Below are 288,358 nucleotides of genomic sequence, written 5' to 3'. Positions count from 1 at the left end.
ATATTATTAGCCTAGCCTTGCCATTTCCTGATAGCTTTGATGAGATGGGTTCTCTCATTCAGTTTATATGGGACGACCAGATTGGATTCGAAGCTAAGTGGGGTGGATCTCTGAATTGACAAGCACATGGTGTAGTGGTCCCTGAACTAGACTGAGGATGCATGAAGCCACTAGCCTAGTAAGCCCTAAACCAGATTGTGGGTTGCGGTAAAGCTAGATTGTGTGCCTCGATGGGCCTAGGAATCCTTGCCAGTGAATGGCGGGATATATAGTAAATCCAAGAGGTGGATTTTATATCTATTGGACCTAGTGATTCTGTGATGGAATGCATGGTAAATCCTAGAGAGTATGTCTCACTGTAGGGCCTAGTGATCCCTGGATTAGACTGCGAATGCACGGTAAATCCTGAGACACTCAAATTCCTCACTGTGTAGGTGAAGAACTCCGGTGACATCTGCATTGATTGGTGTTTTTTATGTGTTGTATGAGTCCCACATTCATGCTTGGAATATGGCATGGGGGTGATTTCCTGAAGAGAGGCTTGGCTCAACCAATCTATGGTTGGGTGGAACGTGGTAGTCCCATCCCTGGTTGGTTCATTGCATTGATTAATAGAAATTCATTCCATTGATTTTCATGTGTGAATTTACTGGTGTATATATGGATTTTTATGGCTGATGTGTTTATTGTATTTTTGTTCCTATTATGTTGGTTATATGCACATTTTATGACAATAACTATGTATGGATCTGTTGTACTGTTCAACAACCCCCCCATTTATCAATTTAATAGTTAATATTCTATTGATAAATGGGGACCCTTTACAAAAATTCTCTAAAAAATTTAGCAATTAAGCACTTTCTCTTATAAATTTCTAAATAGATATAAGGTATCAAGCCAAAGTCCCTTTGTAACTAGCTATTCTCGCTTTATTGCATATCGCCGGATCATGTGTGTCAAAGGTTAATTAACAAATCGGGATTTGCAAATTGCGATAAGAGGGATCACCGTAATAAACTTATGGTATCATTAAACTTTTCATTTAAAACTAAGACTTAAAGTATTTCTTGCAAAATAAAGTACCTATTACAATCGCATATCGACATTCACAAAAAGAACCACAAATAAAACCTTTGGAATATGTGAAATTGCGACATAACAAGCCGAACACTCATCGCATCGCGACGCTTACACAAAGGCCAATTTTGGGAACTAAGAACGTTTGCGAAATGCGATATGACTTGGATCTGATGGAAGTATGTGGTAATTGTTATAACTTTGGTTAAGTCCGGCACATAGTAAAAGGTTACTTTATGCAATAAGTATTCATTCAAGCAAAATGTGCTTAAAACGATAAAAGGTACGCCGCTCACATCGCATGTCGCAAAATTCTAAATAACTTCGATATAACGCATAACCGAGAGTGTGATGTTGTGATATTGCGATAATCTTTATCAAAAATCACATAATCGACATCGCATGCTTCAAACTCGTTAGCTTAAATTTGTTCCTTACACATTGGCAATGTGATGACTTAAATGAGTAATAAAGGCCATAATAAAAGATCTTAGCGCGTATTTAATAAGTTTTAATGGCATTTATGTTTAAAACAGCTCGACTTGATTTGATATCTTTCTTGTGCATTTTCAAATAAAAGCTTCTTCCTTGTCACCTTTCAGAATTAATTGAACCATTAAATTTTCACTGTCATTTCTGCTATGTGTTTATCTGATAATCCCCATTGCTCAATTTCAAGGAACCTCCGAAGGAAACAACATTTGGAAAGATGTCAAAGAAGGGAAAAGCTACTGCGTTTGAGAAATCAGACATGAAGCCACTCTTCTCTGATACCACCTGTAACAAAGACGAAGGAACCACATCATGGGAAGCTATGGATAACCTACTAGAAGAAGAAAAACCCTGGCCATTGGAAACGAAGGCAACAACTGATGTGGAAGTATCATCCGACGCTTCCTACTTTGAGGCAACATGTTCATTTTTACACAGAATAGCAGCAAGACCTAAGATATTACCATACACAGATATGGTAAAATGGGTGATTGATAATGTGAATATCTCAGATAGAACTTTCAGGAATGGGAGACATGAGGTCATGGGGTCTTTCACACCAGACAACTTGCGCCAGATGTACCATCTACCAGAGCCTCAAAAGCTCTATGACAAAGCTTTCCTGGAGCATTTTGCGAAAGAGAATGAGGACCCTTTGGACGTTACACAGACCTGGAGGTCAAGCTCAAGAAAATTCAAACAGGAGAAATCTGGTATGTATCCAATTGCATCCCTCTCAGCCCCACATAATTTCGTAGTTGCGATGATGTGTAGGTTATTTGGTAAAGTTGATAGTACCAAATTTTCTAGAATGGCTTCCATTAATTGATGCAATGGTTAACACAATGATTATGAACTGGAGTCAGATTTTATCAAATAATTTAGCTATGGCTATTAGGGAATATAGGAAAAAGAGAAATATTTCCTTAAGAGATATCCCACCTTTTTATATGAGTGTTTATGTAATGGACGCCATTTATTTTTTCTCTCAATTTCCAAACATGGGTTAGAAGTGGAATGTATAGAACCCTCTCCCCATCCATGTATACCATAAAATCTTGTGGGAATCCCAATTCAATGCCCATTTTTACAAAATCTGTGAGGGTATTATGCTACCTATTTATAAAACCATTTTTGATAAAAGAACCCCCATGATTTCTGAAGAAGCCAAAATAGACATTTTTCCAGTCACAAGATGGTTCGGTGAAGAAACATTCACTTATTGCTGCTCCACATGTCCTCCCATATTACGTTCCAGATAAGCTATTGGCCAAAGAGATAACTTACTAGACAATAGGGGAGGGTGGTTTAACCAAAGCCCTGAGGGAACAGAAGAAATCCATTTGGCCAGCCTTCCCATTACAATGTGGTGCTTTCGCACTACATGACTATGGGCATGTAGTAAAAGAAGTAGAGATTATTATGTCTCTGAAATTGGCCACAGTTCCAGGGTGACAGTATGACCCAAATCAAGTTGCTAAAAACTTTACCACTATGGTTAAAGTCAAACAGTTTACTCATGAAGAGGATTCCTTTGATGACCTCTTTCAAGGAGTCGAAACATTCACACAGGTCCTACATATGGCATCATTACAGTTAAGCCTAGATGATATTAATTATTTTCATGTATATAGGAATAAAAGATTGTTAAAGGTCCCATTAGACCTATTACAAATTGAACCAATAAGAGAACCGACTCCTAGCGTAAGCCTGGAGGGAAGTTCAAAGGAAAATTATGATGAGGAAATGCAAGAGAAATCAACTCACGAGTCAGAACAACAATCTCAGAATGAATAAGGGATTCCTAATAAAGATTTTGAGAAAGATATAGGAGGAAATATTGTGGAAATGGCCAAACAGGCATTGGCCAAGAAACAAACAGAGGTCAGTTCGACTTCAGCTCAAATAGGGAAGGTTCCAGTCATTGACCTAGACAATGAATGGGAGAGATTCAATAATAAGCTCCAAATAGGCACAAATCTTGAGGAAACATAAGAATTTTAGACCCCCAAACTAACTTAACACAAAGAAAATCCAGAGACAACAGAGCAAGGGGCTACAAGCACTCAAGATATTGAGGTTATTCCAACTTTCCCCACTTCCAAAATTGTCTTGAGAATTGAAGAGATACCTCCATTAGATATATTCTACAATCCTACTCATAAGGTTGTAGTTAAAAGACAATGAAAGAAGAGGAAATTAGACACCACGATTGTTACAACTCTAGAGAACGAATCAATGGATGTTGTGTGGAAAGACACTCCTGTTGACCCATCAGAAAATATTACGAAGTTGTCACAGTTTGCAGGAGCTTATGCCACAATGACCATTGATAAAGCAACGGAAGTCCAACTGCTGCTAAAAGAAAAAGAACATAGAATTCTTCTGCTTGAACAACAATTAGAACAAGAAAGAACCAATCAGCAAGCAGAACAACAAGTAGCTCAGTTTTAGAGGGAATTCGAGCAAATGAGGTTACAAAACTAGGAAAGCTTATCAGAAATGGATTCTCAGATTCGCCAAATGCAGGCCATGGTGAATATATTTAAAGATAACCCTCAAACGAATGAGTTCATCAAAGAAGAAATCAAGCTAAATTCCCTATTAATACAACAAGAAGAAATGTTTTGCCAAAAAATCTCACTGATTAATCCTTTTGTGAGACAAGTGATACATTGACAAACCAAGTGATTGATATGAGGTTTGAAGATGAATAAATCCATAAAAATATTTCTGAATTTATTACATGGCAGGAGTCTGATGAAGGAAGAAAGTGTGACCTACCAAAGATAGAAGAATGCCACAAAGACATTCTATTTACAGATTGGGATACACGGTTAAAACAGGCAGAAAGCGTGACAACGACAATAGCAGGTGCAGTAAGCAGTATAATTGAATCCGTTAATGAAAACCTCCATAATGCCAACCTTGTCAAAGAGTTCATACCAGGTTCTCTCCCAGATATCAAACAACTAGAACAACAGTGGAAACATACAACATAGACCAAGGAAGAAGCAATCAAACAACTAATCAAACTGGATTGGGAAAAATACTGGCATTATCTAGTAAAACCACATAGCCAGTGGATGACTCTGTGGTGTTTAACTACCTTTGCAAAAAAGATGGTGCCAGCTTTGTCAGATGCCATATTTGCTGGATAGTTAAAATCCACAATCAATCAACCACCTCAGCTCAAACCAATGATCGACATTTGCAATCTCAAAGATCAAGTTAGCCGACTAAGATAGTTCAAGTTGAAAGGAGCTTGTCATTAGTTTAATTCTATTTTTGCTTACTCCGAGGAAGGTTGTTTGAAACCTCCTCAGCTTTTTTTGAAATAATCTATTTTTGAGGCATGCATTTTAGTATTTAAACCCCTCTCATGCATTTAGAGAGGGGTCTAGAATTTGATCAAAAACACTTTTCAAGACATTACACTTTTGTATTTTTGGGAAGGTTTTGATGAAATTATTGGAACAAGATCTATTTTTCTTTGAATATCGAGCATGCTTTATTGAAATTACACTTCTGTACTCTTAGAGTGTATTTGATTGGATGAAATTGGATCAATATTGCTGAGCCCATGAGCAGAACCTTTCATATATGGTACTTTTATCGTATGATCGTGTTTTATTTATGCATTAGCAATACTCTTTCCTTGATTGTCTTATGTATGAAAATATGAGTTATAGTTCTACATTATTGCACTTTTGTATGATGTTTCAGCTTTGATTCTATATTGAATACATAAACAATTATTATATGCGATATAGTTTTCTCAATTGTTTTGTCTAACTATTTATCCAAAACAATTATCTTGAATGATTTCATTTCTTTTGGCAGTTGAATGATCTTTATTACCAATTTCTTTGAGACATCTCTGTAGATCGCATATCTTAGTTTATTCCCGGGTATATTTATAGTTAGATAATGTTAGATTAAGATATATGCATGTGTTTATTATTTAGATTAGATTATACTTAGTTGAATCATTCTCCATTATATCTTATACCATCCCAACAACATTATCAAATCAATCCTCTCTGGGAAACTGGTCCCATTATCCCTAGTCGGAGCCACTATACCAAATGGAAAAGGAGTTGCTTTTAAGGTCTAGACCGGGTGGTTATCCCCCATGTTGTCGCAACGAATTTCGAGGCTTCAACATTTTGGTGCTAGAAGGAGGGCCACGACTGTGAATGACAAGCAAATCTAAATCAGAAAGCCATTCTAAGAGTAAAAGTCCCTCACCATTACCTCCGACTTCTCGGCCACATTCCAAATCCCCAAATCCTAAATGTGAAGTTTCAAAGAAAGATTTACAATCCATTAGTGTTTCTCCAAGGAAATCAGATCAACCTTCTTTTGCAAAAACTCCCGAAGTTCAGTCTTTAATTCATAAATTACAAGGGATTTCTCTGTCTCAAGAAGAATCTGAATTATCTCAAGCCAGTGTTTCTTCACATTTTCCTTCCTCTCGAAGATTAACTAGATCACAGAGTGAAAATTTTGGAATTCCTCCATTTGAATTTCCTCTGCCTCCTCCTTAAAGGAAAACTAAGAAATCAGACTCTGAAACTCATAGTGAGATTCTTTCATCATCACCAGAAACACCCTCATTCATTCCATCATCCTCATCTCAAACTCAATCATCCACCTCATCATCTCAGATCGTGATTTACACAGGTACAAGAGCATAGTCTTCCTCTACCCAATCACCTTCAACCACTGGTACATATTCTTCTACATAGATACCCATAATGGCTCAAAGACCATGGAAAAATCTGGGAGTTGTTCAAATGGCAGGACCATTGCATCCATTACCTACTCATCCATTGAAATGGTTGCCAAAATTCAATCCCGATGATGGTCTTGCTGCCAAAGAACACATAAATAACTTTATGTTTTCCATAAATCTAAATGGAGTTGTTGAAGAAGATGCAGTTGTACGATTATTCCCTTATACTTTACAAGGATCAGCAGGATCCTGGTACTTTTCATTACCATCTGGTTCTATTGATAGTTGGAATGCATTTCAGGAACAATTCCTAACCAAGTTTGGAGATGACCGCTCAACGACTACTCTTCTTAATGATCTCTCCAACTTGAAAGTTGAATCTAAAGAGCCGGTTAAGGAATTTAATTCCCGTTTTAACAAATTATTAAACAAAATTCTAGTGGCATCCAGGCCGAGAAATGAATTTCAAAACGAATGGTACATTTCTGCCCTTCCCTCGAATGCAACTATTTTTGTAAACAGAGCTTCCAAACCAACTTTGGTAGAAAACATGAAAGAAGCCATAACTGTGGAAAAATGCATCCTAGATTTAGAAAAGAAGAATGCATTAGAAGAAAGAAAATCCAAGAAGGTCACTTTCAAGGACGAACCCAAGAATAAAGCACCTAAAGATCCTTTCGATCTTGAAGGTCTGCAAAAGGTACTTAAAACCATGTCCAATGAAATGGTAGACATTAAAAAGCAGGTAGCTGAGACTTCTTCTAGGAAATATTTTAGACCTTACAAAAGAAATTCCCCCTCTAATCCTAAACCTCCAAATACAATATAAAATACTGAATAAGATGTGGAGGAAGAACAAGTGTCAATAGCTAAAGGAAAAACTGATGACGAAGAGACAATTGAAGTACACGGAATGTGGGATTTCATTCTTCCTCTGCTAGATAATGAAAAATAATAAGAAGCATTACCTGTCGCTACTAGAAGCAAGAGCACTATTGATTTGCCACAAACAAATCAAAAACAGAAATCATCAACTCCTGCTCCCAAAGATAAAGCAATAGGTAAGAAATCTTCTCCCAAATCTACTCAAATGACTCCTCCTCAATCCAATTCTTCACCCCCAGCCAAAACCCTGATAGTATTTGACCATTTGGAGTACAACATCATCGAAGACATGAAAAATACTAGAGCTAATATCACGTTCCATGAGCTTAGCAAGCTAAAACATCAACATAAGATATTTCTCAAATAATTAAAAGCAATCCCCACTTCTCCTCTTCCTGCTGTGTAATTTCTCAGGCTGCTCAAGAAATGGGTAGGCCTCCCAGTACTTCATCAGATAAAATGAGTTCAACTAATGTTGCTTTAATAGGTGGTAGATCTAAATCCCATACACCTCCTTTTCTTTTGACTTTTGAAGTCTTCAATAAGAATTTGCACAATTGTTTAGTAGACTCTGGAGCCTCATCCAACATTTTACCAAAAACTGTTTGTGCAAAATTGAATGTCGAACCCCAGAAATATGTTGTTCGCATTGTACAGTTAGATCAATCTCAAGTTGAAGTCATAGGAGAAATCAATCAGGTTACCATTAGACTCTCATCAAACCTGAAAGTATGTCAAGTGATTGACGTTCTTGTGGTTGACATCCCTGAATTCTACGGTTTGATCCTTAGTAGAGATTGGTCTGAAAAGCTTCATGGCTATTTCGCAACAGACTGGTCCCATATGTGGCTTCCTTATAATGGTAAGCCAAATCAAATAAGGGTTGACCGTGAGAAACATTTAAAGTATATCGTCATAGAACTGGAAGGAGAAAACGAACCTGTCACATACAGTCGTAATATCGTTGAATAATTCTTAGGCAATTTTAATGCCCATACATCACCCTTTTTGGAAAATTATGTTACATCACAAATCGAAAATTATTCTCAAACAGATTCTTCTAAATGTATCAATTTTGTAGATAAACCTGTAGTCAATTCTTTATTTTGGAAATTATTTTTTGATGGATCTAAATCTAATGATGGAGCTGGGGTAGGTTGCATATTGGTTAGCCTTGAAGGAGAAAAAACTATGTTGGCATGCAGACTTGAATTTGAATGCACAAATAACACTGCAGAATACGAAGCATTAGTTCAAGGGTTGTATAAAGCCATTGGCCTTGATATTAAATACCTTCAAGTATTTGGAGATTCGGAAATTGTAATTAAACAGGTAAGAAATATTAGTCATTGTCTTTCTGGACATTTGAAACATTATCAATTATTAGTCCAGGACCTCACCTCACATTTCTTGGCATTTAACATTTCCCCAATTCCAAGACCTCAAAATGCAAGTACCAATCTTTTGGCTAACGTTGCATCCAAGCTCATACCACCAGGAGATTATAGTCCTGATCGATTTTCTATAGAATTAATTTTTAGGCCTTCTATTCCCGATAACATCACCAATTGGCAAGTTTTTAATAATGATCCGAATATCATAAATTTTCTAACATCTGAAGGCTCTTATGATGACCAGATAATAGATGAAGACCAGCACGATAACCAACTTAAGCAAGAAACAAGCGTAAATCCCATACCTAAATCTGTGGTTAAGCTAGAGGATCTGTATGATCTTAAGGACAGATTCAAGAAACCAACTAACTCAAATCTTCAAAGTTCAACCTTGAGGTTTGAGTTGGTTAATATTGGAACTGACATTAAGCCTCAAAATATTAATCTGGGCCTTGGTCTGACCTCCGATGAAAGGTTAACCTTTATTCACTTGCTGAAGAAATATAAAAATGTTTTTGCTTGGAATTATGAATATCTTAAGACATATGATACTTCCATCATTCAACATACCATTCCTATGATATCCGATGAAAAGCTTGTACAACAGAAGTTGAGAAAGATTCACCCAAACTTAGAAAATCAAATCAAATCTGAACTGAATAAACTTCTCAAAGCCAAAATAATTTTTCTTGTCAGGCATTCAAGGTGGGTTTCTAACCTAGTTCCAGTCAGGAAAAAGAATGGTGATATTCGAATTTGTATAGATTTTCGCAATCTCAACAAAGCTTGTCAGAAGGACAACTTTCCATTGCCTCCTATGGAACAAATATTGCAGTCAGTTGCAGGCTCAGAGTTAATGTCTTTTCTAGATGGATTTTCAGGTTATAATCAGATTCTCTTATATTCAGATGATCGACTAAAGACCACATTTAGAATCAAATGGGAAACACATGCTTATCAAAAGATACCATTTGGATTAATCAATGTTGGTGCAACATTTTAGAGAGCCATGGATATAGCTTTCAAAGTTTTGGTGAATAAAATAATTATAATTTATTTAGATGATATAACTGTGTATTCAAAAAAGCGCAGTAATAATTTAAAGGACTTAAAACAAATCTTTGAATGTTGTTAGAGAGATGGAATTTCCCTAAATCCAAAGAAATCTTTCTTTGCTTTAAATAAAGGTAAAATTCTTGGATTTATTGTATCTAAAGGTGGCATTCACATAGATCCTGATAAGATACAAGAAATTTCTGAAATCTCTTTGCCTAAAAAAAATCCACGCAATATTTCCTAGATCAGATAAATTTTGTCAAAATATTTGTCCTTGAATTTTCACGAATTGTTTTACCCCTCCAATCTATGATCAAGAAAAAATTTGTTTTTAAATGGGGACATACTGAACATGAAGCTTTCAATATTATCAAACAAGCAATTATAAATTCTCCCTCTTTAGCAACTCCAAATTTTTCTAATCATTTTATTTTATATACTTTTTCTTCCGAAACATCATATGCAGCGATTTTGACACAGGTCAATGATGAGAAAGCTGAAGCACCAATTTCTTTCTTTAGCTCCAATTTACAGGGTGCTAAATTGAATTATTTAGATGTTGAAAAACAAGATTTTTCTGTTTTCAAATCAATAAAACATTTCAGACCTTTCCTTCTTAAAAATCATACCGAAGTAATAGTTCCATTCTCATCAGTGAGAAGTTTACTACTGCAAAGAGAATTATGTGAGAAAAGAGAAAATTGGGTAGCAACGCTGCAAGAATATGACATTGAGGTTAGACCAGCTAAAATTGTTAAAGGTCAAGGTTTTTGCAGAATGTTAACTGGAGCATCCAACCTATCGGCACCAGAAGATTTAGGTGATGGTATACAAATATGTGAGGTAAGCCTCAACAATACTGAATCTAAATATGCTGATATGATATTTTATTTGAAAAATGGATACACTCCTATGCAACTTAGTTACAAAAGAAAAAGGGATTTGAGATTAAAAGCTAAGCAATATGAAATCATCAATGATGTTTTGTTTAGGAAGAATTATGATTTTGTTCTACTTAGGTGCCTTGAAAAATCTGAGGTAGAAAAGGTTTTGCAGGAACTCCATGATGGACCAGCTGGTGGACATTTTGGAGGAGACACAACAACGCATAAAATCCTGCATGTTGGCTATTATTGGCCAACCTTATTCAAAGATGCACACGAATATGTAAGGAAGTGTAAAATTTGTCAAACAGCTGCTGGAAGACAAAGGAAACCTGCATTACCATTACAACTAGTCAACATTGAACAACCATTTGAGCAATGGGGACTGGACATAATAGGTGATATCGTTCCTCACTCTTCAAAGTAGCATAGATATATCCTTACAGCAACCGATTACTTCACTAAGTGGGTGGAAGCAATTCCACTTAAGGTAGCCAATTCTGAAAACATCATTGAATTTATTGATCAATTTATTATTACCAGATTTGGCCTACCAACTGCTCTCATGTTTGACAATGTATCCTATTTCACAGGCAATGCTATGACATAATTTGATCTTAAAAGAGGTTTCAAGCTTAAATATTCTGCTAATAATTATCCTTAGGGAAATGGTTTAGCTGAATCAACGAATAAAAATCTCATAAGGATTATCAAATGAACTATCGATCAAAGTCAGAAAAATTGGCATAAATCTTTAACATTTGCTCTATGGGCAGATCGAATAACACAGAAGGCCTCAATAAGCACTTCTCCTTTTAATTTGGTCTATGTGAAAGAGTCCATTCTTCCTACAAATGTAACTATTCCCTCTCTAGCCCTGGTTCAATTTATTGAAGAAACTCCTTCCTCTTCTATGCAGTTAAGGTAGTCACAAATCCTCAATCTCAAAGAAGAAAGAGATAAAGCCAAGATCATACATGCACATAATCAACAGTTAGTCAAATCCTCCTTTGATGCAAATTCTGTAAGTCCTACATCTGTTCAACTCAGAGACTTAGTATTGAAGTGGGATAAAGCACACGAGGAAAAAGGTAAGCATACCAAATTCCAAAGAATGTGGCTTGGCCCATTTCAGATTGCGGAACAAATCGGCCCATCAATGTTTCTATTGCAAGATTTATCAGGCAAGAGAGATTCTCTGCCTGTGAATGGGCAGATTTTGAAGAAATATTTTTCATAGAAGATAACCTCTTCTCTCCCTTGTACACTATTGCCTTTACTTTTCCTACCAAAAAAAAAGTTAAATAGTATTTACTTTTGGCCTTTCGATAAAAAATCTCTTTTATATTTTGCTTTTTTGCTTGTATAAGTAGAGATTGTTAAGAAAATAATTATGACATTTGAGAAATAAGCTAAGTTCTATTTCTTTGAAATTTGCTTGTTTTCCACCAAAATCATTTATCCTTTGTGAAACCCCAACTTTATAAAGAGACCTTTGTTCTATTATCAGTCAATAAAAGCATCCTTAACAAAGCAAAGACTCTTTGCAGACAAGCATCTTTAACTCTATAAGTAACATCCGGAAACTCTTAAGGAATCAATGATTCTCCCCATCTAGTAAAATTTTCTCTTTTTAGAGTGTAATTCTAAAATATACTAAAACTTAAAAGATAAGAGGTCTCATTAAGAGTCAGCTTACCATGTTCATAGGGAAATAATAGATTGACATTACCAATATAGCATATCAAAACAGGGTAATGGCTTGAGATTATTTTTAATCAAAAGACAAGGGGTGTCATCACGAGCCAACTTGTTCAGTTGATTTACAACCAGTGAGTGGCATTGTCACTTTTTGGCCACCAAACCAAGACAATGACTTTTAAGTAAAAAAAAAGAAATTTTTTAGAAGAAAAATAAACTGTTTATAAAAGAAAGAGAAGAGAATAAGTATATGAGTTTGAATTTATCTCTAAAAATTGCACTCTTATCTGGATGGGATACTAAATCATTGATAGTTAAAAGGTAACCCTGTCGAGGCTATGGACGCTTGCTGGCAACAGTGAATCTATCTGTGACAAATGAGTACATCTAAAAGCTAATCTGCAAGAGCCCCCTGCTTTATCTTTAAACTAAGTAAACACTGATATAGACAAATGAATTTTCATTTTGAAGAGGATATCAAATGGATGATAATTAGGGGAGTTTGTTTTCTTATTTAGAGAAATGTTTCTTATCTTAAATTTCATTTAATTCCTATTTTATGAACTATCTTTATTTTGGAAGTTTTAGAAGTTTCAAAAAATTGTCAGAGATAACTGGTTCTTCCAGTGAATCGCCAATTGTTGTACTGTTCAACAATCCCCCCATTTATCAATTTAGTAGTTAATATTCTACTGATAAATGGGGACCCTTTACAAAAATTCTCTAAAAAACTTAGCACTTAAGTGCTTTATTTTATAAATTTTTAAATAAATATAAGGTATCAAGCCAATATCCCTTTGTAACTAGCTATTCTTGCTTTATTGCATATCGCCTGATCATGTGTGTCAAAGGTTAATTAACAAATTGGGATTTGCAAATTGAGATAAGAGGGATCACTGTAATAAATTTATGGTATTATTAAAATTTTCATTTAAAACTAATACTTAAAGTATTTCTTGCAAAATAAAGTACCTATCGCCATCGCATATCGGCATTCACAAAAAGCACCACAAATAAAACCTTTGGAATATGCGATATTGTGACATAACAGACGAACACTCATCGCATCACGACGCTTACACAAAGGCCAATTTTGTGAACTAAGAAAGTTTGCGAAATGCTATATGACCCGGACCCGATGGAAGTATGTGGTAATTGTTATAACTTTGGTTAAGTCCGACGCATAATAAAAGGTTACTTTATACAATAATTATTCATTCAAGCAAAGTGTGCTTAAAACGATAAAAGGTACGCCTCTCACATTACATCTTGCAAAATTCTAAATAACGTCGATATAACACATAACTGAGAGTGCGATGTTGCGATTTGTGATATTGCAATAATCTTTATCGCAAATCGCATAATCAACATCGTGCACTTCAAACTCATCAGCTTAAAGTTTTTCCTTACACGTTTGCAATGCGATGACTTAAATGAGTAATAAAGGCCATAATAAAATATCTTAGTGCATATTTAATAAGTTTTAATGGCATTTATGTTTAAAACTGCTCGACTTGATTTGATATCTTTCATTTGCATTTTCGAATCCTTGTCACCTTTCAGAATTAACTGAATTATTGAATTTTCACTGTCATTTTCGCTCTGTGTTTATCCGATAATCCCCATTTCTCAATTTCAGGAAACCTCCGAAGGAAACAACATTTGGAAAGATGGCAAAGAAGGGAAAATATATTGCATCTGAGAAATCAGACATGAAGCCACTCTTCTCCGATACCACCTGCAACAAAGACGGAGGAACCACATCATGGGAAGCTATGTATAACCTACTAGAAGAAGAGAAACCCAGGCCACTAGAAATGAAGGCAACAACTGATGCAGAAGAATCATCTGACGCTTCCTACTTTGAGGCAACATGTTCATTTTTACACAGAATAGCAGAAAGACCTAAGATATTACCATACACAGATATGGTAAAATGGGTGACTGATAATGTGAATATCTCAAATAGAACTTTCAGGAATGGGAGAAATGAGGTCGTGAGGTCTTTCACACTAGACAACTCCAGATAATCCATCTACCAGAGCCTCAAAAGCTCTATGACAAATCTTTCCTGGGGAACTTTGTGAAAGAGAACGAGGACCCTTTGGATGTTACATAGACCTAGAGTTTAGGCTCAGGCAAATTCAAATGGGAGAAATTTGGTATGTATCCAATTGCATCCCTCTTAGCCCCACATACTTTCGCAACCGCGATGATGTGTAGGTTATTTGGTAAAGCTGATAGTACCAAATTTCTGTATAATGGCTTCCTTTAATTCATGCAACGGTTAACGCGATGATTATGAACTGGAGTCAGATTTTATCAGGCAATTTAGCTGTGGCTATTAGGGAATATAGGAAAAAGATAAATATTTCCTCAAGAGATATTCCCCCTTTTTATATGACTGTACATAACCCTCTCCCCATCCATGTATACCATAAAATCTTGTGGGAATCCCAATTCAATGCCCATTTTTACAAAATCTGTAAGGGTATTATGTTGCCTATTCATAAAAGCATTTTTGATAAAACAACCCTAGGCTTTCTGAAGAAGCCAAAACAGACATCTTTCTAGTCACAAGATGGTTTGTTGAAGAAATATTCACTTATATTAGAGTTTTTGGGAGCATTGTTACTCCACATGTCCCCCCATATTACGTTCCAGACAGCAGGGGAGGGTGGTTTAACCAAAGCCCCGAGGGAACAAAAGAAAGCCATTTGGCTAGCCTTCCCATTACAATGTGGCACTTTTTCACTACATGACTATGGGCATGCAGTAAAAGAAGTAGATATTATTATGTCTCTGAAATTGGCCACAGTTCCAGGGTGATAATATGACCCAAATCAAGTTGCTAAAAACTTTAGCACTATGGTTAAAGTCAAACAGTTTACTCATGAAGAGGATTCCTTTGATGACCTTTTTCAAGGAGTCGAAACATTCGCACAAGTCCTACATATGGCATCATTACAGTTAAGCCCATATGATATTAATTCTTTTCATGTATATAAGAAAAAAATATTGTTAAAGGTCCCATTGAACCTATTACAAATTGAACCAATAAGAGAATCGACTCCTAGCGTAAGTTTGGAGGGAAGTTCAAAGGAAATTTTTGATGAGGAAACATAAGAGAAATCAACTCACGAGTCAAAACAGTCAGAACAACAATCTCAGAATGAAGAAGGGAGTCCTAATAAAGATTATGAGAAAGATATAGGCGGAAATATGGAGGAAACGACTGAACATACCTTGGCCAAGAAACATACAGAGGTCGGTTCGACTTTAGCTCAAATAGAGAAGGTTCTAGTCATTGACCTAGACAAGGAATGGGAGAAATTCAATAAGCTCCAAACAGGCACAAATCTTGAGGAAACATATGAATTTTAGACCCCCAAATAGACTCAGCACAAAGAAAATCCAGAGACAATAGAGCAAGGGGCTACAAGCACTCAAGATATTGAGGTTATTCCGGCTTTTCCCACTTTCGAAATTGTCTTGAGAATTGAAGAGATACCTCCATTAGATATATTCTACAATCCTACTCATAAGGTTGTAGTTAAAAGACAATGAAAGAAGAGGAAATTAGACACCACGACTATTACAACTCTAGAGAACGAATCAATGGATGTTGTGTGGAAAGACACTCCTGTTGACCCATCAGAAAATCTTACGAAGTTGTCACAATTTGCAGGAGCTTATGCCACAACAACCATTGATAAAGCAACAAAAGTCCGACTGCTGCTAAAAGAAAAAGAACATAGAATTATTCTACTTGAACAACAATTAGAACAAGAAAGAGCCAATCAACAAGCAGAACAACAGGTAGCTTAGCTTCAGAGGGAATTCAAGCAAATGAGGTTACAACACTAGACAAGCTTATTGGAAAAGGATTCACAGATTCGCCAAATGCAGGCCATGGTGGATAGATTTAAAGATAACCCTCAAACGGATGAGTTCATCAAAGAAGCAATGAAGCTAAATTCCCTATTAATACAGTAAGAAGAAATGTTTTTCCAAAAAATCTCACAGATTAATCCTTACTCTGAGACAAGTGATAAATTGACAAACCAAGTGATTGATATGAGGTTTGAATATGAAGAAATCCATAAAAAGATTTCTGAATTTATTACCTGGCAGGAATCTAATGAGGGAAGAAACGTTGACCTACCAAAAATAGAAGAAAATCACAAAGACATTCCATTTACAGATTGGGATACGTGGTTAAAACAGGCAGAAATGGCGGCAACGACAACAACAGGTGCAACAAACAGTATAATTGAAGCCGTTAATGAAAACCGCCATAGTTCCAACCTTGTCAAAGAGTGCATACCAGGTTCTCTTCCAGATATCAAACAACTGGAACAACAATGGAAACAGACAACGCAGGCCAAGGAAGAAGCAATCAAACAACTGATCAAATTGGATTGGGAAACATATTGGCAGTATCTAGTAAAACCACATAACCAATGGATGAATCTGCGGTGTTTAACTAGCTCAACACAAAAGATGGTGCCAGCTTTGTCAGATGCCATATTTGCTGAACAGTTAAAATCCACAATCAACCAGCCGCCTTAGCTCAAACCAATGATCGACATTTGCAATCTCAAAGATCAAGTTAGCCGACTAAGATAGTTCAAGTTGAAAGGAGCTTGTCATTAGTTTAATTCTATTTTTAGTTTTATTTTTGATTACTCTAAGGAAGGTTGTTTGAAACATCAGTTATTTTTGTAATAATCTATTTTTGAGGCATGTGTTTTAGTATTTAAACCCATCTCACGCATTTAGAGAGGGGTCTAGAATTTGATCAAAAACACTTTTCAAGACATTAAACTTCTGTATTTTTGGGAAGGTTTTGATGAAATTGTTGGAACATGATCTATTTTTCTTTGAATATCGAGCAGGCTCTACTGAAATTACACTTCTGTACTCTTAGAGTGTATTTAATTGGATGAAATTGGATCAATATCGCTGAGCCCATGAGAAAAACCTTCCATATATGGTACTTTTATCGTATGATGGTGCTTTATTTATGCATTAGCAATACTCTTTCTTTGATCGTCTTATGTATGAAAATCTGAGTTATAGGTCTACATTATTGCACTTTTGTATGATGTTGCAGCTCTGATTCTGTATTGAATGTGTAAACAATTATTAGATGCGATATATTTTTCTCAATTGTTTTGTCTAAATATTTATCCAAAACAATTATCTTGAATGATTTCATTTCTTTTGGCAGTTGAATGATCATTATTACCAATTTCTTTGAGACATCTCTGTAGATCGCATATCTTAGTTTATTCCAGAGTATATTTATAGTCAGATAATTTTATATTAAGCTATATGCATGTGTTTATATTTAGATTAGATTATACTTATTTGATTCATTCTCCGTTATATCTTATACCATCCCAAAAACATTATCAAATCAATCCTCTCTAGGAAACTGGTCCCATTATCCCTAGTCAGAGCGACTATACCAAATGGAAAAGGAGCTACTTTTAATGTCCAGATCGGGTGGTTATCCCCATGTTGTCGCAACAAATTTAGAGGCTTCAATAGTATCTCAGCATGTTTTTACTTGTATATGAATGGATAGTGTGTCTATGACTTAATAGATGAATATGAAACAAATGACATGAGGGAACAATAGTTTATAGTGATTCCCAGATAAGTATGAAATCCCTACACTTAATTAGGTTGTTTACACCTGTAGGTTACATGTCGATGATATGTTTAACACAATGGCTGTCATGGCTAGTGGGGGTCTAGTTAAGGTCTTGTTGAGTTTATTGCTTTTGTTTCACTGTTTCCCTATACCTTACTTGATTTCAAGCTTTCATTCCATTCTGGGCAGTGGCTTGGGCTATGGGCCTGAAAAAGTGGCTTAAGTCCCGGGGTCACTGGCAAAAAACTAGAAAATTTGGTCCACAATCGCTGGCATGCAGGTCTATGAGAGCGAATTTAAGTCTCTGGTCACTCCCTTGCCCATAGCATGAGAGAAACTATGGCCTTAGAGGTCCATAACAACAGTGGATCCAGGGATAGGCTGTCTGAGTGATGACTTGTCTCTTGACGGTTCTGTTGATGATGTTGGATGATTGTATATGATGTTCCGTATTCCACTTCCTTAAGGTCACATGGGAGGTCAAATCTAATCATAATAGCCTCTTGTCTCATGTTCACCCCAGTTGGTATAATTACTTGGGTGGATGTGGGAGGAGGGTGTTACATATTTTGAGCAGCTAGAAATAATATTTGATTGTAACAAAATATCACTGACTGATTCAATGATAGAATTAGAAGGATATCGAACCCCGTTTACTGTAGCCTCGACTTGTTTCATTCTGATTCCCATTCTCTAAAAATCATTAACTTTTGTGCCTCATCAATTTTAGGTAGATTTATTTGTTCACCTTCTGCACATTCCTGCCAACTTAGAAAATTAGTTAATTTCTCATTCACTTCATCAAAATAGCTCATCATTTCAACTAACTCATCAACAAGAGAATTTCTTGCCTTACATTGAGTGTAAATCAACATAAGTTTATTGCAAAAGATCTTCTGATGATGCCTGAGTAGAGTATTTAACTCTTTGGCTTATTTATTAAACTCTGTCAGCTGGGGACTACACTCAACTGCTCTATATTTCTTTGCATTTCTTCAAGCTGATTATCTTTCATCTATGTCTCATTGTCAGGTTGTAATTTTAATGTATCAAATTTCTTCTGTAACTTTGCAAATTGATTCTGCCATTTTTTTAGTAATTTTATATTTCTCTGTATTGAATTCTTGTTTCAACGAGATAATATTTTCTTCTTTTTCCTTTAGAAGTTCTCGGACTTCTACTATTTTGAGTCAATTGTGGCTGAAGCATAGGCTCCTGTAAATTGGGTCAACTTTACTAATTCTTCTGTTGGTGTAGCAGAGGAACCTTTCCATAAAAATTTGAAGGAAGAGAGCTTGTTGGGCATCAATGACTAAGATTGATCAAGTTTTCTTTTCTTTCTTCCCCTTTTTACTACTGCCTTATGCTGAGGACTATAGAAGATACCCAAAGGAAGACTTTCTTCAACAATGAGAGTAATTTATGAAGTAGGGAAAATAGGAATAATTTCAATATCCTTCTGATAATGAATAGAAGACTTATCAATTATTTCTCTTGACCTTGTATCCTATTCAGAATTCTTAAGAGTATTATGAACATCAACTTGTTGTGAAGAAGTTGCAATTTGAGAAACAGTAGTTTGACCTCCAGTCTTCAGATTAAGAGTCATATTAAACTCATTCCATGCCTCATTTAATTTAGGATTAAAAATAAATTCTTCTACCTAAGGTGTAGAAGAAGCTATGACAACCTTTGGCTAAATTTGAGGAGGAATAACTGATTGTGAAGAATTGTCAGAGTGAATAGTAGACACTGATGAATTTTCGAGGGATAGCTGTAACAAATCTAGTGGAAGATTGGCTATTCTGGAAGTTCTATATTGAATAAACTGAGTTTTCTCCTCTATAGTCAATTTTTTCATCCACTTATTGTAGCATTGTTGCATAGGAGGAAGATTGTGCAAACATATCATCTAACTTGTCTTCTTCATGGACGAACTGTCTAATCCCTTGAGGTACAGTAAAAAATTTCAAACCAAAATTTGGCTCACATTTTCTGTTAGGAGTAGTGGGCATTTTGAGAGCCTGAATAGCCACGATTTATTTGTTAGCATGATGGTAATTGACTAATGCAAATATACCAAATCTTACAGGAAAAACATGCCATGCCCTTTTATTTGATTCTTTCAACACTTTAGTAATACAATAACCCATTTTCTGGTAAGACACCTCCCTGCTGACTAACTTATCCGAGATAAACAAAGGCAGAACATGAGTATGGGAAAGGTTGCCCTAAACTCCAATGTAAGTGAATAACTCTTCACCAAACCAATTTCTGGCCTTTCAGAGATCATCCACAACTTCTTGTGACATCTTTGATGAACGAGACTTAAAAATGGCATCATATATCAAAATCATTACCCTATGAAAAATCTGGTATAAATGTTTAAAGTATTTGGATTCCTATAAGATGTCATGATAAATGTGAATAGGCTTTGGATCATGGATAGTCCATTTCCAATCCATAGCACGAAATCCATAGAAAAACACAGTGCATCCATAACATAAGCAGACATGTCGAAAGGGGGAAGCTTATCTTCATAAATACTTCTAGCATGCCAAAAAGATAAGTTATGTGTGGCTAGGTTATCAGAAAGAAGGGTGTCCCAATCATATATAAAACCTTCAGAAGCTCCATCGATTAGAGACACCGAGGTGTCCGAGAATTTTGACACATTAGGTATTGCACGCAATCAACACATCATGGCTGCTACTTGGGAAAAAGGGTAGGTGATGGAATTGAGTGAATACTTACTAGATTCCTCCAATTTATGCTTGTTTGGGTATTTTATCCATTGTATGATTTGTTCTGACGGGTGCCTATGCTCCTTTATAAAATCCTCGACATACCCTTATTATATATACTGAGGATTTGGCAGTTGATACATGCTTTGTAAATCCTTACTGGTAAAATACCCAATCAATGTTCCCCTTTGGGTATGAATGTGTCTCCCATAAGTGTCTAAATTCTCAACTACCCAATGAACCATGTTTGTGTAAGCCAATAACCACGGTCTTTCTCCAATCATGTGAAGAAAAGAGTTGGCGACATCCCTTGTTGTGGCTTCCAAAAGAAGAGTTCAATCATCAGCTGTGACCATTCTAGTGGTGACCTTAGGCTCCTCATCTTCAAAATACTAATAAATTGCTTCCTAAGAGGGAAGCCCAACATCTCTGGTACATAACGTATCTGAAAACAATCCTCCTCCTGTAATTTTATCATCAACATCTTCAACAAATGGGCCCACGAATTGTTGCTGTGGAGCCTTTTTCTTCACTTTACTCCCTTTCTTCATTTCTTCTAAGTTCGGGAATTTGAGCTCCCCTGTAAAAGGAAGACACAAAGCTTTAACATAAATACTATTTACAACACCTCACAATGGCATAAATGGAATTTTGGTGTAAAAACCTTTTATTAGAAATCAATTGGGAAAACTAAGGCTTAATTAATGTGACACTGTAGCCCATTTGAGAACCATTATTAATACATTAAATCATTTAAATGAAAGGATGATGGACCACGTGAAACTATCATGTCAAATATCGGAACAGAGATATCAGAGGGGAATTTTAAATATGCTTATGATATAGAACTATCCTGATATGAAAAGGTCCAAGACATGAAGCTCTGAGGTGTGAGGCCCAGAGATATGAAGTTCCGATATACGAAAATCCCAATATAAGGTTTTCTTGGAAAATATCCTTATCGTAAGTTATTTTAAATAATAGTTACAATGGTATAAAGCCTTGATAGAGAAGACTTGATATATAAAAGTAAAAAATATAAATAAATTATCTTGGAACTTTGGGAAGCCAGATCTTGGAAAGGAAATATCTCGTAATGTTTTATTAAAAGGTCCCGATAAAGCTATTTCGAGAATATTTATCTCGATGAGGAGTTTACTTTAGTTTTCTCTTATAACATGTCAAGACTTTTTAAAATTTATTTCCTTTTAGTCTTATTTTTAAGCAAACCTAAGATGATTTAGAAATAAAACTAAAAGAAAGGGTCCCCATTATTTATTATGTCTTAGAAGAAAAATGGGGTGTTGTTGTTTGCTACAAAAATTGGTGACGCATTGGTGAAACAATTATCTTTGAATAAATTAATGAAATTCAAAAGAAAAGGAATAAATATGAAAATATCAGAATGCTAAAGTTCATATATTCTATAAAAGTCTCTTTGAAAACCGAAAAGAAAAGTTATTATTTGCAAACCTCATAACCTATTTATATGAAGGACATATTCATTTCTAGTAGCCAATTGTTAATTTCAAGTATATTGATGAGGTAAAGACTATTTATAAGTTTAGCATTAAGATAGACTCTGATGTCACAAGTAGTGCCACTACTACTAGCTGGCGTCCATAGCCTTGACAGGGTTACCTTTTAACCAAGGAAATACCAGTATCCCATCCACTAGTAAAGATTTTAGAGAAATTTAGTCCAGACTTTTATTATTTGCTTTTCCTTGAAAGTCATTGTCCTGGCTTGGTGACCAGATATTGACAATGCCATTCACAAGTATTAACGATAGTGAACAAGTCGACTCGTGATGAGACCTCTTTTCTTACAACTTTTGACTATAAGCCATTACCCTGGCTTGGTGACCAGATTTGGTAATGTCAATACCATTAGTACCCATGATCATGGTAAGTTGACTCTTAATGAGACCCCTTATCTTTCAAGTTTAATATTTTTGAATTACACTCTAAAAATATTTAATTAGTGGATGGGGAGGTAAATCTTCTCCTTAAGAGTTGAGGATGATAGATAGAGTCATAGGAAGCTAAACCATTTTTCATAATCTTTACCTATTTCAGTAATTTCTTAAGCTATGGTTTGTTGTGAGACAAAATAACCCTTTTATGGATTTTAGGTTATGAGTAGTTCGCAAAATAATAAAAGCAAAATCATTAATATCAAAGATTCTAATATTTATGATTTTTTTTTTTTTTTTTGTAAGCTGGGGTGGGACTCTCCGATTTACATGTCCATTATGAACCCCTCTACAGGGGAAGGGTAGCCCAAGATTTGAACCCAAGACTTCCGGTTCGGTGAGACTTCATTTCCACGACCCTTGCCGCTTGAGCTACCCCATGTGGACTTCAAAAATATTTATGAAATTTTGAAAAATAGCATAATAATCATTTTATTGATAATTTTCCTTTAAAAAATGAATTTCATAAAAATGAATAGAGAATATTAATACATACTACCCAAGTACAAACCAAAAGAGTAGAATTCAACAAAAATAGCTAAAAGAAAAACTGGTTTATACATATGATTATTTACATATTTACAAAAGGTAGCTTGAATTTCAAGAAAAATATTTGTTAAGGATGAGACCATTTACAAGAGGGACTATTTCATTCCCTGCAAATCTTAGAGAATGAAAGCAGATGGGCCAAGTTTTTCTACAATCTGAAATGGTCCTAGCCAAAGCTTTTAAAATTTTGTGTGTTTACCTTTTTCTTCATGAGCTTTATCCCATTTTAGTACAAGATCATCAACTTCAAAAACTTTATTTCTAGCTAAACTTGCATCAAACCATGATTTAATAGTATTTTGATGTTTAGCATAAGTGTGTTTTGCTTTATCCCTCCCTTCTTCTAATTTCAATAATTGAGATAATCTTAATTGAAGGGAGGAACATGGTTGCTCTTCAATAAATTGAACCAGGGCTAGTGAAGGAAAAACAACATTAGGGGGCATAACAACTTCTCTTCCATAAACTAAATAGTAAGGAGAAGTCCCTAAGGAATCCTTATGAGTTATTCTATCTACCCACATAACAAAAATTAAAGCTTTATGCCAATTCTTCTAGTTTTCATCTATGGTTCGTTTTATAATTCTCAAGAGATTTTTATTCGTGGATTATGATAACCCATTCCCTTGGGGGATAATAATTTATGGAATATTTAATCTTAAAACCTATTTTTAATGCAAGCCAGAAAAATAGGATGCATTGTCAAACATAAGAGCACTTGGAAGGCCAAACCTCGTAATAGTATGCTAATCAATGAATTCAATTACAACCTCAAAATTGACCACTTTTAGAGGAAGTAGATCCACCCACTTAGTAAAGTAATTAGTAGAAATGAGCAAGTATTTATGCTGCTTGGATGAGTGAGGAAAAATATAACCTATAATGTCTAAACCCCATTGCTCGAATGTTGTTCAATATTCACTTGTTGCAATGGTAAGGCTGCTTTCTTCTCTTTTCTTGAAGCATGTTTGACAGTTTTTTCATTTCCTGGCACATGCATGCACATCCTTGAATAAGATTGGCCAATAATATCTGTCGTGGAGGATTTTATGAGCATTAGTATCTCCACCATAATGTCCACCAACTGGTCCATCATGCATTTCCTGCAAAAAATTTTTCACCTTCAGATTTTTCAAGACATCTAAGCAGGAAAAATCGTAATTTTTTCTAAATAAAATATCATTCAAAAGTTGATATTGGTTTGCTTTTAGTCTTAATGGTCTTTTATTTTTAGAATCAAGTTCAACTGGTGCATAACCATTCTTTAAATAGAAAATGAGATCTGCATAATGGTATTAAGTGTTAACATGACATACTTTGAAACTTCAATATTTTCACATGTATCAGCTTCAAATGTATTCTCAGATGCACCAACTACCAATTTGAAAAAGCCTTGCCCTTTAATATTTTTAGCAGGTTTCATCTCAAGGTCGTATTCTTGTAAGGCTGTGACCTAATTGGCTCCTTTTTCACCTAATTCTCTTTGAATTAGTAATTGTCTAATAGTTTGGAATGATACAATTACTTTTGTATGTGACTTTAAGAGAAAATTTCTAAAATGTTTGATCGATTTGAAGACTACAAAAGCTTGCTTTTCAACTTTCGAGTAATTTAACTTTGCTCCCTGTAATGTTGAACTGTAGAAAGCGACATGAGCTTCAACTTGTTCTTGATTCTTTTGAGTCAACACTGTTGCATATGAGTGATCAAAGGAAAAAGTGTATAAATTAATTTCTCTAGAATAATTAGGAGAAGATAACAAAGGAGCATTAATAATAATCTGTTTGATGGATTCAAAAGATGTTTTCTCAGTTTGCCCCTATTTATAAATTGCCTTCTTTTTAATCATATTTTGAAGAGGCATAACACTTTGTGAGAAGTCTGGGACAAAATGTTCAACAAAATTTATTTGCTCGAGAAATGATCGCATTAAATTTTTGTTATGGGGAAAAGAAATATCACAATTGGCTTTGACTCTTTCAGGATCTATGGAAATTTCATGTTTTGAAACAATAAATCCTAAAAACTTTCCTTCAGTCAAAGCAAAAAATGATTTTTTGGGATTAAGTGATATTCCAATTTTTCTACACCTTTCAAAGGCCCGTTTTAGGTCATGAAGATGATTACTTCTCTTTTTAGAATAAATTGTGATATCATCTCAACTACTGATTTGTTTATCAGACCTCTGAAATCGATGTCCATGGCTCTTTGAAATTTTGCTCTTGCATTTATCAAACCAAAGGGCATTTTCTGATATGCATACGTTCCCCGTTTTGTTCTGAACGTTGTCTTCAACCTATCTGCGAGGTGAACAAGAACTTGGTTATAACCAGAAAAACCATCTAAGAAAGACATTAGTTCAGAACTTGCAACTAATTGTAGGATTTTCTCCATAGGAGGCAACGAAAAAAATGTCCTTCTCAGAGGCTCTATTCAAGTTTCAGAAATCTATACAAATTATAATATCCCCATTCTTTTTTCTAACAAGAACAAGGTTTGATACCCATTTGGAATGTCTAACTAGAAATATGATTTTAGCCTTGAGAAATTTATTCAATTCAGTTTTAATTTGTGACTCAAGATTGGGGTGAATTTTTTTGAGCTTCTGTTGTACTGGTTTAACATTTGGCAACATTGGTATTATATGTTGAATGATAGAAGTATCATAAGTTTTTAATTCATCATAACTCCAAGAGAAGACATATTTGTATCTTCTTAATAAATGAATAAAAGCAAGTCTTTCATTAAGAGAGTTTGAGTCCTAGATTAATGTTTTGCAGTTTTTCTTTAGACACTAAATTTATGAGTTCAAATCTTAAAGTGCTTCTTTGGATATTGTAATTGGTTGGTTTTTTAAATCTATATTTCAAATCATATAGATTTTCTAATTTCACCACAAACTTTGGCAATGAAATTTCATTTGAGGACATATTAAGATTTTTATGATGTTCATCCTCATCAATTGTTCCTTCTAAAGTAAGAAAACTCAGAATATCAGTGTCATCATTAAACACTCTCCAATTAGTAATGTTATTGGGCATATAGGGTAGAAAAATTACATTCAATAGAAAACCTATCAAGACTAAAGTCCTCAGGAGGAATAAGCTTAGAAGTAACATTGGTCAATAGATCTACACTGACATTTTGAATTCTAGGGATAAGAGATATATTAAATGCCAAGAAATGGGAGGTTAAGTCTTGAATCAAAGAATGATAATGTTTTAAGTGATTTGAAACACAATGAATATTATTTCGTACCTGTTTAACAATAATTTCAGAATCACCAAACACTTTAAGAAATTTAACATCAAGACTAATAACCTTTTGTAATCCTTGAACGAGTGCTTCATATTCAACCACATTATTGGTACATTCAAACTCTAGTATGTAGGAAAGCATAATTTTTTCTCCATTTGGACTTACTAATATACAACTAGCTCCTACACCATCATTGGACTTAGATCCATCAAAATAAAGAGTCCAAAAGAAATTATCAGGGTTATTTACAGATAATTCTACAATATTTACACACCTAGATGAGTTTGTTTGTGAAAAATTTTCAATCTGTGATGTAACAAATTCAATAGGGAAAGGAGAAGATTGAGTAGGAAAACTGCTAAAGAAAGATTCAAAAGAATAATTTCCCAGGATATTATTAGTGAAAGCTACCGACTCATTTTCTTCATCAAGATCAATTACAATATATTTCATGTGTTTCTCCCTATCAACTCTGATTTGATTAGGTTTTCCATTGTAAGGGAGCCAAATATGTGACCAATCTGTAGCAAAATAGCCATGTAACTTTTCAAACCAATCCCTACTTAGAATAAGACCATAGAATTCAGGGATATTAGCCACCAGAATGTCAATAATTTGAAACACCTTTGAGTTGGAGGATAATCTAATTAAAACTTCATTCATCTCTCCTAGAACTTTAACCTTTGTTCTATCAAGTTGAACTATTTGTATGACATATTTCTAGGGTTTTACATTCAATTTCAAGTATATTGAATAATGCATAATATTGGAAGAAGCACCCAAATCTACCAGACAATTATGAACGTTTTTGTTGAAAAGTTCAAAAGTTAAAAGGAACAGAGGTGTATGTGAATTAAACCTATCTCCAATCAAAATTGCATCATATGGATCCAACTTATCAAAAGAGGTATGAGGAGGCTTATTCTTTCCTTTAGAGGCTTTAGTGGTAACACTAGTTGAAGGTAACGGGGAAGCATGCACCGCATTCATCTCATTAAGCAATAATTTATGTTGTTTCTTTGACTTACTAACCTCGTATAGGGAAATATTAGCCTTAGTTTTCTTCATATCCTCAAATATGTTATATTCAATAATATATGAGACTATTAGGGTCTTTGATGTAGGAGAAGTGGTAGGAGGAGTTTTAGAAGTATTCGATGTGGACCCTGAAGATTGATTAAAGGTCTTTTTGGGCGTACCTTTTTCATTTGATGAGCTATTTGGACTTTTTTTATTCTCCTATGCTATATCTGTAGGCCCTTTGCTTCAAGTACTAATAGTAAGAGCTTCTTCTTCTTCTTCTTCTTCATTTTTAGAAGCAGTAAGGATAAAATCTCATAGGCCATTTGCTTATGTTACTTCTCCTTCTTCTGCTAATATTGTTCCTTCCTCCTCTTCTTCATCTGAATCTGTGGTAGATATATGAGCATGTGGTTGAGATTGAATAATATGATTCTGCTTTATCAGTCTAAAAGGTCTTATTGTTGAAGTTTAATATACTTGTTTCTTTAATTCTACCATCTCATTGGAAATGGTTTTGAGGACTTTCTGTAAACCTTCTAGATTGTAAGGATCTTTGGAAGATTTCTTTTTGGGTTCTTCTTTGAAAGTGACCTTTTTAGCTGGTTTTCTTTAATCAACAACAAATTCCTTCTTGAGGGATAATAACCTTTTCTTAACAACTATAACTTCTTTCACATTATCACTCAATACTTCCTTTTGAGCTCTATCAATGAACATAGCGATATTTGAAGGCAGGGCACTGATATACCATTTGATCTGAACATCAACACCAGGTCTGGACATAGTTGGGATCTTATTCAAAAGTTTATTAAATCTTGAATTAAAATCTTTAATCTTCTCATTAGGTGAGGCTTTGAGATTTGATAATTCATTAATTAATGTTTCTATTGTTTTATCATCCCCAAATTTCTTAAGGAACTGTTCTTTGAATGTACCCCAATTAGTAATTGATTTAGCAGGTAAAGAGAAATACGATGACACCAATGATCCTTCAAATGTGTAAGGAGATAATATGCACACTACTTCCTCTTTAGAAACCCCATTAAGATTAATTTGCAACATAAAATTATGTAGATGTTCTTTTGCAGGAAGTCCATCATCAAGATTGAATTTAGGCAACCATATCTCTGGATGCTTAGGGAGAGGATGCAGAGAAGGATTAATTGTAACTGCTCCTCGATTGTTCCATGGTATGTTTGCCATCTTGGGATTAACAATATGCCTAGTGGTTGATGAGGTAGATCCATTAGTAGATGTACTTGATGAAGGGGTAGTTGAAGTATTAACAATTGAAATAGTTTCCCCAATAACACTCCTGACAACAATAGCGTTGGTTGATTGGAGAGAAGAAATACGATTGGATGAAGGTGTCAAAGGATGATAAGAGGACGGTAAAGGAGGATGTGAAAGAGTATGAGAAGAAGTGGGACGAATAGTAGGAGTATGAGGTGGAGAAGATATCACATTGTCACTAGCCAAGGATTCGACACTAGAAATATGCTTCCTTTTCTTGTGAGTTGATAATGGGAATTCAAATGGTTTGACTCCAAGTTTCTCACTTTGTGATTTGGTAAGGACTCCAAAACCTTTATCTCCATCTCAGAGAGGTACATTTATAGTCTCATTGCAAAAATGATAAAAACAACTCTTCCACTAATCTCTCAATAGAAACAACAAACTATCAGGAAATTGTTGTAATAGTCTTTAAACTCAGGGCGAGGACTTCCCAATAATGAGTTGCCGCAACTTATATATGTCCAGTAGACTGGTGATCTCTGAAGGCTGTTTAAGCTTGATATTCATATGGCTGGTGAAAATAACAATATTTAACGATGGTAACATCTGTGTAGTAATATTAAATAAGCAATGAAGTACTAACCATTAGCTATGAGGCTTGACAAGAAACTGCCAATGGTTCTCAAGGTCAATTTTAGATAATTGCTCAATTCTCTCAGCCATTGCTGTGTTATGTTCCAACCAAGTTTTCAATAATGTCTTGGCATCTAGAAATGAATCTTTTGAGCAGTTAGAAATCAGATTTGATTGTAAAAAAGTATCATTGACTGATTCAATGATAGAATTAGAAGGATCTTAGATCTTGTTTGCCACAACCTTGACTTATTTCTTTCTCATTTCCCATTCTCAAAGAATTATTAACTTTTGTGCCTCATCAATTTTAGGCATATTTGCTTTTCTACCTTTTTCACTTTCCCGCCAACTTAGAAAATCAGTTAATTTCTCATTCACTTCATCAAAATAGCCCATCATCTCAGCCAACTGATCAACAAGTGAATTTACCACCTTACATTGATCCTAAATGAACGTAAGTTTATTGCAAAAGATATTATGTTGATGCCTAAGAAAAGTATTTAACTCTTTGGCTTCTTTCTTAAACTTTGTCAGCTGAGGACTGACTCTCAACCGCTCTATCTTTCTCTGCATTTCTTCAAGTTGATTATATTTCATCAATGTCTCCTTGTCACGTTGTAGTTTTAATGTATCAAAATTCTTCTGTAACTCTATAACGTGATTCTGCCATTGTTCAGTAATTTTATGTTTCTCTGTATTGAATTTTTGTTTCAATGAGATAATATTTTATTCTTTTTCCTTTAGAAGTTCTTGGACTTCCAGTGCTTTGTCAATTGTGGCTGAAACATAGGCTCCTATAAAGCGGATAAACTTTCCTAATTCTTTTGTTGGTGTAGCAGAGGAACCTTCCCATAAAAATTCAAAGGAAGAGAGATTGTCTGGCATCAATGACCCCCTTTTTTACTACTGCCTTATGCTGGGGACTGTAGAAGATATCCAAAAGAGGAATTTATTCAACATTGGGAGTAATTTCTGAAGTAGGGAAAGCAAGAATAATTTCAATATCCTTCTGATCATGTATAGAAGACTTATCCATCATTTCTCTTGAATTTGTATCCTATTTAGGATTATTAAGAGTATTCTGAACATCAACTTGTTGTGAAGAAGTTGCAATTTGAGACATAGTAGTTTGAACTTGAGTCTTTAGATTAAGGGTCATATTTAACTCATTCCATGCCTCATTTAATTTAGGATTAAAAATAAATTCTTCTACCTTAGGTGTAGAAGAAACTATAACAACCTCTGGCTGATTCTAAGGAGGCATCATTGACTGTGAAGAACAATGAGGCTGAAAAATAGACACTGATGACTTTTCCAGGGATAGTTGTAACAAATCTAGTGGAAGATTGGCTATTCTAGAAGTTCTATATTGAATAAACTGAGTTTTCTCCTCTATAGTCAATTGTTCATCCACTCGTTATAGTACTGTTGCATAGGAGGAATACTGTGCAAACATATCTCTAACTTGCCTTCTTCATGGATGAACTGTCTAATCCCTTGAGGTGCAGTGAAATTTTCACAACAAAATTTGGATCATATTGTATACTTGGAACAATGGGAAATTTGAGACCTTGAATAGCCACAATTTCTTTCTCATCATGATGGAAATTGGACAATGCAAATATACCAAATATTACAGGAAAAACATGCCATGTCCTTTTATTTGAATCTTTCAACACTTTAGTAATACAATAACCCATTGTCTGGTAAGACACCTCCCTACTAACTAACTTATCTGGGATAAAGAAAGGCAGAACAGGAGGATGGGCAAGGCTGCCCAAAACTTTGATGTAAGTGAATAACTCTTCACCAAGCTAATTTCTGACCTTTTGAAGATCATCCATAGCTTCTTGTGACATCCTAGGTGCCCGAGACTCAAAAATGGCTTCATATATTAGAAACATTACAATGTGACAAATATGGTATAAATGTTCAACGTATTTGGATTCCCATAAGATTTCATGATAAATGTGAATATGCTTTGGATCTTGGATAGTCCATTTCCAACCCATAGCAAGAAAATCTATAGAAAAACATAGTACATCCATAACATAAGCGGACATGTAGAAAGGGGGAAGATTATCTTCAAAAATACTTCTAGCATGCTAGAAAGCTAAGATATGTGTGGCTAGGCTATCAGAACGAAGGGTGGCCTAATCAAATATAAAACATTTAGAATCTCCATCGATTAGAGGCAATGAGGTGTCCACAAATTTTGACATGTTATGTAGTGCATGCAATCGAAAGATCATGGCTGCCACTTGGGAAAAAGGGGAGGCAAGGGAATCGAGTGAATACTTACCGGATTCCTCCTCTTTATGCTAGTTTGGGTATTTTTTCCATTGTCTGATTTATTTTTATGGGTGCCCATTCTCCTTTATAAAAGCCTCGACATACTCCTTATTATATATATACTGAGGATTTGGTAGATGATACATGCTTTGTAAATCCTTATTGGTAACAGACCCAATCGTTGTTCCCCTTTTGGTCTGAATGTGTCTCCCAGAAATGTCCAAATTCTCAACTACCCAATGAACCATGTCTGTGTAAGGCTATAATCAAGATCTTGCTCCAATCTTGTTAAGAAAAGGGTTGGCAACATCCCTTGTTGTGGCTTCTGAAACAAGAGTTATATCATCAAATATGATCATTCTAGTGGTGACCTTAGGATCCTCATCTTCAAATACTGATAAATTTCTTCCCAAGAGGGAAGCTCAACATCTCTAGTACATATGGTATCTGAAAAAAATCATGCTCCTGGAATTTTATCATCAACATCTTCAACAAATAGGCCTACAGATTGCTGTTGTGGAGCCTTTTTCTTCGCTTTACTCCCTTTCTTTATTTCTTCTAAGAATCGGGAATCTGAGCTCACCTGTAAAAGACAAACATAGAGCTTTAACAAAAAGACTATTTACAACAACTCACAATTGCCTAAATGGAGATTTGGTGTAAAAATCTTTTATTAGAAATCAATTGAGAAAACCAAGGCTTAATCAATGTGAGACTGAAAACCATTCTAGAACTATTGTTAATACGTTAAATCATTTAAATGAAAGGATGATGGACCACGTGAAAGTGTCACGTCAGATACCATAACAGAGATATCAGAGGGGAATTTTAAATATACTTATGATATAGAACTATCCCGTTATGAAAATGTCTGAGACGCTAGGGCTGCGATATGAAGTTCTGATATACGAAAATCCTAAGATTTTTCTTGGAAAAAATACTTCTCATAAGTTATTTTAAATAATAGTTACGATATATAAAGCCCCAATATATAAAAGTCACAAATATAAATAAATCATCTCAAAACGTCGAGAAGTCGAATCTTGGAAAGGAAAGATCTCGTAATGTTTTATTAAAAGGTCCCAATAAAGTTATTCCAGGAATATTTATCTCGATGTGTAATTTACTTTAGTTTTCTCTCATAATATTTCAAGAATTTTTAAAATTTAATTTCCTTTAAGTCTTATTTTTAAGAAAACCTAAGATTATCTAGAAACAAAACTAAAATAAGGGGTCTCCATTATTTATTATGTCTTAGAATAGAAATGGGGGTTGTTGTTTGCTACAACACCTTCATGTCCTTATAATACCATGAAAAGGCTTCTTTATTTTTCTCAGTAATGTAGTAACCTCTCTTTTTGTGCAGGGGATAAATTAGGATTAATATTTAAGGTCTTCCCAAGCTCTATCTCCACTAGAACACCCTTAAGACTAGGGGTAGTGTGTATTTTTTCTATGATAGGATCACCAACAATATTTTCCTCACTAGATTTGTCTATTACAAAACTTAACGACCAAGATGTCAATGGTGTAACAACAGAAGGGTCATTAATGAAGCTGTTGATAGTGTCGTCCTTAGTCTCATTTTTAAAATGTAGAACCTTTCCTATAGTAAGCAAGGGGCATGTATCAACTTCCCCTGGTTCAAACTCAGACCATAAAGGATTCTCATATTCCAACCTTGGTTTATCTGAGGGTGGATCTTTGGTAGTATTACCATCATATATAGTCATACACCTAGATTTACATCAAATAAAGGCATCTGTAGTGGTCAGCCATGGCCTGCCTAAAATCTAAGGATTCCCCCCAAGGAATGTTTTAGATTGTAGCACTACAAAATCTATCGAATACTGCCAAGATTATACTAAAATAATAACATCATCCAATATTCCTTGAGGTTGGATCTTGGAACTATTTGCCAATTCTAAAACAGTGGGAGTTAGTCTCAAGTTGGTAAGCCCAAGTAGTTCAACATTTCCCCTGGCTATTATGCTAATCATTGCTCCTACGTCAATTAGGGTATTTTGAAGAGATGTTCCTCCAATATGAACAACTACTGTTGGGTTCCCAAGATCTTAATATTTAGTGAGTGTATTACCCCCTAACATTAGCTCTGATAATTTTCCAATTACATGTATAGTAGGTGGATCTTGAAGTTTCCCACCTGGATTTTTGACACATAATTCTCAGATTGCTTTAGTATAAATTGAAACATCTAATATTGCTTGAATTAAGGGAATTCAAAAATGTAAGTTTTTCAACTCCTTCAAGAAATCAGATTCAAGGTGAGGAGTAATTTTGAATTCATTTAATCTTTTCGGATAATGGGAATGAAAATAAGCCTCATTACTAGTGGCTATTACAGGTTTCATAGCCAGGGTAACATCAATTTTTACAACAAAATTAGAGGTATCACTGGCTGTTACGATGGTGTTAGCAATAGTACTAGTTGTTACAACCTCATGAATATCATCAATTGCTCCAACGCTAGTAGTAACATCGACTGTTACGGTCTATTGTTTTTCTAAATATCCTTGAATTAAGCTTGATTCTCATGATGGATTTTATTCCTCATTTTCTATAACTAGCATACCCCCAAAGTGGGGTAAAGGGAATGTCAAAAGGAGAAAAGGAAGAGAGAAAATGTGCAAAATATGTAACGAAAGTATGCTTAATAGTTAATTTGTAATAAGTTTGACAATTTTTTTTGTTTATCTTATAAAATATATAACAAAGTAAAATTTAATTTTTAATAACACAATCAAATACTATCACATATAGAATAATAGACAAGAGAAAAGATTTCCTCTATGTATAACACTATAATAATATGTGCATATATAGGATGTAATTAGAATTGTGCCAGAATTGCTTAAGCCTAGACAGTGCCATGTTTTAAAATAGAATAATTTTTATTCGCAATTGTAGCTCCCACCATCAACCCCTTCTATAAAATTTGAACCAATAATCTAATGACACTAAACCCTACACAAACCAACTAATCTACAACTCATAAAATAATAATACAATCTATTCATGTATAACATGAATAATTTTTTAAAAGAACAAAAACTAAAATATCTTATTTATATTATAATAAATAAATAAATATAAATTTATTGTTAATTTTCTCGCCATTTAAATTACTTTATGGAAATGTAAATTATTTTATGGCGATAACAAAATACATGAACGCTAATAGTAATTATCAATTTTCAGGCATGATTAGCCCCATTAACCTCCTATCTTTTTAATACATTGCTCAGAAACCATTGATCAACATGCCCAAAATGGTAGCTTGTTTGCTCTAAATAATCAAAAAGCCTATTTTTATTTAATCACCGGGCACTAACCTCCATTAATCTTAGCTGGCAGGTGTGACACGGCTAGATCCAATGGCCCATTAGCCCAAATTTAACAAGTGTAATATTGGAATTATGCACAAGTGATTGCGTTGGCTTTGGAATGACTACACGTTGTGAAAGGCATGAGGTGTAGGCTTCTAACCTTTGGGAGAGATTCAATATCTTTGTTGTGTATGAAAAGAGTTTAATGTAAGAGAACAAGCTAGTTAGGTAATATCAGATAGATAAATTAGCTAAAGCAGGTGCCCCAACGATGTGCTCCATCAACTTATAGTAGACAATGTGTTGCATGCTTGTATTTTTGGTGTTTGGTTGTCATTGAGCATTTTCCTATCTTGCCTAGAAATTGGCGAAAAACATATGGGGATAGGTGTGGGAAGGATGGAAAAATGTATGAATGGAATTACATGGCCGATTGAGTGATGGGATTGGAATTTTCTTCAAGTAAACATTACTCAATTAGAATTCAATCCATATAACATTGTGGGTCACCTAATAACATTAAGTCTATCAAGGCATTCATTTTGGGTTTCTCTTGCATTTGGAATTTTCGCATGAGACATCATTCCCAACTTGATGCCTTGAAAAAGAAAAATGAAAATCTCTCGACTAGAGCCTTTGAGATGTAGGCCTATATGAAAATATTTGTAAGTCGGGGAGAATTTCAGAGTCTATTGTTTTGCAAAGGTGAATAAAAAATGGCATCTTGGAGTACACAATAGTGTTGCACATTGCATGGAAGCTATTCATCATTGTGTTGCTGCTGATCTTCTTAGAATGTTATGCATTGGTTGGTGATATTACTTCTGATACAAAGGCCCTCTTGGCTTTCAAGGCAGCGGAAGGAAAACATCTTAACTAGACTCAGTTCATAAATCCGTAGACCACCTGGTCAGGAGTTAAGTGTATGGGCTTTAGAGTGAAAAAGGTGAGACTTACTGGAGTGTCTCTGTTTGGTTCAATTCCATTGGGAATTTTAGGAAATATGAGCAAGTTAAGATTATTGAGCTTGCGATTTAACTCACTCTCTATTTCTGTACTTTGGGCATTCTTATATCGATTGTAGATTTTGAGATATTCCTAGAATATGCAATGGACATAAGTTCAGGATTGTACTTTTATATCTAGGTAACCACACTTAGTTGAGGAATCTATACTTAACGAACAACAATTTTCCGGGCCTATACCATCAAATTTTTCTACGTTTCCCAATATAGTTTTGCTGAATCTGGCCTTTAATAGGTTTGGTGGCCCTATTTTTAGCTCTCTACATAATCTATAGAGATTGGGCACTTTGTATCTAGAGGAAAATTCCTTAAATGGGTCCATTCCTACAACAAATCTCTCCAGTTTGTAGCAATTGAATGTATCAAACAATCAAATCAAAGGATCCATGGCTCTACACTACAAAATTTCCTTGCGAGTTCATTGATCAGGAACCCTTTGTGTGGGTCTCCTCTAGCATCTTCTGAAGGTGTTCCCCCAACATCAACTCCTTCAAGTGAGCATAAGGGAAAAAATAAAGGTGCCACCAGAACAATTATCGATACACTTATATAATAATTTCTGCTACATAACAATTGAATGTTGATCACAAAGGTTTAACGAGCATTGAATATTTTGATGCTTCCAATTGTTTTGATCCCTCTGAAATCCAAGAAGTGTTGGTGGAGGTCGAGACTGGTGCGGAAAAGAAGGAAAAAATTCTCAACAAAAAGTCCCAAGAAAATTTCATTCATACAAACAGAGATTATGCACTACAAATATACAGCTAATAATTTAGAGAAAACAAAATATAGAGACCTTCCTGTAACGTATAAATTTTCATGTGTAATTCTAATAATTTACATGAATATTATTATAAAATTGATGGTGAAAAACCTCCCATTGTTGGAAAATTCAGGATCCATTGATACAGAAAATTACACTTCACATTGTAGTCTACTCAGCAAGAGTGAATTGTAAAATTAGTAAAATAAGTTTGTTTTTAATATACCTCATACCTTGCTTTGAAGAAATTACAAGAATTTACCTTTAATTGATTATGACACAAAAAAAATTCCAAGAAAAAGGTTAAAACACCAAAAATCTATTTCTTTTCAAATTTTTAGATATGCTAAATAAATCATTTATCCAACAACAAATCGATTCATCTCGCCATAAGACAACTCCTCACAAGATTCAAGGACTTCAAATGACAAGACATAGCAAACATTCATAAATAAGAAGTCAAACTAGATAAAAATAAGGAAAATGCAACATGTTTGAGATGAATATACCCAATGCAACATAATTTCAATGATGTGGTCTAATAGGGAACTCCATTTCATGTTTTGATACTCATTATTTGTAGATGATACGCTTTGTATATGTAAGATACTCTTTGGAGATTTATCTTGTTGGAACTATGAGAAACTACAAGACATGAAGATAATTTTTTCAGTTTTCTTCATTAGATGCTAGAAAAAATGGAATATTTTTTTATAAGAATACAAATCATTCACCTACTGAAAATAAGAAAGCAAGCAAACAAAAGGTAATTACAATACAAAGAAAGACAAATTGTAACTCCTCTACACAAATAGTGCCTGTAAGACCTCGATGCCTATCAACGTCCTAATGAAGAGTAAGAGCACATTCATTTTCCACAATGAACACCTGAAATTCTCAATGAAGCCATGATTGGATGAAGTAGATCTTCTGATCTACCTAGAATATTATTTGAAGTAGATCTTATGATTTACCTAGAAACTTTGTTCATCTACCACAACTAAATTCAACCAAGAGGCTATATAGTCCTTCCATAAGCCAAATTGCAAATTGATTGCGAGGGACACATGTAGGAAAACATAGTTCTATACTTAATGCTCATTGCAGATCTCTAGTATACTAGGCAAACAATAAATCAAAAATCATAGACCATGCTTCATTCAAATCCTTAACATTATTAAAATAATTGAATGCATTATAGTGATTATTTGGAAAAACTGCTCAAATTCATCATGAGCTAATGGGGGCATTTCTTCTAAAGAATTATTGGTTCTTAGCTAGTGGGTGTTAGAGTGGTGTCCATGGAATTTCTTAAAAAACCCCACATTGCTAAAATTTTGAATATTGGCATCTAAAAATAAAAACCAAGTCACCAAAACCAAAACCCTTCCACCAAAGGAAAGCAAGGTGGAGTATGATGCAGCAAATGTACTGATTGAGTGACAGGATGAATAACACCTATAATAGATTTCAAAAAATATCTAAGTACTTGAATATGGTTTTCAATGCTCTCATTTAATTTTTTTTTCAAGTGACGTGGTGGGATGTGATCAAATCCTTGGCAATACATTTTAGTTTTTGAATTAAATCAAATTGAAACTTGACTCCTCATAGGACTATTGTGATTGACTTGACCATAGACTATTGCTACTACATCTCAAATAAGAGAAATTACCTATATCTCCTTTCCTGATTTGATGTGAATATTAAACAACTCAGACATCTGATGTCAACCATATTATGAGTATCACATGAAATTTTAAAATGTATATCTTTCATTGTTGGTGGAGGGAAGGGGATTGAGAGTGGGGTTGAAATGAATTGGATTCCATTTATTATTATTATTATTATTATTTTTTAATTTTTTTTTCCCTATTTTAGGCACTTTAGTACTATGAGTGAGGATATTTCCATATGTCAATTTTTTGATACTTCTGCAAGTCACCATTTTTTTTGGGGGAATTTTTCTTTAAGAAATGCACCAAGGTCAAGGGTTGAACTTCATAATGCAAACTTATTTTGATCTATGGTAGGTTCATCAATTTTTTTGGGAGAATGTTTCTTTAAGAAAGTATTTTTTATGATCTATGGTAGGTTTATCAATTTTATTTTGGGAGAATATTTATCTAAGAAATTCCCTAAGGTCAAGGACTGCATTGCATAATGAAACTTCTTTCGATCTATGGAAGGTTCGAAGGGCATCTGTTTTGCCAAAAGCACCTAGAACTTGCACCTAGCTTCGTCGCCTTTTTAACCATTGAATTTGAGTGGAGCCCTGGTCGACGACTTAATATCCTATTATCCTCACCATTTTAGCAAGGTCTCATCAATGAAGGGAGTCATGAATTGACTTTAAACGTTCAATGTCCCATTATTCCATTTCGTTAATTTTCCAATATTATCCAAACATGGCAACTATAAAGACACAACTTTAGTGCTACAACAAACACAACAAATTACCCAATTGATTTTTTTTTTTTTTATATGAAAATTTAAACACAGGTTTGTAATGACATTTCGAATGCTTAGCATTCACAAAACCATATCGCATAAATGGTGAGAAAAAATCATATGGTTTTAGCCCTAGATGTAGTCCAGTATGGTCAATAGAAACATTTTCTCATTTAAAAATTTATGTGGTTTTTATACAGTGACAAAAATAATGCAACAAATAAGGAGGTTAGGAAGAAAAACGACCATGTTTTCTTACACTGCTATTGTGAATGAAACTTCCCTCCAACAACATAGAATTTTCAATTTACGTGTTGGCATCTATCAGTTATGACTTATTTGTTTCAGAAATCCAAAAGAAAGGCAAATGATGCTTGAAGAGGAGAGGCTGTCAATCCTACCAAAGCTGGTTTGCCAAGAATTATGGCCTCTTGGCTTCAAGTTACCCGATAATTCAAATCTCCGTATAAATAAAAGAGGTTTTGTACTCCGTTTTCATCCTAGAGCATAAGACTCCGAGCATGTAGGTGAACAAGTAATAGAAAAATCCAGATTTGAGCTTCAAATATTGGTACACTACATTCTCCAACATAAAATTGGTTAAGAATTCCTATATCTAAAGAAACTCAGACTACACCTGACTTTCTCTCAATTGCATGCATGCGATCCTCACCTTTAGCTCACCTATTGATCCCCCCCTCTTGTCTGTTTTTCCATTGATAGTAAGTGTTAGTAAGTGTTGATAGACCTTCCATTAAATGTAGGGATAAAGGTAATTTGTCATGTCATTTCAATTTAATTCAGAGAAGCCACCATTGCATTTCATTTACAATACATGAAGTTTAGAGTGGGTTGCATTATGCTCAGAGGCATGGAATTTGGAAATCATTTTCAAATTTCAACCATCATTTTGAAGTTTTCACCATAACGCTAAAAGGTATATCACGATTTGACTTGTTTTCTGGATGGGGGAGTTAATGTTTTTGGTGTGGCAATTTAATTTTGAACTAGTTCATTTGATATGAAGAGACATTGCTCACCTGATTATACCTACAACAATAAATTATTAGAAATTTTATACTCTTTCAATAATTATATCACTATATTCTAAAGTGCACCTGCATGGAAGCATGTATTAATTCAATAAATAATTATATTTTTTTATACTTTTTCAACAATTATATCATTGTATTATGAAGTTCACCTGCATGGAAGCAAGTATGAATTCATTAGATAAGACAACACTAGTGAGAAATATTTATTTGTTGGATACACGAGGAGAGTATTTTACACTGTGAAAATCATGGTACTGTAAAAACACAAGTGGAAAAATTGGCAAATAACAGTCAGATATGTGGTGAGCTTTAAATGGCCATGGACAATGATGAAGCCTTGTAGAAAACCGCTCCCTCAAAAAATGCCTTCGGTGTAATAATAGGAGAAATATTGGGTTTTACTATCTTTCTTGATCATAATTGTATTTTATTGCATTCCATAAGTGAGATACAATAGGTAGGGAGAATTTGCTTTTCAACTTGCTGCACTACCATATTATTGGAATTAGGGTTAGGTTGTATAAGTAGTTGGGGGTGCAATGGAGGACCACTCATAGGCACATTGGAGGGAAGTTGTAACTCCTGTTGTTGCATTGGAATATGAACATACATTTGGTTAGGGAGAATAGTCCCTCACCATGGCTGAAGCCATAAAGTAGAAGGTAATTGAGGCCAGGATGTAGTGTATTGGACCAAAGGGGGAGTGGGAGAATATGTATTTCAGTTGCTAGGGATTTTTTTGAGGACTATACATATCATATCAATAATTAAAAGAAGAGAAGGGTTTTTGCACCATACCTGATGTCCAAGGCTTCTAGGGCTTCTTACTGCCAACAAAATATGTTGCTTAAGTGTCTTCCCTTATTTATTTATTAATTGATTTTAATCTAGGTAATTCCCATATTTTATTATAAATTTCTTTAATCTAGGTAATGAGGGGCACTATTCAGTAGAATGATCCCGCTCACATATATTGCAACTATTAAGTGGGCATTCCCTCAGAGGATGTTTCTTCCTGAACTTAGAGAAAAATATAGCCAAAGCTTGTTCTAATTCACCTGCAACACATCAAGTTGAGAGGACAACAAGCTCATAATGTTAGTTTTAAAATTCTTCAACATATTCCCAATTTCTGCTCATGTTGCCCCACTATTGGCTGACTTTAACATCCTGCTAGGAGCATCATGTGTTAGCATAGTCATGTTTGTTGTTGATCTTCTGAAACTTCTTTGACAAAGTTTAACAATTTCATCATAAGGTTCCTTGGATATGTCTCCTTTCCCCAGGATATTTAGCATGTCAAGGTAGTCATCCCACATTCCTTTGACCATTTTTTTTAACTATTTCCTTTTCTAGATTATTATGTTGAGATCTCTACAGATTGTATTGAAGGCACTCAACATAATCTTCCAAGTCTTGATCTAGTTTCTGAGTTATTCGAAATAACTCTTCCATTTGATCTCTATAATGAAAATAGTCCTAATACTTTTCTAAAAAGGTCTTCTTCATCCCATCCCAAGAGGTAATGGATGCCCCACTGAGTCCCATAAACCATCTTAGTGCAACTCCTTCTAGTGTAGCTACAAATAATTTTAATTTTTGTTCATTGGTGGTGTAATCATAGCTCTGACAAATAACATTGAATTTAAAGAGAAATGTATCTGATATTTAGTAATTATACTATGAAAATTAGGAAGTGCAGACAAAGATATGTTCTTAAAATGGGCCTACCCTTAGAGATTTTCAAAGGGGAAATAAAAGGTGGTAGCTGAGCTACCTGCCATTTAGTTATACTTAAGAGTTTGAGGGTTTGTAAAACTGTTACAGGTGGCTCCCCTAATGGAGGATATTTCTCTATTTTTGGTGACGAGGGTTACTCAGGATGTTCAAGCTATTCAAGTTTCTAAAACTATTTAGGTCATTCAGGTGTTCCCAATGATTTCACAACACCTTTTGCAACATAATACTCAATAGGTTCTTTCACTACTCTGCCTAAATTTGGGATATATTGATAAAGTGGTCGTTCTTCTGGAATTAATTCTAAATCATATTCATCTGTCTCCCCTTGTCATTCTATCAAGCCTTGATATCCTTCCTCTTCTTATATAGATGGACTATAAGTTCTTAGGCTTGTCTCAGAGGTCGAAGGTTCATAAAATTCCACCTCCTTAATATATATAGCTAAAAAAAATGAATCAAGAGATGCTCGACTTTGTAGAGCAGTTTGACTTGATCCTTTCTTCTTAGATATTTCTCCCCGAGCATATGTTTTTTCTCCATCTTTTGAAATGATCTCTTGTATGTATGTTACTCTTCCCAGATCCTGGTTCTTATTCTTTCTGCCATGTCCTCTTCTACTTGCTTGGCTAGTTTCTTCGGGGGCACCATATTTTTTTTCTTCACTATTCATGCAATGAAATCAGATGTGCCCTGACTCCTCACAAGGCCAAGCCCACTTCAACATGTCTAAGTGATGCACAGGTTCTTACCTCTCATCTAACCACCGGTAAACCTCAGAGCCAGGAACACATCTAACACACTTTTTATATTTGCATGCGAATAATGATAGTCACACATATGCACCTATAATAACCTCCCTGAAAATGAAACCAAAATGTTGGGTAGATCAATTTTCCTTTTAAATCACAAAAACCAATCTGACTCGCACATAAACTACAATCTAGGTAGGATTTTTGTTTCAAGGCTAGTGTGTGAAATATATGTAGGAACAAATGGCCAATATCACTAATGAAATCCCAAAACTAATCATTGTAAATGTTTCTCTCAACATTCCAAACACACTTACTGTCACACTCTAAACCTTGTTCACACTTTAGAAGGAAAAGGCACACAATGTACAATAAATCAAACTCTGTTACATGATCAATATTATTTAGAAGAAAAAACACTCTTGGAAACAATTCAAAATTTAAACAATTGCTACAACACCCATTCAGTCAATTAAACAAACCAAATAACTATAACAATATTCAACAACCATCACACCCAATGAAGGGATCGATCAAGGATATATGTTGTTACACAATGATAGAGGCTACAATCCTACAACTATTCAATACATGAACAAGATCTGTAACAGTAATAGTAAATCACACATAACTTGAAACTAAGAGGAAATAAATATACTACTACAATACCTCTCTAACCAATGATTCCTGCTAAGAAGGAGGGCCCTTCCTCCTTAACAGGTCTTGGTGAATTACATAGGATACAAGCTAATTAGGAAAGAGAAATAGAGCCACGAGTGGTAAAGAGTTGCATTAATGAAAGTTGCAGTACAAGATTACAGAGATGGTGCTCCCTCATTTAATCTCTATATATGCATGCCTCATTGACAACGAGTACATTCATTGATAATTTCAAATTAATTCCTACTTTTGAAAAGAAAGATCATTATGAGAATCTCTCAATTCTCATGTGATCCAAATCGAGATTATACAAAACAATATTAATTTTTTTATTATCTTAATTGAATAAGGACTATGATAGATTTCTAAATTATAATGGTTTATCATTTGGGAATTCCATGTAGAAATTTCACCTGTAGATCAAACTGGTAATGCAATGTACTAAAGCAAAACACATGATCTACTTCTACAAAACATTAAGCGGAAGCAAAATCGATTTCATGAGCAACATCAACCATAAACACATATAACTGATCAAGAGAAATAATCACACATAACATAGATATATCACTGGGGAAAGCACCAACATAAACCCCCCAACACTGTATTATCATTCAAGTGGAAATCCTCTTCTGGTTACAAAAAAAATCAGCTCAAGAGCTATCTTGTATTCTCTGCAATCAAAAGATGAAGATCATAGACTCACTATGCCTCAATATGTAGGCCTCAAGTCCTCCAATCCCCTATTTTCTTGCGCAATTTTGATTGGGGTCCAATTCATAACATGTGAGCATTGGCCCCAAATCATACTTGCTATCAACCATAGGTCCAACTACGCAATCCTTGAGGACACTAGTTCCTCCTGTATTCAAGGAATATTCCATGGGAAAATCCAAGCATCTGATAGTACATTGTCCCTCATCTGATCTCAACTGGGTCTTTGATAGAACTGACATGCAACAGTTATCCATGAGTGAATCCTCAGTTATCTAAAATAATAGTTGTCACATGCATGCAAGCATTAACAAAGTATATTTTATTATTTTAACAACTTGTTAAAATAATCTAACTGGACTTGACTAGTTAAAACTAAGTCAACTGATTCTCTCATTATAGAACTCATACTTAATTCCTCAATCAGTGGAGAGAATAAAGGATAAATTCCTCAATCAGTGGGACAACTAATTTGCATGTTCTCACAAAGACTTCAAGTTTACTTTTTCCAACTAATTAACTCATGGAGATTAATCAGTTAATATTTTAAACTGTTGTTAAGACCAAATTCGATTTTACTTCCTATAGATAGACCAGGACTGCTATAAATAGGAAGGGACCTAGAAATGCTATTTTTAGAACTTTCTATTTTTAGCAGTTTCACCTCTCACCCAAGGTGGCCAATGACCTCACTGGCCAAACTGCTATTTTTAGACATTTTATTTTTAGCACATTCTAAATTTAGCATTTCTTGTTGCCCACTTTTCAACATCCCAACTATTTCAACTAATCCAGCTGTGCTTTCCATGAATATCTCCTTTCAACGGTCAAACTAGCTTTGATTGTGTCTATCCACGTTTTCCTTTGTTACTACTCATAGAAGAAAAAAGTACCCAAAATAGGCTTAGTGTTGTAACGAAAAAGTCAACATAGTCTTCATTCCATATTTAGCATGGTAGAACTAGGGAGATATTGTCCTATAATAACATCTCAACAAGCCATACCACTTGAAACAATCCTTCATCAATTCATCAATAAAATATCCTAAAGCAGTTATCTTTTACATCAAATTACAAGAAAAACTAGATACTAAGAGTAACATGTAAAAGGGAACATACTTTAGTAAAAAATGAATGACAGAGTGAAAAAACAGGGATCTTAAAGTTATAATGGTAGGAAAAGATAGGGAAAATAGATACAAAGAGAATGCCAATTCTACATCCCAACACACGGCTTCGTCCAACTATTCCTTCTGAGCTTTAGATAGACTCAACACAAACTTCAAGCATTATGTAGGAAAGAGATATAGAGCCATGAGTGCTAAATAATTGCATTAACGAAAGTTTCAATACAAGATTACAATGATGGTGCTCCCTTCTCTAATCTCTATCCATACATGCCTCGTGGACAAGGAACACATTCATTTATAAGTTCAAATTACATTCCTATTTTTCAAAAGAAAGATCATTATGATAATCTCTCGATTCTCATGTGATCCAAATTGAGATTATAAAAAACTGTTTTAATTTTTTTTTTAATTTTTTATTATTATCTTAATTGAATCAAAGCTGTAATATATTTATAAATTACAATGGTTTATCATTTGGGAATCCCAACTATTTCAACTAATTCAGCTATGCTTTCCATGAATATCTCCTTTCAACGGTCAAACTGGCTTTGACTATGTGTTTGTCCATGTTGACATTTGTTGTTACTTATAGAAATACAAAGTATCCAAAATAGGCTTAGCGTTGTAATGAAAATGTCAACAAAGTCTTCATTCCATCTTTAGGAAGGTATAACTTGGGAGATATTGTCCCATAATAGCATCTCAACAAGCCATACCACTTGAAACAATCCTTCGTCAATTCATTAATAAAATTTATCCTAAAGTAGTTAGATTTTATGTCTAATTACAAGCAAAACTAAATAATAAGGGTAACATTAAAAAGGGAACATACTTTAGTCAATAATGAATGACAAAGTAACAAGACAGGGATTTTAAATTCAAAATGGTAGGAAAAGATAGGGAAAATAGATTCAAAGAGAATGCCAATTCTACATCCCAACATGCGTCTTCGTCCATCTATTCCTTCTAAGCTTTAGATAGACTCAACACAAACTTCAAGCATTATGTAGGAAAGAGATATAGAGCCATGAGTGCTAAATAATTGCATTAACGAAAGTTTCAATACAAGATTACAATGATGGTGCTCCCTTCTCTAATCTCTATCTATACATGCCTCGTGGACAAGGAACACATTCATTTATAAGTTCAAATTACATTCCTATTTTTGAAAAGAAAGATCATTATGATAATCTCTCGATTCTCATGTGATCCAAATTGAGATTATACAAAACTGTTTTTTTTTTAATTGAATCAAAGCTGTAATATATTTATAAATTACATTGGTTTATCATTTGGGAATCCCAACTATTTCAACTAATTCAGCTATGCTTTCCATGAATATCTCGTTTCAACAGTCAAACTAGCTTTGACTATGTGTTTGTCCATGTTGACATTTGTTGTTACTTATAGAAATACAAAGTATCCAAAATAGGCTTAGTGTTGTAATGAAAATGTCAACAGAGTCTTCATTCCATCTTTAGGAAGGTATAACTTGGGAGATATTGTCCCATAATAGCATCTCAACAAGCCATACCACTTGAAACAATCCTTCGTCAATTCATTAATAAACTTTATCCTAAAGTAGTTAGATTTTATGTCTAATTACAAGCAAAACTAAATAATAAGGGTAACATTAAAAAGGGAACATACTTTAGTCAATAATGAATGACAAAGTAACAAGACAGGGATTTTAAATTCAAAATGGTAGGAAAAGATAGGGAAAACAGATACAAAGAGAATGCCAATTCTACATCCCAACACTCGATTCCGTTGAGCTATCCCTTCTGAGCTTTAGTATATATATATATATATATATATGCCCTACAATATCCCTATTGAGCTTTTTCACTACCTCAACCAATCTCGTCTTGCAACCCACACAAATATATTTTCTACTTTACATAAACAAAAAAGGACAGAGTCATCCTTCACGTGCTTGGAATTTTATAAAAGAAGGCATGATTGATCAACTATTTTAATATAGGCATTCAATTTCCTTTTAATAAAGATTATATTTCTTTCCATGCACAAGTATCTATGCTAACCTATAGGCTCAGAATAAACATAAAAAAAACCCATTCCCCAGGAAAACAATTAGGGAATTGACCTCTCATTTTCATGCTGGAGATTGACATTCTTGATATGATTTTGAGCCATTTATTGGCAATTAAACCCAAAATACATTCCATATACGGTTAATAGAAAACTTGATATATGACAGAAATTCATAATGAAGCGTAGGTATTCAAGAATTTCATTCAATAAGTTCATGCACCAGCATTACACTACAATGCAATATTTCTCAGAGCTATATAATTAAATTCCACAAGTATAGGCTTCAATTTCACAACTCTCAAATAAATACATGCAAATACAACAAAGCCAATGGCCAAACTAAAGGTGGCACTTCGATTTTCCACCCAATCTTAGACTCACTGCAACCATAGTTACTTATAGTAGTCACCCCAAGCTAGACCCGTTACCTAAGGGGAATTTATTCAATATTTTTCAACAAGAGGTCATTCTCAACTCAAAGAGGACATGGATTACTTATAAAATCAGTTGGTGTATTAGCTCTTTAACGAGAACCCTGAGTGATTTCTCAACCAATCACTGGTTAGCACTCATTCCCAATTTTCCTCAGAATTTTCTTGAGCTCCTCTAGGCCACAATTTAGCTTCCTAGGAATTTTATTCCCTCCACGTTGTAGCTATTTTAAACTCTTTTCATGTGCTTCGCAAAAAATATATTTGCATAGACAAAGTGAGCACCATGTGAAGACACCTAATCATTTCTCTATGCAAGTTGGCTTCTTAACAAGGATGTGTTAAACTGAGGAAAAACCTAGGTGATCTACCAAAAATATATCCATACTGCTACATCACCTTTCTAGGAACTTACAAAGTCTTTCCAATCTCCTGCAACTCCTATGCAACCATGAAGATAATCATAAGACATCACCTTGCCAAGAACATCTACATCCTCTCGCAGCTCCTCTGAAGCATCAAGGAAACAACACAAACTTATTGACTTATTGACATCAATTCCATCCATGTCGCCAACATGATCATGCAAATATAATTCACATAATAGATGTTTCTTTGAAAATTTGGCCTTTTGGAAATTCTCCAGAAAGGCTTGAAAATCTCTTGTTACATATAGCCGTTGCTATTTTATTGTTGTTAATTGGAAGATGAAAAGTTTTCTTACAGATACAGAGGATAGGAAGGAGAAGGGGTTCTACAACTTAGTGCATTTTTTGCAAGGCCATACATTAACTCCTTTTGTTCCTATAATAACTTTACTTTTTCTTTCCATTCTCCTACCTATAGTAATTCTTACTTCCTTTCTTCCTTAATCTTTTCCAAATCTTGTACTAGCAAATTTTCAGCCCAAGTTCTTTTAAGTTTGTTAACAATCTCTTTATGTTTACTTAGAGGGATAACCCCAATATTCAATGATATTGCTAACCTACATCTATGTAATTCCTCAAGCAAAAATATTGATTTCAACGACTCTCCAAGTTTTTATTGTGATGTATCTGCTACTATTAGAGTAAAAAATTCAACAACTTCCTATACTCCTCCTTCATCTTACTTCTTCTCTTGCTACACTATATCATCTTCTAGTTCTTATGTGTCAACGATGTCATTGCTAGGTTCTTGTGGATTCACAGTTGGATTTTTTTTTAGTTTGCTCTACTTTAGCTACTAGTTCTTGTGGAGAAGAAACATTGTCAAAAGGTTCATGTGGATCAGCAAAATTGATCTTTCCGAGCTCGCTCTACTTCCATTGCTAGTTCTTGTGTAATAGCAACATCGTCAGTACGTTCTTGTGGGTTAGTGGGTTGGAACTCCACATCATGTTCTTCTACTTGTATTACAACTAAGACAGTTGTTGGGGCCTGACAACATGCTTCCTTAAGACTTTGTTTACAACCCATGCATAGTTTTTATCTTTGTCCATAGTTGACACCATTCTTTCCACCTTATCTAGGGTTTCCAACCCTATTTGTTTCTTAAATTAAAATTTCTCTTTTGACCGTGGCAAGTTATCTCTTAAAATTTTCATTTTCTTCTTTCAATTCATTAATTTGTTCAGTGAGGTTCACGGGGTCTTCAATAAACAATGATGGGGTGCTCTGTTAAGGCACTCCTTGATGTGAAGTCACTGGTTCAATTCCCTACCTTGATTGAGGTGATATATTGGACATGATGAATATGTAGTCTAGCCAAGATTACAAAAAAATAAATTTAATTTATTGTTTGAGAGGGTTAATTTTAGTCTTAATCAGTGAAGGAATGCCTTCTTACTCCTCCATGGGTGCTTCTTTCTTTTCTTCACTCGACTGTTAATATGGTTCCTTCGATTCTACTGTAGCAACATGAATTCCAGGCATTGAGGCAACTAATGGTGTAAAAATCACTCTTACTCTCTTCTTAGGGTTTTCACCCCCAATGTATTTTCAATGACATCTTTCCTATTTTCATTATTAGAGGTTATTCTTCCTCAAGTATTTCTTATTCGTGTGCTTCTTCCTCAACATGGCATCCATATTAAACTGCCCACTAGAGACATACACTAGTTCTTCAATACATTCCCTTTTTCCCCTAGCAGGTGTGTCAACAATGGTATTTACAAAGCACATCCTGCAGATAATTTCCCAATGAGGCCTAGGGGGTGTAAATGCCCTTACTTCTAGCTTTGTTTTAGCACTTTCCTCCTTTTCCTTAGCTTCACTCCTTTCCTCCTCAGGGGCTGGTACTTGTGGTTCTGCTAGCAGTCTAGTCCATGTGCTTCCTTGCTATTGCAAAGAATCAATTACAATCAATTTAATCAACCCATTATTAGTTATGCAAGTTTTAGGTTGCTTTTCCATGCATACAACTTTTACCATATTCCCTAATGATTTTAACAATTAATAAAGCATATTGATTATCTACCCGTTGAGCAGATGTGCTAAGAATTTGAGGAAGGGAAGTTCTATCAACCCCTTTTTCCCTTATGCATTTGGTCACTGGGACTACTATTTTTAGGTAGAACCAATGCATCCCTGTCTGTGGTAGACCTGTCACCCTAGAAACTAGATTCTCTATAACAAAAACCTTAATTTATTTGACTATTGAACCCTGTTCATTCAATACCTATGCAAATTACAAGGAAATTTTCTCATTAAATCCTTGAAAATTCTCAAAATAGTCCAAAAAACCCACATTATGAAATACTTCTAGTGCCTTTGGATGGTGTAACAGAGCATCAATAGAGTTTGGTTTATGGCAGACTACTGCTCCTCCCATGGGTGCTAAAAATACTGTTACAAGGTTGTGTTGTCTCTATTACAAAACCCTCCCAATTTTGGCCTATATTCAAACTTTGGAGCCTTGTGTAATCATGTGAGATGTCGTTTCTACCAATAAAGGACATTCTATACTTATTCTTTCTTTTCTTCACTAGACTGTTAATCTGGTTCCTTCGATTCTATTGTAGCAATATGAATTCCAGGCATTGAGGCAACTAATTGTGTAAAAATCACTCTTACTCTCTTCTTAGGGTTTTCACCCCCAATGTATTTTCAATGACATCTTTCCTATTTTCATTATTAGAGGTTATTCTTCCTCAATTATTTCTTATTCATGTGCTTCTTCCTCAACATGGCATCCATATTAAACTGCCCACTAGAGACATACACTAGTTCTTTAGTACATTCCCTTTTTCCCCTAGCTGAGTGTCCAGTTTCAACTTTTGAGAGTCTTGTTTCAGTTTTGAATTAGTCAGTTCAACTATGAGTCTTGAGTCAAAGTTTCATAGTAATTGGTTTTTGGGTGTTTAGTACCGAGTTAGATTTTAGTTGAGTAAAATTCCATTTGTGCTGTCAAGTCGTCAGTTTTCAGTCATGCATTTCAGTTGAAGTTATTGACTCCATATTGCCCAATGGATAAGGCACTGGTCTGCTCTCCCAAATATCTATGGTCCTTGGCACCTCCCAGGAGCTACCATCCCCATTGGAGCCAATGTTAGTGTCAGTTTCTTCACACTTCTATCAATGATCAAATTTCTCTTTTGCATGCATATTAGGTGTCTCATCTGATCAGCTGCATTCCATTAGGTCATGGATCAACTGATGGTAGTAGTATCATGTCAGTTTCCCTCATGTCATATACTTGATGACTTGTTCAAACATCTTTTTAGTCATTCATAGTCATTCCAGTTCATTTCATTTTTAACTAGTCCTAGGGTTTAGTTTCATTAGGTCTTAGGGTTTGTCATCATGGTCATCCAAATTTGAATAAAAGGTCAGGAAGGACATGAGGAGGATAAATAAGCTCATAAAATCATAAATTTACTTCTATTATGCTCAATAATTCTTTTTTACCTCAAAACTCTCTTTTGAGGTGAAAATAGGGTTTTTTTCATTATTGTAAAAATTTCATGTAATTTCAATGTTTCTATATGTAATAAGTGTCCAAGAGCTGTTCCTGGTGATTTGGTAACAAACTCAACTGTTGCCATTCAAAAAAATCAATGTAAAAGTCCACCTGCAAAAGGAAAAAGTCAGAATGTAAGTGAAACAGAGCATTTTTGAAAAAGCTAGCAAAACATTAGAAAAGTGGGTCTTGGTTAATGAAAAATTAAAAGAGAGGGATATAAAAGCCAATTCATGTGTTTGAGTCTTCATTGTTGCAATTGAATGAGCCAAAGGGAGAAAAATCGCATTTTTGAAGAAAGAGGGAAAAAACAGAGGAAAACTTTAGTCATCTTGCTAGCGCTGCGCACCTGGGCCTTGGCGCTGCGCACCTACCCGGCATTGCGCACATGTTGCAGGTTTTCCATTGCACTTTGGTTTGGCGCTGCGCACCTGTTCCTTGGCGCTGTGCACTTATCCCAAAAGCTAGAAACGCTTCAAAACTCATCCAAGCCTCCTAAAAATCAAATTAAAGCTTGTTCCAAGTAATTAAAATATTCCTCCTTGCTTAGGAAAGCTGTGTTTGGTGCCTTGGATGTTTGTGGTTTCCTTTAAGCAAAACCCTAGATAAATTGCTAACATAAACCCTAGCTAATTCCTAAATCCTCTTTTGCAAGTTTTTAAAGATCATTGCTCTTTTTTTTCACTTCATCCATATTCAGCTTGGAAAATCCCATGCCCTTTCCCTAACATCATCAACATTCATTCCCTAAATCCCACTCCTATTTACCAAACCCTAGCCCTATACTCTATTCCCAAAACCCCAACTCCCACTTCCTATTCCTTCACTACATCCACTTCATTATCAAATCCCTCATTCCACATTCATAATACCATCCACTTCCCTCATTCCCAAAAGAAACCCTTCCTCCTAGCATTCACTTCCTTATACATACCACTCACCTCATATTTCAAAATCTCTTCATACTCATCTGCTTTCACTTCAAATTCATAAGCATGGAGACAGATTCTGACTATGAGAGGGAAGAGGAAACTCTTAGTGATTCTTCCAGAGAAGCTCATATACTAAGAAAGCCACACAAAGGAGGAAAGATCATCCGCGAAGAACCCACTACTCTTACATAATTACTTGCTTTCCCTCTTGCTGTAACTTGCTTTAAACACCAGTCTTGTTATAAGTTTTGTGAAATGGTAGAGAGGGTGAAATTTTATCATGAGTTTGCTAGGTTGTTTGTTCTTCATCTTCACAATGGCCAAGTGAACCTTGCTGGTGTCTCTTTCACCTTGACACCTGACACCATTGCAGTAGCAACAGGCATCCCTAATGTATGTGAACAATGGAATAAGGGACAACATGTGGGTAGAGAACATTATGAGCCTTACATTAAGGCTAGATATCACAGGCAAATCAGCAGGGTTTTTCCTTTCAAATACTTGCAGAAAATTTATGCTCCCCTCATGAAAATCATCATCAAGTATTTCACCTGTGAAGGAAGGTTTTCCCGCCTATATACATATCATGTCAGATTGTTGATGCATTTCACAAGAGTGAGGATGATGAATCTCCCATACTTTATATACAGGAATATTTAGAAGATGGCTCTCTATGTGCAAAGGAAACCTTTTCCTCGGCAATTCAATAGCATTTACCACTTCTCACTGATTAAAATTGTTGTTTTGCATCAGCTAAGTTTGCTAAACATACCATGGGATACCTTCATTGCCCATGAGATTTTCAAAGGCCCTCAGGTGATTCCATCAGTGCCGCAAGAGGAAGGAGGGCCATCAAGACAGCCAGATGTTCATGAGACTGAAACTACAGGTGTGTTAGTGTTTGTCACCTATGAGAGAGGCACCAGGAGGCTTTTTGCTGCTGTTAGGTGAGTACTATCTCCATCAGGGGTGGAAGCGGTCTCGTTTTCTTCACCGGACCACAGGTGAATGTTATCTTCACCGGGGGTGAAAGGGGCTTTGCCTTCTTCTCCAGCTATACAGGTTGATCAACAGTAAAAGAGCAAGGACAAAGGGAAACAAAAGATGCATGAGGAGGTCCTTCCTGAAGGGCAAGATAAACATTTTATTTTGATTGAGGAAGATGTCACTGATTTAGGCTCTCAAAGCTCAAGACTCAAGGACATGATTATCAAATAGAAGGAGGCTGAATTACAAGCCTTATCACTTAACCTTTAGAGGGCCAAATGGATTATCAACTATCTTGAGCAGGAAAACAAGCAACTAGGAGATAAGCAAACTATTATGGAGCTGCAAATGATTAGGGAAAATAGGCAAATGGCAAAGAAGAGAAAGATCAAGATGACCTCCCTTGAGCAAGAAATTGAAGTTGACCGAGAATCATGGTTGGAGAGGATGAACAATCACCTTGAGAAGATGCTTGAGAAAGCCAACAAAGAGAAGAAAATGTTGCGCCATATGGCCTATCACTACCTAACTTGGAACAAAATTTGCAAAACAAGGGTGAAGAGGTTGAAGGCCAAGCTAAAATGAGCTTTGAGGAGGAAAAACGAGAAAGATAAACTCAAGATCTTGGCTGAAGCATCATTGGCCTAGAAAATAACCTAACAAGGATCACTCATGCCAAATTTCAAGAGATTTGGAGCAATTTTTGTCATTTTTGAAAATTTTAAAGTAAAAAACAGGTTTTTTCAGCGGGTGCGTAGCGCCACTGGCGTTGCGCTTTTGTTGGGGGCATCCATTTGCAAAAAAGTTTATATTTTTGGAATTATCAGGGAAAAATATGCATGCTCAAAAATGGCTGAGAAATTTGGACAATTTCTAGGTCTCCAAAAGGGCAAAAACACCCAAAAAGTGCCCTCTCTGCCACTTTTTTGCCACACAGGAAGCAGTCTTGGGAGATTCCATTTTTGGAGGGGCAAATGGACTCCAAATTTAGAAATTCAAGTTTTTCCAGAAAGTAGACTCACCAAGATTTCCAACGAGCTATCCTGCACCTGATTTGGACTTCGAGAAGCCTTCCAAAATTAGCCTTGAAAAAGTGTTGCACATAGGATCAGTGGTGCCGCGCATAGGAGGAAATTTGCCAGTTTTGCCTGATTTTCTAGATTTCACCTAGTTTTCTCTGTAGTTGAATTTTTCTTGCTCTCTTGGTGAAATTATCATGGTAAATGATGTAATTTGATGTAATTATGGATGTAAAACACTTAATAGGGTAGATACATCAAGTCAAAGGTGGTTTTGAACTGAACGAATTGGTCTCCTTGGTTTTATAGGCAAGCTGTTCCACTGCCTATATTCCTGTTCTTAGTTTAGATATGGTTGAAACCACCCCTTTTCTCATGGATTCGACCCTGATAGCTAGCTTGAGTAGTTTCCTTGCCTATATCATGTACTTTTTGATTCATTTGTAAAGGTTGGACTTTGGCAGAAGTGTTGGACTCACTGAACATTTTGTATCAACAGTTTGGCAAGGAAAAAAAACCAGGTTTCACAGCTATTTTTGTGGGATTCTTGTGACAGTGAGCTTATGTATTGTTTCTTCTTTGTAATGAGTTTTTTCTGATGTTTTATATGTATCCATATCTCTCTCTCTCTTCTAAACTAAATGAATCAAGGTGAATAGACAAAATACACTAATTTACAGTGCTTTTTCTTGGGAATGCATTTGGTTTTCAATGTTTTCACTGTTTGGAGAGGATTCATAGTTTCTTATGCCCTTTTCAACTCCTCAGTGGTCTTACTCTACCATCTCAATCCATTGCTTGTACATAAACTCTTGTCTACCTTTCCCCACAGGACATGATTGTATCCCTGAGTTGATTTCCCGGACCCAATCTGCCTTCTCCAATTGATCCAGTAGCCAAAACTTAAAATCAAACCAGAAACTCTAATCTACCATACCTAACCTAAAATCAGCATTCATTTCAGTCATCTCAAGCCCTAATTGCCAATATTCTAATTGATATTGACAAGGAGAGAGCCCTCTCCCGACTTGGTAGGGCTAGCTACCACGTTAAGCGTGGTTTGATGTTACCCTAGACTTGCCTTCCTTCAGCCTGAGGTAGATTTAGGCACTAACACTTCACTCGACTGTTAATCCGGTTCCTTCGATTCTACTGTAGCAACATGAAGTACAGGCATTGAGGCAACTAATGGTGTAAAAATCACTCTTACTCTCTTCTTAAGGTTTTCACCCCCAATGTATTTTCAATGACATCTTTCCTATTTTCATTATTAGAGGTTATTCTTCCTCAAGTATTTCTTATTCATGTGCTTCTTCCTTAACATGGCATCCATATTAAACTGCCCACTAGAGACATACACTAGTTCTTCAGTACATTCCCTTTTTCCCCTAGTAGGTGTGTCAACAATGGTATTTACAAAGCGCCTCCTACAGATAATTTCCCAATGAGGCCTAGGGGGTGTAAATTCCCTTACTTCTAGCTTTGTTTTAGCACTTTCCTTCTTTTCCTTAGCTTCACTCCTTTCCTCCTCAGGGGCTGGTACTTATGGTTCTGCTAGCAGTCTGGTCCATGTGCTTCCTTGCTATTGCAAAGAATCAATTACAATCAATTTAATCAACCCATGATTAGTTATGCAAGTTTTAGGGTGCTTTTCCATGCATACAAATTTTACCATATGCCGTAATGATTTTAACAATTAATAGGGCATATTGATTATCTACCCATTGAGCAGATGTGCTAAGAATTTAAGGAAGGGAAGTTCTATCAACCCCTTGTCCCTTATGCATTTGGTCACTGGGACTAGTATTTTTAGGTAGAACCAATGCATCCTTGTCTGTGGTAGACCTGTCACCCTAGAAACTAGATTCTCTATAACAAAAAACCCTAATTTATTTGACTATTGGGCCCTGTTCATTCAATGCCTATGCAAATTATAAGGAAATTTTCTCATTAAATCCTTGAAAATTCTCAAAATAGTCCAAAAAACCCACATTATGAAATACTTCTAGTGCCTCTGGATGGTGTAATAGAGCATCAATAGAGTCTGGTTTGTGGCAGACTACTGCTCCTCCCATGGGTGCTGAAAATACTGTTACAAGGTTGTGTTGTCTCTATTACAAAAACCTCCCAATTTTGGCCTATATTAAAACTTTGGAGCCTCGTGTAATCATGTGAGATGTCGTTTCTACCATAAAGGATATTCTATACTTATCCTCTAAGTTTCCAAATCCCCTTGTGAAGAAAATCCAAGTGTCATCTTTTGGTATGGAAAGTGTTGCACTTTGTGAAAGGGAGTTATAATGCATTTGTAAGAGGAAAATTTGATGATTTTTTTGTACTAATGGGTCCTATCTGTCATAGATACATGTATTAGACTCATTCCTAAAGTTCTATGCACTGTTTTTTTGCCGTCGTCACTTGTGTCGCAAAGTGTATCCCAAGTGTCGCACTTGGAGGTAAGTGTCGTTTTGCTGTCATTTCAATGGGTACATGTTGATTTTGGGCATTGAGTGTTTAATTTTTATGTGTTTGATATTTTATGAGTGTGTGATCATGTTCAAGTCATGTTTTGATCCTATCTCTTGCCTTACTAATCCCACACTTAGTCAATTCCTGAAGTTTTTTCTCTCTTTACACCTTGCCCGACCAACCCCTCTTTAGTCTTTCTTCTTGAACTACATATTATGCAATCTTGGGCCCCACAAACCTCGCCTCCTAGGACTATACACTATGTAGTCAATACCTCCAAGGATTGCTCATTGCATAGTAACAATGCTCAATCTTTTCCTCTTGCCCTTGGAAATTGCACAACCCTCTCTCCTAGTTAACCTTCGACTTCGCATTGCGCACTTTCAACCAACAAGCATGCCTCACTATCTCCTTGAACTATGCAACTATGTAATCACTTAGCTCAGTATTCCTTGAACTACACATTGCTCAATCATAGTGAGAAAGCCTAACTCACTACATCATTGTCTCCCTCAACTGCATAGTTCTGTCTCCTAGTCCCTCAGCTGCTACATATTGCGTAATCATAGTGACTAGAACTTCATCACTGCCCTTTGGAACTACACATGGCACAATCCTTAAGCCTCCTCCTCAGCCTTGCACTCTGTCCCAGATTGAATCAATGAATGACATGAAGAATAAGATAGACTAAGAGATTTCATACTAATGTCATCTTGTCATGAGTGAATTCCATCTGCAAGTATTCTATCTTGACATGACATGATGATGCTCAAGGAGGCCAAGGATATCATGCAAAGTAGACACTTGTGAAGCCGGAGAGACAAAGAGATCATGAAGCAAGAAGATGAAGGGACACTAGATCATGATAAAATATTCAAGATCAAGAGCCTATTTGAAGATGAAGATGAAGTATACACAAAACTCATCACGGAGATACACATATAACAATGGGAAGAGAATATTAACATTAACACATCACTATGAAGTTCCATGTATTAGTGCCAAGTCATGGCTTGTTCGAGTGTCACCTCAAGAGTCATATGGATCATCATATTTTCCACATCATTTGTGGACATAATTATGTAATTTTAAAAAAGATGAGAAAATTTAAAAGTGTGTGGAAGTCCAAAGGTCACTCATAGAATGTGAAAATTCATGTAGAAGTCAAAGGGTCTCATGGGAATTCGAAAAGTCACAAGGAGCTAAAGAGTCATGAGGGGAGATCAAGAGTCACAAGGGAGGTGGAGAGTCACCTCATTTGTTTTATATACACCCTCATAGCTCAAGCAAAGGACTTTTCACCTTGGCTTCTCAAGCTATGAATATAAGAGAATATTAGGCTTTTGAGAAGTAAGTAGTTGCTTCACGTTCCACTATTGGAACCAATGTTGTATCATTGCAATGGTGTATCTTGGAAATTTCACTCAATAATTCAAAGCTCTTGGAGCCAACATAATTTTCATGCATATGTCGTGAATTATTGTGAGACTATTCTTTCATTGTTTACGATGTATGTTTACAATAACACATACTAATGAAAATGAACTATTTCATTGGATTTAGTATGCATCTTCGAATCATGTGTTTTAAGATTTCATGATCTTTGTTTCTTTGTGAACTATTTCACAAGATTACTAAATATTCTTTTAGATTTATGCATGTGTCTTTACTAGGATAGTACTATTAATTTTATTTTAAAGACTCACTTTCTTTTTCAAAAGAACCATTATACACTTTACAACTGAATACATCATAAGACTAACTTACTTTCTTATCTCGAAAGTGCATGTGTTCCTCTTGTGTCATTTATTGCAGCCAAGGAAAATATTTAAGGTAATGGCAATTGGCCATACTTTTTGGTTGGGGCTCCTACTCCAAATTTTGTGAGGTCTAATTAGGTCTTTATATCGAGAAGACCCCCTCACTGTTGGCAGCTTCCAACACCGTCAATAAGTTGAAACTTTTTTCATGCAAATGTTTGTTAGAGCGGAGAATGTGTATCTACTAGAATTGGTCATTTTTACCCTTTCGACAATTTTATGCAATAATTGACAATTATTGGGAATAATTTTAGGGTAGTCACATCAAATTTTCAGGAATAATGAAAACTAATTGTTGTTAATACAATTTCTAGTCAGTAATTACTAATATGGGATAGTGGTATAGTGCATCATACGATATATATGATTCACCTCCCCCCAACTTGATGATAATAGTCATCCTTGACATATGTAACAGAGGGTCATGTCAACCTTAAATCTAGAAATGCAAGTAAATAACAAAAAGAACACCTGCCATTGGCTTACCATTATGCTGACGTGGAAACTATACAACTGATAGAGACTTGTTTGCCATTGTGAAACATTTTATTTGTGGTATATGTCCCTTGGTGAACTCCTCCATTACAATGATGCAGTGACAACGACACATGCGTCAACAAAATTAGGTGTATCATCACAAAATTATAGCTGTCAAACATGAGAATGTAAGAACACATATGTTAGCTTGTGATAGTGATCAAATGAAAATGTCTACGATTTGTATCAATGGAACTATGTGAAGCTGTAAAAGTGGCTTGCAAATGTATAGAGCTATATCAAGAAAACTTTTTAAAACAGTATCAATATAAGCTATTATATAATTTCATATCTTTCAATAGCAACAAGCATGTGAAAAGTGTAGCAACATATGATAATTGATGAATAATGAATCTATAACAACAACAAATTTAAACAGTAAACTATTTAAAGACATAATACATAGGAAGAAAAAGATATGTTGGCCACCAATGAGATGGTTTTCAACCACCACATTTGTTCAATAGTGCCCCATAGGAGTTTTCAACATTATACATTTTTATTTTTATTTTTCTTTATCTTTATCTTTTTTTTTTTTTTAAATAATAAAAAGACTAAGTGACTAGTAGCATAGGAAAAATTTCCCTTGCCCCATCAAGTTCAAGATTTGACTCTTCATCTGAGACAATGTTGAAAAATTAATCCTTACAAGTAGGTTTATGATACAATCATAGGCAATGTCCATTGGAAAGAAAATATGTCTGAGACCCATCAATGGCTTTCAATTTCACAGTCCCATTGTCAAGGATTGTATCTAACTCGTAAGGAGCTAGCCACCTAGTGCACAACTTCCCTTTGAAATATTTAAATTTGGAGTCATATAATAGAGCCCAATCACCCTTTTAAAACACCTTATTAAGAAATTTATCATGCCACTTGGCACATTGTTGTTGGATGATATCTATTTGTTGCACAACAACCAAGAACTTCTCATCTAACTCATTCAGTTGTTCCAGTCGATGTTTCTAAGCTGCAATTGATTCTAAATTCACCTCCAATGTAGTTATAAGTGCTTTTATTTCAAATTCAATGATAAATATATGAATCTTAGCAAATACCAAATCATAGGGAGAGAGTCTTGTAGTGTTCCTCCAAGTATTTCTATAATCCCTTAACACTTTTGGAAGTCTCTCAACCCATTATCTTTGGTGGCCCACCACAGTTTTCATGAGAATAGATTCAAGCACCTTATTGATACGTTCCACTTTCCCATTTACCTGTGTGTGGTAAGATGAAGTGACTTAGTGATGAATACTATATTTTACGACAAAGTCCTATATTATCCTAGAATTAAACTATGCTCCTCCATGCATAACTATCTCCTTTGGCACTCGATACCGAGCAAAAATTTCTCCAAAAAAAAATCTGAAACAACATGCTCATCTGCCTTAGTGAGTGCTCTTTCCTCCGTCCACTTGGTGACGTAGTCTGTGCATACCAAAATATAAGTATTCTGATGAGATGAGGGATTAATTGGTCCCACAAAATCTATAGCCCATTTCTCGAATAACTCCATCATCAATTGAGGTTGTAATGACATTTCATTTGATTGAGGAGGCTATCACATTCTTTGATAACTGTCACACCCCTGCACATATTTCCTTGCTTCTCGAAATAAAGTAGGCCAAAAATATCCCATTTGAAGCATCATATGACCTATTTCCTTATCTGCAAAATGTCCTCAACAAGGCTCATCTTGAAAATTCTTGAGAATATCATGGATCTCATCCTCCCTCACACACCTTCTAGTTTTCTAATCAAAACTAGTGTGAAATAGGTAGCCATCCAACCATAAATAATGGGCACTTTGTTGCACAAATTTTCTCTTCTCCATGGGAGAAAGGTGTTGGGAAGGTTTCCTGCAACAAGGTAATTGGAAATGTATGCATACCAAGGTGAATAAGTGGGTACTGCAATGAGATACTCATCTAGGAAAGAGTCTTCAACATATATATTATTAGTAAGATTAGTCAATATAGAAAGAAGATCTGCAACAACATTACCTTTCCTAGGTTTACCTACAATAGTATTATCAAATTCTTGGAGTAACAAAAACTACCTAGTAACCCTGACACTAGAAATTGATTTACTCATTAAAAATAAGATAATAGAGTGGTCAATATGCACAGAAGTTTGATAGCCAATAATGTAACGCCTAAATTTCTTGATAACATGAATAAAAACAAGAAACTCTTTTTCTGTCACCATATAATTTACCTTTGCAAGGGTCAAGTTCTTGCTGATATAGTGAATGGCATAAGGTTTATTTTCCTCGTGCTGTCACAACACAACCCCAATGGATGTATCAGAAGCATTAGTAGATATGTGAAACAATGACTCCAATTGGGTCCTTGTAAGATGGGAGTTGTTGTTACACATTTTTTACACTTGTCAGTTCATACATAATATTTATCCTTCGCTAAAAGTGAGAACAATGGAAATGTAATCTTAACATTTTTATTATTATATATTATCAGTAATAAAATGCCTTCCCCAAAAATATATGTACCTCCTTCTACGTCTTAGGAGTGGGAACTATTAAAATTACCTCAACTTTTGCTAGATCAACCTGTATACTTGTAATAAAGAGATAATGTCCTAAAATAATACCTTCAATCATCATCATATGACCCTTTTCAATACCTAGACAAAGGTGGGTTTGTATACAATGCTCAAGTAACTTTTCAAGGCTATGCAAGGCTTCATCAAACTCATCCCCATAGGGTGTGAAGTCATCTATAAATATTTCCAAAAAGTCATTGACCATCTTAGAAGATATTCCCAACATTGCTCACTGGAAGGTTGCAGGTGCATTACAAAGTCCAAAAGGAAGGACCCTATAGGAAAATGTACACCAGAGGCAAGTTAATCTAGTATTGTCTTGGTCCTTAGTGGCGATATGAATTTGATTATATCCACTAAATCCATGTAGAAAAAATAGAAAACATTTTTAGCAGACAAAGTATCTAGGACCTGATTAATAAAAGGTAGTGGTAAATGGTCCTTCTAGGTGGCTTTGTTAAGCTCCTATAGTCAACAAAAACTCTCCACTTTCCATTCTTATTGGGAACAATAACAAGTGGAAATACTCATCGACTATTAGAAATTAGATAGATGAAATTTTCATTTAAGAGATTTTGAAGTTCTTCATTGACAACACTCTTTAAGGGTAGATTCATTCTGTGTTGAGGTTGCTAGATAAGCTGAGATCCATCCTTTAGATAAATGTGATGAGTGCATTGAGCAGAATTGATACCCTTCTATTGATGGTCTGAATTGACCTCATCAACGTTCGGGGAAAACCACCTAGTTGAGGCCCAAATTAGTCCCCTTTCTGTTTGGGATGGTGGCTCTGACTAGAATTATGGGACTAGTTACCCTTTAACGAAATTGTGCGAAGTGGGATGGATGTTGACGAGAATAGTTCTTTATAAATATTAATATATTTTGACAAACAAATTACAAATTACTACAATCTATAATAGTACTCGGGTAAGATGAAAACATATGTGCTAGAAAGATGTCGTAACAAGCATAATAGTGTACATTATTATGAAATTATGATATTAATTCAATCAAATGGAAATTAATTTAACTAAATAGTTAATTAAATTAATTTAACTAAATATTTAATTAAATTAATTTCAGTGAAACATCACATATGATAAGAATTTTTTTATTCACAAAATAACATAATTTTCAATCAAACATGTCAATAGTGATCATGAAAGATTGACTAGAGCACATATATGTGAACAATATCAATGAACAATTCCTTTCAAATCAAAGAAACATAAACAATGGATAGTAGTACCCGAGAAACTGTAAATCTTCTCATTCCGGAACTGCAAGTGGTTCAACTTTATATTAAGAAAAACTCAAATATAGAAGTGAAATTTAAGTTATTTCTTTTCAAAATTCAGAACCCCTATCTCCATCTCAGAGCAGGACATTTATAATCTGATTACAAAAATGATAAAAACAAACTCTTCCACTAATCTCTCAATAGAAACAAACAATAAAAGACTAATCAGGAAATTGTTGTAACAATATTTGAACTTAGGATGAGGACTGCCCAATAGTGAGTTGCCGCAACCTGTATATGTCCAACAGATTGGTGAGCTCTGAAGGCTTCTTAGGCTTGATCCTCATATGGCTGGTAAAAATAACAATCTTTAACAGTGGTAACATTTGTGTAGTAATATTAGATAAGAAACGAAGTACCAACCATTGGCTATGAGGCTTGACAAGAAATTGCCAATGATTCTCAAGGTCAATTTTAGATAACTGCTCAACTCTCTAAGCCATTGTTATGCTATGTTCCAACCAAGTTTTCAATAATGTCTTGGCATCTGGAAGTGAATATTTTGAGCAACTAGAAATAATATTTGATTGTAACAAATTATCATTGACTTATTTAATGATAGAATTAGAAAGATATCGAACCTCGTTTACTGTAGCCTCAACTTGTTTCATTCTGATTTCCCATTCTCGAAAAATTATTAACTTTTGTGCCTCATCAATTTTAGGTAGATTTGTTTTTCTACCTTCTACACTTTCCTGCCAACTTAGAAAATTAGTTAATTTCTCATTCACTTCATCAAAATAGCTCATCAACTCGGCCAATTGATCAATAAGTGAATTTCCTGCCTTCCTTTGATCCTAAATCAATGTAAGTTTATTGCAAAAAATATTATGTTGATGCCTGAGCAGAGTATTTAACTCTTTGGCTTCTTTCGTAACCTCTATCAACTAAGGACTGACACTCAATTGCTATATCTTTCTTTGCATTTCTTCAAGTTGATTATCTTTCATTTGTGTTTACTTGTCATGTTGTAGTTTTAATGTATCAAATTTATTCTGTAACTCTGCAAATTGATTCTGCCATTGTTTAGTAATTTTTTGTTTTTCTGTATTGAATTTTTGTTTCAACGAGATAGCCTTTTCTTCTTTTTCCTTTAGAAGTTCTTGGACTTCTACAACTTTGTCAATTGTGGCTGAAGCATAGGCTCCTACAAATTGGGTCAACTTTCCTAATTCTTCTATTGGTGTAGCAGAGGAACCTTTCCATAAAAATTCGAAGGAAGAGAGCTTGTTGGGCATTAATGACTGAGATTGATCAAGTTTTCTTTTCTTTCTTCCCATTTTTACTACTGCCTTATGCTGGGGACTGTAGAAGATATCTAAAGGAGGAATTTCTTCAACATTGAGAGTAAAATCTGAAGTAGGGAAAGCATGAATAGTTCAATATCCTTCTGATAATGAATAGAATACTTATCAGTTATTTCTCTTGACCTTATATCCTGTTTAGGATTCTTAAGAGTTTTCTGAATATCAACTTGTTGTGAAGAAGTTGCAATTTGAGACACAATAGTTTGACCTTCAGTATTTGGATTAAGAGTCATATTAAACTCATTCCACGCCTCATTTATTTTAGGATTAAAAATCAATTATTCTACCTGAGGTGTAGAAGAAACTATAACAGCCTATGACTGACTCTAAGGAGGAATAAATGATTGTGAAGAAATTTCAGGCTGAATAGTAGACACTGATGACTTTTCCAAGGATAGCTGTAACAAATCTAGTGGAAGATTGGCTATTATAGAAGTTCTATATTGAATAAGCTGATTTTTATTCTCTACAAACAATTGTTCATCCACTCGTTGTAGCACTGTTTAATAGGAGGAAGATTGCGCAAACATATCATCTAAGTTGTCTTCTTCATGGATGAATAGTTTAATCCCTTGAGGTATAGTAAAAATTTTCACAACGGAATTTGGATCATATTGTTTGTTAGGAATAGTGGGAAATTTGAGAGCTTGAATAGTCACGATTTCTTTCTCAGCATGATGGTAATTGGCCAATGCAAATATACCAAATCTTACAGGAAAAACATGCCATGCCATTTTATTTGACTCTTTCAACACTTTAGTAATACCATAACCCATTGTCTGGTAACACACCTCCCTGCTAACTAACTTATCCAAGATAAACAAAGGTAGAACATGAGGATGGGAAGGTTGTCCTACTGTAACAACCCTTGTGAAAATTCCATGTAAAAATATATAAATACCACGGATGATGGCACACATATTCCAAGCTGAATGGTGGGCAAGACATCCTAGGGGGTGTTCATTGTTGTTTATGGCTAAGACATTAAAGAAGCAAAAAGGTATTTTGGCACATTTATTTATGAAAATAATGGAAATTAGGAGAAAAAGGAGGTGAAAGGTCACATGTTGCATGTGAAGAGGAAAATGAAGGAAAATAATGAAAATTAGGAGAAAAATGAGGTGAAAGGTCATAGGTTGCATGTGAGGAGGAAATTGAAGGAAAATAATGGAAAATGAAGAAAATAGAGGCCTCAATAATAAAAAGGCTTATGAGGATCAGTTGGCAAGACTTGGTCAGTTTAGTTTTGGAGCTCTCTCATTATTCTCTCTCTCTCTTTCATACTCTTGGTTACTTAGAGTTTTATTGGAGCACTTTGGCATTGGAGAAAGAAAGAAAAAGAAGGCAAGAGGAAGCAAGGATCAAGTAGGGAAATGCAGGATCAAGCGGCTACAATAGGCTCCATTGTAGGTATCAAATTGCATGTTTATTTTCCTTGCTAGATTTGGCATGCATGGGATTGCATGTGTATTTTCCTTGCTAGACTTGGCATGCATGGATTGCATGTGTTTCTTTTCTATCATGGCATGGGTTTTTCTAGGTATGACAATATTTCCAGCCTAGCCTTGCCATTTCCTGATAGCTTTGATGAGATGGGTTCTCTCATGCGTTTTGTGGGGGATGGACAGATTGGATTCGAAGTTGAGTAGGGCGGATCTCCGAATTGACAAACACATAGTGGTAGTGGTCCCTAAACCAGACTAAGGATGCATGAAGCCACTGGCATAGTGACCCCTGAACCAGACTGTAGGTTGCGGTAAAGCCAAATTGTTTGCCTCGGTGGGCCTAGGAATCCTTGTCGGTGAATGACGGGATATACGGTAAAGCCAAGAGGTGGATTTTCTCTCCGTTGGGCCTAGTGATTCCGGGATGAAATGCATGGTAAAGCCTGGAGAGTATGTCTCAGTGTAGGGCCTAGTGATGCCTGGATCAGACTGTGGATGCACGATAAAGCCTAAGAGACTAGGAGGCACTCAAATTCCTCACGATGTAGGCGGAGAACTTCGGTGGCATCCACATTGATTTGTGTTTTTTGATGTGTTCTATGAGTTCCACATTCATGCTTGGAATATGGAACGGGGGTGATTGGCTAAAGAGAGACTTGGCTCAGCCAATCTATTTTCGAGTGGAACGTGGTAGTCCCATCACTGGTTGGTTCATTGCATTTATTAATGAAAAATTCATTCCCTTGATTTTCATGTGAAAATGTATTGATATATATATGGATTTTGATGGCTGATATGTTTATTGTATTTCTATTCCTATTATGTTGTTTATATGCACATTTACCCTGGAGGGTGTTACAAGTGGTATCAGAGCATGGTTCAAACACTTGGACTGGATGGGCTCTATCATAGGTAAAATGAAGAATAAAGGTTAAATTTTAGACCTTTCTGTCATATTTGTTATAACTTTTATTCTGTGGAATATTAGAAGTCGAAAATTTGTCCATACTGAAGATAAATCCCACTGATAATGTGGTAAAAATTTCAGATATTGGTTCACAATACTTTAGGAATTATGATCCAAGGAAGATGACCTTCCTGAATGCACCTTTAAACAGGTCACGTTGGAATTTCTGCAATAACTTTTCTTTTGTAGGCTTTCAGAAGCTGAAAATTTGTCCACATTGAGGCGACATACCACTGATTACGTGGTAGAAATTTCAGATATTGGGTTGCAATATTTTAGGAGATATGAGTAGAGGGAGTCGAGCCTTCTGAATGTTCCTAAAATCAGGCCTCAAACAGGTCACATTGTCATTTTCATTATAACTTCTCTTCTGGGAACTCTTAGGAGCTGAATTTTTTTCCACAATGAGGGGAAATCCCACTTATATTGTGATAAAAATTTCAGATATTCATTCACTATATTTTAGGAGATATGACCAGTGTAAATCGAGCTTTCTAGATACTCCTAGAATTGTGCACCAAATAGGATTGTGTTGGTATTTTGTTATAAATTTTCATCTATGAAATATCAGAAGTTGAAACTTGAACCATAGTGAGGGAAAATACCATTGATCATATGGTTCAGTTTCCATAACTTGTACCTCTACAATTTAGGATATATGCATTGAATCATTCGCTATATTAGTTTTCATGCGAAGTGTTTGATGAAATGCTTAAATGGTTCAATGATTAATTGCATACAAACTGTTTGATAAAATGCCCCAATGAGTATGTTGTTTGTGATTAGGGATAGCATTGATGTGTAATAGTATTGCTGTAGTGATATATGCTTACTTTTATGCAAATAGTTTGCTATATTAGTTTGCATGTAAAGTGTTTGAAGAAATGATTACATGCGAATGTAATATTTTAGTAGTTGTTTAAAGAAAAATGTAAAAGTATGGTAATTGTTTGAAGAAAATGTTATTTTTTAAATGCAATAGTATTGTAGTATGATAATATGGATGTATTTTATTTATGACTATTTGCATGAAAATAATTTGAAGAGTTGCATGTAGGGAATTTGAAAGGTTTCATGCAAGGAATTTGAAAAGTTGCATGTAGGGAAATGGAAAAGTGGCATGTTTTTAGTTATTATGTTACAAGTGGAATAAGTGCAATGTCTTTGACTTACTCTCATACAAATGTATGAGAAATAAAAATCAATTTCTTTTCAAGTGTGGTTAAATTTAGTAGAGCTTTGGAGATTCCATTTCCATAATTGGACATTGGAGATCAGGCCATTATAGTAGCTTCCTCCTTCTACCTTAGTGTAGACCATGGATAGTAAGGGGGTATGCTTATAGGTTGTTATATTGTTGAATGTTGATTTCAAATTAATAGACACGATGTCTTCATTTTTAGAACATGTGACTGACTGTGTATGAATTATATGTCGCTTACATGTTGATTTCATAATACCTACTTACACCCTTGTATGTTAGGTTACATTTTTGAATATTTTGATTACATGTATCAATCCTGTAGGTTGATTACAAGAGTTGATCGCTTATGTTTGACTACATGCATTTATGCGTAGGTGTAGTTGATTTGGAATTGCTTATGCATACTATTGGTTGCATGTGGCAATGCGTACAATGGATTAATGGTTGTTGTCATGCATGAGGTCATGGTTTGTGTACTTGATATGGTCATGCATTGATGACGGACTCTAGCTAGAATGATGTGTATATGGTTTGGTACTCATTTTTCATGTGTCTATATATAGTTGTTATGCATGTATGGTCTTGGTTATAGTTTGAATATTAGGTCAAAGATGCCTTGTGAAGTCACTGTATGCAATTTAGGTCATCATGGTGCTATTGGATGTTATGATGCTAATGTGTTGGCTAAGATAAAGCAGGAGATGAAGATTATTATAATGAGGTTGAAACATTGGACTTTGGGGTAAGAGTAGATCGTCATACATGTATTGTATATTCGACATGCAGGTATGTAAGTTAAATATTTTTATATGCATTAGGTTTATGTACATGTCTTTTGATGTTATGGTTACATTCATGATAGTTGTTGGTTGATTAGTGTAGTTATATGCACATGTGTCAGATAGTCAAGAATGATAGTAACATGTAGTTGTATGCATTTCTATTGTTGTTTTATATTAGATAACCCGATGATTATGCTATATGTTGTTGATGAGTATGTTATAGGTTAACTTGTTGATTTTTATATGACAATTAACTTGACGATTCGGTTTTATGTTGTTGATGAACATGATATATAGCTTATTGTCGTTATATGCTATTAACTTGATGATTAGAGTTATTTCATTGAGATCTTGATGCCGTAATTTGGATTGGTCATATGTGTGATGGTTATGTTCATTGCCTTGAAGATCTTGATGTTATATGTATTGTGTTAACCTGGTTTGACCTATGCAAATGGTTATGGTTGCGATATTCAGGTATGAACCGACATATTTGTGAGATGGTGTCATACTAATCTAGATTGACTTTGCATATGTGTATGAGTTTACGATGTGAACATGTTAGTTAGTTACTATAATGGATATCATGATTAATGTTGACATTTTGTAAAGTTATATATCTCTAACTAGATTGATTATGCAGACAAGATAGCCTCCCCTGTGGTACACTAAGGTATGAGTTTGCTTATGTATTATACTTGGTGTTTCATAGTTGATTACGTCATCTAATTGGTATTTGAGTGTTCAGTGCTTATTATGTCGTCTAATTGATTTATTTAACATGGTATGTTGCAAGTTGGTATGAATGTTTGATGAATTCCTTAATATGAGTATGTGTTCAAATGATTTTGTTTTAAGATGATTATACTAACATGTATGTGTTGAGGCAGTTGATCAGTAGTTGAATGTAGTTTATAGTTGTAGCATTATGTCTAATGACTATGGATTATGAAATGATTGTTTGTAAAAGTTGATTTCAAATTGATAAATATGATTGTATTGATATTTGGAACATGTGGTTGATATGTGTGAGCATGATGCAGGGAGTTGCATGGCAAGAGAGGTTGCCATGAAATATTGAAGAAGGCTCGGGTTGAGCTTTCCCTAGGAACCATGGGGATTGAGTCATGGTGTTTGTTGTTAGTCTCATGCTTTTGGTATTTTATGAATTGTTGAGCTTGATTTGCGGCTTTGTTTACGTCTAGTGAATGGCCATACCACTTTGTTTGTGGAGTCATGTTGTTATTGGTTTTTATGGTCTTCTTCTTGTTTTTTTTTCTTCTTATCTTTCCCTTTATGTTTTGAGTCTTGGGAATTGGTTGGGAAAGAGGAAAGTTATTGTAGCTCGAGGAGACTATGTGGTACCTAAGAGGTGATGTAAGACTCAGATGGAGCTTGGTGTATGAGTAAGCGCAGCGGAAGGTAAGACTATGACAGTCGGTTGGATTGGTTGGGTCCATTGTGGTAAATGGACAGAAGTAGTGTAGGCATGAGAAAGGTAACTAGAAAAGGTAAAGTAAATGGATCAGAGGTGTCATATGCTTTGGCTATGTTGGGAACTATTTCTCTCAATGCTTGTGCATAAATAAGGAATTTCTCTTAACCTAGACCATATGTTATCTGGGAATTATTTTATGATCATGATTATGTTGAAGTTTATATATGTATACATGTATGAATGTATGTCGTTGTCTGACAGGATCATGATTGTTTTATGCTAACGTTTATATATGTATGTATGTATCCATGTATCTATGTTACTGTCTGATAGGGTTGTCAGGGATCATTGTTGTGGAGGAATGATTGCTTATGTAGGAGAACTACATGAAGAGGTTCCTGGTCTTACGAGGAATCAATTGGGAAGAGTAGTCAAGACAAATATACGAGGTCAGTATTATGTGGATATGATTTGGTATTGTATACATGTATTATGCCTATGTTTATGTTATGACAGGTAAGGTTTAAGGATACATCAACAAAGTGAAAGTAGTGTGGTCTGCGGCATGCTAGGGTGAGCATCGATAAGACACTAGAAGCAAGGTTTCTTGGTAAGAACAATGCGGTTTTGGATGTGCGGTACTATTGCTGTGCATACGTTGTATATGGTGTATATCTTGCATCTCTAATGTGTGCACTTGTGGTGTTGCGTATATATAGCATGTGTACTTGTTATTTATGAAATTCTATGTATAAGATGGTACAAATAAGGTTGTGTGAATATTTCATATCGGGTGTTGTATACATATTGTACTGTCTTCATGTTGTATATGCAGTGTGTGTGCATATGGTGCTCTGTGCATGTTGGATATATAGTGTTGTGTATGGATGATGCTATGTACGTGTTGGATACGCAGTGCTATGTACATGTGGTGTTGCATGCATGTTGTACATATGGTGATATGTACATATGGTGTTGTGTGCATGATTGTACAAGTGGTGTTGTGAGCATGTGGTGCCGTGTACATGTTGTACATAAGGTGTTATGAGCATGCGGTGCTATGTACATGTCGTGCATGTGATGCTATGTACATATGGTGTCGCGTACACATCATGCGTGTGGTACTGTGTACATGTGGTATTGTGTACACATGGTACAGTGGTGTAGTGTACATTTGGTGTTGTGTACACGTTGTGCAGGTGGCGCCGTGTACATGTGATTTTGTGCACACGTTGTGCAGGTGGTGCAATGTACAGGTGGTACTATGTACATGTTGTACATATGGTATTGGTGCACATGTGGTATTGTGTGCATGTCATACATGTTGTGTTGAGGGCATGTGGTATTATGTATGTGCATCATGTAGTCATGGTATTGCGGCATGTGTACTTGTTGTGTGGTACTCTGTGTAGGTACATGAATTGGGTGGTATTTCACATCGGGTATAGATGGATGCATTGTATTGTATACACTTGGTGTAGGTGTATGTGTTGTATGTTAGGTGTAGATGCATGTGTTGCATGGAGTTTCATGTTGTATGTGGTCGTATGTGTGTGATGCACACTATGCATATGTGCACATTGTTGAGGAGAAGGAACTGGATGTTTGTCAGGTGTGGCAACCAATCCAATGTGTTACAGAAAGAACCAAGGTAGAAGTAAGGATCGATGAAGGATAAGTATCAGTATTGTATTTCTGTTTTAGTATGCATGTGATTTATGATTCTGGCCCATGATGATTGCATGTGATTTATGATGATTACATGTCATTTATGATTTTGATGGTTATGTTTGAGCTAACATGATGTGATATTTTTATACATGTTGACTTGGTCAAATATGCTAGTTTGACTTGTTGTGACAGGAAGCGAACATGATTGCAAATGTACCGTATTGACGAGCTACCAATGAGGTATGATGTGAATTTATTTTAATTTATTTTAAAACTGATGGAAGCTATGTGTGTGGTACAAGAATCATGAACATGCCCAGTTGGGTAGTTGAAATAAACTACAAGAATTAGCAACTCGATATGGTGGTTTGGTGGTTGCTTATGGTGGTTTGGTAGTTGCTTTATGATGGTTTAGTATTTTATCTATGTTGGTTTAGTATATGCTTTATGGTGATTGATATATGCTTTATGGTGATTGAAATATGCTTTATGATGGTTGATATATGATTTATGATGATTTTATATGTGCTTTATGTTGGTTGATACATGCTATATGATGCTTTGATATATGCCTTATGATGTTTTGATATATGCTATATGATAATTAGTGTATGATTGATATATGTTTGGTATATGATTTGGAATATGTTTTGGTATATATATTTTGATGATGTTATTATATGTACACCTGCATATGGATGTAAATACCATAACGAGCTATGTTATAAAGCTCCACTATGCGGTATGGGTGTAATGCTATTATGCTATCATGTGGTTATGTTATCATGATGTTATGATGTCATATGAGTTTTCTTAAGCAGAATGATCATTGTAAATACCATAATGAGCTATGTTATAAAGCTCCACTATGCGGTATGTTGTCATGTTTCCATGATGTTTTGATTTTGAGCAGATCTTTCATTGTAAATACTGCAATGAGCTATGTTATAAAGCTCCATGGGTAGTATGTTTTGTTTTCAGAAGTCTTGTTGGTTATAGGTGTCATTAAACACCGAGGACGGTGTTCCCCCAAGGGGGAGGGTTCTGTAACAACCCTTGTGAAAATTCCATGTAAAAATATATAAATACCACAGATGATGGGACATGTATTCCAAGCTGAATGGTGGGCAAGACATCCTAGGGGGTGTTCATTTGGTTGTTTATGGCTAAGGAAATTGGCAAAGGCAATGGCTAAGGCATTAAAGAGGCAAAAAGGTATTTTGGCACATTTATTTATGAAAATAATGGAAATTAGGAGAAAAAGGAGGTGAAAGGTCACAGGTTGCATGTGAGGAGGAAAATGAAGGAAAATAATGAAAATTAGGAGAAAATGAGGTGAAAGGTCATATGTTGCATGTGAGGAGGAAATTGAAGGAAAATAATGGAAAATGAAGAAAATAGAGGCCTCAATGTTAAAGGCTTATGAGGATCAGTTGGCAAGACTTGGTTAGTTTAGTTTTGGAGCTCTCTCATTATTCTCTCTCTCTCTCTCTCATACTCTTGGTTACTTAGAGTTTTCTTGGAGTGCTTTGGCATTGGAGCAAGAAAGGCAAAGAAGGCAAGAGGAAGCAAGGATCAAGTAGGGAAAGGCAGGATCAAGCGTCTACAACAAGCTTCATTGCAGGTATCAAATTGCATGTGTATTTTCCTTGCTAGATTTGGCATGCATGGGATTGCATGTGTTTATTTTCTACCATGGCATGGGTTTTTCCAGGTGTGAAAGTATTTTCAACTTAGCCTTGCCATTTCCTGATAGCTTTGATGAGATGGGTGCTCTCATGCGTTTTGTGGGGGATGGCTGAATTGGATTCGAAGCTGAGTGGGGTGGATCTCCGAATTGACAAACACATGGTGGTAGTGGTCCCTGAACCAGATTGAGGATGCACGAATCCACTGGCCTAGTGACCCTTGAACCAGACTGTGGGTTGTCGTAAAGACAGATTGTGTGCCTCGTTGGGCCTAGGAATCCTTGCCAGTGAATGCCAGGATATACAGTAAAGCCAAGAGGTGGATTTTCTCTCCGTTGGGCCTAGTGATTCCGGAATGTAATGCACGGTAAATCCTGGAGAGTATGTCTCGGTGTAGGGCCTAATGATCCCTGGATTAGACTGCGGATGCATGGTAAAGCCTGAGAGACTAGGAGGCACTCAAATTCCTCACGCTTTAGGTGGAGAACTCTGTGGCATCCACATTGATTGGTGTTTTTTTGACATGTCCTATGAGTCCCACATTCATGCTTGGAATATGGCACGGGGGTGATTGGCTGAAGAGAGACTTGGCTCAACCAATCTATGGTCGAGTGGAACATGGTAGTCCCACCACTAGTTGGTTCATTGCATTTATTAATGAAAAAATCATTCCCTTGATTTTCATGTGAAAATGTACTGATATATATATGGATTTTGATGGCTGATATGTTTATTGTATTTCTGTTCCTATTATGTTGTTTATATGCACATTTATCCTGGAGGGTGTTACACCTAAACTTTGATGTAAGTGAATAACTCTTCACCAAACTAATTTCCGACCTTTCAAATATCATCCATAGCTTCCTATGACATCCTAGATGGCCGAGACTCAAAAATGGCTTCATATATCAGAAACGTTACCCTGTGAAAAATTTGGTATAAATTTTCAAAGTATTTGGATTCCTATAAGATGTCATGATAAATGTGAATAGGATTTGGATCCTGGATAGTCCATTTCCAACATATAGCAAGAAAATCTATAGAAAAACACAATACATTCATAACATAAGCGGACATTTAGAAAGGGGGAATCTTATCTTCATAAATACTTCTAGCACACGAGAAAGCTAAGATATGTGTGGCTAGGTTATCAGAAATAAGGGTGGCCCAATCAAATATAAAACCTTCAGAAGCTCCATCGATTAGAGGCACCCAGGTGTCTGGGAATTTTGACACATTAGATAGTGCATGCAATCGACACATCATGGCTACTACTTTGGAAAAAAGGGAGGCGAGGGAATTGAGTAAATACTTACTGTATTCCTTCGATTTATGCTTGTTTGGGTCTTTTCCCCATTGTCTGATTTGTTTTGACGAGTGCCTATGCTCCTTTATAAAAGTTTAGACATACTCCTTATTATATATATACTGAGGATTTGGTAGACGATACATTCTTTGTAAGGACTTACTAGTAAAAGAACCAATCACTGTTCCCCTTTTGGTCTAAATGTGTCTCCCAGAAGTATCTAAATTCTAAACTACCCAACGAACCATGCTTGCGTAAGGAAATAACCGTGGTCTTGCTCCAATCCTGTGAAGAAAAGAGTTGGTGGCATCCCTTGTTGTGGATTTCGAAATGGGAGTTATATCATCAACTGTGACCATTCTAGTGGTGAGATTAGGCTCCTCATCTTCAAAATACTGATAAATTACTTCCTAAGAGGGAAACCCAACATCTCGGGTACATACGGTATCTGAAAATAGTCCCGCTCCCGAAATTTTATCATCAACATCTTCAACAAATGGGCCTACAAATTACTTCCATGGAGCCTTTTTCTTCACTTTACTCTCATTCTTCATTTCTTCTAAGTACTGGTAATTTGAGCTCGCCAGTAAAAGGAAGACACAAAGCTTTAGCAGAAATACTATTTACAACACCTCACAATGGCGTAAATGGAAATTTGGTTTAAAAACCTTTATTAAAAATCAATTGAGAAAACTAAGGCTTAATTAATGTGACATTGTATCCCATTTGAGAACCATTATTAATATGTTAAATCATTTAAATGAAAGGATGATGGACCACGTGAAAGTATCATGTTAGATATTTGAACAGAGATACCAGAGGGGAATTTTAAATATTCTTACGATATAGAACTATCCCGATATGAAAAAGGTCCGAGACATGAAGCTCCAAGACGCGAGGCCTAGAGATATGAAGTTCCGATATACAAAAATCCAAATATAAGAGTTTCTCGGAAAATATCCTTCTCGTAAGTTATTTTAAATCATAGTTACGATGTATAAAGCCCCGATAGAGAAGAATCAATACATAAATGTCACAAATATAAATAAATTATCTTGGAACATCGAGAAGTTAAATCTCGGAAAGGAAAGAGCTCGTAATGTTTTATTAAAAGGTCATGTTGTGCTCTACAACAACCCCCCATTTCATACAATTTTCATTTTTCAAAATTATAATATGAAATGGGTCCCTTTTCATTTAAATTGGTATCAACTTATCATTATTCAAAAAGGTCCGAAAAGAAATAAAACATTATAAAACCTTTTTGATAAATCACTTAATTGAATGAGTAATCTTTTATTATTGCGATAAAGCGATCGCAAGATCGCATATCGCAATAACAAAGGATGCATGACTTGAAGACCCATAGATTTTCCCCGATGCGACAATGCACAAATGGCTATCGGATATCGGGAAGGCAAGCGATCATAACAAAAGGCCCCTCCTCGCTCCGATGCGATATCGCTATCAGCGATCGGGGATGTACCATGCATGCATCTAAAGCCCTTGTTTAAAACTCCCGATGCAAATTGGCAATATCGCTATCGGCGATCAGGGATTTCGAAAGGACACCAATATAACAACTTAAGCTTTCCCCCGATCGCCGATTGCGATAAAGCTAAAGCGCAGATTTCAAAAAAGATTGATAAAGCCGGGATATATTATGGTTATTTAGTATTAAAGGCCTTTCTCTTCCCGATAGCGATTCACTTACGCTCAACTGCCAAAACATCAAAGCCACGCTTAAATGAATCATTCGGCCAATAAACGATATGATGAGCATTTAAAGGATTGACAGGTTTAAACGGCCATTTAATGAAACAGTAAGGCTAAAATCTCTTCAGAGATTGTATCCACGACCACCTTAAGTTAAATCCTCCATTATTCATTGATTAATATATCTCGTTCATCTTTGGTTTGCACTACCAATTCTCCGCATTACGTTCATTTTCTCTCCTGTGCAGAGCTCTTCCGAAGCAGCAAATTCAAGCCAAATGGGGAAGAAATCTAAGAAAACTGCAACAGCTTCCGCTTCGGCAGTTACAGGACAACACATTGCCGATCCAGGAGCAAGCAAAAAGGGACTGATATCTGACACCACATGTCTAGGACTCGGTAAAACTACTTGGCTGAGAATCTACAATCTGATTGAGGTCGAAGAGCCTGAGGTAACAATAGTGCAAGCCACAGCAGACACGACCCGGAAGTCTGATGCTACTCTAAAGGATTTAGCTGACTCTTACCTTCATCGGATAGCAGCCCGAGAACAAATTCTCCCATATACAGATGTGGTGAGATGGGCAATTGAAGAAATCCCAATCACAAACAGGACATTTTGCACCATGGACGGGAGAGTCTTCGGCTCGTTTCAACCTGATGATTTGAGGCAAATGTACCATTTGCCTGCACCGGAGAAGAAGTACAACAAAGCATTCTTGGAGAAATTCAGAAATGAAAACGACATTGAATCAGAACCCATACGGGATTGGAGGCAAAACCCAGCAAAACACAAGCATGAGTCTTCGGGTAAGTACTCTGTCGATTCCTTGTGTTCTCCTTATTGTTATGCCGGAGTAATGATGTGTAGATTGTGGGGGTTACATGATTCCGCAAACTTCACTATAGAGATGGTGCCTTTGATGGAGGCAGCATGCAATAGTGAAATAATGGATTGGGGAAATATACTGTCTGATAAGTTAGCAACCGCAGTTCTTGAATTTAGAAACAAATCCCGCATTACTGAAAGGTTCATTCCCCCATTTTACTATAGTGCCTACATCTTGGACACCTTGTGTTTTAATTCCAAATTTCCTGTGTTGGGGTGGAGATGGACTCCACAAGACCCCATGCCCATTCATATATATCACCAGAAGTTATGGAAAGCCCACTATAAACACCATTTATATCAAGTTTGCAATGGTTTTATGTTACCCATTCACTATGCCATTTTTGACAAACCTGCTCCTAAGATTTCCTACCAAGTGGATATTGACTTGACAGCCATAGGGAGATGGTTCAGAGAAGAAAAATTCACCTATGTAAGAGTTTTCGGTAGCCAGACCAAGCCTCATGTCCTCCCTTTGTATATACCCGATAAATTGTTAGCCCGAGAGGTAGCATATCAGATTACATCTGAAGGAGTTACACAGACTCTAAGGAATAAAAAGAAGCAAGTTTGGCCTTCTTTTCCTCTAAGATGTGGTGTCTACGCTCTGCATGACTTTAAACATGCAGAGAGAGAAGCAGATAAGATTAAGGCACTGAATCTCGCCACTCTTCCTAATAGGCGATTTGATCCAAACAAAGTTGCCTACAATGCACTTGAACAGGAAAAATTAACTAAATTTGACCATGAAGATGATGATTTTGATGACCTGTTCTCCTCAGCTGAGTCGCTATTCTAGGTTAAATCACTAGCCAGAATGAAATATCAGGATGACGGGTTAGTTGAATTTAACAGACTTAGAGAACAAAGGTTGCAAACTCTGCCTCTAGATCTGTTAGCAACGACCCCGATGACACAATCAAGCGAGCCTGAGCAACAACTCACTAATGAACCTCCTTCTACATCAGAAATTGCTGGAGAAATCCAAACAAAAGAGCAGGAGGAAGTGCAGAGAAGAGAGCAAGAGGAATCACAGAGGAAAGAGCAGGAGTAGAGTAGCACGAACGTGAATGTAGATGCCCAGATTGACCCGAAATTGCTCCAAGAATGGTAGAAATTCGACTCAATCATAAGCAATCTTGAGAGCTCAAAGGAAGTCGATACATCAAAAGTGGCTGACGCACAGGATACAACATCTAAAGAGGTTCCAAGTGGAACCAGCGACCTACCCATTTATACAGGAATAGAGATAATTCCTAAGGATCCTTCGGATCAGATCGTTTTTCAAGTGGAGGAGATACCTCCATTGGATGTCTTTTATAGCCCAAAGCACAGGGCTGTAGTAAAACGACAATGGAAAAGGAGAAGGACTGATCAACCTTCCTTATTCCCTGAACAAACAGTGACAACCAATGTGGTCTGGAAAGAGGAGTTTGATCCTTCTGATGACCTCACTAAATTGTCCCAATATGCTGGAGCCTATTCGGCGGCCACCATGGACAAAGCATCATAAGTGACTAATTTGTTAAGAGAAAAGGACCAAGCAATCGCCTCGCTACAAGTACAGTTATCAGAGGCACAACAGAAGGCAGAGCAACTTGAACAGCAGTTGTCTACACAGCAACAAATAAACAATCAACTGAATAAACAATTGCAGGAAGAAAAACAAAGAATTGATTCAAGTGCCATTCAAAAGCAGAAGGAGCTGTCGGAAGCGCTGGCAAAATTGAAAGCAATGCATGAACAGATGGGGAAATCTAAAGATGAGCAAATTGCTCAATTATCAGCCCAAATAGAAAAGTCCAAGAATCTTCCACAGCCTGCAGAGTTTAGAGCCGAAGCATTATAGATTAACAAAGCATTGGTAACACAAATAAGGCTGTTATGTCAACAAATCGCTCAAGCAGAACCTTTATGTGACTTAACAACATCAATAATTGATAAATCGGTTGATGCTAGAATAGACTTGGAGCATGCCGATGAGACCTTGACCAATTTTCTTGAGTGGCAAGACACAGATGGGGGACAGGCAGCTAATTTGCCAAAAATATTAGAATCCCAGAAAGAGATCCTATTTATGGAATGGCAGTCCCAGTTAATGAAGGCAGAGAGAGCAGTTTCCAGATGCAAGTAAACCACAAGTAATTTGGTTGAATTGATTAATGATACTCTCTACTTATCTAACATGATCTCTCAATGTACCCCAGGTAAATTTCTATCGGCTAAAACATTGGAGCAGTCATGTTATCAAGAGCTGGAGGAGAATGGGAGATTGATCGCAGGTATTAACAGTTTGACTTGGGACACCTATTGGTTGTTCCTAGTCAAACCATACAGCCAGAGAGCCGCCCTCAAGTGCCGGACAGATGCAATCAGGTGTATCATTCCCGATATACAGGATGCCACCTATGCTGCCCAACTCAGTTCTCGTCTCAACCGACCTCCAGAAGTGGAACCAATGCTTGCAATATGCCAACTCAGGTCGAAAGGCAAACAGCCTAAGTGATGAATCATGCTACCGACTGCCAGATTGCTATGAGGAAGATACTCCAAATCAAGTTGTACCAATTAAGTAGGATTTTAATTCATAGTTAGTTTTAATCAAGTATTTATAGACCCTTTCAATGCATTGGAAAGGGTCTTAAGTTTTTGTATATGACTTAAACCTGGAGTTGCACTACTGTACTTCAGGCATATTTTTTTTATAAAGACTGGGCCAATTATTCCAATTTTGATAACGAAGCTTTTATGTGGATGTGCACTACTGCCTTTATTTAAAAGTATTTCTGCGTCGGAAGAAGGAATTCAAATAGTGATTGATATTGGGAATGATTTGCAGCTCATATGGTACTACTATCTATTTCTAAGTTCATTCTGTTTATGTGAATTGTTGTTTGATCGCTCTTGCTATTATCGGATATATGCGTGTGTTTTTAACAACATTCTTTACAATTTCCACTATTGGATGTTTACAGCATGCTTTTCTTTTATCATACATGTATCGGTAATATAAAAGGATAAGTGTAACAATGTTTATTTAATCACTTTGTTCAACTACTTGAACAAAGCAATCATTAAGTAAACGAATGTCTATGTTTATTGTGTAGAGTCATCTATATGCCTATCAATGAATAAAGATCATCAAGCGTTGCACTTAAAAGAATAGAAGCCTTCCAGGATAGAATAGTCATTTATGTTTGCTGTTAGATTAAGTCATCCATTCATTATCATTTATTAGAAACTAGTCACTCATCCATCCCCTTTTATTCATTTTTGGGAAACTGGTCCCATTATATCCAGTCGGAGCCACCATCCTAAACAGAAAAGGAGCTGTATTAAGGTCCGGATCGGGTGGTTATCCCCCAATGTTGATACAATGATTTTCAGGGCATCAACAGGTCACGATAAATCTATTCCGAGAATATTTATCTCGATGAGGAGTTTACTTTAGTTTTCTCATATAATATTTCAAGACTTTTTAAAATTTATTTCCTTTTAGTCTTATTTTTAAGAAAATCTAAGATGATTTAGAAACAAAACTAAAATAAAGGGTCCCCATTATTTATTATGTCTTAGAAGAAAAATGGGGGTTTGTTGTTTGCTACAACAATTGGTGACACATTGGGTGAAACAACTATTGCTACAACAATTGGTGACACATTGGGTGAAACAACTATCTCTGAATAAATTAATGAAATTTAAAAGAAAAGGAATAAGTATGAAAATATCATAATGCTAAAGTTCAGATATTCTATAAAAGTATCTTTGAAAACTAAAAAGAAAAGTTATTATTTGCAAACCTCACAACATATTTATATGGAGGACATAATTCATTTCTAGTAGCCAATTGTTAATGTCAGCTATATTGATGAGGTAAAGACTATTTATAAGTTTAGCATTAAGATAGAATCCAATGTCATAGGTAATTCCACTACTACTATCTGGCGTCCATAGCCTCGTCAGGGTTACATTGTAACCAAGGAAATACCAATATCCCATCCACTAGTAAAGATTTTAGAGAAATTTAGTCTAGAATTTTATTATTTTCTTTTCCTTGAACAATGCTATTCACAAGTATTAATGATAGTGAACAAGCCGACTCGTGATGAGACCTCTTGTATTACAAATTTTGACTGTAATCCATTACCGTAGCTTGGTGACCAGATTTGGTAATGTCAATACCATTAGTACCCATGATCATGGTAAGTTGGCTCTTAATGAGACCCCTTATCTTTCAAGTTTAATATTTTTGAATTACACTCTAAAAATATTTAATTAGTGGATGGGGAGGTAAATATTCTCCTTCAAAGAAGAGGATAACTAATAGAGTCATAGGAAGCTAAACCATTTTTCATAGCCTTTACCTATTTTAGTAATTGCTTAAGATATGGCTTGTTGTGAGACAAAATAACCCTTTTATGGATTTTAGGTTATGAGTATGTTGTAGTGGCTGCAACACCCTCCAAAATTTTGGTCTGCATCCAATTTCAAATCCTTCCTTGATGTTTGCAAGCACTCAGGCTCATCCCATAAACTCGTGTTGAGTCTTCACACCCTCCTCGCTTGACCGTAAACCAAACATCTTTTAGCATGTTGGTCACAATGTCATGCTTGCAGTCGTGTCCTGGCTATGTTCACAATCGTCTTCGTGTGTTCAAGTTGTATTCACTATGTAAGCATCCGTCACACTCACACACAAAGTTGTATGCAATTTCACGCAAGTGTCATCGCGGTTGTTCAACAATCTATCACAAGTGTTGTGCTTGTCGCTTGCACCCGTCAGTCAGTCACACTAAGTTTATGTTGTCTTGATGGTTTGAGGTGTCTTCTCGTCAAGTCATGTTGAGTGTGTGTTCGCAAGGTCATGCATGTACGAAGTCACTCGTTCACACACTTAGCCATTTTGCTGAAAATCTGTCGACCTGACCACCCTCCAACAGCCGGACCTTTACTGAGCTGCACGATGTAGTCTTAGCTCTCAATGATCATGTACTGCTGTCCAGAATTGCACAAAGCTTGAGGCTACCTCCCAGGCAATCTGCACTGTGTAATCATAGAGTTGACTTGATTGACTGTCACCTAGAACAACACAAAAGTTTCTCAGCAAGCTATCTCAATCTGCGCTGCTTGCAAGTAAAGCCATTAAGCCTCCAATTGGTCAACCAGAGAGTTTTACTGGGTAGTGACCCCAGGCCTCACTCCTCCAAAAAGTTGTGCAAAAGCTACCAAGCATGCCCGCCGTTGCTGACTGAAGAAATTATGCAGACATGTCGGACAGACACTTGTTGCCTGTCATTGCACTGTCCTCAAAATTTGTGCAATTTTGTCAACCAGTCACCCTGTCAGCCGACCTGCTACTCCTCCTGAAAGTTGCGTAGTTTTCATGGGCTGTCTCCCAGCTGCCCAACATCTCGCTTAGCCCAAAAACCACACAGGGATATCTTGCAGGCCAACCTCCTAGCTCTGTGCAATTTTGGCTAGCAATCTCTCGCAGCCCGCTGCTAGCCTCCCTGGAGAATCTGCGCAATTTTCATTGCCAGTGTCCCCCTGTTTCCTGCACTGTCTCCAAGGAAAAATTGTATAGATCTTCCCTCCAGCCGAGCCAGATCCCACAAATAGTCACTGTTGATCTAGACTACCCATCTCAGCCTCCAAGTGACCTATCTGAAATTTTTATTGACAGTGCCTGGAGCGTGCATCCTGGCCTGAAATGTGCTCTATGCAGTTTTAGAGCCTTGTCCTCTCTCCCAGTCACCTGCATCTAAAAATGAAAGATAATGCATCATGGTAGACAAGGAGATTTCTGGATTTGATGTCGTCTCGTCATCAGTTATTGTAGATACAGGTACATGGATGAGACATGGCACGATGATGAATGGAATGAACAAGGAGGGCATGCAAGGAGACTTGTTTATGAACGGATGAACACATGGAGCATGCCAAGTACAACAGATGGAGAGACATGCACATGAAACATCAAGAAAACACTAAGACCATCGAAGATTCCGCACACCTTGCCATGCGAAAGTGAAGCTATGATACACCAAGAGCACATCCATCACTCAACAACACTGCAAATCAACATGGACACCAACAACAACATGAACATACCATCTTTGACATGTCGAGTCATGTCATGAGTCATCTCGGACACATCACTACTGTGGGACATACTGTTGTAATCAATGTAATGTAACGTGGAAGTCCAAGAGACCCACATGTAAATTTGAAGAGTCATGTAAAGTTGAAGAGTCATGTAAGTCAAACAGTCATGAGGGAAGTCGAACAGTCACAAGGGTCAGTTTCACCCTTAGCTATATATACCCCTCATTTGTACATGCAAAATACTTTTCACCTTGGCTCCTCCCACATAGCCTTGAGAGTTTGTAGTCTTTTCTTTAAGGAGCGAGCAGTGGCTCCAACGCCCCACTATCGGGTTTAGTGATGTAATGGTGTACCAATATGTCTTGGAACTTTTGCTTAATTCAGAAGCTTGATAACATGCCAACACATTTTCACACATGTATTGTATTCATTTGTAAGACTATTCTTTGGACACTTGTAATACATGTTTCTTTAACCTATATTAAGACAATTGAACTATTTTGGTTGTTCTAATACATATGCTTACAAAAATGTGTTGTATAATTTTTTAAGGTTGTCTCGCCCGTGTGGACTATTCTGTTGGACACTCGACATAACCATTCTCATAAACTTGTTATAACGATTGTCGCACTCGCGTGGACTACTCCGCTGGGTGTTGTACGTGCTATTCGTTCACTGTGTGTTTGCAAAAGCCGCATCCATGTGGACTACTCCACCAGAAGATGCGCATGTCTTTCTGTGTTGTGTGTCTCTAATAGAGTTGGGACTATTCCCTTTCGACTTGAGACTCACTTCCATCCTCTCCCTCTACGATGAAATAACCTTGACACAATTAACACTAAGAACTCACCAGGCACATGAACCTCGATGTTCGAAGACAAAGTGAACCACTCGCATGTGCTGACAAGCAAGAGCTAAGGAAAACCTTTAAGACAATGGAAACCAGGCCATCATACCAAATGGGACTCCTACACCAAACGATGTGAGGTCTAGTTAGGACTTCATACTGGGGGTATCCTTTGAATGTTGGCGGGTCCAACACCATCAAAAGAGTAGTTCACAGAATAATAAAAGCAGAATCATTAATATCAGAGATTCTAATATTTATGAAATTATGAAAAATAACATAATAATCATTTAATTGATAATTTCCTTTAAAAAATGAATTTCATAAAACTGGTTAGAGAATATTAATACATACTACCAAACAATAACTCAAAAGCGTAGCATTCAACAAAAATAGCTAAAAGACAAACCAATTTATACATATGATTATTTACATATTTACAAAAGGTAGCTTGAATTTCAAGAAAAATATTTCTTAAGGATGAGCCATTTACAAGAAGGGACTATTTCCTACCCTACAAATCTCGAAGAATGAAAGTAGATTGGCCAAGTTTTTCCACAATCAGGAATGGTCCTAGCCAAAGCTTTTGAAATTTTGTGTGTTTACCTTTTTCTTCATGAGCTTTATCCCATTTCAGTACAAGATCACCAACTTCAAAAACTTTATTTCTAGCTGAACTTGCATCAAACGACGATTTAATAGTATTCTGATGTTTATCGTAAGTGTGTTTTGCTTTATCCCACCCTTCTTCTAATTTCGATAATTTCGATAATCTTAATTGAAGGGAGGAACAAGGTTTCTCTTTAATAAATTGAACCAGGGGTAGTGAAGGAAAAGAAACATTAGGGGGTAGAACAACTTCTCTTCCATAAACTAAATAGTAAGGAGAAGTCCCTTAGGAATCCTTATGATTTATTCTATCTACCCATATAGCAATAATTAAATCTTTATGCTAATTCTTCTGGTTTTCATCTATGGTTTGTTTTATAATTCTCAAAAGATTTTTATTCGTAGATTATGCTAATCCATTCCCTTGGGGATAATAATTTGTGGAATATTTAATCTTAAAACCTATTTTTAATGCAAATTCAGTTATTAGGTTGCTAGAAAAATAGGATGCATTGTCAAACATAAGAGCACTTGGAAGGCCAAACCTGGTAATAATATGTTGATCAATGAATTCAATTACAACCTCAGAATTGACCACTTTTAGAGGGACTGCCTCCACCCACTTAGTAAATTAATCGGTAGGAGCGAGAATGTATTTATGTTGCTTGGATGAGCGAGGAACAATCTAACGTATAATTTCTAAACCCCATTGCTCGAATGGTTGTTCAATATTCACTAGTTGCAATGGTAAGGTTGCTTTCTTTTCTTTTCCTGAAGTAGTTTGACATATTTTTCATTTCCTGACATATGCATGCACATCCTTCAATAAGGTTGGCCAATAATATCCGACATGGAGGATTTTATGAGCAGTAGTATCTCCACCATAATGTCCACCCACTAGTGCATCATGCATTTCCTGTAAAAAATTTTCAGCTTCAGATTTTTCGAGACATCTAAGCAGGACAAAATCACAATTTTTTCTAAATAATATATCATTCAAAAGTTGACATTGGTTTGCTTTTAGTCTTAATGCTCTTTTTTGTTTCCAGAATCAAGTTCAACTGGTGCATAACCATTCTTTAAAAAGAAAATGAGATCTTCATATTGGTATTAAGTGTTAACAAGACATACCTTTGAAACTTCAATATTTTCACCCATATCAGCTTCAGATGTATTCTCAGATGCACCAACTACCAATTTGCAAAATCCTTCCCCTTTAATAATTTTAGCAGGTTTAATTTATGGTCGTATTCTTGTAAGGCCATGACCCAATTGGCTCTTTTTTCACCTAAATCTCTTTGAATTAGTAATTGTCTAACAACTGGGAATGGTACAATTACTTTTGTATGTGACTTTAAGAGACAAGGCCTAAAATGTTTGATCAATTTGAAGATTTCAAAATATTTATTTTCAACTTTCGAGTAATTTAACTCTGTTCCCTGTAATGTTGAACTATAGAAAGCAACTGGAGCTTTAAATTGTTCTTAATTCAGTTGAGTCAACACTGTTGCATATGAGTGATCAAAGGAAAAAGTGTATAAAATAATTTCTATAGAATAATCAAGAGAAAATAATGAAGGAGAATTAATAATAACCTATTTGATGGATTCAAAAGATGTTTTCTCAGTTTTCCCCCATTTATAAATTTCCTTCTTTTTAATCATATTTTGAAGAGGTATAGTAATTTGTGAGAAGTCTGGGACAAAATGTTTAACAAAATTTATTTACTCGAGAAATGATTGCATTAAATTTTTATTATGGGGCAAAGGAATATTAGAATTGTCTTTGAGCCTTTTATTATCTATGGAAATTTCATCTTTTGAAACAATAAATCCTAAAAGCTTTCCTTCAACCAAAGCAAAAAATGTTTTTTTAGGATTAAGTGATATTCGAAATTTTCTACATCTTTCAAAGATCTGTTTTAGGTCATGAAGATGCTTACTTCTCTTTTTAGAATAAATTGTGATATCATCCAAGTAAACAACTACTGATTTGTTTATAATACCTCTAAAATCTATGTCCATGGATCTGTGAAATGTTGCTCTTGCATTTATCAGACCAAAGGGCATTTTCTAATATGCATACGTTCCCCATTTGGTTCTGAACATTGTCTTCAACCTATTTGCAGGATGAAAAAGGACTTGGTTATAACCAGAAAAACCATTTAAGAAATAATTTAGTTCGGAACCTACAACTGATTGTAGGATTTGCTCCATAGGAGGAAACGAAAAATTGTCCTTCTCAGAGGCTCTAGTCAAGTTTCCTACCAAGAACAAGGTTTGATACCCATTTGGAATGTCTAACTAGAAATATGATTTTAGCCTCGAGAAATTTATTCAATTCATTTTCAATTTGTGACTCAAGATTGGGCCGGATTTTTCTGATCTTCTGTTGTACTGGCTTAAAATTTGGAAACATTGGTATTGTATGTTGAGTGATAGAAGTATCATAAGTTTTTAATTCATCATAACTCCAAGCAAAGACATCTTTGTATCTTCTTAATAAATGAATAAAAGCAAGTCTTTCATTAGGAGAGAGTCAGAGTCCTAGATTAATGTTTTGTAGTTTTTCTTCATACCTTAAATTGATGAGTTCAAATCTTAAAGTACTACTTTGGAGCTTGTAATTGGTTGATTTTTGAAATCTATATTTCAAATCATATAGATCTTCTAATTTCACCACAGACTTCAAAAATGAATTTTCATCTAGGACATATTAAGACTTTTATCATGTTCATCCTCATCAATAATTTGATCTGTGTATGTTCCTTCTGAAGTAAGAAAAATCATAATATCAACGTCATCATTAAACACTCTCCAATTAGTAATGTTATCGCATTGGGGCTTCACTCAATGAACCTCTGACATATCACATGTGTTTATGGCATACTAAACAATATCCCTAATTTGACTACATATTGGAAAATACCTCTAAAAATCACATCATACAACCCCCTGCCAATACGAACCCAATACACCTTCCCAATTTAAAAAGCCCATACTTTCACTGGATATTGTAGGTATCCATTTTTTCTTTAATAATTTGTATACCCCTTTATATTTTTCATTAACTTTGAGCTCCATTTTTTATACTTGCCAATATAAAATCCCTTTACCCCCTAATATATGATCAATATATTGTCATTGCTTCTTTAATATGTATACACCAATATGAACCCACGTGGTATGGTATTGCTCCCCCAGTGAAGCCCTCGTGTGTTATCGAGGATAAAGAGTCAAAAAATCAATTCAATAAAAAACCTATCAGGACTAAAGTCCTAAGGAGGAATACACTTAGAAGCTACGTTGGCCAATAGATCTGTACTAACATTTTGAATTCTAGGGATAGGAGATATATTAAATGCCAAGAAATGGGAGGTTAAGTATTTAATCAAAGAATGATAATGTTTTAAGTGATTTGAAACACAATGAATATTATTTTGTACTTGTTTAACAACAATTTCAAAATCACCAAATACTTTAAGAAATTTAACATCAAGACTAATAACCTTTTGTAATCCTTGAACAAGTGCTTCATATTCAGCCACATTATTGATACATTCAAACTCTAGTCCATAGGAAAGCATAATTTTTCGGAATTTGGACTTAATAATATACAACCGGCACCTGCACCATCATTGGACTTAGATCCATCAAAACAAAGAGTCCAAAAGAAATTAATAGAGTTATTTACAGATAATTCTACAATATTTACACACATAGATGAGTCTGTCTGTGAAAATTTTTCAATCCGTGATGTAACAAATTCAACATGGAAGGGAGAAGATTGAGTAGGAAAATTGCCAAAGAAAGACTCACCATAATAATTTCTCAGGATATTATTAGTGAAATCGACCGACTCATTTTCTTCTTCAATATCAGTTACAATATATTTCATGTGTTTCTCCCTATCAAATTTGATCTGATTAGGTTTTCCATTGTAAGGGAGCCAAATATGTAACCAATTTGTAGAAAAATATCCATGTAACTTTTTAGACTAATCCCTACTTAAAATAAGACCATAGAATTAAGGGATATCAGCCACCATAATGTCAATAAGCTGAAACACCTTTGAGTTGGAGGATAATCTAATTAAAACTTCATTCATCTCTCCTAGAACTTTAACCTTTTTTATATCAAGTTGAGCTATTTATACGACAAATTTCTAGGTTTTTACATTCAATTTCAAGCATTCCGAATAATGCATAATATTGGAAGAAGCACCCAAATCTATTAGACAATTATGAACGTTTTTGTTGAAAAGTTCAAAATTTAAAAGGAATGGAGGTGTATGTGAAGTAGACCTATCTCCAATCAAAATTGCATCAGAGGGATCCAACTTATTAGAAGAGGTATGAGGAGGTTTATTCTTTCCTTTATAGGCTTTAGTGGTAATAATAGTTGAAGGTAATGGGGAAGAAGGCACTGCATTCAACTCATTAAGCAATAATTTATGCTGTTTCTTCAACTTACTAACCTCGTATAGGGAAATATTAGCCTTATTTTTATTCATATCCTCAACTATGCTATATTCAATAGTATATGTGACTATTAGGGTCTTTGATGTACTATAAGTGGCAGGAGGAGTTTTAGAAGTATTCGATGTGGACTCTGAAGATTGATTAAAGGTCTTTTTGGGCATACCTTTTTCATTTGATGAGCTATTTGGAATTTTTTTATTCTTCTATGCTATATTTGTAGGGCCTTTGCTTCAAGTACTAATAGGAATAACTTCTTGTTCTTATTCTTCATTTTCTGAAGTTGTAAGGCTAAAATCTCATAGGCCATTTTATTCTATTACTTCTTCTTCTTATGCGTCTTCTACTGATATCGTTCCTTCCTCATCTTCTTCTTCATACGAATCCACGATAGATATATGAGCATGTGGTTTGGATTGAATAAGATGATTCCTCTTTATCGGTCTAAATGGTCTTATTGTTGAAGTTTCACATACTTGCTTCTTTAATTTTACCATCTCATTGGAAATGGTTTTGAGGATTTTCTGTAAACCTTCTAGATCGTAAGGATATTTGGAAGCTTTCTTTTTGGGTTCTTCTTTGAAAGTGACCTTTTTAGTTGGTTTTCTTTCTTCAACAACAAATTTCTTCTAGAGGGTTAATACCCTTTTCTTAACAACCATAAATTATTTCATATTATCACTCAATACTTCCTTTTGAGCTCTGTCAACGAACATAGTGATATTTGAAGGCAGGGAACTAATATACCATTCGATCCGAACATCGACACTAGGTCTAGACGTGGTTGGGATCTTATTCAAAATTTTATTAAATCTTGAATTAAAATATTTAAGCTTCTCATTAGGTGAGCTTTTGAGATTTGATAATTCATTAATTAATGTTGCTATTGTTTTATAATCCCCAAATTTCTTAAGGAATTGTTCTTTGAATGTATCCCAATTAGGAATTTATCCAACAGGTAAAGAGAAATACGATGACCCTGCCGATCCTTTAAATGTGTAAGGAAATAACCTACACACTACATCCTCTTCAGAAACTCCATTAAGATTAATTTCCAACATAAATTATGTATATGTTCTTCTGCACGAAGTCCATCATTAGGATTAAATTTAGGCAACCATCTCTCTGGATGCTTAGGGAGAGGGTGCAAAGGAGGATTCATTGTAACTGCTCCTGGATTGTTCCATGGTCTATTTGCCATTTTGGGATTAAAAATATGCCCAGTGGTTGATGAGGTAGATCCAAAAGTAAATGTACTTAATGAAGGGGTAGTTGAAGTATTAACAATAAAAAAAGTTTCCCCAACAACACTACTGTCATCGGTAGCGTTGGTTGATTGGAGAGAAGAAATGTGAGTGGATGAAGGTGTCAAAGGATTATAAGAGAACTGTAAAGGAGGATGTGAAAGAGTATGAGAAGAAGTAGGAAGAATAGTAGGAGTATGAGGTGGAGAATATGTCACGTTCTCACTAGCCAAGGATTTAAAACTAGGAATATGCTTCTTTTTGTTGTGAGTTGGTAATGGGAATTCAAATTGTTTGAATCCAAGTTTCTCACTTTGCGATCTAGTAAGGACTCCAGTAGATTTTAGTGAAGGTGTAACACTACCCTCAGAAGGTTCAGGTTGAATAATTTGTTCTCTAGAAATGGAAATTCCTTCTAATTTCTGTATGATCATTTGAATTTTAGGGGCTTTAATCAACTGATCTAAAAGTGGTGTGTTTATAGTGGATTCGATAGTTGATCTTTTAACAAGGCTAGGAGATTTGGAAGATGGTTCAACAACTTCAGATCAAGAATTAGGTGACTTGGAATGTGATCTAGAAGTTGGAGGAGATTTTGAGGGGGATTGACTCTTAGGATGGCCTCTTGATTTAGAGTGAGATCTTCTTACCATTCATAGTCTGCTGGCCCTCCTTCTAGCACAAAAAATGTTGAAACCACCCGGTCGAGGCTCCAATTAAACCCTTTTCCGTTTGGGATGGTAGCTCTGACTAGAATTATGGGACCAATTACCCTTTAACGAAATTGTGCAAAGTGGATGCATGTTGATGATAATAGTTCTTTATAAATATTAATATATTTTGACAAACATATTACAAATTACTACAATCTATTATAGTACCTGGGTAAGATGAAAACACATGTGCTAGAAAGATGTCATAACAAGCATAATAATATAGATTATTACGAAATTATGATATTAATTCAATCAAATGGAAATTAATTTAATTAAATAGTTAATTAAATTAATTTCAGTGAAACATCACATATGATAAGAATTTCATTATTCACAATATAACATAATTTTCAATCAAACATGTTAGTAGTGATCATGAAAGATTGATTGGAACACATATATGTGAACAATATCAATGAAAAATTCCTTTCAAAGCAAATAAACAAAAACAATGGATAGTAGTACTCGAGAAACTGTAAATCTACTCATTCCGGAATTGCAAGTGGTTCAACTTTATATTAAGAAAAACTCAAATACAAAAGTGCAATTTAAGTTATTTCTTTTCAAAATTCAGAAACCCTATCTCCATCCCAGAGAGGTATATTTATAGTCTCATTACAAAAATGATAAAAACAAACTCTTCCACTAATATCTCAACAGAAACAAACAATAACAGACTAATCATGAAATTGTTGTAACAATATTTGAACTTAGGACGAGGACCGCCCAATAGTGAGTTTCCGCAATCTATATATGTCCAACAGACTGGTGAGCTCCAAAGGCTACTTAGGCTTGATCCTCATCAGGATGGTTAAAAATAACAATATCTAACGGTGGTAACATCTGTGTAGTAATATTATATAAGCAACAAAGTACCAACAATTGGCTATGAGGCTTGACAAGAAATTGCCAATGATTCTCAAGGTTAATTTTAGATAATTGCTCAACTCTCTTAGCCATTGCTGTGCTATGTTCCAACCAAGTTTTCAATTATGTCATGGAATCTAGAAGTGAATCTTCTGAGCAGTTAGAATTTAGATTTGATTGTAAAAAAGTATCATTGGCTGATTAAATGATAGAATTAGAATGATCTCAGACCTTGTTTACCACAACATTGACTTGTTTCATTCTGATTTCCCATTATCGAAAAATTATTAACTTTTGTGCCTCATCAATTTTAGGTAGATTTACTTTTCTAACTTCTGCACTTTCCTGCCAGCTTAGAAAATCAATTAATTTCTCATTCACTTAATCAAAAAGCTCATCATGCTGGCCAACTAATCAACAAGTGAATTTCCTTCCTTCCTTTGATCCTAAATCAACGTAAGTTTATTGCAAAAGATATTATGTTAATGCCTGAGCAGAGTATTTAACTCTTTGGCTTCTTTCGTAACCTCTATCAACTGAGGATTGACACTCAACTGCTCTATCTTTCTTTGCATTTCTCCAAGTTGATTATCTTTCATTTGTGTCTCCTTGTGATGTTGTAGTTTTAATGTATCATTTCTTCTGTAACTTTGTAAATTGGTTCTGCCATTGTTCAATTGTCTTTTGTTTCTCTGTATTGAATTCTTGTTCCAACGAGATAATATTTTCTTCTTTTTCCTTTAGAATTTCTTGGACCTATAGTGATTTTTCAATTGTGATCGAAACATAGGCTCCTGTAAATTGGGTCAACTTTCCTAATTATTCTATTGGTGTAGTAGAGGAACCTTTCCATAAAACTTTGAAGGAAGAGAGCTTGCCGGGCATCAATGACTGAGATTGATCAAATTTTCTTTTCTTTCTCCCCCTTTTTTACCACTGCCTTATGTCGAGGACTATAGAAGATATCCAAAGGAGGAATTTATTCAACATTGAGAGTAATTTCTAAAGTAGGGAAAGCAGGAATAATTTCAATATCCTTCTGATCATGAATTGAATACTTATCAGTTATTTCTCTTGACCTTGTATCTTATTTGGGACTCTTAAGAGTATTTTGATCATCAACTTGTGGTGAATAAGTTGCAATTTGAGACATAGTAGGTTGATGTTGAGCCTTCGGATTAAGGGTCATACTAAACTTATTCCATGCCTAATTTAATTTAGGATTAATAATCAATTCTTCTACCCGAGGTGTAGAAGAAACTATAACAACCTCTGGTTGAATCTAAGGAGGAATAACTAGATGTGAAGAACTATCAGGTTGAATAGTAGACACTGATGACTTTTCAAAGGATAGTTGTAACAAATCTAGTGGAATATTGGCTATTCTGGAAGTTCTATATTGAATAAAATGAGTTTTTTCCTCTACAGTCAATTATTCATCCACTCATTGTAGTACTGTTGCATAGGAGGAATATTATGCAAACATATCTGTAACTTGTATTCTTCATGGATGAACTATCTAATCCCTTGAGATGTAGTAAATTTTTTCATAATGAAATTTGGATCATATTGTATGTTAGGAACAATGGGAAATTTGAGAACTTGACTAGCCACGATTTCTTTCTCAGCATGATGGTAATTAGACAATGCAAATATACCAAATCTTACAAGAAAAACAGTCCATGCCCTTTTATTTGAATCTTTCAACACTTTAGTAATACCATAACCCACTGTCTGGTAAGACACCTCCATGCTAACTAACTTATCTAGGATAAACAAAGGCAAAACATGAGGATGGGCAAGGCTGCCCCAAAATATGATGTAAGTGAATAACTCTTCACCAAACCAATTTCTGACCTTTCAAAGATCATCCATAGCTTCCCGTGACATCCTAGGTGGCCGAGACTAAAAAATTGTTTCATATATCAGAAACTTTACAATTTGACAAATATGGTATAAATGTTCAAATTATTTGGATTCCCATAAGATGTCATGATAAACGTGAATAGGCTTTGGATCCTGGATAGTCCATTTCCAACCCATAGCAATTAAATCCACAGAAAAACACAATGCATCCATAACATAAGTGAACATGTAGAAAGGGGGAATCTTATCTTCATAAATACTTCTAGTACATTGAAAAGATAAGATATGTGTGGCTAGGTTATCAGAAAGAAGGGCGACCCAATCAAATATAAAACTTTCAGAAGCTCCATCAATTAGAGGCACCTAGGTGTCTGGGAATTTTGACACATTAGGTAGTGCATGAAATCGACACATCATGGCTGCTATTTGGGAAAAAGGGGAGGCGAGGGAATCAGGTGAATACTTACCAGATTCCTCTGCTTTATGATTGTTTGGGTCTTTTCTCCATTGTCTAATTTTTTCTGACGGGTGCCCATGTTCCTTTATAAAATCCTCGACATACTCCTTATTATATATACTAAGGATTTGGTAGATGATACATGCTTTGTAAATTCTTACTAGTAAAAGGCCCAATCATTGTTCCCCTTTTGGTTTGAATGTGTCTCCTAGAAATATCCAAATTATTGACTACCCAACGAACCATGTATATATAAGGCTATAACCACAGTCTTTCTCCAATCTTGTTAAGAAAAGAGTTGGTGACATCCCTTGTTGTGGCTTCCGAAATAAGAGTTCTATCATCAACTATGACCATTCTAGTGGTGAACTTAGGCTCCTCATCTTCGAAATACTGATAAATTTCTTCCCAAGAGGGAAGCCCAACATCTCTAGTACATGCGGTATCTGAAAAAAATCTTGCTCCTGAAATTTTATCATCAACATCTTCAACAAATGGGCATGCATATTTCTGTTGTGGAGCCTTTTTCTTCGCTTTACTTCCTTTCTTCATTTCTTCTAAGAATCGAGAATCTGAGCTCACCTGTAAAAAACAGACACACACCTTTAGCAAAAATACTATTTACAATAACTCACAATGGCATAAATGGAAATTTAGTGTGAAAACCTTTTATCAAAAATCAAATGAAAAAATCAAGGCTTAATCAATTTGAGACTGTAACCCATTCTAGAACCATTATTAATATGTTAAATCATTTAAATGAAAGGACAATGGACCATGTGAAAGTGCCACGTTAGATATCAGAGGGTAATTTTCAATATAATTATGATATATAGCTATCCTAATATGAAAATGTTTGAGACATGAAGCTCTGAGACGCGAGGCCCCGGGATATGAAGTTTCGATATACGAAAATCTTGATATAAGAGTTTTCTCAGAAAAGATTCTTCTCGTAAGTTCATTTAAATAATAGTTACGACGTATAAAGCCTTGATAGAGAAGAATCGATAAAAGTCACAAATATAAATAAATTATCTCGAAACTTGAGAAGCCGGATCTCAAAAATGAAAGATCTGGTAATGTTTTATTAAAAGGCCTCGTTAAATCTATTCCAAGAATATTTATCCCAATGAGGAATTTACTTTAGTTTTCTCTCATAATATTTCAAGAACTATTACAATTTAATTTCCTTTTAGTCTTATTTTTAAGCAAACCTAATATTATTTAGGAACAAAACTAAAATGAAGGTCCCCATTATTTATTATGTCTTAGAAGAAAAATGGGGGGTTGTTGTTTGTTACAACACCTTCATGTCCTTATAATACCATGCAGAGGCTTCTTTATTCTTTCTCAGTAATTGTAGGAACCTCTCTTTTTGCGCAGACAATAAATTAGAATTAATATTTAAGGTCTTTCCAGGCTCTATCTCCACCAGAACACCCTTAACACTAAGAGTCATTTGTATTTTTTCTATGATAGGATCATCAACAATATCTCCCTCACTAGATTTGTCTATTAAAAAACTTAACGACCAATATTTCAATGATGTAACAATAGAAGTATCATCAATGAAGTTGTTGATAGTGTCATCCTTAGTCTCGTTTTTAAAATGTACAACCATTCCTATACTAAGCAAGGGACATGTATCAACTTCCTCTGGTTCAAACTCAGTCCGTAAAGGATTTTCATATTCCAAACTTAGTTTAACTGGAGGGTATATCCTTGGTAGTATTACCACTAGATATGGTCATACCCTTGGATTTACATCTAATAAAGGAATTTGCAGTGGTCAGCCATGGCCTGCCTAAAATCCGAGGATTTCCCCCAGGAATGTTTAAGATTGTAGCACTACAAAATCTATTGAATACTGCCAAGAATATACTAAAATAATAACATCCTCCAATATTCCTTGAGGTTGGATCTTGGACCTATTTGCCAATTCTAAAATAGCGGGAGTTAGTCTCAAGTTGGTAAGCCCAAGTAGTCCAACAATTCCCCTGATTATTATGCTAATCAGTGCTCCTAAGTCAATAAGGTATTTGGAAGATATGTTCCTCCAATATGAACAACTATTGTTCGGTTCCAAAGATCTTAATATTTAGTCAGTGTATTATCCCCTAACATTAGCTCTAATAATTTTCTAACTACATGTACAGCAGGTGGATCCTGAGATTTCCCACCTAGATTTTAACACATAGTTCTCTGATTTCTTTAGTATAAATTGAAACATCTAATATCTCTTGAATTAAGGGAATTCAAAAATGCAAGTTTTTCAACTCCAAGAAATCAGGTTCAGGGTGAGGAGTAATTTTGACTTCATTTAATCTTTTAGGATAAGGGGAATCCAAATAAGTCTCATGACTAGTGGCTATTACAAGTTTCATAGTCGGGGTAACATCAACTGTTACAACAAAATCATAGGTATCATTGGCTGTTACAGTGGTGTTAGCAATAGTACTAGCTGTTACTACCTCATGAATATCATCAACTCCTCCAATGCTAGTAGTAACATCGACTGTTATGGTCTATTGTTTTTCTAAATATCCTTGAATTAAGCTTTATTCTCATGATGGATTTTCTTCCTCATTTTCTATAACTAGTATACCCACAAAGTGGGGTAAAGGGAATGCCGAAAGGAGAAAAGGAAGAGAGAAAATGTGCAAAATATGTAGGAAAGTATGCTTAATAGTTAATTTGTAATAAGTTTGACAATTTTTATTTATTTATTTTATAAATAGAATAAAAAGTAAAATTCAATTTTTAATAGCATCATCAAATACATATAATAATAGATAAGAGCAAAGATTTCATCTATGGATAATAGTATAATAATCTGCGCATATATAGGATGTAATTAGAATTGTGCCAGAATTGCTTAAGCTTAGACAGTCCCATGTTTCACTATAGAATAATTTTTATTCGAACTTGTAGCTCCCACCATCAACCCCTTCTATAAAATTTGAACCAATAATCTAATGACACTAAACCCTACACAAACCAACTAATCTACAACTCATCAAATAATAATACAATATATTCATGTATAATGTTTTTTTGAAAGAAAAATAACTAAGATATCTTATTTATATTATAATAAATAAATAAATATAGATTTGTTGTTTTAAATTTCTCGTGATGTAAATTACTTTATGGAAATAAAAAAAATACATGAACACTAATAATAATTATCATTTTTCAATCATGATTAGCTCCATAAACCTCCCATCTTTTTAAAACATTGTTCAGAAATCATTTATCAGCATGCACAAAATGGCAGCTTGTTTGGTCTAAATAATCAAAAAGCCTCTTTTTATTTAACCACCTGGCACTAACCTCCATTAATCTTAGTTGGTAGGTGTGACATGGCCAGATCAAGTGTCCCATTAGCCCAAATTTAACAAGTGTAATCTTTTAATTATGCACAAGTGATTACGTTGGCTTTGGAATGACTGCACGTTGTGAAAGGCATGAGGTGTAGGCTTCTAACCTTTGGGAGAGATTCAATATCTTTGTTGTGTTTGAAAATAGTTTGATGTAAGAGAAAAAGTTAGTCATGTAATATCAGATAGATAAATTATCTGAAGCAGGTGGTCCATCGACGTGCTCCGTCAACTTATAGTAGACAATGTGTTGCATGCATGTATTTTTGATGTTTGGTTGTCATAGAGAATTTTCCTATCTTGCATAGAACTTGGAGAAAAACATGTGGGGATAAGTGCAAGAAGGATGGAAAAATGTATGTATGGATTTACATGACCGATTGAGTGATGGAATTGGAAATTTCTTCAAGTAAACATTACACAATGAGCATTCAATCCATATAATGTTGTGGGTCACCTAATAACATTAAGTCTATCAAGGCATTAATTTTGTGTTTCTCTTGCTTTTTTCCTCCAAATCCTCACTTGCATTGAAATTTTCCCATGACACCTCATTCCCAACTTGATGCCTCAAAAAAGAAAAATGAAAATCTCTCGACTAGAGCCTTTGAGCTTTAGGCTTATATGCAAACATTTGTAAGTTAGGAAGCATTTCAGAATCTATTGTTTTGTAGAGGTGAATAAAAAAATAGGATCTTGGAGTAGAAAACATTGTTGAACATTGCATGGAAGCTATTCATCATTGTGTTGCTGTTGATCTTCTTAGAAGATCATGTAGTGGTTGGTGATATTACTTATGATACAAAGGCCCTCTTGGCTTTCAAGGTAGTGAAAGGGAAACATCTTAGCCAGACTCAGTCCATAAATCATTACACCACCTGATCGATTGTAGATTATGAGATATTCCTAGAAAATGCAATGGACATAAGTTCAAGACTATACCTTCAGATCTAGGTAACTACACTTAGTTGAGGAATCTGTACTTAAAGAACAACAATTTTCTGGGCCTATACCATCAATTTTTCTACGTTTCCCAATCTAGTTTTATTAAATATGGCTTTTAATAGGTTTAGTGGCCCTATTTTTAGCTCTCTACATAATTTATAGAGATTGGGCACTCTATAACTTGAGAAAAATTCCTTAAATGGGTCCATTCCTACAATAAATCTCTCCAATATGTAGTAATTGAATGTATCAAACAATCAACTCAAATGATCCATGCCTCCACAGTACAAAAGTTCTGTGCGAGTTTATTTATCAAGACCTCTTTGTGTGGGTCTCCTCTAGTATCTTTTGAAGGTGTTCCCCCAACATCAACTCCTTCAAGTGAGCATAAGGGAAAAAATAAAGGTGCCACTAGAACAATTATCAACACGCTTCCAATATAATAATTTATGCTACAGAACAATTGAATGTTGATCACAAAGCCCCCGACGGGCATTGAATATTTCGATGGCTCCAATTGTTTTGATCCCTCCGAAATGCAAGAAGCGCTGGTGGAAGTCGAGATCGATGCAGAAAAGAAAGAAAAAATTCTCAACAAAAGTCCCAAGAAAATTCCATTCATACAAACAGAGATTATGCACTACAAATATACAAGCTAATAATTTAGAGAAAACAAAATGCATAGACCTTCCTGTAACGTATAAATTGTCATGTGTAATTCTAATAATTTACATGAATATTATTATAAAATTGATGGTGAAAAACCTCCCATTATTAGAAAATTCAAGATCCATTCATACAAAAAATTACACTTCACATTGTAGTCTACTGAGCGAGAGTGAATTGTAAAACTAGTAAAATAAGCCTGTTTTTAATATACCTCAAACCTTGATTTGAAGAAATTACAAGAATTTACCTTTAATTGGTTATGACACAAAAACGATTCCAAGAAAAAGGTTAAAACACCAAAAATCTATTTTCTTTCAAATTTTAAGATATGTTAAATAAATCATTTAGCCAACAACAAATCGATTCATCTCGCCATAAGCCAACTCCACACAAGATTCAAGGACTTCAAATGACAAGACAGAGCACACATTCACAAATAAGAAGTCAAGCTATATTAAAATAAGGAAAAGACAACATGTTTGAGATGAATATACCCAATGCAACATAATTTCAACGATGTGGTCTAATAGGGAACTCCATTTCATGTTTTGATACTCAACATGTGTTGATGATATGCTTTATATATGTAAGATACTCTTTGGAGATTTATCTTGTTGGAACTATGAGAAACTATGAGACATGAAGACAATTTTTTCAGTTTTCTTCATTAGATGCTAAAAAAAATGGAATATTGTTTTATAAGAATACAAATCATTCACCTACTAAAAATAAGAAAGCAAGCAAGAAAAAGGTCATTACAATACAAAGAAAGACAAGTTGTACCTCCTTTACACAAATAGTGCCCGTAAGACCTCTATGCCTATCAACGTCCCAATGAAGAGTAAGAGCACATTCATTTTCCACAATAAACACCTGAGATACTCAATGAAGCTATGGTTGGATGACGTGTTGGAAATAATACTGAAGGGGGGGGGGAATCAGTATTATCTAGCAATTTACCAAATCTTCCTTATTTGATCTTTTGAAATATTCTTGCATATCAGTACCATAAAACAATGAGCATGAATAAAGAAAATAGACAGTCACACCAAGGAACACAAGATGTAAGGTGGAAACCCAATGCGGGAGAAAAACCACCTGCTGCAATAATGTCTCTATCTTCTTTCAAGAAATTCTTTTTACAATGATTTTGTACTGGTGCAGTCCTTTACCAGCACGCAGGCTGCAACCTGCAAAGAGCTACAACTCTTTCTCGTTTTCCAGACTTCTCCTGGAAGGGAGCTACAACCCCCTACTTCTTTTCAAAATGATCAACAAGTATACAACAGATACAGTCTACTACAGATATCAGATCAGTAATTACAGAAACAACCCAGAACACCTTATGAACAGAAATATACAGTTAACAGATCATCTTGAGACAGGGACGCATATTTTCTTTCTGTGGCCTGCGACTGGACGCAGTATACCTTATGCTGTTCTGCGTGCAGACGCACTGTTCCTTTTGCTTGTCTGCGACCGACGCACACATCAACACTATCGCGCCGCGTCTTTCGCTTCAGAGACGCACCCAATACCACAGTCGCGCCGCGTCCTTTGCTTCAAAGACGCACCTGATCCTTTACTGTACTGCGTCCCGGCGCACTTTCCCTTCACTGAATCTGCGTCTCTTTAGATATAGAAGATAAGAGGACTTCAGAACCAACCCAAACACTCAGATCCACAGATCTGATCATGCGCCATATAGATCGTAGTCCATTAGAAGATTTACCCTTAAAGATATGGACTAGATCACACCAAAAGATGATCAACCAAGATGATACTTAATCCAAATGAACTCCTTTGCTTTATATAGGCAAGCTTCTCCCCAAAGCGTGGAACAATACCACGAGCCGACACCAGAGAGACACGCAACCGTCGGCTAGAAACCACACAAGAAGCCCCCACGAGCTTTTCTCTACCTTGAAATGTGTGCACTGGGCGGACGCACCTTCTGAACGGCTGGCCGGCGTCCCTAGACGCGGGTTCTGTATGGAATACCTGCGGGGACGCGCTTGCTGAACAAAATTTCCTGCGTCCTTCTTGATTTACCACCTGAAGGCGTTTGCCATCAAGTACAACACCTGAATCATAATGCCAACAAGCTCCCCCTTTGGACTTGATGGCAACCACATAAACTTTCAGCTTCATCATTCTCCCCCTTTGACATCAAGAGCAAAGGGTATGCTCCCCCTATGCTCATGCTTCTCCAGAATTGTAACCAGAAATCCATCATGAAGAAGACAGAGACATATTGCAGCTATTTCCAAGATCTCCTTCTCCATAATGCCAACAATGCATTATGTGCTCCCCCTGAGCCTATACCATCAATAGGAAGATGGTCAACAGTGAGATGATGCATCAACAACCCCCAGCTTTTGCCTGAGGTATTCAAAAGTGTCCCTGGGCAACGGTTTGGTGAAAATATCAGCAACTTGTTCCTTAGAAGGAACATACTCCAACTTGACCTTCTGTTCAAGTACTTGTTCCCGGAGAAAATGGTACTTGATTGGTATGTGCTTGGTTTTTGAATGCATAACCGGATTCTTTGAGATGCTGATTGCACTTGTGTTGTCACATAAGATAGGAATAGGAGGTGTACAAGTGATTTGATAATCCTGCAAAGTCTGCATCATCCAAAGAAGTTGGGTGCAACAAGATGCAGCCGCAACATATTCCGCTTCAGCTGTAGACAAGGCAATTGAACTCTGTTTCTTGCTGAACCAAGATACCAGTCTAGAACCCATAAAGAATGCACCACCACTTGTGCTTTTCCTGTCATCCACGCTTCCGGCCCAATCTTCATCTGTATAAGCATGAAGAGTGAGATCTGTATCTCTAGGATACCATAGGCCATAATTTTGAGTCCCTTGAAGATATTTGAAGATTCTCTTTACTGCTTGAAGATGAGTCTCCTTTGGATTTGCCTGAAACCTTCCAACTATTCCAACTGCATGCATGATGTCTGGTCGGGTACCTGTCAAATATAGTAGACTTCCAATCATAGATCTGTAGGTTGGTTGATGAACTGCTGCAGATTCGTCATTTGCACTGAGACTACATCCTGTGACCATGGGTGTACATACTGGTTTTGCATCTTCCATGCCATATTTCTTCAAAATCTGCTTGAGATACTTGGTTTGAGATAAAAGGATTCCTCCTTTCTTTTGTTGGATTTGCAAACCAAGAAAGTATGTCAGTTCTCCTAGCAAGGACATCTCAAATTCTTTCTGCATGACTGAGGCAAAGCTTTGACTCATAGCTTCTTCATTACTGCCAAAAATAATGTCATCTACATACACAACAAGTATTAGTAATTTGTCATTTTCAACTTTTATATAAAGATTGCTATCTGCTGAACCTTTTGAGAAACCTTGTTGATGAAGATATTTGTCCAACCGGTAGTACCAAGCCCTTGGAGCTTGTTTGAGACCATAGAGAGCCTTTTTTAATCGGCATACAAGATTTGGATCGTTTCCAAGAATGAAACCATCTGGCTGTTCAATGTACACTTCTTCATCCAAGTCTCCATTCAGAAAAGCTGATTTCACATCCATTTGAAATACTTTGAAGTTCTGACAACTTGAGAGAGCAAGAAACATTCGGATGGCCTCAAGTCTTGCAACAGGAGCAAAAGTTTCTTCAAAGTCTATTCCTTCTTGCTGTGCATACCCTTTACAAACAAGTCTGGCTTTATTTCTAATTACTTCTCCATTTTCATTCAATTTATTTTTGAACACCCATTTTGTTCCGATAACATTCTTATCCTTTGGTCTAGGAACCAGCTCCCAAGTATTGTTCTTTTCGATTTGCTCAAGTTCTTCATCCATTGCTTTCACCCAACATTCATCTTTGCATGCTTCTTTCACATTTTGTGGTTCAGTAGAGGAGAGTAATGCCAAATAACTTGAAGCTTCTGCAACTGTTCTTCTAGTTTGTATACCTGCTTCCTTTTGTCCCATGATCTGAGATTCTGGATGGTTCTTTTGAACATATCTGGATGGAGTCTTTTCTTCTATTCTTGTTCTCTCTTCTGCTTCTTCGTGAGGTCCGTCTTGAAATTGTTCTTGCGGTTCTTCTTCTTCATCATTCTGTCTTTGAGGGTAGCTTTCATCTTCTTCAATGTCTTCACGATGTATTTGCCTAGGAATGTATCCTTTCTCATCAACCACTACATCAATGCTTTCAACAATTCTGCCAAGTCTTTTATTGTAGCATTTGTATGCTTTGCTATGTGGAGAGTAGCCAAGAAGAATTCCTTCATCTGCTCTAGGATCAAGTTTGCCAAGCTGTTCCTCAGTATTTTTGATATAGCATTTGCTCCCAAAGATTTTGAAGTGCTTTACTGAAGGAGTTTTACCACTCCAGAGCTCATGAGGAGTTTGAGTGCTGTTCACTCGAACATTTGTCTTGTTGAGAATAATAACTGCCGCATGTGCAGCTTCACCCCAGAAGGTTGCAGGAGTTCCTGATTCATCAAGCATAGCACGAGCCATTTGCTGGACTGTTCTGTTCATTCTTTCCACTACTCCATTTTGCTGAGGAGTTCTAGCTGTAGAAAATTCTCTCCTTATTCCATGTTCATCACAGAAATCGAAAAATTCATTTGAAGTAAATTCTCCACCTCTGTCGGATCTGAGGCACTTAATCTTGTGACCTGATTCATTTTCAGCCAAGGCTTTGAAGGATTTGAATTTTTCGAAAGCTTCATCTTTGTGCTTCATAAGTCCCAACCAAACAAACCTGGAGAAATCGTCAATAAATAATATCAAGTATTCCTCTCCTCTAGGTGTTCTTTTTCTGAATGGTCCACATACATCTGTATGTACTAGCTCCAGAGGCATACTGGCTGATCCTTCTTTCTCTGGAAAGTTAGTTCTAGTCTGTTTTCCAAACTGACATGATCTGCACATGGTGTTGTCAGGAATTTTGATATCTGGAAGATCGCGAACTGCCTGATATTTGCAAGCTTTCCTTATTTGTGAGAAACTTAGATGTCCCAATCTTCGATGCCATAACCAGTGCTCTTCATCCTTGCTTAAATAGCATTGTTGTTGTTCTTCATCAAAAATGTATAAATTATTTGAAGTTCTTTTTCCTTTGAGAACTGTTTTACCTGTATCAAGATCACGAACAAGACATCCATTTGATCTGAATATGACCTCGGTTCTTTGATCACACATCTGGCTTACACTTAGAAGATTATGCTTTAGTCCATCAACAAACAAAACATTTCCAGCCTTAACATCTTCTTTTAAAGGAGCAATACCTTTTCCTTTTATAGTTGCAGGAGTATCATTTCCAAAAGAGACTTTCTTTCCCTTTTCTAAATTAGAATAAGATTCAAGTTTTTCTTTATCACCTGTCATGTGCTTTGAACATCCACTGTCAATGTACCATAGATTTTCTTGTCCTTCTGCATAGAATGCTATCCCACATCTTTCTGTTTGAGGTTCCTTTATTTTCCATGTTTTGGTGCCTGAGGTTTGTTCCCTTTTTTGTTCTTGTACCTTTCTTTCCGGAAACCTGCTTCTGCATTCAACATCTTCATGTCCAAAATTATTGCAAATAGAGCATTCAACTTCATTTTCAAGAGCTGAAAAATTGTTATAGGTCCTTTTTGTATTCCCTGTCATGCTTCTTTGTTTTTGAGCTTCCCTAGTCATGATTGTTTTATACGCAACACATTGGGCTGCTTTGTGACCAAAGTTATGGCAAGAAAAGCATTGTCCATTGAAGAAGTTTCTGCGATTATTGAATCTACCAGCCGACTGATTGTAATTTCTATTTTCATCTATTCTTGAACCAAATTGAGAAGGTTTTACCTGTGGCTGGTTGTGACTTTTGTTCACCCTTAAGCTGGATTGCCCCTGATAGTTTGAAGTTTGTCCCTGCTTTACCTGATGATCTTCCTTGTGTTCTTGCTCATTTCTTCTTGCGGCATCAAGATAACTTTTTGAAGTGGAAGCTTGAGAAGTTTCTCCATTGTAGCCCAGACCTGTCTTATTTAGAGGAGATCGCTGCACACTGATAATCTCATTCAACGTTTCAGATCCTTTGACAAACTTGAGATTAATAGTTTTTGTTTTCTCAATTTCTTTTCTAAGACCAACAATTTCACCTTCTAATTTTTCAAGATGTTTTTCCTTTTCATCAATCTGAAATTGTAGAGTATCAATAATCATGTTCTTTTCTTCTATACATCTCTTGAGTCTAGTAATTTCATCATAAAGGTTATCCACATCTATAGCATCCTCATAATTATCATCTTCAAATGCCATTAACAATCTATATTTGTTACCTTGTTCATCTTCATCACTGTTTGATAAGCCATCGCTATCTTCATGGGTGTAGTAGCTTTTCTTATTTGTACCCTGTTTCTTGTTCCATCTAACTGGTTCCTTTCCTTTATCCTTATAAGAGCATTTTGCAGCATAATGACCTACTCTTCCACAAGCAAAACATTTGAAAGGTAGCTTACCTCTGAACCTTCCAGAACCCCTTTGAAGATTTCTGACAAAGTTTGATTCTTCTTCCTCTTCTTCTGGAACATGACATGCTTCATAGTGATCTTCTTTGCCTGATGCTTTAAAAGCAGCTTCCCTTCTATCTGATGGACCTCCCTTTCTCATTTCATAAGCAGTTAGAATTCCATGCAGCTGAGACATAGTGAGAACACGGAGATTTTCCTTTTCTTCTACTGCAGATACTTTAGATTCAAACTTGGGAGATAAAGATCTTAGAATCTTTTGAACTACTATAGTCTCTTTTATTTCTTCACCCAAATTTTTCATACAATTAACAATCTCATCTACTCGAAGAAAATAATTAGCCACACTTTCATCATTATACATCTTGAGAGTCTCATATTGAATCCTGAGAGTTTGAAGTTTAGCTTCTTTTACCTGTTCATCTCCTTCATAGCTAGTGATCATTTTGTCCCATATCTCTTTTGCTGATTTGAAGTGCATGACCTTCATGAACTCTGTTTGAGATATACTTCCTAATAGAGTGCTGACTGCTTTTGCATTTGTTTCATACTGCTTTTTCTCAGCTGGATCTGTAGGAGTAACTGAAGGAAAGGCATAGCCTGATTCTACAATGTTCCAAACTTCTGTACCAAGAGATTGAAGATATGCAGTAACTCTTACCTTCCAATAATTGAAGTTTGTTCCATCGAAGACGGGTGGCCTGATTGATGCTTCTCTCTCGTAGTTGCTCATGATGAACGATCTACCTTCAAGCGATCAAGCTGTTCTGAAGGACCGGCTCTGATACCAATTGTTGGAAATAATACTGAAGGGGGGGGGGGAATCAGTATTATCTAGCAATTTACCAAATCTTCCTTATTTGATCTTTTGAAATATTCTTGCATATCAGTACCATAAAACAATGAGCATGAATAAAGAAAATAGACAGTCACACCAAGGAACACAAGATGTAAGGTGGAAACCCAATGCGGGAGAAAAACCACCTGCTGCAATAATGTCTCTATCTTCTTTCAAGAAATTCTTTTTACAATGATTTTGTACTGGTGCAGTCCTTTACCAGCACGCAGGCTGCAACCTGCAAAGAGCTACAACTCTTTCTCGTTTTCCAGACTTCTCCTGGAAGGGAGCTACAACCCCCTACTTCTTTTCAAAATGATCAACAAGTATACAACAGATACAGTCTACTACAGATATCAGATCAGTAATTACAGAAACAACCCAGAACACCTTATGAACAGAAATATACAGTTAACAGATCATCTTGAGACAGGGACGCATATTTTCTTTCTGTGGCCTGCGACTGGACGCAGTATACCTTATGCTGTTCTGCGTGCAGACGCACTGTTCCTTTTGCTTGTCTGCGACCGACGCACACATCAACACTATCGCGCCGCGTCTTTCGCTTCAGAGACGCACCCAATACCACAGTCGCGCCGCGTCCTTTGCTTCAGAGACGCACCTGATCCTTTACTGTACTGCGTCCCGGCGCACTTTCCCTTCACTGAATCTGCGTCTCTTTAGATATAGAAGATAAGAGGACTTCAGAACCAACCCAAACACTCAGATCCACAGATCTGATCATGCGCCATATAGATCGTAGTCCATTAGAAGATTTACCCTTAAAGATATGGACTAGATCACACCAAAAGATGATCAACCAAGATGATACTTAATCCAAATGAACTCCTTTGCTTTATATAGGCAAGCTTCTCCCCAAAGCGTGGAACAATACCACGAGCCGACACCAGAGAGACACGCAACCGTCGGCTAGAAACCACACAAGAAGCCCCCACGAGCTTTTCTCTACCTTGAAATGTGTGCATTGGGCGGACGCACCTTCTGAACGGCTGGCCGGCGTCCCTAGACGCGGGTTCTGTATGGAATACCTGCGGGGACGCGCTTGCTGAACAAAATTTCCTGCGTCCTTCTTGATTTACCACCTGAAGGCGTTTGCCATCAAGTACAACACCTGAATCATAATGCCAACATGACGTAGATCTTATGATCTACCTAGAATCTTATTTGAAGTAGATCTTATGATTTACCTAGAAACTTTGTTCATCTACCACAACTAAATTCAACCAAGAGGCTATATAGTCCTGCCATAGGCCAAATTGCAAATTTATTGCTAGGGACACATGTAAGAAAAATAGTTCTATACTTAATGCTCATTGCACAACTCTGGTATACTAGGAAAACACTAAAAAAAAATAGCATAGACCATACTTCAATCAAATCCGTAACATTATTAAAATAATTGAATTTATTAGAGTGATTAATTGGAAAAACTGCTCAAATTCATCACGAGCCAATGCGGGAATTTCTTCTAAAGAATTATTAGTTCTTAGCTAGTGGTGTCGGAGTGGTGCCCATATAATTTCTTAAAAACCCCACATTGCTAAAATTTTGAAATATGGTTTTCAATGCCCTCATTTAAACAATAATTTTTTTTTTCAAGTGACGTGGTGGGATGTGATCAAATTCTTGGCCACATATTTTAGTTTTTGAATTAAATCAAACTGAAACTTCACCCCTTATAGGACTATTGTAATTCACTTGACCATAGCCTATTGCTACTGCGTCTCAAATAAGAGAAATTACCTATATCTCCTTATCTGATGTGAATATTAAACAACTCAGACATATGATGTCAACCATATTATGAGTATCACGTGAAATTTTAAAATCTATATTTTTCATTGTTGGTGGAGGGAAGAGGCTTGAGAGTGGGGTTGAAATGAATTGGATTCCAACTTTTTAGTTTTTTTTTTTTTTAATTTCCTGTTTTAGACACTTTATTACTGAGTGAGGATATTTCCATATGTCAAATTGTTGATTCTTCTGCAGGGTCATCATTTTTTTTTTTTTTTGGGAATGTTGCTTTAAGAAATGCCCCAAGGTCAAGGGATGAACTGCATAATGCAAAATTTTTTGATCTATGGTAGGTCCATCATTTTTTTTTGGGAGAATGTTTCTTTAAGAAATTTCCCGAGGTCAAGGGTTGCACTACATAATGCAAACTTCTTTTAATCTATGGTAGGTAAGAAGGGTATCTGTTATGATGTATCGTAGGCTTATCAATTTTTTTTGGGAGAATATTGCTTTACGAAATGGCCCGAGGTCAAGGACTGCACTGCATAATGCAAACTTATTTTGATATATGGAAGGTTCGAAGGGCATATGTTTTGCCAAAAGCACCTAGAACTTGCACCTAGCCCGTCTCCTTTGTAACCATTGAATTTGAGTGGAGCCCTAGTTGATGACATAATACCCTGTTATCCTCACCATTTTAGCAAGGTCCCATCTGTGAAGGGATTCATGAATTGACTTTAATTGTTCAATCTCCCATTATTTCATTTCGTTAATTTTCCAATATTATCCAAACATGGAAACTATATAGACACAACTTTAGTGCTACAAGAAACACAACAAATTACCCAATATATATATATATATATATATATATATATATATATATGAAAATTGAAACACAAGTTTGTAACCACCACATTTCAAATGCTTAGGATTCACAAAACCATATTGCATAAATGTTTAGCCCTAGATGTAATATGGTCTGGTCAATAGAAACGTTTTCTCATTTGACAATTTCTATGGTTTTTATACAGTCACAAAAATAATGCAACAAATAAGAAGGTTAGGAAGAAAAACAACCATGTTTTCTTACAATTCTATTGTGAATGAAACTTCCTTGCAACAACATAGAATTTTCAATTTACGTGTTGGCATCGATTAGTTATGACTTCTTTGTTTCAGAAATCCAAAAGAAAGGAAAATGATGCTTGAAGAGGATAGGCTCTCAATCCTACCAAAGCTGGGTTGCCAATAATTATGGCCCCTTGGCTTCAAGCTACTCGAAAATTCAATTCTCCATATAAACGAAAGAGGTTTTGTACTCCGTTTTAATCCTAGCACATACGACTCTGAGCATGCAGGTGAACAAGCAATAGAAAAATCTAGATTTGAGATTCAAATATTGGCACAATACATTATCCAACATAAAATTGGTTAATAATTCCTATATCTAAGTAACTCAGACTACACCTGACTTTCTCTCAATTGCATGCATGCGATCCTCACCTCTAGCTCACCTATTGATCCTCCGCTCTTGTCTGTTTTTCCATGAATAGTAAGTGTTGATAGACCTTCCATTAAATGTAGGGATATGCATTATCAGTCATGTCATTTTATTTTAATTCAGTGAAGCAACCATTGCATTTCATTTACAACACACCAAGTTTAGAGTGGGTTGCATTATGCTGCAAGGCATGGAATTGGGAAATTGCTTTCAAATTTCAACCATCATTTTGAAGTTTTCACCATAACGCTAAAAGGTATTCTGGATCGGGGAGTTAATGTTTTTGGCATGGCGATTTAATTTTGAACTAGTTCATTTGATATGAATCGACATTACCCACTTGATTATACCTACAACAATAAATAGTTAGAAATTTTATACTCTTTAAATAATTAGATCACTGTATTCTAAAGTGCACCTGCATGGAAGCATGTATGAATTCAATAACTAATTATAATTTTTATACTTTTTCAACAATTATATCACTGTATTATGAAGTTCACCTCATGGAAGCAAGTATGAATTCATTAGATAAGACAACACTAGTGAGAAATATTTATTTGTTGGATACACGCGGAGGAGTATTTTACACAGTGAAAATCGAAGTAGTGTAAAATCACAAGTGGACAAATTGGAAAATCAAAGTTAGATACATGGCAAGCTTCAAATGGCTATAGACATATGAAAAAGCCTTGTAGAGAACCACTCCCTCAAAAAATGCCTTTGGTGTAATAATAGGAGAAACAATGGGTTTTACTATCTTTCCCGATCATAATTGTATTTCCTTGCATTCCATAAGTGAGATACAATAGGTAGGGAGAATTTACGTTTCAACATGATGCACTACCATATTATTGGGATTATGCTTAGGTTATATAGGTAGTTGGGGTGTAATGGAGGACCACTCATAGGTACATTGGAGGGAAGCTGTAACTCTTGTTACTACATTGTAATTTGAACAAAATTTGTTGCTTCAGTATCTTCCCCCATTTCTTTATTAATTTATTTTAATCTAGGTAATTCACATATTTTCTTATAAATTGTTTTTAATCTAGGTAATGAGGCACACTATTCAGTAGAATGATCCTGCTCACATATATTGCAACTATTAAGTGGGCATTCCCTCAGAGGATGTTTCTTCCCACACCAAGAGAAAATATAGCCAAATATTTTTCTACTTCACCTGAAACACATCAAGTTGAGAGGACAACAAGCTCATTTTAAAATTCTCCAACAGATTCCCAATTTCTGCTCATGTTGCCCCACTATTCGCTGATTTTAACATCCCGCTAGGAGCATCATGTGTTGGCATAGTCATGTTTCTTATTGATCCTCTGGAACTTCTTTGACAAATTTGAACAATTTCATCATAAGGTTCCTTGGATATGTCTCCTTTCCCCAGGAGATTTAACATGTCAAGGTAGTCATCCCGCATTCCTTTTGTTACAGGGAAAAGTGTCTATTTAGAACTACTCTATCCCACTAAGGTGTGACCGCTGCCTTAGAAACAAACAGAGAAAAGCTACTTTTGTTTTTCCTTTATGAATTATAGATAGAGAGGAACAGAAAGACCAACCTCTGTCTTGCGCCAATCTCCTGATTTGATCCCTCTCTTCTTTGATAGTCCTCAGCTACCTGCTCCCTTGCACGCCCAGCTTCACAAAGTACCTGTAAGATCACAGAAGCATAGCACTATACAAAGACATGGATCTATAATCATAAACAATCTAGGGTCAGATGTAAATTGACCATACAAATGTAACAAGCATCAATAACACAAAAGCATGGAGGAAAACTCAAATAGCTTTTATTGATAAACAAGAAAAGAGCCAAGAGGAGTTACAACCGGTTGTTCCGACCCAGCATCAACCTCCCAGCAAAGAAGCCCCTCTTCACCTCAAACAAAGCTTAGATCACCCAACAATCTGATGTTTGTCTCAAGAAACCAACAACAATTCCTTACAATATGCAAAATTCCAGCCTCTGGATCTCTAGGATGAGGGATCCATATATAGATATCTGTAAGGGGGATGAGTCAGCTTGTGATTTGATTAGTGTCTTCTCTCTGGTAGTTCTTGCTTCCACTTGGAGACTGATGGCCTCTTACTCATCCTTGGTCGAATTTAGTGAGGCAAGTGTCACAGGAGAAGATTCTGGAAGCTTCCATTGCCTCTCCACCTCGCGGAATGACACTGCCATTTGTCATTTCTCGCCCATCGCACCCCACAGAAGGGACTTTTGAAATGCAACACACCCTCACAGTGTATTTGGGTGAGATGCAACGCACTTAGCCAGTGGAGCAGTTGCAATGATCCTGTTTTGACCAATTCTGAGCAGTTTCTCATGGAGAACTTCTGGGAGAAGCTGTAATCTGTTGACCTTGTTCCTTTAGGGGTTAGAACAACACTTTTAGGGACTTAGGAGCCCTTGATTTATGGAAATTTCATGCTTGGGGTTGTAGGGCCCAAAAATGTCTATAACAGTTGCCCCCTAAAGTATGAGGCCGTTAACCTTTTGGTGTCGTGTGAAATGCTTTATTATGAGGATCCGAAGTTCTTTCAATGCTGGGAGGAGACCTGTAATAAGATACAATACAATACATTATCTTCATATTATTTTCATGATCTAGCTGAGGCGGGCATTCCCATGGTCAGCTTTATAAATTCATTTTCATGTACATAGGACAGACAATCGTCTGAGTGTAGACTGATGATTCTGATAGAGCCATCATCCTTTTGAGTGGATGATTATCTGTGCAGCAATGATGTACATTTCATGTCTTTATTTCCCTGAATATATATCGCAGCTCGGATGGATGAAACTAGATCCGAGGTCTTCAATCTTGTCCGATCTTCACTCGAAGTATAAGTCGATCCATGTGAGAAATGTTCTGAAGTCGAACATGGAAAGACATCGCTTGATTACCAGTTAATGATGTAAACCGTTAACAAGCGCGAGAGGAATCACCGATAATGATAATGACCCTCAAGGTACTGCAGTACAATTCACATGGTGTGAATAAAGGACTTGGCGTCGAACACCACGCAAAATTTTTCGGTCGAAGGCCATTGATGTAAACCTGTCGCCGGAAGTGAGAAACTTGCCATTGAGGCATGCGAGCTTCAAAGTACTGAATGGGGTGTTCCTAGATCAACTTCTTGGATAATGAGCTGATGTCGACAAGAAGTGATCCGTCACAGGAGGGCCTTAATGAATCCCACATCAATGACATGGAACGGAGCAAATGATTTTAATGGAGGTGAAAACGATCTGGTGATATAGGGTTCAGGGTGGCGGTCATGAAAGAATGGAGTATAATGTATGGTAGTGGGTGAGACACAGGTGAATTCTCTGAATGACTTCTCTTGAACATATCGGCGACACTGATGTGATGGATTGGTAGCATTAACCCCAAATGTGGATGGTATGGCGTGACCATGGTGATGCGACTGGTGAATGAAACAACCCAACCCGACTCGGACACGGAGTGGAAGTGTCATGTTCAAGAGCGACTTGCTACCAACAAAGTTTCTTTAAGTTTTCTTCCCAAATTTTCCCCAGTCATTGCTGACCAGTACCTCTTTATTTTTGTCAAGCTTGAGGAGGATAACATATGCTTGTTATATAATTTTCCCTTCGGGCAAACCCATCGCTATGTTTTAACGAGCCTAGCGATAGTGAAACTCGTTCTCGTCTATAGACAAGTTTGTCGCTATTAATCTTTTTAACGAGTTTAACGACAAAGATAACTCGGTCCTTTTCAATTTTAGAGAGTCTGAAAAGGAACGTAAAGGTAACTCCAAAATTCCTTTTTCGTCATTTAATCCCTTAAGTCCGAAAAAGTATAAAACAATACAGAAGGGATGGATTTTCGATACTTTTAACGAGCCGAACAAAACAAGCGCTCGATCTTTTTGTGTAATAATCCCTCAGGTCCAAAAAGATTAAAATCTAGAGGAGGGATAGCACTTCCTGTCCCTTTAACGAGCTGGAGAGGCCAATGGCTCGACAATCTTTTCATATTTTACGAGTCAGTTGAAAAGAGCTTAAAGGAGACTCGTCTTTTGAGGAACGAGTGATAAAACGGGTAGCAGCTGATTCCAGGCAAGGTTTGGAATTTTCCAATCACGGCAGTGTCACAAGGATGGCTAGTGAAATCACTCTTCGCAGCTGTTCCTCAAAATGGGTAAACAATCAAATGGAGGTGAATGATCGGCCAATGAAAAAGTGGAGGTGACAGTGCAAACACAACCAAGGCTTTAATGGCTGAAGTACTACATTCACGATGGTTATTTACCGGGGAATAGTTCATTTTTTAACGAGCTTAAATGCGGGGGGAAACATTTGCTCATGTCTTATGTTTATTTTTTAACGAGCTTGAACTATGTGCTAAAACTGCTCGATTAATCCAGTCGTATGATAAGAATGTCTCATATAAAACGGCAACTTTTAGAGTTTTGCCCCACATCCTTTCTTTATGCAAGTTAGGAGATGACCAATCCTACGAGTTTAAAGGGTTAGAGGTCCTAAAAATTTAAAAAAATAAATAGTCGCTCTTCGCTTGCACTCCAAAAGGTTTGCATGCCCCCAGGTATAAAACAGAGTTTCAAGGTTACCCCTTCTTTAGTCCGTTAAAATGTTTTTTTTACCGAGAGAGGCCTACCTCTTACAGGTTACCCAAAGATTGTTCTATTCACAGCGCAAACAAAACACTTCTTCGGCGATGTCTACCGAGATAAAAAAAGGTGAGCGGCGATGCCCGCCAACTCACATAGCTTTGACAAGAGAATCTTGTTCCAGTCCAACTCCCTCTTCCAATCACGGACGGGAGTACTGAGGTCATATTCTCTCACGGAAACCTACCCTATACCCGAAGTTTTCCTGCCGAAGCAGACCAGGGTGCATGCCCCCTGGGTTTCAGTCATGTCCCCCCGAATCACTCGCGCTCATCGGGAGGACGGACTGGAGATTGAGACATTTCTTGCGTGAAAAGACCATTCAGGGATGGTATATAACTATTTGCTCTGTATGATCCGGGAAATGAAAGCTGGTCCATGAGCTTGACCACTCTTCCTTCGTGCGGAAAGCACATTACTCTAAAGAGTGAGGAGACAATTGCTCTCATGCAATAAATATAGTCTCGTCCAAGGAGTAGATTGTAATCCAGGGGTCCTTGAACTACCATTACGTTCATGTGAACGACTTTCCCTCTCAATGTTATGGGCACATCGGGAAGGATCCCTAACGGTCGACTGGTTCCTTTATCAAAGCCTGTTAGATTTCTCATCTCAGGCAAAAGCGATGGCGAACCAAGCGCTTTCCAAGCAGTTGAGGAAAGGATACTCACAGAAGCCCCTTCATCTATGATGGTACCAGCCATAACCATTCTATATATTTGAACAATAATTCAGAATGGTACACTAGCTGGTAAACGAGGTCTGCCTAGTTGATTCCAGTCGAAGGAGACAACTAGGTTGCTTGGAGGTGGGACCGAATAGACGGCCGGGTATGACTCTGACGAACTTCCTTCCTGCAGTAAAGGAACGGGTAAATTGCCCCCATGTTTGTTGGAGTCTGTGCTTATGAAAAGAATTTGGACGGTGTCATCCTTATTCTCTTCAGTGACTGTATCATCTGAAGATGGAACCTCTGAAGGCAAGACCGGGTCAACTGCCGCCTCGACCTTTTGACTTTCGTCTGGTATGGGTTTAGATTGTTTATCTTCAATGATAGATTCTTCGGCCGACCACCTAAGCGGGCCAGCCGGATTTTCAACTAGTGACGGACTCGGCAAGAGTTTTTTATATCCAGGAGGAAGTCGTAACGGTGAAACCAGACGATCATCCAAAACTCTTTTAGCTTCGTCTAAGAAGGGACAATGGTGGATGGCATGATCGCCTTTGCACAGTTTACAAGGAAATCTATATTTTCCTTTTTGTCCTGGGGCTTCACTTTCACTAGTTGACGATGTGTTTTCAACATGATCATCAGAGGTTGACGACACCGGGTTGTGCAAACGAGGAGACCAGTCCCTTAAGATCTGAGGGATGCAAGGACAATCTTGGTGATAGTGGTCTCCCTTGCAAATGACACATGGCGATTTAGGCCGGGTCGGTGCAGTGTGTGGATTTTCGCTAGATGACGCTCGTTTGCCCCCATTCGCTTTTGGCTCCTTCTTCTTCTTCTCTTTCTTCTTCTTTTCCTTCTTCTCCTTAGGCACTTGACTTTTGGCTTTACCAGCCCCATCAAGCGAAGAGGAAGGAGGAGAGGAAGAATTAGAGGAAGTAGAAGGTTGGTGGGTAACTCCGGACTCGTCTAATTGCTGATTCGATTGTTCAGGAATTGTGGTGTTATGAACGCCAGAGGTTGAGAAGAGCCATACAGGCAAACCAATTGTCAGTCCTGGAAGCGACAATGTGGCCATATGGGGTGCACCAACATCTCCCCAAGAGGAGAAAGAACTAGGATTTCCTCCAAGGGGAATTCCTTGGTTGGTGGACTCCATTTTCTCAACCCAAGATCAACGCAGGAAAGGGTAATGAATATTCCGTTTAAAATAAATTTTAGACGCTTTGACACAACTTGTTTTTTCAGTTTTTAAGAGTCGAGAAAAAACAAAAGATGACTCTAGTCTCCTTCGATTTTTAATGAGCCTGAAGTGACAAGTGCTCAGATGGACCTTTTCCGTTAAGGATTTTGAAAAGGAACAAAAGGGACTGCTCTGGAAATCTAGGTAGAGGGATTACCAAACCAATCGCAAAACTGCAGAATACTTTTTACGGTACGGCAGTCAATCTTCCCGAATGCTGTGTTCAGTGCATTGTGATCGATAGGGTGGCAGACATGGCTTCCTATGGATAAAGGATTAAGCCTATTGGGGTCTCCCAAAATATACTCGACGGTACGTGGGAGCACAAGTCCGTACTGGCACTTATCGTCTCAAAGTGGAGGAATCACCCAACCATCAGTGAGAACAACATTTACCAGGCTTTACGACACCGGAATACGTCTCTAGCCTAGACTTCTAGATGTTGTTCGTTAAGTTCCAAAGCATTGTTAGATTCATTGAATTTATTTTAAGTTGATCTTGTTTATGAAGTTTTCCTTTTGGGTTCACCACGAGATGTAGATGTAATTCCTAAAATGCAATCTAAGATGATAAACAAACTTTTTATCTCTTTTATGCGATGAAAATCCTAGCTACTAGGGAAAAGAAAGACAGAATCTTTTCACAAAGAGCAAAGAGCACACTCTAAATGTACTTTCCTAAATCAAGCCAATCAGACTGTCTATATGCAAATGCACATGCATGTATTTGTTTTCGACTTTCTTAGTATATGAATGCTAAAAAGAAAGTTGATGCACAAATTTGAATTTCTTTTCAAGCGACAAATATCAACAAGCTTCTTTTCGAAATCAAAAAATGGAGACGATTACAACACCTTACGATTTTGAAATGAATATTTGTTTTTGACACTAGAAAATTACAAATTCAGACCAAAAGCAATAGTAATAGGATAATCGACCATCAACAGCAATCAAACTCTTTCCTAGGATTGAAATCGACACTTGCGACAGTTTCAAATCAAAGGGCGACAGAACGATTATGCTACTTTTGCAAAGGAGGACTGTAAATGACTCAACAAACACACAAAAACATCTACAGTTCTTTTGTACAAAGGATGCGGAATAACAACAAGGAAAATGGGTTTCAAACAGACATATACTGATCACATGCAGCAAAATTCAAGAATAGAACTGGAAAGAATGAATCACAGAAGCCACAACTGCACAAAGCTAGTCTGATCAGCGCACCTGTAACACAGAGAATCTGAAATGCAGCGCAGGTTGTCCACTCGGGAAGTGCGCTGAAATTCAAAATCTCTAAACAGTACCTGCGTTGGGTCAGAAACGAGACTCTGTTCGGGTTCCGGGTCACAGTTTGCAGTTCAGTTCTTGGGTTTTGGCCGAGCAAAAAGCAATCAGTAATGCAACAATCAGGGGTAGATCTAAGGAGGATCTAAGAGCTATCACAAGGGAAATCAGATAGTTTGTGAATCAGTCGTTTAAATCATAAACAGATCCAGTAGATGGATTGAAGCACCAGTTGTCTACTTTGCATTTGTTATGGCAAATGCAGTTCGAATGCTACTTGTAAGTTTATGAAACAAATAACAAAGAATGATAAACAAGCAAACTAATTAGCTCCCCAGCGGAGTCGCCATTTTGTTACAGGGAAAAGTGTCTATTTAGAACTGCTCTATCCCACTAAGGTGTGACAGCTTCCTTAGAAACAAACAGAGAAAAGCTACTTTTGTTTTTCCTTTATGAATTATAGATAGAGAGGAACAGAAAGACCAACCTTTGTCTTGCGCCAATCTCCTGATTTGATCCCTCTCTTCTTTGATAGTCCTCAGCTACCTGCTCCCTTGCACGCCCAGCTTCACAAAGTACCTGTACGATCACAGAAGCATAGCACTATACAAAGACATGGATCTATAATCATAAACAATCTAGGGTCAGATGTAAATTGACCATACAAATGTAACAAGCATCAATAACACAAAAGCATGGAGGAAAACTCAAATAGCTTTTATTGATAAAAAAGAAAAGAGCCAAGAGGAGTTACAACCGGTTGTTCCGACCCAACATCAACCTCCCAGCAAAGAATCCCCTCTTCACCTCAAACAAAGCTTAGATCACCCAACAATCTGATGTTTGTCTCAAGAAACCAACAACAATTCCTTACAATATGCAAAATTCCAGCCTCTGGATCTCTGGGATGAGGGATCCATATATAGATATCTGTAAGGGGGATGAGTCATCTTGTGATTTGATTAGTGTCTTCTCTCTGGTAGTTCTTGCTTCCACTTGGAGACTGATGGCCTCTTACTCATCCTTGGTCGAATTTAGTGAGGCAAGTTTCACAGGAGAAGATTCTGGAAGCTTCCATTGCCTCTCCACCTCGTGGAATGACACTGCCATTTGTCATTTCTCGCCCATCACACCCCATAGAAGGGACTTTTGAAATGCAACACACCCTCACAGTGTATTTGGGTGAGATGCAACGCACTTAGCTAGTGGAGCAGCTGCAATGATCCTGTTTTGACCAATTCTGAGCAGTTTCTCATGGAGAACTTCTGGGAGAAGCTGTAATCTGTTGACCTTGTTCCTTTAGGGGTTAGAACAACACTTTTAGGGACTTAGGAGCCCTTGATTTATGGACATTTCATGCTTGGGGTTGTAGGGCCCAAAAATGTCTATAACACCTTTGATCATATTTTTTTTTAACTATTTCCTTGTTTAGATTACTATGTTGAGATCTCTACAGATTGTATTGGAGGGACTCAACATAATCTTCCAAGTTTTCATATATTTTTTGAGTTATTCGAAATAAATCTTCCATTTTATCTCTATAATTAATATGGTCCTAATACTTTTCTAAAAAAGTCTTCTTCATCCCATCCCTGGAGGTAATGAATTCCCCACTAAGTCCCATTAACCATCTTAGTGCAACTCCTTTTAGTGTAGCTAGAAATAATTTTAATTTCTATTCATGGGTGGTGTAATCATAGCTCCTACAAAGGACATTGGTTTTAAAGAGAAATACATCTGTATCTTTAGTAATTATATTGTGAAAAGTAGGAAGTGTAGACAAAGAGATGTTCTTAAAATGGGCTTGCCCGTAGAGATTTTCATTGGGGAATAATAAGGTGGTTGTTAAGCTACTTTCCATTTGGTGTTACTTAAGAGCTTGAGGGGTTTGTAAAAATGTTACAGGTGCCCCCCCAATCGAGGATATTTCTCTATTTTCGATGATGAGGGTTACTCGGGATGTTCAATTTGTTTAGGCCATTCAGGTGTTCCCAATGATTTCATAACACCTTTTGCAACATAATACTCAATAGGTTCTTTCACAACACTGCCTAAATTTGGGATATATTGATCAAGTGGTCGTTATTCTGGAATTAATTATAGATCATGTTCATCTATGTCCCCTCATCATTCTATCAAGCCTTGATATCCTTCCTCTACTTGTACAGATGGACTATAAAGTCTTAGGCTTGTCTCAAAGGTTGAACGTTCATAAAATTCCATCTCCTTAATATATATAACTAACACAAATGAATCAAGAGATGCTAGCCTTTGTAGAGTAGTTTTACTTGATCCTTTCTTCTTAGATGTTGCTCCCCGATCATATGATTTTGCTTTAGCTTTTGAAATGATCTCTTGTATGTATGTTACTCTTCCCAAATCCTGTTTCTTTTTGTTTCTCCCACATCCTCTTCTACTTGCATGGCTAGTTTCTTTTGGGGCACCATATTTTTCTTCTTCACTATTCATGCAATGAAATTTGATGTGCCCTGACTCCTCACAAGGCCAAGTCCACTTCAACATGTCGAAGTGATGCACATATTCTTACCTCTCATCTTACCACTGGTAAACCTTAGAGCCAAGAACACATCTAACAAACTTTTAATATTTGCATGTGAATAATTCTAGTCACACTCATGCACTTATAATAGCCTCCTCGAAAATGACACCAAAATGTTGGGTGGATCAATTTTCCTTTTAAATCACAAAAACCAATCTGACTCACACATAAAATTCAATCTAGGTAGGCTTTTTGTTTCAAGGCTACTGTGTAAAATATATGTAGGAACAAATGACAACTAGCACTAATGAAATCCCAAAACCAATCATTGTAAATGTTTCTCTCAACATTCCAAACACACTTACTGTCACAGACTAAACCTTGTGTTGTGTGTGGAGCATGATTGTTCAGAGGTCTTTGTTTCAGCTGGATGTATACCCCAGGAAGTTTGTACACCCCTCCATGCGGGGGGGTGCGGGGGCTCGGGGGCAGTGCCCCCGAAGCTAAAAACAGATGTAAAATTGCCTTGTAAAAGTATAGTAATTTCTAGTCAATCTGGGCTGTTCATTAGGTGGATGATATGACGGTAGAACTTATGTTTAGTTTATGGTTTTTTTCCCTAGAAGGCAACCCCTCTCTTTGTATGAGGACATTGTATTTGAGGCGGTGTAATAGATGTGTATTCTGTGAGCGAGAAACAGAGAGGTGAGACTGAGAGAGAAAACAAAGGATATTACAGTGGATTTGCTGTAGGTTGTGTCTCTTCATTTTGCTGGATAATAGAAAGGAAGGACTGGTTGTTCGGGGTGGACGTAGCCCAAACTGGGTGAACCACGTATATCTGTGTCTCTCTTGTTTTATGCGTTTTCTGTGTTTATATTTCTGCAATATTTTATGTGTTCCATTGCTCCGTAATATATAATTTTCTAACAACTGGTATCAGAGCCAGATATTGGCTTTAAAGGGATTCTTTGATGCCAGGGGTTTATAGTGCCTGATGAGATCAATGCAGCCTTTTTACAGATCTGGGTCTGGAAAATAATGGTGAAACAATCGTACGCGGAAGAACCTAGAGGAGAATGTGCGGAAGATAGTGCCATAACTGCCAGGGATCGCAGTGCATTTGTGATATTTACCGGTTTGGAACATGCTGACGAATTGTTCAGGATTCATGCGGCTATCAAAAGAAAATTGTTCATGCGGCTATTTAAAGAAGGTCACCAGAAGAAAATTGTTCATGCGGCTTTGAAAATTGTTTGTTTTCTGCTACGTGAGGCCGTCGATGCTGGAATATACGAGGTTCTCGGGCTCGTAGTTGGAGCGGTTTGATAGAAGTTTTTGAGAAAATCAAATTGAGAGAGGATGGAACAGAATCGCAGTAGCAATAAACAAAAAAAAAGTTTAATGAAGTCAAAATTATTGCATGTAAATGGGCATACTACTGTAAGACCTAATAAGGCATGTGTACCCATGTGTGCTCCTCCTGTTATCTTTGTCACCTCCCATATGCATCAGCAGTTGGAAGCTTAATGTATGCAATGGTTTGCACAAGGCCTAATATTGCACATGCAGTGGGAGTTGTAAGCAGGTACATGAACAATCCAGGAAAGGAAGATTGGATGGCAGTGAAATGGATTCTCAGATATTTGAAAGGTACCACAAATCAAGCATTATGCTTTGGTGGTTCAAACATTTCTCTACAGGGATATGTTGATGCAGATATGGGAGGTGACAGAGATAACAGGAGGAGCACTACAAGATATGTATTTACTGTTGGTGGAATAGCTTCCAGTTGGGTTTCAAAAATCCAAAGTGTTGTTGCACTTTCAACAACAGAAGCAGAGTATGTTGCTGCTACAGAGGCTAGTAAAGAAATGATTTGGTTACAAAGGTTTATGGGTGAATTGGGTAAGGAGCATGATATGGTTACATTATACAGTGATAGCCAAAGTGCCATTCATCTTGCAAAGAACTCAGCATTTCATTCCAGGACTAAACACATACAGCTCAAGTATCATTTCATACGATCAATGATGGAAGATGGAGAGTTGAAGCTGGAAAAGATACACACTAGCCAGAATCTTGCAGATATGCTAACAAAAGTTGTAACCAGGGAGAAACTGAGAACATGCTCAGTTTCAATTGGTCTTCAAGGATGACGATGAAGATGAGAAACAACCAGGTCCAAAGAGGAGTCATTATCCAGCAAATGAAGCAGCAGTGGAGTTGCTACAATCATTCTCCAAGTGGGAGATTGTTGTGTGTGGAGTGTGATTGTTCAGAGGTCTTTGTTTCAGCCGGATGTATACCCCAGGAATTTTGTACACCCCTCCACGCAGGGGGGACTTGTCCCCCCCGCGGGGGTCCAGGGGGGCCGATCCCCCCCGGCTGGGGGGTCTGGGGGCCAGCGGTCCCCCGGCAGGGGCTCGGGGGCAGCGCCCTTGAAGCTAAAAATAGATGTAAAATTGCCTTGTAAAAGTATAGTAATTTCTAGTCAATCTGGGCCATTCATTAGGCGGATGATTTGTCGGTAGAACTTATGTTTAGTTTAGGGTTTTTTGCCCTAGAAGGCAACCCCTCTCTTTGTATGAGGGCATTGTATTTGAGGCGGTCTAATAGATGTGTATTCTATGAGCGAGAAACAGAGAGGTGAGACTGTGAGAGAAAACAGAGGATATTACAACGGATTTGCTGTAGGTTGTGTCTCTTCATTTTGCTGGATAATAGAAAGGAAGGACTGGCTGTTCGGGGTGGACGTAGCCCAAACTGGGTGAACCATGTATATCTGTGTCTCTCTTGTTTTATGCGTTTTCTGTGTTTATATTTCTGCAATATTTTATGTGTTCCATTGCTCCGTAATATATAATTTTCTAACACCTTGCTCACACTTCAGAAGAAAAATACACACATTGTACAATAAATCACACTCTGTTACATGATCACTCTTATTTACAAGAAAAGACACTCTTGGAAACCATTCAACATTCAAACAATTACTACAACACCCATTCAATCAATTAAAAAAACCAAATAATTATAACAATAATCAACAACCACCACAACCAATGAAGGGATCGGTCCAAGATCTATGTTGTTACACAATGATATAGGCTACAATCCCACAACTATTCAATACATGAACAAGATCTGTAATAGTAACAATAAATCAAACATAACTTGCAACTGAGAAGAAGTAAATATGCTACTACAATACCTTTCTAACCAATGATTCCTCCTAAGAAGGAGGGCCCCTCCTCCTTAGCAGGGTTTGGTGAATTACATAGCACATAAGCTAAATAGGAAAGAGAAATAGAGCCACGAGTGGTAAAGAGTTGCATTAATGAAAGTTGAAGTACAAGATTACAAAGGTGGTGCTCCCTCCTCTAATCTCTATCTATGCATGACTCATGGACAACGAGTACATTCATTTATAATTTTAAATTACATTCCTACTTTTGAAACGCAGGATCATCATGAGAATCTCTCGATTCTCACGTGATCCAAATCGACATTATACAAAACAATGTTAATTTTTTTTTTTATTTTTATTTATTTATTTATTATTTTTATTTATTTATTTATTATTTATTATTTAATTTAATTTCTCTTATCTTAATTGAATAAGAGCTATAATAAATTTCTAAATTACAATGGTTTATCATTTGGGAATCCCAACTATTTCAACTATGCTTTCCATGAATATCTCCTTTCAATGGTCAAAATGGATTTGACTGTGTGTCTATCCATGTTGGCCTTTGTTACTACTCATAGAAGAACAAAGTATCCAACATAGGCTTAATGTTGTAACAAAAACTTCAACAGAGTCTTCATTCCATCTTTAGCAAAGGTAGAACTAGGGAGATATTGTCCTATAATAACATCTCAACAAGCCATACCACTTGAAACAATCCTTCATCAATTCATTAATAAAATATCCTAAAGCAATTATCTTTTACGTCAAATTACAAGGAAAACTAGATAATAAGGGTAACATATAAAAGGGAACATACTTTGGTCAATAATGGATGACAAAGTGACAAAACAAGGATTTTAAATTCAAAATGGTAGGAAAAGATAGGGAAAATAGATACAAAGAGAAGTCCAATTCTACGTACCAACACGCAACTTCATCCAACTATCCCTTTTGAGCTTTAGATAGACTTAGCACAAACTTCAAGCATTGTGTAGGAAATAGATATAGAGGCACACGTGCTAAAGGGTTGCATTAATGAAAGTTGCAGTACAAGATTACAATGATGGTGCTCCCTTCTCTAATCTCTATCTATACATGCCTCATGAACAAGGAGTACATTCATTTGTAATTTCAAATTAAATTCCTATTTTTGAAAGAAGAATCATTATGAGAATCTCTCGATTCTCATGTGATCCAAATCGAGATTATACAAAACTGCGTTTTTTTTTTTTGTTTAATCTTAATTGAATCAAAGCTGTAATATATTTATAAATTACAATGGTTTATCATTTGTGAATCCCAACTATTTCAACCAATGCAGCTATGCTTTCCATGAATATCTCCTTTCAATGGTCAAACTAACTTTAACTATGTGTCTGTCCATGTTGGGATTTGTTGCTACTCATAGAAGAACAAAGTATCGAAAATAGGCTTAGTGTTGTAACGACAATGTCAATAGAGTCTTCATTCCATCTTTAGCAAGGTAGAACTGGGGAGATATTGTCTCGCAATAACGTCTCAACAAGCCATACCACTTGAAACAATCCTTCGTCAATTCATTAATAAACTTTATCCTAAGGCAGTTAGATTTTATGTCAAATTACAAGAAAACTAAATAATAAGGGTAACATGAAAAAGGGAACACACTTTAGTCAATAATGAACGACAAAGTGATAAGAGAGGGATTTTAAAGTCAAAATGGTAGGAAAAGATAGGGAAAATAGATATAAAGAGAATGCCAATCCTACATCCCAACACTCGACTCCGTCGAGCTACCCCTTCTGAGCTTTAGTATATATATATATATATATATATATATGCCCTACAATATCCCTATTGATCTTTTGCACTTCCTCGACCAATCTCGTCTTGCTGCATTTCAAAATATATTTTCAAGTTTACATAAAAGCAAATTAACAAAGTTATCCTTCAATGTCTTGGAATTTTATAAAATAAGGCATGATGGAAAAATTATTCTAATATAGACATTCAATTTCCTTTTAACAAAGATTATATTTATTTCCATTCACAAGTATTTATACTAACCTATAGGCTCAAAATAAATATAAAAATAAATCCATTCCTTAGGAAAACAATTAGGGAATCGACCTCCCATTTTCACGCAGGAGATTGACATTCTTGATATGATTTTGAGTCATTTATTGGCACTTAAACCCAAAATACATTCCATATATAGCTAATAGAAAGCTTGATATATGACAAAAATTCATAAAGAAGCATAGGCATTCAAAAATTTCATTCAATAAGTTCATGCACCAGTATTACTCTACCATGCAATATTTCTTAGAGCTATACAATTAAATTCCACAACTATATGCTTCAATTTCACAACTCTCAAATAAATACATGCAAATACACAAATCCAATGGCCAAATTGAAGGTGGGATTTCGATTTTCCACCCAATCTGAGACTCACTGCAACCATAATTACTTGCAGTAGTCACCCCAAGCTAGACCCATGATCTAAGGGGAATTTCTTAAATATTTTTCAATAAGAGGTCATTCTCAGCTCAAAGAGGATAATATTACTTATAAAATTAGTTGGTTTATCAACTATTTAGTAAGCACCCTGAGTGGTTTCTCAAGTAATCCTTGGCCAACACCCATTCCCAATTTTCCTCAGATTTTTCTTGAGATCCTCTAGGCCACAATTTATATTCCTAGGGAATTTCATTCCCTCCACTTTATATCTTTTTTCAACACTTTTCATGTGCTTCTCCAAGAGGAAATTTAACCCAAACATTGTTTTTCTAATGCATTTTTATAATTTCTCAAGGGTGCCTCTTCTTGTTCCTCTTAGACTCATCCTCTTCTTTTTCTTATTATTTGCACCATAAAATTAATAAAAGTTGTTGACTAACCCCACCTTGGTTTATCTTTACTCTTCCCTCTTAGATCATGGATCTGTGGTCCCACTCTTTAGGCCATTACATAGAAATAAACCCATTTATAATTCATAGTATCATTACATTACAAAAATTAGGGGGAAAGCATACTCGATGTGTCACAAACCCCACCCACTTAAAGGGAACATCATCCTCGATGTTCTTAACAACAAAGAACAAACAATACAAAGATTCACACACTACTCTTAGATCCACTTATTCAATAAAAAAAGGATGGGTATTTCACCCTTATTTGCTTGGTCATATCCGAGGTGGCTTCATTAGGTCCAAAGATCTTTCATTGCACCTAATTTAAGCTGCTAGCTTTCCTTTTCCTAGAATATTTTCTACGTCCAATATGCAACATTTTTATGCTTGAGCTCCTTAATCCAATGAATATTTATTATCCCATTGCTTCTAGAAACACCCCCAATGTGATTTGGATTCTAATAAATGATGCTCATGATCCTTTTCAAAATCAAAATTATTTTTCTAGCGTCCCTTTCTCTGCTTCCCAATCCCTTGGGAAATCTGATCCTTCTTCCATACAGTCACTCGCCTTCGAAGTTCAGGCATCCCCTTCTTTTCTTCTCATTCCCTTGGGTGATCCATTCCTTGTCAAGGCTTCCTCACATAAAAAGGATCTCATAACTAAGGTAAGTCCTTGCCTCAACATTTTCATACCAGTCATGACATGCTTTATGGAAATTAGGAAACACTATTGGGTGCTACGATACCACAATAGCCATCTTCCTGAAATATTCAATCAATGTGCCGTTGTGCACTCTGATATTTTCAAGCTTCTTCTATTAAAATTGCAACCAAGTCTAATCTACCAGCTAGGCATTTTCCATGTTTTCCTACATCATGGCACATAATTCTTCATGAGATTCATTAGAAAGGAATTGCAATAAATTTAAATTATACCTCATTAGCAGCTTCCAAGCTCAAGTAACCTCCATTATGGGTGGTCTAAATGTATGTATTGAAAATGATAATATATGTGTCAATACTTTAACTAAGGATCCAATTTATGGCTAAAAGACATGTGGTCATAACCTTCTGCATTTCATGTTCCCAATGTAAACATATGCACAATATAAGAGTTATAATTGTATTATAGTACATCATAAATAAGCCAGGGTTACTTCTTGCCCAATTGATTCCTCACGCAACTAGAAACCGTGTTGGGAAACTTCTCATGTCATCCTTACTCACATTAAATAAATACAAGCCACCATTCTTCCATAAGAATGAATCCCGTTAAAACACATCAATGATAATGACATTCATATAGGTATATAAACGTTAGCATGATCATGGACATATCACATATGAAAATAAGGTCAAGGTCAATAGAACTTCATTTGTGTCTTTTTCATGACTACCACAACCTTTTCCATCATCCCATGGACCAAACCAGCCCACTTGGCTGTCATACTCTGTTGACTTAGTCATGGAAATATCGTACATTAACACATTTCAAATAAAACTGGAGTCCTAGAGAAATACCTATATTATTGTTGTTGTCTCCACAAATAATTTTTAGCCTGTACATAATTTCGTTCCTTCTTGTTATCATATTTAGGAGCAACGCTCCAACATACACCATCGATGGTCTTTCCTGACCCATCACCCAAACCCAATATTTTTCATTTTTGTTCATGATATTTATTTATGCATGGGCCTACTCTATTGCATAACCCTGATGGGTTTCACATAATCTCTTTTTATTACAAGTGGTTTATCAGCCGTGGAGAGAACTCTTAGAGTGGTTTATCATCACAACAACAAGCACCTTGGGTACTTTAACAACCTCACCAACAAGCACCCTATGGTAATTCCACACAATATTTTCATTATAGATGGTTTATCAGTTGTGTGAAGCACTCTATGAGTGTTTTATCAGCCCACAAAAAACACCCTAGGTCTTTTATCAACCTTCCCTACAAGCACTCACATGAAACTCCATGCAATATTTTCATTACAGGTGGTTTATAAGCTATGTTAAGCAATCTATGAGTGGTTTATCAACCCACAACAAGCACCTTGGGTGGTTTATCAACCTCCTCGACAAGCACCCAATGGAAATTCCACACAATCGTTTCAACTATGTCAAGCACTCTATGAGTGGTTTACCAGCTCACAACAAGCACCTTGGGTGGTTTATCAGCCTCCTTGGAAATCACCCCATGGAAAATCCACACAATATATTCATTACAGGTGGTTTATTAGCTATTTCAAGCACTCTATGAGTGGTTTATCAACCCACAATAAGCACCTTGGGGGCTTTATCAACCTCTTCAACAAGCACCCCATCGAAAATCCACATAATCTTTTCTTTACAACTGGTTTATCAGTTGTGTCAAGCACTCTATGAGTGGTTTATCAACCCACAATAAGCACCTTGGGCGGTTTATCAACCTCCTTGTCATGCACCCTATTCACACATCTCAAATTCATGTCAGTCACATGTTCCAAGAATCAAGAAAAGAAAGAAACCCTGTTTATAAGTTTTTGAAATTATCCTTATACCAAGACTAGCATGATCAATTAAAAATAAATCTTTTTACCAATACTAGCATCATCAAATTAAGAATCAATCTTTTACCAAGACTAGTGGCCATGACATAGTTTGAAATTAGCTCATAGTTATCAGCCATAGTGATACAACTAGCATCCACTTGCACAAGCAAGCCATAGATATATAACCAACAACTACAGTGTTACAACCAACACTCACCTGCACAAATAAGAAATCATCAAAACCCATCACTCTCAAATAGAGTCATAAGTCCTTTATCTCCATGGTCTAACATAAGCAAGTATTGAGCATGGATGCCCTATCTCATGTTGAGATTACAACCATTACAAGCTTCAACTAGCCATTCCCATATGTTATATACCATTCCTTGAACCAGGAAGGTATTAACCATTGATGAAAGGAATCCATAAAGGAAACCATTACTAACCAAAACCAACATATAGAAATGGTCAATCCTCCACCAAGGCTCTTACCACATAACATTCAGACCATGGGATTCTCACATCCCAATCAGCGCGAGCACACACACACACACACATATAGACACATTCAATTAGAATAAAGCCATGCTATGTAGTATAAGAAACATAGGGAATTCCCTAAAATCCTTCATATCACATAAAAAATCTCATACACACTTCTTCCAAGAATGTAAGACTACACCACTTAACCGATCATGTTGGTGAATTGCAGTCAATCATGCATAAAACCATGTAGGTACTTCTGCAAAAAATTAAAGAATGTGATAATTAACCCAGGTCACAACAATAAGTTGTATAGACCTTCAAGATACAAGATAGTAAACACATGCATTTCCGATGCATCCCATAAGGCATCATGTTAGAAGCATTATTGTAGTCATCATGTAATTCCGCAATTAGTTCCATAAGTGGCACATAGTCATATTCACATTCAATTATTACACTTGGATATAGAGCTCCACTTATCTCCAAAGATCCAAGCATCGGACCCACTGCTCTCTTAATTTTGCAACATGGAACCAATTTTATTCCCAAAGGTATAGAGTCAAACCGTTTTTCTTCATTTCATCTACGATAGGGCCCATCTACTCTAAGTGTTGAACCTGGAAGCTCTAATACCACTTTGTAACACACCCCTTACTATCCCTAGCCCTTAATAAGGATAGAAGAAGGTCGTTACTCTGATGACCTGATATCCAAAGTATAATTATGGAAATGAGGTCTAAATTTTTTGGCCTTTCTCATATTTCTCAAAACTTCAAATGGATAATTTTTTTTCATTCATCTCATTGAGACCTTTCCAAGATATAAAATTTGCCTCAATTGGGTTCCAAGACCCAACGTTATAACCATTTAAATATTTTGCCTATTAACTTCTACCATGCCATAATAACTTGCCACATGGTACCTTTGGGTCCCCACATGGGTATCCAAGTCATTTCCCACATGGAATCTACTGACCCGTTCATGAAAACTAGTACTTATGGATTCCCATTTCCCTAGGGCTTGTTATATATATGTATAAGAAATATGAGGAATGTAGGCCCTCTACGCCACCTCACCCTAGAAATGAAATCTTGAAGATTTCCTTCACATTCCCCTATTGAAACCACCGGGGAAGAACCTATAGGGTTATATGGAACCCCACTTTTCCATACTAGCATGTTAATCTGTTGGGGAGTGTTTCTTGCCAATTGCATGGGGCCTGACCTCCTTCATGGACCCCTCCTCCTATGCATTAGGTTGCATGCTCTCATGACCATGTACTTGGGATCAACCGTTGCTACATCACCCCAGAAATTCCATTTTTGTGATGCATTCAACACTTCCTAGATGACCTAGCTCTCAAATCGTCTATGGTGACATGTATAACTAATGAGATTCCCTTGCTCCAAACCTGTATGCACACAGACCACCTTGCCATGTCCTCTCAGAATTAAAATCCCAGGAATTTTGTACCAAGCACCACAAGGAATCACTAGGGTGATTTCATCCATATGTATCGCTTAGGTGACGCGCCTTACTCTTGGTCACTACATCACACTAACCTCAACCTCTTCTTGGCTTATTGAATGTAGCTACATTGCTCCTGACCACAACACTTGCCAAGATGTCTATGGGTCCCACTAAACCCTTCACTCCTTGGAGAAACATATATTCACATTATAAAATATAAATGGGGTCCTCCACCAGGTTACAAAAAATGTTAGGAAAAGAACCCCACTGTGCCACACCATCCTAACGATTAAATCTTGGTGGGCTCATCTAGGCTTCTCCTAAAAATCTCCAGGGTAGTTCTTTTGAGGTTCATCCAGTGGAAGTAGCTCCTAAATGCATCTAACAACCCTAATTTCCTCCTCTTCCACCCTTTGTTGTGGACCCTGATCACATGGAATATAAAGCTCGAACCCCCTTGCTCCTTCGGGCTCTAGACTTCCAGCCCCTGTGACAAAGATGTGTACATGGCTTGGGATTTTCCTTGCCCTTAGCACTCAGTTATGGTGCTTTGTAAGTCTTGGGCCTACTGAGACTCGAGGGAAGGACCCTTTTATTCCTTAAGGGATCAACCTACACAACTACATATGTATATATAATAGAGTATGTTCCCGGGGCCTCCAAAACCACAACATATCATAATAGCTGTGCAACTCTGTCGAGCTATCCCTTCTGAGATTTAGATAGACCCAACTCCATCTTCAAGCAATGTGTAAAAGGGTTCACTCCTGAGTGTCTGCGTATATATATATATATATATATATATATATATATATATATATATATATTCCCTGTTCTATCTCTTTTGAGCTTTTACATTGCTATATATATATATATATTCCCTGTTCTATCTCTTTTGAGCTTTTACATTGCCATGACCCATCTCGACCTGTGGCCTACAAAAATATACTTGCAAATTTACATAAAAGAAAAAGGATAGATCTATCCTTCCTATGCTTGAAATTTTATAAAATAAGGTTTGATGGCCAAATTGTTTTAATATAGATTCAATTTCCTTTTAACACAGATTATCTTACTTTCCATGCACAAGTATTTAGCCTAACCTACAAGCTTATAATGAACATAGAAAGAAACCCATTCCTTAGGAAAACAATTAGGGAATTGATGTTTCAGTTTCACACAGAAGATTGGCATCCCTGCTATGATTTGGAGCCATTTATTGACCATTAAACCTAGAATATACTCCATATATAGTAAATATAAAACTTGAGGTATTTATCTCATAGATATATAACAAAAATTCATAAAAGAACCATAAGCATTCACGAATTTCATTCAATAAGTTCATGCACCAACATTACACTACAATGCAATATTTCTCAGAGCCATATAATAAAATTCCACAAGTACAAGCTTCAATTTTACAGCTGTTAGCTAAATACATGCAAATACAATAGAGCCAATGGCTAAACTAAAGGTGGGACTTTGATTCTCCACCCAAACTTAGACTCACTACAACCAAAATTACTTGTAGTAGTCACCCCTGATCTAGATCCACAATGTAAGGTGAATTTCTTCAATATTTTTCAGCAGGAGGTCATACTCAGCTCAAAGAGGATGGGGATTACTTATAAAATTATGTGGTTTATTAGTTCTTTAACAAGCACCTTGATTGGTTTCTCAACTGATTCTTGGCAAGAACTCATTCCTATTTTTCCTCAAAATTTTCTTGAGTTCCTCTAGGCCACAATTTAGTTTCCTATGGAATTTCATTACCTATGCTTTGTAGGTATTTTCAAAACTTCTCATGTGATTCCCCAAGAGGAAAATCCAAAACCAAGATTGTTGTGCTAATGCCTTTTTATAATTTCTCAAGGGTGCCTCTTCATGTTCTTCTCAAACTCTTCCTCTTCTTTTTCTTATTATTTGCACCATAAAATTAATTAAAGGCGCCAACTAATCCCACTTGGGTTTATCTTTCCTCTTCCCTCTTGTATCATGGATTTGTGTTCCCACTCTTTAGGACGTTAGATAAAAATACACCCATTTATAATTTAGAGTATCATTACATTACAAAATCAGTGGGAAAGCATACCAAGGGTGTCATAGTGTTGAATGTTTGTTTGGCTTAGTTTAGAAGCTGAACAATGAACTTGGACTCTAGTTGGCATAAAATCCATCTTGAATGTTATATTTTTGATGCAGGTGCATTAGACCGAGCTTGAGACATGAAGAATTTAGGTAGAGATTAACAATGTAGTGGATTGGACACATGTTAATGCTGGCAAATGATTTTTTTGTTTTGTTAGAATCTATGAATATTTGATTTAAGTGTAGGATTGGAGTATTCCTAAAATAAGTCAAAGAGTTTAGAATTTATGAGTTATTTCTCATTGTAATGATTAGCTCACGTAGTTATCTTTTTTACTTCCCTCATTTGGGAGAGAAGGGGAATTGAACCACTTTATGAAGTTTGTAAATAAAAGGGACTTTGAATGGGAGGAGAAGTGCTCTTTTACTGCCTCTGAGTATGTGTGTTTGAAGTTAATGAAAGAAATATTTCACACTTGTATAGTGTTCACAAATCTCCATCTTTTCCTTTCCTCTTTTTCCATTGGACTGTGTGTACATTTATTTAAGATTTAGTCTTTGCTGTAACAATTTCTGAACATGTTATATGCCTATCAAAATTTGATGGAGCTGTAGTTGTTTATGTGTATTTCGATTTTCTATAACCTGTGTATTTTCTAAAGCTTTATTGATTTAGTCCTCGAAAGCGAAAATGTACCAGCACTTCGAGGTATCAGAAGCAATGTTGTGGTTAATAGGGTGATGGAATTCAAAGAGACAGGGGACAAAGATCTCTGTCTATTACCCTTTTATTTTGCTAGTCGAAACTAGAACAAGACCATGCATTGAGCCACACATGTGTATCCCTTTTTGAATCATGACATAGGGAGTATAGGTGGCTAGTGGTTTACCAATTCGTTTGTGGAGGAGTTGAAGTGATCACACACACAACAAATACAACGTAGAAGGAGAAAAATAGAGTCACTACGAAATCATTTTTCAGTGAAGGCGCTACAAAATAATTTTATAAAGCAGTTTCAAAGAGACCAACCTACTAGGTTTCACTATCAATTTATGGTGTCAAAGCTAGCGTTTGACATTGGTGTTGTTGTCTACAACATAGGGAGATGGCTATGTGAGCAAGGAGAGCACAAGGTTGAGGAGGGAGACCCCTAAGTAATGAAAAACTCCATGAAGAGATATAGAGGCTACAAGCTCATTTACAGGCCATAGAGGTAGGTAGGCAGCAAGACCCTGAAGCCAGAGATGACAACAGATCAGAAGAGGAAGCTGGAGCAGAAAGAGCTGCACCTGTGGATGAAGCCCTAGAAGTTAAATTATTGAGGTTGATGTTAAGCTCAATTTCATGACCAAAACCTGAATTCCCTGCCTATGATAGCAACCTCCCAGCCGAGAATTTAATGGATTGAATCAGTGAATTAGACAAGTATTTTGAGTATGAGGAGATTGAAGAATACAAGAGGGTAGAATTTAATGTAACCAAGTTGAAAGATCATGCTGCATTATGGTGGGAGAATGTGCAGGATGAAAGGAGAAACATGGGAAACCATTGATAAAGAGTTGGGACAGGATGGTAGCGAAGATGAAGGGAAAATTTTTGCGGAAAGACTATCATCTATCCCTCTACAGGTAGGTGCATAACCTCAAGCTAAGGCTATTGACAGTCAGAGAGTATACCAAAGAGTTTTACAAGGTGAATTTGAGGAAAGGTTATGTAAAAGACACCCTGAAGAAAAAAATAATGTACATCAATGGTTTAAAGTTGGAGATTCAAGATGAAAACAACATGCTTTCTCTCAGGATGATGGAAGAAGCATATGGATTTTCCTTGAAGGCAGAAGAGAAGATAACAAGGAAGCATAATTCAGGTAGAGGCCGTGATTTTGCTAGAGGAAAAGGATACTTAGATGGAAGGGGGAAAAATCTAGCTTGAAAGAATGCAAGTAACCCAAGGCAACAAAGATAACAAGAGAAAGAAGGTGACTCCATAGGAGGAAGACCTTACAGGAGAGATAGGGAACAATGTAAACTTTGAAACGGGAACTATAAACTCAAAAGGAGAACTCTAGCCAAAAAATACCCAAAAAACATGAAAAATCAACTCAAAAATGAAAAGCACTGACGCTGGAATAACACTTCTTTTTTCTAGGGTAAAATTTCAACATGTTTTAAAAATGATAGTGAAAACCAATTTTTTGTGCAAAAATTGTGTTAAAAACACCTTGAAAACGAAAAGTGTTTATGTATTGATGTTGAAATAACCTCTGTTTTTAAATTTTCAACATTTTGAAATAATGGCATAAAAGATTTTATCATGACTCCAAAAAACATTACAATTTCAAAAGAATAATGAAAACATAAATTTAAAAATAAAAACAAAAATAAAAACAATGGAAAAAAAAGTTTAAAAAATAACAAAAAGTAAATAAAAATATATATTTAAAAAAAACATAAAAATAAAAAAAATGACAAAAAAAATCAAATATTAAAAAAAAACAAAAAACAAAAAAAAAAACAAGATTAACCTTAAAAAGACAAAAAAATATAATCGTAAAAATGCTAAAAAAGAAAAACAAAATTAATGTATAAAAGATAAGAATTAAAAAATTTAAAAAAGATAAAGAAAAAAAAGAAAAAAGAAAAAAAACAAAACACAAACAAAAACTATCTTGTAAAAGATAAAAAAAAGTGAAAGGAAAAAATTATAATTATAAAAACTATAAAAATAAATACACAAAAATACAACAATTTAAAAAAACTAAAAACAAACATTAAAAAAAAAACTAGAAAATTAAACAAAAAAACAAAAAATACTAAAACAACCTTAAAAAAGTTTAAAAACAAAAATAAAAACAAACCAACCAAAATTAAAAAACTATTAAAATTAAATTAATATATATATATATATAAACATAAAAAAAATCAAATAAAAAAAAACGTAATTAATTAAAAATTTTAGAACATTATATTAAAATCTTTAAAATTTTTTTTATTAATAAAACTTGAAAAAAAGATATTAACAAAATTGAAAAAAAATAGAAAAAATTGGAGGTAGCCCGCCCAAGGGCTCGGGGGGCGTGGTCTTGGGCGGGGTTGAAGTCCGATATCAGGCTTCAACCCCACCCAGGGGCCCAGGGGGTGCGACCTCAAGTGGACGGAGCTGCACGCAGCTCGACCCACCCAGTGCCACGCCTCCCGGGCTCTTAGGCGGGGCTGCCTCCATTTTTTTTTTTTAAATTTTGTGTATAATCTATATATATATATAATTTGATTTTTTGTTTTTTAGGTTTATTATATATATATATATATATATATATATATATATATATTTTATGTTTTTTCAAAATTTTTAATTTAATTTATTTTTTTTGTTTGGTTTTAATTTTGTTTTTTTATTATTTAAGATTGTTTTAATTTTTTTGTTAATTTTCTAGTTTTTTTTTTTAATAGTTTTTTAAAATTGATGTATTTTTATTTATGGTTTTTTAAAATTATTATTATTATCATTATTTTTCGTTTCATTTACATGATAATTTTTTTTACACCTTTTTTTTTTATATATATATTTTTATATTTGTTTTTTTTTATAATAAACATTTAAAAAAAGAGTAATAAGACAACTAGAAAATTTGCTAATTATTTAACATTTAAAAAACAATTGGACATAACAAAATTTTAAAGTGTCAAAAAATGTAACATTTAAAAAAAATATCCACAGTTAATACATTAGAAAATATAAAGTGTCAAAAATAAGCCCTCTAAAAAAGGAGCTGATGATGCATCAACGCGTTTCAAAATCAGTATCAAAATCACTAACATTTAAAAACAAATATTTATATTTGATACATAAGAAAATTTAAAGTGTCAAAATATGCTCCAAAAAAAAGTGTATTCTAAATCAATATTTTTGAAAATCGGATGATGTTTTTGTTACCTCAAAAAAACGGGTAATCGTATTAGTTCCCATTTCAAAGTTTACATTGTTAAAGGTAGAGGAAGAGGTAGAGAGACCATCTATCGACGTTCCAAATATGGGCAACTGGGTCACAGATCTTTTGAGTGTCATGAGAACGAGAAAGTAGGGCAGAGGGAATCATATGTAGCTCAACCAGAAGCAACAGGGGCACAAGAACCTGTGGCAGAAAATGTACCAAAGATGGGAGAAGCTTTAATGATAAACAAAGTCTTGTTGAAACCAACCAAATAAGTTACTAAACCAACACAAAGAAGAGCATTGTTTAGGACTGTTTGGATGGAGGAAAGTGTTGTAAAGTGGTGATTAACAGTGGAAGCATTGACAATCTAGTTTCCACAGAAATGGTTGAAAACTCAGATTGAAAAGAAAAGGCTGAAGCACCCAACACCATATAAAGTGTCATGGGTGAAGAAAGGTCACCAATTATTGGTGAGTGAAGAGAGTGAAGTGGAGTTCCAGGTAGGAAGATATAAGGATAAGATAGTTTCCATAAACATGCCAATGGATGTCTACCACCTCCTTTTGGGTTGACCTTGGAAATTTGATAGGAAAGTGGTGCATGATGGAGAGAACAACACATATAGGTTTGAAAAGGATGGTATCAAGCATACTCATGTACCATTAAAGGAGGAGATTACAACTGGGAAAAGTAGCTCAAAAGCACTACTGTTAGGAGGAAAAGAATTTGTGCAACAAATGGAGAAAGAAGAGGTCATCTACGCAGTGGTTTGCAAGCCAAAGGTAATACTCCGACACACCGAAATTGCAGAATTACTTGTTAAGATTCAGGAAATGTTGCATGAATTTCGTGATATTGTAGTAGATGATTTACCAAGTCAGATGCGACCTAAGATTAGTATCAACCATCACATATATATGATACTAGGAGTAAGCCTTCCGAATAAATCTGCTTACCGAATGACACCTAAGGAGAATGAGGAAATAAGGAAACAGGTTCAAGGACTGCTTAATAAAGGGTTGATAAGGGAGAGCTTGAGTCCATGTGCCATCCCTGCGATACTTTGTCCAAAGAAAGATGGAGAATGAAGGATGTGCACAGATTCTAGGGCAATTAGCAAGATCACAATCAAATACATATTTCCATTTCCATGGATAGATGACATGATGTATTGTTTGAGTGGAATAACCTACTTTTCAAAGGTTGATTTGAAAAGTGGTTACCACATCATATACGGATCAGAGAGGGGGACGAGTGGAAGACAACTTTCAAGACCAACAATGGACTATATGAATGGTTGGTCATGCCATTTGGATTGAAAAATACACCAAGAAATTTCATGTGGTTGATGAAAGAGGTATTGAAGGAGTTCATCAGTAAGTTTGTTATTGTTTATTTCGATGATATTTTGATTTTCAGCCAAATAAAAGAAGAACGCCTTAGGCATGTAAGATATGTTCTGGAAAGGTTGCGGAAAGAGAAACTATTGATTAACCTAAAGAAACGTGCTTTCATGAGGTATGAGTTGGTATATTTAGGCTTTGTCATTTTAAAGGATGGACTGAAAATGGATTTGGAGAAAATAGAGGCAATTGTAAGTTGGCCTTCACCCAAGAACATTTTTGAAGTTAGGAGATTTCATGGCCTAGCTAGTTTCTATCAGAAGTTCATCAAGAACTTCAGTGGTATTTATGCACCCATTATTGAAATAATCAAGAAAGATAAACAACCCTTTTGTTGGACAACAAAAATAGAAAAAATTTTCTAGCTCTTGAAGAGGAAGATTCTCGAGAAACCAATGTTGAAACTACCTAACTTCAATAGCCTTTTTCAAGAAGTAAACCTGTTTCATATTTCAACGAGAAGTTGAATGGTTCAAAACATATATACTCTTCTTATGACAAGGAATTCTATGCGGTGGTTCAAGCTTTGAAGCATTGGAGACACTATTTGATGCCTAGGGATTTTGTTCCGTTCTCTGACAATTATGCATTACAATATATAATGCAGTGTCACAAGTTGAACCATAAACATGCCAAGTGGGTGGAATTCCTACAAAGTCTTACCTTTGTTCTGAAACATGTGAGTGGGAAAGAGAACAAGGTAGCCAATACTTTGAGCAAGAGGAGTTTGATCACGCAAGAGTGTCATGTACATATTTTGGGCTTTGATTATTTGAAGGACTTGTATGAGGTTGATGCTGATTTTCAAGAAGCCTTTGAAGCATGCAAGAACCTCGTGAGAAGAGATAATAGCCCATGGAAGGATTTTATGTTGTAAGATGTTTTGCTGTTAAGGAACAACCAATTTTGTATTCCTAGTTGCTCTATGAAAGAGAATATGATCCAAGAAAATCACAATGGAGGATTGGTAGGGAGTTTTGGTATGGACAAGACACTTAGGAAGCTAAACCATTTTTATTCATGGCCAAAGATGAGGGAATATGCGAAAAAATATGTGAGAAAATGTAGTGTGTTAGCATGCAGAAGGGAGGAGTCAAAATGTTGGAATATATACTCCTTTGATCATCCCCAAGATACCATGGGACTTGGTGAGTACGGAATTTGTTTTGGATTTACCAAGGATGTTACAAGGTAAAGACTCCATACTTGTAGTTGTGGACAAATTTACAAAGATGACTCATTTTATCCCATGTTCCAAGACTAGTGATGCTACACTTGTAGCTATTTCTTTTTTCAATCAGATTGTTCGATTGGATGGCTTGCCAAAGAGTATAATCTTTGATAGGGACTCTAGGTTCACATGGAATTTTTGGAGGACCTTCTGGAATAATCTTGGAACAAAATTGAACTTCATCTCAACCTATCATCCACAATATGATGGGAAAACTGAAGTGATGAACAAGAGTCTCAGAAACATATTGATGATCCTTGTGGGTGAGAATTCTAAGTATTGGGAACGCGTGTTAGCTCAAGTTGAGTTTGCATTCAATGATTCATCAAATAGGAGCATGAGGAAGAGTCTATTTCATATCTCGTATGGAATGGATCCTAGAGGAGTTTGTGAACTGAGAGATTTGGGAAAACTTGAGCAAATGAGTGCTGATGGTGAAGATTTTGCAACAATAATGAGTGACTTACATGAGGAAATAAAACATAAGCTACATGAAAAAAACGATAAGTACAAACAAAGAGAAGATTTAAAAAGAAGAGGGGTAAACTTTGAGGTAGGGGACATGGTCTTAGCCCACCTAAGAAAGGATATATTCCCAAGAGGGGAATATAATAAACTCAAGATGAAGAAAATAGGGTCTTACAGGATACTCAGGAAATTTTTCGAAAATGATTATGAGTTGGAGTTACCTACGAGCATAGTTATCTCGCCTATTTTCAATGTGGTTGATTTGTATCCCTATCAAGCTGGCGATGGAGGTGAATGTACTAAAAAGGAGGGTAGTGGAGAAGTCAGTGAACAAAACTGGATGAAGTAGATTCCTATGACAGAGGGTCCAAAAGTTGAGAGAATTTTGGACACCAAAGTTGTAAAGCACACAAGGGGGAAAGAATATATGGAGTTTTTGGTGAAGTGGAAGGACCATATGATGGAGGATTCTACATGGATGAGTGCTACAACTCTATAGAAAGCAGGTTGCTCTGTAGAGGACCTTATGAGTAGGAGATCATAATTTTTTTTTCCTCCTAGGGAGTCTGATGTAAGTGCATTAGGCCGAGCTCGAGAGATGAAGAATTTGGGTAGAGCTTAACAATGTGGCAGACTGCCCACTTGTTAATGTTGGCAAACAATTTTGTTGTTTTATTAGAATTTCTAAATATTTGATTTAAGTGTAGGATTGGAGTATTCCTGAAATAATTTGAAGAGTTTAGAATTTATGAGTTATTTCTCATTGTTATTATTAGCTCATGCAGTTGCCTTTTCGAATTTCCTCATTTGGGAGAGAAGCAGAATCAAACCACTTTATGAATATTGTAAATAAAAGGGACTTTGAATGGGAGGAGGAGTGCTCTTTTCTTGTTTCCAAGTATGTGTGTTTGAATTGAATGAAATAAATATTTCACACCTATGTAGTATTCACAAATCTGCATCTTTTCCTTTCCTCCGTTTCCAATTGGACTGTGTGTACATTTATTTAAGATTTAGTCTTGGTTGAAACAATTTCTTAACATGTTATATACCTATCAAAATTAGACAGAGCTGTAGTTGTTTATGTGTATTTTTAATTTCTGTAATCTATGGATTTTCTTTGAAGCTTTAATGATTTAAGCCCAGAAACCAAAATTGTGCCAACATTTCGGATCAAAACTAATGGTGTTGTGGGTTATAGCGCACTAGAAGTCTAAGAGATAGGGGATAAAGAACTCTATCTATTACCCTTTTATATTTCTAGACGAAACTAAAATGAGACTCTGCCTTGAGCCACACATGTGTATCCTCTTTGGAATAATGACATAGGGAGAATAGGTGGTTAGTGATTTATCAGTTTATTCGTGGAGGAGTTGAAGTGATCACACGCAAAACAAATACAATGTAGAAGGAAACAAATGAAGGTGCTACGAAATCATTCTGCAACGAAGGTGCTGCGAAATAATTTTACAATGCCTACAACTAACTAGAAAAACATAAGCGCTACGAAATGATTTTATAGCGCAATTTCAAAGAGACCATCCTGCCAAGTTTCGCTATCAATTTGGATGTAGAATGACTTGATATAAATGGCTATAGGTGGCTATAATTAAGGTTTAAAGTGTATATTTTTTAGAGTTTGTTGAACTATGTTGAAATACTATACAATGTAAAGTATAAGCTTAGATTCAAACAATTACTCACACTACATTCACTCTGGAAAATTTTAAGGTTTATAAATGACTATATTTGAGGCTTAATATTTTCAATGAAGCCTAATTATTTACACACACACATACACACACAAACATGGCCACAATGTAATGGGTGTTGTAACTAAAAGTGATGTTAAATGATATTAGTGAAGTGGTTCAAGTTCAAACCTTGGTTATAACATTAGCTAAGACTAAAGTTTGTTTGAAAAATTGTATGTGCCAAGAGTTTCTGACATGAGTTTATAATTTCACCTCCATGCTATAATCCTCTTCCTAGTTGAGTTTTCTTTTCCCCATGAATAGCATGACATGTTATTTTTTGTAACAAACCTAGCCCCCTGATGCCTGGTTAAGGATGTGGGTTATCTAGGCATGACCTCTCTGAGATACTTTATGGAGATGGGATTATTAAATTTTATCTTTCTTCAAACCACCTTAAGATTCATTTTTGAGACCAACATCGTCTTCTACTCATCAAGAGTATTCTAATAATACATATTTCATCGAAATTTGAGCTCTAGATCTAAAGTTATGGCTACTAGAATATTTTTCCTCATGGTGCCACACCATCATTTGTACCACTACCACATGGTAGACATGCGGTGATACTTTTTCCCACATGTCACCCTCATATACTGCCACCTCCACAACTGAAATTGTTGGCTTGCAAAGTCTACTAGCTGTTATATTGAGTTTGTTCATATTAGGAGGAAAATATGATATTTGGTATCCTAACCTCTCGATACCCAATTATTTGATATCCCAACCTCCTGATATCTTGATAATAAATCCACTATATCCATTGTCGGTTAATTCTAATTTTTTAGAATTCCATTATATTTAAATCATTAATACGAGTTTGAAAACTTATGAAGTGTAACACAAAATATATGTAGGACTTAGTTTCTAACTAACCTATTGAATATCACTTTTCAAATTGTCTATCATTAAGTAAAAAACAAAATTTAATGATGAAAAGAAAGTGAAAATAAAAGAAGTTAGCAAAATACTGTTGGAATAAGGAATTGTTGGGGGGGGTGTGAATCAATAATTTAAGAAACTGTTACTTTTCTTTTCTTATTGTACTTTATTATATGAGAGAATTCATTCATGAACTAATAAATTACTAAACTTTTAGATACGCAGACTCAAACAACAATCTCATGTAAAGCATACATTTGACACAATGTTTTCACGTGGAAATCCAGAGGGAAAAAACAACCATTTTGTTGTTTGCTTTATGATGTAATTTAAGCACCAAATTGATTACCTCTGTTTTTTTGTGAGCACCCACTCACTGGAGGCACCAATCCCCTTAGTTTCAGCAAGCACCAAATTTCCAAGAGGCACAAACCCCTTAGTTTCAGTAAGCTCCAACTTGCCAAGAGGCACCAACCCCTTAAGTGTTCAGGCACCAAGCTGTCACTGCCTACTTTTTCATACAATTTTCAAACTAAAAACAGAGGCATATAATGTTACAAGTAAAATACCATCTAATGGTTGTCTACAGATACAATTTATACACTCTTCTTTCTGAACATTTGTGGCAGTATTCCTCTTGTTGGTCCCTCTGTGTTCTGCTATCTCTGCTCATGGCTCTCCACTGTTTTCAGCACAATACTACCCTTGCAACATTCTGCACCTATATCTTAGGCCACATCTCTGCTCTTGCTTACTCTCACATCTGCTCACTCTCCCACTTTGCTCAATGGAGGTTCACAATTTTGTTCCTATGCTGCACTTGGCTCAATGTACTCACTGTCATCATCAAATATTCCCAAATGTGTACTACTGGCATGGCTCCCCATTCTTTTGCTGAAACACACTTCCCTTGTGCTTTCATTGCATTCAGGATTAGAGGAATGGGCGATGATCACTTGTATTTCATGGTGCAGACACTCCATGCTATGTATTAAATCTCAAATCTCCTTACGTATTTCACAGAATCTCCCCATGATCATTTATGGCTCGCAGAGACTTAGCTGGACATTCTCATGGCACCTTTGTTCTTCATTTATCTTTACAATGCGTGCACGGGAGTTCTTTGATCATAAACCATACTGAACTACATTCAAAGCCACAATTGTTGATTCATAATCTTTAATATTCCTTTTTACTATTCTTATATTGGTGGATGTGCACTATATAACACTACTAGAGCCTTTTCCATATCGACGCTTTTACGCATAAAATCCATACAAAAAAAATGAACTCTAATAGTCCTCAACCCCTTATGTATAAGCCCCTCTTTGTGTTTTCCTTCATAGAACCAAGGGTTGTGACCGAGGGCTCATCCTTAAGGTGTTAAGGCCTCTAGACCCTCGATGGGGGCTATATTTCCTTTGTTGGCCCCTTACACATTTGTTTCATAAAACCGACGCTTTATACCCTAGGAGGCCATTTATCGAAGAATTATTTATGTTGCCACTATGCTAGCCACTAAGGATCGTCCATTGGCAAAGTGATGTCATCACATACCACGTGGCATCTTCCGACCACTAACACATGTCACCCGGATATGGCCCATTAGGCCATCCAAAACCCCGAAACAACCTGCCACATGTCCCTCTGTATCATGATGTCATGCTGATGTCAGCAGCTACCTGGCATTATCAGAACCAATCAAACGCTACCATGTGTCCTCATCAGAGATTCTCTGATGCTGCCACATGTCCTTATCGAAGCCAACTAGACACCTCCATGTGTCCTCCTGGAGGAGAGAGAAAGGGCCTCACCCTTCTTGGTTTCGCAATGATTTTCTTTGCAAAACTGTTTTTGTCTCTCCCAATGATTTAACATTAGAGGCCTAAATCCTGGTGTCACTTTTGAAACACCGACACCGATCACCAATACAACACTATGTGTCGACTGTCGGGACCTCTGATATGCGATATCACATATCGCAATTTGCTGTTGCACTGCACCCCTGATTCTCCATCCTCCAATCTCCGATATGTCGAGACCTCCAATATGTGATATCACAAATCACTAATCAATGATTCACTTCCGCTGTGCATTGAGCCTTGAATCCCTCAATCACCGATTACTGGGACCTTCGATCTCTGATATTCCTCACTGCATAAGGTCTGAATCACCCTGAAATCCAATAGGCCATATCTTACGAGCCGCAAGACCAATTCTGGACTTCCGCATATTGTTGGAGAGCTCTTCCAGAGCACTTTCCAATGAAAGGAGTCTGATTATCCACTGAGCCCATCTTTTGCCTCAAAATATGGCTCCAAATTCTCTACATAGTAGATCATCAGAACCACCAAGACATGAAGCCCCATCATCAGGCTGAGCCTTGTCTGACATCAATGCTAACACTTGCACAACCAACCACCTTCATACCATCAGATGTCCAACAATCTCCCCCTTTGGCATTGACGACAACACTGTAGAATCCCCCTCAGGCATGATTTGCTCTTATGCCAAAGTTCTCTCCTTTTGACATTAGTAGCAACGAAAACTTCAATTGCACTCCCCCTGAACCAATGCAACCTACTCTCCCATGAGTCCCTCTTGTTTAGTAGTTGCGATCTCCTACCAATATGAAGTAATTTGGAGGGAGGAGTCACAAATCCTATCTTCTTCCTGACATACTCAAATGGTTATATTGCATGCGGCTTGGTAAAAGGTATCTACCAATTGCTCTTTAGTGGGCACATACACAAGTTTAAAAATGTTGGCTGCAACTTGTTCCATCAAGAAATGAAACTTGACGGGAATATGCTTGGTTTTTAAATACATGACTGGATTTTTTGAGATGTTGATTGCACTAGTGTTGTTACACATTATTGGAATGGGATTAGACAACTCTACCTGTATATCCTTTAAGGTCTTCTTCATCCAAAGAATCTGTGTACAAGAAGTCACAACAATGATATATTCTTCTTCAGCAGTTGATAGAGAGATGGAGCCCTATTTCTTACCAACCCACTATACCAAGCAGTCACCCAAAAAGAAGGTTGTGCCTGAAGTACTTTTCCTATCATCAAGACTTCCAGCCCAATCTACATTTATGTAGGCCTTCAAATTGAAGTCTTCACTCCTAGCATACCACAACCCATATTCTGTTGTACCTTGAAGACATTTGAAAATTATCTTTACAACCACCACATGATTTTCTCATGGACAAGCTTGAAATCTTGCCACAATTCCCACTACTTCCATGATATCTGGCCTTGAAGCTATCATATACAACCTGATTCAATTGTGGCATTGCATCTTCCTTGCACAATTTACAGCGTATAGTCATGGGTGTGCTAATTGGTTTGCAGACCTCCATTCCAAACTTCTTCAAAGTTTCCTTAAGTTATTTGGATTGAGATATAAAAACTCCTTGTGGAGACTATGTAATTTGTAGACCCAAGAAAAAGGACAACTCACCAATCATGGACATTTCAAACTATGTTTGCATACAATTTGAAAACTAATGCGCCAACTGCTCCACATCACTGCCAAATATGTTGTCATCCACATACATAACCACTATCATAAGATGATCATTTTCAGATTTTACATAGAGATTACTATCAACTGAGCCTTTCTTAAAACTTTGTTGCTAGAGATACCTGTCTAGCCCTTCATACCAGGCTCTAGGGGCCTATTTTAAACCATACATATCCTTCTTTAGTTTGCATACAATCCCTTCATCAGAGGAGAGCAGAAATCCTTCACGCTACTCTATGTAAACCTCCTCTTCTAAGTCTCCATTAAGAAAGGCAAACTTTACATCCATCTGATAAACTATGATGTTCTTATGAATGAAAAGAGAAAGGAATATTCTTATGGCCTCTAGATGAGCTACTAGTGCAAAGGTTTCTTCAAAGTCTACTCCTTCTATATGAGCATACCCTTTCCAGACCAACCAAGCTTGGTTCCTGATTACTTGACCTTCTTCATTCAATTTGTTCTTGAAAACCCACTTGGTTCCAATAAAATTTTTCTCCTTTGGTCTTGGGACAAGCTCCCATGTGTCATTCTTCTCAATTTTTTCTAGCTCTTCATTCATGGCTTTCACCCAGAAATTATCTTCAATTTCTTTATAGAGGTTCTTGGGTTCTATTTTTGATATTAGAGCCAAATTGGCAAGATTTGAACCTCCCACAAGTGTCCTTTTGGTCTGGACCCCATGTCTTTGATCTCCAAGGATCTGACCCTCAGGATGTTCCTTTTGTACATACCTAGAAGGCGTTTTTGCCTTGAAGACGTGATTGCACCTTCATTGTTTGAATTTGTTTCATTCAGATCTATGGCCCTCAACTTTGAACTCTCTTCATTATCTAAGTTCAAATTACTTATAGAGGGTTGAAGTTGTGAGCTTACTTCATCAACCACTATGTCAATGCAGCTTCTATGTTCCTTGTCCTATCGTTTTAGCATCTGTACCCATTGCTTCGAATAAAATATCAAAGAAATATTCCTTCATCAACGTGTGAGTCAAGTCTTCCAAGGTTCTTTTGATTTCTTTTAATGAAGCAATTTCTCACAAACACCTTGAGGTGTTTAACTGATGCGGGTCTACCCTTCCATAACTCATATGGAGTTCTATCACTATCAAGTCTGAGAGTGTTCTGTTTGAGAAGTATACTGCTGCCTGAGCTGCTTCTCCCTAGAAGTGGTGAGTCACTTCTACTACATCTAACATCGTTCTGGCCATTTCCTGGATTTTTCAGTTCTTCCTCTCCACAACTCCATTTTGTTAAGGAGTTCCGGCCACCGAGAATTGCCTTCTAATACCTTGCTCTTCACAAAATTCCTCAAACACTTTTGAGTTGAACTCTCTCCCTCTGTCTGATCTCAAGCACTTTATCTTCAAATCTTTCTAATTCTCTACCTGAGCCTTAAACTTCTTGAAGTGCTCAAATGCTTCTGACTTTTCTTTTAAGAGAAGAATCCAGGTAGCTTGAGCAAAATCATCAATGAACAAAAATAAGTACCTTTCTTCTTTTGATTTTTTTGTTCTAGTGGGGCCACATATATCTGTGTGGATAAGCTCTAGAGGTCTAGATAAGAATAACTCTTTTGATTTGAAATGAGTCATGGTCTGCTTGCCAAACTGACATGACTTGCAGATGGTGTTATCAGTCCTTGGCAATCTAGGAAATCCTTTTACTGCACCTATCGTGATTATCTTTATCAGGCTATCAAAATTCATGTGCCTGAGCCTTTTATGCCATAGTTGTGCTTCATTTGTTTTACTCAAATAACAGATGACCCTTGATTCATTGAAAATGTTATCACCGAAAATATTTCATAGAAGAAGAAGGTTCAGATCAAGGAAGTGGTTCGAGCAGACTTGATAGAAACAGGTAAAGGCAGAACCAAAACCTCTAAAAAGCTCAAATTTGATGATCAGGTTTCTGAATTTGTTTTTAAGCCAAGAATACCTATGACAAGGCATTCAAAGGGGATACAAGAGGCACCGCCAGAGGCAAGTGAAACAGGGGAGGTAACAAAATCTCATGAAGAACCTTCGACTTCATCCGAAACATCATCACAGCTGCATAAAAACGATAGAGGTAAGGCAGTTATCTCTTAACAAAGAGGAATGCAGTTTTGAAGAGTTGAAAAAGAAATTGAAGTTAGCAAATCTTGAAATTGCCAAACTAAGAAAAACCTCAAGGAAACATGCAATCAAGGAAGCTCATTTCAATAAAATGGAGGCTCTGTGGTCAGTTGTCATGCTCAATACTTCACCTGCAATAAAAGAAGCAAGATACATTAGAAAGGTCAATGCAAAATTGAGAGCTGGGATCAAAATTATGAAGAGGCAAATTGAAGATCTGAAGACACCACTAAGCCAGCATGAAGGACATTCTTAGCTAAGAGAAATCACATAACAAGTAAGGCTAAGTCCTAAATTTTGATAGATTACCTTTTGAAGTTTACCTTAAAAGAATGGTGTCTATGTTTTCAGTTTTGAACAACTTCATGGCAGATGGGAAAGCCATTACAAGGAAAAGAAAGATCAAAAGAGTTAAATTTTGGCCTCAAACTGTGTTTTTAAAATTACACAGCAGTTTTGTAGCGCGCTACGAAACTGCTGTAGCTGCATATTTTGATGAAGTTGACCAATTTTGAGAGACAAAAGGGAAACCTTTTTGAAAGGATTTTCTGAAGAAATATCATTTACACAATACAAGCATTCAACAAGGGCAAAACGAGAAAAGGAAAAAACATATATGAACTATAAGCCATTTGTTATAAAACTGATCACAGCTAGTATTGTTCATCATACTTCAGGCAACATTAAAGAGGCTTTATCTTCATACAGGTGCATGGACAGGGTCTACAGTGCATGAAAAACATGATAGTCCAAATTTTTTTTGTGTAATCAAAGAAGAACAACAGGGATAATTGATTTCGAATGTCCTGTGGAGACCAAAGCAGAAAAACAGGGGCAGTTTCCAAATTTCCAGGAGCAGTTAAGAGATGAGACATTAAGGGCCAGCAAGTAGTTTCAAGCATCCGCCAAAGCTAAACTGAAGAAGGCCATCTGTCAGAGAACGAATTTGGATTGTATTTAATGCTACTACCAGCATGATGAAGAGTTAGAATCTTAATTGTTTTAGGTCTCTAAAACTGCTACTTAGTAGTCAGTTGCATTTATTAGTTAGTTTTAAGTGTTAATAGGTGTCATCATAGGAAGAATTCGAGTTCCCCTCATGCTGGAGGAGGAATCTCAGTTATGTAAAGAGCTCTATATATAGCAGAAGAGCTGATGTACAAAAGGTTGGAAAATTATTCAGAAAATCTCTTATAATTGGGTTTATGTAAAGACTCTGTTCTTAGTAATACAGTACTTTGGCTTTGCTTCTCAGGAATCAGAAGGAATTCAATGCTTTGAATGTCTTGTATTGTTCTCTTCCTATTATCTACAATGGTATGAATGTGTGATTACTTAGAAATCACTAATAGTGCTCTAATTTCCTTCATGCATTTGTAAACTGTGTTGGTCCTTTGTGTTTCTGGTGTATTCTACATGCATTGAGTTCTAAATGCCCTGAATTCTATGTAGAGCTAACCATACTGTCAATACTGAAGCATATTTGACTCCATAAACCCAATGGATACTTTCTAATTGTGTTTCCACCACTCACATTTTTACATTTGTTTCACAAAAGTTAGCCATCTTACTCGTAATCAAAAATCATTAATCTTTTGAGAGAGCCCTCTCAGGTTGAGGAGGCTAAGCCTCAACCAAAAGTAGGTTTGCAATAGTTACTTAAGGTCTACCTGATCAGTAGCCTATCAGGAACTGATTTTGTGATAACATTTTGGTGCGTCTGCCGGGAGTCTGAAGATTATTCATTCCTGAAACTAAGAAGCTAAACTTATGAAGGTAACAGGAGCTCATAAATTTTTTGAGGCTGCAAACTACCTTGGCGACTCCACACATCAAATAAGAAATTGGAAGGTGACTCCACTGTAGAAGATCAGTAGCTTGATGAAGTTTCAAAATGAGTTCCATTGCAAGAATGAATGCCAAGTATGCCCCTATGAATCAGTCTCATATCCCTGGTTTTCCAAATCCTATGCCAAAGGTTGATTGGTTAGATGATCTTCCAATATTCAAAGATGAAAAGAAAGACAATGCTGCTCTTCATTTGGTTAGGTTCCATATGCATGTACGCACTCTTAAGGTTCAGTTCCCTGAAGATTGTCTCATGAGGATGTTTATGACCACTTTAGAAGGAAAAGCATGGTATTGGTATAAAAGCTTGGAAAATGGTTCAATATATTCGCTTGCTAATTTTCATGATGAATTCTATGAGATGTATAAAGAATGTCATCCTTCCTTATTGCTGGCAAAAAATTGTTGTAAACATTCTTTGAGTCTTATTCAATATTTGGAGGATTGTTATGATGATGATGAAGTCATGGATGAAGAAATTTTAGGGGCTCTTCATAACAATACATTTCAACACCAAGAAGAAAGGATAACATCCCATGAAATGCAGCATGAAAATCAAGCGGGGTTTACTTATGAAAATCATATTACATCCTCAAAGATTGATATAGAGATGCAGCAAACTTGCCAGTCTTTTGATCATAAAGAGTATGAAAATGATTACAAACACCAAGAAGAAATATTGGAAGAAATTTTTTATAACCCTCAGACAGAGGAAAAGGTTGTTCATTTTTGTAATTCCTTACAACAGCTTACATCAAAGAGTGATCATAATAATGAAGAAAATTACATTGTTTGTGGGAATCATTCAGAAAAGCAGTTGGATAGCATATAAAATAAAGGTTGAGTGACTAAAGATCAGTTGTTAGAAGTAACATGATGCTATGAAAATTATCAAACTAACCATGTGTTTTTTGACCCTATAGCTAACTACATGGAAAAGATTTACTGTTCATGCTTCCAGTTATATTTTCATCTTGAAGAACAGTTATATCTCATGCTTCCTTGATTATTTCAGTATCTGGTTTATTTTTGCTTCAAGCATAGTCATGAGATTCAACCGTCAGATCAGATCGATGACTGGCTTCATTGGAAGTTTCATGTTCCTTGAGCTACAAGTGGAGATTGTAGCTGATAGGTAGGTAGATGCAAATAAGCTCAGGGTAGGTTGACTGAGCATCTATTTTAGTAGGTGCAGTTTGAATTCTTCTTGCAAAAAATCATTAAAGGCTTGAGGAGCAGATTGGGCAGAATTTCAGAGTTTTATTCTAGAAAATGGATAGCGGCACTGGAGCTACAAGTTCTTAGTGTACCATAGGGGCAAACTATCCCAAGTGGAGCCACTGTTATCACTTAAGAAATGATTTCTAAATTCAGAGCATCAGTTCTATTCCAAAGGATTGGTGTTAGCCTTGGTCTAGTCTTTCCATGGTTGCTTTAGTGTTTAAGATCTAGAAAAGAGTCTTGTTGGTATGGTCAAATAGGGTCAACACTCCGTTCTTGCCCATCACTGGTCCCACATCAAACATTATTTCCATGTGTCAAGCCGGTGTCAAGGTTTACATTTTACATTTGTTCCTAAGTCATAATTTTAGAGGGTGGTTAAGTCGCTTTTATGGTTTTTAGAGTCTAAGTCATAGGGTTAGAGTCTCATTTCCATCATCAAATAAAGCTCAACAACCTTGTTTTACACTTTATGGATCTCATATCATGTTTTGAAAGTCATGTGTTTAGCCATTTTGAAATTTTTTTTGAAACTTGCTACGAATCCACGTTTTCGTAGCGTAGACAGTGTAAAAAACTAGTTTTGCGCTACGAAATCATTGAACTAGGAGTTTTCGTAGTGCACTACGAAACCCTTGAAGTAGCCTGTTTCAGCATAAAAACTATTTTTACTAGTCAACTTCCAGAAGGTTTCCTGAGCAGCTGAAAACTCAATTTTTAAAAATTAAAGAGAATTTTCTTCCTAACATACTGAACTAAAAAAACCTCTTTCAGTTTCTTCAAATTCATTCTGAGGTGGGAGAAATTTATGGTTAAACTTGCGCTACGAAACTGTTGTAGGTGCAATTTTGTCTTCTGGTTTTAGCAGTCTTTTTCAAGATCAATTTCTGGTTACAGGAAAACCTATTTTGGAATTCTAATGGATTTTTATCTTCATCAAATCTCCATATACAATAACGTATCTCACTTTCTTCATAAATGTTTTCAGTTGGGAGATACTAAGCTTTCATTGAGACCCTAATTTCAGAAAACAGATTTTTCCTGTTTTACACGTGTTTTTCAAGGACAAATTTTGGACAACTGGAGAATTGTTTTAAAAAACCAAGAGAGGCTTTTGTTCTAGAAATCATGTAATACAAAAACCTCCTTCAGTTTCGAAAAATGTGTCATGGATGAGGAGATAAAGGCTCTGTCCCACGTGCCAACTTTCAAGGATCCTAAACCTAAAAACAGGGAAACATGTTCCCTAATTTCTAGGGTTTGTCATCAGCAGTCAGGTGACAACGTGGGAGGCTTCATCAAATTCGACTTCATGAGGTTGCAATTTTCAAAGAATGCATTTAATGTTTAGTTGAGGTGGTTTAGTCATAATAAGGAGTTACACTCCTAGTTGTATTAGGTCTCTAGGACTGCTAGTTAGCTGTCAAATGCATTTAAAGGTTTGTTTTATGGTTAGAATAGGTGTCACTGATGGAAAATTCGAATTCCCCTCATGATGGAGGAAGGAATCCAAGCTTGTAATGAACTCTATATATGACAAGAGATGTAATGCACTTGGGGTTGGCAATTTTCAAAGAAACAAGCACATTGTGCTATTGTATGTGACTGTATGTTTTCAAGTTAATACAAAGAGTTGCTTTCACTACTCAGGATTCAGAAAGGGTTTCAATGTTTGATTTTCCTCATGGCTTCCTTCATATACTTACTTGTAGTGGTATAGACACATGTTACTTAGAATTCATTTGATGATGCTCTAACTTCCTTCATGTGTTTGTAGGCTGTGTTCCTTACATTATATCTCTGTTTTTCTTTTATGTTAAAAACCTATATGCCCTGACTTCCATGTGAAATTGATCTTATTGTTGTACTGAAATACACTTTGACTCCATATCCCAATGGCAGTTTGTTAATTGGCATTTCAACCATTTATACATTGTTGTTCGAATTTTCCATAGAGTTAGCCATCTAATCTTCAAAGTAAAATCTTTAACCCAGTGAGAGAGCCCTCTCAGGTTGAGGAGGCTAAGCCTCAGCCAAAAGTTTGGTTTGAAATAGTTACTCAAAGTCTTCCTGATCAGTAGCCTATCAGGAACTGATTTTGGGATAACATTTTGGTGCGTATGCCAGGAGCCTGAAGATTATTCATTCCCGAAACTAAGAAGCTGAACTTCTGAAGGTAGTAGGAGCTCAGAATTTTTTTGAGGCTGCAAACTACCTTGGCGACTCCACACATCAAATAAGAAATTGGAAGGTGACTCCACTGCTAGAATATCAGTAGCTTGATGAAGTTTCAAAATGAGTTCCATTGCAAGAATGAATGCCAGGTATGCCCCTATGAATCGGTCTCATATCCCTGGTTTTCCAAATCCTATGCCAAAGGTTGATTGGTTAGATGATCTTCCAATATTAAAAGATGAAAAGAAAGACAATGTTGCTCTTCATTTGGTTAGGTTCCATATGCATGTACACAGTCTTAAGGTTAAGTTCCCTGAAGATTGTCTCATGAGGATGTTTATGACCACTTTAGAAGGAAAAGCATGGTCTTGGTATAAAAGCTTGGAAAATGGTTCAATATATTCGCTTGCTAATTTTCATGATGAATTCTATGAGATGTATAAAGAATGTCATCCTTCCTTATTGTCGGTAAAAAATTGTTGTAAACATTCTTTGAGTCTTATTCAATATTTGGAGGATTGTTATGATGATGATGAATTCATGGATGAAGAAATTTTAGAGGCTCTTCATAACAATACATTTCAACACCAAGAAGAAAGGATAACATCCCATGAAATGCAACATGAAAATCAAGAGGGGTTTACTTATGAAAATCATATTACATCCTCAGAGATTGATGTAGAGATGCAGCAAACTTGCCAGTCTTTTGATCATAAAGAGTATGAAAATGATTACAAACACCAAGAAGAAATATTGGAAGAAATTTTTTGTAACCCTCAGACAGAGGAAAAAGTTGTTCATTTTTGTAATTCCTTGCAGCAACTTACATCAAAGAGTGATCATAATAATGAAGAAAATTACATTGTTTGTGGGAATCATTCAGAAAAGCAGTTGGACAGTGTATCAAAGGAATCATGTGTGGCTGAGAATCAGTTGTTTGAAGATGAAGAATGTTATGATGATCATCAAAATAACCATGTCTTTTTTGACCCTATAAATGAATACATGGCAAAACTTTTCAGACCAGTATTTCATTAAATTTGCATAATGAAGATCAGGTACATTATAAGTTGATTTGGTCATCTCACTATCATGGTTATTTTGAGGTTGAATGTAGTCAAGAACCTCAAATATCAGAGAAGACAATTGATTGGCTTTATTGGAAATATCATGTTGCTTGACCTAAGGTGGAAATTGTAGCTGATAAGGTAGGTAGGTAGATGAAAATAAGATCAAGGTTGACTGAGCATTTTTTAGTAGATATAAATTTCTTTCTCCTACAGTGATCATCAAGCTTAAGCCCGAGGTGAAGGCCCAAGAAGCTTAAAGGGGATGCTTGTCAAATAAATTTATGTTTATCATAAGAGGAGAAAGCACTGGACCTACGAGTTCTTAGTGTACCACAAGGGCACACTATCCCAAGTGGAGCCACACATAAAAGAAATACAGAAATATAATGTAAGGAACACAACCTACAAACACATGAAGGAAGTTAGAGAATCATCAAAAGAATTCTAAGTAACATGTGCCTATACCACTGCAAGTAAGTATATGAAGGAATCCATGATGAAAATCAAACATTGAAACTCTTTCTGAATCCTGAGTAGTGAATGCAACTCTTTGTATTAACCTGAAAACATACAGTCACATACAATAGCACAATGTGCTTGTTTCTTTGAAAATTGCCAACCCCAAGTGCATTACATCTCTTGTCATATATAGAGTTCATTACAAGCTTGGATTCCTTCCTCCATCATGAGGGGAATTCAATTTTTCCATCAGTGATACCTATTCTAACCATAAAACAAACCTTTAAATGCATTTGACAGCTAACTAGCAGTCCTAGAGACCTAATACAACTAGGAGTGTAACTCCTTATTATGACTAAACCACCTCAACTAAACATTAAATTCATTCTTTGACAACTGCAACCTCATGAAGTCGAATTTGATGAAGCCTCCCACGTTGTCACCTGACCGTTGATGACAAACCCTAGAAATTAGGGAACATGTTTCCCTGTTTTTAGGTTTAGGATCCTTGAAAGTTGGCAAGTGGGACAGAGCCTTTATCTCCTCATCCATGACACATTTCTTGAAACTGAAGTAGTTTTTTTAGTACATTATTTCTATAACAAAAACCTCTCTTGGTTTTTTAAAACACTTCTCCAGCTATCCAAAATCTGTCCTTGAAAAATAGGTGTAAAAAAGGAAAAATATGTTTTTTGAAATTAGGGTCTCAATGAAAGCTTAGTATCTCTCAACTGAAAACACTTATGAAGAAAGTGAGATAGGTTGTTGTATATAGAGAGTTTATGAAGAGAAACCTCCATAAAAATTCCAAAATAAGTTTTCCTGTATCTAGAAACTGATCTTGAAAAAGACTGCTAAAACCAGAAGACAAAACTGCACCTACAACAGTTTCGTAGTGCAAGTTTAACCATAAATTTCTCCCACCTCAGAACGAATTTGAAGAAACTGAAAGAGGTTTTTATAGTTAAATATGTTAGGAAGAAAAGCCTCTTTCAGTTTTCAAAATTGAGTTTTCAGCTGCTCAAGAAACCTTCTGGAAGTTGACTAGTAAAAACAATTTTTCTGCTGAAACAGGTTGCTTCAGGGGTTTCGTAGCGCGCTACGAAAACTCCTAGTTCAATGATTTCGTAGTGCAAAACTAGTTTTTTACACTGTTTGTGCTACGAAAACATGGATTCGTAGCAAGTTTCAAATTTGTTTTAAAATGGCTAAACACATGACTTTCAAAACATGATATGAGATCCATAAAGTGTAAAACAAGGTTGTTGAGCTTTATTTGATGATGGAAACGAGACTCTAACCCTATGACTTAGACTCTAAAAACCATAAAAGCGACTTAACCACCATATAAAATTATGACTTAGGAACAAATGTAAAATGTAAACCTTGACACATGGAAATAATGTGTGATGTGGGACCAGTGATGGGCAAGAACGGAGTGTTGACCCTATTTGACCATACCAACAAGACTCTTTTCTAGATCTTAGACACTAAAGCAACCATGGAAAGACTATACCAAGGCTAACACCAATCCTTTGGAATAGAACTGATGCTCCGAATTTATAAATCATTTCTTAAGTGATAGCAGAACACATAAATATTATTGTGAGTCTCAACTTCCTTTCCCACTAGTTTTTCATCTTTTATATTATGGATCTCACAATCTTTAGATTGAAAGGTCATTATACCCATTGTCACACACCTGACTAACACTAAGAAAATTATGTTTGAGGCCTTCCACATACAACACATTCCGTGCTTATGTCTTCTGATAAAGTCTGACCACTCCTTTTCCCTTGATTCTAGCTAGAGCATTGTTACCAAAGGTGACATTGCCTCCTCTGTCTTTTTCTTTTAGTGACAAAAACTTGCTTTTGTCTCCAGTCATGTGTTTGGAGAAACCACTATCTACATACCATTTGTTTTCCTTATCATGCACTGATAATGTGAGCCCACATGGCATTTTATTTTTGATCTTTTGTTTCCAGATTCCTTTATCCTTTTGTAGGTGTGTTTGTCTGTCATTTTGAGATTTAGAAAGGTATTCAAACCTACTTCTACAATTATTAGCTTTGTGCCTAAAATTATTACATTTAAAACATTCAACTTCACTTTGTAGGGGAGTGAAGGAATTTTGATTCCTTAAAGAGGAGTCTTGAGACTTAGCAGTCTGATGTGTATTAAACCTGATATTTTCATCTCTTTTAGCTTTGACACTTCTACAATAAAGATATTTGTGTCCAAATATATGACACTTATAACAGTGACCATAAAATAAGTAGGCACGCCTATTGTTAAAAATATTGTAAGATTTAGCAGAGAAATACCTTGGTTGACTAGCTATTCGACTCGTCCTCCATTGATGATCTCCTATTTGTTCGACTGCTCTTTTGTCTTCATGAAATCTTTCATTATGATTCCTCCTATGACTTTGTGGTTCTTCAACTCCTGTAGATCTGGAGTTTATCTTGTTCTTCTTATCGATAGAATATTCTTGTTCCTTTGAGTACCCCAATATAGTACTTGTTCTGAGGGCCTTTGAAAGCTTAGAATATGATTTATTCTTCTAGTCCCTTCAACAAATCTATCAGCTAGACCCTTCTTGGTCTTTGCTTTCTCAAGGTCAATTCTTAGAGAGAGCACCTCTGCTTCAAGATACAGGCAATTTTCTTCCCATTCTTGAAGCATACCTTTAAGTACTTCCTCTTTTCCTCTTGCTTCCTCCAACTCAACCTTCAAAGGCAGAGAATCATATTTACAATTTTTTGAGGTTTTTTTCCCTCTTTAACCTCAACAACTCATGTTTCAGCTGCTTGTTCTCCAATTCTAATCTTTCATGGTTTTCTTTTTCTCCTTTCAGCAGAAGAGTCAGACTATCCTTGCTTTTGATAACTTCTTCAAGTTTTTCATTCTGGTATGAAAACTCCTCATTATCTGAGTTGTACATTCATTCTTCTGCATGTTGCAATTGTTCCTTTAGTTTCTTGTTTTTCTTTCTTGATTTCTTCAACTCATCAAGGGCACTGATGAGCTCTCCTTCAAGATCTACCACTCCTTCCTTTTCTTCCTATTTAGAGTCTGTAAGACCTTGTTTCTTGGATTCTGTTTCAAGGGCCATAAGAAGATACTTATTTGACTCATTTTCTAATGAGTCCTCACAGTATGATTCTAGAGCCGAACTATATTCTTTGGAATAGAGCCCCTTATTTTTGTAGGGTTTCTTCTTCTAAAATGTCTGAGACTTATTTCTAAATTTCAGATGCCCTTTTCTTTGTAGGGGCATTTGGAAGAGAATTTTCCAACTCTTCCACAATCGAAAAACTTAAAGGGTAACTTCCCTTTATATTTACCAGAGCCATGCATCAGTTTTTTGGCTAGTTGATCCAAATCTTGATCAGATTCATTAATGGAGCAGTCTTGATGAACTTTGTGCTCCTTGCCCTTATTGGATACTCTGAATGTTGCTTCCTTTGGTTTAGATTTCTCTGTTATTACTCTCATCTCATAGGCTGTGAGAGTACCATGTAGCTGATCCACTTTGAGATCCTTCAAGCTGACCATTTCCTCTATGGCTGAGAATTTGGGATTAAATCCCATGGGTAGAGATCTCAATACCTTTTGAACAATAAATTATTCCCTGAATTCCTCACTAAGTCCTCTAATCATATTAACTACTTCATCAAATCTGAGGAAGTATTCAACAATGATTTCATTCTTAGTCATCTTCAAGCTTTCAAACCTCATTCTGAAGGTCTGAAGTTTTTCTTTCTTCACTTTGTCATCTCCTTCATGACATTGGTTAAGCTTTTCCCAAATTTCATAAGTGTTCTTATAGTGCATGACTTTCACAAGTTCAGACTAACTAAGGCCATCTAGAATGGAATGCTTGGATTTACCATTGCTTAGATACAGTTTCTTTCCATCTGCATCAGTGGGAGGTATATCTGGGACATTGTAATTTACTAGTACAGAGGTCCAAACATCTACACCCAGGGACATGAGATATGCTTCCACTCTTACTTTCCAAAAGGCATAATTGGATCCATCAAGGACCGGTACCTTCCTCGCGTAAAATTCTTGACTCTCTTGCCTATTCATAATTCCTTAAGAATCTCCCTTCTAGTGGTTAAAGTGTCATTGTAGGAACTTGAATCTGATACCAATTGTTGGAAAAAATAATTACCCGGGGGGGGGGGGGGTGAATCAGTAATTTAATAAACTGTTAGTTTTCTTTTCTTATTGTACTTTCTTATACAAGAGAATTCATTCATGAACCAGTAAATTACAAAACTTTTTGATATGCATACTCAAACAACAATCTCATCTAAAGCATATATTTGACACATTGTTTTCACGTGGAAACCCAGAGGGAAAAAACCACCAATTTTTTGTTTGTTTTATGATGTAATTTAAGCACCAACTTAATTACATCTGTTTGTTTGTGACACCCACTCATTGGAGGCACTAACCTCCTTAGTTTCAACAATCACCAACTTTCCAAGAGGCACTAACCCCCTTAGTTTATGCAAGCACCAACTTGCCAAGAGGCACCAACCCCTTAAGTGTTCAGGAACCAACCTGTCACTGCCACTATTCTACTTTTTCATACAATTTTCAAATTGAAAACATAAGCATATAATGTTACAAGTAAAATACCATCTAATGGTTGTCTGCAGATACAATTTCTACACTCTACTTTCTGAACACTTGTGACAATCCTCCTCTTGCTTCTCCCTTTGTGTTCTGCTATCTCTACTAAGGGCTCTCCACTATTTTCAACACAACACTACCCTTGCGACATTATTCACCTATATCTTAGGCCGCAACTCTTCTCCTTCTCACTCTCACATCTACTCACTCTCCCACTTTGCTCAATGGAGTTTCACATTTTTGTTCCTCTGCTACACTTGGCTCGATGTAATCACTGTCATCATCAAATCTTCCCAAATGTTTACAAGAGTTCTTCAACCATCAACCATACTGAACTGCATTCAAAGCCATAACTGCTGATTCATACATATTTAATGCACTTTTGTACTATTTTCATATCGATGGAATTACACCATAGAACACTACCGAAGCCTTTTCCATATCAACGCTTTTACGCATAAAATCCATACAAAAACAATAGACTCCGATAGTCCTCAACCCCTTATGTATAAGCCCTTCTTTGTGTTTTCCTTCATAGAACCAAGGGATGTGATTGAGGGTTCATCCTTAAGGTGCTAAGGCCTCCAGCCCTTCGACAGGGACTATACCTCCTTTTTTGGCCCCTTACACATTTGTTTCATAAAACCAATGCTTTATACCCCAGGAGGCCATTTATCGGAGAATTATTTATGTTTCTAATGCCAACCACCAAGGATCACCGATCGCTGATTAGTGAAGTGATGTCATCACATGCCACGTGGCATCTTCCGACTAATGACACGTGTCACCTAGATATGGCCCATTAGGCCATCCAAAACCCCGAAACAACCTGCCACGTGTCCCTCCGTATCGTGATTTCATGCTGATGTTAATAGCTACCCGGCATTATCGGAACCAATCAAACGCTTCCATGTGTTGTCATCAGAGCTTCTCTGATGCTTCCTTCTATCCTTATCGAAGCCAACTAGACACCTCCACATGTCCTAGAGGAGAGAGAAAGGGCCTCACCCTTCTTGGTTTCACAACGATTTTCTTTGTAAAATCATTTTTGGCTCTCCCGGTGATTTAACACTGGAGGCCTCAATCTCAGTGTAGCTTTTGAAAGGCCGAATGCTGATCGTTGATGCAAAACTATGTGTTGACTTCCGGGACCTCCAATATGCAATATCGCAACTTGATGTTGCGCTGCACCCCTGATTCTCCATCCTCCGATCTCCGATATGCCAGGACCTTCGATATGCGATATCAAAAATCACTAATCAACAGTTCACTTCCACTATGCATTGAGAATTGAATCCCTGATCATCGATTGATGGGACCTTTGATATCTGATATTCCTCACTGCATAAGGCTTGGATCACCCTGAACTCCAGTAGGCCATATCTTCTAAACCGCGAGACCATTTCTGGACTTCTGCATACCGTTGGAGAGCTCTTATAGAGCACCCTCCAATGAAAGGAGTTATATTAGCCACTAAGACCATATTCTTCCTCAAAATATGGCTCCAAAGTATCTACATATGTTGGCTCAAGGGGACCTTACCCAGGTTCAAAGATATTGGCGCCAACCAACAAAACCCTAACTGCTGGTCCTTTCGACAACAACCTATATAACTTAGGTTGCAGTCTCACCCAAAGCAGTATTGGGGGATGTTAGAACCAAGTTTCTGCATCCAAAGACTATGTGATGTGTATCCAAAAGCCCTTATGGCTCAGATCTACCTTCATGTAGATCTAGACCTTCCTATGATCCACTATTGCAATTCTATCAAAATGGCTTCCAGACCTTCAGGAAGGCCTATGATTAGGCTTACCAGACCTAAAAGAAGCAGAATCACAACCTTCACTTAGTAAATAACAATCCTAGATTTTCCTTCGCACAGATCTGCCCATTCCAACCAATTATATTACCATATCTATCTAATGTCTTTGTGAAAATAGTTCATCACATTCTTCATGCATGAATATTAAATATTTAACAGATTCACGCATAAAATACACTTTACTTCACGGAAAACAGATCATTAGGCACTAATGCATAAACTTAAACATAAATAAGAACAAGGCAAAAATGCAATAGATTTGGTCCAAAATTAGTCTTTATTAGATTCAACATTCAAATTACAGAGTCTTCAACCTGCACACCCAGCCGCAGGGGCCTGCGCACTTAGTTGCAGACTTGCCAAGGTCTTCGTGCACTCAACTTCAGGAGCCTTCCCATTTCACCTAAGTACAGGAAACATAGCTTTCCTGCCTTAACACTTTTCCCTTACACTTTTTCTTCACCAAAATTTATTCCCCTATACTCGCTATGACTCAAATATTTATAGCATTTCTATTACAATACCATGGCCCGCGACCTATGGGTGAGTCTCAAAACCATCCTATTACTTACCCATACAAGGGGCTAAAGCCCCTTTGACTCTTACTTAGCTGCACACTCTACTTCCACATTTTGTGGATAATTTACATTCCTTACAAAATTATACTCAAAAATTGAATAAACTAACCCAAAATTGACCCTAGGGAACCTATCCCAATAGGCCCCCAACACAAATATGGTGACTCGCCCTCGAGTCACTCAGCTGGCTTCTTTACTTTGTGGTGGAGTTCACTGAAATCCTGCTTCAATGCTTCCAGCTCCTCGATGCCTTGTACTACAACCTGCTTCACCTCTTAGACCAACTTTTCTGTAGTTGGTCCTTCTATTGGAAGTTTCATAGTCCTATGAGTCTACTACAGAGCTTTCAGTTTCTCCTGAATGGTCTGAGAGATCTCGTTGGCCTCCTCTGTCCAAGGTTGAAGTTGAGACTTTAACGCTGATTCTTTTTGCTGCAATTCCTATACTTGTGCCTGTACTAGCTTTCCTTCCTGTAGGCACATGAAGCGTTGGACTAGCACCAATGTACATGTAGTCACCCTGATCTCGTCATATTTCTATTGGGATTCCCTAATTTTTGTACTTAAACTTTGCAAGTTTGGGTCCTCCTGCAAAGTATCCCATAAGTCCATGGCGTTGTTAAAAAGGAAATCGTAGCCTTTGACTGCATTCTCCAGAGTAGTCATTTTCTCCTTTATAGCTGCACCGCACTGCTCCCTAACCTCTATCGAGTAGTCGGTTGTAACTTCAAATTTAATTATGATATCTTCATCTGGAAGTCAAATGTGACTCTGGCTATCTCATATTTTGATTCACGGACCATAGTAGCCAAATTCCTGATATTTGCTGTAGCTGTGGCGTCTTCTAGAATATGTAGTTATGGGATGGAATTACACACCTGTGTAATTGCTGCTTCCAGGCTCTAGCTCCATGCTTCTAGCTCTTCCTTTTCTTTAAGGGCTTGAGCCTTCTCAATGAATACTTTTTCATTGTTTACCTTAACTTCGCTGATTAAAGTGCACACTGATCTTTGATTCTAAGCTCGTCTGAGACCCCCTGATGCAGTGCATGGAGGGTCTGAAGTGGCAGTGTGACTAAGTTTACCCCTATGTCTTTGATCATGCCTAGTAGAGCATGGTCTTCCTCTGTTTCCACGTGGACTGATCCTTCTGGTAAGGAGATGACTCTAAGGTCCAGATTCCTTTCTGTCTCCAATATTCCCTTGCTTCCTTGAGCTAGGCTCACTTGCACCCTACTCAATTTCCCTACACTCGCTTGAATCCTGCCTGTCTGGATCTATAGCTTGCCCAAATCCTTCTGGACCCTTCCTAGTGTCTGCATATATTGCTAATCAAACTGTTGCCGCAACTCCATTGTGGTGTCTCTAAATTTGGCCCTAGTTTTGTCAAGGTCCCCTTCTGTGAGGACCATTGGGTCAATGCATACTTGCTTATTTGATTTGTGCTTCTTCCTTGGCCTGACAATTGTCTGCTTACTTCGCTTATTTAATGTGAAGGGAGTGCTCTGCTCCTCCCCTCCATCTACACCTTGCTCAGATAGCTTTTGTTTCTCAATATGATGGGAAGCCGATGCTTCGACTTCCTCTTTGTCAGTGTGTTCTGTCTCAAAATGCTCTTTCTTAGTGCGCTCTTTTTCAGTAGCTGCCTTAGCAGTAACTTCTTTCCTTCTCTACTCGGCCAATGCCCGCGCCACTGCCTGTGCTATTGCTTTTCATTTCTGCGTAGCAGAGATTTCTCCGCCCTGACTAGTACTTGAACCAACATCTGTGTGTTTTCGCCACTGCACTGGCCAACTTCCCACAATTTCCTGCACATATGTTTTTGAATCTAAGTATGGAAACTTGTGCCATATATGCTTAGTGTCCCGCCTCACCCTAATCAAGACATTATGGAAGTCAGCCTTAAACTCCATGAAGGACCTCAACTTCTTAAACAAGGTTGGAGACAACCTTTGCCGCTGACTTATCACTGTGCATAGGTCCATCTCAACTAGTATCCAAAAAACCTTTGACTCTGTGATTCGCTTTGGGTCCTTCATCAACCTCAATGAAGCAAACTTTGTTGCCTCTGGTAATTCTTCTTCATGTGGAGGAAACTGACTATCCTTCGGCAATCGCCATGCTACTAATATAATTAACAACATGATCTAGGCATAGGCAAATTCCTTGCTCTCCTCCTGTGCTTAACGACAGTTCATTAGGAGTTATTTACATAAGTACTATGCCTGGTTGTACTACACCCCCTTTGTGCACTATGAATCCAACGAAACTACTGGCACCAGAACTTCATTCTCACGACATTTCCTCATTATCTTCATGGTCAGAATTTGGGCAACAAACTGCACCTCCTGGTCTTGAATCGAGTGGATAGAATATCCACCAACTTTATGATCTATACAAACTCTGTCTTCATTTTATTCGCCAGCTCCTTTTCTCTAGTTTTTCCTCCAAAGTCCTTGGTAGGGTTCGCCCCTTTATAGGGCAGCTTCATAATTCTATGAATATGCATATCAATTATAGGGATGGGTTCACTGAGCCATAAGCACCCATCATGTATCAACGTGAGCAGCTGGCACACACAAACGTTGTTGATGATCAACCGATGGAAGTGTGGTACGCAAAGCATATGCAATAATCTGGCATGCTCGACGACTTTGACCCATTTCATGGGTTCCAGCCTTGTGACCCCAGTTTCTTCGTAGTAAATCTTTGTCATGTACTTATTGGTAGCTAGGTGAGGGAATTTTTCATGGTCAACGAGATCCCAATCCTCCATCTTCAACACCGGGATGAGCACTAAGAACGCGCCTTCAAAAACTACCTCCTCTGGCAACAACGGTGTAGAGATTGTGAATTTTCCTGAATCTGGGTACTTGGGTACCTTGTATTTTTCTTTCAACTGAGGGATATGCACTGGGAGCCATGTGATAGGCTCGCCCTCCTCAAAATCTAACTCCTCAACTCCATTTCGGAGTTCCTCTACCTCCAAGTACACTATTTTCTCCATCTGCTTCGTCTTGTTTTTCTTTTCTTTCTGCCAAACCTACGGGTTCTTCCTTAGTGACTACCTCACTTGTACAAGTTTCTTCTGCTTCTCCTTAGAAGCTGATTGCTTTGGCTTAGGCGACCTCGGCACCGTAGGCACTGAGGGGATAACTTCCATGGACATGACTTCAGGGCCTTCCGCTTGAGAAACAATGACTTTAGAACTGAGTAGCACATAAATTTTTTCAAGGACAATCTTCTGGGTCCACTCAGGTAAGGTTGCAAATGTCAAGCTTGAAGCTAAATCCTCCCAAAACTACCAAATCATATAGCGGGAATAAGAGGGCTCATACACAATCATCAGAATGTAAAGTGTACTTCGGTAGACCAACATGCATGATTTATATATGGTTTTGAATTTGAATCCGACCGTTCCCTCTTTTCTTGGATCATAAATTCATATTTGGCAGCAAATATCTAAATATTTTCGCCATAAATGGCACCTACTCGCTCCTCTTAATGAGATTTTTTCCATCTAATCATGAATAGTGACTCCAATGGATATTTTTGGAACTGGCTATATGGTACCTCCCCTTGTGGCACATCTCATCCATCGTAGCTTCACCTGTTGCACCTCTTGCCTCCATCGCACAACTACCTTTCTATATTTTTCTCCTCGTCAGGCAGCGTAGTTTATAGTCTCGCACTCCCTTGCAACTACCTGGAGTGCTAAGACTGTCCTGCAACCATATAGTCATTACGTGGGGTCAAGATCCCATGTATATAATTTCAACCTACTTCCATTCACTTTCCCAGGGAATGGTTCCCCATTCAGCTTCGCGAGCTGAACTGTGCCACCATCCGTGATTTCCTTAATAACATAGGGCCCTAACTAGTGCATTTGAAATTTCCCCAGAAACTTCGTGAATTTTCTGCCATATAGCAACACTAAATCATCCATCTTGAAAGTGTGAAACTTAATATGATGATCATGCCATGATTTTTCTCATTCCTTTTGTACTTTCTGGTGAAATCTAGCAAGAAAGTGGTCCTCTTCCAACTCCATCAGCTACGACCATTCATCCAAGGTCTCGCGATCCGCCATCTCTGTTAAAGCTGCAATACGTAGACTTGGCACAATATATTCCATAGTCATCACTGCTTCAATCCCATAGACCAACCTAAACGATGTTTGGCCTATCAACTTCTTGCAAGTCGTCCTATATGCCCATAGAACTACTGGTACGTGCACATCCCAGTCATTCCTCTATGTGTTACAAACCTTTTTCAATGCATTTTCCAAGATTTTGTTAAATGCTTCCACCGTTCCATTCACCTGTGGGTGATAGGGCATGCTCTTTTGGTGGTATACCTAGAATTCTTCAGGCATCGCGCTAAAAATTTCATTCAAGAAATGTGTACCCCTATTACTTATCAACACCTTAGGGCATCCAAACCGTGTTAAGACATATTCAAAAAAAAAAATTTGAAATGATGGAAGCTGTACAATCCTTCACTTGTTGCGCTTCCTCCCATCTGGTTAAATATTATGTTGCAGTTATAATATACAACATTCCCGTCTTCTTTCCTGGTAGTTGTATTGGGCCTATGAAATCAATAACCCACTTATCAAATACTTGCAACGAAACCTGATGATTTAAAGGCAATTCATATCGTCGCAAAGGATTTCCCGTCCTTTGGAAAGCATCGTATGCCTTGTAGTATGCCTTAGAATCCTTATTTAATGTCAGCCACCATAACCGAGCGTGCAAAATCTTCTACGCATTCACTTTTCCTACATAGTGTCCTCCTGCTGCTCCTCCATGTGCTTCGACGAGGATACTAGCGTGTTCAAATTTTGGAACATACCTTTGTAGTATTTGATTTGTTCCCATCTTATACAAGTGACCTGAAACCATTGAAAAATATGTAGAGCAGACTACTAATTCCTTCTTCTATTGAGTGGAATATCCTTGCAGAGTTGTACCCATGGTTAAAAACTGAATGATGTTAGGAAAATGGTCATCTGCGACACACACCACAAAGGGATGTGCATTTGGCAGTCCTTCCTCCAAACTATTTGGTTCTTCACCTGTTTCAATCCTTGACAGGTGGTTTGGTCTTGCATTCAACCTTCTTGGCTTCAAAATCACTTCAAATTCGTATTCTTGAAACAAAAATAGCCATCAGCAGATTCCCCCCCCCCCCCAACATAGGCTTATTGACCAAGTACTTTAGCGTGGAGTGATCTGTATACATTTTAAAATGTTTGCCCAACAAGTAATGCCAAAACTTTTGCAGTGCGTAGACCATCACCAGCCCTTCGTGCTCTGTAGTGGAATAATTCTTTCCAGCCTTTGATAAATTTCTTCTCTCGAAGGCTATCAAATGATCAATTTCCCCTTCTCCTGCCTGGGTCAATACCGAACCGAGCACAATGCAAGAGGCATCTACATGCACATGGAATTCTTTCTTCCAGTATGGAAACACCAAAATAGGCGCAATCACCATCTTTTCCTTCAAGACATCTAGACTACGCTGATATTCTTCATCCCAACAAAACATCACATCTTTCTTCAATAATTTTTCCATTGGCGCAGTTATCTGAGCATACACCTTGATAAACTTCCTATAATACCCAGTGTGCCCCAATGTCATGTGCAATAGTTTTACATTCCTAGGAGCTTCCAAATTTACAATCACAACAATCTTCGCAGGGTCCACCATCAATCCCTGCTTACATACGACATGGCCGAGAAAAATTCCAAAGGGCACACAGAATATGCACTTCTTAAAATTCAACACGATTTGATACCTTTGACATGTATCCAACATATGGCATAGACTTGAAGCATGGTGCTTCACCATCCCAAAAACAGTCCAATCATCAAAATAAACCTCCAAAAATTTATGAATAAATTCCTTAAATGCCACGATTACTACCCGGGAGAAGATTACAGGCACATTATTCAATCCGAATGGCATTATTGTATACTGAAAGTAGCCCCACTCTGTCACGAAGGTTGTCTTATTATGATCTTCCGGCGCGATCTTTATTTGATGGTATCTCGAAAATCCATCAGTAAATGAATAAGCCTCCTGTCCTCCAACATTCTCTAATACTTCATCTGTAAATGGTGTTGGAAATGGATCATGCACACATGCATCATTCAACTTTCTTAGATCTACACATATCTTGATTTCACCTTTCTGTTTCTTCTCCTGGACAACCATTGGGCTCACCCAATCAAATTCCTCTATTGGTTCAATAATACCGGCATCCAACATCTTATCAAGCTCTTGGCGCACCTTTTCTTTATACTTCGGATTGAGCCGATAAGGTCTCTGCTTGATGGGCTTCACATCAGGTTTCAAAGTGATTTTCATTACACCTAAATCTCCTACGATCCCCTTCAAATTTGGAGAAATTTGTTGGGAATAGATCCTGTTATTCGCGTAGCAATTCAACCACCTTATCAACTTTATCTTCGTCCCAACAGTCTCCTATCTTTTCTAAATTAGGATCTGCTTCTAATCCAATGTTTACTTGTCTAGTTTTCACAGGCTCTGATATATCTGGGTTCTCAGCTTTTGGTACTTTGACTTCATGCTGTCCCTCTGTCTTTGGAATGTTAATATTCGGTGTGTCTTTTTCTTCCTCTTCAGCAGTCACATTGTAACATTCCAACGCATGGTGCAGTTGTGTACTCCAATCTGGCTGAGCCCATTTGACTGGTTCCTTAGGTGTTCTGAATATAACTGCTTTTATCTCCTAAAGCGCTTCATCAATGCATTCAAACCCATCCTCAAAGCTGAAATTCAATAAGAAACTCTCTCTTAAGATATCCCATTCAACTGTCCCATGGTGAAGCTCCGTTTCCAAATAACAGTTCATCAGGATTGTATCTAAGGTATGACAAAAAATGTGCACCCATTCTGGTTGTGGCTCCGTTCCCCAAGCCTTAGTCCATCGTGCTAGATGATCACATGGATCATCCTTCCCAATGTAATTTTTTGTCATCTAGGTATTAGCATACCCAAACCTTAATCTCATCATTCTTTTTTATTCCTTCAATCCAATGAAGCTCTCCTTGTGCGTACCCCACCAACGGGCAGATGTAGCGCATGGTGCCAATTCCAGTGCTTGGAAGCGATGTTCTTCAGGTACTTCCCTTTTAGATTCATCTAAAAATAGTGATCCAGGTGGATGTTGGTGGCCACCCACCTATCCCACTTGGACCCCCACAATTGTCTCTTTCAGTTTTTTAGTGTCCTTAATTGTAGCACAATTTACTATTTTTGGCAGTTTTTCAGGTCCTGAACTTCCAGAACCGTTTTGAGGTCCTAAAGGAAGTTTTTTTGGGTAAACGAGGGCCAACATTGGTCCCTCGAAAGTTTTAGTCCTTGGATAGATCTTTCTAACGAGGTATTGAGCGCGTCAAATGGAGATCATATGCGAAATTTACGACCCTGGGAAGTTGATGTATCAATTTACCCAAACGGGGCCCATGTTTGGTGCTTCATCTCCCGGGGTTAGGTTTTTGGATGTTTAGGGTTTCCAATGTTTCTCAACAATAAATAGGCCTTTGAGCCTCATTGTAACACAGTTTAGAGGCATGTAGCCGCCACATCTCTTCCAATAGATAAGCTACCATCGCCCGAGCTAGTCTTATTTCCATTTCTATTTGTAAGCATATTTCAGTATTTTACATTAATGAAATGAAGTATTATTTCTGTTGGATCTTTGTATTTATGTTTATCTCTATAATTTGTTGAGTTCCTATTTAAATTCAGATCAGTGGTATTAGAGCAGTTTGTTTTCTCTCTGTTTTTCTTTGCATGTCCCCAATGAGGTCGGGATATAAGGAGTTAGGGATTGAACTGGTCGAACCTTTGCAAGACCAGCCTCACAAATCATGACGGCCTCCCATGGCAGATGGAAAGAAAGATGAGGGGGCAGGAGATCTTATCAAAATATTGCTCGAAGAATCCCTCGAGTGACAAAGGAATGTGATGATGGAAAACTTTTCCCATATTCTTCAGTGGCTACTCAGGGGCGACACATCTACTTCAAACAACTACTCTGGAAACACCACACCCTTTAAGGTACATGTTAACTTTGAAATCCCCATATTTGAGGGTCAGATAGACGTAGATGCCATTGATAAATGGTTAAATTTGCTAGAAGTTTATTTTTATGTTCATGATTTTTCCAGCCTAGAAAAGATCACTTTTTCACTTCTGAAAGCAGCCCCCCACGTCAAAGGACTAGTGGGAAAACTACTGTGAGCAGAAGGATGAAAGTACGGGCTCACTGTTTTCAGCCACACCCACTTGGAATTAATTCTGGGATGCGATCAAGGAGGAGTACTACCTTGTTAGAAGCTATGAGGATAAATACATAAAGTGGACCACACTGTGGCAGGGAAGGTACCAAGATGTGCCAGAGTTTACCAATATTTTTCATACCCTTCGCACAAAGTTGGGTATCAAGGATTTTAAGAAACATTTAGTACTCAAATATCGCGACTGCCTACATAGGTACATCTAGGATGAGATGGAGTTCTTGGACATCTCCTTGCTTGGCACGACGTACCGATATGCTGTCAAGATCAAGCAAAAGTTTAAACAGAAGAAACGAGACTTTGGATCCGTGAATCCGAAGCAAGGGAAAGGCTTCCCCAAACCACAGAACCAAGGACAAAGCCAAGATGGTGTGACCCAAGGCAACCCGTCGAAGCTGCAAGAAAAGAACACCACCATGAAGTCAAAGAAGGACACAGGAAAGTGGTGTGAGTTCCACAAGAGCTCCACTCAAAACACAGGTGAGTGTTGGGCCAAGTAGTCGCTAGTGGCCGAGTTGAAGGCTTCAGAATCAGATGCATGTTCCTACCTTGAGTCAGAAACTGACAAGAGGAATGACAAAGGGAAGCATATCATTGATGCGGAGCCTAGTGCCACTGTTGCCACTGCCAAGATCTAGAAGAATGTGCCCGAAGATCTAGAGGAGGAGGAGCAACTCTTCCACCCCCAGATGTGGGTAAAGGGTTCCCCACTGCAATTCATTGTCGACAGTGGCAGCCAAAAGAACCTCATTTTAGTAGAGGTCGTGAAGCGGTTGAACCTACCGACTACACCACACCCACAACCATACATTATCAGGTGGCTTCACTAAGGACGAGATCTCTGAGTCCGCCAATAGTGCCGCCTTCCCTACAACATCAAGCCCTTCATAGATGAGGTATTGTGTGAGGCCAACCATACTTGTGGAAGAGACATGCTGTGTATGAGTCAAGGCCTCGTGCTGTTATTATTTCTTTGGGTAAGTCATTATGTAGGATATCAGAGGTAGCCCCCCCTGCCACCACTTCTTTGATCTCTGTTAAGAGAGGCAGTAAGATCATCTCCTAGAATAGGAAATTCATTTTCTCTCTGGTTCTCTCTTAAAGTAAGGGGAAGATCGTAGCCACATCCATGACCCCCAGGAAGGGTTCCTCCATGTATCAGAAGTAGGGGGATATGGTCATGAAAGAGTATAGGGACATCTTCTCCTCACCCACAGGGGCACCGTTGCACTGTCAGGTCAAGCATTCATTTGATCTGACTCCGGGATCACCTATACCTAACGGGCCGATATATCACCACTCTAGTTTGGAAAATTCCATGTACAGGTAGTGAAATGATCAACATCAGGTACCACACAATTTTCAAGTGGATGACAAATTTTGGTTGCATTTGCAAAAAGAACGCCTTACCACAGCCCCCCTCGGAAGCTCAGACCACTCCGATATGGTCCTTATACCATTACCAAGGTTGTGGGAAATAATGCTTTGGAGAATAGCATTCCCCCATTCCTTGGCTTGCACCAAGTGTTCAATGTGGACTGTCCTCAACCATGCTTCCCACCATTACTAGACACATAAGAGATTGCAGAACAACTCACTAGGGACCAAGTTCAGCAAAAGTTTCCCCATCTTGTGGAGGCACTCAATGCAATGGGTACCATTGCTTCCTAAGGGGGGAGGAATGATCCAGGTGGATGTTGGTGGCCACCTGCCTATCCCACTTAGACCCCCACAACTGTCTCTTTTAGTTTTTCAGTTTCCTTAACTGTAGCACAATTTAGTATTTTTGGCAGTTTTTTGGGCCTTGAAATTCCAGAGCCGTTTTGAGGCCCTAAACGACATTTTTTTGGGAAAACACAAACCCATGTTGGCCACTCAAAAGTTGTAGTCCTCAGATAGATCTTTCTAACGAGGTATTGAGCACGTCAAACGGAGATCGTATGCCAAAGTTACAACCCTCGGAAGTTGATGTACCAATTTACCCAAATAGGGCCCATAGTTTGGCGCTTCATCTCCTAGGGTTAGGTTTTTGGATGTTTAGGGTTTTTCATTGTTTCTCAACAATAAATAGGCCTTCGAGTCTCATTGTAACACAGTTCAGAGGCATGTAGCCACCACATCTCTTCTCAGAGATAAGCTACCATTGCCCGAGCTAGTCTTATTTCCATTTCTGTTTGTAAGCATATTTCAGTATTTTACATTAATGAAATGAATTATTATTTCTATTGCATCTCTGTATTTATGGCTATCTCTGTAATTTGTTGCGTTCTTGCTTAAATTTAGATCAAACAGATCAACATCAGTCAAACCATCATAATGTGGAAGATTCCTTACCTCAGTTGAGACACACCATAGTGATTTGGTCATCATATTGCAACGAAGCATAGATACTTCATGCAACTGATTCTGCCAGTGTTCAAGCTCTTCATCTGAGTTTGAGGTGTAGGAGCTATCCCTGTCCCATGCAATTCGTCCATCGTCCATAGGATTGATCCAATCTTCATTTCATGTTGTGATCTTGTATATCTGATCCAGGTCATCATCATCCTCCACAAAGTCGTGAACATGTTTAGTATAGTGTGCTCCCTCAGTAGGGTCTAGTGGAACTACCACCCTGAGCGATTTCCTTTCAAATGTCATTTTCTGCTTCTTCAAGTTTATTACCATGTCCATATCAAAATCCTAGTCAATCCATAGTAGCACAGGGTATGGGTTACTATCATCTACTATTTCAATGACCTCAAATTCAGCAATCGCACTTGCCCCCTCAATGTCTACCATTACACCATATAAGCGCCCCATCAGAATAATCTTTTGTTGATTTTCCATGCGCAGCTAAATAGGAGACCACTGCAGCGCAAGTCTCCCCAACCTTTTCCACATTTGCTTAGGCATGGCATTTGCATTAGATCCTAGATCCAATATTACCTGGTACATTTCATATTCTCCTATTTGCGCGGTCAGCCTCATCTCGTGCCTCGTCCACTTCTTATGCTTACCAATTTTTCTCATGGTGCGCTATTCAACAAGTTTCTTTTATTTATTCACACATTTTTCAATTAGCTCTTACAACCCTTCTACTGCTTTCTTATCATGCATTAACTTCATATAGGTCTTTAGAAAAGTAGCAATGTCGAAATATTTACCTCTTGTGTTGTACTAGTTTCCCGTATTTTCTCTTGGCTTCCTGAGGTGGATGCCTCAGTGAAGTTCTTGTTTGCTTCCATGAAGGTCTCTTTAGCTCGATTAAGATAAAAGACTATTTCTTTCTCGGCAATCTTGCGCACCCATACGTCAGTCTTAGGTTGCTTGCCCTTATCTACAATAGTGGCCATACCACTTCTTCTTACTATATTTATGCTATGATCTTCTTCATGGGGCTCCGTCCACATCATTTGGATGTTTTGTGTAGGCTGTGTCTTCTTTTCTTGCATCTTTTCCATAAGTATCTGACATTCCTCTATCACATGGTCAAACTATCTTCAATACTGACATGATAGATGCATGGGATTTGGGAAATCTTGCGCGAAATGTCCTGCTTCACCACAGTTATAGCAAATTATCTGCCCACGTACTTGGCCAGCTCCGCCTCCTCTTCCTTGTCCTCGGCCTTAGAATCCTCCATTCGTTTCTCCCGCACCCTAATCCTCAGGCTGATTTGATACCTGCATTTGACAGGTAGGGGTTTTATCCATGATTATATCATAACTCCTACAATTGCATTCGTCATGACCTACATATTTACAGAAATTGCAAAACAACTGCTGAGGGGTCTGTACAAACTTCTGTAGTAAATGGAAATTATCAATCACATGTTCTCCTGTAACCTGAAAGAGAGCACACCGTGGCACATCTCTTGCACTCAGCCTAATGTTATTCTTTGGTTTCAGGGGAACAGTCGCCCCCCAATAAGATAATTCTTATAAACTGGGCAATGGTCCTTATCGTGCCCATGCACTTGCATTTCAAGCACTAGACTTCAGCGCACACCTCCGACTGGGATTCCTTTGCTTTCTTCAGGCTTTGCAACTCCAAGTGTAGGCTTTCCAGTTGTGAGTGAATCTATTGCACTCCAAGGTTTGTATCTTGTATGGGTGAGGTTTCTAACCTCATCACATTTTCTAAGGCTTCTTCTTGCGTTGCTATTTTTTGTTGTGACAATGACAATCTTAAGTGCGGCAAGAGCGAAGTACTATACTAGTCTCGATGCTGGGAATCTGTAATCACCATATTGACTTGCCTAATTAGGAATTTCAACCTTTGATCGAAATCCCAGGGTGTCCCATCTATCTTTTGTCGAATTTCTTTAAACTAAGTCACTGACTATGCCTCTGACTTAGGCTTCCTAAAATCCTTGTTTAAAGCTTGTTGGGTTTCTACCAACGTCGCGGTGGGGTTGTCAGTGAAGTAGTTGATGTACCATATTAATGATCGATCTTTTAAGGTTGTGACCAGCTGTGATTTCTTGATGTTATCATCTGTAATCTGTTATGTCGTCCATACAACTCCTGCAACAAACTAGAATTGTTTGTGGTCTTCACTCCCTATCCCTTTAAAAATCGACATCTTCATCGTGTTTTCCATGTTGAATGGTGGTAGTGGAGGTGGAGGTGGAGGTGAAGGTGTTGACGTATGAGGTGGAGGTGGAGGTGGAGGTGAAGGTGTCGATGTATGAGGTGGAGGTGGAGGCAGAGTGGACAGATGAGGTATCCTCAGGATACCTTGCTAAATAAACTATATTGCACTTCACGGTGTAGTTAACACCGTCCCTTCATTGTCACTTGAAGGGGGTTCAATGAGTGGACTGTACTTTAAGCTCGATCCTTCATTTCTTCTAAATAATTTCCCGCTTTGCGTTTCCACAAGCATCAAGGTAACTGCATAACTCTCTTTTCACATAACAACATTTTAATCCACGTTTTCAATGATTTCAATTACTTACCTCACGGTCCCTTGAAGAGCCTACATTCTAATTCGCTATAGCTGATATTCCTATTGATCACGAACTCAATCACAAAACTTCCAAGTGTGCGATCAATCCAATGATCGACAACCTGCATGATATTGCTTCCTGATGCTTCCAGACGTCACACCAGTTTTGGAGTTCACATTATAGGGCCGTTAAGTCACCATGTCCCTTGACTACCCGCCGATTTAGACAACCATTCATATAGTTCGTTAGGGAAGAAACAAAAGAATACTTTGGTTTCGTCTGTGTATAAATATCTCTACAACCACTATTCCTTAGATAATTTAGGGTTCCTTTTCTCTTAGGTTGCAAACACGTGCACTTTTTGGTCAATCCACTTCTCAATCTCTTTCTTTGTAGGAAACCATTTATCACACATATCTTAGATAGACCTCGGTCCTAGCAATAGAACCATTTGCTAGCTTAAGGGGGCCTTACCTAGGTTCAGAGTTATTCGCACTAACCAACAAAACCCTACTGTTGACCCTTTCGGTAACAACCTATAGTACAGGTTGCAGTCTCACCCAAAGTAGTATTGGGGGATGTTAGGACTAGGTTTCGACGTCGAGAGACTGTGTGATGTGTATTCTAAATTCCTTATGGCTCAGTTTTACCTTCGCGCTTATCTAGACCTTCCTATGGTCCACTACTACAATTCTATCCAAATGGCTTCTAGACCTTCATGAAGGTCTACGATCAGGCTTACCAGACATAAAAGAAGTAGACTCACAACTTTCACTCAGTAAATAAGAACCCTAGATCTGCCTTCGCGCAGATCTACCCATTCTGACCAGTTATATTACCAGATCTATCTAATGTCTTCACAAAAATAGTTCATCACATTCTTCATGCATGAATATTAAAGATTTAACAAATTCACGCATTAAATACACTTTATTTCACAAAAAATAGATCATTAGGAGATAATGCATAAACTTAAACATAAATAAGAACAAGGAACAAATGCAATAGATTTGGTCCAAAATAAGTCTATTAGATACATCATTCAAATTACATACTCTTCCAACCTACGCACCCAGCTGCAGGGGCCTGCGCACTTAGTTGCGAACTTGCCAAGGTCTCCGCGCACCCAGCTATAGGAGCCTTCCCCTTTTGTATAAGTACAACAAACAGAGCTTTCATGCCTTAATACTTTTCCCTTACACTTGTTCTTCACCAAAACTTATTCCCCTATACTTGCTATGACTCAAATATTTATAGCCTTTCTATTACAGTACCATGGCCCGCGACCTATAGGCGAGTCTAAAAAACATCCTATTACTTACCCATACAAGGGGATAAAGCCCCTTTGACTCTTACTTAGCTACGTGCTTCGCTTCCACATTTCGTGGAGACTTTACATTCTTTACGAAATTCTACTCAAAAATTGATTAAACTTACCCAAAATTGACCCTAGGGACCCTATCCCAACAACATAGCATATCATCACAACCACCAAGGCATGAAGCCCCATCATCAACCTAAGGCTTTTTTGACCTCAATTCTAACACTTTCACAACCAACCACCTTCATACCATCAAATGCCCAACAATTACTAGTTCTAAATGTTTTTAAACCATCATCCTATAAATGTTTATTTTCATAAGATAGTTATAGCATCATTCTAATTAGGAATTCAATTAAAAACAGGTTATATAATCAAGTTACACTATTTAAACAATTTAATAATTTGTGTAAATAACCTTTACTATGCATTCACATGCAAGATCTAACTTAACAAGAAATTCAAGAAATTAAACTTAACATATATTTATTTTATTGAAATTAAAGGAAAAACAAATAACAAGCAATCCATTCCTTAGATAGGGGGACCTCCTGGCTCGATAAATCATTGCTAAAAAATTCATTTAAACTTAGGTTGTCAAAAACTCTACAATATGAAACAATTCGTAAGGTGCACTTGCATAAGCATATTAACTCCAGAGAATAGAAAAACTATATTAAAAAAATAAGAATACGTTTTTTAGAATTGAGGAGTGCCTTCCATTGTCCACACTATGGGTATTTATACAAATTCAAATAAAGATCATAAGATATATAAGGTGCGTGTTTTTAGAATGGAATTACTACGATATCAGTGATTGGATTTACATAGGATAGATAAGATGCACATAAAAGAGATTAAATCAATGTATAATAGATTGAGTGATGTGTGGTTTGACGGTAAAGTCATATGGGCGATGCCCAGGCAGACCCGAGTTCAAATCTCATTGAGTACATTGACCTGCTGTGGTGGCGGCTAGAGGGGCGGATTCCCCTTTCCCGTTGAGTCTGCTCTTGCTAAAATCATAGGAACTTAGTATAACTGATTTGCAGGTGGTTGGTTATGCTCTTGGTGTTATAGTGGCAGCGTTAAGGTTTGATCCTGGGTCTCCCCTAGATTAGGCCAGGCAGTTACCGATTCACCATGTGGTAAAAAAAAAAAAAAATAGATTGAGTGCATGACCTCAAAACCGTTATCATGATAAAATATAACTGAATTGAAGGTGAACCTAATTCATCTCTTATTTCATTAGTTTAATTGTTCTGCTATTGGTCTAGAAACTTTTCCACCTCATGGTTTCCTTTGATCATGCCTTTGAATATGATTCTATGTTGTCTTGGAAAGCGCTTAAACTTGGATGACATGTGGAGAAACTTGAGGTTTTTGTTTGTAAGAAGCTCCAACCTTCGATCTTGCTTTTCCATGTTCGTACCCATCTGAACTTGTGACTCAACTATGGGATCAATAATTGGCTATAAAATTATATGTAGCTACACAATTGCTAATTCCATTACTTATAACATTTAAATTACTTCTACAAAAGAATACATGAAAATTTAAGAATAATGGATATTTTGCCTTATATTTAGTTGGTATATAACACTAGCAACTCTGGTAGCTCATAGCATAAGTTTTCATAAAAAAAGGATAGGAATATAGTAGTAGGTGGTTGATGTGATAGGTTCTCAAGGAATATTATGAACATAATGATGACAAAATGAAAAATCAAAATTTGAAAATTTTGAAGCCATTCCTTGTTATTCCAAAGTTTTTGTAGCATGGATCAGAATATCAAAGTTGTTGTTTGGCATTCCTTGATTTTTTATTGTAACTGATCATCTAGGATTCTTCATTAGAATTTTTAACAATTAGGATTTTAAATTTTAGAAGAAGTATTTTGTTAACTGCTTTTAGTTTTTTATTCTTATTATAAGTTACACATCTACATTATTTTTAACGTCCTTTGATTCCAATTATTTAGAGTCTGAATTTTCATCTTTTATATGATAGTCTAAAACCTTTAAATCTTTGATTTTTACTATTTATTTTTCATCAAAAGAAAATTATGGTGGAATATTGGCCTAGAGGGGGATTGTACTTGATTAAAAACTGGTTGTTGTATATCCTTTTTCAAGGATTCAATGTAATCATTGTAACACCCTCCTCCCACATTTACCCAAGTTCATCGGTCTACTAGGGTAAACATGTGATGAAGAGTTACTATGATATGATTTGATCTCCTAGATACAATTAAGAAAGTGTGGCCAATTACTAGAAACAAACTAACCTTCTTCAAGAGCTACAAGCCCCCCAAGAGATAAACAACCACTCAAGGTTCCCTAGCCTCGAGATAGATTGCATTTTCACTGACCTGGACTCCTATTCGTATGCACAAGTATGCATCCATGCAAATGTAGACCTCTAGTCACATGTATAAGACTGCAAGGTAGTGACTGTAGTCCCAATTTCCTAGTTCTGGGCTTGCAATTGCAACATGAGTGCCACCTTTTCAAGTCTAGACTCCAGATCACTGCCTAGAAACTTGATGAGACTTTCTAAAAGAATAAATAACACAAATACAAAGCCTCTAACACAAAACTTGATTAAGGACTTGACCTAACCAAGCCTAAACTTGAATACATTTTGTCAAACACATGGCAAACATGTAATCTACAAGTCATGAATGCATATCTAAATATAGTGGTCTAAAAATGATTTGAGATTCTCCAAGAAGGTCTAATACCCTCTCATAATAGCTCCAATAACATTTTTTAGCTCATATATTCATTGACCACTCAATAGATAAACAACTCATGAAAGGAGCCATAGAAGATACACATCATATGAACAACATATAATCAGAAATTAACCTGCATGTAAACCATGGCAACTCAACCATAATATCACCAACATATTGCCAACATATATACATGAATCGAAATAGATGAATAACTCTTATTAACATATGAAATTTCCAACCAATTTAGGGACTTTCACATACCACTCGACTATAGATTGGGCTGAACCAAATTTCTCTTTTAGCTAATCAGCCCAGTGAATGAATGTGGCATCTCATGGAATAAACCAACCAAAAACAAACCAGGGCTTCCAAAGGCCAAACCACCTCAACCCTCAACCAATGATTCCACCTCATGGTTGGACATCACCGACACCAACCAAATAGGTTTCTACCCAAGCTATTCGAGGCTCCAGCGTTTTTGTTCCAGCCCAACTCTGGGACTAGTAACTCAACCCACAACTACCATAGGGCTCTAGAGAATTTGTCTAACCAAGGATCCAAGACTATAACTCAACCCATCAAGGGCTCCAGAGAATTTTTCCAAACAAGGCTTCCAAGACTAGTAACTCATTCCAGGTCGTTCTAGGGGTTCTAGAGCATTTGCCCAACCAAGGATCTAGGAACTAGTAACTCAACCCACAACCACAGGGAACATGAGCACCAATCAGAAAATAAAAGCGAAAACCCACAACAACATGACTATCTAGGAAATGGAAAGGCTAGGAAAAATCTCTATCAATCTAATAAATCTCCCATGCCAATGATAGATCATGACCAAATAACCACCTTCATAAACCATGCATGCCAAAACTAGTAAGGAAATCATACATGCAACTTGATACCTACAAAACGATCTTGTTGTAGCTATTGATCCTGATGTTCCCTTGCGCTTTCCCGCTTCCCTTTCCTTCTTTCTCTAAATCCAATGTGCTCCAAGTGTTTCAGGGAAAACTAGTGTCGATTCGAACTGCTTGTCCCACTAAGACGGGTAGCTATCTTAGAAACAAACAATGAAAGCTTTTCAAGAGTTCCTTTAAGTGCGATAGATGGAAGAGAAGAAAAGAGGACCAACCTGGATCTTCCACTTTGATCCTAGCTTGATTTCTCCTTTCCTTGATAGAATTTGCCACTCCTCTCCTACTTGTCCCGCTTCAAAGAGTACTTGTAGAGTCAAAGTAACATAAAACTATCAAAGCATCTCTATCTAAAACATCATAAACAATGCGGAATCAGAAACAAGTTGACCATACAATTGCATTCATAAACGATAAGATTCAGAAATACACAATTATATGGAGGAAAACTCAAAGAACTTTATTAATAGTAATGTAAGAGAGGATTACAACCCAGATGTCTGATTCAACATCATCCTCCCAGTTGTAGAAGCCCTCTTCACCTCATGAACAAGCAAATCAACCAACAATGCAATGTCTCTTCTCACCAACAAACCAACAACATTTACAAAATACAAAATTCTAGCCTCTAGATCTCTCAGATGAGGGATCCATTTATAGATGTCTTGCAAGGGTGTGAGTCAGCTCTGGGTTTTTGATTAGTGTCATTCCACTGATAGTTCTTGGTTCCACTTGGAGATTTCATTGATCTCTTATTCATCCCTGTGCGAATTTAGAGAGGCAAGTGTCACAGGAGAAGTTTCTGGAAGATTCCATGATCATCCACCTTGCAAACTGTCTCTGCCATTTGTCTATTCTCGCTCATCGCACCCCACAGAAGGCCATTTCAGTATGCATCACACTTGGCTAGTTTGGCAGTCAGTATGCATTGCACCTTGCCCATGGAGCAGTTTGTATGGTCCAATTTTGGCCATTTATGAGTAGGTTTTCAGGTGGAACTTCTGGGAAATGATGTAATCAGCTGACCATGATCCTTTAGGGTATGAAACAACACTTTTAGGGACTTAAAGAGCCCTTATTTTATTGACATATGAGTTTGGGGCTGCAGTGCCCAAATATGTCTATAACAGCTGCCCCCTAAAGCATGAGGTCATAAATATTCTGATGTGGGGTGAAATGATTTATTCATGAGGATTCGAGGTATTCGTATTGGAAGGTGACCTGTATAAGATACAATACAATACATCATCATCATATTATTTTCATGATCTAGCTGAGGGGGGCATTCCCATGCTGAGCTTTATAAATTCATTTTCATGTACATAGGATAGACAATCCTCTGATGTTGCAGACTGGTGATTCTTCGCATGAAGAGTCATCTTCCCTGGCTTAGATGATATCTGTGCAACTTCTGTGTACATTGATGTCTTTATTTTCCTGAATATATAGTAGCCTGGATGGATGAAACTAGATCTGGGGTCTTCAAAACTCATCCAATCTTCACCCTATGTACAAGTTGATCCATGTGAAAAGATGTTCTGAAGTCGAACATGGAAAGACATCGCCTGATTACCAGCCAATAATGTGAGCTGTTAACAGATGTGAGAGGAATCACCGATAATGATGATGACCCTCAAGGAACTACAATACAATTCACACAGTGTGAATATATGAGCCGATGTCGAACACCACGCAAATTCTTTCGGTCGAAGGTCATTGATGTAAACCTATCACCGGAAGTGAGAAACTTGCCATTGAGGCATGCAAGCTTCAAAGTACTGAAAGGGTTGTTTCTAAGTCAACTTCTTGGATAATGAGTCGATGTCGACAAGAAGTGACCTGTCGTAGGAGGGCCTTGATGTATCCCACATCTACAACGTGAAACGGAGCAAATGATTTTTGTGGAGGTGAAAACGATCTGATGATATAAGGTTCAGGAATGGCGGCCATGAAAAATGAAGTGTGGATGTAATGCAGTGGATGAGGCGTTTGCTGGATGGTGAATTCTCTGAATGACTTCTCTTGAACATATTGGCGACACTGATATGGACTGGTAGTGTTAACCCCATGGATGGCACAGTGGACCAATGGTGACGGTGAACGGAAAAACCCAACCCAACTCAATCACGGTGATGGAGTGAAAGTGTCATGTTCAAGAGCGACTTGCTACCAATAAAGTTCTTCAAGTTTTTTTCCCATTTTTCCCCAGTCATTGCTGACCAATACCTCTTTATTTTTGGAAAGCTTGAGGAGGATAACATATGCTTGGTCTATAATTTTCCCTTCGGGCAAACCTATCACTTTGTGTTTAGCGAGCCTAGTGTCAGTGAGACTCGTTCTTGTCTGGGTGGACAAATTTGTCGCTATTGTTTTAACGAGTTTAACGACAAAGATAACTTGGTCCTTTTCATGTTTAGAGACTTTGAAAAGGGACGAAAAGGAGACTCCAATAGTCCTTTTTCGTGGCATAATCCCTTAAGTCCGAAAAAGTGTAAAATAATACGAAAGGGATGACTTTTCGATAGTTTTAACGAGCCGACAAAGACAAGCACTCGATCTTTTTGTTTAATAATCCCTCAAGTCTAAAAATATTAAAATATATGAGAGGGATGGTGTTCCCTTTACTTTACCGAGCTAGAAAGGCTAATATCTTGACAATCTTTTTATTTTAACGATTCTAAAAAGAGTTTAAAAGAGACTTGTTTTTGAGGAACGAGTGGTATTTTTGGGTAGCAGCTGGTTCCAGGTAAATTTGGAACTTCTCAAAACATGGCAGTGTGAAGAGGGTGGCAATTAGAATCACTCATCGTAGATGTTCCTCAAAAGGGTAAACAATCAAGTGTAAGCATACGGTCGGCCAAATGAAATGGAGGTGACAGAAGGAACACAACCAAAGTTCAAAAGGGTTGATAGCAAAGCGATCACAAAGGTTATTTACCAAAGGTGGGTTTATTTTTTAATGAGCTTGAAACTTGTGCCAACATGTGCTCAATGTAGGTTGCTTTTTTAACGAGCTTGAACCTTGCGGGAACATTGCTCCTTCTAGTCTTTTGATAATGTCTCTTGGTAGATTTATTTTTAATGAGCTCAAACACTACTATAACATGTGCTCATTGCCTTTTCACACAAGCTAGAAATGACCGAGCTACGAGGTTAAAGGGTTAAGAACCTACAAACTAAGAAAAACAAAGGTCGCTTTTTACTTGCATGCAAAGTTTTGCATGCCCCCAGCTCTTTCAATAAAAGGAGAGTTTCCAGGTTACCAAATGGAAGTCCCTGCGGTTAGGCAGGATTGTTTCTGTCGGCTGACAAAAACTCTTCCTTTGCTTTGTCCATCGAAATAAATGAAGGAGATTGATGTGAGCTTCCAATCACATAATGTACGAAGGTGAATGCTATGAGCATCCATTCACAATCATACAAAGGAAATAATTGTGTTAGACTGATTACATAAGATATATGGGAATGTTATACAGTCCAAGTATTATGACCTTTCAAGAAAATCTCTCTTTTCCTCTGGGTTCACCTGCTGAAGCAGACTAGGGTGCATGCCCCCTAACCTTTGTCACACTCACCAAACTACTCGCTGTAATTAGGTGGATGGAATGAGGGTTGAAGAGACATTGTTGATGTGAAGAGACCATTTAGGGATGATGGTTGATTCATAGTTGTGTTTGAACCGGGAAATGAAAGCTGGTCGACAAGCTGCACCAGTCTACCTTCATGTGGAAAACACATCACTGGAAAGAATGTGGAAACAATAGCTTCCATGCTATATATATAGTCATGTCCAAGGAGTAGATTGTAATCTAGTGGACCTTGGACTACCATCACGTTCAAATGAATGGTTTTCTTTCTCAAAGTTATCGACAACTTTGGAAGGATCCCTAATGGTCGATTGGTTCCTTTGTTGAAGCCTGAAAAATTTTGTTTCTCAGGCAGAAGCGATGGCGGACCAAGCACTTTCTAAGCAGTTGAGGAAAGGATACTCACCAAAGCCCCTTCATCTATGATAGTGCCAGACACGATCATTTTGTAAACTTGTACTATGATTTGGAATGGTACATGAGATGGAAGGAGAGATTTCGCTATTTTATTCCAATCAAAGAAAATGACTAGACTGCTCGGAGGAGGTACCGGATAAATGTCCAGATAAGTTTCATGAACTGGGGGATTCTCTTCCTGTTGGAAAGGAATGGCCAGATTGCCCCCAAATTCATTAGACTCTGTATTGACAAAAAGAATTTAAACTGTGTCGTTCTCATTCTCTTTGGAAAATATATCATCCGAAGGTGGATTTTCTGAAGGCAAGACTAGATCGACTGCCATCTCGACCAGTTGACTTTGGTCCGGTATGGACTTAGAAGGTTCACTTTCAATGATAGGCAATTCGATCGACAATTTAGTTATGTCAATCAGGTTTTCAACTAGCGAAGGACTTGGCAAGGGTTTCTCGTATCTAGGTGGAAGTTGTTGCGGTGAAGCAGGCCGGTTATCTAAAATGCTTTTGGCTTCGTCCAGAAAAGGAAAAAAATGAAGAGTATGATCACCTTCACATAACTTACATGGAACTCTAACTTTTCCTTTCTGTCGATTGACTTTGTTTTCACTAGTTGATGGTGTACTGTCAACCTGACTGTCAGAGATTGATGACATCGAATGGTGCAAACGGGGAGACCATTCCCTCAAGATCCATGGGATGCAAGGGAAATCTCGATGGTAATGTCTCTCCTTGCAAATTACGCATGGATTTTTTGGTTTGGAAACTTTAGTGTGCGGATTTTTGCCAGATGATGCATTGGTGTTCCCTTGTTTAGCTGGTTTCTTCTTCTTCTCCTTCCCTTTCTTTTTATTCTTAGCTACTTGGCTTTTAGTGTCACTAGTTTCACCAAGCGAAGAGGAAGAAGGGGAAGGAGAAACAAACGAAGTAGAAGGCGAAGGGGTAACTTCAGTATCATTTTGTTGCTGATTACATTGTTGAGGAATTACGGTGTTTTGATCAACAGAGGTTGAGAAAAGCCATACCGGCAGGGCGATTGTGATTCTTGGAAGGGACAATGTAGCCATATATGGAGAACCAATATCTCCCCAAGAGGAGAAAGGACTAGGATTCCATCCAAGGGGGATTCCTTGATTGATAGACTCCATTATCTCAACCTCAGATCAACGAAGGAACAGGGATGTTATTCCGATTAAAATAAATTTTAAAGACACTTTGATGTAACTTGCTTTTTCAATTTTTAAGAGTCGATAAAAAGCTAAAGGTGACTCTAATTGCCTTCGATTTTTAATGAGCCTGAAGTGACAAGTGCTCAGATGGACCTTTTCTTTTAAGGAGTCGAAAAGGAACAAAAGTGACTGCTCTGGAAGTCTAGACAGTGGGTTTACCAAACCGATCGTAAAACTGCAAAATACACCTTGGTGATAAATGATAGAGAAATTACCAAGGACTTATGTACGACAGTTAATCTTCCCGAATGCTGTGTTTAGTGCATTACGATTGATAGGGCGATAGACATGGCTTCCTAAGGATAAAGGATATTAGCCTATTATGGTCTCCCAATATATCCTTGACGGTACGAGGAGCACAAGTCCATACTAGCACTTGTCATATCAAAGAGGAGGAATCACCCAACCTTCGATGAAAATGATAGTTACCAGGTTTTACGACACCGAAACACGTCTCTAGCCTAGACTTATAGATGTGTTGCATTAGGTTCCAAAGCGTTTTTATGTTCATTGAGGTTTATTTTAAAGTTGATCTTGTTTAGAAGTTTGTCTTTCAAGGTTCACCACGTGATGTAGATGTGAAATTCCTAAATATGCAATCTAAAATGATAAGCAGTCGTTTATGCTCTTTTAGCAATGAAAATCCTAGCTACAAAGGAAAGAAGATAACAATTTTTCTTTCAGCAGAGAGCATAGAGCACACACTCAATGCACTTTTCCTAAATCAAATTTTGCATGCAGTCAAAATGCAGATGTACATGCATGTATTTGTTTTCTGCTTTCTTAATGTGTGAATGCCAAAAAGAAAGCTAAGTACAGATCTGAACTATTTTCTTTCAAAGTGATATTTCAAACAATTTCTTTTCAAAACGAAAGGAAGACTAAGATGACACTTTTCGATTTCGAAATGAAAACTGTAAAATGACACTTCAAATACTAATAACTCAAATCAAGTACAATGACAAAATTACAATCAACTATCTAGAAGAGGAAGACTTTACGACACTCTTCTTTTTATTTAAAATGACAATTACGACACTTGCATCAAAAAAGACAGTTCGATTAGGCTACTTTCAACAAATGAAGGCTGTAAATGATTGAAAAATGCACAAAAACATTTACAATTCCTAACTGATGGAGGCTAAAATATGTGAAGGAAAAAGGTTTCAGCAAGAAGGTATTGATCATGAACAACAAACTGAATAAAGCTGAAAACAAAGAGGGAAAAAACCAACTTTCAGAGAAGAAAGTAGTATCACTCAATGATCGCACCTGCAACACAAGGAAACAAGGATGCATCTCACCTGAAACACATGGGAGGTGCGATGCATCCAGGTTGCATAGTTACAGATAGTGCGATGGGCCAGGGAGCGAAACTGAGCTTGGTTTTGCTCAAAATTTGCAGCTAAGTTTAGTGATTTAGGATGAGTAATGATGGACAGTAAAAACAAAGCATAAGGGTAAGATTTGATGAGGTTCTGAGCTACCACAAGGGCACTTAGAATGCTCTGTAAGTCAAATGTTCAGTTCATAAACCAACCTAGAGATTGACTGAAGCAACATTCATCTACTTCACAATTGCATAGCAAAGGCGTTTCGAAGGCTAGCTGGCTAACTTCAGGCTCTGTCTGTAGTTTATAAAGCAAACAAATAACAAACAAAACAAACTATTTGTTCCCCAGTGGAGTCGCCATTTTGTTTCAGGGAAAACTAGTGTCGATTCAAACTGCTAGTCCCACTAAGACAGGTAGCTATCTTAGAAACAAACAATGAAAGATTTTCAAGAGTTCCTTTAAGTGTGATAGATGGAAGAGAAGAAAACAGGACCAACCTGGATCTTCCGCTTTGATCCTAGCTTGATTTCTCCTTTCCTTGATAGAATTTGCCACTCCTCTCCTACTTCTCCCGCTTCAAAGAGTACCTGTAGAGTCAAAGTAACAACAAACTATCAAAGCATCTCTATCTAAAACATCATAAACAATGCGGAATCAGAAACACATTGACCATCCAATTGCATTCATAAATGATAAGATTCACAAATACACGATTATATGGAGGAAAACTCAAAGAAATTTATTAATAGTCATGTAAGAGAGGATTACAACCCAGCTGTCTGATCCAGCATCATCCTCCCAGTTGTAGAAACCCTCTTCACCTCATGAAAAAGCAAATCACCCAACAATGCAATGTCTCTTTTGACCAACAAACCAACAACAATTCCTTACAAAATACAAAATTCCAGCCTCTAGATCTCTCAGATGAGGGATCCATTTATATATGTCTTGCAAGGGTGTGAGTCAGCTCTGGGTTTTTGATTAGTGTCATTCCAATGATATTTCTTGGTTCCACTTCGAGATTTCATTGATCTCTTACTCATCCCTAGATGAATTCAGAGAGGCAAGTGTCGCAGGAGAAGTTTATGGAAGATTCCATGATCATCCACCTTGCAAACTGTCTCTGCCTTTTGTCTATTCTCACTCATCGCACCCCATAGAAGGCCATTTCAGTATGCATCACACCTGGCTAGTTTGGTAGTCAGTATGCATCACACCTTGCCCATGGAGCAGTCTGTATGGTCTAGTTTTGGCCAGTTCTGAGTAGTTTTTCAGGTGGAACTTCTGGGAAATGATGTAATCAGCTGACCATGATCCTTTAGGTTATGAAACAACACTTTTAGGGACTTAAAGAGCCCTTAGTTTATGGACATATGAGTTTGGGGTTGCAGTGCACAAATATGTCTATAACACCAGGAATGCTCCTAGAAAATTTTAAGTGTGTAGGAGCATGAGAGAGAGATAATAGAGAGAGAGCTCCAAGCTAAAACTGACAAAATGTTTTACACACTGACAAAAAGCTCAACTGACAAAATCTTAACCAACAAAAGTTGCGAATTGATCCTCAGAAACCTTTTTATCATTGAAGCCTCTATTTTATTAAGTTTTCCTTAATTTTCCTTCAATTTCCTCCTCATGCAATTATGTGACCTTTCACCTTCATTTTATCCTATTTTCCATTATTTCATAAATAAAATGCCAATTAATGCCACTTTTCCTTTGCCAATTCCTTTTCTAATTTCCATAGCCATTAATTAATCACCAGTGATCCCCACCACTATGTTTTTCCCAACATTCATCTTGGAATACATGTCGCATGACCTTGGTCTTATTTTTATTTTATTTTTACATAGGAATTCAACTAGGGCTATTACAGAACCCTACCTCTCGGGGGAACACCATCCTCAATGTTTATTGAAACTTACAAACCAACAAAACACATGCTTCCCATGGAGCTTTATAACACAACTCAATGCAACATTTACATAGTATCATATTGCTAAAGACATAACCAACATTTCATGAACACCATACTGCTTATTAGATATTTATAACACAACTTGATGTGGTATTTACATACATATTCATATACATAGACACGACCAAAACACAACATCAAAACATATACCAAACTACATCTACTCAAATAGAAAATAGATAAGGATACATGGCCCGGATCTCGTCAACCATCTCCCATGTAGCTTCATTGGACCAAAGTGCTTCCACTGCACTTTAACTTGCTCGATTGAGGAGCATGAGCATCTTTCGCTGCAAAATGAACTGAGCTTCAGGTTGGAATTATCCTTCAGGTTCCACCTACATTACAGATCATTCAATCACATTATCAACATATTTCACATACTTTTTAAGCAATGACACATGGAAAACATCATGGATTTTCACTGTCAGAGGTAGTGCAGGTCGGTCAGCCACCAATCCAATCCTCTCAAGAAGATTGAAATGCCTACAATACCAAGGTGCCAACTTGGCACATTACCCAATCCTCAAGGAGCTCTTCTTGGGATTGATGCACAAGTACACTTGTTCCCCAACCTGAAACTCCGTAAACACAACGTGCCGATTTGCATAACTCTTCTTCTTTTCCTATGCTACCTTCAGATTATTCTTGATAACTTGTATTTCCTATTCTATCTCTGCCAACATGTCTGGTCTAATCAATACCCTATTCATTGGGTCAATCCAACTAATAGGAGTATTACAACTCTGCCCATACAGTGCATCAAATAGAATCATCCTAAAAAAATCATGATACCCATTGTATGCAAAATCTACCAGTGGAATATACTCCTCGCACTTCCGTTTTTGTTGCATAACATATATTCTCAACATGTCCTCAAGAATCCTGCTGAGCCTCTCCATCTATCCATCTTTTTGTGGATGATAAGATGTACTAAAGGCCAAATATGTACCCAAATCTACAAATAACTTTTTCTAGAACCTAGAAGTGAACTTGACATCTCTATATGACACGATCTTCCTAGGAATACCATGTGACCGCACTATCTCACTGATGAATACTTGATCTACCTCACTAGATGAATTCGTAGACTTCACTAGAATGAAGTGCACTAACTTAGTCAACATGTACACCAAAAACATAATAGAACCATACTATATAGATGTCCTCGAAAAACCTATAATGAGTTCATAAATGACCTCCCATTTACACTATGGAATTAGAATCGGTTGCAATACACCACTTGGATGCTTACACTTGGCTTTTACCTGTTAAGAATTCAAACATCTTGCAACAAAATATGCCACATATTTCTTCAAGTTTGAAAAATGGTAGAACTTCTTAACCATTGTCAATGCCTTTGATATCCTTGGTGACTTGAATATGACTTAACATTAAATTCCTACAGCATAAGCTTCCTGATCTCACTGTTGTTTGACACATAGATCTTGTCCCTAAATCCGACCCAACCATTTGCCATGGGATGATATTCCACATCATGTTCACCTATACCCCACTGTTATAACCTGTGTTTAAGATGATGGTACCTGTCATCCTATTTTCCTTCCTGCAAGATCTGATCTTGTAAATCTATTCCATATGAACTCATAGATGCTGTGTGATTTACTTGCACTCTTCTCCTAAGAGCATCTGCAACCTTATTCTCTTTATCCTTAATGTACCTTAACTCGAAGTCAAATTCACTGATCATAGACAACCACCTATCTTGACTAAAATTTATTTTAGGTTGATCAAATAAGTACCTCATCCCACAATGATCACTCATCAAGATGAACCTCCTGCCAAGAAGATAATGTCTCCATGTCTTCAATGCATAGATGACCACTGCAAACTCAAGATCATGTGTCACGTAGTTATGTTTGTGCTCATTCAGTTTCCTTGACTAATATCATACTACCTATCCCTCTTGCATTAGAACTCCATCAATTCCTCCCTTGCAAGCATATGTACATACCTGTTGGGGGGAAAAGTATCTAATGCAGAATGCCTCTATCCCACTCTGAAGGTGATAGTACTCCAGCAACAACTGAATGCAAAGCTATTCAAAGTTTCTTCTTTATGAGATGAGAGAGGGAAGAAAAGGATGATCTACTAACCGTTATCTTGCGCTAATAGTCGATCCAGTCTTCGCTCCTTGCCGCTTGCTCCTAGCTCCTTGCCCTTTCACCGGCCCAGCTACACACAGATCCTGTAAAAGCACAAGAAAAGGAAACTACAAGAAGCATACATCCATAATCGATTATAGGATTAGCATAAATCAAATATACAAGCATCCATTCATCATAAAGACACATGCATATAGAAGAACCTCAAATACTTTATTGATAATAGAAGTAAAGTTCTGAGAGAGTTACAACCACAATGGGCCCAATCCAGCAACACCTCCCAGCTGAAAGAAATCTCCTCTTCACCTCCTTCAAGAAAAACACCCAATAGCTCTATACACAAACCAACAACACTTCCTTACTTGCACAAAATTCCAGCCCCCCTAGACCTCATGAGAGAGCTCTATATATAGGAGATTTGGAGAAAAGATGAGTCATCTTGAGACTGGCCTGAAGCTGACTTGTGTCCTCTCCCACTTTAGTTAATCTTCAGTTCTTGAGTCCACTTGGAGAATCTTGCTTCCACTTGGAGATCAAGACCTTCTTACTCATCATAGGGCGAATTCCCTGAACCAAGTGTCAGTTTGGAAGCTTCCTGGGCAGTTGACACCTTGCAGAATGACTGTGCCACTTGGCCAATCTCGCCCAGCGCAGGTAGCCTTCATTAGTTTTGACCTTCAGCGCAGGTACAAGGAGGAGCAGTTGACATTCAGCGCAGATGCTCAGTGGAGCAGCTGACATGATCCAGAAATAGCCTGTTTTTGAGTGTTTTTGGGTGGAGAACTGATTCTCAGTGCTGTGGTTTGCAGATCTTGTTCCTCTAAGGGTAAGAACAACATGTTTAGGGACTTTGGATCCCTCAGATTATTGACATTTCATGCTCCATGCTGTTAGGCACAAAAATGTCTATAACAGTTTCCCCCTAAAGTATGAGGTCGTTTATCGGGTGAAATTCTTTATTAGGAGGATCCGAAGTTCATTCAATCGCTGAGAGGTGCCCTGCAATAAAATACAATACAATACATTATTTTTCATTCTGCTTTCATGATCTATCTGAGGCGGGCATTCCCATGCTCAGCTTTATAAATTCATTTTGGTACACATAACAGACGACCGTCTGATGATAGACTGATAATTCTCTGCTGAAATTATCATCCTTTGAGTAGGATGATCATCTGCTGCAATAGTGTACATATCCAATGTCTTTATATTTCCTGAATATATATCGCAGCCCGGATGGATGAAACTAGATCCGGGGTCTTCAATATCGTTCGATCTTCACTCTAAGTACAAGTCGATCCATGTGAGAATTGCGCTGAAGTCGAACATGGAAAGACATCGCTTGATTACCGGTCAATAATGTAAACCGTTAACAAGCGCGAGAGGAATCACCAATAATGACAATGACCCTCAAGGTACTACAGTACAATTCACGTGGTGTGAATAAAGGACTTGGCGTCGAACACCACGCAAAATCTTCTGGTCGCAGGTCATTGATGTATACCTGTCGCCGGAAGTGAGAAACTTGCCATTGAGGCATGCAAGCTTCAAAGTACTAGGGGGGTGTTCCTAGATCAACTTCTTGGATAATGAGCTGAAGTCGACAAGAAGCGATCCGTCAAAGGAGGGCCTTAATGAATCCCACATCAGTGACACGGAACGGAGCTAATGACTTTAGTGGAGGTGAAAACAATCTGTGAAATATGATTCAGGGTGGCGATCATGGGTGGATGAAGGATAATGTATGGCAGTGGATGGGACACGGTTGACTCTTTCTGAACACATCTCTTGAACATATAACGACACTGATGTGATGGATCGGTAGCATTACCCCAAATCCGGATGGTTTGGCGAAGACCATGGTGATGAGACCGGTGAATGAAACAACCCAACCCGATGTGATACGGAGGACAAAGTGTCATGTTCAAGAGCGACTTGCTACCATCAAAGCTTTGAGGTTCTCCCAATTTTTCCCCAGTCATTTCTGACCAATACCTCTTTATTTTTGTCAAGCTTGAGGAGGATAACATATGCTTGTTCTATAACCTGCCCTTCGGGCAAGCCCATCGCTATGTTTTAACGAGCCTAGCGATAGGGAAACTCGTTCTCGTCTAAAGACAAGTTTGTCGCTATTTAATCATTTTAACGAGTCTAGCGACAAAGACAACTCGGTCCTTTTCATTTTTAGAGAGTCTGAAAAGGTACAGAAAGTTAACTCCAAAATTCCTTTTTCGTCATCTAATCCCTTAAGTCCGAAAAAGTATAAAACAATACAAAAGGGATGAATTTTCGATAACTTTAACGAGCCGAATAAAACAAGCGCTCGACCTTTTTGTGCAATAATCCCTCAGGTCCAAAAAGATTAAAATCTAGAGGAGGGATAGCTCTTCCGTTCCTTTTAACGAGCTGGAAGGCCAAAACTCGGCAAACTTTTCATATTTTACGAGTCAGATGAAAAGAGCTCAAAGAAGACTCGTCTTTTGAGGAACGAGTGATAAACAGGGATAGCAGCGGATTCCAGGTACAGGTTGGAATTTTCCAATCACGGCAGTGTCACAAGGATGGCTAAGTGAAATCACTCTTCGCAGTTGTTCCTCAAAATGGGTAAACAATCATATGGGGGTGAATGATCGGCCAAATGAAATGGAGGTGGCAGGTGCAAAACACGACCAAGGCTTTTATGGCTAATAAATTTACGATCACAATGGTTATTTACCGGAATAGGTTCATTTTTTAATGAGCTTGAACTCTGGAGGAAACTCTTGCTCAAAAGCTTATGTTTATTTTTTAACGAGCATGAACTATGACGCTAAAACTGCTCGGATCTCGCTTTTCTATTTTTTAACGAGCATAAATTCCGCGGTAAAACTGCTCGAATTGTGGTCAAATTTTTGATTTTTTACCATTACTAGCTTTTCTCTTTTCAAATGTAGTACTGTATTTTTCAATTGCTGCAACAAACTATGTTAGAAATGGATAATATTTGCATGAAAATGAGATTATAACCCTAATATTTCACTTTGTACTATGTAAAAAGCCATTAAAAGGTGTTTTTACCTCTCATTTACCATTTCATTTGCATTTGGTTTGTTGGAGCTCTGGAGGTGCCTCTTCCCCCTTGATTTTCACCAGCTGATTCCGGGAGATTCTGCGGACGATTTTCGGCGCCGTCTGGACCAGGTAGGAGCTAAACCCTAGCTCTTTCTTTTCATGGTTTCCTTTTCCTGTTTTTTGCCTGTTTTCCAGTCTTTCTGAGCCCCTGGGGTTTTGCCAGGGAGCCCTAGGATCAACGCAGGTTTCCCTTTCGAAACCTGCGCTGAAGGTCAAGCTGCCTTAAGGCAGCCTGACCCTCAGCGCAAGTGGGAGACTTCCTGCCTGCGCTGGGCTCAAAAGGACTGAGTTTTGAGGTTATTTTTGATGATTTTTTCGCCAGTTTTTCATCAAAACAGGAACTCATTCTCTCTCTTGTTTGCTTTGCAGGGTGACTTGAGCAAAATGTCCCTTACATGGCGAGAACGAGAACATGAAGAGGAGGACATGATTGCCCTCCATGACCCGGTCACGGTGAACGCGCTGCGGAACTGTGGCCTGCTGAAGTTCTTCCGGATCTCTAGTATGAGAGCACAGATTTCTTTACTGCAGTATATGCTTGATGCTTGGGATCCTGTTAACCAAGTGTTCCAGATTAGGGGGAAGACCATCCCCTTGACCATAGAGGACATTTACTTCTTGACTGGGTTGTCAAGACGTGGTGCCTTCGTTTCCTTATCAGGTATGGCCCGGGGGACTGATTCCACCAGAGATTATGTCCGCCAGTATTGCAGGGAAGGTTCTCAGCCGAGCAGAGACGGCAAGATTGTTATCCGCGAGATTACTGATCGGGCTCTCAGGTCCATTCTGTTTACTATTGGTAGGATGGCCGGTAGCGCAACTTTACATGTTGCCAACAGGTCTTATATGCAGCATGCCTTGGAGTGTCTCCAACCGAAAGTATTCAACTGGTGTGATGCAGTACTTGTTCAGATGAAAAGTCAATTGACCAAGATAAAGGACGGGAAGCTGAAGAACTTTGGATTTGGTTCTATTCTGACTGCCTTTTCCTTGGAGAAAATCACACTGATGCAGCCTCAGTACATCATACTTGACTTGCCCTCTCTGACCGAGCCACGCATGCAGAGGTGGGTTGACCACATGTCTAGGCATGCAGGTCAACCTCAGATTACTTTCACCGAGGCCTTCTTTAGGTGGTTCGAGCGCCAGGAGATGGCGTTTTCTGAGTATCCATATGTGGGTATGGATTTCCGAGGTGATCCGGATTTGGTTCTACCGGATGGCGAGCAGTGGGGTGCTATTGGTAAACTCTTTGACCACATTACTGTTTATTGTTCTTGTTCATAACGTTGCTGTGCTTTATTCTATCAAGACTTTTAATTGTACTCTTGGGTGCATGCAGATATTGGTCCTGTTCGTCCAGCAGTTCGTCCGAGATCACCAGCTGCTGCCCCAGCAGGGGAGTCTGCTAGGAGAGTCGTTATCCGCGATCTTGACAACACTGAGACCCTTACAGCTGTGCAGGAGTAGGTTGAGAGCCTTACTCGTGGCCTTCCGGATGTACAGATCGACGAGTTACCTTTACAGATGCAGCGTCACACCATTGGTGTACCTAGACGATGGACTCGTCTCTTGCGCATGATTGCACAGGCCGTGACATACTATCATGAGCACCACTAGGCTAGGGTGCCCCCTAGCATCTTTTTGAGTTTTTAGGTCATATGACCAATTTTGTCTTGGTTACAGAACATTATGTATGAACTTATATAAACAGCTTATATATTTTGATTTTCGGATTTTATTCTGGTTGATTTACGTGATCCATATGTACAATCTTCGATGATGTGTCCTTTTTATGAATGTTGCAAATGTCTATCTAACACATAGTTTGCTAAGGAGTCAGTTAATGTGTTTAAATTTCTTGAAATATGTTGATATTGAATTGAATCAAATCGCCTTTCCAAGATCTTGACCCTTAGGAACATGCGATAAATAGCTGGATTGCGAAAAGAATATATACCATTGAGTTGTAGTATTACGAGCTGTGAGTCTAGCCTGACAATTAGTCGGCGTATGCCACGTGTGATGGCATCAGAGAGTAGTTCTATCAACGTGCTATACTCAACGATGTTGTTCGTTGATTGCCCAATACATACGCCTCTGAAACTTACTAACTCGCCGCTTGGATCAAAAATGGCCCAGGCTGCGGAGGACAGGTTCCGCGAACTACGACTCGCTCCGTCGGCATATCCAACACATGTCTCCATAAGGTTTGACATCTGCCATCAATGAAAAAGGGAGATCACTCGACCAGAACAAATACTTTAGCGAAAACAAAATACAACAAAAGCATACAGGTTACTATTTAAGCATAGTAACGCTTGAGATACAACCCGTTGCGGGGCTGCGCCAGTGGAATTCCATCGTAATCCATTAACTCGTAGGCTCCTTTTAACAATATAGGGGCCCATCCATAAGGACTTGAATTTACCTGCTCCCAATTTATCGGATTCTTGGTCATAAAGCAAGACCAAATCACCTTCTGAGAAGACACGGGGTTTGACATTTTTGTCGAACTGAGCCTTGACTCGTTTCTTATGGGCCTCGTTAGCCAAAGCGGCATCACGACGGGTTTCATCCAACTGGATTAATTCCAAGAAACGAGCCTCTTCCTCTGAAGTTCCGGGGAGGAGGTCGATCGCGAGTTTAAGTGACGAAATTTCGCACTGGATCGGCAAGACTGCTTCCAGGCCATACACCAATTGAAAAGGCGTGAACCCGGTTGCGTTCTTTACCGAGGTTCGGTAAGCCCATAAAGCTGAATACAGGATTAGGTGCCATCTTCTTTTATGAACCCCGATCATCCTTTGCAACATACGCTTCAGGACCTTGTTGATTGCTTCAACTTGTCCGTTGGCTTGTGGGTAATATGGGGTAGAGCTGTCGTGAGATAGCCCTAGCTTGGCAGTTAATTCGACCATCATGTGATTGCGAAAATGCGATCCATGATCTGTAACTATAGCTTGTGGTATGCCGAACCTGGCGACTACATGATTAAAAAAGAAAAGGGCAGCTGTTTCACCAGTGTTATCCAATGTAGGCATCACCTCGGCCCATTTGGTGAAATAGTCGACAGCGACTATTATATACCCATGCCCCCCGGTCGAGGTGGGGTTACATTGCATGAAATCGATGCCCCACTTGGCGAAAGGCCCAACAGCAACTATAGGCTGCAAGGGTGCGGGTGGTCGTCTGGTTTTGCTATCAAAGATTTGACAAGCATGGTAACTTTTGACTGCTGTTATGCAATCTTTGAACATGGTTGGCCAGAAGTATCCTGCTCGTAGGATTCTTTGTGCTGTTGCATATCCAGACTGATGCCCCCCACACGCACCTGAATGACAGTCATTCAGGGCTTTTTCGGCCTCCTCATGGGTAAGGCACCTCCTCAGAACTGTATCGACACCACGACGGTAAAGTGTATCACCGACGATCATGTAGTCTTTTGCTTGGTATCGTATACGTTTTTGTTCGGAGCGAGAGGTGTTAGGCCTGAACTTTTGGGTTTGGAGATAAACTATGATATCTCCATACCACTCATCGCTTACAGATATCAGAAACAAACTTTCGTCCACGATTGACTCTTCCGAAGTTTCATCGTTGGATAATGATGGGAGATCGCATAACAATTCTGCGAAAACTAGAGCTTTCTTTGATTTGGATTTTACAAATTCCAGATCAAACTCTTGAAGGATCGCTATCCATTTTGAATATTTGCCCCCCAGCAACTGTCGCGACAGTATATAAGTCATGGGGTTGCAATCTGACAGGATGGTAGTTTTCCGAAAGAGGACATAATGTCGAAACCTTTGAATCGCTTGAACAGCTGCAAGCGCTAGTTTTTCAACATAAGAATATTTACTTTCTGTATCGTTTAAGTTTTTACTTAAATAATAGATAGGATGTTCAATTCCATCGACTTCTTGAACTAAAACCATCGCAATGGTCGTATCCGCTGCAGCCAGATACAGGTTAAAATCTCTTTGATAGTCTGGGGCGTACATTAATGATGCTTTTACTAGACAATCTTTCAGAGCGTCAAAGGAAGCTTGCGCCACCTGGTCCCAGACAAAAGGTACATCCTTTTTCAAAAGACGAGTATAACCTTTAGCAAGTTCTGCGTAATTAGGAATGAACCTCCTCAGAAAGTTTGCTTTCCCTTGAAGTTTCTGAATCTGAAGCAAATTTGAAGGCGGAGGCAAATTAATGATTGCCTGAACCTTACAGGGGTCGAGACGAATCCCATCTTTAGAGACTACAAAGCCAAGTAAACGACCAGAACCGACGCAAAACACACATTTGTGCGGATTGAGTCTTATCTTGTAGTGTCGGCAACGTAGAAATATCGCTCTTAAATGTTGCGGATGATCAGTCCGCTTTCGCGAATGAGCCGGAAGATCGTCGAGATAAGGTTGAACGATGTTCTTGATGTCATGGAAGGCATAATTCATCGCCCTCTGAAACGTCGCCCCTGCGTTCTTTAAACCAAAGGGTAATTTTCGATAAGCGAATGTGCCCCACGGACAAATAAATGCAGTCTTTGACTGGTCCTGTGGGCGGATATTTATTTGATTATACCCGGAAAATCCATCCATAAATGAAAAGATTTCACATCCGGCGCATTCATCAATTATCTAGTCGATGAAGGGTGTAGGGTAGTTGTCCTTTGGACAAGCTTGGTTTACATCCCTATAATCAACACACACTCTTATTGTCCCTTGTTTTTTCATAACAGGGACAATATTCGATACCCAATCGGTTAGAGGAACCGGGTAGATGAATCCAGCATGGAGGAGTTTTTCAACTTCCGCCTTAATGGCAGCGGCTTTCTTCGGGTGCACCTGCCGAAGCCGTTGCCTTACTGGTTTGACATCAGTATACATTTTAATTTCATGTTCAACGATACTCGAGTCGATGCGTGGCATTTCATCATATGACCATGCAAAGACATCTCTAAATTCGCGAAAAAGAGCGTTATATATTTCCAGTTCTGAAGGGGAACAACCTTTGCCGACATAAATATTCTCTACAACATTTGTTTTAGTCGAGATATTTATGGCTATAGTCTCCTCAATATTGGATAGGTTTCGCTCGGAATCCACCGTATTTACAGTATTCGTTAGGAATTCAAATACTAAAGGGTTATAAAGGTCACTTTGAGTATCTTCTTCATATTCCGGAAGAAGGGAACGATGGTGGTGATCATTCCATGGTGCCCCCTCAATCATCATTGATTGTAAGATTCCTTCGTCAGTCCCATGTACTTTAGACCAAGGATCTAATGGGGCTCGCCTCCCATGCTTGAAACATTGATTGCTACAATATTTCCAAAGGGCTTGGGGGCAAGACCATTGAATGATCCATGTTGACCTTCGTGGAAGATATCATGTTGCAGGTTGCTACAAACGGTACATTTCCTATATAAATAGGAGGTGGTAGCGTGAAAGTTCCCATCAATGTGGGGTCTTTCAATAATCCTACTCCGATATCTTGAATTGAATGGTTGCTCTCATGGATCATGGGAATGCTTCCTGTAACTTGTGAACCATTAGGGAGGAAATTCTGTTGGTCGACGATCGTAATCCCTCCTTCAAACGGGAATGCGATCTTCCTAAAATAAGTCGACACGACAGCTGCCATGGCATAAATCCATGGTCTACCCAGTAGGATGTTGTAGTCAAGATTTCCATCAATGACTTCTACATCAATTTCTACTGTTTTTCCTCCTAGTTCAACTTTCAAGTCATTAAGGATACCGTAAGGGGTATAAGTCCTTCCGTCGAAAGCTTTTAATGTTGTCGATGATCGAGACAAGGTTGGAGATCCTAAAGTTTTCCAGCAGCTCATCGACATAATACATGTCGATGCCCCCTCATCAATTATCGTTCTGTGAACAGTTTTGTTGAGGGCTTTCACTTGAATAAGGAAAGCTAATTGAGCCGGTAACTGAGGATCATATCCCTTGTGATCAAAGGACACCAGATTTGAATCCTTAGGATCTACTCCACCAATTGCTGATAACAATGCCTGCCTTTGGGTTGGACAATTTTGCAGCACTTCAAGGGTCGACATAGCGGATGGCGATTGGGCCAAATCTTCCACTATATTATAATGCTGCGCCGCTCTGGCGCGAGGATTAAATGTCGACTTATGTACTACACCTTTTGGCGGTTTTATTGTTAATTCAGGGATGGTGGGTGTGACTTCTGTCGAAGTTGTTGTCGAACTACTCGGTTGATCTTTACCTTTTTCGTTCGACACCTGAGGATTTCCATAATCTTTGTTCCTTGTCGAAATCAAAGCATCATTTTGCTGTTTCGAAACCGACAACATAAGGACTTGCGACGGGGAAGCATTTCCACTATCAACCAGATTTTGACCTGGGTTGGGAAATGGATCAGTTAACACAGCTGAGGTTTGGGAACTTTTAAAGAATCTCTTTAACTCAGCTTTGAATGGGCAATTCTTTGTGTTATGATCCTTATCATCGCATATTAGACATGGATGATTTTGTTTCCCTTTGCCAGGAGGGTTTGAAGAATCTTTTCCAGGGGATGACTCACCCTGTTTCTTCTTCTTCCCTTTGTTTTGCTTTTTCTTCTTGCTTCCTGGTTGATTAGTTTCTTTGCCTTTATCTTCCGATACGACATTTACTTCCGAAGCAAGAATTTCCGCTTTTGCATTTTGATCCGAATTCTTACGGGCTTTCTTTGCGGAAGCCTTTATCGATTTCGTGTTTGCGGTGCCAATCACGCCATCACCGGCATGAGAGTCACTATTTGATTTAGGAGGGGGAGGAATTGAAAATTCCGGTCTAGGGGCGTCAGGTATTTTGTCATAGAGTGTGCCGGACTGGGTATACACCAAGTCCAAATACTGTGCACGAGCAATAACTTGCTCCTCCGTCACGACTCCCCCCTTGGCCACATCTTCCGTAATAGCCGGAAGTAACGACTTTATAAACCATTCAGCTAACAGCTGATCGGGAACATATGTTTTCACCATCCTACGACGACGACGCCACTCATGTATATGATCAGATATATGGGTAGCAGTTGTCTGTTTGAAGTTGGTTAATATTTCTGTTCCCGTTTCATACCTTATCGGTAATTGAAAATGGGTTAAGAAAGTCGTGGCTAGGGAACTAAAGTTGTCGAAAGAGGCTCTTGGCAATTCAATATACCATTTAGCCGCTGGACCTGTCAATGTCCTCTGAAAAAGGCGAAGTCTTATCGAATCATCGTTAAGGGTGTTCGATGAACACCACAGATGAAAGGTCATCACGTGATTCGACGGGTCTTCACCTGGATTTCCATTGAATTTAGGAATGTCAGATGGAAGTTTATGAGGAATCGCTGGCCACCAAGGGGCATAAGCAATCGGATCGTTCGTTAACCGATGTAAATCAGGTAACTCTAAAGTTGCCACGAATGGTAACTGTTGATTCAGGTTAGGCGAAGCGTAACCAGGGTACGATGGAATCGCTTGAGCAGTGGGTCTTTGCATACCAGCATAATGTAATTGATGTTGGTATGATTGATACGGTTGGTGGACCTGACCACTGTAAAGTGGTTGGTTTTGACCGTTTTGGATATACGGTTGTCCACTATTCGCAAAGATCTGCTGCTCAGAACCTTGGTATACTTGCTGGAACTGCGGTTGTTGGTATTGTACAAGCCATGGTTGTGACGCCACGTTATGTTGCGCCATGCTAGCCATTGGACCAAGGTGTGGGGTAATTGTACCCGTTTGTACTTGTGTCGCCCCACCAGTTGGCGATTGTGGTTGTGACCCATGGTCAAGTGACTGTTGCATTACAACCTGAGAAATCTGAGGTTGACATGTAACAGGTATCGCTTGAACTTGAGACACAGTTACAATAGCCGGTGTGGTTGGGATATTTGTCACAGGTACACACTGTTGCATAGAATATACAATCCTTGGTTGTTGAGGTAGCATAGGTACCCAACTACTTGATGCAATTCCAGTATAACCTGAATACTGTTGAGAACTGCCATATGGATATCCTCCCGGAGGAGGTAATGAAAGGGCATACTGCCCCCCATATGGTAGCAATCCGGAACTCAGAGGGATTGTTAGTCCTTGAGGACTAGATGGCCCAAACTGACCTCCATGAGGATCAATCTGTCTAGTTTCAACATAAGAATTACCGAGTATTACTCCGGATGAACAAACTGGAACAGACCATACCGTCGAAATAGTCCCTTGGTGGACTCCTTCTAGCTGTTGAGAGCTAGTTGGGACAGCTGGTATGCCGGCAAACATTGTCGGAGTGACGGCAGGAGCTTCTGCTGTCGCTGTGTCATTTGACATAGTCCTAGATGATGACGGTTGTTCAGACATTTTAAGTCTATCCAATATATTGCCTAGCGATTCTACAGGAACTTCCACTTGTGGTGGATTAACTTCTGATGAAGGAAATAGAGTGACCCCGACTCCAAAATGAGTTGGAGTACTTGCTTGCGGATCCTCTGCAATTTCCTCTATCGCAATCAAACCCGGTGGAAGAGGAAGACCGTCAGGTCCGTAAAATATTTCTGGTGCCGAAGAAGTGGTTGCTTCGACAGCGACAGTTGTTTGAGGAGCAAAACTCTCTGGACCGGTTACAGATGGAACTGGTTCAGTTACACAAGTGTTTGCCCCCAGACTAGGATCAGTATTACTGTCCTTCTGTGGCTGTTGAACTTCTTCTATAGAGGCAGGGTTTCCAGAAATGTTAGGAGTAACCGGAACCTCGGATGTAGTAGGAACACTTGTTCTAACTTTCAAAGGAGATTTTGACCCGGTTAAACGAGTTCGCTTTGCCCGTACTGTTTTCGATTTCGGGGACAAAGACGGTTGACTCGCAAGCCTCCGCGAACGACGGATTTTCAATTGACTTTCTTCCACGATTGCGGATTACTCGATCAACCAAAATATTAAAAGGGGAAATTTGTGTTTCCGAATTGAATGAATTTTATTAGACGCTTTTAGACACAACTTGCTTTTTCACTTTTTAAGAGTCGAGAAAAAGCTAAAGATGACTCTAGTCTCCTTCGATGTATTAACGAGCCCGAAGTGACAAATGCTCAGTTGGACTTTTTCAGTTATAGAGTTTGAAAAAGGCCAAAAGAAACTGCTCTGGAGATCTAGGCAGAGGGTGTGCCAAACCTTTCGCAAAACCACAGAATACGTTTTACGGTACGAGTGGTCGATCTTCGTGAATGCTGTGTTCACTGCATTGCGATCAGTAGGGCGGCCGACACGGTTTCCTATGGATAAAGGCTTTGATCCTATAGGGGTCTCCCAATATATACGCGACGGTACGTGGGAGCACAAGTCCGTATTAGTGCCACCGACTCTCAGGAGGAATCACCCACCTTCGTCGAGATCGACAGTCACTATGTTTAACGACGCCGAAACACGTCTCTAGCTTAGACCTCTAGATGTTTGCGTTATGTTTCAAAGCGTTGTTAGGTTCATTCAATATATTTTAAGTTGATCTTTTTAAAGTTTGCCTTTCAAGGTTCACCACGAGATGTATTGATACAAATTCCTAAATGCAGTCTAAGATGAGAAGCAAGCTTTTCCAATCTTTTCGACTTATGAAAATCTTAACTACTGAGGGAAAGAGAGATAAAATCCTTTTCACACAGATCAAAGAGCACTCGCTAATGCACTTTTTCCCTAAATCAACATACAAACTTAATGCAAAATGCAAAAATGCAAGTATTTCTTTTCTCTTTCTTAGTGTTGATGAAATGCAAAAAGAAAGCTGTTGTATAACTTTGAATTCAATTTCAAGCGAAAGCAAACAAGTTTGTCCAAAATCGAAAGACACCTTACGATTCACTTGTTTCGACACTTAGAAATATATAAATTCAAACCATATAACGAAAGCGACAAACTCAATCAGCTATGAACAGCAAATAAACTAACTCTTAAGATCAAAACGACACTTAATCACAGGTCTAGATCTAAGAGGTCAATGCAAGACTGGTTCACTTTCGTTATGGGAAACTGTAAATGACACAAGAAATACAAAAGAACAAATACAGTTTCTTTATACAACTGAGGCGGAATAATGACAAAGGAAGATGGTTTCAGATAGGCCCACTGACTGGCAACAAACAGCAAAAACAATAGTGAAAACAAGGCAAGACACAGCAGGAAACCTCAGTAACTCAAGCCAAGACTGGTCCAGCGCAGGTGTAACACTGCCTGTTTGACCTTCAGCGCAGGTAGCCCCTTCGGGAACTGCACTGAAATGCAGACTGCCTTTGTACAGCCTGCAATGAAGAACGAGACTTTCGTCCGTCTTGGTTTCCGGGTCACAGATTGCTCAAAAATTCACAGTTTTTGCTCAAATCAGAAGCTATCAGTCAAGGACACACTAAGGGATGTAAAGGAGGATGAAAAGCTATCACTAAGAGCTTATTAGAGTCCTTGTGGATCAGCTCTTCAAATCATAAACTTGCCCGGAAACTGAGCTAGAGTAGCTGCCCTCTACTTTGTGTTTGATGGACTCAAATACAGTTCGATTCGGTACTCCCTTTGTTTATGAAATGAATAGCAAGAAACACAACAAAACAACAAGATACGCTCCCCAGCAGAGTCGCCAATTTGTTGGGGGGAAAAGTATCTAATGCAGAATGCCTCTATCCCACTCTGAAGGTGATAGTACTCCAGCAACAACTGAATGCAAAGCTATTCAAAGTTTCTTCTTTATGAGATGAGAGAGGGAAGAAAAGGATGATCTACTAACCGTTATCTTGCGCTAATAGTCGATCCAGTCTTCGCTCCTTGCCGCTTGCTCCTAGCTCCTTGCCCTTTCACCGGCCCAGCTACACACAGATCCTGTAAAAGCACAAGAAAAGGAAACTACAAGAAGCATACATCCATAATCGATTATAGGATTAGCATAAATCAAATATACAAGCATCCATTCATCATAAAGACACATGCATATAGAAGAACCTCAAATACTTTATTGATAATAGAAGTAAAGTTCTGAGAGAGTTACAACCACAATGGGCCCAATCCAGCAACACCTCCCAGCTGAAAGAAATCTCCTCTTCACCTCCTTCAAGCAAAACACCCAATAGCTCTATACACAAACCAACAACACTTCCTTACTTGCACAAAATTCCAGCCCCCCTAGACCTCATGAGAGAGCTCTATATATAGGAGATTTGGAGAAAAGATGAGTCATCTTGAGACTGGCCTGAAGCTGACTTGTGTCCTCTCCCACTTTAGTTAATCTTCAGTTCTTGAGTCCACTTGGAGAATCTTGCTTCCACTTGGAGATCAAGACCTTCTTACTCGTCATAGGGTGAATTCCCTGAACCAAGTGTCAGTTTGGAAGCTTCCTGGGCAGTTGACACCTTGCAGAATGACTGTGCCACTTGGCCAATCTCGCCCAACGCAGGTAGCCTTCATTAGTTTTGACCTTCAGCGCAGGTACAAGGAGGAGCAGTTGACATTCAGCGCAGATGCTCAGTGGAGCAGCTGACATGATCCAGAAATAGCCTGTTTTTGAGTGTTTTTGGGTGGAGAACTGATTCTCAGTGCTGTGGTTTGCAGACCTTGTTCCTCTAAGGGTAAGAACAACATGTTTAGGGACTTTGGATCCCTCATATTATTGACATTTCATGCTCCATGCTGTTAGGCACAAAAATGTCTATAACAATACCACAAACTCTTTATATGGATTTGCAATCTTTAGAATTGGAGCATTTGTAAGAACTACTACAGCTGCTCAAAACTAGCTGCGCATTCCTCTGTCCATTCAAATTTCTTTCCTTTTTACTGCAAGGATGTGATATGATAGGAAATCCATGAGAAATTCCTGATGATCTACTTGTAATAACCTGCTAACCCCATGAATGATTTGACCTCATCCACATTCCTAGGAGCTTCCCATTCCATAATATCTCTGATCTTTTCTAGATCCACTGCTATACCTTCCTTGGAAACCACATGCCCCAAGTAATGAACCTCTCTCTAAAAGAAATTACATTTACTAAGCTTGGAATACAACTGATGTTCTCTTAGAAACCTCAACAATGTCGCTAGATGTTTGACATGCTCTTCCTTTATTGAAAAATGCAGTAAGAAATTCTCAATTTGATTTTGCCTTGATTAACTTGAGAAAATTTGAATTTCCACATCAACAGACAACTTGGATAGATGTTAAATTGTGTGACATGGCTTCTGTCACCCATTTTACTCAATAGATTTGAGTTGGAGGATTTAGAGTTCAATTTAGCATGTGCGATATTTTGTAACAACAAGGTTAGTTATCTCAGGTTGTTTTCAGTTAAACTAGTTCTCACTTTTGGAGGAACTAGTGGAAGGTCAGTTAAGTAGTGGGACTTCAATCAAACTCAGTGATCATCCAGTTAACTGATCGATTAGCCCAAATTAGCTAGTGCATGTAGGGAATTCGAGTTACCCAGTTGAGGTTGATATTCCAAGGCAGTGTAACATCAGTTGAAGACTAGTTTTTGAGTGTACAGGTGTTTTATGCAGTCAAAGGATAAGCCTAAAGGAATTGTGCAATCAATTTGAGGATTTTCCTAAAGAATAGGGGCCTAATTTCTCAAGGAATAATGCATAGAAATAAGATCTCAAGTAGAGGAAAATTTGACTAATTTTGGGTTAGAGCCTTTCAGTGAGTATGGAAATAGGTTATGCACTTGCAGGGCGTGCTCAATTGAGAAAAGAAAATGTAATGAAAGAAGGCATTGGGTTATTTAGTAGTTTTCTTTCCTTAGGAAAAATACTTATTGCATATGTGTTATTTCTTATTGCATGTCTAAAATTTTTGTTCTAGATTGTGAATTAATGTATGTAGAGTAGTAAAGTAGGTTTATGTTGTGATTTTGTTTAAAACTTCATGAGTAGTTGCAAATATACATTGTAATTTCTACATGGTATTAGATCCAAATTCACATTATAGCAAGAATTCAAAGTTGTTTCTCAGGAGGTTCGATTTTGGAGCTCAGTGCAGTAGGATTTCTTCAGAGCTGAGAAGATGGCCTTCAATGGACTAAGGCTAGAGTATGCCTTGGAAGGAACCTCTAATTTTTTTGCATCGAAGGATCACATGGAGGCAGCATTGGATGACAATGGATTTCTAGAATACATCAAGTCGTATGTTGCAAAACCACATGCATTTGATGCCCGAAACCTTGATTAGTGGAAGAAAGATGTAGCCAAGGCGAGGAGAATAATATTAGAGGGAGTATGGGATCACATTGTCTCAAATATACATGGAAATTAAACTCTGTTCATATTGTGGAAAGAAATGATAGAATTGTTCGAGAATAATAGTGACCATAGGAAGCTGGTGCTCAAGGATAAAATTTGAAGTATCATGATGTAGAAGAATGACAATATTTCACAGTATTTGAGAAAGTTCACACAATGTCATGATGAAATTAGTGAGGTCGATGTTAATGTACCTAAAGAAGACTTCATAAGCCTAGAACTTCTATGCCTTCCCAAGAGATGGCATAACTATTAAGATTTGGTGAATAGGAGGGAGAAACTTCCGAATTAGGAATTCTTATGGTCCAATTTTGTACAAGAGGAAATAAGTTGGGATACCAGAGGTGGGACTTCATCCAAGGGTGAGGATGAAGAAAACATTTCTTTGGATGGAAAACACAAAGAAGGGAAAAGGGAACAAATCTCATTCCAAACCAGAATCCAATTAAGGGGATAAGAAGAAAGATTTGTCCAAAATTAAATGCTTCCATTGTCATGAATTCAGGCATTATGCCACAAAGTGTTCACACAAGAAGGCAAGCAATAAGACCTTAGGAGGAGCAGCAGGTGAAGCCTTGGATTCACAGTTTGAGCTTGACTTTACCCTCATTGCATGCATGACCAACACAATGATGGGGAGCTTTTGGTACTTGGACTTAGGTACATCGTTCCACATGACAGGGTGCAGATATTTTTTCAGTAACCTGGAAGAGAAAATTTTGTAGATTCACATCGATATGGGGGATGAGGGGAGGTATATTTCGATTGGGATTGGTACAATCACCTTTTAGAGGGAGTCAGTCTCCCCCCTTAGTATCAAGGATGTCATGTTCGTTTTGGGCCTAAAGAAAAATATCGTCTTTATTGTAGTTTTGGAAGACCATGGTTATGATGTGATCTTCAACAAATGAAAATCATTCCTAAGACACACAGCCATGGGATAGGTAAAGAAGATCGGGGTTCATTTAAAGAACCCGCATAAGCTATATGTGGAAGATTGTTCTGCATTAAGCACAAAGGTGTAGAAGGTGAAAAGATGTAATTACGGTGAACTTTGGAACATAATACTTGGCCATTTTTATTATAGCATCTTGAACATCATGAAACAAATAACCACAAACCTCCCCAAAGGAGCACTTGAGCAGTAGGATATATGCAAAGGATGTACTGGGGGGAAGTAAATAAAATCCAAATTCCATGATTGGGATGAAAAAGCACATACAGTCCTTGAAATGATACACTCTGATGTCTGTGGAACTTTCTTGAAAACCTCCACTTCTAGGCACAAATGTTTTGTCATTTTTATTGATGACTTCTCACAGAAGTGCTGGATATTCTTCACGTGGAAGAAATATGAGACATTCTCCAAGTTCGTAGAATTCAAGGCATTGGTTGAGAAAGAAACTGACAAGAAGGTGAAGGCTCTCAGGAGTGATAATGGATGTGAGTATGTGTCGAATGAATTTAAAATTTTCTGTTCAAAATAAGGCATAATTTGATGAGAGTTGACAACATCCCACAACCCATATTAGAATGGAGTGGTTGAGAGAAAGAGCTGTAGAATTGTGGGAGCAATGAGGGAGATGTTACATGACCAAGGCATACCTCTGCACTTGTGGTCTGAGGCATGAAACACAACAATCTATTTGCAGAACTAGAATCCTCATCAGATTCTGGGCATGATTACACTGAAGGAGGATTTCTTGGGGAGAAAGCCGGATGCGTCACACTTCAGGATTTTTGGAGCCTCTGTTTACTGCCATGTCTCCAAAGAATCAAGGAAAAAGCTAGAGACAACAACAAAATTGGGGGTATTTGTGGGTTACACAAAAAATCACTGCAACTACCATGTGTACTTTTCATCGCTCAAAATGAAAATTGTGCGAAGGGATGTAAAAATTGATGAGGATAAAGTGATGTGGTGCTCTCTTCAGAGGGAGCTTCAAATCTCACCAGAAGAGGAGTTTTTGTATCCAAAGGAGGAACCTCAAGAATTTGTCGAGTAGCCACAAATTGAGGAGAAGAGAGTGGAGACAACTACTCAATCATAACCATCCATAGAAGGGAGAAAAATGATCAGGGAAGCTAAGACACTTGTGCAAGGTGTGAGAGAGAATGTGGGTGCTCCTTCAAATCAGTGCAGGTAGAAAAGGTCACCAAATTGGTACACTGACTACAATTCTCTAATGACTGAGCTTATAGAGACTGAGCCATCCTCTTTTGAGGAAGCAGTAGAGAAACCTGTATGGGTTAATGCAATGGTGGAGGAATACAAATCCATTATAAATAATAGTGTTTTGGAACTGGTCCCAAGACTAGAAGATAAATCATAGTTGGGTTCATGATGTATTTTCAAAGTGAAGCAGGCAATACATGGAAGCATAGTGAGTATAAAGCATGATTTTTGGCCAAGGTGTACTCTCAAGTTGAAGGGAATTAATATGAGGAGACCTTTGCTCATGTAGCAAGGTACTCATTGATTAGATCAATTCTTGCTCTGGCTACACAGATAGGGTGGAAGATCCACCAGATGGAAGTAAAAACAACATTCCTCAATGGAGTTATTAAGGAGGAGGTGTACATCGAGAAACCAAACGGCTTTGAGACTTTTGATCAGGAGTCTCATGTGTTTAGACTCAAGCGAGCATTGTATGGTCTCAACCAAGCACCCCGTGCTTGGTACACGTAGCTATCTCACTAGTTTGGGCTTCACCAAATGTGAGGTAGATGAAAACATCTATCATATCTTGGTAGAAGGTAAATTTATCATTATTGTCTTATATGTTGAAGATTTTATTTTAACTGGTGATGAGAAGCTGATCAGATATTTTTTATAGACATTTTTGGGCCCTACAACCCCAAGCATGAAATGTCCATAAACCAAGGGCTCCTAAGTCCCTAAAAGTGTTGTTCTAACCCCTAAAGGAACAAGGTCAACAGATTACAGCTTCTCCTAGAAGTTCTCCATGAAAAACTACTCAGAATTGGTCAAAACAGGATCATTTCAGCTGCTCCACTGGCTAAAAGCATTGCATCTCACCTAAATACACTGTGTGGGTGCGTTGCATTTCAAAAATCCCTTTTGTGGGGTGCGATGGGCGAGAAATGACAAATGGCAATGTCATTCCGCGAGGTGGAGAGGCAATGGAAGCTTCCAGAATCTTCTCCTGCGACACTTGCCTCACTGAATTCGACCAAGGATGAGTAAGAGGCCATCGATCTCCAAGTGGAAGCAAGAACTATCAGAGGGAAGACACTAATCAAATCACAAGCTGACTCATACCCCTTACAGATATCTATATATGGATCCCTCATCCCAGAGATCCAGAGGCTGGAATTTTGCATATTGTAAGGAATTGCTGTTGGTTTCTTGAGACAAACATCAGATTGTTGGGTGATCTAAGCTTTGTTTGAGGTGAAGAGGGGCTTCTTTGCTGGGAGGTTGATGCTGGGTTAGAACAACTGGTTGTAACTCCTCTTGGCTCTTTTCTTGTTTATCAATAAAAGCTATTCAAGTTTTCCTCCATGCTTTTGTGTCATTGATGTTTGCTACATTTGTATGGTCAATTTACATATGATCCTAGATTGTTTATGATTATAGATCCATGTCTTTGTATAGTGCTATGCTTCTGTGATCTTACAGGTACTTGGTGAAGCTGGGCGTTCAAGGGAGCAGGTAGCTGAAGACTATCAAAGAAGAGAGGGACCAAATCAGGAGATTAGCGCAAGACAAAGGTTGGTCTTCCTGTTCCTCTCTATCTATAATTCATAAAGGAAAAACAAAAGTAGCTTTTCTCTGTTTGTTTCTAAGGCAGCTGTCACACCTTAGTGGGATAGAGAAGTTCTATATATACACTTTTCCCTGTAACAAAATGGCGACTCCGCTAGGGAGCTAATTAGTTTGTTTGTTTATCATTCTTTGTTGTCTGTTTCATAAATTTACAAGTAGCATTCGAACTGCATTGTCCATAACAAATGCAAAGTCGATAACTGCTACTTCAATCCATCTACTGGGTCTGTTTATGATTTAAACAACTGATTCACAAACTATCTGACTGCCCTTGTGATAGCTCTTAGATCCTCCTTAGATCTACCCCTAATTGTTGCATTACTGATTGCTTTTTGCTCGGCCAAAACCCAAGAACTGAACTGCAAACTGTGACCCGAAACTCGAACAGAGTCTCGTTTCTGGCCCAACGCAGGTACTGTTCAAAGATTCTGAATTTCAGCGCACTTCCCGAGTGGACAAGCTGCACTGCATTTCAGATTCTCTGTGTTACAGGTGCACTGATCAGACTAGCTCTGTGAAGTTGTGGCTTCTGTGGTTCATTCTTTCCAGTTCTATTCCTGAATTTTGCTGCCTGTGATCAGTATATGTCTGTTTGAAACCCCTTTTCCTTGTTGTTATTCCGCCTCCTTTGTACAAAAGAACTGTAGGTGTTTTTGTGTGTTTGTTGAGTCATTTACAGTTCTCCTTTGCAAAAGTAGCGTAATCGTACTGTCATCCTTTGATTTGAAACTGTCGCAAGTGTCGATTTCAATCGTAGGAAATAGTTTGATTGCTGTTGATGGTTGATTATCCTGTTACTATTGCTTTTGGTCTGAATTTGTAATTTTCTAGTGTCGAGAACAAGTATTCAGTTCAAAATCGTAAAGTGTTGTGATCGTCTCCATTTTTTGATTTCGAAAAGAAACTTGTTGATATTTGTCGCTTGAAAAGAAATTCAGATTTGTGCATCAACTTTCTTTTTAGCATTCATATATTAAGAAAGTAAAAAACAAATACATGCATGTGCACTTGCATATAGACAGTCTGATTGGCTTGATTTAGGAAAGTGCATTTAGAGTGTGCTCTTTGCTCTTTATGAAAATATTCTGTCTTTCTTTTTCCTAGTAGCTAGGATTTTCATTGCACAAAAGAGATAAAAAGTTTGTTTATCATCTTAGATTGCATTTTAGGAATTACATCTACATCTCGTGGTGAACCTGAAAGGCAAACTTCATAAACAAGATCAACTTAAAAATAAATTCAATGAATCTAACAACGCTTTGGAACTTAACGCACAACATCTAGAAGTCTAGGCTAGAGACGTATTCCGGTGTCGTAAAGCCTGGTAATTGTTGTTCTCACTGATGGTTGGGTGATTTGTCCACTTTGAGACGATAAGTGCCAGTACGGACTTGTGCTCCCATGTACCGTCGAGTATATTTTGGGAGACCCCAATAGGCTTAATCCTTTATCCATAGGAAGCTGTGTCTACCGCCCTATCGATCAAAATGCATTGAACACAGCATTCGGGAAGATTGACTGCCGTACCGTAAAAAGTATTCTGTAGTTTTGCGATTGGTTTGGTAATCCCTCTACCTAGATTTCCAGAGCAGTCCCTTTCGTTCCTTTTCAGACTCCTTAACGGAAAAGGTCCATCTGAGCACTTGTCACTTCAGGCTCATTAAAAATCGAAGGATATTAGAGTCATCTTTTGTTTTTTCTCGACTCTTAAAAATTGAAAAAACAAGTTGTGTCAAAGCGTCTAAAATTCATTTAATTCGGAAACATACTTCCCCTTTATTTTAGTTGATCGAGTAATTCGCAATCGTGGAAGAAAGTCAATTGAAACCCCGTCGTTTGCGGAGGCTTACGAGTCAACCGTCTTTGTCTCTGGAATCGAAGCTAGTATGGACAAAGCGAACTCATTTAACCGGTTCCAAATCTCCTGTTAAAGTTAGAACAAGTGTTCCAACAACATCAGAGACTCCGGTTACTCCAAACATTTCTGGAACCCCTGCCTCTACAGAAGAAGTTCAATAGCCATAGAAGGACAGTGATACTGATCCTAGTCTGAGAGTAAACACTTGTGTTACCGAACCAGTTCCATTTTCAACCAGTTCGAAGAGTCTTGCTCTTCAAACATCTGTCACTGCCAATTCCATACCTTCTTCGGCACCAGAAATATTCTAGGGACCTGACGGTCTTCCCCTTCCACCTGGTCTGATTGTCATAGAAGAAATTGTGGAAGATCCTCCAATGAGTACTCCATCGCAATTTGGAGTCGGGATCACTCTATATCCTTCTTCATCAGAAGTTAGTCTACCACCAGCGGAAGCTCCTGTAGAATCGCTAGGTAATCTTTTGGATAGACTAGAAATGTCTGAACAACCATCAACATCTAGGACTGTGTCGTCTGACACAGCGACGACAGAACTCCCTGCTATCACTCCAACAATGTTCGCCGGTATACCATCTGTCCCGACTAGCTCTCAACCGCTAGAAGGAGCCCACTCAGGGGCCATTTCGACAGTATGGTCTGTTCCTGTTTGTTCATCCGGAATAATATCCGGAAACTCTTATGTTGAGTCTCAACAAATTGATCCATTTGGAGGTCAATTTGGGCAGTCCGGCCCCCAAGGGCAAACCATTCCCTTGAGTTTTGGATTACCACCGTATGGGGGGCAGTATACCCTTTCATTATCCCCTCCGGGAGGATATCCATACGGGAGTTCACAACAACATTCGGGTTATACTGGAATTACCTCAAGCGGTTGGGTACCAATACTACCTCAACAACCAAGAGTTGTATATTCAATGCAACAATGCTTACCTATGTCAAATATACCAACTACGCCAGCTATTGTGACGGTGTCGCAAGTTCAAGCGCTGCCTGTTGTATGCCAACCTCAGGTTTCTCAGGTTGTAATGCAACAACCCCTTGACCCTGCGACTCAACCACAATCGCCGACTAGTGGAATGACACAGGTTCAAACGGGTACAATTACCCCTCATCTTGGTCAAACTGTTAGTGTCGGGCAACAACACATGGCTTCACAACCATGGCTAATACAATACCAACAATCGCAATTCCAACAAGTATACCAAGGTTCTGAGCAACAAATCTTTGCCAATGGTGGACAGTCGTACATTCAAAACGGTTAAAATCAACCATTTTACAATGGTCATGCCCACCAACCTTACCAAAGTTACCAACATCAAATGCATTATGCCGGTATGCAAAGACCAACCGCTCAGGCAATCCCATCTTATCCTGGGTATGCTTCGCCTAACCTGAATCAACAGTTACCCTTTGTGGCAACTTTAGAGTTACCTGATTTAAATTGGTTAACAAACGATCCAATCGCCTACGCCCCTTGGTGGCTAGCGATTCCGCATAAACTTCCATCAGATATTCCTAAATTTAATGGAAATCCGGGTGAAGATCCATCGAATCATGTGATGACCTTTCATCTATGGTGTTCATCAAACACCCTAAATGATGATTCGATAAGACTTCACCTCTTTCAGAGGACGTTAACGGGTCCAGCGGCAAAATGGTACATCGAATTGCCTAGAGCTTCGTTCGACAACTTCAGTACCTTAGCCACAACCTTTTTAACCCATTTTCAGTTACCAATAAGGTACGAAACGAGAACAAAACTTCTTACCAACTTCAAACAGACAACGGCCACTCACATATCTAATCATATACATGAGTGGCGACGTCGTCGTAGAATGGTAAAAACGTATGTCCCCGATCAGCTCCTAGTTGAATGGTTTATCAATTCATTACTACCTTCCATCACAGAAGATGTGGAAAAGGGGGGGGTCGTAACAGAAGAGCAAGTTATTGCTCGTGCGCAATATTTGGACTTGATTTACACTCAGTCCGGCATGCTCTACGATAAAATACCTGACGCCCCTAGACCGGAATTCTCAATTCCTCCTCCTCCTAAATCAAACAATGACTCTCATGCCGGCGATGGCGTGATTGGCACAACAGACACGAAACTGACAAAGGCTACATCCAAAAAGGCCCGTAAGATTTTAGGTCAAAATGCAAAAGATGAACTTCTTGCCTCGGAAGTAAATGCCGTATCGACAGATAAAGGCAAAGAAACCAAACAACCAGGGAGCAAGAAGAAAGGCAAAGGGAAGAAGAAGAAACAGGAAGAATCATCACCTGAAAAATCTTCTTCAAACCCTCCTGGAGATAGGAAACCAAAAAATCCATGCCTTATATGCGATGAGGATCATTGGACTGCAAGTTGTCCACACAGAGCTGAGCTTAAAAAATTCTTCAAGAATTCAAAAACCTCCGCAGTGTTAACTGATCCGTTTCCAAAACCAGGAACAAATCTGGTTGAAAGTGGAAATGCTTCCCCGTCTGTTATAGCTCCAAATCTCACTCTTATGGTTTGTGATGCTGCACTTATGGCCTAGGGCAACCCCTCCTTCCAGACCTGGTCCAAAAATTTAAAAAACAGTGTTTTATTCCCTATACGCGACTTTGCCCTGTGTTAAACGCGTGTACACGCGGGTATGTCATACCAAACCCGCGTGTATCTATTAAAACACTTAAAAAAATATAATTTCCTCTTTTTCGGGCGGTGATCGCGGGTTTACCTGCTGGATCACCTGTTAGTGCCCGTGGCCCAACTGTTCCCAACCAACTCCTAACTAAAAAACTACTTTGGAGAGGGTATAAAAAGACATCAAAGGGAAGGCCAAGGGGAGAGAGAAAGGAGAGCAAGATTATTATGCTGAGATTTTTCCCTTAGACCAGGTCTGAAGTCCTTGGTGCATCTTGCACTTCCCCCATTTTGCATAGGAAACCCTTGTTTCCATGTGTATTGGTGATCATTCATCCTTGACATCATCATTGAGTAAGACTTGGAAGGAGCTCTTGTTGGAGGCTGGAGGCTGGAACGAATCCGGGAGGAAGCTTGCTTGGAGCCTGCTGAAGGTGTTCAGGTGATATCTTTCCGATATATGTACTTTATTTGCCTTTATATATAAAGAAACACGTCTTTGTTCCCGAATAATCTTTCTTTATGCTTATGAGATTCTTGTGTTGAATTCTTATGAAAGTGGTTACTTAAAGATTTTTTATAACTAACTTTATAGCATAAAGATGATTTATATATAAACTTCTATACATGTACTGTTGTATTCTTTGATTTGTTTGTCTTGCAGGTCAAAGAAAGAAGAAGGGAACTCCAAGAAGGGTTTGCACCCTAACGGTCTTCTCGAACGTAGGACCTTAGGTATGTACCCTAAACATTAGAATTTGCTTAAAAGTAAAAAAGATGGCTGTGTGTGTGTGTTTCTTTGTATAAGCAATTTTCAGTCTGGTAGAGTCTTAGCCCAAAGGACCCTAGGGGTACTTTCCCTTCAACCAGAATTGGCGACTCCACTGGGGACAACACTCTTGTTGTTCCTAGTTTGGGTAGTCCTCAAGCCAATCAAGGCTCAGTCCCTCTGTTTGTTGGTTCTGACTGTCTGATATTTTCTTGAACTCCAAGCTTTTCCAGTTTTTCAGTTTGTGTTTTTTATTTTTCTTGAAACACTTCATATACGCACTTTTTCTGGATTACAGAAGCGTATATACGCAAGTTGCACTAAGTAAACCCGCGTATACGCAGGTTTCCTTAGTTACAGTCGCGTGTACACGCATTCTGCAAGTAATTGCAGGCGCGTATATTCCATAATTTTCAAGATTTATAATTTTTCTTTTGGCTGAATGTCTGTCTGGTGGTTTGGGTCAGTTTAAAGCAGTCAATTCCCAGTGACAGTTCTCTGTTTAACAGGGGGCATCTTGTTTCGAACTCTCTCTAGTTATAAGGAGTGCTAGTCTTGTTTTTCGTTGATTGCAAGCGTCATTGATTTTTGACACACAAGATTTCTGTTTAAGAATCTTGATTGCTCTGTTTCGGCAGAGTGGGAAGATTGTCTTAAAATCTTTGTGTCCATTTTGTTTTCATGACATTTGTGTTTGCTTAACGAAATCATTTTTATGACCATTTACTCCTTTGTTTCGGGAAATTTGTTTGTTACCAGTTTCTTGAAACTTGTCTTTTGATATTTTGGACTTTCATTGCTGCTTGTGATTGTCAAAAGCGTTTTCGAACACATTTTATTTTTGTTGAGTTTTCATCATTTGAAAGGTGTCAATTCACAAAAGTGTTTGGTGGCTTGTTTATCAATCATCAGTGTCAGTTTTTTTTGAGAGTTTTCCTTTGAAAAAAGACTTTTTGGTTTGATTGAAAGAAAATCTTTTGAAAGTTTTTGAGTTTCGCTTTCTTAAACTTGCTTCTCATCTGATTTCCTTTTTTGCGAAGTGAAAGTGCTTTGTTTTTTATCTTAAAACTTGTTTTTATTGTTTGGACGAAATGATTAGTAACAAATCATCTTCTATCTAAGCATTTCAGTGGCAAGACAAAATTTGGTAAAGCAGCAACTTTCCTTCTTTGTTTTTAGAGTAGTCTTTGAATCGTGCATCCACATTTAGTTCTTGCATTAGGGAAAGATTTGCATCTCTTTTTAGGCATATTTAGTTTTGTTAGTTTTTGTGAGTGTGGAGTCTGAAAAGAAAAAGAATTTTTTTTTTTTTTGTTTATATTACAAGTGCCTTCTGAACCTCATAGAAATTGCTATTCATCGAAAACAAAAGTGCATGTGCATGTAGCTAGGTTTTATTAATTTCTTTTGCGTCCATAAAACACCACAAGTTTCACCTCCATTACCTTTGACTTAAAGAACAGCCTAATAAAATCAAGCGCTTAATTAAAATCCACTAGAACTTTTTGTTTTAGTTATTACACCAACAAGTCTAGGGTTTTAGGGCCTTGGATTAGGCGAGTGGAGAGTTAACTCTCCAAGGCCACACAAAACGTCAAACATAAGAGTCTGATTAAAGAGAGTAAATCCAATAGCGTTAGGGAGACCAGGAAAGCTCCGGATCTGGGAGTTAAGCACGAGGGTCTGTGAAGACAGGGAAGAGAGATACCCCCTCTCCTACTTGTCCGAACTTACCTCACGACTGTTCCGCCTGGCTTCTGCGACGAGTTGGTACCCATAGTTGCCTCTCCTAGGGATCTGCATAGGTGGCTGCGGAGGGGAATCCCGTGGCACCTGAGGTCGACGTTGTATCACTCTCGACAGTACTTCCGGAGGGCACCCTTGCGAAGCTTGGGGGCTTGCACCGGCGCAGACTGTTGTTAGGAGGTCAGCGTAACTTCCTCTGATACCTTCGCTGATAGGACTGGGCCCTCATCATCCCAGACTATCTTCGGAAGGCCCTTTGATTCACTTTCTCGTATTTTGGTGTCCGGTCCTAATCACCCGGAGCGGAAATACTTGAAAGTTGTTTGACTGGCTGTATCTTTAGGAACTTTATAGTGTGTGCTCTGTGCTCCTAGTTGGCCTAGCTTTTAATTTTTTGAGTCTTTAGATAAGATCATAACAAAAATTCAAAGTGGCTGACCGGTCTCCAAGACGGTCTCGAAGACTTCGTGGTCTCTCGCCACCTAGTTTAGAGCCTTCTCCTAGAAGGCGCAGAGGGAATACTACCGGTGGGGTCCGTCCCACGCCGGCTGACGCATCGGGGATTGATCCTCCTCTCGGGGATATTAGCGGCCAAGCAAGGCCTGGTACTTTTGAACAAGAGAGGGACGCTCCAGTCTTTTCTCAAGTTCGCTTTCAAGCGGAGGATAACGTAGAGGTAGAAGAACTTTCAGAATCATTAGTGATTCCAAATTCTCCACTACCATCTAGTTACCCGGACGTATTGCAATACGTTGGGCCTCCATTATATAGACCAGCGAGTCCAGGTTACGCTACGCGCTTACCATTTATGATCACTACTGGAAGCATGGCTTCCACGAGTGCTGCGACTATGCAAACCCCAACATCGGTGCAAGGGGGAGGAACCATTTCCATCCCCTCCGCTTCCTTGTTCGGATCGTTTGCTAGCACATCTTTGGTTGGGTCTACCTCCATTCCGTCCACGAGTGGAAATGCCCAAACCAATGCTTTTAGTACTGGTTCCTTCCTTTTTGGCACCCAATCACAGGGTATTCCGTCAGTTCCGTTCAATGCCGCTACGTCCATGATGGGCGGATCGGCTTCATTTCAGGGTTTTCCTTTTGGAAGTGGTCATATTCCACATTCCAACCCAACGGTAGGATCCATGCCTTTTTCTTCAATAGGACAAAGCAGCAATCCTTTCCAAGGTTGGAATAACCCTGGGGCTAGTAACGCAGGAACTGCGAATCCATTCATTGGCCAACAAGGAAGTAGGCCGTATTCCACGGTTAGCATGTTTCAAAGTATTCCTCCCCTCGCTTCGGCTTGGAACCCATATCAGGGGTTATCGACTCCTTACAATTCTTTAGGAGGAAACTTTGCAAGCTATGGAGCTTATACGGCAGGAGTTGGTCAAACTCCGAATTTTGCTGGACCACAAGGCTTGCCCTTTGGTTCAGCTGGTTCTACTGGTCACTTGGGGCAGCCTGGTGCCTCTCAAATCCCAGGACAATCTTTTCAGAACTTGGGGAGTTCTGCCCAGTCTGGGTGGAATCCCCTAGGTCCTCCTAGGCTTCCATTTCTGGCAACGTTAAACTTGCCAGATCTCACTAAGCTAACGAACGACCCTATCAGATACAATCCGGCCTGGCCTCCGGTCCCAACTAAACTCCCTTCGGACATCCCAAAATTCGAAGGGAAGAGTGGTGAAGATCCGGGCGATCATGTAACCACATTCCATTTGTGGTGCTCATCTAACTCCCTCATCGAAGATTCGGTTAGGTTGAGACTTTTTCAGCGCACCTTGACTGGTAATGCGGCTAAATGGTACATAGAGTTGCCAGGGGGCAGCTTTACATCGTTCGCTGACTTAGCCAATATCTTCTTGAATCACTTCCAGTTGCCTGTCCGCTATGATGCCAGAACTGAACTTCTGGCTACCTTTCGTCAGGATAAGGCAACCCACATTTCTGATCACATACAGGAATGGAGACGGAGAAAAAGGCTCATTAAAGCCGAAATCCCTCCGGAGTACCGTCTAGAGTGGTTTTTGAAGTCTTTGCAACCTGAGATCTCCAAGGATGTCTCCATGTCTGGGGTCTATTCTGAGGAGCAAGCCATTTTCAGGGCCCAGCAATTAGAACTGATCTACTCTCAGTCTGGGATCCTCCAAAAGTACTTGCCAGATGCTCCTGGATCTAAGGTTGATTTAGCTAAGCCAAAGCCAGGTCCGCATGCGGATGGTATCGTGGGGTCTGTAGACTCGACTACAGTGAACTTGTTGAATCAATTGCAGCAGTTGTCATTACAAACTGCTCCTAACAACCAAGTCACAATGTCTAATCCTCCTGCTTCCCAAAATTCTTCCATTAACGCCGTCCAATCCGATAACCCCAAAGGAAATCAAAATTCCAATGGGAAAAAGAAAGGACGTGGTAAAAAGAAGAACTCGGATGGGAAGCCCGATGCAAATAAATCCGGCAACAACGCTGGTGGTGGTAAGGGTGAGTCGAGAAAGAAAGTCAAGTTTCCTTGCAAGTTATGCAGTGGGGACCATCTAACTCACCTTTGCCCTAGAATTGAAGACGCTCAGCGCTTGTTAGCACAGCAAGGGACTTCTAGTTCACAAGCTGTGTTGACTAACCCGTTTCCCCAAGGGCAGCAACTTCTTGCTGGCGCAAATTCGAATCCTGGGACCTCCTCAGGGGGCAACCAGGAAGGGGAAAAAGCATCAAATGTTTTTATGATGGGTTCAAACGTTAACGTGACTACTCGGTCACGTGATTATGGTGAAGCCGAAACATCTAAGGATAAAACGGTTCCCGGAAGTAATGACCTTCATATTGAGCGACCTCCTGTTGAGACTATACCTAGGATACCGAAAGGTTCCGCCAAACGCGCGACAATTAACCCCAATGCTAGAGCTGCTCAAAATTACTCCATTGTGGAGGATTTGGCTCAAAGCCCATGTGCTATGTCCGCTTTGGAAGTTCTCCAGTCGTGTCCGTCTCAGAGAAGTGCTTTACTCTCCGCCATTGGAGCAGTCGATCCAGCTAACTCTCTAGTGCTCTCTTTTGACATGTCAAATGTCAAAAAGAGACTCCCTCATCATATGGCTTTTCAGGTAAAGTCAACATACCGGAAAATCAATATTTTTCGCACCGTTATAGATGAAGGAGCTTCCACATGCGTCATGTCCATGTCATGTTGGAAGGCTATTGGTTCACCTTCGGCTGTTCCTTCACCAACCGTCTTAACTGCATTTGATGGCCATTCTCACAAGCCGCATGGGATTATCCCGGCCTTTCCTATATGTGTTGGAGGGAAGGTCGTTAATATCGAAGTTGAAGTCGTAGATGCTAACCTAGACTATAATCTCCTATTAGGAAGGAACTGGGTGTACGAGATGGAAGCCGTTGTTTCGACTCTGTTTCGTGTCATTTGCTTTCCTCATGAGGGGAAAATCGTTAAGGTTGATCAATTGGACTATGCTCCAATCGATCCTCAAGCAACCTCCGACTCTACTGTTCCTTTGGTGGATAACCCTCGCCCGCCGACTGAGAATTTAGGAGTAGGGATGTATTCCTCATTGATGGGTACGTTCGATCTTCCCTCTCCTTTTGCAAGAATCAATGCTATTTCATCATCCAAGGAATCTTCTCGAGAGGAGTTCTTCCGAACTCATCATTTTTCCGACCCTTGGACCTTGCCTTCACCTACGACCACATTAGTTGAAGGGCAAGTTAATGGAATGGCATTTCCTATATCTGCAGCTGAGCTTAGATATCAGGCTATCGTAGACTCTGCAGATAACCATTCTACTCCCTTTTCCGAAGAGGAGCTAGATGGTCATGTGGCCCCCGCTTGGAGCTTTGATTCTAACTCTGCCTTGGACTGCTTAGATTCGGTTCTACCTTCTGAAGAAGCAATCCTCGAAATTATGATGGGTATAGATCGACCTTGGGAAGACTTACACCATCGCTCATATTTTCTTCCTCCATTGCAGGAAGTAGAATCTAGATTCTCCGAGCTCGTTGGTAGTGATGTTTGTACGGTATCGAACCCTTTGGCTCCAACACACACACGTGCTGAAGGTAATATGTCGGTAATCTCAAAAACGATACCTATAAACATCTCTAAGAATCCTAACATCATCGAGAATATCTTCATCGGAAGTGAGTGTTCCCCTGAAGAAATTCAAATTTACACCGACCTATTCAAGGAATATCGTGATGTATTTGCTTGGTCTTATGAGGAAATGCCTGGCATTGATCCTTCTATAGTCCAACATGAGATCAAGACGTACGAAAACGCAAAACCGATTCGTCAAAGGCTTCGGCCGGTTAACCCTAGGAAAGCAGCGGCTATCAAAGCTGAGGTTGAGAAGCTGCTAAGGGCGGGTTTTATATACCCTGTTCCTCTTACGGATTGGGTTTCGAATCCAGTCCCTGTGGACAAAAAGCAAGGAACAATCCGCGTATGCATCGATTTTAGGGACTTAAACAAGGCTTGTCCAAAAGACAATTACCCCACGCCATTTATTGATCAAATTATTGACGAGTGTGCGGGTAATGCGATTTTCTCCTTTATGGATGGTTTCTCAGGTTATAATCAAATCTCTATTCGTCCTGAGGATCAGCATAAGACTGCCTTCATATGTCCCTGGGGTACCTTTGCATATCGAAAGATGCCCTTCGGTCTTAAAAATGCTGGAGCCACCTTTCAGCGGGCCATGTCTTACGCTTTCCACGACATCAAACATATCATCGAAGCATACTTAGATGATCTCGCTGCTCGTTCTCGAAAGAGAACTGATCATCCTAGTCATCTTCGATTAGTCTTTGAGCGATGTCGTTTTTACAAAATCCGGTTGAATCCTAATAAGTGCGTTTTCGCGGTTACATCAGGTCGGTTGTTAGGGTTTATAGTTTCCAATGAAGGGATTCGGGTTGATCCCTTCAAGGTTGAGGCAATAGTTCAGTTGCCTCCCCCGTCTTCAATTCGTCAACTTCAAAGTCTTCAAGGGAAGGCCAATTTCTTAAGAAGGTTTATAGCAAACTATGCCGAGATCACTAAAGGGTTCATGCGTTTGCTACGGAAAGGAGTTCCATTCCTGTGGGACGACTTTGCGCAGCGGTCGTTTGATGCTTTGAAAAAGGCATTAGTCTCTGCCCCGCTTTTGAGTCCACCGGATTACGGTAGAGACTTCCTTTTATATCTCGCTGCAGCAGAATCTACCATTGGTATGGTTCTAGTTCAGGAAGACGATGCTCTTGTCGAGCACGTGATTTATTATTTGAGCCGAGGCTTGATAGGCCCTGAACTCCGCTATTCTCCTGTTGAGAAGTTGGCCTTGGCAGCAGTCCATGCTGTCCAGAGGCTCCGTCATTACATTTTGCTACGCAAAACTTTTGTCTTAGCGGCGGTCAATCCATTCCAATTTGTCCTCAGTAGGCGAGTGATTGGGGGCAAATATAATAGATGGATAGTCATTTTACAAGAATTCGACCTCGAGTTCTTGTCCGCCAAGTCTAAGAAATCTATGGTCTTCGCGGAGCTAATTTCTGAGCTTCCTTGTGGAGAGGATGTTGTTTATGAGGAAAGTTTACCCGACGAACATATATTCCTCATCTCTTCACAAGACCCTTGGTATGGAGATATCATTGTTTATCTCCAGACTTCGAAGTTTCCCTCTACTTCCTCCAAGGATGAACGTCGCAAGTTACGTCACCTGGCTAAAAACTATGTTATCATTGGTGACACTTTATACCGTCGAGGGGTTGATTCAATTCTTCGACGTTGTTTAACCTTAGAGGAAGCAGAGTCTGTTCTTAATGATTGCCACAGTGGAGCTTGTGGTGGTCATCTATCCGGGCTTGCTACAGCCCAGCACATCTTACGTGCCGGCTACTTTTGGCCTTCACTCTTTAAGGACTGTGTGGAAGCGGTAAAACGCTGTCACCCGTGTCAAATTTTTACTCGCAAGATGCGCGCGCATCCAGCTCCCCTTTTTCCCGTTGTCACCGTCGGTCCCTTTACTAAGTGGGGTATTGATTTTACGACTTGTAATCCGCCCTCAGCGGCAAATCACAAGTACATTATCGTGGCTGTAGACTACTTCACGAAGTGGGCTGAAGCCATGCCTACTTATAAGAACGACAGTGACACGGCAGCTTTGTTTCTTTTCAATCAAGTTATCTCAAGATTCGGTATCCCAAGAGAGATTGTCACTGACCATGGCAGTCATTTCCAAAATCAGCTAATGTCCGAATTGGCTTTTAAATTAGGTTTCCGTCAAGAGCATTCGTCTCCTTACTATCCTCAGGCCAATGGACAGGTCGAGGCGGTCAATAAAACTCTTAAGACGATACTCCAACGGACAATCAATAAAAATCGGTCCAATTGGCACATTATGTTGTATCCGGCTCTTTGGGCATACCGAACCTCCGTTAAAACGGCTACTGGTTTTACTCCTTTTCAGTTAGTTTACGGGGTGGAATCTATCTTTCTGGTTGAATGTGAAATTCCATCTCTGAAATTGGCTGTCGAGCTTCTTCCTGAGACTTCGAGTCTCGAGGAGCGCCTAGTTCACCTGGAACATCTCGATGAGCAGCGTCGAGATGCCGCCACGACGAATGAGGCCCATAAGAAAAGGGTCAAAACTCAGTATGATAAGTCTGTCCGACCTCGTGTCTTTTCTGAAGGTGACCTTGTCTTGGTCTATGACCAAGATAAGGACGCCTTGGGGGCAGGCAAATTCAAGCCTATGTGGTACGGTCCTTTCATTATCGAACGAGTCTTAGAAAAAGGATCGTATGAGTTAATTGATTTCGAAGGAAACAAGCTGGCGGAGCCCCGAAATGGGCTCTATTTAAAGAAGTATTTTGCTTAGTTTTACCAGGCAATGGCTTCTTTGTATTTTATGTATATTTGTACATATCTTATCGAGCGTTTTCTGATATCAGCACTTTTGGTCTGCTTTGGCAGGTGTTGATGGATGATTTGGTTTATTTTGGATTCGCCGATGGTGCTAGTCGGCACACTCGGAATCTTGCTTCCGCAGCTTGGGTACTTTATTACCCAACTGGTCAGTTGATGACATCGAGAGGCGTGTGTATCGGTCCTGCTTCAAACAATATGGCCGAGTATACAGCTGTTATCAATTTATTATCCGAGGCAATCTCTCATGGGATCGACTCGTTGGTAGTGTATCTTGATTCTCAATTGATAGTGTCTCAGTTAAATAACATTTATCGGGTTAGAGATCCATCATTATATCGCCAATATTTAAGGGTGAGGTTGTTGCAAAGATCATTTACTTACATTAATTATTTGCACATTCCAAGATCTCAAAATTGGTTAGCTGATTCTATCGCTAATCAAGCATTAGACTGGCATATCAATCATTCATCATCATAAAATCATGCATCAAAAAGTCAAACTGTATATATATATATATCGCAAAGCGTCTCGAGTGTACATATGTGTGTCCAAAATATACAAAATTGGGACTCAAATGCCCATAATCATGTCAGGCATATCTAATGCCTCGGCTCTGGATGAGCAGCTAAATAACTAACTATAGCATTGGCCACGCGCCGAAAAACGCGAACCCAGTCACGTGGCATCCCAACCACATGACGCTGCATATCTGGAGGAAGGTCCTCTATCTCGGCCATCGGTACTTGATAGCTCAATCTCGCCAAGTGTCGCTGGACGTTGGCGAGGGTCCTTTCCGCATCCGCAGCCGCCTCTTCGGCTCCTCGGCCACGCCGTCCGTGCCGTGGGAATCCATCTGGTCGCACAGGCCCAATGTCTGGAACATGATCATCATATCAGTCATTTGAATCTCATCAAAAAAAAAATATATTTTTCAAAGTTCATCATTATGCTTGAAAAATCCTAAAAATCATAAAATCATAAAAAAAAAAAATCTTACCGATTTCGCCCCATGCTGCGTCTGGTGGTAACACTAGGTCAGGATCTCCTCGGAAATCCAGTCCAGCATAGGGGTAGTCGTCTATGGCGATGATCTGTTGCTCCCACCAAGCAAAAAAGTCGTCGTCGAATGCATTCCTGGGCACTTCCCCACCCCCCAGACGTTTCATCAAGTCAGCCCACCGGCCCATGCGTGGATCACGTGGACTACTGATGGGAACTGCTACCCTGGGGCGGAGTGCGGGAACCTTCTCGAAGAAAAACGTGCATAAAATGGTTCCGTACCCAAAGTTCTTGGTCTGTCCCTTCCTGATAGAAGCAAGCTGCTCCTTCATGTTGGCAAGTAGAGGAGTACACCAGTCAAACACCGTGGTGAGACAGTCCACTGCTACGCTCATGTTTACCCGTGATGCCTGATGTAGCGAAGATGACCCGTTCACTCGAGCTATGGTGAACAGGATTATCCGCAGTGACAAACTCGCCACGTGTGGGATCGAGATCTGACTCCCGACCTTCCGATGACCTGGGCAGTAAAGTTGTACATAGTCGTCTACGCTGAGACTATTCCGGGTCCTGCCCCGGGAGTGGACTACCTCTCCCCTTCGGGAAAGGCCCGTGATGAAATATATATCTTCCACTTCTATCCTGAGTGGCATTTGATCAATCATAAAAGCTTCTTCCTCGACATCCCAATAATCAATAAGTCTCTCGAGCAGACGCACATTTGCTTTCATATTCGGCAACTTGAAGAATTTTAACAATCCGCATCCCCGTAAGGCATCTAATGCCTCATCATTGTCCATAACTTCATTGTCTACAGCTGAGTGCTCTCTTTCACGCCATGTGAGAGTCATCCTGGAAGAAAAAATCATTTTCATCCATTAGTTTTTTGTATAAAATTTTTTCGCTGCGCACACGCGGTTTACCCTGTACACAGTCGCGTGTAGGGCCGTCGTATACGCGATTTATATACATCCAACCCGCGTGTACGCCGCAGAGCAATTTTTTGCAAAAATCTAACGGTGAAACATTAATTAAACTTCCTAAAAACTATCACAATTGATTGCAAGACAAGTTTAGTGCTTACCTGGAAGTTTTCGGCAAGTTTGAACGGTTGAATAAGTCACGGGGAAAGTTTGCTCCTTTTGCTCCACAATTTGCTCTCCAAGTCAAACGGTGAAAATGGTAAGTCCAAAATTTCTTTTTATAAGTTTTGAAAATGCAAAATTTTTTCAAAATTTTATTTTGTTTGGTTTCATGTCACTTTTAACTTGGGAGCTTGGAATGTCGAGATTGAGTCGTTTTTCAGGACATTTTGGACATTTTTCGACGGTTCGAGACGGTTCCATGACTGCTGACCCGTCATGGCAGGTATCGTGTTCTCACTGGCATATAGGTTAGGGACACCATTTTTCCGTTGCATTATGCATACTAGCCTCCATTTGACCGATACATCTGCCGTAGGGTCGACCCCATCATGTTATGGTTCGCAAGCCATTTTCACTCGCCGATTCTTTAAATCATGACATGATGGTAGAGCCATCCTTTTACATGGGCATCCTAGTTAGCACCTCACTGACATTTGTTGCCCATGCTGCTTCGTTTTGAGTAGGCTCGGGAGTCCTCTGTAGTCCCGCCATGACTTATGCGTTGAAGACTCATTCTTCTTTGCTTCTTCGCTTCGTTCTGGCCTTATACCCTAGAGGCTCCTATGTGTGTTGAGTTGTACTTCTGCATTGCATGTTGACCATTTGCACCTTTTGGCCTATAGCCGGCTTCACTTGGACTCGTGTTTAAGCCCACTTTTGACCATGACGTCTGCAAAAATCAACCTTGCATACCCTTGACCTCTGCAGCTTGACATACCCAGATCCGTGGAAGGGACATACCTCTGAGTGTCACTGACCAGTTTTTCACCTCCCTGCATTGAGCATAGGAACGTTCCTTTCCCAGGAACTAGATCATCTGTTTCACCGACACTCGTTCTTTCCACTGTACCATAGCATTCTTTTATTCTTTTTCCGGCTTATCAGAAAAAGACAAAAAAATTAAATATTCCAAAAAGAGCGGGAACAGGGACATTATTTCCATTTATTGTTGGCAGCTAGAGTCAGTCGTGTCGCCCTTGAACAAAGCACTCAAAACAAAGTCTCCTCCGCATGGGTGGGATTTAGTTTGACTTAGGTAAGCCATAACCTTGTTATCGAGTCAGTTCTCCCCCGATTGGTTATCTCTTCCAATCATATGGAGGGTTCGTTCGTGCCTCCTGCATGACGAACTTATACAGATTCATTATATGCTGCCACATAGTCACATTGAGTCGTGCTTTTGTTCAAGGGAAGTTAGCCTGAGTCGGCCTTTCTGCGGTGTCTCTTGACTCATTTTTCAGTCGGCCATCCCTGGTTGTCAGTGTCATGTCTATCATCACATTAGTTATATTGGTCCTTCACTCGTGCCGGTTTGAGAAGGTCCCCATTGACTTCTTGCTGGCGGGTCTTGTCCTTATCGACGACGACACATTGCTCTGAGGGCAGACCTAGAGACCGCACCCTGGCCCTATTTTCATTATTGATAGGTCACCTTGTGCTCAGCATCGATCAGTATCATGGGTCTTTGACTGAGTGGTTTCCCTTGTGTTCGACATCAGCATACATTATCACACATTGGGATTCGTGCAGTACCTTGGTTTCCATTTGACCCTATTGGTGGATACCTCGCCTCTGTGTCAGCTTTCATTATTGGTTGGTTCAGAGGGTTTCTGCCGTGCGCTAGCCACATCTTGTGTACGCCGGAAACGTACTTCGGTTGGGTTACTACATCTTTTTCGTCCGATTCCTTCCACATTATTGGCCTACGGGTTACACTCGCGCTAGATTGATGGAGGATGCCTTAATGCCTTCCTTCTAGCGGATCTTTCCCTATCGACTCCGACTCATTGCTCTGGGGCAAAGATCTAGAGTCCATTTGGCAGTACCTTGGGGTTTGCAGTCATTAGTGGCAGATTCCTCGCTATCGACAGTGGGAAACCATCATTGTCTCCTGATTGATAGATTCTTACAGGTGTTCGACTTCAGCTCATCTATTCACACTTGTTTGATTGTACTGGGTACCTTGACGCTCATTATCATTATCGGTGAGTAGTCTCGCGTTTGTTAACGGTATACATCAATGACCGGTAATCAAACGATTTCTCACATGGTCGACTTCAGATCATTTATTCCCATGGTGTAGAAATGTACCACGGCGGTCGGTGAAGACCTCAGGTTGTATCAGCATTCATTGGTTCACTTGACAGTTGCTCCTGTTGCTGCTAGTTGATACCATTCCACCTTATATGTTGCAGTCAGTCATGGCGACATTCTATATGCTGGCACCTGAGTTTGCAGTGTAGTACCATCCTATTCCATCATGTTCAGTTGGTACCTTATGGGATCAGTCTTTGATTTCAGTGATCCGTTGCATCTTTCAGCATCATTGACAGTTTTATATGTGATATTCAGACATGTACTTACTCATTATGATCAGATGATCCATTATGTATTTTACAGTCATTTATACTTGTATACTTAGTGGATCCGCTTGTACTTGATATGCGGACATGCTTTACTTTTCCTGAGCATGGGTATGCCCGCCTCAGACAGTGTTTCTTTCTGATCTCCTTTCGGTGGCTTGGCAGGCTGAATTCTGGTGAAGTCCTCCTCGGTTTTTCGGCAGAGTTCCTTTCCTTGTACTTACTTAATGTATTTCGGCCATCATGTTCCCCTTCTGACCTCATACATTAGGGGGCATCTGTTATAGCTCCAAATCTCACTCTTATGGTTTGTGATGCTGCACTTATGGCCTAGGGCAACCCCTCCTTCCAGACCTGGTCCAAAAATTTAAAAAACAGTGTTTTATTCCCTATACGCGACTTTGCCCTGTGTTAAACGCGTGTACACGCGGGTATGTCATACCAAACCCGCGTGTATCTATTAAAACACTTAAAAAAATATAATTTCCTCTTTTTCGGGCGGTGATCGCGGGTTTACCTGCTGGATCACCTGTTAGTGCCCGTGGCCCAACTGTTCCCAACCAACTCCTAACTAAAAAACTACTTTGGAGAGGGTATAAAAAGACATCAAAGGGAAGGCCAAGGGGAGAGAGAAAGGAGAGCAAGATTATTATGCTGAGATTTTTCCCTTAGACCAGGTCTGAAGTCCTTGGTGCATCCTGCACTTCCCCCATTTTGCATAGGAAACCCTTGTTTCCATGTGTATTGGTGATCATTCATCCTTGACATCATCATTGAGTAAGACTTGGAAGGAGCTCTTGTTGGAGGCTGGAGGCTGGAACGAATCCGGGAGGAAGCTTGCTTGGAGCCTGCTGAAGGTGTTCAGGTGATATCTTTCCGATATATGTACTTTATTTGCCTTTATATATAAAGAAACACGTCTTTGTTCCCGAATAATCTTTCTTTATGCTTATGAGATTCTTGTGTTGAATTCTTATGAAAGTGGTTACTTAAAGATTTTTTATAACTAACTTTATAGCATAAAGATGATTTATATATAAACTTCTATACATGTACTGTTGTATTCTTTGATTTGTTTGTCTTGCAGGTCAAAGAAAGAAGAAGGGAACTCCAAGAAGGGTTTGCACCCTAACGGTCTTCTCGAACGTAGGACCTTAGGTATGTACCCTAAACATTAGAATTTGCTTAAAAGTAAAAAAGATGGCTGTGTGTGTGTGTTTCTTTGTATAAGCAATTTTCAGTCTGGTAGAGTCTTAGCCCAAAGGACCCTAGGGGTACTTTCCCTTCAACCACCGTCTCAAGTGCTAATGTTGTCAGTTTCAAAACAACAAAATGATGCTTTGATATCGACAAGGAAAAAGATTATGGGAATCCACAGCTGTCGAACAACAAGGATAAAGATCAACCTAGTAGTTCGACAACAACTTCGACAGAAGTTGCGCCGCCCATCATTCCTGACAATAAAACCGCCAAAGGGAGTAGTACACAAGTCGACGTTTAATCCCCGCACTAGAGCGGCACAACATTATAATATAGTGGAAGATTTGGCCCAATCTCCATCCGCTATGTCGTCTCTTGAAGTACTACAGAATTTCCCATCCCAAAGGCAGGCTTTATTATCAGCCATTGGTGGGATAGACCCAAAGGATTCCAATCTTGTATCTTTCGACCATAAAGGATATGATTCTCAATTACCAGCTCAACTAGCTTTCCTTGTTCAAGTGAAAGCCCTCAACAAAACTATTCATCGAACAATTATTGATGAGGGGGCATCTACATGCATTATGTCGATGAGTTGCTGGAAAACTTTAGGATCTCCAACCTTGTCACGATCTTCGACGACATTAAAAGCATTCGACGGAAGGACATATACCCCATATGGTATTCTAAGTAACTTGAAAGTTGAACTAGGAGGGAAAACGATAGAAATAGATGTTGAAGTAATCGATGGAAATCTTGATTACAACATCCTACTAGGAAGACCATGGATATATGCTATGGCTGCTGTTGTGTCGACCTATTTTAGGAAGATTGCATTTCCCTTTCAAGGAGGGATTACAATCGTCGATCAACAAAACTTCCTCCCCAATGGTTCTCAAGTTACAGGAAGCATTCCCATGATCCATGGAAGCCCCCATTCGCTTCAAAATATCGGAGTAGGCCTACTAAAAGATCCTATATTAATGGGAACTTTTTCCCTTCCACCTCCAATCAAACTGGCGGAAGTAGCATCGGTAGGAACCTGCAATATGATATCTTCTAAAAAGATCTCAGAAAACGATATCGACATGGATCATACAATGGTTTTGCCCCCAAGCCCAACGAAAATATTGTAGCAACCAATGTTCCTAGCCTGGATGGCAAACCCAGATCAACGCTCATCAAGCGTTTGGATAGATAGGTCTAAAGAATATGGTACCCCTTCAGATCCTTGGTCGTGAGTGCATGTCACTGACGAAGGAATTGTCCAATCAATGGTAATTGAAGGAGCACCATGGAATGAATCCCACCATCGTTCACTTCTTCCGGATTGTGGAGAAGATACTTCTGATGACCTTTATCATCCTTCAGTTTTTGATTTTCTATCAAATACTGTAAACACGGTGGATTCAGAGCGAAACTTTCCAACATTGAAGAGACTATCGCCATAAATATCTCGACCAAAACAGATGTCGTAGAGAATATTTATGTTGGCAAACTTTGTTCTCCTTCAGAACTGGAAATATATAACGCTCTTTTTCGCGAATTCAGAAATGTCTTTGCTTGGTCATATAATGAAATGCCAGGCATTGACTCGAGTATCGTTGAACACGAAATTAAGATGTATCCAGATGTCAAACCAGTACGACAACGGCTACGGCAGGTGCACCCCAAGAAAGCCGCTGCCATTAAGGCAGAAGTTGAAAAACTTCTCCATGCTGGTTTCATCTACCCGATTCCTCTAACCGATTGGGTATCGAATATTGTCCCTATTATGAAAAAAACAAGGAACAATTAGAGTGTGCGTCGATTATAGGGATGTAAATCAAGCTTGTCCAAAAGACAACTACCCTACACCCTTCATTGACCAGATAATTGATGAATGCGCCGGATGTGAAATCTTTTCATTCATGGATGTATTCTTCGGGTATAATCAAATAAATATCCGCCCACAGGACCAGTCAAAGACTGCATTTATTTGTCCGTGGGGCACATTTGCATATCGAAAATTACCCTTTGGTTTAAAGAACGCAGGGGCGACGTTTCAGAGGGCAATGAATTATGCCTTCCATGACATCAAAAACATCGTTCAACCATACCTCGACGACCTTCCAACTCATTCGCGAAAGCGGACTGATCACCCGCAGCATTTAAGAGCGATATTTCTACGTTGCCGACACTACAAGATACGACTCAATCCACACAAATGTGTATTTTGCATCAGTTCTGGTCGTTTGCTTGGCTTTGTAGTCTCGAAGGACGGGATTCGTCTCGACCCATGTAAGGTCCAGGCAATCATAAATTTGCCTCCACCTTCGAATTTGCTTCAGATTCAGAAACTCCAAGGGAAAGCGAACTTTCTGAGGAGGTTCATTCCAAATTACGCCGAACTTGCTAAAGGTTATACATGTCTTTTGAAAAAGGAAGTACCCTTTGTGTGGGATCAGGTTGCGCAATCTTCCTTTGATGCTTTAAAAGAATCCCTAATGAAAGCATCATTAATGTACGCTCCTGATTATCAAAAAGATTTTAACCTGTATCTGGCTGCAGCAGATACGACCATCGCAATGGTTTTAGTTCAAGAAGTCAATGGAATTGAACATCCTATATACTATTTAAGTAAAAACTTAAATGATACAGAAAGAAAATATTCTTACGTTGTAAAGCTAGCACTCGCAGCTGTTCAAGCGATACAGAGATTTTGACACTATGTCCTCTTTCGAAAAACTACCATTCTGTCAGATTGCAACCCCATGACTTATATATTGTCGCGACAGTTGCTGGGGGGCAAATATTCAAAATGGATAGCAATCCTACAAGAGTTTGATATGGAATTTGTAAAATCCAAGTCAAAGAAAGCTCTAGTTTTCGCAGAATTATTGTGCGATCTCCCATCGTCGTCCAACGATGAAACATCCGAAGAAACAATCGTGGATGAAAGTTTGTTTTTGATATCTTCAAGAAACGAGTGGTATGGGGATATAATCATTTATCTCCAAACCCAAAAATACAGGCCAAACACCTCCGCTCCGAACAAAAACGTATTCGATACCAAGCAAAAGACTACATGATCGTCGGTGATACACTTTACCGTCGTGGTATCGATACAGTTCTAATAAGGTGCCTCACCCATGAGGAGGCCGAAAAAGTCCTGAATGATTGTCATTCAGGCGTGTGTGTGGGGCATCAATCCGGATATGCTACAGCGCAAAAAATCTTACGAGCAGGATACTTCTGGCCAACAATGTTCAAAGATTGCATAACCGCAGTCAGAAGTTGCCATGCTTGTCAAATTTTCGATAGCAAAACTAGAAGACCACCCGCACCTCTGTAGCCAATAGTTGCTGTTGGGCCATTCGCCAAATGGGGCATCGATTTCATGACATGTAATCCCAAGTCGACCGGGGGGCATGGGTATATCATAGTCGCAGTTGGCTATTTTACCAAATGGGCCGAGGCGATGCCTACATTAGATAATACTGGTGAAATAGCTACCCTCTTCTTTTTCAATCATGTAGTCGCCAGATTCGGCGTACCACAAGCTATAGTCATAGATCATGGATCGCATTTTCACAATCACATGATGGTCGAATTAGCTGCCAAACTAGGGTTGTCTCACGACAACTCTACTCCATATTATCCGCAAGCCAACGGACAAGTTGAAGCAATCAACAAGGTCCTGAAACGCATGCTGCAAAGGATGATTGGAGTTCACAAGAGAAAATGGCACCTAATCCTGTACCCAGCTTTGTGGGCTTACCGAACATCGGTAAGGAATGCAACTGGGTTTACACCTTTCCAACTGGCATATGGCTTGGAAGCAGTCTTACCAATCCAGTGCGAAATCTCGTCTCTCAAACTCGCAATTGATCTCCTCCACGGAACTTTAGAAGAAGAAGCTCATTTCTTGGAATTAATCCAATTGGATGAAACCCGTCGTGATGCCACTTTGGCTAACGAAGCCCATAAGAAACGAGTCAAAGCGCAGTTCGACAAAAATGTCAAACCCCGTGTCTTCTCAGAAGGTGACTTGGTCTTACTTTACGACCAAGAATCCGATAAATTGGGAGTAGGTAAATTTAAGTCTTTATGGATGGGCCCCTATATTGTTAAACGGGCATTAGCAAAAGGAGCCTACGAGTTAATGGATTCTGACGGAATTCCACTGGCGCAACCTCGTAACGGGTTGTACCTCAAGCGTTACTATGCGTAATGGTAACCTATATGCTTTTGTTATGTTTTTGTTTTCGCTAAAGTGTTTATTTTGGTCAAGTAATCCACTTTTTACATTTGTTGCAGATGTCAAACCTATTGGATTCATGTGTTGGATATGCCGACGGAGCGAGTCGTAGTTCGCGAAACCTATCTTCCGCAGCCTGGGCTATTTTTGATCCAAGCGACGAGTTAGTAAGTTTCAGAGGGGTATGTATTGGTCGATCAACAAATAACATCGCTGAATATAGCGTGTTGATATAACTTCTCTCTGATGCCATAACACATGGTATACGCCGAATAATTGTCAGGCTAGACTCACAACTCGTAATACTGCAACTCACTGGTATCTATTCTGTCCGAAACCCATCTATTTATCGCATGTTCCTAAGGGTTAAGATTTTGGAAAGACAATTTGATTTTATTCAATATCAACACATTCCCAGAAACTTAAACACATTAACTGACTCATTAGCAAATTATGTGTTAGATAGACATTTGCAACATTTATAAAAAGAAACATACCATCAATGTTTGCATTTGGATCATGTAACTTAACCAAAATAAAACTCCGAAAATCAAAAATATATATAACTGTTTATGGTTTACACATAATGTTCTGTAACCAAGACAAAATCGGTCAAGTGACCAAAAACTCAAAATGCTAGGGGGCACCCTAGTCTAATGATGCTCGTGATAGCAAGTCACAGCCTGTGCGATCATGCGTAAGAGACGAGTCCATTGTCTTGGCACACCAGTAGTATGCCGCTGTAACCTCAAAGGTAGCTCGTCAGTCCTCACATCTGGAATACCAAGAGTGAGGTCCTCAACCTACTCCTGTAATGCTGTGAGAGTCTCGGCCACGTCGAGGTCACGAAGGATAGCCCTTCCGACAGCCTCTCCTGTTGGGGCGAAAACTAGCACTCTCAGGGGAGCTACTGGACGAACAGGACCAACATCTGCATGTACACATGAGTTTGATTAAAGTCTTGATAGAATAAAGCACAAGGACATTATAAATGAAAAACGATCAACAAGAATATGGTCAAAGATTTTACCAATGGCGCCCCACTGTTCGCCATCTGACAGTACTAGATTTGGATCACCCCGGAAGTCCATGCCAGCATATGGATACTCGGAATAAACCATCTCCTGACGATAAAACCACCTGAAGAAGGTATCAGAAAATGAAATCTGAGATTGACCAGCATGCCTAGACATATGGTCAACCCATCTTTGCATACGTGGTTCAGTAGGTGAAGGTAAATCGAGTGCAATATACTGCGGCTGCATCAATGGTATCTTCTCCAAGGTAAAGGCGGTCAAAATAGAACCATACCCAAAGTTCTTCAACCTCCCACTCTTTATCTTGGTCAACTGTTCTTTCATCACAAGAAGTATCGCGTCGCACCAGTTGAACACCTTCGGTTGGAGGCATTCCAAGGCATGCTGCATATAAGATCGGTTGGCTACATGAAGAGCCACACCACCAGCCATCCTACCAAAAGTAAACAGAATGGTCCTGAGGGACCTGTCAGTGACATCACGGATGATGATATTGCTGCCTTTACTCGGCTGAGATCCTTCTCTACAGTACCGGCGAACATAATCTCTCACAGAGTCGCCTCCTCGGGCTGAACCTGATAAAGAGATGGAGGCACCCCGCCTCGACAAGCCAGTCAAGAAATAGATGTCTACTACAGTCAAGGGGATAGATTTGCCCATGATCTGGAAAACCTGGTTCAGACGGCGCCAAGAATCATCCACAGAATCTCCCGAAATCAGCTGATGAAAATCAAAGGGGGGAGGCACCTCCAAAGCTCCAACAAACCAAAGTTCAAATGAAATGGTAAAATGAGAGGTAAAAACACATTTTCATTACTTTTTACGTAGTTCAAAGTAAAATATTAGTGTTCTAACTCGTTTTCAAACATATATTGTTCATTTCTGACTAGTTTGATGAAGCAATTGAAAATACAGTACAATCTTTGAAAGAACAAAGCTATTTATGGTAAAATCAAAAAAGGACCATTCAATCGAGCAGTTTTAGCACATAGTTCAAGCTCGTTAAAAAATAAACATAAGCCATGAGCAAATGTTCCCCCCCGCGTTTAAGCTCGTTAAAAAATGAACTATTCCCCGGTAAATAACCATCGTGAATGTAGTACTTTAGCCATTAAAGCCTTGGTCGTGTTTGCACTGTCACCTCCACTTTTTCATTGGCCGATCATTCACCCCCATTTGATTGTTTACCCATTTTGAGGAACAGCTGCGAAGAGTGATCTCACTAGCCATCCTTGTGACACTGCCATGATTGGAAAATTCCAAACCTTACCTGGAATTAGCTGCTACCCATTTTATCACTCATTCCTCAAAAGACGAGTCTCCTTTAAGCTCTTTTCAACTGACTCGTAAAATATGAAAAGATTGCTGAGCCATTGGCCTCTCCAGCTCGTTAAAGGGACACGAAGTGCTATCCCTCCTCTAGATTTTAATATTTTTGGACTTGAGGGATTATTACACAAAAAGATCGAGCGCTTGTTTTGTTCGACTCGTTAAAAGTATCGAAAATTCATCCCTTCTGTATTGTTTTATACTTTTTCGGACTTAAGGGATTAGATGACGAAAAAGTAATTTTGGAGTTACCTTTACGTTCCTTTTCAGACTCTCTAAAATTGAAAAGGACCGAGTTATCTTTGTCGTTAAACTCGTTAAAAGTGTAATAGCGACAAACTTGTCTATAGACGAGAACGAGTTTCACTATCGCTAGGCTCGTTAAAACATAGCGATGGGTTTGCCCGAAGGGAAAATTATAGAACAAGCATATGTTATCCTCCTCAAGCTTGACAAAAATAAAGAGGTACTGGTCAGCAATGACTGGGGAAAATTGGGAAGAAAACTTGAAGAAACTTTGTTGGTAGCAAGTCGCTCTTGAACATGACACTTCCACTCTGTGTCTCAGTCGGGTTGGGTTGTTTCATTCACTGGTCACATCACCATGGTCACATCATACCATCCACATTTGGGGTTAATGCTACCAATCCATCACAACAGTGTCGCCGATATGTTCAAGAGAAGTCATTCAGAGAATTCACCTGTGTCTCACCCACTACCATACATTATACTCCATACTTTCATGACCGCCACCCTGAACCTTATACCACCAGATCGTTTTCACCTCCATTAAAATCATTTGCTCCGTTCCGTGTCATTGATGTGGGATTCATTAAGGCCCTCCTGTGACGGATCACTTCTTGTCGACATCAACTCATTATCCAAGAAGTTGATCTAGGAACACCACATTCAGTACTTTGAAGCTTGCATGCCTCAATGGCAAGTTTCTCACTTCCGGCGACAGGTTTACATCAATGGCCTTCGACCGAAAGATTTTGCGTGGTGTTCGATGCCAAGTCCTTTATTCACACCACGTAAATTGTACTGCAGTACCTTGAGGGTCATTATCATTATCGGTGATTCCTCTCGCGCTTGTTAACAATTTACATCATTGGCTGGTAATCAAGCGATGTCTTTCCATTTTCGACTTCAGAACATTTCTCACATGGATCGACTTGTACTTCGAGTGAAGATTGAACGAGATTGAAGACCCGGGATCTAGTTTCATCCATCCGGGCTGCGATATATATTCAGGGAAATAAAGACATTAAATGTACATCATTGCTGCACAGATAATCATCCACTCAAAAGGATGATGGCTCTATCAGAATCATCAGTCTACACTCAGACGATTGTCTGTCCTATGTACATGAAAGTGAATTTATAAAGCTGAGCATGGGAATGCCCGCCTCAGCTAGATCATGAAAATATTATGAAGATAATGTATTGTATTGTATCTTATTACAGGTCTCCTCCCAGCGTTGAAAGAACTTCGGATCCTCATAATAAAGCATTTCACTCGACATCAAAAGATTAACGACCTCATGCTTTAGGGGGCAACTGTTATAGACATTTTTGGACCCTACAACCCCAAGCATGAAATGTCCATAAACCAAGGGCTCCTAAGTCCCTAAAAGTGTTGTTCTAACCCCTAAAGGAACAAGGTCAACAGATTACAGCTTCTCCCAGAAGTTCTCCATGAAAAACTGCTCAGAATTGGTCAAAACAGGATCATTTCAGCTGCTCCACTGGCTAAGTGCGTTGCATCTCACCTAAATACACTGTGTGGGTGCGTTGCATTTCAAAAATCCCTTCTATGGGGTGCGATGGGCAAGAAATGACAAATGGCAGTGTCATTCCGCGAGGTGGAGAGGCAATGGAAGCTTCCAGAATCTTCTCCTGTGACACTTGCCTCACTGAATTCGACCAAGGATGAGTAAGAGGCCATCAATCTCCAAGTGGAAGCAAGAACTATCAGAGGGAAGAAACTAATCAAATCACAAGCTGACTCATCCCCCTTACAGATATCTATATATGGATCCCTCATCCTAGAGATCCAGAGGCTAGAATTTTGCATATTGTAAGGAATTGCTACTGGTTTCTTGAGACAAACATCAGATTGTTGGGTGATCTAAGATTTTTTTGAGGTGAAGAGGGGCTTCTTTGCTAGGAGGTTGATGCTGGGTCAGAACAACTGGTTGTAACTCCTCTTGGCTCTTTTCTTGTTTATCAATAAAAGCTATTCAAGTTTTCCTCCATGCTTTTGTGTCATTGATGTTTGCTACATTTGTATGGTCAATTTACATCTGATCCTAGATTGTTTATGATTATAGATCCATGTCTTTGTATAGTGTTATGCTTCTGTGATCTTACAGGTACTTCGTGAAGCTGGGCGTGCAAGGGAGCAGGTAGCTGAAGACTATCAAAGAAGAGAGGGACCAAATCAGGAGATTAGCGCAAGACAAAGGTTGGTCTTCCTGTTCCTCTCTATCTATAATTCATAAAGGAAAAATGAAAGTAGCTTTTCTCTGTTTGTTTCTAAGGCAACTGTCACACCTTAGTGGGATAGAGCAGTTCTATATAGACACTTTTCCCTGTAACAATATTGCAAGAAGGACCTTGCAAAGGAGTTTGAAATGAAGGACATGGGTTTCATGCACTACTTCCTTGGGTTGGAAGTATGGCAAGGTGATGGCGAATTGTTTGTCTCTCAAGGGAAGTATGAAAATGAGATACTACAAATGTTCCACATGGATAGTTGCAAAACCATGGAGACACTTATAATGACCAACTAGAGGAAAGAGGATGCCACTTAAGGTGAGGAAGTGGATGCTACTATTTACTGGGAGTTGGCAGGTTCACTAATGTATCGTGTGAACACATGACTAGATATGTGCTATGCTTTCAACCAGCTGAGCCAAGCAATGGTTAGGCCAACCAAATTATTTTTGAGGGCATCTAAGAATGTTCTATGGTACCTCAGAGAAACTACTAATTTTGGACTATGGTATAGATAGGAAAAGGGAATGAAGTTGTGTGGCTTCACAGATTTAGATTGGGTGGGAAGTCCATCAGACTGAAAGAGGACATCAATTGTAATTTATAATGTTGGGTCCACAACGGTTTCTTGGTATAGCAGGAAGTAAATATCTATGGCGCTAATCTTGGCAAAAGAAGAATACATGGTTGCAAGTCAAGCAACATGTGAGGTGATCTGGATGAGAAAGATACTTATTGGATTGTTTTTTCAGATGATGGATCCAATTGTGATCTACTATGATAATTAGAGTTGCATAAATCTATCTGAGAATCATGTTTTTTATGATTGATCCAAGCATACAGATATCTGGTATCACCATTTACGACACTATTTTTAAAGGCGGATAATGTTGTTGTAGTACATTCTGACAGAGGAAAAAGATGTTGACAATTTGACAAAGGCCTTATCAGGAGGGAAGTTCGAGTTCCATAGGTGTGGGATAAGGGTGGTTGATAATCCCTTTCTTGCTAAGAGGGAGTGTTGAAAAATGCAACAAGAACTTCTCAATTTCATTTTGCCTTGATTAAACTGAGAAAATTTAAATTTCCACATTAGCATACAACTTGGATGATGTTAAATTGTGTGACATGGCTCATTTCACCCAGTTTACTTAGTTCAAGCTGGAGGAGTTAGATTTCAGTTCAACATGTGTGATTCCTAATTGGTAGCAATCAAGGTCAGTTATCGCAGGTTGTTTTCGATTAAACTAGTTCTAACTTTTGGAGGAACAAGTGGAAGGTCAGTTAAGTAATGGGATTTTACTCAAACTCAATGATTATCTAGTTAACTAATAAATAAACCCAAAAAATCTAGTGCATGTTGTGAATTCAAGTTACCTAGTTAGGATGGAGATTCCAAGGCAATGTAACATCGATTTTAAACTAGTCTTGAGTGTACAGGTGTTGTATTCAGTTAGAGAATCAACCTAAAGTAATTACACAATCAATTTGAGGAATTTCCTAAATAATAGGGGCCTAATTTTTCAATGAATAATGTAAGGAAATAAGAGCTTAGGAAGAGAAAAAAATTGTCTAAGTCTAGGTCAGAGCCTTTTAGTGAGCAAAGAGATAGGTTATGCGCTTGTAGGGTGTGCTTAGTTGAGCAAAGCAATGGTAATACATCTCTATTATACTAATTTAATGCAAGTAAGCATTGGGGTTTTTATAGGTTTGCTTTCCCTAGGAAAAATACTTGTTGCATGTGTGTTATTTCTTATTGCATGTCTAAAATTTATGTTCTAGATTATGAATTAATGTCCATAGAGAAGTAGAGTAGGTTTATGTCTTGTGATTTTGATTAAAACTTCATGAGCGTTGCAAATCTACATTGTAATTTCTACATCCTCATTTTTAGAATATATCAATATGTCATCAATGAATACAATCACAAACTTATCGAGATAAGGACGAAACACACTATCCATCAAACACATAAAAGTAGCTGGAGAATTAGTCAAACCAAAAGGAACTACTACAAACTCATAATGCCCATATCTGGTTCGGAAAGTAGTCTTGTAGATGTCCTCTTATTTAATGCATACCTGATGATATCCCGATCTCAAATAAATCTTCGAGAACACTGCTTCTCCCTTCAACTGATTGAATAAGTCGTTAATCCACGACAAAGGGTACATGTTCTTAATCGTCACCTTGTTCAACTTCCTATAATCAATGCATAACCTAAGAGTACCATCCTTCTTCTTCACAAACAATAGGTGCACCCCAAGGTCACACACTTGCCCTAATGGACCCTTTATCAAGAATTTCCTTCAAATGAAACTTTAGTTCCACTAACTCTACAGTTCTCATCCTGTAATGTGCTTTCGATGCTGGTGATGCTCTTGGTACCAACTCAATAGAAAAGTAAACTTCCCTGTGAGGCATTAACTCTAAGATCTCTACTAGGAATACATCCTGACACTGTTGCAAAACCGGGTACCTTTTAAAGACCTCAACATACTCAACATCCTTACCTTTGTCATTGGAAATATGCATTGCAAACAAGACACATCCTTTCCTGTGACTGTTCTTTTCATGCATAGGTATAACCACTCTAATTGATGTATCCTTCTTCTTACCAGGCAAGATTCTCTATTCTCCATTGTCATCCAAACACTCAATATCCTTATCATATTATTCCACCTTAGTCCTGTGAATGTTAAAATAAATCCATACCCAATAGAACATTGTATGATCCCAATGGAAGCACATTTATATGTGCTGATGTAGACATACCATTTAACTCGAATGCATAAGATCTTACCCAATGATGAACTCTATTATTAGTGCCTGTAGCCAACTTCACTAACCAAGATTCTACATGCACTTCTTTATTCAAACCATACTTATCCACCTGATTAGTAATGATATAACTATAGTTAGATCCGTGATCAATCAAAATAGAAACAACTTGATTCAAAGCTTACCTTCCATCTAAATAATAAATGCCTAAGGATAAGCCTGCCTGTTATCCAAGGCTGCATAAATTCGAGGAATAATTTGTCCAACATCCCCAACTGTCTTTACTTCTTGAGCACTATAAATTTATGTTCGTCCACCCCGATGTTGTGGATAATCTCTCCTACGATGATCCTTGCCACAAGTCCAGAATTGCAAATCTTTCCTACCATCCCCCTTGTTCTGCTCCTAAAATTGAAATCTGTCATGTGTTAACTGTATTGAACTTCTTGTGCGACACTATATTCTCCTTATCATTTGTATCGTATGGCTTTAATCTCTTCTTAATCCACTTTCCATTTTTCTTATCATTACCATTCAAATCCTGATTAGAATTAGACTTGTGCTTAGATTACTTATAATAATGCTTCAAATTTTTGATTGATTCCTACAACGATCTAGGTTCATCAAACTCGATCCTGTCCTTGAATGCTACCAATGACACTGTTATCACTGAAAATGATGTTGTCAAAATTTTTCTAGATTAGCTTAAAGATCGAGCAGTTTCGCAGCGCCAGAATTCTTTTTAGCAGTTTCGCAGCGCTACCTGTTTGAGTGGTTTCGTAGCGTGCTACGAAACTGGGGATTTGTTTGATTTTTCAGTGAAGGTCCAAATCCTGGCCATGCTTATTGTACAGAGTTCTACTTCCCTCCAGGAATGTTGATGAGATCAGTGGCAGTGTGTTCGAGGAGACACCCTATGATGATGCAGCTATTGTGGGATTGCCATCAAATACATTAAGGGAGTTATCTCTGAATTCTGGCTCATGGGTGATTGTGAAAGATGTGCATACTAATGTGGGAGACTTGCAGGAGTTTTTGTGTTGAATCCTTCAAACAAAAAATCTATTAAAATTCCACAAAATATAGAGAGTATTATGTTCTCAGCTGGCATGCTTGAAGCATCTGGGTCTTCTGTCAGCGTTCTGTTTGTCTGAAGATTATGCTTTAGTCATTGATCCACTGGTGGTGTATCTATCACTTAAATTGGTCTTTGATATTGGGTTACATTTAGCATGCCTGAAAACATATAGGGCGCAACATCAGGTGTTATAAAAATGTTTCAGGGGTCCTTTAATAGACTACTTAACAATGTTACCAAGTTCAGCTATGCCCAAAACAATGTCTTCAACACCTCTTTGAATGTTCAAAGAACTGCTTCTCAGTGGTGACTTCAAGTCTGCTATTAATCTGTGATCTACAAGAGGAAGTCTGGTTTACAAATTCAAGGTCTTACTTCACCAAAGGAGGACTTGCTTCTAAGTATGAGGATAGTTCCAAAATTCTGAACAAATCCGAAGCTGATCTCTCCACAGATTTAATTTGTTGTCCAAACAATGATCCACCTGTTCTTCGTCCTCTTTAGCTTTAAGTTCCTTCAAATCCAAGTTTTGTGCCGTTGCTTTACTAAATTATCCTTAGTAGAGTGCCTTTAAAAGTTTACCACAGGGTCGAGGCAGAATATCATCTCAGGTGCAAGGATGATGTGTTATCGCAGGTTTGAAGTTGATGTGGGTTTGCACAGAAAAAGAGGGATTATAAAAAAAGAACCAATTTCAGATCTTCACTTTTGTTCTATCTTCTCTGCACTTCCTCGCTTCTGTTCTGTTTCAGAACCGAGCTCATTATCTTGACCGAAAGTTCTGGGCTGAAATGGACAACCTCAGTTGGATATATATACTTGTTAGAGTCTATGAAGAGACACGTCTCTTGGTATAATGGGCCGACATAACTATTTGAAAGCCAACCTGTGCTGTATTAATTTTTCTTTTTAAATTAATTTATGGCATGTAGGTTCACCACCTCTGGGTGACATTTGATTTTTCTGAGGGAGAATTGTCATTGGCGGACCAAACAGCAGGGTTAAAGGTTTTTCGAAAGGATATGAAGATGCACACCTGCGCCATCCGAACAGGGTTCTTTCGTTTAGACTTCCGTCCTATCCACATATACTATCTGAGCAATCTTAGGATAAAGGATAATGTAATTTAAAGTGGACATAATGCGCTTTTAAACAAGAATCGAAATTTCAGGTCGTTGGTTTGGCACCGACATGAGTCATGATACAGATGGCGCAAATGGCTGAGTTCGAAATAGATGAATTTCCTTTGTCAAGGTGGATGCGATGTTGTCTTCTACAAACGCGGTAACGTGCCGGTTACATGCTCCAGCTGGCGACCACGAAACTTCTCAAGCTCCACAGAAGTTTTGGAGTTTAAAGAATTACCAAAGCACAAGTTATGAAAACAAATGTAAACTAATCTCATACTGACAGTGCGATCAATGGAACATGTTGAAGTTTCTCAGATTTTGTACTGATGTGCCAGTAATTGAGTCATAATGAGAAAGTATGAATTTAAAAAAAAAGTGTGACTTGATAACAGAGATCAATATATGTTGTACATTGCAGCGAGTGGAGCTCCCTCATAAACCTGTAATATGGTGCATCTTCTCTGCAGGGAATGAGTCTATGCACATAGATAAGAGCGATTAGACTGAAGACTGAGCTCTGAGCTATCAAGGGCCGAGTTTATTACAGATTTGAGTGGCTGGGGTATCATCTTTGTGTGGCTACCCGGAGGAGATGATCTTCACTCTGACCCTGAGTCTACACATTTTTGGTGTTGCGGCCATTTTCTGGGCTGAATGCAGCTCTGAAATCAAGCTCTGTAACCAAGAACTGAAAATATAGTTGTGTTCCCTTGGAAAAATATTGATATTTAGAGAGTAAGAGCTACCAATTTTGGAGTCAAGCTGATGAGAATGGGTTTTTCTCTATAGAAAATGTTGCCCTGGTACCTACAATCTCTATGGTTGGATGCCGGGTGTTCTTGGTGATTATATGAAAGAAGGCTTGATTAACATATATTCAGGTTGTAGGATAGATGTTGGGATTTTGATCTATGAGCCCCCAAGAGATGGCCCTACTATATGAGAGATAGGTTTACCAGATCGCACTGCTGCAGAATTTTTCATTTCAGATCCCAAGCCTGGCCACATCAACAAACTATTTCTCAATCATCCTGAAAGGTTCCGGCAATATGGCCTTTGGGAAAGATAATGCCATTGCTCGTCATGGCAACCATGGTTTGTACCATCTGTTTAATATTGATGTTTCTGACAACAATGGATTACATCCTTTGATTGATGGGTTTCAGATACCTCCTCATCACACTTATGCAGATAGCATATTTCTAACAAACTTGCTCTGTTTTGGCTTATATGACGCTGTGTTGAGTCAGTGGGATGGTAAAATCATGATGGTCTCATAAATTGCAGTTGGTTCATCTATTGGAGGTTTATGTTATAGGGACTGTGATTCTGAATCTCAGTATAGAATAGGTGAAACTGAAGATTGGCAACATCAGCTATTCAAGTCTGTGAGAAGTTTAAAGGAAGACTGTGGTTTATTTAAATCACACAGCAGTTTCGTAGCGCGCTACGAAACTGCTGTAGGTGATGAGTTTAAAGTGCAGCGCAGCTAGTGTGATACTGTGAGCGGGAGTTAAGGAAGAGAAGCACCTGTCTATTAATATTACTTACAGCACATCTAAAACATGGCAGCATTCCATGCATGGGGTGATTAAAAGATTTGAGAACATGCTGCTATATTTTGGGAAAATGTGGGAGACAAAGACCGTGAAAACAGAGCATTCCTCTTGATCAATTAATAAGCATACACGTAACTAGAATCCAAAGCTAGTTCGTTCTATGTACTTTCCTTCAAAGATACTTCAACCTAAACAGCCAAAGGACATGTGTCAAAAGCCAGAAAAGCATCATGCGACAAGGAGCAAAGATTTAGGATTTTGATTAAATGAAAACTATTTGTGATTTCAGTTTAGCCATTATGTAATTAATAGATTAGTTATGCAATAGATAGGGATAATGAATAGCCACCTTCGAGGCTCCCCTCATGCTGGAGGAGGAAGCTCGAGGTGGGGGAGTTTGCTTGCCTATATAGGGATCAGATTAGAATGTAAAAAGGGTTGGACTGTATATACAAAAACAGAGTTTTATAGAGCTTATGAAAAGACTGTTACAGTAATAGCAAACAGAGTTTTTTCTTCCCAAGATTCTCAATGCATCTCTTTGTTCAAATGTGATGGTGGTTTTAGTTTCTTAATGTTCTTTTTACAGCCTTGTTATGGTACAATCCCTCAGAATTCATATTATATGCTCTGACTTCCTGTGTGCTTGACAGGCTGTGGGTTTTGGTGAAGCATGTTTGAACATCACTCAGAATTCATTTTTTAATGCTCTGACTTCCTGTATGTTCAGCAGGCTTTGATTTAGGTAAATTATGTTTGAACCTTTGATGATGCAAAGAGCCTTGGCTTCTATGAGATGACTGTGATTTGGTTTATTAACTGTGAGAGACTCCATAGCCCAATGAAGACTAATTTGATGTATGTCCAGCCAGCTATATTTTTATAAATGTGTGAAGAGTTAGCCCTCTAGTGTTTGAAGGATTTTGTCAAGAGTCATGAGAGAGCCCTCTCTGATTAGGAAGGCTAATTCCTAATCTAAAGTATGGTCTGAAACAGTTACATGAGACCTTGCTTGGTTGCAGTCCCTAGTACTGGTTTTATGATAACAGACACACTGATGAATATTTGAATCTTTACTTTCTCCTCCTTAAGATAAGGCACATACCTCAACAACTCCAAGAACCTGCTAGTATACTCCTCATCGGCCATAGATCTCATCTTCAACTCATAGAATGCCTTTGCCTTGTCATTATAGTATCTCAAAAATAGATACTTCTTCCTGAAAAGTCTCTCACACTCACTCGAAGTCAACTCCTCTTCCTGAATACCTATTAAATTCTTTACGCATTCCCATGAAAAGTTTGCTTTTCCTTTAAGATTGAATGTATCTATCCTAACTTTCATATTCTTTGAGTAGTCACATAGCCTGAATAATTTATTCATCCCAAGCAGCCAATATTTTGCATCCTATGACTTCTTCATTTCTCCATTAAATGTAGGATGATCTTCTTCCTTGAACTCATATGGAAAATACTTCTTCTCACTCCTCCTATACGGATGGTGACAGTGATGTTGATTCTATCTCTCTGAACCAAAAGTAGAATGAAATCCACGATCATTATCCGTCCCGTCAGGTGTATCCATGAACCCACCATCTCTAATTGTATCATCCATGTCAAACTGTTGAAAAATGTGCAACAAGAAATGCTAATTTTAGAATGTGCTAAAAATAGAACTCCTAAAAATAGCACTTCTAAAAATAGCAGTTTGGCCAATGAGCATTTTGGCCACCTTGGGTGAGAGGTGAAACTGCTAAAAATAGAATCTTCTAAAAATAGCATTTCTGGGTCCCTTCCTATTTATAGCAGTCCCTGGTCTATCTATAGGAAGTAAAAACGAATTTGGTCTTAATAACAGTTTAAAATATTAATTAATTAATCTCCATGAGTTAATTAGTTATGGAAAATTAAACTTGAAGTCTTTGTGAGATCATGCAATTATTTTCTCTCTTGATTTAGGAATTTATCCCTTGATTAAAGGAGATAAGGTTCAGTTCTATATTGAGAGGATTAGTTGACTTAGTTTAACTTAGTCAAGTCCAATTACATTAATTTAACAAGTTGTTAAATTAATGAGATATAGTTTGTTGATGCTTGCTTGCATGTGACAACTATTATTTTTAGATAACTGAGTATTCTCTCATGAATAACTTATGCATGGCAGTTCAGACAAAGACCCAGTCGAGATCAGATGAGGGACAACGTACTATCAAATGCTAGGATATTTCTAGTAAGTATTCCTTGCATGAGGAAGGAATCTATTTTCTTCTATGACTACGTAGTTGGACCTGAGGTGATAGCAGGTATGATTAGGCCAATTTACAACCTATATATTGAGGCCTAGGTAGTCCATGATTTTCATCATCAGATTACAGAGAGAGCAGGATAGCTTTTGAGCTGATTCATTTTGTATGTTTTTGAGGATTTCCACTTGATTGATAATACAATGTTGGGGTTTTATGCTGGTGCTTTCCCCAGTGATATATTCCGTGTTACGTGTGATTTATTCCTTCTTATCAGTTATATGTGTTCATGCTTGATGTTTCTCATGTTCAATTAAGCTTCCGCAAAGTTTATGGTAGATGTAGATCTAGTATTATGCTTTAGTACATTGCATATATCAGTTTGATCTGCAGGTGAAATTTCTACATGATATCAGTGAGCTAGCTGATTTGTAGAGAAAATTCTACATGGTATCAGAGCTATATGATTTGTAGAAAAAGTTCTACATGGTATCAAAGCTAGTTGATTTGTAGAAAAATTCTACAAAATTCTACATGGCATCAGAGCACAGGTGATCAAGGAAGAACAGTATAGAAGAAGGAATTCAAGTTTTATTATTTGGGATATAGATCTCAAGTTCTTATCACATATATTTCACTGATGGTGTTCTATGGTTTGAGGCTTGAGTATGCCCTTGATAGGAGCTCAAACTATATAGCTTGGAAGGATTACATGGAGGCAGTATTGGAAGATAACGACCTTAAGGACTTCATTGATCAAGAAGTCCCTAAGCCTACTAATGCTACTCAACTAGTGGAATGGAAGAAGTGTGTGGCTAGAGATAGGAGAATTCTCTTGGAGGGAGTGCGAGATCACATTGTCTCAAGCCTCCATGGGAAGGAGACTCCATTTGCGATGTGGAAAACATTGAAAGATTTATATCAGAATAGCAGTGATTAGAGGAAGCTGGCACTGAAGGAGAAACTTCGAAAGATCAAGTGTGAAAAGGATGAGACGATCTCTATGTATCTCACCAAGCTCATCTGCAGGGATGAGCTTGCAAGTGTAGGGGTTGTGATAACTGATGATGATATGGTGAGTCTAGCACTCCTTAGCCTTCCTAAGAGCTGGCATAGCTACTAGGACTCAGTTAATGGAATGGATAAACTGTCAGATTGGGAATGACAATGGTTGTATTTGATGCAGGAGGAGATCAGACAGAGCACCAGAGACGGTTCTTCATCCTTGGAGGATGAGGAAAATTGTGCGTTAGCGAGCAAGGCAAAGAAGGGGAAGGAGAAGGTTTCTCTTTCTGAATCCAGTTCTTCCAATGGTGGGAAGAAGGTTGACAAATCGAAAGTGCAATGCTTTTGTTGTCATGAGGTGGTCCATTATGCTGCAAATTGTCCACAGAGGAAATCTAAGAAGGGATTCGGGGAAGGATCTGAAGGTTAGGCACTTACTTCACAATTTGAGTTGGATTTCACACTCTTCGCATGCATGGTTTCATCTATGGTGGGAAGTGGTTGGTTTCTTGATAGTGGAGATTCTTTCCACATGACCAGTGACAAGAGTTTGTTCAGTACTTTGGAGGAGAAAAATCTCCAGATACTCATAGTGATGGGTAATGATGAGAAGTATAGTGTCTTAGGTGAAGGCACAATTATTTTTTAGAGGGAGCATGGAGCTCGCCTTACCTTGACTGATGTCAAGTATGTACTAGGACTAAAGAGAAACTTGGTGTCGATCACGATGTTGAAAGACAGAGGCTATGATGTAGTCTTCAGTAAGGGAAAGGTTTTCCTTAGACACATCATCACTAAACAGGTGAAGCAGATTGGTTCACGGGTCAAGAACCTGTATGCTCTTGAGGTTCAAGATGCATGCAAATCCTTGAGAAGCAAGGAAACTGATGGAGACTTGGTGGTTGAAAGGGAGGGTATGTTAACTCTCAACATGCAGCGCCAGAACAAGTCTCAGATGATTGTAGAGGAGCCACGATTGATGCAGCAACTTCAGAAGGTTGTGGAGCAGTCACAACAGAGGAAGCTGGGAGGAGATCGAGTAGAGACATCTACTCATGCAGAGACCTCCAGTAGGGGAAAACTTCGAGCCAGGTGGGTAGAGGGATTGCATGCAGCCATACCTCCAAGTAGGAGGTGGGGCGATGTAGAGTGATTTTCCCAAGGAGGAGGGATAGGATCCTTGAGGTACCCAACCTCTTGGATGAGACCTTGCTATGGGAGCCCCAATGTGGAGTAGCAGGAACTGACTGATTGAGTAGAGAAAGATGCCGATGGAGTGGCAGAGAGAGCTACAATGCAGGGAATCCCAGGAAAACGCATAGCATGCAAGCTACAACAATGCGAGAGGCACAAGTGTGTTGCACAATGCTAGGTGGCACAGAGAGGTGTGCAATGGTGCAAGATGCATGGAGATGTTGCAGTAGCGTAGATGTCAGAGAGGGAGCACTTACCAACAGTAGGTAGAGCTTCAGCATCAGAGTAAGTTTCTAGCCCAACAAAGAGGTTAGTTGGGAATGTTTTTGTTCTAAGAGTTTCAGGAACAATCAGACCGGGTAGATGTGTTGCAGGTAGAACATTCCAGAGTTATAGGATCGCGTTCGAGAGGAAGCCTTTCTTGTTGAGAGGGAGTTTTGAAAAATGTGCAACAAAAAATGCTAAATTTAGAATGTGCTAAAAATAGAACTCCTAAAAATAGCACTTCTAAAAATAGCAGTTTGGTCAATGAGCATTTTGGCCACCTTGGGTGAGAGGTGAAACTGCTAAAAATAGAATCTTCTAAAAATAACATTTCTGGGTCCCTTCCTATTTATATTAGTCCCTGGTCTATCTATAGGAAGTAAAAATGAATTTGGTCTTAATAGCAGTTTAAAATATTAATTAATTAATCTCCATGAGTTAATTAGTTATGGAAAAATTAAACTTGAAGTCTTTGTGAGATCATGCAATTATTTTCTCTCTTGATTTAGGAATTTATCCCTTGATTAAAGGAGATAAGGTTCAGTTCTATATTGAGAGGATCAGTTGACTTAGTTTAACTTAGTCAAGTCCAATTAGATTAATTCAACAAGTTGTTAAATTAATGAGATATAGTTTGTTGATGCTTGCATGCATGTGACAACTATTATTTTCATATAACTGAGTATTCTCTCATGAATAACTGATGCATGGCAGTTCAGACAAAGACCCAGTTGAGATCATATGAGGGACATCGTACTATCAGATGCTAGGATATTTCTAGTAAGTATTCCTTGCATGAGGAAGGAATCTATTTTCTTCTATGACTATGTAGTTGGACTTTAGGTGATAGTAGGTATGATTAGGCCAATTTACAACCTATATATTGAGGCCTAGGTAGTCCATGATTTTCATCATCAGAGTATAGAGAAAGTAGGATATCTTTTGAGCTGATTCTTTTTGTATGTGTTAAGTAAACTTGACTCGGGATAGAGTCAAAGGAGGTTAAATAGTGATGGTTTTGGGGCACATGGTATTGTGCACCCATGGTATTTTGCCTATTGTATTATATGTAATGGAGCCTATAAAAGGCTGGAAGGACTTCATTGTAATGCAAGGGCCTCGAGGTGAGTGGTGAAGGCTCACTTGGCCGGATTGGCTAGGGTTTTGGCCAAGGATAATGAAATTTCATTATGATCGAGTTTTTCCCCGGATTTGGGGTTTTCCCAAATAAACATGTGTGTTCATGTGTTTATGGTTGTTGCTAGCTATTTCTTATATATATTTCTCTCGATAATTATTGATGTTTTGCAGTAAATTTCTTATTTAATAGTATGTTTTTGAGGATTTCCACTTGATTGATAATACAATGTTGGGGTTTTATGCTGGTGCTTTCCCCAGTGATATATTCCATGTTATGTGTGATTGATTCCTTATTATCAATTATATGTGTTCATGCTTGATGTTGCTCATGTTCAATTAAGCTTCCGCAAAGTTTATGGTAGATGTAGATCTAGTATTATGCTTTAGTACATTGCATATATTAGTTTGATCTGCAAGTGAAATTTCTACATGATATCAGTGAGATAGCTGATTTGTAGAGAAAATTCTACACAAACCTGTATCCTAATTGAGACCAACTACCAGATGCACCATTAGTCCTTTCCTCCTATCCATGATTGGTCCTAAGTGGCCCCTATCTTTGCAAGTATGAAAAACTCTGAAGGATAACTACATTAACCTTTTCCTATTTCTCCTATGCCCTAGAAAGCCTTTCCTATGACTGAATTATTCTATAATTATCCTCCTTACAACTTCTGATTTCTGCTTTCAAACTTCTCAATGTGTATGCTATGTAATGGGAGTACTCATCATCATGCTCCTCATCTAATCTGTAGGGGGAATCAAGTGAAATATAGTCCACCATTTTGCTTGTCATCTTTGATCCTCTATTTCCTAGAAACATACCATATCAAATAAACCAAACATAAATAAAATCAAACGTACCTCATTGAAGTCAGGGGAGGATATCTCGTCTGCAATATCAACCCTAGTTAGCATAACAACACACAAACACACACACACAATGGAATCAATATATCAATCATCAACATCATCAATATATACTTGACAACACAAATGCAACAATGAAAACAACAATGCATGCATAATGAACATAGACAATTGACATGCATGCATGACAAATAAAATTCCTCCCATCCAGTCCAAGTGTTTGAGCCTAGGAGCTCTGATACCACTTTATAACAGGCTCCTCCCACATTTACCCAAGTTCATAGGTCTACTGGGGAAAACATGTGATGAAGAGTTACTATGATGTGACTCGACCTCCTAGATGCTATTAAGAAAGTGGGGCCAATAACTAGAAACTTACTGACCTTCCTTAAGAGCTACAGGACCCCCGGGATCTAAACAACCACTCAAGGTGCCCTAAACCTCAACTAGACTTCTTTTTCATTGACCTGGAGTCCCAGTCACATGAACAAGCCCGCATCCATGCAACTGTCGGCTTTCAGTTGCATGCATAAGCCTGCAAGTTAGTGACTGCAGTCCCAATTTCACAATTCTGAGCCTGCAACCGCGACATCAATGCCACCTTTTCAGGGATAGACTCAAAATCATTACCCATAAACTTGATGAGAGTTTCCAAAATAATAAATAACACAAATACAAAGCCTCTAACAAAAAACTTGATCAATGACTTGACCTAACCAAGCCTAACCATGAGAGAAATTTCATCAAACATATGGTAGACATGTAATCTACCGCTAATTAATGCATATATGAACATAGGGGTTTAAAACCTATCTGACATTCACCAAGAAGGTCTAATACCCTCTCATAATATCCACAACAACATTTTTTATCTCATACATTCATTAACCACTAAATAGATAAAAAAAAACTCATGACAAGAGCCATAGAAGATACACATCATATGAACAACATATAATCAAAAATTAACCAACATATAAACCATGGAAACTCAGCCATAATATCGCCAACATATTTCCAACATATATACATGAATCACAATATAAGAATAGCCCTTATTGACATATGAAATTTCCAACCAAGTCAGGGACTTCCACGTACCACCCAACCATAGATTTGGATGAACCAATTCTTTCTTTCAGCTAATCAACCCCATGCCATATTCCAAGCGTCAATGTGGGATCTCACCAAATTAACCAAACGAAACCAAAATAGGGCTTCTAGAGGCCAAACCACCTCAACCCTCAACCAATGGTTCCACCTCACGGTCAGACATCACTAACACTAACCAGATCGGTCTCTACCCAAGTTATCTAGGGCTCTAGAATGTTTGTTCCAACCCAACTCTTGGAGTAGTAACTCAACCCACAATTGTCATAGGGCTCTAGAGAATTTGTCTAGCCAAGGCTCCAGGACTAGTAACTCTACCCACCAAGGGCTCCACATAGTTTCTCCAACCAAGGCTTCTAGGACTAGTAACTCAACCCAAGTTATTCTAGGGCTTCCAAAGCATTTGTCCAACCAAGGCTACAGGAACTAGTAACTCAACCTGCAACCATAAGGAACATGAGCGCCAATTAGAAAACAAATGGGAAAACCCACAACACCATGGCTATCTAGTAAATGGAAAGGATAGGCAAAACTAATGTCAATTTAGGAAATCCTCCATGCTAGTGACAGATCATGAACAAATAACCACATGCCTAAACCATGCTGCCAAAACTAACAAGGAAATCATACATTCAACTTGATACCTACAAAACAATACTACTGTAGCTGCTGATCACACTGTTCCCTTGCAGTTTCATGCTTCCCTTTTCCTTCTTTCTCCAAATCCAATGTGCTCTAAGAATACTCGAAGAAAACTATAAGTGTGTAAGAGCACGAGAGAGAGAGCTCCAAGCTAAAACTGACAAAAAGTTTCACACACTGGAAAAAATATCAACTGACAAAACCTTAACCAACAAAAGCTGTAAACTAATCCTCAAAATCCTTTTTATTATTGAGGCCTCTATTTTCTTCATTTTCCCTTAATTTTACTTAATTTTCCTCATGCAATTTCATGACCTTTCACCTTATTTTTCTCCTATTTTCCATTATTTCATAAATAAAATGCTAATTAATGCCACTTTGCCTGGGTCCAACCCTGTAATGCCCATAAGGTATAATATCAGGGGAGGACACGCCGAGAAAGAGAGCCATACAATGGTGTGGAGGGACATAACTGCAGACAAACAAAGCCTAGCAGGCCACTAATAACTTGATAAAATGTTATCTGTCCAACACTTGTCACTATTATAATATGGTTTCTTATACATAGTGGATTTCAATATATTTTAAGCAGGGTGACCTTGTGTTGTTTAGTTTTCCTGGTGTGTATTGGCTTGTTTTGGTTCCTTTCCACTCCCAAAGCTCCCCCCGTGTTTCTCTTATTTCTATTCTTTCACCACAATTCTTCTTGGCTGGTTTGGGTTTTTATCCCTGCTCTTCATATTGCTCTATTCTAGTTAAACTCATCTTGGATCATGGGTCCTCACCACCATTTAGAATTTATCAACACTAGTTCCTATCCTTATTTGGATGTCATGCCAAGGAAGAGGATGTGATCTCATCATGGGTCTTTGGGTTATGGCTCTTCGAGTAGACTTTGAGCCCAATCCGCTATAGTAATTTTCCACTCTACCACCCCACCTAAAATTTGAGCAAAAATTAAAAAAATGTCCAAGGAATCAGAGCTCTAAAACCCTAATGGCTAGGTAACCATGAGCTAAACAGTACTACACCCCAAAAAAACCTGCAAACTGCTGAAAAGCTGCAGACCCAAGAGACTAGGAAATAGAGCGGAATGACAAAGGAGGAGAGGGTGGGAGAGATCCCCTCCTATCGAGACGTGGCGACAGGGGAATCATGCTAGAATATCAATAACAAAAAACAAGTGGGAGAAATAAACAGAATGTCAGGACTGGTCCTCAGAGCGAGATGGCAGGTAGGAAATAGAGGTAAATGTTTACCATGTGTGATGGAGAAACCAAGATTCATCATACCGATGAACAAACTAGAGTGATACAGAAGTTATATGAAATACCATGCGCTAATATGCAAGTTCATTGGAGTATGGTAGATAGAAAAGGACCTCACCAAATGGATTCAGAAAAAATGGCAGCCCCGAGACCATATCGAGCTCAAGCTGGGAGAAAGAGGCTTCTTCATGGTAACATTCTCAAACCTGCAAGACAAAGAAAAAGTATTTGAAAATGGTTCTTACTTTCATTATAATGTTGGATTGTTTATCAGATATTGGGAAGAATGCTAGGATCCAGACAAGGACATTTTTTTGGTGACCCTAGTGTGGGTTAATCTATTTGGCCTCCCAATGGACTTCTGGGACCCAGAGATACTAGAGGGCCTAGGAAACATGATAGGAAGATTTGCCAAAATAATAGAAACGACAAAAAAAGGAAGATATACCTCATATGCCAGAATATGTGTTTACATGAATATAGCTGAACCCATCCCAGACACAGTAGAACTAGAGTACCATGAAGAGGTTTGGCAGCAAACCCTAGACTACGAACACGTCCCATTCAAATGTATAAGATGTCATGAGTATGGACACCTATTTAAGGAGTGCCCACTGAATATAGAAGAGGGAGAAAACATGCATAAACAACAAAGGAAAAATCAAGAAGACAAGGACGGGTTTCAAGAAGTGAAAAGTAAAATGAGACAAGTTAGAGAGAATACCAGTGGAGGGAAGAAAGAACAACAAGCCCAACCAAGCAGGAAAAACAAATTTGAAGTACTATAAGAAGAAGAAGAAGAAGATAGTGAGGTCCAAACAATGGACTATCAAGGGGAAAAAAGAAAGGAAAGCAGCTCGAGTCAAGGCAAACTAAAACCTAAGGGGAAAGCCCAAAGTGAGCCAACAGAGAAGGAGGAGAAGGGAGATAGAGAGAAGATGCATAACACTACAATTGAAATAGATACAAGTAGGGGAGAATAACTAAGCATGGAAAAAGAGGTGCTGCGGAAACTATTGAATGAATGGACACATCTAGATGAGCGATCCATTCCAGAAGACCAAAAACGACTATACAGAGAAACATTCCAGCAGTATCAAGTTAAACAGGGGTAGGGAAAGGTGGAGATGGCAGAACAACTCGGGCTGCAATAGGAAAATACCGAAGATTACCCAAATAAAATGAAAGGCGGAAGGGAAAGAGGCCGAAGAAACCTACAGGAATCTATACAGATTATGGGAGAAATGCTAGTGAATACAGGGAGGGTAGTACTTCTATCGACGACATTTCACCAAATAAACCAAGCAACCTAATGATAATTACATCCTGGAATATAAGAGGCCTTAATATTAAAGGCAAACAGAGACACTTAGTGCAAAGGCTAAAAAAAGAAAAATCTCAACTCATGCTGCTACAAGAAATAAAAATCACAGGAGGGAGAATGGAGGAAATTCTAAATAAAATAAAACCAAGGTACAAATTCATGACCATAGATGCGAAAGGCAGTGCGGGAGGTATAGCAATATTGTGGAACCCAGCAGAGATCACATTAGATTATTGGGTGGGCATGAAAAGAATCCTCATGGGGTGATTTTGGCTAATTGGAAACAAAGCATGGTATCTAGTCTCTGTAGTATATGGCCCTCATATTCTAGTGGAAAAAGGAAACTTCCTCCATCAAATACAATAGCTAGGAAAACTTCATGAGGAAAAACTATGGCTGATAGCAGGGGACTTCAATTTGATAACATCAACAGAGGAGAAAAAAGGAGGATTGCAAAGAGAAGAGCCAGAAATGGAGAGTTTCAGGGATCTTCAAGAAGAACTAAAATTGGTAGACATCCCAACCATAAATGGAAAATATATGTGGAACAATGGAAGGGGAGGGAGCAGACAGATAACCTCTAGGCTAAATAGATTCTTGGCAATACAACACTTCATTGGCAAAGACATATTCTATGAATCCTCAATTCTTCTGTGTTTAGGGTCAAATCACTGGCCTATTAAACTAGAAATAACAATGAATCAAAAGAATTAGAACAGACCCTTTAGGTTTGAGGCATTGTAGCTAAGAGAACCCACCTTTATAGATAAGATGAAAGAATGGTGGAAAGGGAATGAGAAAGAGATAGGAGGAAGAAACTAAATGCACACCTTTCAACTCAGACTAAAAGACCTAAAAGGGAAGATAAAGAAATGGAAAACGGAAGAACTTGGTAACATACAGAAGGAACAAGAGATAATTTAGACAAAGATGAAGCACATACAACAACAAATAATTGAGGAGGGTAGAAATGAGGAGCTTGTAGAAGAGGAGGGGTTGTTGATTAACAAATTGGAGGAAAGGAGACAACAGGAGGAAATCCTATGGAAACAAAAATCACGAATCCAATGGTTAAAAGAAGGAGAAAGAAATACAAAGTTCTTCCATAAAGCAATGGTACAACATAGACAATAGAATAAAATATTCTCCCTAATGGATCAGCAAGGCAATCGACTCACCCAAAAGGAAGAAATGGAGAATCTGCTGGTTTAGCACTTCAAAGGGCTTCTAACAGAACCAAACATTAGAAGGGGGGCTAACATTTACAAAATTAGTCAACATATCCCTAAATTGGTGAGGAGAGATCAGAACCTGGCTCTACTAAGAGAAATAACTAAAGCAGAGGTGGAGGAGGCAATAAAAAATATGGCTAAGAACAAAGCACCAGGGACAGATGGATTCATTGCAGAATTCTTCCAAGAGACTTGGGCTTTCTTAAGTGAAGACATAGTGAAACTAGTGGAGGATTCCAGATGCACCAAAAGAATGTACCCGTCCCTGAATTCAACATTTCTAGCCCTAATCCCGAAGACAAATCACTCGGAAGAACCACAAGGGTTCCAACCAATAGCACTCTGCAATGTCATATACAAAATCTTGGCTACAATAATGGTCAACCGACTGAAACCCATACTACCTGGCTTGATATCTCAAGATCAAACAAAGTTTTTCAAAGGAAGACAAATAACATACATCATAGTGGTGGCACAAGAAGCAATCCACTCCTTAAAAAAAATCAAAAACCAAAGGAATGCTGGTAAAACTAGATTCGGCCAAAGCCTACGATAGACTGAATTGGGAGTATCTACAAAAAATACTGAAGGCATTCGGGTTTGATGAAAGATGGATAAGTTGGGCAATGTCAATGGTAACCACCCCATTTCTATCATTTTTTCTCAACGGATCCCCTACAGAGGCATTCAACGCCACCAAAGGGCTCAGGTAAGGCGACCCGTTATCGCCCTTCTTATTTATCCTAGTAGCGGAAGGTTTGTGAAGATATATAAAAGAAAAAGTCAGCAATGAATAATATATGAGCCTAAGACTATGGGGGAATGACCTTCCACTAACCCACCAACAATTTTTAGATAACGTAATGCTATACGGACAGGCACCGCTCAAGGAAGCTAGGAAAATTATGGAAATCCTCACAGACTTCACGAGTGCTTCAGGGACGGAGATAAACAAATAGAAGTCAGATATCTATTTCTTCAACACCCTAGTACCCTCCCAAGATTTCCTAGCAAGATCCATGGGATTCAGAATAGGAAATTTCCCTACGATGTATCTAGGAATTCAGCTAAATGATCAGCAGAACATAGTGGCTAATTGGAAAATCTTTTTGGAAAATATCCAAAGGAAAATGAAAAACTGGACATTCAGAACATTGAACATTCCAAGTCGTGTAATACTACTAAAATCAATATTACAATCCATTCTAATATACCAACTAACTAGTCAAGCAACCCCTAAAATAGTCTGCTAGAAAATGGTAGACATGTTCAAAAAATTATTATGGTTATGACCCAACACGGTAAAAAAATCGGTGCTCCTATCCTGGAACTGACTCAGCAAACCCCTAAAAGGAGGCCTTGGACTCCATGACCCTTACATTCTGAATCAGGTAATGGGAGCAAAGCTGTGGTGGAGATGGATACAGGGAGGGGTAGATCTTTGGAAAAAATTACGGGAGAGAAAGTATGACATGCCCAGGTCCCAAGGAAAATTTTAAGAACCACCCTAAATTTATATGTATAATAAAAGGGCGAATCACCATGATACATAGGAAAAATTGGAGGCGATTTTATCACATATATATATATATATATATATATATATATATATATATATATATATATATATATATATATATATATATATATATATATATATATATATATTGGTGAATCTCTCACCAGATTATAATATCTTGTAAAGCCATGGTGAATCTTTCACTGAATTATAAAATCTTGTAAGATCTTGGAAAATATTTCACTGAATAATAAAACATTGTGAAGTCTTGGCAAATGTTTTGTTAAAGTATGAAGCCATATATGATAATAATAAAACATATTCATTAAACTGTAATATACTAACATACATGTTTGGAAAAAAGAAACATAATTTTCACTTCCTACAAACAATGTTGCAAGTTTTAGTGTCCATGTTTGTCATGCTAGGAGAGATTAATGTTTTCTCTACCACTTTTGTCAAGCTACCACTTTTTCCAAGCTATCAAATTTCTTATTCCATAGACTCCAACTAAGAGATTAAAAAAAAAACACACACACACACACACACACACACATCAAGTTTGTTTACCCCATCATGCCAACAAATAGCAAGCCCCAACTATATAACATAATGAAGTAGTAGGTATCCCAAAGGCTTGAAGGGGATCTAATGGAAAGAAGTGATCGTTGTCAAAAGCCTTCCAATCAATATATAAATATATAAATATAGATTTATTATTATTTTAATTGGAAATCTTCAATTAAATAATAAAATTTAATTATGTCTCTCCCAATCTAAATTTCTTATTGGCATAATTCACTACCTTCATACAATTTTTAACAGCGTTGTAACATGTGGATTAATTTCCTTTTTGGTGCACAATCTCCGCCTCTTTTAGGACAATATGGTGCGGTGACCCAACCCCTATAGATCATTACGACAAACTAAGAATAGCAGAGAAGATGAAAGGTTGTACAAACTAGCATATTTTTCAAACAACTAATCCAAGATCAATACCTTAACTTTTTCATGAAGATATCATATTGAAAATGTTTGAAAAATGGTGGGAAATTTGGGCAGCGACTATCTCTCTTTTGCGAGGGTGATGCAGAAAGAGTTAAGATTTCATTGTTTTGGTTTTTTTTTGTTAAATTAGAAAAACCAATATTAATGGAGATATCAGTATTTTTTACTAAAATTTGTGAAGTGACTAAATGTAGCTTTAACCATTCACCTTAAGATTTTTTTTACAATATAATTTCCTAAGTCTATTTAATATTTTCATTATCATGAAAACCAACCTATACCCATCTTAACTCCACATCTACCACTCTTAGAGGGATGAAATCTATTTATCCCTCCCAACACTTGGTAGACCTGGAATTAAGATGGATCTAAGCTGATAGAATTTCCCCTTTAAATAGTCTATGCTCACATGAATACCATGGTATTACCATGGGTTATCATAAACCTGGAGCTTAAAAACTACTATTAGTAATTTATAAAAATTAATAAAATTAATAATTGATTTTTATTTTATTTTTTTATTTTAACCAAGTTAAAATGTTTAAGTGACATTAAATTACAAGATCCATTTTTACTCTTGATCTACCAAGCCCTGAGAGGGATCAAATATTTTTTCACTCTATGTTAGTTTGCATATCACGATATTTGATCCAGAGTAAAGATGGATCTATGCTAGTTTAATTCCCCCCTTTAAATAGGCTGCATTCCATGTGAATGTGCCATCTTTATTTTTATTAATACTAATATTAGGGTTAATAATGTTTTTTTGCATGCTATTAATAATAATTTGGCCCATGGTATTTGGCCCATAGGCTTCACCTAAACATAACACATTTTTTGAGTGTTTCCTAAATATAAGGTGGCTTATGGAGTAAATATAAAAAATGTTTTATTTATTTACCATACCTCTCATTTATTTATATTTTTATTAATTTACCATACCTATAGTTTATATATATATATATATATATAGATATATATATATATATATATATATATATATATATATATATATATATATATATATATATATATATATATGTATATATTTTATTTTATTTTATTTTTTATTTTATTTTATTTTATTTATTATTATTTTTTTTTTTTGTGTAAAGGCTATTTCTATTAAAAAAAGAGAAAATATATGTACAAAGAGGTCAAGACCTCAGAGGGGGGCTGAAGCATGCCCTCAACCAGAAATTATGATACACACAAACCCCTTTGACAACCCTTCAAGGATTGAGAGACCTTGAAGCATATTTTATAAGTCCCTTACAAACAAAAGTGTAAACCAGAGCTGTGTTTAACACTACAGTACTATCGCCGACTATGGCTTTGCTGATAAACATTCTGCCCTGATAGTCATATGCAAAATTAGACCAAAACAAAGGCTTGCTGAGCCATGACCTGTTACAGTTCATAGGACTATAATGGCGCGCACCGATACAAAACCAAGAGCTGAAGCAAAACAGAGTTGGCATTATCCAGAGACGCATAACAGAAAAAGAAACAGACCAGAAGAGAAATTGCCATCAGTAGGCATTGAACCAAATTCATTAAACATGTTTCGGAGAGTCGAGAGCATCCTTTTCCACCTGGCTAGGAGAGCCTATCCACGTGACGACCGCGTTGTCTGCATCTCCCGTGTCGCCGCCACCTAGAGGAGTCTCCAAATTCATAATGCCACCGGGAGGATGCTCCGGCTCACCTGCAAGCACATTGCGTTGTGTAGAGTCCACCGGAGGATGAGGAGCTTCAGGCACATTACCTTCTTCCTGCATGTTATCACCATTGAACACGACACCAGCCACCTCTCCCTAAAGGACGCTATCATCCTGACACAGAGACATAGTGGTGTGGGCCGAGCTGCTAGGCTTATCCTCCTCTTCAGCAAGGATTACTGTAATACTGGCTGACAAAACAGGCTTATTGAGCCTACTATGGAATTTGAAGCGGGTTGTTTGGAAGGAGTTGTGTGGGAGAGGCCTGGCATGACCAGAAGGTGGAGAGGACGGGGAGGCAGAGGCCAGAGGGACAATGTTCTGGGGAGCAGACTGAGAGGCGCGGCCTCGATTTCCAGTGGTGCCTCCACGGCGAGAAACTCCATGACGACGAACCATTTTCAAATTAACTGAGAGACCAGGGAAGGGAAATCGGCAGGACCAAATGGGAAAGGGCCGAGTGCAGGCGGACCAGGCCAAAATAAAAAACCAGATGAGCTTCCAAGCAGCCAGAACAAAGCAGGGGTGCGGGAAGAATAGCGGACGGAGATGGAAGGAGCCAAGGAGGGCAATTGCAAGAACCAGAAACCAAGCCATGGAAAAATCACCTTGCACGGCCTCTCGAGCTGAGCGCGCATTCAATACCAAATGCATGACCATAATTTTGTACCCTGAAGAATTCATATCAAATGCGGTGGGTTTGTGGGATCCGCGCCCGCGAGCCAAGTGCAGGGACAACTGTCGGCGGGGAGTTACTCCATAAATGTGCTGCAGTGACACCCGCATCCGGGTTATTTATATTTTTATTTATTTACCATACCTTTGAAGTATAAAAAGATGTTTTATTTATTTACCATACCTCCACTTTATTTATGTTTTTATTTATTTACACGCTTTCCTATTCATAAATATAAGGTGACATGTGGAGTAAATATAAAAAAATGTTTTATTTATTTACCATACCTCTCATTTATTTATATTTTTATTAATTTACCATACCTCTTTTATAAATATGGTATTTGGCCTATATGATTCACTTAAATGAAACCTCGTTTTTGAGCCTTCTTAAATAGAAAGAGGGTTATGGACTAAATATAAAAAGAGCTTTTATTTATTTACCATACCTCTAGTTTATTTGTATTTTTATTTATTTACCATACCTTTGGAGTAAGTATAAAAAGAGCTTTTATTTATTTATCATACCTTCATTGTATTTATATTTTTATTTATAACTATCATAAATACATTTTCTTGAAAATGAGGGTGAGTGGAAGATTGTAACTCCTAATTTCAAGGGCTAAATTTAATTTTTTTACCCTCTCCCTTAAAATAAGGTGGGCTAACCTCCATATCTAATTTTTTTATAAAATAAATTTGAGGCAATCTGTAACAATGTACTATGATACAAAATATTCGCCCAATAAAAATATAAAACCCCTTAATTTAGCCCAAGGGCAAAAATTCACCCCTAAAATTTTCCATGACAGGTCCCTTGAAGGAAAGCTGAGAAGACAAAACGATAAAAAAGGCTCTGCAATATGGAACCTAGCCAATGCCAATAGGACTCTGATCAACAACCATAGCTTTTGGGAAATCAGAGGAGGGGGCAAATCCAAATTATGGGAAGAAGCGTGGCAACATAGGGGAAAACTCAATAGCTAGCCGTAGCTAGCAGAAATCCACCAGTTCACCGATCTCCATGGGGGAAACACAGTACAAAACTTATGGTGCATAGAACCAGAAGGATACCGGAGAAAGTGGAAACAAAAACAAGAATGGGCAGGAGCGCCAGAAACACCCCAATGGAAGCTATATGAAAAGGAAATGGCAACCAGGAAAATAATGATAAAAGAAGGATCAGACATCCTAAGATGGGGCCACAGAATCAAAGGAATGTTTACAACTGGAGAAGGTTATCAATTAAAAGCAGAACACAACAGACATCCATAAACAAATATTTGGGAAAGCATATGGAAAGTAAAAACATGGTCGAAGATCTCTTTCTTCGTTTGGATCCTGAGCCATGGGAAAGCATTAACATGGGACCAACTACAAAAAAAGGAATACAAGGCCCATTGATATGTGTCCTATGCTGAGAACAAGAAGAGACAATGGAGCACCTTGCCAATGCTTGCAAATACAACGATAACCTGTGGAAACAACACCATCAACTTTTTGAAATTAGTGACAGGAATCCAAATAACATGCAAAGAATAATAGAGAACTAGAGGAAAAAACTGTACCAGAACACAATCCTGAACTGTGCTTGGAGACTCTCGTTAGGATTTGTCCTGTGGAATATATGGAAAGAACGAAACGAACTGATATTCAAGGAAGAAGGTAGAGCAAAAGTAGAAAATGGAACTAGATAATCCAAAATATTAGAGAGACTATTTTGAGAGAGAAATGGTTCGAGGAGGTCTTGAAAACTAATCCGAAGGAAGAAAAGATAATGATCTGCCTGAACCTAAAACCAAGCATGTTGCATACTTCTTCTAGGAAGCACCACGCCACCAAAGGGGAGGAAGTAAACCAATTCATAAGACCACAAAAGGAATTCATCAAACTAAACTTCGATGGCACTGCAAAAGAGAATCCTGGCGAGCAGGGACATGAGGGGTATTCAGAGATGACAGGGGTAGGACACTCAAAATTTACACGATGGACTGTGGCAACGTGACCAATAATGAAGTAGAGCTTCATGCCCTGAAAAAAGGGCTGGAAATTGCAATGAGAGAGAAATATCCAAAATTACAGGTAGAAGGTGATTCAAAAATGGCGATTGAAATAGTAAAAAAGCTACAACAAGGAACACAATGGGAGAAGATCAGTCGAAGCTAGAGAACTACTTGGTTGGTTCAAGAGATCAACAAACTAACCAGACAGATAGAATACTTTTTTCCCACACACGTATGAAGGAAAGGCAATGCGGTAGTAGACAACCTAGAAAATTGGGGAAGCGGCTAGGTAGGTAGAACTATAGACATAAACGCGGAAGAACTACATCAGATGGAGGAGATGGAAAACTTAGTGAAAATCCTGGAAAAAGACAAGGAAGGGGAGGAGAACCCCTTGATCAAGGTTTAGCATAATGGAGGAAGTGGGACAGGGGAGATGGGATCGGGAAGTGGGAGGCAGTGTCCAAGGGAGTGAAAGGACAAGAGAGGGAAATGGAGTGAGAGGATAGGGGAAAGGGAAAGTGGACAGACAGGGCAAGGAAGGAAAAAACCTGAGAGAAGGTTGGTGGAGATGGATAAGAAGGATAGCGAGGATGGCAGGGGGGTCAGCGGGAGGGTGGGCAAAAGGATGCCAGTAAGTGGTAGGACGAGGGACGAGATCATATGGCAAGAGCAGCCGGGATAAAGTGAGTGTTAATGAGATGAAGTGGAAGTTAGGATGGAGGGTCACCATTCGAAGGTGGTGGTGTAGTGATTAGTGAAGGGAGTAATGATAACAGACAGGTGGACAAAAAGGGAAGGGGAACAAAACATAAGGGAAATCAGTCCATAGGCAGATGCATGCAGAGGGAGGAGACGAGAACCAGAGAGAGGAAATGTGGCCGAATAATGACGTTGCAGCTTGAGGATGGAAGTAGAACTAGTTTTGCAAGTTGGCATGTTGCTCCTCTGGGCCTCAACTTCCTAAGGCATAGGATGTCTTTCCGCATTAATCTAAGAAATTTGTTTGGGATAGGGAATGAGTCTGGTAGGGAGGAACCCAGGAATTCCCAGGACTCTGGATCGTCGAAAATTTTAGAATGTGTAATGAAAATCCTGGGGAGTAAGCTAGGAGAGGAGGGGATAGAATCTAGGAATGGAGAGGTCTCCACCACGTTAACCCCAAGAAATGAAACGTGAGAGAGCCAGGCCATAATGACTCCTGTTGGAGACGCCACGATAAAACCAAAAGGAAAAAATGAAGAACCTTGGAGAGAAATTAGAACTAAGAAAAGAGGGAAACAGGAAAACATAATTTCACTAGGGGAAGAAGAGAATAGGGCCAGGGGTTTGATGCCTAGACCCTTGGAAAAAATCCCCATAGCTAAGCCTCCCGGCAAAGCAAGGAACAATAAACCAGTCTACCCTAGAGGAATTCCTATGCGGATGCCTCTATCGCACTGTTTGGGTGATGGATGTTGTCAAGAGGAAAAAATGATAGTAAGAGAAGTAAGAATTAGAAGAACCAAAAACTATGAGAGGAGATGGGAAATTCTAAAAGAAACCTTGAAAAGCCTTAGTTCCGACAATGAAAGGGATAACAAATGTGACATAGGTAAATGCGAAACTGTTTGGATGTTTGTTCATTATCAAACTGATAATCGTAATGGTTATATGATGGGTCTCACCTCACAATATGCCCAGTATAATGAGGAGGACAAAAAATAGAAAGAAGCAACCGACAACAGGTAGGTAGTGAACATGGGGACCAAGAAGGGCAAGAGAGACAAAAAGATGGCAGAGGGGGCGAGCGGCTCAAACAAAGAGCAAAGAAAGAGAGGGTGAAAGTCTAGATGTGAGCATATGAAAACCCTCATTGACACCTATATGGTAGGGATCCCACCGGATGTTAGAGCCCAAATTGCTAGATGGGAACGAGAACTAAACGATAACATAAGGAACCAAGACATCCCCATGGAGGAAAGGGAGAGCATGGTTTCAAACCCAGGGAACTCTCAAGGACGACACTCTCTCTTCAGACAAACAATACAATAGTATTGGGTCATGAAGAACGTGGTGGCACAGGCCATGACTCTTAATAAGGAACAAGCATCAAGCAGAGGACCAGAGGTAAAGGAGGACACCAAGGAAAAGGACCCCATCATGGCAAAACTCCTCAGGGAGATTGCAACAATTCAGATACAAACTTACATAAAAAACTTGGCATTGGGGAGAATTGAACAAACACTTAAAGACATGAAGAGGAGAGATGCTCGGCTCCAGTGCCAAAGTGCCAGCCCCAATAATATCCTCGAACGAGGATTGAAGCAGAGGTCTAGTAATTTTTTTTTTAAAGTTTTATAATGAACAACTTTTACTCGTTTAATTGGAACAATAGTATAGATAGTAATGACAATGTTGCTAGATGGATAGAGAAATACCTTTTCAAATTTTGGACAGGGTTTAATGTAGACAGGTGGCTACCAGGTTTCCTTCGGGTAGGCAAGCCGCCTAGAATAAATGGAATATTTGATTTTGAATAGTTAATATCAATAGAGGAATCACCACCAAGTTTACAAAAAAAAACAAAATTCGAGCAGAAATTTAATAATTGGAAGCCTTGAACACTAAATACCTTCAAGATAATTTAAACTTTGAAATATAAACTAAAGTTGTTGGTTGGGTTCCTGATCCTAGTCACACAGGGGGTGACAAAGTCAATACTTTAAATACATCACCCTTCATTGGAAAATGAAGATGTTTCTGGGTCACTTCCTCAAAGAAAAACACGGGTATCACAATGAGATAATTTCTTGCCTCAATGAAATCAAAAGGGTCCAAAGTCACCAACGTTTTTTCTTGGTTAGCCTCGATGAACTTACACATATTGAGGGACACCTTCATGGTAGACCCCAACCTCCAGTAGGCTCAAGTGTGTAGGATTTGACCCTTGTAACATCCTCGCATAAATAATGCTCACCCCTGGTCTTTTGTTTTTATCCTTTGGATTAAGAATATTTATTTTATTTTCATAGATAGATGGATGGCCAACAACACCTAGAAGATAATATCTAACAATTTTGACAATGCACCTAGATAGATGTAAAATTGTAGGATAACTCAAACTAAAACTAAAATTTTGAGTATTTTGTTGGACAAGAAACTAGTAAGTTGCCTCCAGTGTCACTGATTTGGTTTCCCTTGTGGTAGACTACAAAAATGAGAATGGAAAACAATGAACTATGTATGCCAGTATTTATGATATAATAAAAGAAATTAATTCTCTCTCTCTCTCTCTCTCTCGACTATATATATATATATATATATATATATATATATATATATATTTTTATTGAAAGAAAAATTAAATGGTATATATATATATATATATATATATATATATATATATATATATATTTTTATTGAAAGAAAAATTAAATGGAGTTAGGATTTAGGAGCAAGAAAATATTTTTTCTCATTCAATAACTCCATCCCTAATTACTGAAGCAAATTAAAAAAAAAAAAATCTTTTGTTAATGCCTTTTGATATAATCGTAATTTTTTCCCATTAACTAGAAAATAAATTCCCTCTTCATCAATGGTCTTGATTTTGACTGATCCATTCTCATAAACTATCTTGATCTCATATGACTCTAACCAATGTGTTTGGATCTTTCCTTTAAAATTTTTAAATAAAGAATCGATTAAGAGAGCCCAATCACCTGATTTGAATTTATTGTTTTTAATGAACCTATCATTCCATTTCATTCTGCTATTGGATGAAATTAATACTCTAAATTCCATCTTCCTGAATTTCATATAGTTCATTGAGTTGAGCTTTGCTAATTTTCTTTTGAGAGGTCTAATCCTAGTTTCACTTAAATTCTAAAGGTATTTACTTGAAATTCAATGGGAAGCAATACTTTCTTTCCATATACAAGCTTTTCAGGTGAATTCCCAATAATGTTTCTCCATGTTATTCAGTATGCGCAAAGTTCTTCTGGAAGCCTGTCTACCCAATCTTTGTGGTGTAAATGTACCATCTTGGTTGAGATGGATTCAATAAATTTATTTGTTAATTCCACTTTCCCATTAGCTCGTGGATGATACAGAGAATACCTCCAATGCTTAATATTGTATTTCTTCACAATCTTTTGAACAATCTTAGATGTAAACTCAGTGCCCTGATATGTAACAATTTCTCTTCGAACACCAAAATGAGTAAATATGTCCTCAAATATAAAATCTATAACAAATTTTCTAGTAGCATAAACCAAAGGTTTAGCTTCCATCCATTTAGTTACATAATCAATATTGAATAGAATATATCTCTTTTTATTTGGCATTAGAGTAATTAGAACTACAAATTCTAGAGCTCATTTCTCAAATGGATTTATGAGTACTTGAAGCTGCAGAGGCATTTTAAATGTTTACACTGGTTGACCCATCCTATGATAGTTATCGCATCTTCTAACATATTCCTTAGCATCTTTAAAATGAGTTGGCCAATAATATCTAGAAAGAAGGACTTTGTATACAGTTCTTTCATTAGAAAAATTACCTCCACATGGCTCATTATGGCATGCTTTCAATATATCCAACATTTCATCTTCCCTTACACACCTTCGAATAATTAAATCAAGTCCAATGCAAATTTTTTTCCATCAAACTAAGAATAGGAGCATTGAGTTTGAATACCCTTTTTCTTTTTCTTTTTGTGAGTTATGCATACCAAGGAATTTTAGTATAAATTGAAAACAATTGTTCATCAAGAAAAATATCATCTACAAGAATTATTTCATTTTAATTTTGAATCCTAGAAAGAAAATAAACTACTATATTCTCTTTTTTGGGCTTGTATGATATAGTAATGTGTAACTATTATAATAACAGAAGCAACCTAGTGATTGTACCATTAGTTATTGCCCCTATTAATCAAATACCTAATAACATAATGATCAACATGAATAAAGGTTTCATACATAGTAATACAATATGTGAGCTTATCAATGGCATGAAAACTACAAGAAACTACTTTTTTGTTACAATATAATCTAACTTAGCAAGCGTTAATTTTTTTATTGACATAGTGAATAGCATAAGGAGTTTGATGTTCCTTTTTTCCTAAGACAACTCCTAAATTATTATCTGAGGCATAAATAGAAACATGAAATGGAAGGGACCAATTTGGTCCCATCAATTGATCCAATCTGGAAACACATTGGTATTAGATCAAGTTTCTTTGGGTATATTGTGGATATTTTCAAGGGATCTAGATCAGCAGGGAAAAAAATCATAAAACCCTAATCATGGCCAACAAATTTGTGAAAAACCCTCATGATCCCATAAAGGAGATGTTTTTGTAGCTAGAACAAGTCGCGGATAAAAATCATAATTTAAATCTCTCCATGATGACCCTTAGAAATACACTTGTGATATTGAAAGAAGATGGGGAGTCTAATGCAGAAGAAAAATCAAAGGGGAAATAGGAATATCGAGAAGAAACAGAGAACTAGTTAAAGAAAGGACCTGAAAAAGATCAACCTAGTTCAAGCGCCATGAATTAGTCACAGTCCCTATTAAAAATGGAAGCGAAGGTCAATATTAAGACACACCAAGGCGAGATCAATGCATTGAAGCTAAATATATGGTTGTAGCAACTACAAGCACATTCTAGTGTTCATCATATAGAGGAGGAACAAACGATTCATTTTCATGGCTGAAATTTGAGGGTCATGCCCTAACTTGGTGGGAAATCCAAACAGAGACCTTGAGGTTGGAGAGAGAGCCTATAGTAACTAAGTGGGATGAATTTAAAACCCTCATTAAGTATCAATTTTAACCTATTGGGTATGTAGAGGAATAGTGGATTTGGTGGCACTACTTTAGGAAAAAGCTAGGGTAAAGCATGCAAGAGTACACCATAGAGTTCAAGAAGACGTACTCCTCAAGTATTTTGAGTGTATACACTACCATTTATGGGAGAAAGTTATGTTGTTCAAGACATGATAGGTGGAAGAGGCTTGTGTTTAGGAAAAATACTAGCGTGAAGAAATCACAATCAAGTGGATTGAAGAAGAAGGAGAAAAAGGGCACTTTTAAGGAGAGGAAGAAGAAGCAAATAGGGGGAAAGATAAAAATATGAAAAACACAACACATTAGTGAAAATATACCAACAACCATTGCAACCATTGGAAAATTGATGACCATACAAAGGAAAAATGTTGGAAGTTGCATCCAGAGCTTAGCTTGAAGAAAAAATAAAAGAAAAAAAGAAGAAGAATATCATGGCTAATGATTTGAGTAACCAAGTTGAAATTAGCTCGAATGTGGATGAGAATATCATCTGTACATAAATGTAGAAGGAGGTGAATCTGAGTAACCTTCAACAATAGGAAGAAAAGAAATGACCAAACTCTTCCATATAAAGATACAGGTCAAGAAGACAAAGATTGATGCTCTATTTGACTCAGGATCATAGGCAAATCTCATTGTAACAAAGCTAGTCAAGAAGTTGGGGTTGGAATTTTGTGATCATCCAAACCCACATTGATTGGGATGGGTAAATAAGCATTCAGAGTTGAAGGTAAAACATTCAGAGTTGAAGGTAAAAAAACAGTGAAATTTTAGATTTTCTATTAGTGTTGATTTTATTGATGAAGTAGAACTAAGTGTGGTTCCCCTTGATGTATGTGGAGTCATGTTTGATAGTCCCTACATGTACATTATAGATGCAATATTCATGTGGAGATCCAACCAGTATCGTCTCGTCAAGGATGTGTTGGCCACCCAACTGACTCCCCTTACATTTTTCAAATGAAATGAGCCCCTCTTCTTATCTTCTTGTTTATTTTGGGTTTTCTTAATTTTCTTTTGTGATCTAGAATCATGATTAACAATTCCAAGTAGGGATTTCATTCTTATGTGATGAGTGTGTTAATTTGTTTTAGAACTTGACATGGTTTTTTTCTCATGGAATACATGAATTGATGTTGATCTCGAAAGAACTTAAAGGCATATCCCAAATCCTAATAACATCTGGTTGATGATTGTTTTCATTGCATAGACAATGTTACACCATATTTATACAATCATAAATATCACATTCCCTTTTTTATGATGAGAAACTTCTTTCAAACCTATTTGGTTAGGTCTTGTTGAAGCCCCGAAAATCGGGTCGACAACAAGGGGGATACCTGCCCGGTCCGGACCTTGGTTGGCAGCTCCTTATCCGTTTGGTATCGCAGGTCTGACTGGGGATAATGGGACCAGTTTCCCAATCTATGAGTGTGTGTGTGTAGAATTTGATGTTGTTGATCTAACAGTTCCTATTTAAGATATTCTAATTCTAACTTTAATCTAATTCTATGCTATTGAATTCTAATAAACAACACATCTAAGTCTATACTAACCCGGGATTTAATTCTTCTATTATGCGATCTAAAGAGATTTCAAATAACAACTAGTAATAAAGATCATTCAGCGATTATAAGAAAAGAAATCAATAAGGATGAACCACTTCGCATAAAAAGTTAGACGAAACAGTTGTGAAAAAAATATCGCATAATGAGCTATTCATATATTAAGCATAAATAAATAGCTATCACCGTACAAAAGTGCCAAATGATAACTCAGGCATTCATGCAATAATACATAAACAACTAAAAACTGTATATCACTTTAACACATAAGTAGCAATGGTCAAGAGATAAAAGTACCATTTATGACTAGTCCTACTCATGAGCTTCAAGCGACAATGATTTATCTCTCCTTGCTCTAAGATCCACTAAGAGTACAGAAATGCAACATCAGTAGTAGATATCAAATGCAAACATCAACAAATCTTGATCCATTCATTCACCAAAACCTCCTCTGAGGGTGCAAAAGTGCATGTTCTGAGGACAAGTTTTTGATAAATTTCTGGACCCTTCTCTAAATGCATGACAAGGATTTAAATACTACTAACTAAATAACTTAATTACACAGATTCAGGATACGGTTTAAATGATCGCTCTTTTTCTAAGCAAAAAATAAAACAAAACTATTTCTAAAAATTAAATCTAATATCTAACTATTTATGCATTTGCTCCTTAATGTTGCAAGCATTCAGTATTTGCCTGGGTAGAGTCGGCTGTCTGTCTTCCGCTTTTGGTCGAGCTAAGCAAACAGAAATGGCAAGAGATGGCACCATATTTTCAGCAAAATCGATAATATACTCGAGAGTCATCTTCTGACTATATGGCTTCACCGCGTATGCCCAGTAATAATCCAAGTTCAACTTGGTTAACCCTTGAATCGCTTCTGCCTTTTCTTTAGCTTTCTGTTTCCAGTTTGTTCTTTACCATTGCTTTCTTGCATTTTTCGGGCTTAGAAGTGACTGAGCAGTTAGAGGCTTTGCTTTTTGAGTAGTTTTCTCAGCGATGCGCGATTAGCGCATAGGAAACTGCCTCCGTTCTTTGATCCGGGCTTCTCTGATGCGTTTTTCTTCTTTTGTGCCTTTTTCTTCACTGGGTATAAAGCTTCAAAATTTGTAAAAATAATGCTTTCGTGAGCTCTTGACCTTGAGCATTAAAATGCCTGTTGATATCAGCATCGTTCAATACTCATTCAACCATGGCTGTAAATGAAAGATCTGTAATGGATGGCTCAACAACGTTCTATGAATCTGCGACTCTGTTGCATGCAGGCATCTTTTCTCTGTCTTTGAACATTGGAGTTTTACCCTTTTTCCTCATAGCTTCTTGCACATTGCTTTGTGTAACTTTTGTTTTTCGTTCCTGCAGTTCACAAGTGAGGAGAGGGTAATGATAATAAAAATCGACAGGAAAGCTTTAAATGCTACGGATGTGCAAAAACACGCAACCTGACGTGAACTAACTCTTCGAACAACACAAAACCACATTTCATTAAAAATAGGCATATAACTCATTAATTATCATTAAAGCGCGTATCCAGTTCTTGGTTTATGGAAAAAAAATTCTTGAATGTTGAGCCGGGAAAATCTGCGATGGAATGTTTCTGCGATTTGCATCGCAGTATCGCATTTCGCTGTATCGTATTATCGCAATTTCATCGTGTTGTGCTATTGCAAGGTTGCTTGATCGCGCCATCACAAGATCGCGGATCGTGGTATCGCAAGATCACAGATCGCAATATCGTTATAATCGTTATGTATCTTTCCTGCAATTTTGCGATATGCAATATGCGATATCGCATATCGGTGATTTTTTAAGGTTTTCTAATGTGAGTTTTTATTAATGCATGCGATGCGATAGGGTTCGCGTCGCAATCTCGTAGTTTATCATTTTTACTCATAAGGAAATGTCCTATCATTCTTTGCGCGATGTGATGTTTCTTAAGGAGTAAAATACATGAGCCTTAATTGATTTTTTGAATTTTTTACTAAGGGTCCCCACTTACCTAGTGTTATTGCTAATACTAAATAAAGAGGGGGTTTGTTGGTGGCCACAACAATTGGCGATTCACTTGGAAGAACCAGTTATCTCTGTTTTTCTATTGAATTTTCTTAAACTTCCAAAACAGAAAATTTTTCAGAAAATTAAACTTTATTATGGAAAGATAAGGTACATTATGCTCTAAACTGTCAATGATATTTTGTTTCAACTATTTTCCACTTTGATTATTTGCTTCCTCAGGCTAGTCCTTGTATTTACATAAGTGATTACTTGGTCTTGGAAAGATAAAACAAAGTCTCCTCTGTAAAGCAGTTTTAAATATGCTCATTTGTCGTAGGTAAAGCCTCTGCTGCCAGCAGGCGTTTATAGCCTCGATAGGGTTACCTGTTACCCAGCAATGATCCTGTATCCTACTTAAGGCAGCCTACAACTTTCAAAGAAAAATCCATATGCACACTTATTGCTTTGATTTTCTTTTTTATTCTTAAAGAACAATGTCTTGGTTTGGTAGCCAAATTATGACACAGTCATTCACTTGATTTATAACTTTGCTGAACAAGCTGGCTCATGATGAGACCTATTATTCTTCAAGATAAAGTTTATCCTTGGGTTGTTCCTCTGAAAGTTGTGATTTCCTTAGCAGGGAGGAAGTCATTGTTTCCTTAAGATAGCTCTGGACGACAATAATAGAGTTTCTGGAAACAGCTGTTCTACAGAGAATCTTTATTTTGTTATTGATACCTTTCATTGTACTAAGATAAAACAATTTCTTCACTAAAGGTTGTTTTCATCAAACTTTTTAAAGTTGAAACTAGTATCATCTCTAGGCTAGAGTCTTTAACTGTATCTATCAATAATAAGGATCAGTTTTCCAAAATATTTGCTATTTATACAAGCGAAAAGTTCAAAATCTGAAAGAGAATTGGTGTCTTTTTCGTAAATTCCTAATGTAACCATTCACAACTGGTTTTATTATGAAAAAGAAAAACAACTACTCTACAAAAATAGAAGAATAATCTTCTATGGAAAATATTTCTTGAGAATTTGTCCATTAACAGGCAAAGGATCCCTCTTACCTGCTAAATCCTGTAACACAAACGTTGATGGACCTATGACTTCTACAATTTGAAAAGGACCAAGCCAAATTCTTTGAAATTTTGTATGTTTGCCTTTCTCTTCATGAGCCTTGTCCCACTTTAAAACTAAATCTCCCATCTAAAATTTTTTCTGGTCATTATGTTTGAATCAAAAGAGGATTTTACTATTGCTTGATGATGAGCAAGCGTTTTCCTAGCCTGTTCTCGTTGTTCTTCTAATTTGATTATTTCCATTTGTCTTAGGTGTAAGGAGGAAGTGGGTACTTCATCAATGTATTGAACTAAAGACAAAGAGGGAATTGCTAAATGAGTCGGAAGAACCACTTCTTTCCCATAAACTAAATTAAAGGGAGAAGTGTCGATAGAAGCTTTTTGCGTTATTCGGTCTGCCCATAAAGCATATATCAAAGCCTTGTGCCAATTCTTATGATTTTGGTCAACTATTCTTTTGATAATCCTGATTAGGTTTTTATTTGTGGACTCAGCTAACGCATTGCCTTGTGGGTAGTAATTGGCCGGATATTTAAGTTTGAATCCTATTTTAAGTGCAAATTCAGTCATTGCATTTCCAGAAAAGTATGATGCATTATCAAACATTAAAGCGGAAGGAAATCAAAACCTGGTGATTATAAATTGATCTATGAACTCAATGATATTTTCAGCATTAGCTGTCTTGAGTGGAACTGCTTCTACCCACTTAGTAAAATAATCTGTTGCTGTGAGGATGTATCTATGCTGTTTAGAAGAGTGAGGAATGATCTCACCTATTATGTCCAATCCCCACTGACTGAAAGGTTGCTCGATGTTTACCGGCTATAGTGGCAAGGATGGCTTCTTTTGTCTTCCAGCAGTAGTTTGGGAGACTTGACATTTCCTCACGTAACTGTGCGAGTCTTTAAATAACGTGGGCCCGTAATATCCTGCGCACAAGATTTTATGTGCAGTAGCATCTCCAACATAGTGTCCGCCTGCCGGCCCATCATGGAGTTCCTACAAAACTTTTTCAGCTTCAGATTTCTCAAGACACCTAAGAAGAACAGAATCATAATTTATTCTAAAAAGAATATCATTTATGATCTGATATTGTTTGGCTTTCAACCTTAGAGCTCTTTTCTTAGTATGATCGAGGTGTAAAGGAGCATACCCGTTCTTAAGATAATAAATGATATCAGTGTATAATGACTCTGCTTCTTTTAGGCTTACCTCACACATTTATACCTCTGTAGATGGAATTTCAGAAATTTGCGACGCTCCAGCCAACATTTTGCAAAAGCCTTGACCTCTTACAATGTTTGCTGGTTTAATCTCAATGTCATATTCCTGTAAGGCAGTAACCCAATTGGCCCTTTTCTCACCCACATCCTTCTGTACTAGAAGATTCCTTACCACTGGAAACCGTACTATAATTTTAGTATGGGTTTTGAGTAAGAAAGGTCTGAAGTATTTGACCGCTTTGAAAACGGCATAAGCCTGTTTCTCCACGTCTGAATAATTTAATTCAGCACCCTGTAAATTTGAATTGAAAAACGCAATTTGGGCTTCTACTTTTTCTTGATTTGCTTGAGTTAGTATCGCAGCATATGACCTATCTGAGGCAAATGTGTATAAAATAAAAGGCTCTAAAAAATTCGGAGTTGCTAAAGATGGAGCATTAATAATAGCTTGTTTGATCAGGTTGAATGCTTCATGTTCATCTTGGCCCCATTTAAAATTTGAGTTCTTTTTAAGCATGGTTTGCAAAGGAGACATGATTCATGAAAAATCTGGAATGAATCTCTTTACAAAGTTGATCTGACCAAGGAAAGATTGCATGGTTTTTTTGTTGTGAGGTAGGGATATTTCATAAATTTCTTTGATTCTGTCGGGATCAATCTGAATACCAGATTTTGACACTATGAATCCTAGAAGTTTCCCTTCACTTAGCGCGAAAAAATATTTCTTTGGGTTAAGTGAAATTCCATACCTTAAACACCGTTGAAAGATTTGTTTTAAGTCTTTAAAATGGTCACTTCGCTTCTTCGAATACACTGTTATATCATCCAAATAAATTACTACCGATTTATTGACTAAACCTTTAAATGCGATGTCCATGGCTCTCTGAAATGTGGCACCAGCATTAATCAAACCAAATGGAATTTTCCGATATGCATATGTGCCCCATTTAGTTCTGAATGTGGTTTTCAATTGGTCATCAGGATGTACCAACACTTGGTTGTATCCTGAAAATCCATCCAAGAAAGACATTAATTCTGAGCCCGCCACTGCCTGCAATATCTGTTCCATAGGTGGTAAAGGAAAATTATCTTTTTGATAGGCCTTGTTAAGGTTTCGAAAGTCAATGCAAACCCTAATATCTCCGTTTTTCTTTCTAACAGGTACCATATTGGATACCCATCTAGAGTGTCTGACGGGAAAGATTATTCTGGCTTTCAATAACTTATTGAGTTCAGTTTTTATCTGATTTTCTAAATTGGGGTGGATCTTTCTCAGCTTTTGTTGGACAGGTTTTTCATTATCGACCATGGGAATAGTATGTTGGATGATGGAAGTGTCGTATGTTTTGAGCTCATCATAATTCTAGGCAAAAACATTTTTATATTGTCTCAAAAGACGAATATACGCTTGTTTTTCTTCAGGGGCTAGGCCGAGACCTAGATTAATGTTTTGTGGTTTTGCATCGGTTCCTAGGTTTACTAATTCGTAGTTCAAGGTTGAACTTTGGAGTTTCGAATTGGTAGACCTTTTAAACCGATCTTTCAAATCGTACAAGTCTTCTAATTTGACTACCGACTTAGGTATAGCACTGTTAGTGCTATCTTGTTGCAATTGTCGATCATGTTGGTTTTCGTCAATTATTTGATTGGAGTAGGATCCTTTAGATGTGAGGAAATTTACAATATCAAGATCGTCATTGAATACTCTCCAATTTGTGATGTTATCAAGAATGGATGGTCTAAAGATTAATTCTATTGAGAATCTATCTGGACTAAAATCTTTTGAAGGAATAAGCTTAGAAACTACGTTAGCCAAAAGGTCTACACTTGCGTTTTGGAGTCTGGGATTGAAGAGATATTAAATGCTATAAAATGCTCAGTCAGATCTTGAACTAAGGATTGATAATGTTTTAAATGACCTGATAAGCAATGTATAGTGTTACATACCTGTTTAACCATAATCTCAGAGTCTCCGAAAACTTGAAGGTACTTGACGTCTAACTCGATTGCTTTGTACAAGCCTTGGACCAAAGCCTCATATTCTGTTGTATTGTTGGTGCAATCAAATTTGAGTCTGCACGTTAGCATGATTTTATCTCCTTCCGAACTAATCAAAACGCATCCTGCTCCTGCTCCTTCGCTAGATCTAGAACCATCAAAAAATAATTTCCAAAACAAATATTTATTTACAGGTTTATCTAAAAAATTGATACATTTCGAACTATCAGTTCGAGAAAAATTCTCGACTTGGGACAAAACAGATTGTTCTAAATAGGGTGACGCATGAGCATTGAAATTGCTGAGGAAAGAATCTACCGAGTAATTGCCAATAATGCTACTATTATATGCTACTGGTTCATTTTCCCCCTCTAGCTCCGTTACTATGTACTTATGATGTAGCTCTCGTTCAACTTTTATTTGATTCGGTTTACGTTGTAGGGTAGCCACATGTGCGACCAGTCGGTTGCGAAGTATCCATGAATTTTTTCTGACCAATCCCTGCTAAGAATTAAGCCATAGAATTCAAGAATGTCAACAACTAAAATGTCAATAACTTGACATACCTTTGGGTTGGATGACAACCTTATGGTTACTTGATTTAGTTCGCCAATCACTTCGACTTGAGATCGATCTAACTGAACTATGCGCACGACGGATTTTTGTGGTTGAACGTTTAACTTGGCACATATGGATTTGGGTAAAATATTCGATGAAGCAACAGAATCTACCAAACAATTGTGCACATTTTTATTGAATATTTCATAAGTAAGGAGAAATGGGGAAGTGTGAGATCTTGATCTTCCTCCAATTAGAGTGATGTCATTTGGATCAATCTTATTGATCACGCTAGTTGGAGGTCTTCCCATGTTATGGGAAGCTTGAGAAAGTACAACGACAGGCAAAGGTGCAACTGGCACAGCATGTAATTCTTTCATCATTATCTTCTGTTGATGCTTTAACTTGCTTAGTTCGTAAAGGGTGATGTTAGCCCTAGTCTTCTTCATGTCTTCTATAATATTGTACTCCATTTCATCCGACACGATCAATGTTTTAGATGGATTTGTTTCGTTTGTTTGGACTGGGCTGGTTTGAGTCGCTTTAGATGTCGTTTTCTTTGTTGCGACTTTATCCTTTATTGCAGAGCTTGCGCTCTTTGGCTTAGGGATAGTTTGGGGAGGATAAAGCTGATTTTTGCTTCGTGTGCTAACTGGAAATACTTCTTGATCTTCTTCTTGTGGGAGGATGAAATCCCACATTCCTTGTAATTCCACAACTTCTTCTTTATCGGTCTGCCCTTCAGTGGCAATTTCCTCTTCCTCTTCCTTGGATTCAACATTTGAAATAGCATTGGGTGGCTTTGAATCCATTGAAGGGCCTCTTTTAAAAGCTCTGTAAGGCTTTTTTGAATTAGTTTCTGCTACTTGCTTTTTGATGTCGACCATTTCATTGGACATGGTCTTTAGAAATTTTTGCAATCCTTCCAAATCAAATGGATCTTTTGCTTGTTTCTTCTTGGAGTCTTCCTTGAAGGTGGCTTTCTTGAATTTACGTTCCTCTATCGCGGATTTCTTTTCCAGGGCTATTATACGTTTCTCTACTGCTAATGCATCTTTCATGTTATCGGCTAAGGTTGTTTTATTAGCCCTGTCCACGAAGATTGCTATGTTTGATGGTAGAGCACTGATATACCACTCACATCGTACTTATTCGCTGGGCTGGGAAGCAGTAGGAATTTTGTTGAAGATTTTATTGAAACGTAAATTGAAATCCTTGATAGGCTCTCTAGATTCGGCCCTAAGGTTGGATAGGTCGTTGATTAACGTTGCCGTAGACCTGTCATCACCAAACTTGGTCAGGAATTGTACTTGGAAGATGTCCCAACTTGTGATGGATCCGGAGGGTAATGAAAAATACCATGATCCGGCTGTTCCTTGCAGAGTATAAGGAAAAAGCTGAACAACAACATCTTCATTAGTAACCCCATTGAGATTAATGGATAGCATGAATTTGTTTATGTGTTCTTATGCTAGCATGCCTGCCTCGGGACTAAATTTAGGCAGCCATTTCTCAGGATGGGCCGGTATTTGACTCAAGGGTGTAGGCATTAAGACTGCCCCAGGGTTATTCCATGGAGACTAGGCCATTGCTGAACTGCTAATAGAGGAAGTGCAGAAGATGATCCCTGTGGCTAGGAAGATGAGGATACTACGATTGTAGATGATTGAGGAAGAGTTGTGGGGGTTCCAGTGGACGGATGGACGATGATCTAGAGTTGTGGAGTGGATGGTTGACTTCGCGGTGAAGAAGTTAAGATGGATGATGTTGACGAAAGAGTCTCGCTGTCGGACTCTTTAGGTGATTTCCTTGCTCTTTTCCTGGTGGGAAGAGGTAATTCGGTTGGCTGAACGCCAAATTTTTCACTCTTTAGCCTGGTAAGGGGATGAGCAGGGCTATATTGTGAAGTCACGCTGCCTTGAGATTTATCAGACCTTTGAGGAGAAATGGAAAATCGCTGAAGTTTGTGAATGAGAGATTTGACTTCAGGAAGTTCAACGGTAGATGGTTCTGAAATGTCAGGGTTTGTAGCAGCGGTTGATACTAGAGCGACTTCTAACTCTGGATTTAAGTGTAATGGAGAAGTCGGGGGAGATGGTGAGGGCAATTTACTCTCAGAATGGTATTCAGATTTAGATTTACTTGCCATTCGGAGGTTCAAGCCCTCCTTCTAGCACCAAATATGTTGAAGCCCCGAAAATCGAGTCGACAACAAGGGGCATACCCGCCCGGTCCGGACCTTGGTCGGCAGCTCCTTATTCGTTTGGTATAGCAGGTCCGACTGCGGATAATGGGACTAGTTTCCCAATCTATGAGTGTGTGTGTGTAGAATTTGATGTTTCTGATCTAACAGTTCCTATTTAAGATATTCTAATTCTAACTTTAATCTAATTCTATGCTATTGAATTCTAATAAACAACACATCTAAGTCTATACTAACCTGGGATGTAATTCTTCTATTATGCGATCTAAAGAGATTTCAAATAATAACTGGTAATAAAGATCATTCAGCGATTATAAGAAAAGAAATCAATAAGGATGAACCACTTCGCATAAAAAGTTAGACGAAACAGTTGTGAAAAACATATCGCATAATGAGCTATTCATATATTAAGCATAAATAAATAGCTATCACCGTACAAAAGTTCCAAATGATAACTCAGGCATTCATGCAATAATACATAAACAACTAAAAACTGTATATCACTTTAACACATAAGCAACAATGGTCAAGAGATAAAAGTACCATTTATGACTAGTCCTACTCATGAGCTTCAAGTGACAATGATTTATCTCTCCTTGCTCTAACATCCACTAAGAGTACAGAAGTGCAACATCAGTAGCAGATATCAAATGCAAACATCAACAAATCTTGATCCATTCATTCACCAAAACCTCCTTTGAGGGTGCAAAAGTGCATGTTCTGAGGACAAGTTTTTGATAAATTTCTGGACCCTTCTCTAAATGCATGAGAAGGGTTTAAATACTACTAACTAAATAACTTAATTACAAAGATTCAAGATACGGTTTAAATGACCGCCCTTTTTCTAAGCAAAAAATAAAACAAAACTATTTCTAAAAATTAAATCTAATATCTAACTATTTCTACATTTGCTCCTTAATGTTGCAAGCATTCAATATTTGCCTGGGTAGAGTTGGCTGACTGTATTCCGCTTTTGGTTGAAATAAGCAAACAGAAATGGCAAGAGCTGGCACCATATTTTCAGCAAAATCGATGATATACTCGAGAGTCATCTTCTGACTATGTGGCTTCACCGCGTATGCCCAGTAATAATCCAAGTTCAACTTGGTTAACCCTTGAATCGCTTCTGCCTTTTCTTTAGCTTTTTGTTTCCAGTTTGTTCTTTACCATTGCTTTCTTGCATTTTTCGGGCTTACAAGTGACTGAGCAGTTAGAGGCTTTGCTTTTTGAGCAATTTTCTCAGCGATGCGCGATTAGCGCATCAGAAACTGCCTCCGTTCTTTGATCTGGGCTTCTCTGATAGGTTTTTCTCCTTTTGTGCCTTTTTTTTCACTGGGTATAAAGCTTCAAAATTTGTAAAAATAATGCTTTCATGAGCTCTTGACCTTGAGAATTAAACTGCCTGTTGATATCAGCATCGTTCAATACTCATTCAACCATGGCTGTAAATGAAAGATCTGTAATGGATGGCTCAGTAGCGTTCTGTGAATTTGCGGCTTTGTTGCATGTGGGCATCTTTTCTCTGTCTTTGAACATTGGAGTTTTACCCTTTTTCCTCATAGCTTCCTGCACATTGCTTTGTGTAACTTTTGTTTTTCGTTCCTGCAGTTCACAAGTGAGTAGAGAGTAATGATAATAAAAATCGACAAGAAAGCTTTAAATGCTACGGATGTGCAAAAGCACACCACCTGACGTGAACTGACTCTTCGAACAACACAAAACCACATTTCATTAACAACAGGCATATAACTCATTAATTATCATTAAAGCGCGTATCCAGTTCTTGGTTTATGGAAAACTTTTTCTTGAATGTTGAGCCAAGAAAATCTGCGATGGAATGTTTCTGCAATTTGCATCGCAGTATCGCATTTCGCTGTATTGCATTATCACAATTTCATCGTGCTATGCTATCGCAAGGTTGCTTGATCGCGCTATCGCAAGATCACGGATCGTGCTATCGAAAGATCGCGGATCGCAGTATAGTTATAATCGTTATGTATCTTTCCTGCAATTTTGCGATATGTGATATGCGATATCGCATATCGGTGATTTTTTAAGGTTTTCCAATGTGAGTTTTTATTAATGCATGCGATGCGATAGAGTTCACGTCGCAATCTCATAGTTTATCATTTTTACTCATAAGGAAATGTCCTATCATTCTTTGCGCGATGCGATGTTTCTTTAGGAGTAAAATACATGAGCCTTAATTGATTTTTTGAATTTTTTACTAAGGGTCCCCACTTACCTAGTGTTATTGCTAATACTAAATAAAGAGGGGGGTTGTTGGTGGCCACAACAGGTCTACATGCAAGCTTGATGTTTTTATTTTGTTCTTACACAATTCCTTGCCTTTGTTATGGATTGAAGTTATGCTTATAGCATGGTGTTTTATATGCTATATGGTTCTAGATTATGAATAATTTGGTTAATTTTGAGACCTTGTTATAACATATAACATGTTTTCATATTCTATGTTGTTCATATTTCATGCTATATCAAAGTTTTTGGCCTTAATACTATATAAAATCACCTAGCACTATTAAATCTTATGACTTATGTTTCAGGTGGTCGTTATTATGGTCTAAGTTGGTGGAATTTAACAATATACATATTGGTTATTTTCATAATTAAATTATGGTGAGGAAAATATTGATACACTTTTGTGACGGGTTAACCCTTGAAAACAATAGGTGATGTCTATATATGTGATGAGATTTGATGTTGAACATATTATAGGTTTATGTGATGACATGTCCTACTCATCCGTGTTGGCAAGCGTAGGTATCAACATCTGGACACTCATTACATAATTGACATATCCAAAACTTTGTGGTTCTAATACTACTATGAAGCACTATCATTACCACTCGGTATTGCTAGTACTACATGCCAGTAAGTCATTTCATAACCTAGGGTTATATTGTCACATTCTTTTCATTCTAGTTTTGAGTTTTTCCTTTTCATGTTGCTATGAAAGGTTAGGGTTTGTTTTCTGAAGCCCTGTCTAGCTTTTATGAATGAAACCATAACTTATTTTTCTCATGTCATTTTTAGTTCAAAAGATCTTCTCAGAGGTGAGATTATTGAATCCTACGAGGAATACCTCCCTCTTTTCCATGAATTTGGATAATGGGAATCCATTCAAAATTTCAGGGTTACAATGACGATGTGGTTATAAAATCTGTTTCCTCCACTTATAATGGCTAAAAATCTAGGGTTGGTGATATTGAGATGAGGTTGGATTTAGGATTGATTTAGGATTGATTTATGAAGCAACACATATCTCCGCAGAAGGAAAAAACTATTCTAAAAATTATCTTGTACATGACATTCCTTAGCGAGAGTTTGTGGTCTCAAATAAAGGCTCTTATAATGTGAAACGTATGCCTATCTAGTCCCTTAAAGAAAAATGGCACGACTTGCTTTATTTTATTAGGTGCTTTATTACTTGTGAGGGTAGATACAAGCTTGTTTTTCTATACCATACACACTTTTTATGGTGTTTCTCGGCTTTAAGATCAATCTCCTATTTTATTTTCACAAGAGCCTTTATAAAATGGCTTAATTTTTCGAAGGTGAGTGCAAGAAACCTAAACGATCCCTTTTTCATTATGGTTATTTGTATTTTGGCTAAGCACCATTTGTTTAAGTACGGGGATTCCTTAGACTCATACCTTCACTGGAATGGTTTTGAAAAAACCCATGTTATTGATCAACAACAAATTCCACCTAAAGTTTCACCCAATTTTCGAGCAGCCTCACTGACACATTCTGAGTCTCATGGTGTTCACAATTTTGACCTTCATAACATGTTCCATTTTGATGAAGCTAGAGTTAAACCCATGATTTGGTGCTTTCTCACGTAACATGAAGCATGGAAATCAAAGTTGTGTTTCAACACATTGAATTGGAACCCAAATTTAGGGATGATGTCAAGCTAAATTTCTTAGACCATAATGACCATTCTAAATCTACATCGAAGGAAGAAAAAATTTAACCTGGTTGAGACCTCCAATATCGAATTAATTGTAAATAGATAGCTCAAAAAATATCCCAAGCACAACAAAATAGCGGTAAGAAGGTCCCTATTAATGAGGTCTTTGTTGATATCAAGTCTCCCGCTGAGCTTATGTTGAAAAAGAATAAGCCCCAACCTAATCACAATTCTGAATTTGTTGATGACAATACTCATACTTAGGATGGTGATAATAATTATGATAGACACTACCAATACAATGCTAATTCAGATAGGTGACCACATAGCATGTATTGGAAGCAATACTCTTTTGATATGGTCCCTTGTCTCGAGCACAAAATACAAAAACTTCAACATGAAAATTACCAATTAAGAATGATGAACCAACTTAGGGAAAATCAATAGGATAAAAAGGCTTTTGGATTAGAAGAAAGGACACAATCATCGGGTACTCACATTATCTTTAAGTCTTTCAATGTAAAAGTAGTAATCCTCAAGATCAAACTTATAAATTATATTATGTCAATTTTCTATTTACATGTTGGAATTTTGGTAAGGTATGCTTAGTTATTTTATTTAGTTTGTTACTTTTTAAGGTAGTTAAAAAATCTAAGATTTTGTAGCCGATTTATGTTAATTATAATATCAATTATTGATTTCAATTTGTGATAGGTTATCCTTGTTAATTTTGCAACTTAGGGAAAAATTCATTCCTTTGGATGGTCTTCCTCATCAAGAAGTACCCCTCCTATCCCTTGGAAGAATTTAATTTGGTTAAGGAAAAATGTAGTTTTTAATGAGGAAACCCACATGTGCACAAAGGTACAAGTCGACTTTAAAAGAAAATTGGGAACCCTTGGAAGCATATAAAAAAGTCAAGTCATCCTCATTTGGACATCATCACTAAGCATCTTCTTCTTTCTCTTCTTTTGAATGGTTCATATAGGTATGAAATTGGTTCGTACAAGTCCAAAATTGTAGGGTTCAAGCTCTCACACATGAGAATAAGAATTTGATCTAGAGTTGTAGGGATGGAACAATGAAATCTTGGCTACAACCACTAGCTAATAGGGTGGCCCCTGTGACTGAAGGGATACAAATGCACTAATGGTCACTAGGTCCCTATCAATTTGATCTAAGATATTGTTGACCATTGACCACAAATTTTGACTAGTTTTGGAGACTTTCAATTTGATTTGTGTATTGGGCTCATCTCTTAGATATTGATTGATTGGTTCTATTGGACAATCAAAAGATTGAATTCGACTCTTGGTTGATTAGATCATTGTACTTTCTCTCTTTGAAAATTTTATGACAATCTAATAAGAATAAGAATTTGAAATGATTTTCCATTTTGTGGGGTTTTCCCGTGGTCTTTGACCAAATGCTTGTGTCTCTTATTTCTCTTGATTGTCTTGTATTGTATATTGCATTTAATATTCTATCCGTAATTGCTATTGGTCATTGGAATATTGAATTGATTGTAATTGAAGTTAAGAATTGGGCTAAAGTAATTGGTACAACATAGAATAATGGAAAAGTAATAATCCTCATCTACCAGATATCGACATTGGTTACTATGGATTTGGTTCACCTATTTCAAATCGCTTATGGATATCATGTTAGTTAATTATGTTAAATTTCTCTTAAAAAATT

The sequence above is a fragment of the Pinus tabuliformis genome, chromosome X (assembly GCF_031772625.1).
Source record: "Pinus tabuliformis cultivar Carrire ecotype Pingquan chromosome X, CPIR1, whole genome shotgun sequence".
Classification (NCBI taxonomy): Eukaryota; Viridiplantae; Streptophyta; class Pinopsida; order Pinales; family Pinaceae; genus Pinus; species Pinus tabuliformis.
The sequence above is the reverse complement of the archived record's forward strand: the minus strand, read 5'-3'. Positions refer to the sequence as shown.